The sequence below is a fragment of the Podarcis filfolensis genome (genome assembly GCF_964270895.1).
Source record: "Podarcis filfolensis genome assembly, chromosome: 7".
NCBI classification, from domain to species: domain Eukaryota; kingdom Metazoa; phylum Chordata; class Lepidosauria; order Squamata; family Lacertidae; genus Podarcis; species Podarcis filfolensis.
In genome coordinates, this window is record NC_139603.1 from 59,386,686 (window position 1) to 59,645,357 (window position 258,672).

Sequence of the window (258,672 nt, forward strand, 5' to 3'; positions counted from 1 at the left end):
GAAGCCCAATGAACATGCATGCGCTGGAACTTGCAAATATGTTCAGAGAGAGCATTCAGGAGGGGCTGGTGCAGGGTGTGACAGTGGGGTCGAGGCAAGTGAATGCAACCCCACTCTTAAGTTTATTGTTTTGTAGCCCTGAATGCTTGCATAAGGTCTTTCCAATGTGGCCTGATTTTCCATAGTGTGCCTGGGAGCATTTGGTTAAAATGGTGCTTAGATGGCAACACTGGCCTATGTAGCAGACAGTAAGTCTGTTCTAGGATCAGAAGGCAGTAATGAACTATGGGCACTTCCAGCTGTTGCAACACACACACAACTACATTGGTCCCTTATTTGTCTGACAAATGCAATGAAAGCACACCCAGGGCACACTGCCTTGTTTGCAAGTGGTCAGTGGTGTGCATAGTCTTTGTTTTACACACACAAACACATTGAGATAACACCAATTTCTACACACACAAATTTTGTGACGTGCAGACATTTTGCAACTCAGGCATATTACTGTATTCTTTTTTGTGTTTTGAGACAGGGAAGGGGAGAAGTGTCTAAGACAGCCTCCTATCTTAGTGTAGGTGACACATTTCACTAGTGTTATTCACAAATTAAAGAAGAGATGACACCACCACTGTATACATGAACTGACGTGGTTTTACTGCGTTGGCCACTTGCTTAATTTGTATATGCTAGTACAGAATAAAAATGCAAATTTCTGTCTCTGCCCCACTGGTAGTTTTACACACCTGCTCCACCAATTTTTGTCCTCTGAGATGACGTTGCCATCCTTTTCTACTTTTCGCGGTCAGAATGCAGTTATTAAAAACACTCAGTTGATGTGAATGAGAGATTGATGCAAAACACAGAATGAGGTGTCGATGTGTTTCACACAACAGAGAACAAAGGGGGGAATGTGTTTCTTGGAAGCAAGGTGCCTCTTCAATCAACAAATGGCAAGGGAAATCAAATACCATCACTGCTTTCTCTTGTAGTGTATTGTGACCGGTCATTAACGTTCAAGCAAATACTTGTCATGATTTAAACTTCAGTTTGCAAACAACTTGGAGTCGTGCATCTTACAGGCATAATGTATTCCGTAAGACTATGAAGAATGCATAATGTTGGCATAGAAAGAGAAGCTGTATGACTATATATGAAGACAACAACTACAACTCTCACAGCACTGTCATTGATTAATTTCAAAATATTCAAGCATAATTAAAAAAAAAGAGAGGAAAGCTGAACTTATTCTACACTATAAAGGAGTTGTATAACTCAACCTAATGTTGACTTTTCCTTTCCTCCAGAGTATTAAGCAACTGTAAACTTAATTTCTCCAACCAAGTCTTAGTTAATTATTTGCTGTTTAAACCTCCAGTAGTTTTTTAAGGTTTGGAGGGGAAACAGCCAGTTTTATTTATTTCTCCCTCATTCAATAAACAGTACCATGTAGACTATCTCCTGTGTTAGAATAGTGTTGTCTTCACATAAGACTCAAATAATGGTATTAGTCATTCATTTCCTTGTACACATACACCCTGTTGCGTGTTGACAGGTTTATAAGGATGCAGTGGCAGCCACGGGTGCTGGGAAGCTCCTAGACGACAGCCTTTGAATCCTTGCAGTCCTGAGCAGTGGTGCCTGAGTTAGTCTGTTTATTGTCTGCGTTTTCTCCCAGATGCTTGACTTGTCTGAAAGATTAATACATTAACAAGAGCGGTAAGGTCCAGGGTTGCACATCTTTAAGACATTTTTATTAGCAGATGGCACATGAGATTCAAAGGTCACCACAAGGGGGGACATTTTAAAGTGAAACAACAATATTTATGTTCAGATACTATGCTGGTGAGATCATGTGGTAAATGGTTCTGATTAAATTAGTTTACAAATAGCCACTATATATCAGCCTCTTGCTTTTCTCCAACATCGCTTGCTTAACAAAAACATGCTCCTGTCTGGGGTTCAGCCAAACCAGGTTCAGGTAGAGGAAGAGGAATACCGCTATCTACCCATGCCCGGTGCACAAACAATTTGAAACTTTTGGTACGTTCATCTAATATTATAATCAATCAATCTGTACGCTCTGTATGTGATTGTTTCTGATGTCTGCATCTGCATACTTAAAAACGAAACAGAAATGACACGCACAAAGGTAGAACAGGTGGTGTATTTAACATCCTTCATTTAACTCTAATGTAGTACAAAGCTAGTGTACTTCAATTCTTTTTCTCATCTATAATACTGCAGGCTTCACAAGGCAGGAAGCTTATCACAGCACTTACGTCACAAATCAGAAATACATGGAAATCTGGCATAATCTGTGGGATATATTATTTACAAATAGAAATGTGAAGGGCCAGGGGGAAATGGATTTAGGTTCCCCCCACCCCCATTTTTCATAAACAAATTGAGAAAACAACTAGAAAATTGATTTTTTAAAAAGTTTCCCTGCCGATTCTACAGTTTCCTCCCTGGGTCTTCACAGCTCTAATAGCAAAGCAACAAAATTTGCCTTGCTCTGCAGTTCTTCACAGACTGACATTTTTTAATGCCCACTATGCAGCTCAGGTGAGAATTCTATACCCACCTCAGAATACGTCCCACTGACCTCAGTGGAACTCAATTCTCTCTTGACATGTATAGGATTGCACTGTCAGAGGTATTTGACCAGTTCTAGAAATTATTGTGGCTAAAGGAAATATGATGTGGACATGGAACTTCTCCACCCTCAATTATGTGCAAGAGAAAGTGCAGCTTCCTCTAGTAATATGAATAGGAAGCTTGCTTGCACAGCAGTTCCACAAAGGTATCAATCTGTTTGTGCACATCAGAATGCTCAGTATTCTAGATTATTGAGAGGTGGACCTTGTGAAGTGCTTAAATGAAGGAAACTGACTCCAAACTATTAAGGTCAAAAACCAAATTCATACTACCTGCCCTCATCTTTATATGGGATCTCGCAGCTGTGAAGAATAAATATGTTTCTAAAATATGACGAATTCACAGATTTCATGTATTTAAAAGCCCATGTTAAAGAGGATGGTCAAATTATTTATTTGTTATTTAAATTTATACTTCATCTTAGCACACTAAATGACCCCGGTTAATAACAATCCAAAGTGATTCTGAAACCTACTCTCAGCAATGGCGCCAAATTGTTACAAGGTTTACATGACTATGAGATCAGAAGAGGCCACGTATTTTGGAAAGATCTCAGTACATCTACACCATTCATGTAAAAAGTCCAGTTAAGCAAGCACACATGTTCCCAAAAGAATACTGTGAAAGTGGGTCTTACTTTTCAAATGAACCATTTTCAGGCTTTACAGTTCCTTCAAGTGGATCCAGTCCTTGTTCTGAAAACTGTTTCAAGGCACTTAAAGCTGCCTGTAACACAGAGGAATTAAAGAGAAATGATAGATACTGAAGTAGGCATACTATTAGCAATGAGCATGGAATGTTTTATGACATCAAATATGTATCAGGGACACAGTGGACGGTGACAAAGCTCAGGGTCATAAAGATACATTGAAAAAGAGATGGATTAGGGAACAAAGAGAATTGTTTTCCCCACTGGATGGTGAGAAAGACTGGCTAATACTTTTCTTTTCTGTGCTCAGCTTTGCTTGCACCTTAAAACAAGCACCCTCTGTATAAAATGAAGCAATCTACATGTCTCTAGATTACCTAGATCCATACTTCCTTGCTTCATATGCTACTCTTGAGGCCAAAACTAGCCAATGTGGCAAACAGGGGCATAGGAAGGGTGGGCGATTCACCCCGGGTGCCATCATGGAGGGGGGTGACAAATTACCAAGGAACAATTACTGCCCTACTGGGCGGTTCATAGAAAACTTTTTTTTTTGAAAATGCCTGCTCTTATCTCACTACGCAAGGGATTATATAGCTACATATGAAATTTAATGCATATCAGCTAATATCTTGACCCTCCTCCACGAAAATAGCTGTCTACTTGGCCGTTTTCCTATGTCATGAAGGCTGAAATTTCAATTCAGTGGAGCAGGGTCAGGGATGGTCTAGTTGAGATTCCTGCATTGCCCCAGGGGTTTGGCTAGATTACCCTTAGGAGTCCATTCCAACTCTACAATTCTCTAGTGCAGGTTTGTGCAGAGTTTTAGGTACAAGTTGGATGCAAGGGGTGCATAGGATTGCAGCCCATCTTATGGACCGTCGGCTTGGAAATAAGTCCCACTGATCATGATGAGACTAGATTGCTGCTGTGCAGTCCTGTTTTTCAAATAAATGTTTTCCTTTTCAGATAATACAGAGCATGGTGAAATCACAATAAATAAAACCTCCCCTTCAGTAGTTTCAAGCACTACTACAGGTTCCACATAATATCTGTACTGCATTGTTTATTGTGACAGCACCGGCACTTTGGAATTCCCCGCCTATTGCAACAAAGCACATGCCTTTGCTAGACGCTTTTTGGGCACCCGCTAAAAGCAATCTTCTTTAGGCAAGGATACCTAGATGCTTAGAAAGTTGAAGTAATTTTAATCTTAATATTTTAGCTTTTGTATGTTTTAAAGTAGGATTGTTAATTTTTCTTGTTTTTGCTGCTGTGGTATTTGTTTTTTGTTTTGGTAAATCACTTTGCAGGTTTTAAAAAATAAATTTTATTAAATAAATAAACAATAAGTATAAATAAAATAACACAAGCCAAAACACAATCCATCCTGTAGATTTAAGTATCTGTCCACAGTCGCCTACTTGTTATCAGAGGCCCAGAATCCACATTCCTTTGTAAGAAAATATGAAATAATGTAAAACCATTTTTGCAGGCAAAAAAATTTCAAAAAATCAATGTGTGTGTGTGGGGGGAGAGGGCGTGACAAGAAATTTTCTGCATAGGGTACCACCTGACCTTCCTACACCTCTGGTGGCAGACATGGGGTTGTAACATCAAGTGATGCAAAATGTGACATCACTTAACTGCAAATTCCCTCACTCTCTCAGGTAACAGCCAATGAAGTGAAGAATAGGTATGGTAACTCACAATGCAATGATGTGATGCAACACTTTTTTAAAAAAATGATTTTAATTTTCAAAGTTCTATAGTAAATCAACAATAAAAACATAAAACGCATGCACACAACCCACACATACAAATCAACATGAGAGAAAGGAATAGAGCTTTTCTTATTTCTGTCTAATGGTTAATATGTTATGCCTCCCTCCTGAGACCTTGAAAACTATCATGCCACAATGAACTGCGTGCTCCTGGTGGCATTCAACGTGGTCTTTCTCTGTTTGGAAACTTAATCAAGTTATACCAAGTTCCTTCAGACTGTACTTTAATGAGTCTTTCTGTGCCAAATCCTCATTGTTCTCTTAAAAAATGGACAGAAGTGCTAATTTTGGATGCTTTCTTATTGTAGGCACTAATAGTCTTTGGCAATCATCAAACATCAAACCTCAGAATGCTTCTACCTCTTCACACTCTCACAACTCCCACTATTTATAGCCTTTCCAACAAGAAGTACTACTAGCTACTATTAGAATACACACTCAATTATGCAGGAGCAATAATAACATTCTTATATAGATATCCCATAAAATGAATGGGTCACACTTCAGGGAAAGCCTTCTTAAACAAATATGTCTTCAATAGCTATCTAAATATCAACGCCAGGTGCTTGTCTTATTTCAGCTGGCCACTAATTCCAGAAGGCTGGAGCTGCAACACTAAAAACCCAGTTTCTACAGCATACTACACACACTTCTGGGGCATGCGGTACTCTTGGTTGTGCCCCATCTGAGGAGCACAGTTGCTGGGCAGGAATATATGGGGCCAAGGAAATCCCTCAGGTAGCCAAGTTCCATGTTATTTAGGGCATTAAATTCTAAAAGCAAAATCTTTAACTGCACCCGCCCAGTAGCTTATTGATCGCCAGAGCAGTTCCCTCAGCAGAGGTGTTACATGGTGTCAGTGGGAGGTCCCAGCCAATAACCTAATGGCTGCATTCTGCAGCTGAAAGCTCAAGAAGAGTCTCACTAAAAGCCCATGACAGTCGTCCAATCTTGAGATTACCAGTGGGAGGGCCACAGCAGCTGAGGTATCTCAGCCCAGGAACAAATATAACTATCTCACCAACCAAAGCAGATAAAAGGCACTCCTTTTATAGATGAGACTCGCTTTCTTTGCTGTTGGTAAGCGTTTTTTGGAAGACAGAAGAACTGCCAGCAAGGGAAGACTTGCCTCATGGGGCTAGCAAATTCTAGATTCAGAAGACACCAATGGTTGCCTGGAGGGGGGGGGGGCTGCAGGAAAGATGATGGATAAAGGCAGGATGCAACCTCAAAAACCCTAGCTCCACAGGGACACCATGTTATTTTTCTTCATGTTCCCGGACTTAAATGTGATTTTTTAAAAAATTATGGAAATTACCTGAACAACACTTTCAGAGCCCCCTTGGGCTGGGATGTAAATGTGCTGGATAAAATTAAAAATATGGGGCTGATCATTCCTTTGCAAGCGATACCTTCAGTTCATTAATGTTGCCAACTCCTTTCATGCTGGGATCAGCTTAACGAGCGCCGCTGCCCCACTCTAACACCACAATCACATTTCCCCTTTCCTTCTACAAACTGAAACAATTAGAGCTCTTCTCCCACCATTCCACCTCTTGCTGAATTCCATCAATGTAATATTCAGTATGTATGTTGGTATTTTGTGAATGCTAATCAGACGCCTGACCTTTCAACAACTTGTGGCACAGGCATGCCGGAAGCTCCATTTTAATCAGCTCATATAAGGCTTATCACTTTTCTGGACGGCAGAAAACAAATAGCATGTATGTGCTGTACAGAACTAGCAGAGCTATATGCTACACATGCACACTGCAGTTCTAGTGCAGAAGCTAAGAAATGTCCTGCACTTTAAGCCTGCCTGGATGCGAGTCCATCTGGGATCCATATGGCTGCCACACTGAGCTTTATGGAACAAGAGTGGGGCATAGGCATGATAAATAAAAAAAATTCAAAATAGGAACACTTCCCTGAACTATCGTCACAGTTGCTTTCATTGCTGTTTTCAACTGAGAGCAGCAAGTACATAACAAAATGGGATTAAAGATTCAACAGCTTCATTGTCGAGCTCCTATTAAATGCTTCAGGTTGTGTTCCTGCCGCACTGCTATTTTGTAGCTCCTTAATGAAATATTAACCTAGTTTCTCACGCTGTTTGCAGAATTCATTCATGGGAACCTCTGCTTCTTTCTTTACTCAGAACATCTATCTCTATGTCTTTGAAGGGAATGTCAGCAGCAATGCTGAACGAAAGCATTTGTTCCCACTGAAGGAATGCCAAGGATAGAAAGGTGAAATACATCTATCTGACGAAATATTGTGTAAAATAAAAACAGGGTACGATTTGTTACAATACTTTAGATGACTGCCTAAAATTGCATCCAGGGAAAGCAGGGATGACCATGCAATAAAAAAGGTGTGGTCAGCATTACATTCTGTAGTGCATCACTTAAGAGGTTTTCCTTGCAAAAGCTTGTGCTTAATTAAAGATATCTGATTTCTGAACCCTCCTCATGCTGTCGATCTTCCTAGATAAGTGGTTCATAAAGGATGTGGCATGCCACCCTGGTATGGCAGGAGAGGATGGCAAGTGTGGTGGAAAGATTCAAGGACAATCAAAGAAACATCTAAACATTTCAGTATAGTATAGTATAGTATAGTATAGTATAGTATAGTATAGTATAGGGTGGTTTTTTTGCAGAATATGGATACGTATCTTATCAAAATCAAGCATGGCTATGAGTTTGTTTCTTTTTGTTTTTCAATGTAATCCTTATCAATGAAAAAAACTGGCGTGGAATGAGCAAATTCTATTCTGAAAGTGTGGCCCAGACCAAAAAGCATGAGAACCACTGCCACAGACACTTTCTCCATCATTAGAACTTCTTTTAACCTTTAAATGAAGCTGATATTTTGCACCACCATTGCACCACTTCCACCTTTGCGCTATGAACTAAATTTCTTTTAGCAAAAACTAAAGCCCACCTCAAAGCCCCACCCTTTTTCCAGCATGCTGCACAAATGGGATGCAAAGTCTTTGTGCTTGGCCTGCCAGCCTCCGCTGCAAAGTGAACGAGTTAATTAAGGTTTTGTTCTAAACAGCAGTTAACATCCTCTCAACAGCCCTGTGGGATAGAGTTAAGACTGAGAGAAAGCTGAGTGGTTCAGGATTTCAAAGGAAAGGCCCTTCTGGATCAGAGACATATCCACTCCAGCATCTTGTTTCCCACTGTCAGACGCCCATGGGAAGTCCATAGGCAGGAGATGAGGGTAATTGTTCCCCAGTGAGGGTGCTGATCTATTCCCTTATTTGACTACACTAACACCACACCACCCATTGTTCTCTCTCCAGAGCATAATCTGATTGGTTCTGTGACACTATCACATTCTTTACACGATTCCTAATTTTTTTGCAGCAGGTGTTTTACAAGACCATATGCCCTCTCCCTTGATTGCCAGGTGTTGGCAGGTGGTGATTATTCTGACCACTAAATATTGGCAGGCTCTGCTTACCCGGAGCACCAGATATTGTTCAATGCTGCTCCCTTTACGGTCCAGCTGTCCATCCCCCAGTGTCACATGAATTCCAGGAGATCTGGTAATGGACTTCCCCCTCATCCCCCAATGTTTAACTATGGAGAGATAGGTGAGGGAAAATGCATTGGGCAGCAGATTATAATTCTGCAGATGAATTTGGAAGCTGAAGTGTTTGAGCATGGGTAAAGCATGGAGAGTCAAAGTCTGATGGGGCAGCACAAATAGGGAGAGTACTGTTGCGCTTGGTTCCTACTCGCAAGTTTCTTGTAGGCATCTATTTGGCCACTTGGAGAAGAGGATGCTGGATTGGATGGAACTTTGGTCTGATTCAGAAGCGTTGTTTTTTGTCATTTTATGAGTATGAGGTGCTATTGGCGGAGATTAAGTGTTGCACTGGATTCTGGGGTCACCAGTCTCTCTTGATCCTGAGTCCTGATGATAACTCATCTACTTTCTCAGGATGTTTTGCATTTCTGATTGAAGTTTGAGGGTAGGCTCACAAAGTCAGTCAGAGAAGTACAAGGACTGGACTGTTTTGTATGTTTGTACACTGCCTTGATAGTTTTATGGGGGTGACCTAGAAATCCTTTAAGTATAAATTAAAAATGACCTAATGGTCCACACTTATAAAGATCTTCCAAGATCCAACGTCATGCATAATTGTTACTACACTTCAGATGAACTGGGCCTGATGTACACAATCCTTAAAAAACTAGGAAATGTTTGCAAAATTAACAGCAGTGAGGGGATATAAGTGGAATAAATATCTGACAAGGATTTTAGCAGAGAATTGTTTTTCCGAAGGCTGAACACTTCCTCAAATGGATTTTTTCTCTCTTACAAAAGAGCATCTGCACAGATATATAGAAATATTTCTCTCCCCCAGAAGATTTTACAACTGCTTTGTGAGCAAAGCCCCATAGGTTATGAAACAGATGTCTTTACACATTTAATGTATCACTTGTTTTCTGTGTAGATACAGCAATGCCAAAAACACAATGCCAACAGGATGCACTACTCTGCTCTTTGTTTGTCTTGGCTGCTCTTCCCATTATAAATATGTGTCTGGATCTGGCTGGAGGTGGATGTTTCCAATCAGTTTGGTCATTTTTAGGTTTCCTTAAGCCAATTAGCAATTAGCAAATCATATTGAAATTTGTTAATTTCTTCCCCCTCTGGTTTTCCCTCTGTGGGGAACTGGATAGTTTGTAATGACAATTTAATAACATGAGGTCATCCTTACACAAAGCAGTTGCATACAGAGGCTTGCTCTAGAAAAATGTGGTTTCAACTCACGTTCTTATGATAATGATTTAATGTTTTTCAGTACAATGTAGGGATATATTTCCTTTGCCTTTTACATCTATGTGACATTTCAGATTCGTCCCAAGATGTCCCTAAATGGTCCTCTTGTGTGTGTCTGTCCACTTCACCTTACTGGGAGTGGCACATACTTCTGAAGACAGAGAACACACCTAACTTAATTCTTCATACTTTTCCCTTTTATGGAACGAACACAAATGCTACTAACTCAGCCAAACCACTGTTGTGGCTTACTGTCTCCCATTTCTCTATGGTGTGAGAAGCTACTGCCTAATTCTCATGGACCCATTCATTAAATGCTCTTATTTAGGGATTTTGACAGCCATATAGTAGGGGCTGAATGGAAAGTTTAAAAGAAACACAATTATCTCTTATAGGGCTTCCACACTGAGAAGCTTAAAGCCTTCTGGTGCTTACAGCCACTATTTATTTATTTATTGGCTGTTTTGTTTTAGACACATGCCTCAGTTTTCTTGTAAGAAACCAAAGCAGCTAATAGTAAAGAAGTTAGAACAACACCAAAATAATCAAAACAGAAATCCAATAAACATGGTACCACATTGGATACAAGCCTGCATTTCTAGCCTGCACTTGGGTCTTTTTCACTCCATGCCAGAACAGATTCCTTTGCACCATGCAGACTTCAGGACCACTCATCAGCCACCTACAGTTTTAGAAACCTTCTGAGCTGAATTAGTGGAACTTACAAGAAGGTTACAGGGTCCTCTACTAGGATATTTCAGCCCTATAAATTCTGCCAGGGCCCCCAAGTGAATGAGTTAGTCCTTTCCCAAAATTCTTCTGTTCCATCCAGTACAGTACACATCTAGGGAGAATGGCAATTTGGTAAGTAGTAAAACCACTACTACACCTGCAAGCAAAGCGTATAGATCTCTTCTACAGAAAGTGGAAGAAGTGAATTTCTAACAGATCCGTCTTCTCAAGCCCCTGTCCATCATTTTTATCAGGGACATACTCATCTAACAGCCCTATTAACCACTGAATCAGACCACTGCATGAACCTAAGTGCTTCATCAGATAGTTCTACTTTAGCAGAGCCAAGTCAATAGACTGACATCTGGCTTCAAATTTCTCTGTGGTTTTTAAAACAAATGATTTCGTTCCAATCCTGTCCTTTATGGGCAAAAATTAATTACTGGGGTACAAACCCTTGCATTTCATTGAAACAAATGATGTCCATGTTTGACTGCTTGAAAGGGCATGCGTGTTTCTTGGGGGCGCGGGGAACTATGCCTGCTTTTTAGTGTGCAAATGTAAGTAATTAGTTTCCCAAGAATTCCAAAGCGCCTTAATTTTTTGCACATGTTTTAAGAATTATTCTTGATGATATTCTTCAAAAAGGTCTGACTTTGGCCAGTTTCACTCAACTCATACTGCATTGTCCTAACACAGTGGTGTCAAGACCAAGTTTGCAAATTTATCCTGCCTAGAGGTAAATGTGGAGGCAAGGTGACATTTTAAAGCTGACACGATTTAGGGGGAAGGAGGTAATGGCTGCCAAGGCAGCACTTTATGCCCCTTCATCTGTGTTCGTCTCATGTAGGGACAACAGCAAAGATCAAATGCTCACCCCCTATGACAGCATAGGCTTGCTGGGAGTGGAGAAAGCAGCAACAGAAAGAAGCAGAGGAAAAATGGGCACTGATAGATCTTCCAGCTTAGGGATGGCTAACCTGTGGCCCTCCAAATGTTGATGTACTACAGCTCCCATCACTTCTGACCCTCAGCCATACTGACTGGGGCTGGAGGGAGTTTGGAGTCCAACAACATCTGGATGGTCACAGATTATTCATCCCTGTTCTAGTTATTTTTGGTTTGAAATCAGCAAAATGAGAGAATAAGAGAAACCAGTGCCTTACCCCAGGAGCACAGTGAGGGAATTCTGAAACCCTCTTTCACTATGTTACAGTGCTTGAAGGACTAGTTGGTACTCTTATTATTTTTCCTACCTCAACAACCACTCCATCTCACTCCATGTTAACAGATTCCACATAAATCAAGTCTACAGGTTCTCTATCAGGACTCTTCCTATGCCACTAGCATTCTACGGCAGTCATGAAACCGAGCCTAGACACTCCGCAGAACATCAAAGTCAGTTCATAATATATGTCAGTTGCCTTCGGGTCTATAATAAATGAAAAATATTCATATACCAACTATGTCTGTATTTCCCCCTGTTCTACAGTGAACACTCAAAATTCCTCACATATCTGTAAAACTATATGGTTATGATGCCGGCAATCGCAAAACTGTACCTATATGCCTGGTTTAAAGGTGCAGGTTACTCACTTATGTGTCAAGTTGCTAATTAGGCTGAAATCTCTTACTTGCTTAACTGGGAGCAAATGCCAAAGCACTAAATAGGCTTTACTTCTGAGTAGACATGCATAGGATTGTGCTGTTGGTCCCTTGCATCTCCATAATTCTGATTCTATGAAGACCAATCAGAAAATGTGACTTAACTGACAAATTGTTACCTGAATTCGCAACCACTGACTTCAGCAAGGGATCTTTAACAGCCCTCTGTAACCAGGCACTAGCATCCCCAGCTGATTAGATTTCACACAGACCAGGGTCAACATCTGTTTAAAAAATTAATTTCAGAATGGTTATTCACACTGCACAATGCAAGTCTTAATTACCTGACTTAAGCCCTTCTCCCCCCAACGTGTTCTGTCCCCGTGTATATTAATCTGATTAACTCATGTAATTTACATGAAAAGGGATTAATGTCTGCACAAAGGGATCTTTAAAGAGTGTGCACCAGGATGTGTGCAGTAGCTGTGCCTGCAAGAGAGGAGATGAAAGGGGAGGAGGAGAGAGAGCTAATGCATTTAGACTTCTCCTAGAGAGTACACATTTACAAATGCAACGTTTAAAACATTTAGGAAAGAGTGTGCTGCTTAGCACTGGTTTCAGGCTATATTACCCTCTGCAGCTAACTTTTACATGGCAAATAATCTACAGTATCCAGATGCAAAACTGATTGCTGGCATCATGGGGAATTTTAAGCAAGGATTAACTGTTCTTGAACGGTTCTCCCCACTCCCATGTGTTAGGAACAAACGGGCTTTCTAGCCACATCAACCAAGAATGTCGTCTTCTACCAATTTCTTTTTGATTTACGAAGACAGATATATTGTTTGAATTTCCCTGCGCCCTCCTATTTTAATATATTCAACCCCCATATATGTTAAATGAATTTTGTGGAATTTGTACTGTCAATCCACAGGGGGGGAAAAGAAAAAGCCAATTGTTTCTACTAACTTCCTAGCCCTTTGACATTTGCATTTTGCTCAATGTCAATGGACAAAAAGCCAAGGCATATAAACCTTGACTTCAGAGTAGTGTGAAACACATAATGCTACCACCTTACTGAAGGCCTGGGAGGCCTCCTAGGAGCCACATATATGACACCTTCAGGTCTGTGACAGGTTGTAATAAAAATGTAATATAATGAACAAAATAAAATAAAATCCTTGAAACAGTTGTTCTAAGCAAAAAACAAAACAAAACCAAAAAACGAAAAAGTAGTATGAAGAAAAATAATGATTTATTTGATGAGATTAGGTCTCATCTTTATCATCCTTGGCTTCTCCACAACCTGATGTGCACATAGAGCTGTCTGCCCAAAGGCAGCTGCATGAATTTTAAAGGTGGACCATTTACATATAAGTCAAAGTGCACATATAACTCTTGAATGGGGCATTTAGTTATATAGTATGTATCCATTCCTTTCCTCCAGGAGCTCAAGGTAATGTGAATCATAGTGTATAGATAGGTCCCAAGTGGTTTATCATCCAGGCATCAATCAGATCCAGAAGTGCTTTGCTTCAGATAAATTCTTGTAGATATGCAGTTGCTGGGTATGTTTTATGGGTTTTGCAATGGTTTTATTGTAATGCATTGTTGATTATTCTATGCTATGCCTTCGGCTCTCCCCCACCCCGTCTCATAGAGACTTTTTCCTCCTTTTCTATTAAATTACTAACAAGCTAATGAATTACTTAAATGACTGAACAAATAAATTCGTAGTTATTGCTTTATGTACCTTAGCTCACATTCCAGAAGGAGACTTACTACAGATCAATCTCAGCCATGCTAGTTTTAGAAGGATTCCAGCCAAGCTCCCTCTGTGACATACAAGTGGTATCTATAGGGAAACATTCAATCACGACGATCCTCAGCTGCATTCTGAAATGGGCTGGCTTGGATAGCTCAGTCGGTAGAGCATGAGACCATCTTAATATCAGGGTTGTGGGTTTGAGCCCCATGTTGGGCAAAATATTCCTGCATTGCCTGTGAGTTCTGTCCAACTCTACAATTCTGTGAGTCTTAGGAGGGCACATGGTGCCTCATACAGAACAGCAAAAGGCCAGTATATACAAGTTTTGATTTAAACAACAGTGGTACCAAACAAGTGCTCATGTCTATTAATATAATATGGGGGATTGGTTTATCATGAATATGGCCGGCAGCAATTCCCATTACTGTGGTGGTAATTTATACGGCCGTTTCACTCACAGGGAGTGCTGGCAGCTGTACCATGTCTATCTGATTCATACATTAACTTGTCTGTGTAAATGTGAGCCAAGGACAGCTGTAACTGCTCATGCGTAGAATAAAATATCTTAAGTAAATCTGTTTACTTTTAAATGTGTTTGTAGGAGGGAAAGTATTGGTTTGTTTTCGTTCTTGTTTTTATTATGTATTTTGCACATTTTGTATTTTTATGCTGCGAAACGCCCTGTGATCTTCGGATGAAGGCCATTATACAAATTTAATTAATTAATTAATTACCTACCAACAAGAACAACAACAACAACAAAGTAAACCAAACCTGCATTTACGGTTTATGTGGGGCAGCTGTCCATATACAATCATGGACTAAGGTTCAACTAAAGACATGTGTGACGCTCTCCTACTCAAATTACCTGTAGTAAAATTCTTTCAATTGCTTTTGTACGCTGCACTATACCTTATGAATGCCCAACAATTGTAAATTCAAGTCTGGCTCACAAAAGGGAATGTTAATAAATCAGTTCTTAAAGTTTTACTTTTTTTGCTTTGGCTTAATACCTTATGTTGTAGTTAAATACAAAAGGAAATGCACATTAGAGTCAAGTTTTCAGTTTTGTATTGCATGACTGGAGACTGCTGGGAGGAAGTTTTAATGGTTGATGTTTTATTGTATTTTTAATATTTTGTTGGAAGCCGCCCAGAGTGGCTGGGGAAACCCAGCCAGATGGGCAGGGTATAAATAATAAATTATTATTATTATTAGAAACACTATGGTGCACCTGTAGCAGCAAAACTGGACACGTTCATCTGCCCCACCAGCAATAAAACATGTCTCTCCTGTATCAGTCTCTACAACCTCAGCACATGCTGTAACTCTCCAATGGTTTGACTTTACTCACAAAGGCTCACTCTTCCATTGTCTCCGAAGACAGACGGATGCCAACATTACATGTGACCTATTTACTTACTTCATTTAGACTGACTATTCTTGGTTTTCGGCCACAGTATATTAATACATAAATTTGGTGTATGGAATCTTGATTATCTTGTATGTGGCATAAAGTGTTCACCCCCACCAGTAGATTTTTGAACATCAAGAATATTTCTAAAACTAGTACAGTGGTACCTCGGGTTACACACACTTCAGGTTACATACGCTTCAGGTTACAGACTCCGCTAATCCAGAAATAGTACCTTGGGTTAAGAACTTTGCTTCAGGATGAGAACACAAATCGTGCTCCGGTGGTGTGGCGGCAGTGGGGGGCCCCATTAACTAAAGTGGTGCTTCAGGTTAAGAACAGTTAACGAATTAAGTCCTTAACCTGAGGTACCACTGTACTGTATGCAGTGAAGGATTCTGCAGGGCCAGCTCAAGGCATTTTGCTACCTGAAGCAAAGGCGAAAATGGCCCTTCTGTCCCATTCCACACCAGAAACCAACTGGACTGGCAGTTCAATCTTACATTAACACTAGCCTTAGGGCAGCATCCTTCACCGCACCTTAGGGCAGCAGGGTAGTTATGACGGTGCAGGACAGTCTGCACGGCACACATAGCTCTGTATTCCAACTGAATAGCTTGGTCAGAGAGCTCAGAAGAAACAGCTGAATGACTGCCACCATAACCACCCAGGCACCAGCTGTCAGATATGGTTCCCTCACCCTCCCTAATGGTAGGGCCAGTCCTGAAATTCTGCAGTCCCACCCAGAGGTTTTGCTACAAATCAGGCGGCATATATTTTTTGTTAAACAAACGAAGAAACATTGTTTTCATAGTACTTTTTCTTCCCACCCATCCTCTTCCCAAACCTGATGTGTTGTCCGTATATGTATGTAGACGGGGAATATTAACTAAGAACATTATCTGCGAGGAAGTAACTTTGTAGAGGAAGTTCATGTGAATGTGCTCCCGACAATGAATGCAACTGGCCCCCCCTCCGCCTGCCCTGAGTAGATGGATGACCATAAAGCAAATCCATTTGTTTTGCTGGGATGGTTTACAGAGGAAGATTTTGTACTATTTGTTTTGCTTTTATTGAAAGATAAAAAGGGGGGAAAACACACACATACACACACTATTTTTCACTTTAAAGACAGACAGGATATTATTTCAAAGGTCTATTTGTTTAGCTACAGATGCTTTTGCTCTAGAAACAAGTCTTTGAATATCACATTTATTTTAAGAATATATTAAGTTCAAGAAAAGGAGGATTACATGACTGTTCTCCCAGATGAAAAGACCTTTACGTTTAACTGCCTGTCAGTCTACACAGAGACAGGCACCTTAAATTATTTGTAAATAGCAGCGCGTGATTTTACCCACGGCAAATGACTTCCTGCTAAGATCCAATTCCAGATTAAACTTTTTACTGTGATGTACAATATACAAGGGTATTTTAATACTTAAGTTTCTAGTGTTATTATCCTGCTATTAGCACTATGATCTTTACAATAATTATCTCACTTCTCTTCAGAAAAATTATGTGAGGAAACCACGTCCATTTCATGCTACACACTGGGAAGTGAGAGAATGACTTGTCCAAGACAAGCAAGAGAATTCATAGCTACCATACTTTTATCTTTTACACTAACACCAATTTGTTAAATTAAAGTTTGTTTCCATTCATGTCACCAAACTGGGCAGTTTTGGGTACACAAATGTCAGGAGCGAGTCAGCAATAAATCACACAGAGTAAGTGAAGTTAACTCTTTATTAGAAGAACAGGATCTGCTCAGGAGTGCCAGGCCTAATGAGCATAGAAACTCTTCTTGGGTAGGCCTTGCCCCTATGAGGCAGCTGTGGAGACTGAAGGTCCCCGCCGTCCCACAGCTGCCTAAGTCTCCTCCTCTCCCAAGCAATCTGAGACTAGGCTGGCATGCCTGATTTTGCTCCTCCCACTTCATACCTCTCCTGGTCCCAGGAGACCAGGGGGAATGGGAACTTGTCGCAGCAAGAGGGGGAAAGACACCCTTGCTTCTTCATCAGCCGGACTCATTTCTGTCTGTTGGCCTCCCTCCTCTCCTGCTTTTGCACTTGTCTCTGCCACAGACTTTCACTAAACCCTGTTACCTCTTCAGCTTCTGACATCTCCTCCTACCAGCCTGCTCCCTCTTCTTCCTCTGACCACTCATCATCATCCCACCACCAATCCCCTGGCTCTGAGCCTTCTTCCCTTGGGGGGTTCCCCAGTTGTTGCCTCCCACTATTCCTCTGTGTCCAGCCAGTCCATAACAACAAATGGATTTATACTGCAGAACTGCCCCCACCAAAATGGAATTTTTGAGACCTCCACATATGCATTAAACAACGCATGAAGCTATGGATGAGGATATGGACCACAGAATTACAGCCCAACAAATGTGGTGTAGTGGTTAGGGTGTCTGGCTAGGACCTGGATGAACAGGGGTCACAATCCGACCTGGCCAAGAAGCTCACTGGGTGACCTTGGGCCAGTCAGTCATTCTCAGCCTAACCTACCTCACAGGATTGTTGTGAGGATAAAATGGGAAGGAGGAGAACTATGTATGCCACCTTGAGCTCACTGGAAGAAAGGTAGGATACAAATGCAATCAATCAATCAATCAATCAATCAAAAATGTTCTGCTTTTTTCCTAAAGATGGTCATTATCTTGGCTTGCCATAATGCGTCACAGCAGTGTTATGATCTTATGATCCTACAAAGTAGGCATCTTCACTCTGCCTATGACAAGGTCTCATTTTTTGCCTTCTCAACTCTACATTAAGGTGACTCCAGTTGAGACGAAACTACAAATGAAAAATGCCCAAGTGTGCTCTCTTTTACAAAAGCATAATGTTTGTTCACTTGTACCAGGCTCCTGATTTAAGGTCAGAAACAGGCTCAGGGTCTCGATGAAGAACTGCTGTGAAGCAGTTAGCAGTGCAATTTTGTCCTTGATAACAGCTGATGACTTGTCTGCATCCCACTTCAACCTCTAACTGTTAGCTCCTTTAATGGAAGTGCCTATAAAGATCCTCCCTAAAATATGCTTTTCCAGCACACTTAATGTCTTTTAATGTCTTTCCAATTAAATCCAGATGTGAAAAGCTTAAGGAACAGTTCTCAGGGCTGAAAAAGATGACATAAATCTTGCAGCTGACAGAGATCCCACTGAGCTTGGTTGGGGAAACTCACAGAGGACTTGTTGTGGGCCAGGAAAGCTGCTGGGTATAAAGACAGATGTGTACACTCCTATTGAAAATGCTGAAATAAAGAAAAGCCTCCTGAAATAGACCAGGGCACTAAAAAACACTGTAAGCCCAATCCTGCAGGGTACAGAATGCACCCTGAGAGGTTGCGATCTCTCTCAATTCCCACTACCCAGCACAGTCAATTTGTACAGAGAGTGCTGAGCATTTCACAAGGGGAGGTCTCTTCTCTCCCCTCTCTCTAATAATGAATAAAAGGTCATCTCCTGCAAAATCACCACACACCAATTCCTGCAGGAGTATAGCATACTCTTCACTTCTCAGGAAGGGCTCATCGCCCTGCAGAATCCCATCCACTTAGCTCTTCCTCCACAAAGCAGGTTAGTGGCCTGCTTGCTTTGCTAAAGTTTATAAACTACAATATTAATTACAGATTGTCACTAATCAGATGAGAATCTAGGCACTCCCAATGACTGAACAATGCCGCTGGGTGAGTGCTGTTTATGCAGCTGGCAACCACCGTTATTCCCAAAGCTAATTTTTGCCACAGTAAGAATTCTTTTTCCTCACCAGATGCTAAGAAGTGGATTAGCCCAAGTTATCTCCATTTAAAGAAAGGGGGAGGCCCACAAGTCGGGTTTTATAATGTTTCTTGGGGTTACTAAAGTTTTTGAACTGCATTATATTTTTCAGTGCTCTTCCAATATTTTCTGAATATTGTAACTAGGAATGTGACTGTGGGGAAATGACAGGATTTTTCAGAAGGGACATTATTTCTGAGTGGAAGTCCAGATGACCAGTGATGGCTTTCTGATGGAAAGAATGACATTGGAGACAATCCAATAATTTCATTTAATACCAAGGCCATGTGCCATATCTGAGGTAGGGTATGACTGGCATTGCAGAAACACATAATGAGCTGCATTATTAAGCATGGATTACTAAAACGGTTGACCAAATCTTGATTGTTCCTACACCTACTGTACCTAATATCCACACCAACACATTCCCATTGCTTAAGACTTGTCAGTCTCCAACAATCTGAAACTATTTTAACCCTTCTCTCAACCTCTGTGGGATATTGGAAGGAAATCCCAAGAATTGCCCTGCTCTCCTTTCTTCTGGGTGGGTTCAATATATTTTGCTGCCTGGTTTGAGGGATAAGATGTACAGAAAACATCTGGACTGGCAGCTGAATCTTACTTCAACAACGGTGACAGGATAGTGTCCTTCACTGTACCTGAGATGGCAGGCTACTTTAGGGGGTTGAGGGGAAAGGCTAGGGGGAAAGTTAAGATAGGAAGGAGGCTGCCACTTGAAGAGGTCATCTCACTTTGCCCAATGATAGGGCTGACCCTGCTTTTTTCATTTCAAAACAAAGACTCGCCGAATGAGCAAATGTGCAGGAGGCTCTCACAAAATGCCCATTGCCTGGCAACAATACAATAATCAGACTCCAGAGGTCTGTGGTCACTCCCTGAATTTCCTGTGCTTGGAACAACCATGTTACTCCCAAAGTGTTTGAACTGCATGTGTAACGGGAAGGAGCAGTGAACTGAGATATCTATTGTGCTAATGGAGACCACCAGGATGGCACTGATTTATGTATTTTCTTTACATTTTATGATACAGAAATATTCTCTTCTAATTATAAATTGCATTGTTCTGGCACACTGCCATTGCTTGAGTCTGCAATATGCCACATTCCACATTCAGTCCACTATTCTTGCAAACATGATAGCAGAAACACTCTACAGCTGATTGTGTATAATCCAGCTTTCAAAACTGTTTGGGCCACCTTTAAAATCTGACAATGAAAATAAAAACATATATACATATATTTAATCAGTGGCATTTATACCAAAGGGCTGGACCCATTCTCAGTGGTCTTAGAAACCATATGTAAAGATAGAATTCCCTGTCTTTAAAGCAAGGATAGTGATATTTAGCAATCATTTTCTGAACTCTGCAATAATAGCATTCATCTTGGATTCCAAATATTTTTTTTGTTTAAAACTAAGATGTCAATAAAGAAGATCTAGAGCTTTAAGCAAAGCCCACCCTTGATCTGTACTAATTGATAACACTAGTATATGTCACCTTAAAAGTGTCCATGAGTCAGAAGAAACTATGAGCAGAATGGTTAGTATGTGGATATGGGATGACAAGGTTTAAAAGCAACATTTAAAGTCCTATATCCAGGACTTTGGCTGAAAAATAAAGGAAAGGGCACATTTGTTCCTGGTCACTGAATTTGTAACCTGGGTCTGCTGCTCCTGCTGCTAAGCTCTAACACATTCTCTCCTAACCCACAACAACATCCAGTAATCCTAACTTTTGGTGCTTGGTGGTTAAGAAGTGAATTTTCAGGAAGGGAGAAAAATTAAACAGGGAGACTGGCTGGCTAGTATCTCACTCCTTCACTGCAATGCATTAAGACAGCCAAAATTCTAACTTGTAAGAAAGGGTTCATTTGATCCCTGTTTTTCAAATTAGACGTGGCAGGGTCTGATTTACCTTTCTTCTCCCTTGGAAGGCTCTGGCAATCTTTGGGGAACCCAAAGTGTACTATTAAGTTGGGTGGCTGCTGTTATCTTTCCCAGCCCCCACTGGGTGCAGAAATACTGAATCATAGGCTGGAGAAATGCATCTCAGGTTTCAACCTCAAGGTGTAATTGCTCATTCAAGTCTCTTTAGAAGTTGCCTGCATCTGGCGCAGAAAAATGATCGGGATTGTTTTTCTTTCTGGAAGAGCAGAGAGAGACTGTGTATTTTCTCTTACTTTTTATAATTTTCTCTATTCGTTACTATGGCAGAACAATTTTTATAGACGAACTCTATACAGTACGACTCCGAGCCTTAGTTATTGAGTCTACCGTTTGGATTTCGTTACACTGTGTAACTTTGTAGACCTCCATGGTAGTTTAGCTGTAAGTTTACAAATACTTCAGGGTTCTAATCAGCCAAATGATTTGACCCAAACATATGTTGCCGCTTATTTGAAAATGGCAAAATATGCCTACAAGGTGTGTGCGTGTGGGAGAGAGAGAATGTTATCAACAGCTACAAAGAACACAATGACATACCCTGAGTGTTTGTTTTCATGGAAGCCAACAGCAGAACAACATTAGTTCCAGACAAAAATGTGGCTTTTACACACTCATTCTTACAGAGGGCAATAGTGTAATATTCCAAGAGAGGGAGGGACCAAGAGGATTGATTGTCCATCCACTACAGCAAAAAATAAAGGGGTTGGTGAGAGCACAATATGGTTAACTGGCCATTTGTAGGCCTGTTTTATACACTGCCCACCTTAGAGAGACATCACCAGCCAGGTAACAGATTTCCTTCAATATTTTGATCCTAGTAGTTTAGGAACTTTTCCAACTGGCAGTCAACAACATTTATTTGACACAGCTTAACTCCACAACTGCAGGCCTGCTTTTTCTCCATCTACAGTTACAGCCAAAAAAATAAATCGATATGTCCAAAACCATCCCAAGCAGCTGGCTTTTAGTATGCTAGATCTGTTAACTGCTATTTTATCATTCCTAAACACTCATTATTAAAGCCATTAATAATAGCTGGGTTCTTTTTTTTAATTAAAAACTGCTACTTTCAAAATCTGGCAAATTACAAAGCCACTTGCAATGTATTCCAAATATCTGCTAGTTGCAATAGTATTACAGATTTATAGGGTTTGAGATGGTCTGTAAAGACTTATCAAACCCTTTCTGCCTGAATTGCACCAGCAATCCCTATGCATATATTTGCAAAACAGCGTCAAACCTGATGTTTAAAAATGAGAATATTTTTAGTTTAGATATTCATTTATGAAAAACAAATGTATTGCTGGATGCTGATTTAGTTATACTTTGAACAGACCCACTGAAATTAATGAGACTTATTTAATCATGGTCTGAAGCTCAACATCAAAAAAACGAAGATAATGGCCACTGGTACCATCACCTCCAGGCAAATAGAAGGGGAAGAAATGGAGGCAGTGAGAGATTTTACTTTCTTGGGCTCCATGATCACTGCAGATGGTGACAGCAGCCATGAAATTAAAAGACGCCTGCTTCTTGGGAGAAAAGCAATGACAAACCTAGACAGCATCTTAAAAAGTAGAGACATCACTTTGCCGACAAAGGTCTGTATAGTAAAAGCTATGGTTTTCCCAGTAGTGATGTATGGAAGTGAGAGCTGGACCATAAAGAAGGCTGATCGCCGAAGAATTGATGCTTTTGAATTATGGTGCTGGAGGAGACTCTTGAGAGTCCCATGGACTGCAAGAAGAACAAACCTATCCCTTCTTAAGGAAATCAGCCCTGAGTGCTCACTGGAAGGACAGATCGTGAAGCTGAGACTCCAATACTTTGGCCACCTCATGAGAACAGAAGACTCCCTGGAATAGACCCTGATGTTGAGGAAAATGGAGGGCACAAGGAGAAAGGAACGACAGAGAACGAGATGGTTGGATAGTGTTCTCGAAGCTACCAGCATGAGTTTGATCAAACTGCGGGAGGCAGTGGAAGACAGAAGTGCCTGGCGTGCTCTGGTCCATGGGGTCACGAAGAGTTGGTCACGACTAAACGACTAAACAACAAACATTTAATCATGACTTAAGTCCCACTGATTTGTACTCTAAGCATAGCTAAGTCTGGAACAAACCCACAGCTTTGAATCAAGTAACCCTATATTCATATGAGTTCACATTACTTAGATCACATTACTTGATGTGTGAGATGTATTTGTTCAAAAAGAGGGAAGAAGCTGAATCACAGAGTTGTAAATAAACTCATTTTGAAGTCCATATAGAATAAAAACACATAGGAATAAGGGGAAACTGACATATACCAATTCAGATACTTTTGTCCACTTAGGCCAGTATTCTCTACTCTCACGGTCTCTGGTAGAGGTATTTTATATCACCCACTACCAGATCCTCTTAACTGGAGATGCCAGGATTTGAACCTGGGATCTTCTACATGCAAAGCATGTGTTCTACCACTGACACATGGTTCTTCTCCAAATCAGATAACTGTCTATAATGCAACATGACAATTCAGAGTAAAAAATATTTACAAACAGCAGCAGCAACCACCAGCGAGTTATTTAAGATATGACAAGGAATAAAGCAGGCATAGGCAAACTCGGCCGTCCAGATGTTTTGGGACTACAACTCCCATCATCCCTGACCAGTGGTCCTATTAGATAGGGATGATGGGAGCTGTAGTCCCAAAACATCTGGAGGGCCAAGTTTGCCTATGCCTGTAACAAAGGTATCAACCTTGCTAGAGCTCCAGCCACATTTCCTATGGTATGGTGTGTGGGCTTCTAGAAAATGGTCTTGCAATTTATTGGGGAAGTGCTTCTTTTACTAGCACATGTTAAAAGAGCCTATTAGTTGTATCTGCAGCTCAAATGACAGAGGTCTGAATGTAGTGCCTTGGGCTGAACCCAGTTAATCTGCCAGAAGCTTCCCAGTGTTTATTGTGCTCACCCTCACAATCACCCTGTGGAAAGCCAGTGTGCTCATTCTCACAACAACTCTCTGAAGGGGGAGGGACCATAGCTTAAGAAGGAGAGTTTTGTATGCCCCAGGTGCCAAGTTTAATCCATGGCACTTTAAGTTAAAGGAGTTCATGACAAAAATAAAAATAAAAATGGCAGTGGTTTGACTTTGGTAACAAGTACCCATGTTTGCTTGTTTCCTTTTATCTCTCCATTCATTCCCCCCATTTTGTGTCATGTCTATAGGACTGTGAACCTGTGGGCGGGGCCATTGTGCTTTTCAATGCCTCTATAGTGCCTAGAAATTGACTGACAATAACTTTAAAATACCTTAGAGAGGAAAATCCCCCAGTCCTCATAAAGCATGCACTAAGAACGGCACTAACATCCTAACAGCCTTCCTGGATCATTTAGGTTCAACAACCTATTTTCTAGGGTGGAGGGTTAACGGGTTCCTGTTACTGCTTTTCTTGTAAAAAATATATATCTAATGTACACAATATATCCCTGTACTTTGGAAAAATTACAAAATCATAATAAAAAATGGAAATCAGAGCAATACACTTGGCACCAGCTGGGCTGCAGGAGTTGCTGGAAGGAGGCATATAAGGCGCCATCCAACTGTCTTAGGAATTCCACTCTGGATTTATGGAGGGTTTTACTCCTTATGATGTTTTCTCTCTCCTGAAGATACCCCGCAAGGCAGTGAAGGTTTAGGATCAGCTTTCTTCCTCCTAGATGAGCTACCTTCCCAGATTGACATGCCCCACCTGCCCTTAACTTCCCGCTATAGCACACGCAGATGCCACCTCCTTGGCCATTGGATCCACTATTGGTCTCATCCCCATAATCTGCCGGAGCCTGTGTTTGAAGGAAAACCATGTACGCCACCTTGAGCTCCTTGGAGAAGAGGAGGGATATAAGTGCAATAAATAAATAACAGCACTCTAATGAGGTCTGCTGTCCACCATCCCCAATATTCAGATGCATACAATGCTTACAGTCATATTAAACCCTATTCTCAATTACCCTGTTCAACTTCCTTTTAAAGCAATCTATAAACTCATGGTTATCACCATGTCTTGTGTTAGAGAATTCTATAAATTACTTATCCACTGTGTAAATAACTCTTTCCCCTTTTCTATCATGAATCTGTCAATCAATTTCAATGGGTGATCAAATCTTAAATTCTACTATTATGGTATAGAAAACAAGACATATCTTTTTACAGTTTCTCCATACCATGGTTAATTATATAAACCTCCATCATCTCTTCCACCACTTAGTCACCTATTTTTCATAACAAACATGAAACAAGAATGTGCTCTAACTCTCGGATTATTTGGGTTGCCCCTTTCAGTTCTTCTTTGATGGAATGATCAGAACCATACACAGTATTTCAAATGCAGATGGCACCATAGATTCATATAAGGCCATTAAAATACTGGCTGTTTTATTTCCAAACCATTTCCTAATCATCCCTGGCAAGGGATTTGCCTTTTTCACTGCTATTGCATAGTTGGTATTTTCACTGAGGTATACACCACAACTCCAAGGTTTGTTTCCTGCTTAGTCATCACAAGCTCAGATTCCATCAGTAAACATCAGATTTTTTTTTTTTTGCTGTGATGTGCATCACTGTACATTTATTACACTGAACTTCATTTGCCACTGCCCAGTGAAACATTTTGGAAATAGCTTTTTGGAGCTTCTTGGAGGTTACTCAGTTTTTTTACCATCTTGAATAATTTGGCATCATCTGCAAAGTTGGCTACCTCAATCCTCACTTCCTTTTCTTATAATACTAGAACGCAGGGTCATCAAGGAAAGCTGAAGGTTGGAAGATTCAAGACAGACAAAAGTACTTCTTCACACAGCCAAGTGTGTGCAGAATTTGCTCCCACAAGAGGCATTGATGGCTGCATGGCTTTAAAAAAGGATTGGATGAATTCACGGAGGACAAGGCTAACGGCTACTAGTCATGATAGCTATATTTTACTTCCACTGCTGGAGACAGTATGCCTCTGCATACCAATTGCTTGAAATCACAAGTGGGAAGATGTCAATCTTCTGGGCTTCCCACGGGCACCTGGTTGGTCACTATGGCCTTTATTCAGCAGGGTTCTTCTGTTATGAGCACATAATTTATGAATAAATGTAACTTCACTAGTCCCTATATAGGCTTACTTACTTCCAAAGCAAGAATGTTTTTCCAACTCACTGCTTCCTGTTCTTCAGTTAGTTACTGATCTAGTAGAGCCCTTGTTTTCTTATTCCATGACTCCTAGATTTCCTCAGAAGTCTTTGGTGAGGGACTTCGTCAAAAGCATTTTGGAAATCTAAGTATATCATGTCTACCGGATCACCACTATCTGTATGTGTTTTGTCATTCTCTATGAATTCTGAATGTTAGTGAGGCAGGATTTCCCTTTGCAAAACCCAGGATGGTTCATTCCCAGCATGGCTTGCTTTTCAATATCTGGAGTGCGGAATCTGTGCCCCCCCCCCCCCCGATAGACTGTAACTCATCTAAGCCCCAGCCAAGCATAGCCAATGGCTGGAGATGATGAGCGTTGTATCCCAACACCATCTGGAGTGCCAAAGGTTCCCCATCCCTGTTCTATATGTTAATTCTAGCTTTAGTAAGTTTCCATTAATTTATACAGGACAGATGTTAGGCTAACAGGTCTGTCATTTCCTGGCTCCCCTCTGGCTCCCTTTTAAAAAATCAATGTTCTGTTGGTTACTCTCCAATCCTCCAGCAAGAAGGCCAATTTTAGTGACAAGTTGCATCTTTTTGATAGAAGATCAATAATTTCATACTTGAGTTCTTTAAGAACTCTCAGGTGTATGGCATCCGGATCCAATGTCTTGTTAATTTTTAATTTGTCAATTAGCCCTAGAATTTCATCTCGTCATCCCTATTTGACTTAGTTCTTTAGACAAAGAATGCAGACAAAGAATGGCTTTCTGTCCTGCATCTTTCACAATGAAGACTGATCTGAATAATTTACTGAACTTCTCTGCAATCATTCTATCTTCCTTAGCAATCCTTTCACACCTCTGTACAGAAGAGAAGCTGTCAGTGAAACAGAGAGGGGAACTATCTTTGACAATCTCCCTTCCCCCCGCAATGTCTCATAGCTTCACTCAATATGAGTATATACACTCTGCTCCAGAGGGTTGACAGATCCTAGGAACAGACTTTTTGGGAACATTAGTGCATGCTCTTAATTGACAGAAACTGTCCAACTACCTCCAAAGCTTGCCTTCAAATTCCGATGAAAGCAAAAATGTGCTGTTCATTCTTATGTTTTCAGCAATATGGTCAAATTATTTTTTTTCACTTGCCTTGCTATCAACTCACATTTTCTGGGCTCCTCAGTTGGGCAACACTGCTAACTCCTAGGAAGACTCCTTGCCTTTTATAGCTTCCTTTATTCTGTTCATTAAACCCTCTACCAGATTTGTTCATACTTTTCCTAATTTGTGATATACACTGGACTTGTCTTAAATGATGCAGCCTTGCAAAATGATTGCTACCAATTAAGCTTAACAATTTCCTTGTTTCCATGCCTGTAACAATGAAATGGAGATACGAACAGATCAGTTAATTTTTAAGAATTAAGAGTTAGAAGTCTCAACTATACTTCCATGTATTTTAAAAATGGTGCTTTCAAAATTTAAACCTGAATCAACTATTCATGCTATTAGCCTAGAAATTTATCTGTATTCCCTCAAGACTATTAGAATTATACCTAAATGTAATACTAGCAGCCTTTCCATGTATTGATAAGATTCAGATCTCTACATTTCACTTATCATGGGACAAGATCTGTCCAATTATGTCCAACACAAAGAACAAAGTTAACAGAGCAAATCAGTTTTGACATTCAGAAATGTCATGGTGTTCAATATAAAATAATTAGTTGGGAAAGGAAACCAAAAATAGAAGTAGAAGTGAACGTCATCCATTGACCTGAAATCAAGAGTCAAAAATCAAATATGTAAACAGATTAATTCACTCTAAAAATTCAAGCTCTTGCATGTCCTTAGTTAGGTAGAGCCTCAACTTGATTTGATTCCCATATTTTAGTGAACAGTTTGCTTTTATTGACATATGATTCCCTCCACCCCACCACAAATTATCCTAAGCTTTAAGATGGAACAGCAAGCTAGACAGCTACCTACATTCTTGGTAAATAAAGGTTTCAAGATGCCTGATATTATTGGTCAGAAAATGGGGGGGGGGGTATTGGGTTATTTTTGTTTTTGATTATGCAATTGTTGTTGTTTCGTCATTTAGTCATGCCCGACTCTTCGTGACCCCATGGACCAGAGCACACCAGGAACTCCTGTCTTCCACTGCCTCCCACAGCTTGGTCAAACTCATGTTGGTAGCTTCGAGAACACTGTCCAACCATCTCGTCCTCTGTCATCCCCTTGTGCCCTCAATCTTTCCCAACATCAGGGTCTTTTCCAGGGAGTCTTCTCTTCTCATGAGGTGGCCAAAGTATTGGAGCCTCCGCTTCACGATCTGTCCTTCCAGTGAGCACTCAGGGCTGATTTCCTTCAGAATGGATCGGTTGGATCTTCTTGCAGTCCATGGTACTCTCAAGAGTCTCCTCCAGCACCATAATTCAAAAGCATCAATTCTTCGGTGATCAGCCTTCTTTATGGTCCAGCTCTCACTTCCATACATCCATTCCCAATTATGCAATTAGTGGTTTTATATTCTGATTTTATCCTGTAAATTGCTTGAAACCTGCACATATAGGGTGGTATACAAATTTTATAAATAAATATATTAATAATCTGAAGGGGAGAAAACTTTGCTTTCCTCAAGATGTTAGTACAGTTGTACCTTGGAAGTTGAACGGAATCCGTTCCGGAAGAATATTCGACTTCCAAAACGTTTTGAAACCAAAGCATGGCTTCTGAATGGCTGCAGGAAGCTCCTGCAGCCAATCGGAAGCCCCGTCAGACTTCCGGGTTTGTGGCGTTCGGAAGTCAAAACGTTCGAGAACTAAGCTGTTTGAAAACCAAGGTACAACTGCATTTGCTGTATATCTGTCATAGGAATTTCTGCATGAATCTTGGTCTGAATGCTGGAAAAGCTTTGTATACAAGCTGAGAAATTAAGGAATTCTGGGTTTCCAATACCAACAAAAGTGCAGAAGTCACTTGTGGCCTCTGAAACCTGATTAGATCACAAACCTCAAGTTAAAGTACCACTGCAGTTAGCCTTGAGAGCTACTTTAAATTTATTCATTTAGTCTGCTTTATCCGGTCCGCTTCCTGAACTATTTTATATTTCCAAAATTACTGCAGATTTTAAGTGTGGCTTAGTATTTTATATTTGGCTGCCTTGAATCAGGTTATCTAGAGTTATATCCATGACATGTTTGAGATGAGGCAATCAGACTCAGTATCTCCCCTCAAGATTCTCTTTTAAAAAGTCTGTCTAATAAATGACTCTGCTTGGTGTTTTCCCATCAATACAGTCAATGAATAAAAGTCACAGGACATCAAGCTGAACGGAACCTTGCCCTGTACCCATTACAAGCAAAATCCTATACTCGTTAGATGCCATAGCACATAACTGGAACTGCAGAAACTGTGAGGCAAGGCTCACAGCTTTGTAATAAAAGCACCTACTTTGCATCCCAGAGTCAACCCCTACCACTATCAAAGGATACTGAGTAGTAGAGCTGGGAATGCCTCTGCCTCAGAATACAGAAAGCTAGTTAGACTAGTCAATACTGCCCAAGATAGACTGTCTGTCTCATACAACTTAGGGTAAAGGTACCCACACATTCAGAGCAAAATGCCAGCTGAGAAGATTGAACAGTGCATACTTGTCCCATGTGTGCCTTTGTCAGGCATGTGTATAGACCAACACAGAAAAGAAAACCCAGGTATGTTCAAATATAAATAAGTTTGTGAATTTGAATTCTGATTTTTTTAAAAAAAACACCAACAACACGTTTCACCTGATTTTCTTTAAAACCTCCTCCCTTTTTTAAAAAAAATGCTTTGAATATTTGGCCTTAGTTGCCTTGTTAAAAAGAACGTGTACCCTGACAAAGCTTCTTTATTTCTAATTATTTTAATTACTTATCCCACAGTTTGGATCATGACTACTTCTATGTACAGTAGGGGCTTACACACTGTACTACTTCTGCATGACTGCTTGTCAAACAGACACCTCAGACAACCAGAAACAGCTCCTTTCCTAATTGGAAATTGGGTTCCTTTGTCCTCCCACCACCACGTTTTTCTTCTCTCCTTCTTTGAAAAAGCTGAAGTAAGAGTAACTTCTCTTTCAATGGTTAGGCCTTTAAGCTAAGGAGAAAATGCTGCCTGCATTCAGCTGCAAGACTGACTTAAGACCTAAAATAAAGTCTAGGACTCATTTGTGTTATCTTTCAAGAACAAAGGAGGCTTACGTACGTAAAAAAGACTTTTTAAACACTTGAGAAGTACATCTTCATTATTTAAATCCAATGAAGATGAAAGGATGACTCATACAGGAATATCTATTAAAACATTTAAACTTTTAAAATGATGAACTCATTAAGGTTGTGTATATGTGAAAGAGTGAGTGAATGGGAGAAGGGGAGAATGAGAATATGAACATACTACCATCAGGAGAGCTGTATGACTGTTACCAACGAGTCTGCTGGAAACAGGGTTAAATTCCAGATTTGGTTATAATAAACACACCAACACTTTATATCTTGTTAAAATGCTTTTCAACACAATGCATATCCCCAAAACAAAGCGTGCACATCATTAGAGGTTAGGAATGGGTGCAGTTAAGTAGAAGTGACAGTCAGGTTTCTGTCCAAAAATAAGGACAGTTAATGGGGAACTCTGGCAAACTCTTTTGAAGCATAGCAGAAAAAAACCAATGTGACAATGACATGCCCTACAGTTCTGATGCACAAACCCCTCTGACATGACAGCTTTGCTCTTTGTATGTTGTGGCGGGGCGCAACAATAATGAGTAACTCAAAGAAAGTTTGTCTACCCTAATAAATTTAGACAAAAAGGGCACAAATGATTTAAAAGCAGCGACACTTGATTTATGAGGAAGCCAACAGAATACAGACTGCTCATTAGGCAATTGATTCTGTCAAGTGCTGGGAGTTCTCAGCACCCAGTCAGTGGAGTTCATTAGGTACCAAATGGATCCAGCACCTTCCCAGATCAGGCCCTATTATACCGTGCTGTCCTTCTAGAAATGATTTACCAGTTTTGCTACACACACACACACACACACACACACACACACACACACACACAACTTAATTAAAGGCAGCATCTCTCCTTAAAACAAAGTTATGGAAGATAACAGTATAAATATTAGATGGGCAGCTCTTCATCTTTTCAACATATTTTATTTTGCTTCTCTGACATTTTGCTAAATCTACCAACATCTAGCCTGGAGGAGGGTGAGCCTAGTGAGTTATTTGTAAGCACCCAGCCTACATAGTTATCATCATTTTGAGAAGTCAGAATTTGCTGGCTTGCCCTGTGAGCTTCTCTTTGGGATATGCGTGTTTGGTTTCACAGTTCTTGCATTTTATTTGCTGGGAGAAAATTAACCACCCCCCTCCCCATTAGTACTGGAAGGGAAGATACACACAATTTGAGGCTAAGTGCATGTTGCATTGCCTCATGTGTAACAACAACTCAGCTGCACTTATTAATTGCAAAATACATCCATCCTAAAGTCTCTCCACGCATTTTGTCTCATTCGTGGCTTGTTAGTGTTAGCAGCTTGTCACTTATAGACAGAATTTCTCTACTTACCATCTTGCCTGCCTGCCTCCATGCTTCCCAGCTTTGCCTGCCTGGGAATACCATGCCTCAATACTACAACAGAAATATGACCTATTCTTTGTCAGGATGTTGTGCTTAAATAGGACACTTTCAGTTTGGGAAGACAGGGGAACAGCAAAAACTTGGAAAGGAAAGCTAACCCTATATTTATGAAGGTGGCATTATAGCCATGCTCTTGATGTCACTTTGCACAGTTATGTGACTCAATTCAAAGTTTGATTACAAGGGTGACATTATCACACGAGCTACAAAGCGGAATCAAACATTAATTGTACTAAGGGCTAGCACATGATCAACTTGAACACAGGTTCAGATCCATATGCGCAATCTGGATGACGGCTGTAATACAACAACTCCAGGCAAGTACTGCTCCTTGTGGGCCTGAACACAGATCAATTTTTATACAGATAGGTAAATCTGGTTCTCAACCGTCACATACTCAAGCCTCCTAATTCCTGTTTTTGCTGGAAAGCTATGCACATTTCCTTCTGAGCAGAGCCCTCAAAGCTGGGAAAGAAGCAGAAGAGAATGCAGTGCTTTGTTCTTGCCACATTCCTAGACTTAAAATTGTTGGGACAAATTTACCCGTGATGTAATTCCACTGAAGTCTTACGCCCCGGAGGAATCAGGCCCCTGAAAGTTCAGGTGGCGATTCCAGGTTTATTCTATCACATGAGAGTGCTTATTCACCCGTTAGGAGCACCATAACGTTTTCATTCAACAGAGACATTTTTGCTGGATTCCCACCTCTCAACGAAGAGAAATTAACATGCAATCATGCATGAAGACGTTTGAGCCAGCTGCTGTGTATTTGAAGTACGCCCCAGGTTAAGATTAAAGCAGGGTATTGAGCCAAGTAAATTGACCTAACCAGCAGTTTTCTCTGAGAAGAACACTGAGCAGAACGATAATACCTCTCTTAATTTCCTTGCGTCAGCACCAAAGATAACATTTGATAGTAGCTTCACATCATTTACAAGGGAAAAGAAAATCACTTACACACACATAGGAAATTTTATCTACTCACTAAATTGGCAAGAGAAGCAATGAGGTAGCTGGAAATTTACAGGAAGGAATTAGAGGCAGGAGTAATGAAGACTCTATTTCCTTGTCTCCATCAGCTCCTTTCTCCTGCACGGCCTAAAAAAGATCTAACTCAAATAAAAGAGAAAATGGCTAAAGAGAGTCTTGTAGCCACAATACACTTTTCATGTTGTTTTCCCTTTAATGAACTTAGTATTCATTGAGAATCACGGAGAAAGAAGCCAGCAGCATAACTGCAGCATCAAGTTCCTTACAATGCCTTGCCAACTTGCTTTATTTCTGACCTTCAAACTCAAGTTGCCCATGCAATCAACACCTCGTCATGAAAATTCACAATAATGAAAGCTTTTTCATAATACTGACACCTGCCTGTTAGGTATTAGATTAGAGGCCCTTTCATAGCTTATATTTTTAGGTGCTCACCCACCCACTTTTTACTCTTAAAAAAAGTACAATGAACATGTTTTGGGGTGGAATCAATCATACATAATGGCAAAACAGCCTTTTTTCTGTGTAATATAGGTGAATGGTCTAAAAGGCAACACATTTTCACAAAAAGATCTGAGTTCTTTGGCAGCCATCAGATTTTCGCTCATAGCAGCAAATGTCTAAATGCACTTTCTCGAAATACATACATACTGAAATTAAGTAATACTGTAAGAGTTCCATTTGCTCATCTGTTCTGCACTGATCAGGTTGAATCTGGAATAATATATCCAGTCCGGATATATATAATAAACAACTTGTTTATTTAGTTATTTAAACTTCACAGCAAAAGCTCTTAAAAATATATTAACCTTGTTTTGCAACTGAAGCCCAAATCTATCAAAGAGCCAGCATTTGAACTTTTCCATCAATCTTGCTCATTTCACTGAAAATCAGACATGGTATCCACACTGTGATGGCTTCAACATTGTTGCATATATTTTCAATTAATTTGTAAACATTCCTCAGCAACAAACAGGTACTATACTGATATCTCCAAGGGTCTCTTGTCCTAGTATTTTGTTACACTTATGCTAAAATTTAATTGTAACATGGAGGATTGTGATGGAGACACGGTATTTAGAACAAACTCATACACACATTAATCATGAGAAAAGTCCACTGGAAATCTATGTCCTCAACTGCTCCAGGGCCCTGGTCTGGAGTTTTTGGTTAAACCTGGACTGGAAACACTCCAGACTCTGCTCCACTGGAACACATAAAACACAAACTGGATCCTCTAAAATTCTAGTTGAAATTTGAACCAACAAAAATTAAAATCTTAGTGGAACATTTAGACCAATTAATTTGATTTCAGGCAAGTACTTCTTTTTTTGTCTTACCTAAGTTGTTCTGTTTTCACATTTTTTTGAGTCTGCAGTTTAAAACCATGTGTAGACAGGCCATCAGAAAATGGCTGAAGTAATATGATAACAATAAAATGAAATGTGGGTAGGAACCACACATCTTGCAAAACTCTCATGATCTTCTCAAGCATTTTTGAAATTCAAAGCATTTTCAATTTTGAGTCAAGCATTTTGAAATATGCTAGACAGCTAGACCATTTTTAAAGTGCCTGCAGCCATTGTCGAGTTGCTAATGTCCCATGTAGATTTGCAGGGATTTGAACAGTCCCTGCAGCTTCTCAGTACATGGCCACAGAACTCAACACTAGCACAGCACTGTGATTATTAAAGGATATAATAAGGTGATTATTCTTTTCTACCTTTCCTGCCCAGATACCATATTATACAGATTAACTGAAAATTATACAGAAAAAGTGGAAGATACACTTTTCAGATAAGCAGTTTAGAATATGCACCATTCTAGAATCTACTACATAGTAACTGGGCTCTTCTTATAATCCAGACTGTAACACAGGTATTAAAGCTGACAATCTGTGTGTAAGAAATATGTTAGCATTAATCTTGTAAAGATGCTTCTTTACTGGAGAATACAGTATTATCGTCTTGCTGCTTCAGGGATATAAAGCCATAATAAATTGCTTTAGGGCAGAATTCTAATGGCTAAAATGAGGGTAGGCAATTAAGCCATAACTTTAAAATTCACCATTGAGGTTAAAGGAAGAAGAATTATGAGGAAAAGGGCAATTGAATACTCAACGTTCAATCTAAGCCTTCGCTCCATCAAAAATTCAGTTACCTAAATAGTTTCTCACTATTTTAGTGGAGAATAGGCTTTAACAATATTTCATCTTTCCAGAGGAAAAAGGAATGCTCTTCCAAGCGAACGCTTTACCCGGCTATCAAAATCTTTACTAAGAAAAATAAACTAATCAAGATTGATCTAAAGGGCCTCTCTGACGTTCACAAATTCCACATGTTCATGGAACAGTTTAAGAAGAAAAAAAGCAGAGAAAAAATGACCAGTATTTTTCTTTTAGATCACAATCTCTAACAACTGATTTAGAGTAAAAAAGGAACAATGGAATTTACAATGATTATTTCTGAGAGGTTAAAAGATATATTACCTTAAGTGATACACTTTAAAAATGCCATCAGATCTTCCTGCCTACAAAATCCTATCACTTAAGTAAAGTGAAGCAATTTTTATTAGTCAAAAAGTGTAAAGATGCTAAAGTATTTAAAAGATTATGGAGCATTAAAAAAATAAAATATGAATGTATTCAACTTGTTGGATGCACTGAGCATCTCTGCAAAGACAAAACTAGGAGGAGATACCAACTGCAGAAAGAGAAGAAGGGTGGTTGTTTGGTGTTTCCCTACAGAGAGTTACGGAGTTAGCTGTGTGGCAACTATGTGGCATAATTCATGAATTATGTTGTGCAGATCCAAGGTATAATGGACAGACTGCCAAGACTTATCTCTTCGCGCACATCCATCTGGAAACAGATGACATCACCAGGCACAACTACGATTGCATCAAATCTAGGTGGCATTCCTATAAATTCTTCCTGTAAAAGTAACAGAACTAGAAAAGGGGAGAGAAGAATACTTCTAGCGAATGACTGGCTACACATATTGTGTAGATAAGAGAAGTTTGGCTTATGGGGCTACAGTCTAACCCTCCTTAACAAAGCTCTCTCAAGCAGGAGATGGGGTGCACTTTAAACAACTGGGGAAATGTGTCTGGAAGAAATAAGGTAAACATATCAACTTAAACAAAACCCTATAGGGCAGTGGTTTTCAACCAGTGTGACGTGGCACCATGGGGTGCCCTGAAGGATGGTTGGGGTGCCATGGACAACACTGGCCTCTGTCCCTCTTTCCTTCTCTGCCTCCTCTGGTGCCCTCTTGTGTCTCTGCCTCCCCAAGCCTTGCATGGCTGTTTGTTGCAGCAACCCTGGCGACGAGCTCCCCAGGCGAATGGTGCCTCTGGGGCTGGCCAGGGGGTGCTGGTTGCCAGGAGATGAGGCGGCATCAGAATAAGCAAGCAAGTGGGCGAGGGAGGCCAGCCAGCCAGCCCTTGCTGTTGGGAGTGGATGGAAAAGTGGGAGGCCAGGCAGGCAGGAGCTGTGCTGGCCTTTCTTATGCTTGCTATGTGCAAGGCCTGCCTCGGAGCTGAGTGTCTGGCACCGAAGGGGCCTTCATGTAGGCCTGGCGGCACCTGCTGCTACCTACCAAGGTGAATAAGGTGCTGGCCTCACCTTCACCTCTGGCCAGTCTCTGTCGGGTCACTAAGGCTGGGGACATCCTCTTCCCAGGCTCCTGTGGGGCGGCGAAAAGAAGCAGCTCTCTTTGGGGCGGGGGCAGCTCAGAGACTAGGGGCGACAGCTGCCTGGAGGACGCACAAGGAGAGAGGAGAAGAGAGGGGGCTGAGGGAACACTCCACAAGGGAGGGTGTTAAAAAAAGGGTCAGAGGCTGCCAGCTCTGCAGACAAGGGGTGACATAACTGGGCTCCTGAGTCCCACAGCGGTGCCACAGAAAGAATGTAGTTGGTCAAGGAGCCTTGGATTCAAGAAGGTTGAAAACCTCTACTATAGAGGAGGGAGATGACTGACTGGTAAAGTATTGAAGATAGGGATTTGGGGGCTACAGGAGAAACTGTGGGAGTTATGGGTGGTGTCTAGTAAATCCCACAATAAAATAGCAGAAGAGACACTGGAATGTAATATGTGTGGCTTTTGATATTTACATATTAAAAGAGTCGTGGAAAATAAACAAGATTAACTTGAATTCCTAATAAAGGCAAGTAACTATGATGTGATTAGTATAACTGAGACCTGGTGAGATGATTATCATAATTGAAGTGTAGCAACTGAAGGATATAATTTGTTCAAAAAGAATAAATAGAAAGGGAGGGGGAATAGCATTATATGTCACAAATGCATACATCTGCAAAAATTCAAGAAAGTAAACACAGTAGCCCTGGGGAGAACATCAGGGTAAAAATAAATGGACAAATAAAAATAACATTGAAGCTCAAGTCTACTATCGACTGCCAAGCCAAGGTGAGGAAGTGGATGATGCTTTCCTGAAATAAATTGCAGATGTTTCAGGAAACAAGATTTAGCAGTAATGTAGGATTTCACATCTCACATCTGCTGGAAGGCAAACTCCGCTAAGCATGATTTCCCAACAATATTATTACACACCTTAATGATAACTTCCTCCTTCAGAAGATGGGAGACAAGAATGGAGAGATTTGATCTCAACCCAATGGAGACAGAGTAGATTAAAAAACTAGAACTCTGAGGGAAGGTGACTCTGCATTAAGCCCAACCATCTTGCTCTGACAACGGAAAAACCAAAGACAGCTCAGTCGGGTAAAAGATTCCTGCATTGCAGGGGGTTGGACTAGATGACCCTTGAGGTCCCTTCCAACTCTACGATTCTATGAATACTATGAATTACCTTAGATTCTAGGAAAGTAAATTTCTGTATACTAAGGGAAATGACCAGTAGGATTATCTGGTTAGTTATACTAGCGGGGAAAGGAGTGTGTGATGGGATCCTGAAGAATCACAAGCAATTCGAATGAGGGGGGGAAATGGGGAACACCTTAAAAAGCTGATGTGACAGCACAAAAAGCTCAGTGGTGAGCAAAAAATCATCCACAATGACAACAACATGTAGAAGAAATGGAAGGAAGGGCATGTTGTCAATGGCAAGTACAGATGACTAACCCAGACTCATAGAGACAGTGTCAGGAAAGATAAAGTCCTGAACAAGCTTTCCTGCAAATGTGCTCTTGCACTAAACAGCTATATTAAAAATAAAAACTGCCCCGGAAAGTACACAAGTACCATAAGCTTGACCAAAATGGACCTCAAATTTCCACAAAATAGGATGGACGGGGAAGTACTAATTAAGGGGACAAGATATAGCAAAAATATATTCCACCAAGCAAAACCCACTGTGGGTGGGAAACATCAAGACAGATTTCAAAGGCATAAAATTGAAACCACTCATATGTGCACAAATGCGCACATGGAAAAAGTGGCATGAATTTCTTAGAGTAAATGCATTATGTATGTATGAATTTGTTTTCAATCTATGCTGTAAGCCACCCTGAGGGCTGCTGTAGATGAAAGATAGGATATAAATCTTTTATTTTTTTTTTTTATAATATATTTATTAAAGTTTTCAAATAAAGCATATATTAGATAAGCACTTATCATTGTCCATTTAACATCTCTCAATTATTACATGGGACTCCCCCACACCTCCCGCATACACTTACATCATTATTAAATTAGTTTCAAACAAATTATCATTTAATTCATCTTAATTAATAATCTTAATTTGGTTTGACATATAATTCAACCTTAAATCTAATTTAATGGTAGACAATTGTCTGCACTGGCATCCAATTCAGCACTCAGCCAAATTACAATATTTTTGTAAATAAATCTTAAATTTCCTCCAGTCTTCTTCCATCCTTTCTTCTCCCTGGTCTCGAATTCTGCCGGTCATCTCGGCTAATTGCATATAGTCCATCAGTTGCATCTGCCATTCTTCCACAGTGGGTAGCTCCTGAGTTTTCCAATTCTTGGCAATTAATATTCTTGCTGCTGTTGTTGCGTACAAAAAGAATGTTCTGTCCTCTTTTAACACACTCTGGCCGACAATACCCAGGAGAAAGGCCTCTGATTTCTTAGTGAAGGTGTATTTAAACACCTTTTTTAATTCATTATATATCTTCTCCCAAAAGGCCTTCACTCTAGGGCAGGTCCACCAGAGGTGAAAAAATGTTCCTTCATTTTCCTTACATTTCCAACATTTGCTATCAGACGAATGGTATATTTTAGCCAGTTTAACAGGGGTCATGTACCATCTATACATCATTTTCATCACATTTTCCTTCAACGCATTACATGCAGTGAAGTTCAGCCCAGAGGTCCACAACCTTTCCCAATCTTCAAACATAATATTATACCCAATATCCTGCGCCCATTTTATCATTGTTGATTTTACCATTTCGTCATGTGTGTTCCATTTCAGCAGCAAGTTATACATTCTTGAAAGTACCTTAGTCTTAGGTTCTAACAGTTCAGTTTCTAACTTTGACTTTTCCACTTGGAATCCTAGCTTTTTGTCATTTTTAAACACTTCTTTAATCTGAGCATAGTGTAACCAGTCTCGCACTTTGTCTCTCATCTTTTCTAAACTCTGCAATTTCCAGTTGTCACCATCCTTTTCTATTATCTCCCAATATTTTGGCCAGTTGGCCTCCATATTGGCTCTTTTCCGAGCCTTAGCCTCCAGGGGTGACAGCCACCTCGGAGTTTTATTCTCCAGTAAGTCTTTATATTTTGTCCAGACATTAAAGACTGATTTTCTGACAATATGGTTCTTGAAGGCCTTATTTATCTTAGCTTTATCATACCATAAATATGCATGCCATCCAAACGCATTATTAAAACCTTCCAAATCCAAGACATCCGTATCTTCAAGAAGTAACCAATCTTTTAACCAGCAGAAAGCTGCAGCTTCATAATACAACTTTAAATCTGGCAGGGCAAAGCCCCCTCTTTCTTTCGCATCTGTTAATATTTTAAATTTGATTCTGGGCTTTTTGCCCTGCCAGACAAATTTAGAAATATCTTTCTGCCACTTCCGGAAGCACTCTGTCTTGTCTACAATCTGCAGTGTCTGAAACAAAAATAACATTTTTGGCAATACATTCATCTTGATGGCAGCTATTCGGCCTAACAAAGAAAGTTTTAGTCTTGACCAACTATCCAAGTCTCTCTTAATCTCTGACCAACATTTTTCATAATTATCTTTAAATAAACTCAGATTTTTTGCTGTTATGTTTACCCCTAGGTATTTAACTTTTTTAACCACATTTAGTTCTGTCTCTTTCTGAAGCTGTTCCAACTCAATATCTGTCACGTTTTTCCCCAAAACTTTAGTTTTTTGCTTATTTAACTTAAATCCTGCCACTCGACCAAAGTTTTGAATCAGTTGTAGTACTCTTTTCAAACTAGACTCCGGCTCCTGTAATGTCAGAACTAGGTCATCTGCAAAAGCTTTAAGTTTATATTGTTTCGCTCCGACCTGAATCCCTTCCACCAACCGGTCCCCCCTAATCATATTCAGGAGCACTTCCAGAACCGAAATAAACAGTAATGGGGAAATCGGGCAGCCTTGTCGTGTACCTTTTTCAATTTTAAACTCTTCTGTAACCACATTGTTAACTATCAGTTTAGCCTTTTGTTCTGAATATATTGCCTCAATCCCGTTCTCAAACCCCCGTCCCACTCCCATTTCTTTTAAATTCCCCTTCATAAATTTCCAAGAAATGTTGTCAAAGGCTTCCTCCCTCACCGCTCCATGTGCGTCCCTCCCGAAGCTGCGCGCTCGGTGGAAGAGGACGACCATCCCAGATAGAAGGAGTGTACCGTTCTTCGGTCAAGGGTATACGATAGCTGCGCTCCCCTGCTAGAACCTCCAAACAAGCTCAAGGATATAAATCTTTTAAACTAAAATGCTTACATGTCATGTAGGTCTAGGAGCAGGTGGACAGGGAAGTACTACCTGTATACACGTTAATAACTTTAAAATGTATCTGCATGTAGTTGTATGGATAGATACAGGATACTGCTCATGATATCACTCATCAGGAACAATACAACCATCTCCCTAACTGTGCCCAAATTAGACTAGAAACTCAGAATATGGTGAAGCCCCTTGCCTGCTTCATCCTCCCTCCAAAAAGCTAGTAAGTCTTCAGCCACGTTGGTTGGCCAGGAGTGAAACTGACAGGCGATTTCTCCAAACCTTGCTTTGAGACTAGTCATTCTCACTTTCCCATGCACTACCCATGCTTGTAGGTTGAATGCTCCTTTATAAAAACATTTTTTAAGAAAAAAGAAGCAAAACTTTGCATTCCTGCCTTAACTCCCACAAATTTTATAAGTGGGCTGCATATCAAGCTATTGCCTTCAGACAATAATTTGCAGACCTACCCTGTAAAGTTTAAAATGTAGCACCCTTTAAACTAATTTTCTGAATAAGCAAAAAGTATTCATGGTCAGGATTAAACTTGCGCTCTCTCTCTCTCTCTCTGTGTGTGTGTGTGTGAGAGAGAGAGAGAGAGAGAGAGAAATTTCACAATATGAAGCTACACAGCTAATCTTTGAAAAATAAAACATTTAGTATCTGGCATGCAACATTGCCTAGAACACTAAGGATTTCAAGGTGAACAAGGAGTTGAATTAATATTATCTATGAATAGAACTCCACGAATGGATACTGAAAAAATAGAATTGGACAGGGTATCTTCTATTTAGTTTTAAATTCCTCCTCCACTTACTGCAACCCTATTCCCAATTTTCCACAATTTTCTGCTCCACTAACTTAAAAGTCATTTCCTTTAAGAAAACAGATGACAGACAACTTGAGTGACTGATTATATTGTGCCAACACTTTGTTTTTTTCTCGGAGGCCTTGGTTTAAGAGGATGGATGTTAGTGTAAATGACAGAAAGGGAGCTTCACATAGGATTTCACTCCTGTTCAAAGACAAGCAAAGGCAGCCTCACTGAGGAGCAATCAACTTGACAAATGGATGCTGTTCAACCCTGTGCCTCCCACTGAAACTGGAGAGCCTGATTTACACAATATTTTCCCTATAAACTGAAAGAGCAGCAAATTCCAGACAGACTTAATACTGCTTTGCTGTATAATGGGTTGAGCTGATAATTCTTCCCATATAATGAAATCTGATAATACTGGGGAGGAAAAACACATAAGAAAGAATGGAACGCATTAATGAACTTGTAAAAATACACTTAAGACTTAACAAGATTGATAAAGAGAAAAGAAAATAGTTTGGGCCAGGAATATTTATATGTGGTTATATTACCCAGGGTTAAAAACAAGTCTCCTGATTCAGAAGGATAGAGTTCCTATTTACAACCGACAGTATATCTAACAAATAAAAGCACTTAAATATCAAAGGCTTTGAGCACACAGATGTGTTGTCCTAGTCTCTCCCCAAACAGTATTTTATTGATAAACTAGATCATAAAAAGAGCATTGAAGTTAGAGTTTCTTCACTCTCAATATAACAGTCCTTAATTAAATGTTTAAAGTGCTTCATTTTATACCTACTTGCTCTCCTCTACTGTGGGGAAAGTAATGTTGTCAACAGAATAAAAGCAACAACAAAAACAGCTAGTAGCAACAAATGAGAGACCATTCAATTGCTTTTCAGTCTATTTTGAGAGAGTAAATACCCACAGTATAACCACCAACACAATGTTATTCTGAACTACTTTTCATGCATGTAGAAGCTGAATAATGAAAACTTCACATTCCTCTTTATTTTGCTGTTGTCACAAATAAAATAATTTTTGGGGGGTAGGGGAGGAAGCCCTTATATAAACATTTCATGCTGAAGTGAATGGACCTCAACAGCTGCTGATTTGGTGACACTGAGAACCCCAGTGGAGCTGTCCTGCTGAATTAACGTCTTGGAAATGTTAAAAAGAAACTTCAAACAGACCTTGTTTAGCAGGTGGTCAAAGCTTTCTCTCTGTGGGGATCATGTGAAGACTAGCAGAAGAGTCACTCAGTCATGAATCAGACCTGTCAATAGTTGCCTATTTTCTCAACAGGTTTCTCAATCATACCCAAGAAGGCCTGCCTCCCACGACATCCTCCTGCTCAGTCTAGTCCTTTTATAAGCCACCAGATTCCACAAAGAGAAAAGGAGTTTGTTAATATTTTACATCCAATCACTAATGAGAGCAAATACAGTGGCGATGCCACAAATGTGCAACCTTTAATATCAGCTTGCTATTGCTCTGGACAAGAAGTCATTGTGAAGCTTTTCATTTATGACATAACTCTGCGGTGCTGCTAATCTAAAGCAAGTAGGAATGGATGGATCCCCAGGACCCATGGGCCATTTTGACAGGTGACCGTGGTGTCAGGTGACCCAACTTTAAAGTCGACCCTCACAGGGCTTGCTGTAAATTCCAGTCAGCAGATCAGCACTGACAGCAAGCCCTGCTTGGATCAGGGATCAGCTGCACTAAGTAGTTGCAGATGATCCCAGCAGAGCTTGCTGGCAGTGCCAATCAGCTGATCAGCACTTACAGAAAGTCCTGCTTGCTAATGAGCAATAATTAGTGCACTTTGAGGCTCCTGGCTGTTGCTTTACAGCTGTCTTTACTTGCCCCACACAAGTAGGCATAGGACAAGTGAGCATGGTTTGGGAAAAACAGCCTTATGGGCCAAATTAGCATCCACGCTAGGCCTTTAGCCTATGGGACGGAGGTTCCCTGCTACAGGTTTAAAGCATCTATTTCGATGACCTGTACTGGGAGAGACAAGCATAGTATACACCCATACTATTACTGTGAGCCTGGATGTTACTGAGTTAAGCCTGTGATGGTATGTACTGCTTCAAAATGCAGGTGGGGGCTTGAGTGGCTGAAAGCCTCCAAAAATAATCTCCTGCACACAGAACGCTAGATGTGTGAGAGAAGGTTAGGCCAAACCTCTTTTCCCTGACATCTAGTTCTCTAGTTCAGAGAGATTTTTCTCTATGGTGAAGTATTCAGAAGTGAATTTTTTTTTTTAAATGTCCATAATAGCTGGTTTGCCTGCCAGAGCTAAGACACAAAGAAGTGTAATTTGCAAATCAAATATAAGAATTTAAAGGACATAGATGAAGAGTCTCAAATGCTGTTAACTGGTTTCAGAATCTAATGCCTTTCATATCATAGCTTCAGAAAGAATCTTCCTGAGGAAGTTAAATCCACCAAGCACACTGTAGAGTTTAATAATTTCCAAGTGCCTCTGAGTGTCATGTCAAGCGGAGCTAGAAAGCAAAATTAGTTTAGTTTGATCATTCCAGCTGTACATCAAATTTTTTTCCACACTGCTGGATAACATGAAAGTGCAGCAGTAGCTCCTGTCACCCTTGGTTTAAAAACTTATGACATGTTACCTCAGTGCAAAGACTTGTTTAAATACTATCTCTATCATCAGTGAGCTTTATGTGCCACCTGCACTTTAACTTGAATTACCAGAACAGAGGATTACACAATCAAACAGAGATACCCATCAAACACAAATCTCCCCTCATATTCTATTTATAATGAAACATGATAACTAGACACAAACACACAAAGAGTTCCCATAGGATGTAACAAACAAAAAGGCACTTTTATGAGTATCACAGAGTAGTCCTGTAGATGTTTAAATTATTATTATTTGGATGTTTTAACTATTTCCATTTATTGATTTTAATGGGTTTGTGTACATTTGTGTAAATTTATAAATGAAAAGTAGTGTGTAAGTTTTAAAAGTAAACATATAACATGTCTGTGGTGACTGCTGTTAAAAAAGTTTTTCTTTCCTTCTTTCAGAGCATTAAGAGCTGCAAATAAATTAATTTCATAGGAACACTTCTTGTGTGGGGCTCATTATTATTATTTGTTGAAGATGCTTGCAAGACATACAGCAAGCAGCAGAAAATATCACCAGTACATCAGAAAATATATTCTTTTGACCCACAACACATTTCCTAGATTAAGCTCCTATGCACCTCAATTGAAATGTTTTGAAGCAAATAAACTGTGCTTTATAGACTTAATGTGGGTGCAACACAATATGCAGATGGGTCAGGCCAACAAGGATATAATTACAAACTCCCAAGGCTAGAATCTTATATATAAAACCATCAGCTTATAACACTGAATCTTACAGCCATCTACTGATGCAGACTTCAAAGACGCAGTATAAACACATTGTTAACACTTAGGGTAGGATATAAAGAACGGTGACAGAGAACTTCTGTTTCTTAAACTGCAGATTTCCATATGTGACAAACAATTTCTGAAACCAGACATGTTTCAAAAGCAGCTCATGCTATGACACGGGGCTCTGCTCTTCAAAGGAAAAATAGTCCAAAATCCAGCAGGGTATGTGAAAGCTCTTGGATGCGTCTAAAGCAGCAATTCACATCCCAGGATTAATGATGATGATCTATCAATATGAGCAGCTGGATCAAACTCTCAGTGTACTCTTTTCAAAGTCCTTGAAACATAACTTACTCTCGCTCAAATCTCCGCTCACTTTTGCAGTCTAACTCAGATTTTAAAACAACACTTCCCTTTCTTGTTAGGTTCTGGAGTATGTGGACGTAATAACTACAAAGCCAGTGAGTTGTCAGTGACCAGAGACTTCTATGCCAGAAAAAAGCCCTCTCCCAAATTCCTGATGCAAGCCCCCAAAGTATGTAAATTCTCTGACATCCACTGTCAAATACTGAGTAGCCTGATTTCATATTTTGGTTTATTAAGCTGAGATATGCAAGAGGCATTTGCTGTACATGAAGTCCCTTCACTTCCCCCTTTGCATAAACCACAATAAAACCACAATGAACTATAGATTCCCATTTCTTCCAACCCAGGAACAATGGTTATCAGCTCAGAACAAGCCAGAATATTACACCACCAAGGAGGCTGAGTGTTTGGGCAAAATGCTCATGAATGTCACAGTCTAATAAACATTGTCTTCCAATCTTAAGGACTATTTTACTCTTACAAATATCACTTAATAGTTGTAATGCAATACTATGTGGAGGAAGAATGGCAAGAGAGAGAGAGAGAGAGAGAGAGAGAGAGAGAGAGAGAGAGAGAGAGAGAGTGCATTAGCCTAACTCTCTAAAGTGACAAGCGTGGAAGATACATATAACACCACATATAATACAGAAACAGTAAAAATAGCAATATGACATTATCCTACTGTGATTTCTAATGACCTCCATATATACTCTGTCACTATATTCTGTAAAGGCATTTTGACTTCTTCAATCACTTCTTTGTTCTGGTGTAGCTTCAGTATACAGAGCCTAACTAGCGATGTTCCTTATTCAGTTGAAGTAATAAATGCTCTCCAGAAAGACTCATTATGGTATCCTCAATCTTCTTAGTCAAGCATCCATAGCATTAATATCCCTTATAAAATTTACAGTAGTCAGCAAACTGGAGATAAAATGGACATTTGACCTCAGTGACCAAAATGGCTAACCTTTTCTTTTCTCTAAGACAGCTATACTATTTCCATAGTTCTTAATTATTTTGGGTTTATATGTTTTAATAATGCTTTATGTTCTGTATTACGTTTTATATACTGTATACTGCTCAGATATTCTCGCAAAGCAGTCTATATTCTGAAACATACATACATACATACATACATACATACATACATACAACATACTTTTGGTCTAATTTTAAAACATTCCTATCCTCACATTTTTGGAGAAGCTTACAAAGATCAATTCTCTCCAACTACATAGTTAACTCCTCTCACAGGCTGTATGTGCATATGCTGTTTGCAGAATTGAGTAGGTGCCATAATGGGTCAAGGAAGACAGCAACAGTGGGTCCCTAGAACTGGAGGAAGAAGAGGGGGTCCCTCAAAAAGAAAAAAGCAAGAAAATCTTAGGGTGTTTTTGCAAGGGAAAAGGCCTAAATCTCCCCAAAACTAGAAGGAAAAACCCTGGGGCTGAGCACGTGCAGTTTAATTATTTCTCAGTTGATGGCATTGCACAAGCACAAATAGATGGAATACGACCAATACACAGAGTGGAATGTGAACAGCCACAAAGTAAGGGGAAGCTGAGAGGAATGAGAGCAAACCTTTTTTTCTCTTCAGCTAAGCCAGGGATTTGTAGCTTCTGTGGGTTTAGGGTGTAAACTGAAAATATTTGGGAATTTAAACAAGAAACGGGGAAATAAATAATGAGAAAATTGGGATTGAACATGTCCATGTTTTTGAACATGCACTGAGAGGTAAGACTGCTACAAGCGTTGAAAGGAAGGTAAATATATACAAGAACAAGACATTTAGTGTGTAAATTTAAGGGCACAGGAAAGTATCAAAGTGATAAAAGGAAAAGAAAAGGTAGTTTTCAAATACACACAAAACAAACACGTGTAAATAAATATGTATAAAAGGTTGACAAGCATCCTTGTGAACAGTTACCAAGATGTTATTTAAAATGATGTTTAATTAGTGAGAAAGCCATGTCAGTAAAAACTATCTATTCATTTCCTAATAAAAATTAAAAAGAGGAGTGGAATTTAAGAAATATACCCCTCCACAATAGTGTCATGGCAGGTTTCCCTGCCACCCCCCCAAGGGGCTCAACTTGTGTAGTTTATTTTTAAGAAATCAGTTGTTATGATGGCTTGTTAACTTTATTTAGTAGATGTACAACTATCACAGTTTTCTAACTGTGTTCTTTTTCAAAAAGGGGGAGGAAAGTTTACACAATAGAAGTGCTTTTCCTATTCCCAAATTAATTACTTTGAAATATCTCTCAGATTACATCAGTTTCTTGTTCACATTCATGTTGTAAGATGGCATCTATTGTGTATCATTAGTGATGCATTAAATTAGTTGTTTACATTATAAAGTCTAAACATAGGAGAATCTTTTGTGTGCGGTCTTCAAAGATTCATTGTCTAATAAAGCCTTCCGAAACAAGTAAAGTTGTCTTTTTTGTTTAGTTAATGCACCACTGGAGAACCTAAAGATGTGCAAACTTGTTGCCATCCACGTCTGAAAGTAGGGGAATATAAGAAGGTATTGCTATGAGGAATTCAGATTTTTACACACATTGCTTTTAAAAATAGAGTGCGGTCTGGCAGAATGTTGTAAGGACTGAGGTACAGCAGTTTTTAAACAGCATATGTTTACATTTGCAAATACGACATCTGAGCAAAAGGAAAAGAGGTCAGGACTGATTTTGATTTATCCTAGGCTATGAGCCTAGGAAGAACTTATGCAAGCAGGCTTATACTGAACTCAGTACCTTTAGTACTGGAACAGTCAAATCACTTCTCACATATTTTTAATTATCCCAATCAGCACATTCTAGTTTAGATCCTAAGTTGCTCCTCGGTTCCTGTAAGAGAGAGGGAAACTGCCCCCTCGTCCCTTTCCTCTATCTGCAACCCGCCCTCCCCGTGCATCATATTCCTGTTGTTGTTTAGTCATTTAGTCGTGTCCGACTCTTCGTGACCCCATGGACCAGAGCACGCCAGGAACTCCTGTCTTCCACTGCCTCCCGCAGTTTGTTCAAACTCATGCTGGTAGCTTCGAGAACACTATCCAACCATCTCGTTCTCTGTCATCCCCTTCTCCTTGTGCCCTCAATCTTTCCCAACATCAGGGTCTTTTCCAGGGAGTCTTCTCTACTTATGAGGTGGCCAAAGTATTGGAGCCTCAGCTTCAGGATCTGTCCTTCCAGTAAGCACTCAGGGCTGATTTCCTTAAGAATGGATAGGTTTGATCTTCTTGCAGTCCATGGGACTCTCAAGAGTCTCCTCCAGCACCATAATTCAAAAGTATCAATTCTTCGAGGTCGGAGCCAAACAGTACAAATTGAAAGCTTTCGCAGATGACCTAGTATTGACACTACAGGAGCCAGAATCTAGTACTAAAAGAGTATTGGATCTGATTCAAGAATTTGGTCAAGTGGCAGGATTTAAGCTGAATAAGTTAAAAACTAAGGTTCTTGAGAAAAATTTAACACCGACTGAGAAAGAGAGGTTTCAGAAGGAGACAGGTTTAACATTGGTTAAGAAAGTAAAATACCTGGGGGTTAACATGACCGCTAAGAACTTGAATTTATTTAAAGACAATTATGAGAAATGTTGGTCAGAAGTGAAAAAGGATCTAGAAATATGGTCAAATTTGAAGCTTTCCTTGTTAGGTCGAATTGCTGTTATAAAGATGAATGTATTGCCAAGAATGTTATTTTTGTTTCAATCATTGCAAATTTTGGACAAAATGGACTGTTTCAAGAAGTGGCAGAGAGACATTTCTAGATTTGTCTGGCAGGGCAAGAAGCCCAGAATAAAATTTAAAATATTAACTGATGTAAAGGAAAGAGGTGGATTTGCCCTGCCAGACCTTAAACTCTATTATGAATCAGCAGCATTCTGCTAGTTGAAAGAATGGCGGCTTCTTGAGAACACTGACATTTTGGATTTAGAAGGTTTTAATGATGTTTTTGGGTGGCATGCATATTTGTGGTATGACAAGGTTAAAGCACACAAAGCATTTAAAAACCATATTGTCAGGAAAGCATTGTTTAATGTCTGGATAAGATATAAGGACCTACTTGAAAATAAAACCCCAAGGTGGTTGTCACCGATGCAAGCAAAGGCCCAGAAAAAACTCAATATGGAGGCCAAATGGCCGAAATATTGGGAGATTTTGGAACAAGAAGGTGACAAATTGAAATTGCAGAGTTTTGAGAAATTAAAAGATAAAGTGCGAGACTGGCTTCATTATTATCAAATAAGGGAGGCGTACAATATGGATAAAAAAATTGGCTTCCAGGTGGAAAAATCAAAATTGGAAACAGAACTGTTAGATCCTAAAACTAAGATACTTTCAAGAATGTATAACTTGCTGTTGAAATGGAATACTCAGGATGAAACGGTTAAATCTGCTATGATTAAATGGGCACAAGACGTTGGACATAACATTATGTTTGCTGACTGGGAACAGTTGTGGACCACAGGTATGAAATTTACGGCATGTAATGCCTTAAGAGAGAATATTATGAAAATGATATACAGGTGGTACATGACACCAGTCAAGCTTGCAAAAATATATCATTTGCCCGATAATAAATGTTGGAAATGTAAAGAAAATGAAGGTACATTCTTTCACCTTTGGTGGACGTGCCCAAGGATTAAGGCTTTCTGGGAGATGATATATAATGAAATGAAAAAGGTATTTAAATATACCTTCCTGAATAAACCAGAGGCCTTTCTCCTGGGCATGGTCGGCCAACTGGTGTCAAAGAAGGATAGAACTTTCTTTATGTACGCTACAACAGCAGCAAGAATACTCATCGCAAAGTATTGGAAGACACAAGATTTACCCACCCTGGAAGAATGGCAGATGAAAGTGATAGACTATATGGAACTGGCGGAAATGACCGGCAGAATCCGAGACCAGGGAGAAGAGTCGGTGGAAGAAGATTGGAAGAAATTTAAAGACTATTTGCAGAAACATTGTAAAATTAATGAATGTTAAAATGATGTTGGATTGAAATCAAGCGGCCTTAGCAACAAGGTTAATAAGAATATGTAAAAATGGATTGATATTGGATGAAAATATAAAGTTATAATATGTTGAGATATAGAATTAAGATAGAATTAAGATAGAAAGAAAGAGGGTAAGGATTTGCTGAATTAACCATGTGAACGGGAATACAAAAAAGGGAGGTGTGAGGAGGTCGGGGAAATAAGTAAACGAAATTTAAGATATGAAAAGATTGATTTGTTTTTAACTATTTTTTATTTATTTTTTCTGTACTCTGTATTTTTTTCCCCTATGTATTTTTGTACTTTTTGTATTTTTCCTTTTTTTCCTTTTTTTTCTTTTTTCTTTTGTAACTTTCTTCTTTTTGTAAAACCTTAATAAAAATCTTTAAAAAAAAAAAAGTATCAATTCTTCGGTGATCAGCCTTCATGGATCACTGCCTTGCCGTGGCGAAGGGGCTTGAATAACTCAGAGAAGCTATGAGCTATGCCGTGCAGGGCCACCCAAGATGGACAGGTCATAGTGGAGAGTTTTGACCAAACGTGATCCACCTGGAGCAGGAACTAGCAAGCCACTCCAGTATCCCTGCCAAGACTCCATGGACAAAGACAACAGGCATCATATTCCTACCCACTCCCAATTGTTCCCCAAACTCCAGGAGCAGTTTTGGGCAGCAATAGGACCAGACCTGCCTCAGAAGTACTCTGAGAAATGAAGGTGGTAACTGTCTGGAGCCCTGCTCTGACTGAGGCAGAACATGCCTGCTCTGTAAAGTTCATATTTTTTTTAAAGGGCTGCTGTGTCCGGATTTTCCTGGACACTGCTTCCGACCGCAGTATAGCAAAACATGAAGGAGAAAAATCATGTTGAGAAAAAGGCAGCTAGTCTGCATATGTGATCCAGTCCACTACCATAAACAAGACCAGAATAAACAAACGGAAGGTTTGAGAGCAGTATGTCTCTCTTTCTATGGAATTTTTTTTAAAAGGACATAATACTCCATAAAGCAGAAATTATGAAGTAAGCCGGTAGCATATCTTTCAATCCAAAAGAAAATATTAGAATCTGGTACTTCCATTAAGCTATCATAGTTAAAGGCCATTCATAAAACCTATCAGGCAGGAATTTGTCACGTTCCCTTAAAAAAAAAGTAATCTAATCTTATCTTTTGAAAGCAATAATGCATAAATTAAGTACCTATTCTTGGAAAACTAGTTTCTTTTGTCAGCCCTGAATCTACTGCCAATCAATTTATGTGGGTGACCTTGAGTTCTAATCTCGGGGAGGGGCGGGGGGGGGGCTGCCTCTATTTTCTCCATATAAATCCCAATCATGTTTTCCCTCACAGTAATCATTTTTTTAACATTGAAAGTAAAAAAGCTCCAAATGCCTTAGCATTTCCTCAATGGCTGACCTTTCTTAACCTTTTTCTGAACTGCAACTAGAACTGTACACCATCTTCCAAATGAAACTACATGCCATAGATTTGTATAAAGGCATTAGGATACAGGCCATTTCACTTTCAATACCTTCCAGCATGGAATTTGCCTTTAAAAAACGAAAAGAAAAAAGAAAAAAACATGCCCACTGCTGCATGCTGTGCTGACGTTCATTGAGCCATCCACACAGCAGCAATGCCTCTTTCCTGGTTAGTCACTGCCACTCCACACACAATCAGTGTTTACTTACCTGGAAGAGACGTAAGGCAAACAGGCCTGCAATTTCAATCTCTCACTACAATCCCTTTTTAAAAAGTGAATGCTATGTTGGCGACTCTCCAGTCCTCCATTAAGGAGGCCAATTTTACTGACATAGTATATTTATTTAATTAAAAACCCTTAACGCCCACTCTTCATTGCAAAAGCAATCTCATAGTGGGTACATTAAAATTCCAACTACAAAATATATAATGAAGCATATTTTATTATTTTTCATTTATATTAATTTTAAAATAATTATTCCTTCACAATACATATTATTTTAACTTATTTTAACAATATTCTTCGTAATAAAAACCTTACAAATAAACATCATAAGAATTCAATATATACAATTCTTACGTTTAGTATATTCTTATATTAAATATATACCAGCCTTTTCTTATGTTCAATATCTACCAGCCTTTTCTCACTTATTACTATTAAATTAGAATTATATACATGAATTATATACAAAACCTCCAGAATTATATATATCAGAAAAAGAAAAATGAGGAGCTGGTGGAGGGAATCAAATCCCATTTGAGCTTAAGAAAGATAAAAAAAATTCATACCCAACTGTATATAGGGAAACAAACTGTCCAAAATTGATTCCTTCTATCCTCTGATGCTTTTGCTTTTAGATAAGAAGTGTATTTGGCAATCATAGCAAAATCCCATTATTTTGTTAAACCAATCTTTCCAGTGAGGCAGTACTAAAAGTTTCCAGTTTTCCTGGTCCATTTCTTGCTACTGATGTGTTTAAAGAAATTAAATTATTTGCTTTCATATTTTTTTTTAGCAATATGCTCCTCAGATTCTTTTGTTGCTGTTGCTTGTCAGCTAACGTTTGCTTTGCCAGAGTTTGTGCTCTATTTTCAGGCCCCACCTCCCTCATCAATGGCTTGCAGTACCATGCAGGAGACTCCTATCAGGAAAAACAAACAAACATACAACCTCACCTCAAAGTGGAATGAGCAGTGTCTTGCCCCTTGGCCTTTATCTCCCTATGATGAATGGGGATTAGGATTCCCTCAACACAAGATACATCCGGGGAAGGGATTTCTTGTTAGATGTCAAGCAGTCTGTCAGTTTTATTCTTATTAATGATAATGTTGATGATGATGATGATGATAATGATGATGATGATGATAATAATAATAATAATAATAATAATAATAATAATAATAATAATAACAACAACAACAACAACTGGGAAAGCAAGCCAAAAGATATATAAGATTAAGAAGAGGGGCAAAGTGAATGGTAATTGCATTTGGTAACACAATTTGTTTCATGGCAGCAAGCTTTGGAGAATGTGAGGGGCCTGGGCTTGAGGGGGAGGAGATGGCTCCAAGCCACCTGCCTGCTTCTCCCATGGTGAGGCCACTTCATCGCTAGTTTAATTTTAAACACCGGCCTAAATTATGATGCTTTAAATTTTGTTGGCATGAGCAATCTCCTAGCAACTTCTTTGCCGGCCAGATATTGGTAACAGTGGAACAAACTGTGCTCCAGCTTCCCTCCTGCTTCACAACTTCAGTTCCTCCTCTATGTCAACATGACAAGGAAATAATGACACACAGGAGGTTCCTCTGTTTGTAGCATCCAGAGACCCCCCCTGCAAAGTTCTGGTGGAGTCTTTTGTGACAGCTTTACAGCTGCCGTGTATTTGTGACAATGCAAAAGGTTTCTGGGATTCATAATAGCTATTATTACTACTCAGACATCAGCATCCTTGTGCAGCTGAAGAAACAGGTCTAGAACTAGTCATCAGAATTATAAACACGGTAGTTAAAGAATGGCAAAAGCGTGGACTTTTTGTTATTCTTCTGCATGTTTATTAATGAACTAGATTAGTTTAATTGGTACTTCTAATTCTGACACACCAGGTGGCACATGATCATATGCACATACTGTTTTTACAAAGGGTAATGAATGCTAATTGTGAAGAAGTCTCAACAAGTGAATTTATAACCTAGAATCCTACAATTGTAGAGTTGGAAGGGACCCCAAGGGTCATCTAGTCCAACCCCATGCAGTGCAGAAATCATTTTGCCCAGCATGGGGTTTGAATCCATGACCTTGCAATGAAGGGTCTCATGCTCCACCAACTGAGCTATAAAGTTTTTACAACTTATCTGTTGTTGTTTTTAAAAAAGTGAGACTGGTTACAAAATGAAGTCACAAATTAGAGAGAGAAATGTCTGTAGCACACCTCTTTCTAACATCTGAAACCACTCTACAGCAAAAAGAAACTGAAGTTACCTGCATTTAGTTGTTTTCCCTTTGGGTATCAACTAAAATAATTAGTCAGCCTGTCATTGTTTGGTAGCACTTGGATTTGATAACAGAAAACACTGGTATATATGCAATTCAAAGTGATGCATGTTGAGGCAGTTAGCTCTCTAACTGCATATACCTGCCTCAATCAGGTGGCAACCTGAGACTGTTTCTTGTCAAAACAGGATTATTGGTTCCAAATTGCAGAAATAAGAAACATGCTAAAGCTATAGCATTCCAAAGTAAGTAACACCCATTATATTTTACAGAGTTATTAACAATTTACATAACGAGAGCTCAATTATACACAAGGGGGATTCTTTAGCATGTACCCTCAATAAATAAAAATTCCTCATATAACCTGGGTATTATAGAAAGGTTTCTAGGGTGGAAATCAAAAAGAGTTGAGGTGTGGCATCTTTTGAACTACTGAATGAAAACTATAATTAAGCCCATACATAAGGAACCAAACTATGCTGCACTGGGCCCTCAATCAAGGTAGCTCCATCATCACTGTCATCTTGACAAGCGTTAAGGAGAATTTTAGTAAACACAGAGATCTGAGGTAAAGTATATAGCAAGGGAAAGAAAATGGAGTTTCTGTGCGCACTGGCACTCATCGTGGTGTTCCGTTGTGCCAGAAGTGGTTTAGTCATGCTGGCCACATGACTCAGAAAAGCTGTCTGTGAACAAACACCGGCTCCGTTGGCCTGAAAGTGGAGATGAGCACCACACCCCATAGTCCAATCTGACTTAACTTAACCGTCCAGGGGTCCTTTTACCTTTTAGATTTACATAGCAAAACACTGGTCTTCAACCGCTGGACTGGGACACATTACTGGGATGCAGCCTTATCTACCACCACACAAATATAGGGCGAAAAATTACAAAGTATGTCTCCAAATGTATGCTAGGTTCAAAGACGGGTCTTGGGTCTGAAAAGATTGAAGAATACTGCAGTAGAAGATAGGGGAGAAATGACATCTGTATGGGTTCATCCAATCTGATCTGCTTCAACCTGGGCAGAAGGAAAGAGCATCTCAGGAAAGAAGATGACGACTGGCAGTCTGGCCAAACTATTTCTGAAAAGAGATCCAGTCCTCTTGGTGGAGGGCTGTTTGTTTCTTACTATGTTTCAGCACTGTAAAGTAGTTGTTATGGCTGAAGCCGGATGCACTTGTTCACTGCTACTAAATTCTGAGATTTATGTTTAGCCTATTTATAACAGAAAGGTTGGCTTTGAGTGCATCACAATAAGTGGAACCAGTGTAGCAAAAAACAATTGTGTAATCCATGAGCCATGCAATCTTGTTTGTCCTGGGTAAGCCCATGACGTGGGCCATGCAATTTCACTTAGTGACGGGGGGAGGGGGAGGGAATGGGTGGCAAACAGGATCTTGGCAAGATAACAATTATTTATTACACGGCAAATGCACAAACTATTGTTGTAAGTGCTAAATGATCAAGGAAATGCTGCATAAGTTTCTGTGGGTGGAACAGATTTCTATACTATTTATATAATTAGTTTTGTAGTTGAGCAACTTCGCTGAGCAAGAGAAAAACAGGTCAAAGGCACAAAGAGTGGATCAGCTAGCAGCAGAGCTGAAATTTGGTGTGCATATGAACATTTGCAAGGGGTAGTACACACTGTGAAAGTAATACTTCTTACCACTGAAAATATTTTAGCTTTGACCAAGATCAAACAACCAGGTAAACAGAACAGTATTTATTAGGAAACTGAGAGGAAGGCTAAGTCTGCCTGTGTGTGGCAGTTGGTATGTGCATTGGGAAGAGGTGTACAGTAAGAGAATTTACACATGTGGGAATTTGCACTCTGAGTGGCGGGAGAAATGCACAGAGCAGCAGACAGAGAAGGAGGGATTGTCCCCTAATGTTTAAACTTGCCAAGTTTTCCTTAGTCGAAGTATAAATATCAGAAGAAGACAGGGTAATGCCACTGAGGGAAAGTATAATCACTAATTTACTTATCTAGGGGGAGTTAAAACGATGTTGCCCAAGAACTATGTTGAGTATCCATTTTCAATCAATCAGGAATTACTAAAATATGGCCATCACATTTTGAATGCTAAATCTTTGTGTCCTTCCCTTTCTCTCTCTTTATTATCACCTATTTTTTGTAGGAGCCCTTTCATGCTCAGAGGGTGCAGGTTTTCTTTTCCAAAATTTTTGATCTTGGTTGACAGAAGAAAGGGAAAGTCAAAATATCTTATTTTTTGAACCAATGCAAAGATTTTTCTCATAATTCTTTCAGTTCTTTAAGAATCGAATCAAGACTGAAAAAATGATTCTTGGATATATACAAACACACAAACACTCTCTCTCTCTCTCTCTCTCTCTCTCTCTCTCTCTCACACACAGACACACACTACCCTTATTGACACTATTTCTCAAACAGCATATGCTGGGGTCATCAAAGTTTCTTTTTAAAGTGGTGTTTCAGTACCACCACGTAATATTGCATCTTGTTAGCCTTTGCATTACTGTAGCTATTTCCTGCCGGCCTTACATACCCAACTATTATGGTGCTTCTTCAGAACAGGTTTGTATCAGTTTTTGTGGCTTCTGTGGACAAGATACCACACAGAACTAGAGTGCCTTGCAAGAAAGCCACAGAGTACTGTGTCCCTCCCTACCCCATGGTGCAACAGCCTTGCACAGGAGTGCTTTGCCACATAGGAGCAGGGGGCTCAGTCTGGCAAAGGAACATAAAATGCAAATATATCTGCTCACAATGGCTGTGTCCAATCATATAAATTCCCAAAGCAGAATTCTGTTTCATAAAACAAACAACCACCCTAGAGCAAAGAGACTCAAGGTTTTTGTGCACATAGGATGTGCTTGGACTTAACTAGATGGGGCCAATAATGTTTTTCTCCCCCTCTTCTTTGTAACACCATTTCTAGGTAATGTGTGATGTGAGGGCACTGCATTGTGCATTTCCCTGCCCTCGCCAGTGCTTTGCCCCTGCTGCCAACAACTAATGAATGTGCTTACCTAGACATTAATATGCAGGCGAATAGAGACAAAGTGGTAGCAGATCTCTCTCCTTTCTCCGTCTAGCTAAGTCCTTTTGGTTTACATTCTAATTGCATATGGGATGTAATTAATAACTTACTTGTGTGGATGAAGTATTAAATTCTATGCAAATGGATGGTTTTTGTATGCTGTGTGCCAGAAAAAGCCCCAGCTGTTGCCAAGGAAAAACAAATGCTCTGTCATTTATTTCCTACACATGAAGTAACGCAGAAATTAACTTAATATGAAACAGAAGACAAAGGATAAGAAGAGTCTTGGTGTATTATGGCTTCTATATAAGAATACCAGGAACATGGCAGACAAGCAGAAATAAAAGACCATGACGCACTAGGCATACGTAAAACCATACTAGATGGCAATCATAACAGGAATGCTTTGATTGAGGGACAAATTTTGCGTGGAGAAAGGTGAACTTTGTCAAAAGCTTTTCATACAATTTAACTTCTAGCAAGTCAACAGGACTTCAAAATATTTGCTGTACTTACTCTAACATTATCAAAGCCACATCCAATACATTCTGAACAAGAGGAAATCTGCATACAAGGTGTCACTGGCTGCATTCAGACATAATGCTGGCCACTAATCATGGTTGGAGAAATTAGATTATATATGAGCTATTCACTAGTGCACACAGCCCAAACACCCCAGCTTTGCTCCACCTTTCCTCCTGGTGGGAAAAGAAGCCAGGGAGGGCTGGCTCATCATTAAGTCTGAACCTTCAATCAGGTGTTGTTGTTTTTAAAGCATGATTAGGAAGCCAAAGTTTCTTCTGAAGGTCATAAGAAGCCCTTCAATTTTTTAAAAAAACTAAAATATAAATATCACTTAGGATGAGTTTACACATCCTGAGATATGAAAATGACATCTCAGTATATCTGGCAATGGAAAAAAGGTGTACTAAACTTTAGGCATAAATAGGAATGGAATTAAAACAGCAAGAATCACAATGTCATTATGTAACTGTACAGTGTAGCTACACTGATATTGTAGAGCTAGGGAAGAACAACTCAATTGATCAGGAGGTGAATAATCTTTCCTATAAGTAAAGGCTAAAGTGGTTGGGGCTTTCATTTAGGGGAAAAAAACTTAACTAAGAGGAAACATAAAAAAGGCTTCTACAATTTTTAATTATGTGGAGAGAGTAGTGAGAGAATTTTCACTTTTATCATACTAGAGCATGGGGAATCTTACAGAATTGGCAGTAGATTCACACTACTGTAGATAGAAGGACAAGACATTATAAACAACATGAAATTCAGGATGTGGAGATAGTTATTAGCTTACATGGCATTCAAAACAATTAGGTATCTTAATGGGTGACATGTCTATCAACAGCTGTTTTCTGAGATAGCTAAAAATGGAACCTCCATCTTGAGAAGTATATATAATAATTAGCAATAGCTGGGGACAAGCCACAGAGCCTGCTCTTTATCCCATTGTGCACAGAGGACGGTTGGAAAGCAACATTTGAACTCCTGGCCTTTGGGGGCCAGAAACATTTTAACGTGATATCAAGAGTTTTTAGGGAATATACCAAGTGTCCAAGGCTGTGTTTAGGTGCTATAAAGGCTTCATATTATGCACCCCTCTTTTTTTTTAAAAAAAAAGGTCTTAAATACCCATCACTATGCACCAAATTTGAATAAACCCTTTTTCTAGCGGTACAAATCCTAGCAGAGTATTCATACTTCTATGACAAATGAAAGAAAATAGTTTTGGTATTTTACTATGTACTGTGAGGAAGCAGAAGCTAAATAATTACAATTCCATTGTCTCAGAATAACTTGTTTCTTTCAGATTCTTGAGAAATCCCAGAAGACAAGCTTAAGATATTCAAATGCTTAACCTAGGTGTAGCTCGTGGAGATAAACAGACATTACAATAAATAAACGATCAGTTAAGTCTTATTTATACCTGGTCATGGCTGGCTTCAATGCAGCTTCCAATACCATGGAAAGTCATATGCACGGGAGACAGTGTCAAGCAGGTCATGCATTCTTTGCCATTTTGTCTGTCACTGTAGTGTGCCTATAACAGAAGAAAGTACATCATCTTGGTAAGGTGAAGCAAATCAAAGTGTGGATGGCTCAGCCCCACCACCACTTCAACACAAGCGAAGGAATAACAGGGAATGAAGAACTTGACCCTCACAGTGTGTCCTGGCTATGGCTCTTTACTCGGGGAATGAGAATAAGCCACGCTCAAGCAAACTAGCTAACTATAAGCTAAAGTGGAAGGCAAAAATCTGTGGAAATCCAAATCAACCCCTGCTAGCACAATTTGATTTGTGAAGCTTGAGCAAAACAGATAATGCTGAAGGTCAGTTTCTCTAACTATAGCTGAGATCACCAGTGTACGTGTGCAGCATGCATGCTTGAATATTGTGCAGATCTGTATCTCGCTCAACATTTGATGAAGTCTTCCGGCTTCTTTCACGTATCGCCCCATCACACGCACACCAAGTAGGCCTGCTAAATTGCTTCTGGCTCTTTGCCAGAAAAGAACGTAACATTAAACTTAGGAACTTCATACACAGTGGTTTAACTCGGAATAATCAAAAGAGATCTGAAGGCATTTGAATTCCGTATCTAAACATAAATTCATGAAGAGCTTTCTGACAGTGAGAGCTGTTGAATGGACTCCCTCGGAAGGTGGTTGCCTCTCCAACCTTGGAGGCTTTTAAGCAGAGGTTGGATTGCATCTGTCATGGAGGCTTTAGCTGAGATTTCTGCATTGCAGGAGATTGAACTAGATGATCCCTGGGGTTCGTTCCAACTCTACAATTCTATGATTCTACTGTTACAGTGGTACCTCAGGTTACAGATGCTTCAGGCTACAGACTTTGCTAACCCAGAAGTACAGTGGTACCTCGGGTTAAGTACTGTGGTACCTCGGGTTAAGTACTGTGGTACCTCGGGTTAAGTACAGTGGTACCTCGGGTTAAGTACTGTGGTACCTCGGGATACATACGCTTCAGGTTACAGACTCCGCTAACCCAGAAATATTGCTTCAGGTTAAGAACTTTGCTTCAGGATGAGAACAGAAATTGTGCTCCGGTGGCGCGGCAGCAGCAGGAGGCCCCATTAGCTTCAGGTTAAGAACATTTTCAGGTTAAGTATGGACCTCCGGAACGAATTAAGTACTTAGCCCGAGGTACCACTGTACTTAATTCGTTCTGGGGGTCCATTCTTTACCTGAAACTGTTCTCAACCTGAAGCACCACTTTAGCTAATGGGGCCTCCTGCTGCTGCTGCGCCGCCGGAGCACGATTTTTGTTCTTATCCTGAAGCAAAGTTCTTAACCCGAGGTACTATTTCTGGGTTAGCGGAGTCTATAACCTGAAGCGTATGTAACCTGAAGCATATGTAACCCGAGGTACCACTGTAATACCTTGGGTTAAGAACTTTACCTCAGGATGAGAACAGAAATTGTGCGCCGGTGGCGCAGCGGCAGCGGGAGGCCCCATTAGCTAAAGTGGTACCTCAGGTTAAGAACAGTTTCAGGTTAAGAATGGACCTCCAGAACGAATTAAGTTCTTAACCCGAGGTACCACTGTACAGTATTAGAAAAAAATGTTTCAGGCATTCTGATGTGTGTAGTACGTTGTAGTGAGACTCTCATGTTTTAGCTGTTCATTTGAACAGCCTTAAACATCATTTTAATTTGTTTCTATTATATGCAGGAAAATAGTATTATTTGTCATTTTCCCATCTACATGTATCAAGGGCACAGAATTTGGTCTTTTTTGTACTTTAAATATTAGTATATCTTTTTCTCATATTCAGTCTTTTAAAAAGGATTAGCTATTACTTTAGCATTATTTTGTACTTCACCACCAGTTTTCCCTATTAATAATACTCAAATTCTGCTGTTATTATGCACACATGCAGACAGACACACACACACACACACACACCATCAGCCCAATGAAAACTGGGCATGCTCTATGGCCACAAAAGGCTGGTTTTCTTGTTCCAGAGCAGGGTGGAATGACAACCAGGAAAACCAAGGGGACAAGAATGGAGTATACTTGGAGAGGGCATGGCTGGATGGAATACTTAGCAGGAAGAGTTGACACTGGAACAATTTCTTGTAGGTCCTATTTGTCAATATTATTTATTATCACTATCACTAACCCATTACAAAGCACAGTCTTATTTTTTCCTTCCTATGGTATGTGTATAGTTCAGATCTGGCTATATTTCATTTTACCACGTAGCACTTTGAATCCATTTTTATTGCATACCGATGACACGTTATGACCTTGTAGCATATGCATAAGAAAAACCTCAAACAGCAACAAAAATATCCCCTGGAGTAAAGTGCAGCATGTTCTCCAGGAAATAAGTTAATGTCTTTATTTAGAATACTTATATTCCACTTTATATCCCAAGAGGTTCTGAAAGCAGCTTGCAATAGTATTTCACAATACAATCACATTCAAGTGCAGGAACAGAAATACTTTTCTTATAGACGAACATACAAATAAGGTCTTGCTTGTCTGTAGCCTGGCTTGGTTCCAGATGCCTTTATCTCTGAGGCTTGGTGAGCACCGGAAGTGAGAGGGCCAAGCAAACTATGATTAAGCAAATCTTCCGGGTTCAGACATAATGCCAAACCACAGTTAAAGCAAGCCAGGGTTTATAAGCCAACAACAAATCACGGCTTCACACTGTGGTTTGTTGCCAGAAAACAACCCCAGGTGAGTCAGCAGGTCTGAGTTCAGATATTCAGTTAAAACACACTTTGGCTAAACAAATCATGGCTTAGCATTGTCCACGAACCAAAGCAACTACTCAGACAGGCAAAAGCTTTTCATTCAGCAACATCAACTTATGTGCCCATTCATTTAGTGAGTAACTGACAGTGATAGGCAGTGTTAGAAACTGAGATATGAAATCTAGCAGCTAAATGGCACCTTAAACCTAGGTTATGGGCGCTACAACGGAATGTCTAGGTGTCTCAGCTGAAAATGAATGAACTGCAGCTAAAACATTATGTTCAATTTTCACATGGTCTAGTCCTTCCCCTGCCGACACCCCTAATATACTTAAGAGGGTCTCTTCTCCAGTCTTCAGAGAGTAGATTGAAGTGGGGAGGCAGAAAAAGGTCCTCCTTTCCTTCCACACTCTGCAGTTTTAATCTGAGATCTTAGGCGCAGGACTGCTAATGAAACTCCTTGTCACAAAATGCGCCTAGAACAATGGGAGTTAGTACACCTGGTGATAGTACACCTGATGCACGTAGCCAGTAAAAAATAAAGGGACATTTAAATGTGCCAAGACAATGTTTGATACTGCTGCAAAGTTACTCCTTCTATCTTAATCATGAGGCTATATACGTATATAAGTCAAAAAGATGCTTAAAATCACCACTAATTTAATTCTGCAACAATGCAATCTACAAAATAAAAATCACACACAGATGACTGTGAATCTCAGGAGGTGTCTGAAAAATGTTACCTCAGTCTGCAATTTGGATTTCAAGAAATAAGCCAGTATGTCATACATTGACTGAAAATAGTGAAGATCTACGTGAACCAGCATGTGTACTTAATTTTACACACTAGAATTTGCTTAACTGCCAGACACTAGATCCTGGAGTTCCTGTGCCTAATGGCCAATCCTCACTCAGACCACCTGGCCCTGTAATTTTTTTTAACCCTGCTCCGAAACACACATGTCCACAGCTGTGCAAGCCAACTGCTTCCTGCTGAGGTTCCCAAGCATGTCACCCTCTTCTGTCCACAGTTCTCAGTGTTTCTGTGTTTTAAAAGATACCCAACCATCTACACTTGGCTCTGGGGTTGTTGGTTTCCTTTCCTGGTCCACCCGATTTATCTCTCTGCTCCATTTTAGTTGCTCTACCTCCCCCCACCCCCCGCGCTTTCAGGATCCAATTCTGTATATGTATGTTCCTGTTTTGCAGTAGAAGAAACCCTATTTGCAAATGCAGCAAATGAGGAGAACATATCCCAACCACAGGCTTCAGCATTAGCAGTGCTGTGTTACATGGCCGACACACAAACCTTTCTGTAAGTCCAGTCCTGCCAAGCAATAAAATAGCTCTGCAATGAAAACATGCTTACCACTAACTATGAATTAGAAGATTTGTAGGTGAAGGGTTTTGTTCTTAGGAGGCAGCCATTTATTACTTACTGCTCTTGGCTGTAAATAATTAAAATTTATGCACTCTATTGGAAAAAGCATTAGCCGTCCATTAACCAGATACCAACGAGATTAGAAAAAGCTAGTTATGCGAAGAGATTTTCCCACACCAAAGCTTAGCTGTTCACAGTTTGAAAACACATTTCTGTCTGGTTAAATGCTTTCTTCCTTTAACATTTATTAGCTTTAAAAAATTATTTTAAAAGTCATGGGTGACAGTGGAGTTCATGTATCCAACCCTGAAACGTACCCTGTATGATTCAAAGCACCAGCAGGAGTTTCAGAAAGCTAGACAGAAATAAACTGGTAATAAAATGCCCCTGTGTCCTGCAATGCACAAATCTCTGCAACTGACAGGCTACTGCCATTTGATAGGGAGGGAAGGTCCCTTTTATTTATTCAAAGAATTGGAAAGTGCCTGTCCCTGTTACTGCTCTTTATTTATTAATTTCGCATGGCCTTATATTTAACGGGAACCTAAACAATTGATTAGTGGGGCAATATTTTTGTAGTCCTACAATGCTGTGCAATGGTGCAGATTTATATCTTAGCATCCTCAGGTGAGCTTCCCAATCATCATTTGGGGCTAGGGAAATAAAGAATAAGATGGTGACCCTAAGCTGATTTAGATGTAATGGCAAACCATGTTTTGGTACTGCATGAATGAGGCTGCAAGGACCCTGGTATGCACATGTTCCCTTCTTACACTCCTCCCCTCGTGTAGCGCAATATGGCAACACCCACAGTTAACAGTTGCCAGCCCAGGGATGGAGGTCAAGTACAAATCATAGTCTGGTAGTTTGCTTGAAGCAAACCAAAGCTGTTTAAGTCAATCATGGTGCATGAAAGGATGGAGAAGTCCAAAGTTCCTTCAAGGCTCATTTAGCAGGATATCATAGTTTGGTGTTAATGTCTGAATTAGCCCATTGTGTTATTATAATTCATGAAAGCATATTTGCCTTCTCTTCATCTCTCCTTTACTGCTCTCATGGGATAAATACAGTGGTACCTCAAGTTACAAATGCCTCAGGTTACAAACGCTTCAGGTTACAAACTCCGCTAACCTGGAAGAGTTACCTTGAGTTGAGAACTTTGCCCCAGGATGAGAACGGAAATCATGTGCCGGCGGTGCAGTGGCAGCAAGAGACTCCATTAGTGAAAGCACACCTCTAGTTAAGAACTGTTTCAGGTTAAGAACGGATCTCTGGAACGAATTAAGTTTGTAACTAGAGGTACCACTGTAGTTACTTTCACCTTCCTATTGCACATGAAATAATTCTCCTAACATGCTTCTCTGGCTCTTCCTCCCATCCCCACCCCACATTAAATTACAAACTTTATCATGCTCATGTCGTATAAACTTGCTAATTATCACATAAACACTACAGACTGTGACTTCAATCTTATGCAGATAATTCAGCCACCCTTAAGAAAACCCTTTCATTTCAATGGGACTTTTAACACATCAGGTAACATGTTCCAGATTTGAGCTGTGTGAATGGTGGAAGGAAAACGGCAAAATAAGAAATAAGGAAGTAATTTCAAACTATTTACAATTAATGCTAATTTTCAAAAGTAGTGGGAGATAAAGGGGGAAAATCTTAGGCTGAACTGGCTTCATATCACATTAAAATAGCTTTAAAAAAAACCTTGTTTCCTGCAATGCTGAAGTTTCTTGATCTATGGCACAACTAAATATAGTATTTTACTAATCTCACTGGGGAGCTGGCTAACTGCTCACCCCCTGTGGTAGAAGTCTAAGGAACACATGAAAAACACCCACATTTAAGAAAGACCCCTTCCTAGATCATTAAACAGTAGATAAAGGCCTGAACATTTACATGTGATATATAACGCAATCATTGTGTCAAGAAAACATATGTTTGATTAGTACGCCTCAGGTTCATTAATCGCTGTGTCTGCCTCACAGTGGTGAGCAGAGTTTCCATTGTAGCTACTGCATAGAAAGGGGAAGATACACAGCAGCGAAAAGACTGACAGCTCTACACTCTACCTTGCAGCATTCATAACACGCTTCCGCCTTGAAAAATCTGCATATTAGCCGCAGGAAAATGGATTTAAATACTTATTACAACACAGAACCTGTCTCTAGAAATTATATAATTTATACACCATAGTTAGATGTGCAAATAAAGGAAAAGATAAGGTTGCTTCAGGTACTTAGGATAAAAATGAAGCCTGTGCTAGTGCAAGTTGTAAGTTGCACAACCAAGTTAATTAAATCTGCATGCCTATATAAATAGTGCTAAGGATGGAAGAAAGACAGTCCTTAATTTGTGGTGTTACTTCAACCCCTGTGCTATGTCCAAATAGGAGGGGGGAAGCTGAATTAGACTAACCTTGCTTAAAACAAGAGCTGACGGTCAGAGAGATAACCAGGAAGCGGTACAACAGATCAAAGGAAGCTGGGCTGGCAGGAGCAAAGGTACGGACTGTGATTAAAATGATAAATCAATTTTATAGGGCCCAAAACCTTATTATTTATAGAATGGATTTATGAATGAATGGATTCTGACATTAGCAATTCCAGATCACTGGGAACTGCTTTGAAATGCTATACTAGACAGTTATTTAAAATCCAATATGTTTAGCTGCTCATAAAAGTAGTTCAAACAATCTCCAAGGTGGTCTTGTCATGCTGCAGATGATACAACCAGGGTCCCTTGGAGATGGTCGGATCCTGTGGAGCAATGGGAGGAACTCAAAGAGTTGGAGCTGCAGGACCCTGGGGAGGGGTCTAGCAGGGTAGGGAAGGTGGAATCGCAACCCCCAAAAGTTTCTGATCCCTTGAACAGGGGTCTAGCCGTCTGGGAGATGGAGATCTAGATCTAGGGGAGAGACTGAGCAGGTAGTCAGAAGAGCATTCCATCCCTACAGCACTGGATATCTTAGTTTAACACAACATGCTATACAGCTGCCTCTGGCACCTCCTCAGGTTAGTGAAGATGCTCCCTGTTAAAGTGAGGCAATGGAGAGCAAGTCTGATGCTGAGCTGTTTCTGACTCCACCTCCTTCTCTATGGACACAGAAACGCCATCACCAGAAGGAACAATCCTCGCGGAGCCAACCAACTCAAAGAAGTGAACACTTGCTTGCCCTGTCTTGGAACTCTTGCCACAAAATAGCGGTGCCCACCATGCTCTTCAAAGGGAAGGTTTAAGGGGGTGGTGGTGTTGCTTGTTGGATCAATGTGCTAGCTTGCACTTAGCTATATACCGTATTTTTCGCCCTATAGGACGCACCGGCCCATAGGGTGCACCTAGTTTTTTTGGGGGGGGGGAATAAAGAAAAAAAAATTCAGAAAAAAGATCTCAGAACCCACAGGTAAAACCTTCCTTTTACAGAGTCTTAAGTTTAACCCCCCTTTAAAAAAAGCAACCACAAAGCACAGCTTCGCTACAAATAATTGACTGCTCAGAAAGTTTATACACAACCAGCACTGATAAGGTTTCCATCCTAAGAAGTCTCTACAGTGCCTAGCAGTTGTGAATATGGGATAGTGCTCCTTATGGGGCAATGATGTCCAGAATTAAGAGACAGTCGCTGAAAATGAGGCAGCACCCTGACAACCAAGCACTTTAAATTGTTTTGTGCAGATGCTTCCCCTCGCCACCCCCTCTGCTAATGCGAAGTGCCGAAAGATCAGCGGTTGTTTTGCAAGCGGCTCTTTGCCGCCTTAAGCGCACAAGTCCCCCTCCCTCCGCAGCGCTCCGAAAATAAGTTGAGAGATCCCTCCCAAACCTCTCCGGCTTCTCTCCCCGGTGCCTCCCGCCGCCCACCCCAGCTCAGCTGCATCCGGGACTCAGGTCCACTGATCCCCCCTTCCCTCGCAGCCTGCACCGCTTCCAAGGAAAGAGGGGCAGCCGGACGCACAACGCCAGGCAGCCCCGAGGTGGGTGGGCAGCCGAGGAGTGCGTCCTCCGGTGCAGCGGGGCTCTCCATGGGCGGCGCCCCGCTGTCCTCCTGCAGGGGCTGCGCTCGGCTCTCCCGTTGGGTGGCTCCGTGGCCCCGCGCTGCGCGCCCGCCTGCTCCCCCAACCAACCCCGCTTGGCCGCCCAACCTGCCCGCCAGCTCACCTGGCCGGGGCCGGAGGGGCATCGGCTGCAGGCGCCTGGTTCTCCCCGCGTCAGGAGCAGCTCGCCTTTCCAGAAGCAGCAGCAAGTGCGGCTGCAGGCACCGCGGAGCTCAGCCGGACGCCCCGGCATCGCCTCGTCTCCCGCCCAGGCGGAGGCTCCCCGCGCACCGCGTCCCTGCCAGAGACGGAGTGGGCGCCTTCTGCGGGAACTCCCGCTGGGCTCCCAAGGCTTTCGCTGAAGCCTGCATTTGCCCCATAGGACGCACACACATTTCCCCTTCATTTTTGGAGGAGAAAAAGTGTGTCCTATAGGGCGAAAAATATGGTATCTGAACCTCTTATATACCTGCTGAACCTTATAACCTGTAGTGTGCCTTATGTACTGATTTGAGCATTAAAGCCTTTGGCAGAATTAGAGTGGGGAGTTCTGAGTTCCCCGTTCTGCAGTGAGGCCAAGGATATATCCCGACTGAGTTATATCCAGCCCTTCTGCAAATCACTTCAGGGTGCTGTACATGATTTGCACCTGGCTTCATCCTCCCAACAGCCCTGTGAGGTAGTGGGGATAGTGACTGGACTAAGGTCCCCAGAAATAATGGTATTCCAGGTCTTAATGCAACACTAACTGCTACACCACACCAGCCCTCATTAAATTTAAATTTAATGTTGCCAAAAATATGGTGTTGGGCATTGCTAATAAACAAAGGGTAGAAAAATGGGCAACACGGGAGCTGTGAAAGAGTACACTTATATCAATTATTCAAAAATATGGACCTCTTAAGTAGTTATGTTGAATGCATATGGAGTCATCTGACAACAAACAGCACAATCATAACTCCTGTCTACTCAGAAATGAATCCTACTGAATTCAGTGGGGCTTACTCCAAGGGAAGGGGGTTAGGATTGCAGCCTTAGATGGTGTACATACAGACAGAACCCTAAATTTTATTTAGATTTCACAGCAAAAGAAAAATACAGAGAGGCTGCCAAGAATGTCTAGAGACGTAACACTGATCTCCTAGTCCTTTCATCTTGGGAATAAAAAACAACCAAAGAGATAATAGCAAGACCTGTTTCAAAGCCTGCTAATTTTAGGTACGGACAGCATTTCTTTTTGAAAGTATGTATTTCAGCTGAATAATTATGGCAAGCTGAATCCAATATCTGTGAAGAATTAAGGCAGGTTTGGAGAATAAAAAAGAAATCATGTTTGAAATAACATTTTGATTTCTGCGTCAGTGCAAATATGCTTACACCTGCTCTTAATTTTCTTCTTGGTTATGAAAGCTGTTGTTTGCCCAAAGTGAGGAGGAGAAAAGACTGTGTGTCGTGCAAGTAAATCCAGAAACATTCAAACCAATGGGCAACTGGTGTTGATCAGTCTAAGTTTTGTTCTTAGAACTGCTGAAAAATATGGTGTTAATTCAATTACAGCCTCACAACATGACACATACAAAACACAGCTATTTCCATCCGTGCAAAGCATCCCTGTTTCATATTGAATATACTGCTGTTTTTTGTGTGCTTACATGTCAGAATGACCTTATTTCCATCAGAAGCTCATCTCTGAAAATCTGCCCTCTGTAAATCTAGATTTCTCACTTCAGGCAGCCCCATTTAATGGTACTTTCTTCCTTCTAATCTGTGTTTCTCGCTACTTTTTCTTTTGAAAAATTACCCTGGAAAATCAAAGTGCAGATTAAACCTGAACAACTAAGCACCAGGCTACGAACAATTGAGTGCCATACTTTTTTCAGTTCTGCTGTAGCAACTCAAGCCTTCTAAACTTTTGGCATCTCTCCAGTGTAAGGTTGGCATCTAACTTTATCAAGGATTTACTTAAAAGAACTTGGCAGGGAGCACAGGCTGCTTTGTTTAGTGCTGGTTACATTATTTTGAGAGGTCCTGACAGCTTTAGAGCTATTTTAAAAAACTAAACAAAAACCAAATGTACTGGTTTTAAAAATAATGTTTGGATTTCTCCAACTGGAAAGCTAGTTGTAGGCATGTGCTACAATGTGTAGGATTGTAAAAAATAAGGCAACAGCATTTCATTCATTCAGCCCTATACCTGAGTTTACTTATACATGATCCTGCCATTTCTATGCATCTGCCATTTGCTTTTCCTGTTTGGCAATAGTTAGAACACGAAAACCCTGTATTTCATTTTTGAGACAACAAAATCATGTCAAGTATTACAATGCTTTTAAGTACAAGGAGTTGCTGCTTTTCATAGTGGCAGCAATGGATAGGTAATCTGGATGCCCATTCTCTGCCCCGCCCCTAATTCTCTGATTCTAGAATATTGAAAATAATATTTGTAACTTGACCTTTATTTATCTATTAAAAAAATGCAAAGCTATCTGAATACTTGCAAGCTATAGAGAGCTCCTGAAATGCTTCCCCAGCAATCATACAGTGGCTTACGATTGTTCACACATTAGGTACCAGCAGAAGGTAGGAAAAGTTACTTGGCAAATCCTCCGAGGTTTCAATTGTACTAGGATATGTTTCAGTCTGACAGGATTTGTACCAATTCATATTCTATTCTTTTCAGCCCATCATGCTGACTGGGATGATGGAAGTTTGAATCCAGCATTGAACAGAAGAGAAACTTCAGTAAAAAGAGTACAAAATCTTCATGGAACCCACAGGCTGAAAAACATGCATCCCTCAGTGTTCACTTGTGGCTGGTGTGTGCACCTGAGAATCAGATATGTTAAGAGTGAAGTGGGCCAACATTCTGAAGATGTTTAAAAAGTAAACATAACATCAATGTCACAGTTTGCCTGAGGTATCATAGATGACCGGTATATTTAAGGATTTCCCCCCCACTGCAATAAATGCAACATGTGTCCAGCAGAGAACCTGAGGTATCTGACAAAAAAAGCCCAAAGGTCTTAGTTTGACAGTCATGCTTGTTCGTACCATTAAGCTTTGGGTAACCTATTCTTCCTTTTAACAGCTATCTTTTATCTTTTCACCAACTGACTGCTCAGCATAATATCGTACAACATACATTAATACCTTGCTGTCATTGCCAAAGCAGACCAAAACAATGTCTTCAGGAGGAAACCAGAATGATACTCTCCTTCTTCTACCTCAAACACAATGTTGGTGCATTGCATAGGGATCTGTCGCATTTGCACAGGGGTATCCATTTGAAAAGCCCAATTCATGAAAACTGAAATGCATGGTGTGCAAAACTGGTGTGTGTGGATTTGAAGTATTCATGTGTTGAGTTCTTCTTGTGGCAGCCCGAACATAAACATGACATTCCAGTGCGCGGATATCAGATGGACCTGGAAATGGAGGAGGTGGGCCAGAGAAGGCAGGACCAGAAAGTCCAGGTCCCTGCCTCACATAGAAATAAAAATATGCATGTTGCTTATTTTTCAGTTCATTAACTTAGGAAAACTATGGTAATTACTCCTTTTGCAGAAGTTTGGATTTCAGAGGGTCAACAGCACTGGTCTGTGATACTTCCTGCTTAAGTTTATCTGTATCGTAAGAAGCAAACAGCACTGAGTTCATGCATCTTTCAAAATCAGTCCAAAGAGATTCACTGTTCTTGTAAACGTCTAACAGAACCCGATTTCCTTTCTGAATAGCATCTATTTTTTCAAAGCTAAAGCATGGGGGAAAGATACAACACTGTGTTTAACATACGGTATGTCAAATACGACCTTATACTGAAGGTTCTAAAGGAGGAAAAGTTTAGAGCCAGCTGATTGATTAGACAAATGCTCCACAATTTATTTATTTATTTACTCCTGGTATTGGTCATCCAGTTAGATGAAGTACAAGGGACTCTTTCCTCTGTGTGCTAACAGACAAATACACAGCAACATCTATTTGTAAATGCATTCCCACACACCCATGAAAGAAGGCAACTTCCTGACCAGCCTCAGGAATCAAGGCTACTGGCACTGGGTACAAACAACCATAAATTCCAATTTAAACAGCAATGTAATACCTGAAGGGTCTTATAAATCTCAAACTGCAGAACTATGGATGCTTTAACTCTCTAATGCTTTGGTAACATAAAATGTGAGGAGTAATTAAAGAAAATATGGGTCCCTATACGCATGTACATTACCTGACTTATTAGCTGATTATTCGCAACTGAGGAACCACACACTGAAAGCTCCACAGCACTCCCTAAGCATCACCCTCTGGAAACAACCATCCATGTAGGAATGGAACCACCACAAAGTACTGCTGCCCACCTCTAACTCGAACAGCAGCTCCAGAAGGATACCATGGTTGATGGTATCAAAAGCCATTGAGAGGTCAAGGAGAATTAACAGGGACACATTACACCTGTTTCTCTCTCCCAACAGAGGTCATAGTACAGGGCAACCAAAGCAGTTTCTGTGCCAGAACTGGGCCTAAACCCTGACTGAAAAAGTTCTAGAATATCAGTTTCCTCCAAGAGCACCTGGATGGAAGACACTCAGAAATCAACAAATGTGAAATAGAAAGAGAGCTGAAATAGTGTGATCTGTTCATACCCACAATGTGCACGTATGGATTGAATCTTAGGCCAAATTCAGATGTAGTAAGACATTGTACAACTGGGCCTTCATGCGATATAAAAATGTTTTATTTTCCAGATTCAGGAAATGTGGGCATACTCTACAGAGAATATCACCTGCTTACTAGGTCACAACTTAAAACCACTGACTGAAACTGAATGGCAACAACTGGAACACAAGGTTACCATTTTTTGCTCTTTACACTGTTTTTCCAGACCATGTTGAACCACCTACAGTTATGAAAAAGATCCCAGGCTAGGTAGAGATTTAGGCTAATCCAGCAACTATCTTCTTACACTCCTGTCACTTTTGAGCTAAGAAGTGATATTGACTTAAGCAGACCTATTCTGAAGTGTGCCAGAGCTGGATGTTACATTTTCTAAAGAACAATGATGAGAGGTACAAAAAGAACAAACGTAGTAGTTGCACTATATGGCACATTGCATGCATTATACATATGAAAATAATCTCTGCAGGTGGAGAACTGTAAATAATTACTTAACTATTCACAGATTACCACTAGTCTTAACCTCTGAGAAGGTCATACTTCCTGATACTCAAATGAGGGGGAGACGAGAGGAAGGGGAAGGAAACTCTGATAGGTGCTGGTTATACTCCACTTATGAGGTTAATTTGGAGCAAAGGAAATGCAAATGATGAGCTTCCCATGGATGTCTTCCAAACAAAGAAATACAAATTGCATTTGTGTGCATATCTAAAAACAATTATTGGAAGACTGATCCAATAATGCACCATCTAAGTGCACCAGTTTTAATTTACAGCGGTGGGGTGGGATGGGGTGGGGGGTGGGGAATCAATCAGCCAGAACTCTTTGAAATAAACTTCTACACAAGGCCATCTGTACCCCTCACATCACCATATCTTATTGAATAGATTGCCAGATCGGGTTTATACCTGTACAACTTCAGATACCAGGTTTTGTAGTGAATTACTATAACAGATTTCAGATGCTCTACTCGGTGAAATCTGCTGAATTGGTACTGCAGACCTTTTCTAGAAAATGTAAATTTTATACAGAAAAACCATGGGGATGTGCGGGGTGTCCTTGGTCTCTAACATGAAAACTCAGGGCTCCAGCTAACCTGAACAAAAGTTTTGTAGGGATGGTGGCTTTTTTTCTTTCCTACTCTCCTGACACTTTCCCCTGCTTTGCTACGTAGGGCTACAGAGCTTAGGCTTGGAGCTGTCTGCTAGCCTTAAACCTGAGCACTTTGTTGCTAAATATTGGGGTGAGCATGTTTATCGGTGGAAACAGTGCCCCCCTTTAGCCTCCATACTTTTCTGTATAGTATAGGGATGGGGTTTTTTAACCCTTATTACACTCTCTCCCCAACCCCCAACCCCAAAAACTATAATCCTGACCTCCAGGATACTTACTGTAAAGTTTTGATCAAGTCAATGCACAGAACACCCATGTGTATTTTATGCACGTTTGTATCATTCACATCTAAAGTGGGAATGCAATCTACCCTCCAACAAAAGGGGAGGAATGTGAAACCTCACCACAGTATGTTCCATAGGCCCTGCTGCATCTCATTTGACCCTTCGCAACACACTCCAGCTAATTTTCCTAGTAAACTATAGCTGGATTGGACAAGTTAAGTAATATTCACTATTAGCTGCTCGGAGCACTTGGAAAAAATGGCCTATAACATTTTTAAAGTAAATCATCAGCATGTAGAACCAATTCCACTAGATATTTCAATGTAACCAAATGATTTGGGGTATTTTATTTGCACTGTAGCTTTTAAAAAACTTCTTTTTCTGTTTAAGTTATGAAGCAATGAACAAAATTGCAAGTAAACATTAAAATAGCAACGCTTCTTTTATGTGCAGCTCATTTTGTTTAATAAGCCTCCAAGCAAGTGGCTTAAATAATAATCCTAAACCTGAACAATAAGAATGCTTTATACAGATACTGTAAAATTTGTTAAGTACTTGGCTTCATTAATTCGAACTGAATCAAAGTACAGCACTGGTCTTTTAATAACAGAGCCCTGTAATAATGGGTAATGAATAATTTAATAGACTTGCCTAGCATGCAGTGTATGTGTGTCTCAAATACTGATGGCTTGTAACATATGTGTGTTTTACATATATATATAATGAATACAGAAAATTAAAGCCTAAATAAAAATACATATTTTTAAAAGGTATATCTTCTAGTTGGACGTTGGCGACTGTCCAATTAGGTTTTAAAAAATCAATATACTTATTCTTATTATAGTAAACAATGCCTCTTGGGAAGTAGTTTTTTTATTGTTTAGTTAATTTTTTTGAAATATGGAATGTGTATGCTCAGTTGTCAGTGGGGAACAAAGATGTGTTTATAATTAAGAAATAGACATTTTAATGTTGATTGTTCTCAGCACACAGGAACTAATAATTTGTCTAAAGAAAAACCACAGACAACTCTGAGGCATTCAAGGAGTATGAAATAAGCGCCATCCTGGTCAATGCACTATTTTCTTCTCTGGTAAACCTGTGTGATATAACTAACCTGTAAAGGAAAAAAAGGCTTTTAAGATCTTGAACAGAAAGCGCTTTCTGTAGTGAGATGGTGAAGAGACTGGTGATAGGCACTTGACAGCCCACTAAGCCATTTCCCACAGAGATTCTGTTCAACACTCTCCTCAGTGCTCAGTGATCCAGCACAGAGCTTCATGCTCATTCCAAAAACTCAGGCAGCCAAGGTATTAAGCTGAACTGAACAAAAGGGGTGCGGGTAGGAAGCCAAAATCACCAGTTTCTTGATACACTGAAGAAATAAGTGGGAATTAGAGAGAATATCTACTGAAGTTCATGTAGAATGACCAGCAGCAACCTGGGCAAAAAAGGAAACAAGGATTCTATTTTTCAAGACCAATCAAGAATGGGTGGGGGGGCAGAGAGGGGGGCAAGTAGATAGGAAAAGCGCAAACAATCAGTGCCTAGTAACTGTATCTTACAGCTAAGGAAGTAAGCAAGTTGGTGAAAATGTTACTATAAATTGTGTTTTCTCTAATGAAAATAAAGCACTGAAAGCAATTCAACAAGATGTGAAAGAAAGATGTAAGAGATAATGAAAACTTTTGAGGATTGAATTTCCTTTCATCAAGATTTGTCTGATCCTACTATATGCAGATGAACTGAGGGACACAAGATATCCACCTCTAACTGGCACGGCGACTCAGTTAGGGCAAGCTTTCAATGTTTCTATTTCCTAGCGCCAAGAAAGCCTGAAAGTATATAACTGATTTTTTTTTTTTAACAGAAGCTATAATGTGAGTGTTAGCAAGTGCAAGATCTGATTTCCTTCCTTTGGTTTTAAACGGGTTCTCTTTTCTTTTTGCAAACATCAAACCGTCCGCCAGAACACATCAGGAGCCACTTTTAATTATTCACCACCACCTCAAAGTTTAAAAAGTAGCTTTAGGTTGGTTAGAAAAATAAAAGAATCCCTGCTGCACAAGCAAACACATTTTTGAAATAAAAGGGGCTAGTTAGATACATGCCAATACTTCTTATGATGGAAATATTTAACTAATAAGTATACATTCCCCTTCTGGGTTAGGTACTTGAAAAGATGATAGGGCAGCTTCAGGCATGCTTGGATCTGTGTCTAGGCCTGATGGGGGAGAAATGGCCTTGGTTGTCCTAGCTGATGATCTTCATTGGAAGAAGGGTAGGGGAGTGTGAGCCTGCTGAAATTTATTGGCTTTTCAGCGCTTTCAATACCACTGACTGTGGTATCTTCTTGGACTCCCTGAGGAGATGGGGTGCAGTGTTTTTCCGTGGTTCTGCTCTTATTTCCAAGGGCGGCTCCAGAGAATAGCACTGGGTGACTTCTGATGGAAAGTGCTGTGAGAAGTTGGTTCCATATACAGAAGTTGTAGGAATGGCTTGTTTTTGACCAGGTTGCACCTGCCTTCAAGTTGTTTAGATTGGGGGTGCTCCTTGAACCATCACTGTCACTTCAGGGCCAAGTAGCCTGGGTGGATAAAGAAGTACCTATGCCTTGCTTCAGCTGGTGTACCAGCTGCAGCCATTCTTCAATAAGGATACCATGGCTATGGTCACTCATGCTCTGACAACCTCCAAGGTGGACAACTGTAACGTGTTCTACATCAGGTTGTCCTTGAAGATGCTCCAGAAATTGCAATTAGTGCAAAACTTGCTTGTAGGAGTAGCAGGCCTAGTACATAAAACTCACATTTAAAAACAAGTTGACTGGTTGCCATTTTGTCTTCCAGCCCAAGTCAAGGTGCTTACACTTTAAAGACCTGAATGGCTAAGTCCGAGGTATATAAGCGAGTAGAATGCCTTCTCACATATCCATCTGCCCATCCTGTGAAATCAATGGATGATACCTGAACTAGTGGTCCCTGCACAGGACGACATATGTAGTGCTGGGGTCCATGGAAGGGCCTTTTCAATGATGGCTCCATGTCTGTAGAATACCCTCATCACCAAGGTGTGCCTAGTGACATTGTTGTTTTCCTTTATGAAACAGGTGAAGACACACATCTTCTACCAGGCTTTGTGAGGAGGGCAACCGTGACTGAAGTAATTTCTAAATATTTTGAGGATTGCATTTTATTAAAAGTTGTATCAAAACAATTGTTATTTAAGTTCTTGTTGTCAATTATTATTATTATTATTATTATTATTATTATTATTATTATTATTTATACCCCGCCCATCTGGCTGAGTTTCCCCAGCCACTCTGGGAGGCTTTCAACAAAGATTAAGAATACATTAAAACCCTGTGGCCTTTTGTCGCAGGGCAGTATTTAAATTAATACCAAATCATTATACAGTGGTACCTCAGGTTAAGTACTTAATTCATTCTGGAGGTCCGTTCTTAACCTGAAACTGTTCTTAACCTGAAGCACCACTTTAGCTAATGGGGCCTCCTGCTGCTGCCGTGCCGCCGGAGCATGATTTGTGTTCTCATCCTGAAGCAAAGTACTTAACCCGAGGTAATATTTCTGGGTTAGCGGAGTCTGTAACCTGAAGCGTATGTAACCTGAAGTACCACTGTGTATTCTTCCGTCCATGCTGTGCATGATTATTTAGGAGCACTACATGCGTTACTTCCCCCCCATCCCAATGGAAATCCAGTTTCAGGCGGCAACAGACAAGACAGTAACAAAATCATTGGAATATATACAGGATCCTTTGACATTCTTACAACTCTAAATCTTCTAAATAAATAAATAAATAAGCTAAATAATTCTGCAGATAACGGCTATACAATGCCTTTTATTCAAGTCCACCCATACCTGAAAGCCTTGGATCCTTGCCAGATATTCCAGTTGCTTTGAAGGTTGCACAGTAGAACAAGGGGCAGTGACTGACATTCCTTTCAGTCCTATAGCTTCAGCAGTGGGAGATGTTCCGTTCATGAGCAGTTCCCTGGCAATTGTAGCTGTATTATTAGTGGCAGGAGATGTGCTGAAGAAACAACTAGATGCTTGGCTCATTTCCTTGGAGGACAAATAGTTTACAGGGGTACCAGGGGATGCTTTGTTGCGGCTCGCTTCCATTTCTTGATAAACATCAGGAGAGAGATGGAGTATTCCCTTTGGTGCTGAAAACAAGAACAAAGACCCTTTTTACTCTACCTGTAATTGTTTAAATATTACCAAACAGAACATTGCCAGTAAACACATTCTACTTTCAGATACTTCTTATTGAAACCATCAGTTTCATCCTCACAAGTCTCATCATTGTCAATCATCATCAGTGACGATATTGTGGCATCTGTTTCTTACTTCTCTATGTGGAAGATACACTTAAATCTTAGCCATCTTCCAGAAATGCATAATAATATTAGATGCCATTTTTCAGTGCAGGGCAGTAGATATGCGGCCACATTCACACATAATGCCAAACCTGAACAACCCCAAACAAAACATCAGGCTTCAGCCTCCCACCTTCCAACATGGTTGTTGGGAGATTTCCCCACAGCTTTGATTTCCTTTTTCCTGAGTCCTGGCTTAGAGTTATATTTGAACCAGGCATCCTGCTTTAAAATAAAGTTGGCGGATTAACCTCAAAAGAGAGGGAAGACTGTACATCAGACACTTTTCTTGGGCTCATTCAGGCTCAACATACAAATGCAACAAGGTTTGGATCGATGATTTTGGGGTTCAATGTTCCACCCAACCTTTGGTGGCCCATAGCTCACTGGCCTAGCACAGGTTTTTCTGCAAAGGTTCTGTGTTCAGTACTTCGCTTCTTCAGTTAAAATGATATCAGAGAGCAGGGTTGAGAAAAGTCTCTTCCTGAGATCTTGCGAGAGCTGCCAGTCAGAGGAAACAATACTGGTCTAGATGAAGGGATCTGATTCAGTTTAAGAATCTTCAGGGCACAACATATTAAATACGTCACTTTCATAAATGCCTGAAATCTGTGCCTTGCTCCTTCTGCCCCACCATAACAATCAGAAAAACACCCAACTTTTGTAACCGAGATGGTGAAATACAGTGGGAAGTAATAGATATATGATTTCTGCTGGCATATTTGCAGAGAAAATCAAGGGACAATGCCAATACAGATGGTGAAGAGCTCACGTTTCCTTTGAATGTGGCCTAATGCAAATCCAGTCTCCGTAAAAGCTCTTCAGATATATGCAGATGCAACATTTTAAATAGCAGGACATGAACAAAATACATGTATTTGTTCAGAAATAATAACAGAAGTAATATGGTGAAAGAAAACCCATTTAAAATTCCAGTACAATACTATAAACCTTTTCAAACCACATCAAAAAGTACAGATGTCTAGTCCACTGATGTAATATCACTTCAAACAAACATTTCACATGCTCTCTCAGCCTTTTCAGTGTTTTTACATGATCCACCCAAATATCTAACTGCTGTCTGGAACAATAGTCGGGAATTCGTCCAGATTACTAATCTTTTTAAATGTTAAAACAACTAATATGGAGCATAGGATGAATAAAAAACTCTCCCGCATAATATACCATATGTTTTTCAATTGTATCCACATTACTGTAATAACATCATTCAATTAGCAATAATGACAAGGACTTTCCACTTATGTAACACCTTTTGTTTTGAGGATTTGGAAGCACTATACACGTCAACAAATTATGTCACACAATACTCCTTTGAGGTTTCTGCCATTCCCATCTACTACCAACAATATTTATAAAAATAATCTCATGTTTTAAGTAACATCATATAATAACATTTTCCTGTATTTCCACTACTATAAAGGGAACAAAATAGGGGTTTCGCTGCAGAAACTATAAATTCTAGATAGCTACTTTTAAACTTTATTTTAAAGACCAGTTAATGCATTACATTATAGCTTTGCAATACTTAAGTTGCTGATTAAGAAAAACCTTTGGTTATTTCTTTTTCAAACATGCTGGCTTCTGATCATATATAGCAAACTGTGTATAACTATATATCAATTTTAATATCACACAGGAGGATTATGTCTGTGACACAGAATACTACATGAATAGTATCTTACTTCTTCTAGATTAGAATAAAAAATGTTACAAAAAGTTTGAGGAGCACTTATAGATTGACCCAACCTTTCCCTACACATGGGAAACAATAGGAAGTGCCTGCAGCCACTGAGTTTTCATAGACCTGTGACATTAAAGCCTCCTTTAAAAAAATTTAAATACTAAAGTTTTCTTTTAGTGGCTATGTTAAAAGCATTTAACTTTTACTAAACAAAACACACAACAAGAAGAAAAAAGCCTAGTACAGTGTTACCTTGGTTCTCGAACGGAATCTGTTCCGGAAGTCCATTCAACTTCCAAAAACGTTTGAAAACCAAGGCTCAGCTTCTGATTGGCTGCAGGAGCGTCCTCCACTCAATCAGAAGGCGCAGAAGCCGCGTCAGACATTCGGCTTCCAAAAAATGTTCGCAAACCGAACACTCACTTCCAGGTTTGCGGCATTCAGGAGCCAAAACATTCAAGTTACTACAGTCACTTGGTGACTACAGTCACCAAGGTATGACTGTAATTGGTTTATTTCCATAACAATGAATACAACCTGTGTAGGTAAAATGCTTTGTGACATGTTTATTTATTTAAAACATTTTTAACCTGCTCCTCAGTCAAAAAGGCTCCCAGAGTAGCTTAAAGGTAAAGGTAAAGGGACCCCTGACCATTAGGTCCAGTCATGACTGACTCTGGGGTTGCAGCACTCATCTCACTTTATTGGCCGAGGAAGCCGGCGTACAGCTTCCAGCATGTGACCAGCATGACTAAGCCGCTTCTGGCGAACCAGAGCAGCGCACGGAAACGCCGTTTACCTTCCCGCCAGAGCGGTACCTATTTATCTACTTGCACTTTGACATGCTTTCGAACTTCTAGGTTGGCAGGAGCAGGGACCAAGCAACGGGAGCTCACCCCGTCGCGGGGATTCGAACCGCCAACCTTCTGATCAGCAAGTCCTAGGCTCTGTGGTTTAACCCACAGCGCCACCCGTGTCCCAGAGTAGCTTACATAAGATGAATTTTAAAAAGACAGCCTTTGCACATAGGCTTGTAATATAAAAGACACAACACAGTCTGAAAAAGGCAGGAAAAGGAAAACAACCAAACTAAAGGTAGCAGTTCTAATAATGACCAGTTAGAATGGAAATAGGTCAGCGAAGAAATGAGCCAAATGAAGGTGGTCTCTCAGCAGAGCAACTATCAATCCCCGCCCCCCCCCATTTAAGAAAGTAAATAGATACATATGTATGAAGGTCTGTATACAATTATATTAGAAAAATATGCAGACTGGAAAGATAGTGGTAATCACTCATTATTTAAAAACTCTAGAGAGGTTTTCTTCAAACAGTAGTCTCAAACGCAATCTTTTGTTTCAAAAACTGCTTGAGGATTGCCTTGCTGGTTTAGAACAATATTCCACTAGTCCAGTGGTTTTTAATTGCATTTTAATTGCTTCTTTTATTTCTTATAGTATTGTCTTTTATTGTATTACAATTTGAATAATAATATTATTATTCAAATTGCAATACAACGTAATAAATAAAAGAAGCAATAAAATGCAATTAACTATCAATATGAGTATTGAATGTGATGAAGCTTATTCATGGCGCTATCAAGGAAGTCCTGCTCTAGTCCACCATTCAGTTTCCAAGAACTGCTAGCCAGATACTACTGGAAACTCACAAGCAACAGGACACAAGGGTGGCAGCTATTCCTAATTGTTCCCAGCATCTGGTATTCAGAAGATTACTTTCTTATAAAGAGAGGTCCCAATTCAAAATTAACAACCACTGACAGACCTCTCCTCCATGAATCTGTCTTAGTCTAATCCATTTTTAAAAACCATTAAAATGTTTGCTTAACAGTTCTGCTAACCATTTACAGAAAGAAAAAAGAAAACAAAATGCAACCCATATGCAACCATACTAAGTGATAGTCTCGCCACAACAGAAAGAGGATGGAAAGTTACTTATGAGCCTCAACCAAGGAGAAGTACAGAGACTGTGCTGTCACCGTCTGCGTCTCAGAATGGTCTGCTTTTATAGGACCATTAATGACTCCCCCCACCCTCAGTATTCATAGGATAGTAGTCTTCAAAAACACCTACCATGTGGTAGGTTTGCAAGTTGCTGTTATTAAGAAAACGGTCAGAAATTACACAATCTCTGACTTCACAATCTCTTTCAGAGTTTGACTAAAAGTCTTGGAACATATCAACTACAGCAATCCAAAACGTATTTCTCAGGATGTGTACACAATTTGTGCAGTCAGATAGAACAGAGTTTTCGACTCACACATTTCCCCTCCTTCCTCTCCCCACACTCCAAAATTAATAAGCTTCTTTCTGGCTCTTGGCAGGAATGCTTGATTCTGGTTTGTGATCCTGATTTCAACTAAAACTCATGATTTGCTCAAACCATAGGGTTGTAACCAATGGTGTTAATCTACTGATGAAAGACATCTGTGTTAAGAGGGAAACAATTTCCAGTAACTTCCCCTCTTTCCTACAAGCTTCCAACAGTCCCCCTAAATCTGCTCCAGAGGGCATCCAAGGCTTCGGAGCAGATTGGGGACCTGCAGAGGAAGATGTAATCCCACCCCTCCTCATTCTACTGATGGACGCTTTCCAACAGTAGGGTGACACCACTGGATACCACCATAGCTTGTCACATTCGGATGCAACAGCAAACTATGGTTTGCCAGGAACATAGAAAGTTTTAGAAATCGTAGCACAAGAAGTTCAGGTCTATTCTAATTATGCCCGTAATGTGAAACCATGGTTTGACAATATGATATAATGCACTTTATGTTTAGTATATATTTAGTATATTCTGAACAGCCTCATGGGGACTCTTATACAGAACTGTATTGCTGAAACATGTTATTAACCTGAGTCATGATGAAATAATTCCAAGCATTTCTCTATTCAGTCAGTAATAACAATCAAATTGTCAGTACCTTTGGTACCATCATAAATTAATTTTCACAAAAAGGCACAGAAAATACACTCTGAGGCACCCTTTCAATAGTAATAGAAAAGAGCAGAAATACAAGCATGAAGACATTGTGCTTATATGCTCATATTCAGTTTGCACGAAATGCTAGGCAATTTAAACTCTTGAGAATGGTTTTCAAGTACCACTTTTGGAATTTCCAAGAAACATCCGTGAAAAAAAGGAACAGCAAAACACAAGAATGTGATCACAACAGCCATCTACAACAGTACTGGTAAACAGAGTGGCTGTTCAGTCGCTATTTTACCAAGAGTAGACAACACAGTAAGAGTGGGAGAGTCAGGTTCAACTGCAGTTCACATGTATTCTGCTTTTTTCACGACACCTCTGCCATTGCTCAACTGAATTCTTCTGGAATACCAATGGCTCTGCTATTTTTTACTTAATGGGCAGTGAGTTCAGGTAGCAGCACTCTACAAAGAGTTTTGAAGAGTGATTCACATTATGTTGTCATCTCAAATATTTTCTGTTGTGTTTCTGCATTTATTTAAGACAGGTTAACACTATCACCTCCCCCAGTATTTATGTGTGACTTGCTTAATCAGAATGAAGATGAGAAATGGACATTCTACTGAAAACAGTGCTGACAGGTAGTATCCGCACTCAGATGTGCATTCCAATGTGCACATCTAACCAAGGACTACAGTTTCTGATCCAGTAAGCCTTTGTGTGTGTACTTCTCCTTTAGCAGAATGGAGGCTTATACAGGGTTCTGGCATGTCTTTTTGTTTTCTAATATCTGGGTTTTAAGGGTTTTGGGATAAGGCAGGGTGAAGATCAAGATTGAGTGCACTGTGGCTTTGTGACCTGCAAGAAATAAATCCACTAAGCTAAGTCTGTTGCCTTTTTTTTTTTTTAAATCTTTTAGACACTAAATTATACATCTTAGAGAAGAGGCAAAAAGTGTAGTGGTAATGGATTCAGTTCCTTAAGTGGAAATTCTAGGAGTGTCAATGACAGCAATGGTAATTACTGCAAGTATTATAAATTACATATTTGATGGTGCCGTTTCATTAACAAAATATCTGCATCATCAGACACAAAAGGTATAACATCACAAAAACTGGGCAAACCCAACAGCATGGGTGACTCAGTGAAATGACAGATACAGCAGAATGTAGTATCTGTTCGTAACTAGCTTGTGCTGATAAAGATATGTCTCAACACTACGTCAAAAACTGTGGGAGCCAAGGGAACAAGCTAGCAAACAAAACTGAAGAAAACTGATGCATGCAAGTTTATGGTAACAGAAAGAAGTGGTAGCAATAATCTTTTAATGTAAGAACTGACAGATTATTGCACAAGTTCACTATGGTCCATCAATCTAGAAGAGGAACATTCATGTCTTTGTTCAAATTGAAATGAAAGACAGCTTTAGGTAGAAAGCTGAGGTCTGGTCAAAGGATGCACAAGCAAGTTGGATCATGATTCAAGGCAGCCAGTTTCTTAACCTTGTTGATAGATATAGTCACAACCAAAAAGGCCATCTTAAAAGAAAGGAGCTGAAGGTCACATATGGCTGAAGACAAGAGAGGAAGCCTTCAAATCTCATCATCTCTGTCCAACATCATCTGGAATGCCACAGGTTTCCTGTTCCTGCTGCAGGTATGAAGAGTTTGCCCATGAGGAGCACAAAATGAATGGAAGACACAGGTTCAACAGAATCTTCCAGAGAAGGTTAGTATGTGGATGAGAAAATATACAATATCCTTAAATCTGTGAATTATGTGTAGAGACTGACATGGGACTAAGCATAAGTGAGAAAGGAAGATAGCCATTCTGTTTTGAAAGGCAATACATGTTCCAAGATCTGGAATGTCAGACAACAAACAGAGCCAAATTGTTTTATAGAAATGAAGGAATAGAATCAAGTCTACAAAGATGCATAGGAATGTCTAGTTATCGATGCACATGAAGCAGATCTGGGGACACCTTCAAAGTTGATGTATTTTCTATACTCAAAAGCTGAGGGATCAGATATTGTGATGTAGGACTCTATCCCAGTTCTAGAAGAACTGGTCCTGCACTGTGGCAATTGAGAGGAAGTTCCCTTGAGAGATTTAAGAGGATGCTGTGGTCATAGGTAGATGCTAGATGTACTATCTCAACCACTCCACTATAGGCACCTGGGCCATAAAGAAAAATGTTTTTTAATCACATGCATTTGAAATAAACAAATCAGAAGGATAAAGGCTTAGCTAATAGAAAGGCAAGGAAAATAAAGCTCCAGAGGCAGGTAGAGGCAGGAATTCTTTTGAGAGATACAATTCTCAATGCATTTAGAAGAATGTACCAATCCTACCCATCAGAACATGGGTGGAAGAATTTTCTGTTGCCCTTAGAAGGGAGGGGCAGGGCCAGGAGTGCAGACTCCCTAGCTGAAGCTCTTGAAGGTTTTGGAAATGGCTCTGCCCAAGTGCAGAACACAACTGTGGGACCTCAAGCTCTCAAGATAAACTAACAAAACACAGTTGTAAAAAAGTATCACCCTGCCTATCAGATTTGACTTTCTCATATAGCAAACATAAGGAATACATTTTATTCAATCTTGAAGTGACTCATTATCATCCATAGAAATTCACAAGTGTTAAATTAGCCACAGGAGGGCTCCACTAACATTCCCTGTCCCTGGATCAAAAGAAACATATGGAGACGTGCAAAAGAGAATTCACAAAATTATTCAAACACAAGGTCTATAAATGTCAAACAAGTATGTTTCTCATTTCAAATGAAAACCTATGAGCATGCAAAATTTCATAAATAACTGCCTTAATGTACTTGGTTTATCAAAAAATATTAGTAACTACGAAGTAAATGTGTATGTTCTGACAATCTTATTAAATTATTTCCCCTCATATATTGACAATATATTTCTAGGGGATTTTGGTAAACAGTGCTTCAAATTGTTTTGACATGGCTTCTTACCTGGTACTGTCCAACAAACATAAATTGTTATATTCAGACAAACTTAGATTTAGAAGAGGGAAAACCCTATGACATGAATATCTGTTTTTCTCCATGCTTATTCTTCTTTGTTCCTTGGGAGTTCATTAGTTCCTGCTGGTTGTTCACCACCTGAAATCATAATCATCTGTTTGTGACATCACAATTAGTTACTGTGAAAATGATTAGTGTGTCACAAACAGATGATTATGATTTCAGATGGTGAACAGCAGGAGCAGATGGACTCCTAAGGAACAAAGTTCCTGATTTCATGCAAAAGTCCAAAGTAATAAATGAGTTAGGGAAGAAAAACAAGTGTTTTCAAATAAAAGGTTTTCCATGGTTTTGGATTTTCACATGAACATTTCAGATGTAGACTGAATTTAATCCTGATGTATATTAAGAAGAACTTGTTTAAACCATGATTCTGATTAACTATGTTCTAATGTTGTTTTCAATTTTAAGTTCTATCTGATGTACTTTTAGAAGTCACATGACCTTGAAGAAAGATTATTTTGAACACTGATTGTGATATAACCAGAGCTAAACTGTTTTATTCTGGGTTTTGATTTTTTGTTTTTCCTTTTTTGAATGGGCTTCCATGACTATTTGACCCTAAAGTTGCAATCCTAACCCCACTCACCTACTTTAAAACCATTCAATTCAACAGGACTCAGTTCTGTTTAGACGTTACCAAACATTCAAAAAGGAGAGAAATAGTAATCATGGGGGACTTCAACTTCCCTGATATCTGTTGGGATTCAAACTCTGCCAAGAGTGTAAGGTCTGACAAATTCCTCCATTGCATTGCTGACAATTTCATTTCCCAGAAGATGGAAGAACCAACAAGGGGGTCATCTATCTTGGACCTGGTCCTCACCAACAGGGAGGAACTGATTGATGGAGTGGAAGTACTCGGAAACTTGGGAGGAAGTGATCATATTCTCCTGGGTTTCAGGATACAGAGGCAAGGGAAAACTGAGTGTGGTCAGAGGAGGGCAACCAAGACAAACAAGGGTCTGGAAACTAAGCCTTATGAGGAACGCTTGAAGGAGCTGGGTATGTTTAGCCTGGAAAAGAGAAGTCTGAGAGCAGATATGATAGCCATCTTCAAATATCTTAAGGGCTGTCACATGGAGGAGGGAGCATGTTTGTTTTCTCCTGCTCTAGAGAGTAGGCCTTGAACCAATGGCAGTTGCAAGAAAGGAGATTCCAACTAAACATTCGGAAAAACTTTCTGACAGCAAGAGCTGTTCAGCAGTGGAGCAGACTCTCACGAGAAGTGGTGGACTCGCCTTCCTTGGAGGTTTTTAAACAGATGGATGGCCATCTGCCATGGATACTTTAGCTGAGATTCCTGCATTGCAGGGGGTTGTACTAGATGACCCTTGGGATTGTCCAGCAGCGCACCTTAGAGACCAACTAAGTTTGTTCTTGGTATAAACTTTCGTGTATCTGGAGAAGTGTGCATGCACACGAAAGCTTATACCAAGAACAAACTTAGTTGGTCTCTAAGGTGCTACTGGACTATATATATATATGAGAGAGATTCTATGTTCAGGATTGCACTGTAAATTATCAAGTGATTTTTTTTTTTTATTTAAAAAGTTCCCTGTCGGTACTGGAAGGTTAACTATGACTTCCATGTTATAAAGAGTCTTTGAAGATCTATACAGCATGGAAACACTACTTTAACAAAAACACATTTTAAACATTAGAAAAGCTACAGAAAATGGTAGTTACCTTTCCAAATTAGCTTTCAGTTTGGAAATGGGAAGGTTTCATTTCCATGGATGACTGATACTTCCTGCAGATGGGCTTTACTCTACTGAAGCCCTCGCAATACAAAACATGTATAATTCTAACTGACCTACCAAAACAGGTTGTTGGAACTAGAGGTCCTTAAAAGATATTCTGAGGACCATTTTATCTTCTACATATTATACTACTATAGCAATTTCTTTGAGAGTCAGCTGTTTGGAAGCTCAACCTGTTTTATTTTTTGTGATAAGGGCACAGGAGCAGGGCCAGGGAAAAAACCAGTGTCAGAGTTGGAGGCGCTGAACCTGGACTCACTTCAGCTGGAAATTTCATGTAAAACTTCTGCAAGAATGCAGCAGGGGACTGACAGGTACAAGCCCACAGTTCCAAGCTTCTCTTATTGTGACAGACTGGTTGTTCCAGCCAGTCTAAACTCTGTGGTTAGACCAACACCCAAGAAGAGTGTCATGTATGTTTGTTTTTTATAAGTGCCATAAGTGCTTTTGTTTGGATTGACTAAAAGTTAGGGATCCTAAAAGCTACAGATTCACACACATACACACACACACTCAAGGACTCTTTATTATCAGCATAGAATGCCTAAAGGAATACAGATCCTAGGTTCCCTGAGAGGAGGTCTACATAGTATGAGGCAAACAAGGGATTCCCAACTTGTGTTTGATTCATAACACTAAGGTGGACCTGTGAGGATATGTATGAGTAGGTGACGGGGGGTACTTAATCCTCCCTTTCTTCAACATACACAATCCTTCCCTTTTGGCCACGTTTTGTTACAATTCTGATTCCAAGACCAAAAATAATGCCAGCTGGTAAGAAAAATTACTTTGGGGGGGTGAGGGAGTAGTTGCCAAGGAGAATCAGTGCTTGGGGGGGGTCAACCACCCCCCTATTTCCTACCAATCCACCCTTGAAAATGCCCCTTTCACATTCATTATTTGGTAAATACACTCGTTCCTGAGAGACACCACTGTTTTCCTCTGAGGTAGTATGTAGTTCCACCCTGGGCATCCATCTTTTCTATGGCCAACAGACACATTCTATGGCATAGTCATTTTTTTTTCTTGGTTCTTTGCAGAAAAGGCCTTCTTGGAGTTCTGGCACCAATCACAACACTCAATACCCAACAGTCACCCTAGATATTGCAATTGGCTTTTGTGGGGTTAAATCTATCTAACCACCCATCTCCTATATTTCAACAAAATTGTGCTTTGACAAGTGTTCTGATCTATAATGATGAAAAATATACAGTGCTTTTAAAATATTGTTAGATGTTATATAAACTTATTAATTATTTTTATTTATTTTATTTATTAAATTCCTGTACCGCCCTTCATCTGAGGACCACAGGGCAGTTTACAATATCAAAATGTGAAAATGCATAACATAGTAACAAGCAAAAACACCACCACAACCACCCAAGTTTTAAAGGCCATAGATAGTTTATTTAGCCAATATTTAAATTCAATATTGACATGAACAAGTTAACCATGTTAAAATGTAATGGGGTGAATTCTGCTTAAGAAGCAGCTGTTACACATACACACACAAGCCTGGCCTTAATCTGCACAGACATGTACTAATCTATTTTCTCCAGATCCATTAAAACTGGTCTTTCACACCCATAAAGCCAGCTTCAACTGGATTACCCGATGTCCTGTTTTGAGATGGGTGGGGCTCAGGTATATCAGGAACTCTTATATCAGAAACTAACTATAGTCTTTTCAGCTACTATAAACACAAGATGAACTGAATCAGAAACATAAATTTCCAAGGTACTTTTTAAGCTTAAGAGTAAGGGTTTTTGTTTTTACTTCTTTGCCAGTGTCTCAGAGGTTGTCAGTGATGTGCATCAGGAAAGACAGCTGGATGAAATGTGTGAAGCAGTAAATGTTCAGGAGGGCCAAAGGGAACCACAAAAATGAGGAAAGGCAAGCAGAAGGAGAAACAATGATGACAGGAATTTGAGAGAAGCCGGAAGAAGCTTCATTATAAGATTAGAGGAAATTATGGCAAGTTTGCGGACAGAGTAACATTCTTGGGAGAAGAAGATGGACTAGGGGCAAACACCTGGGAATTGTAGTTTCAGAGATACAGTTCCCAGCACTCTTAACAAACCAGAGTCACCTGGATTCTTGGGGAGAAATCACGTGCTTTAAGCATGCATTGGGGGTACTTTAAATGTATGATGTGGATTTGCTCTAAGAATGTTAAATATCTGTTCACCTAAATTTTAGTTTAAGCCATGTTTTTCCACAGGACCAAAGATCATCTGTTTTTAAAAATCATGGACTCTAATGAATTGTTTAAAATTTGTGTATCTCAAAATGAATTCATTGGGAAGAAATTACAAATGCTTCATGACATTTTCCCAAGTCAAGGACCAGAGCCATTAGAATTCTTAGACTCAATCGGATGATTAAGTCTACTCACACAACCTTTGAAACTGGCAAGAGAACTTCATTAATGGTCTCTTTGGTTTTACATATGCTCTGGGAATCTTTAGAAGTCAAGCATTTATAGATTTCCACTTCTCAGATGCCAACCATCAAGAGCAGAACATAACATAAAAACATCAACAAAACCAACCTTATGGAACAAGCATAACTGATATCTCTACAATATCTGAAATTTTGTTTGTCTTTTACCCTTCAATCATAATCTCATGTTCAGATTGGTAGCCAAAGACTAAAAAGTGGGAGGGGGGAATTAATAAAGTCTTAGGCAACGCATGCATTGCAAAATAGAAAAGAAAAATATTGCGATGTACCATTTCATAAGCAAAACATAGGCTACCATCTTTCTTCACAAGACTATAAACCTTTAAAAAAAGACATATACTGTACCAGAAAAAATGTCCTAGATAAACTAACATTATCTATAATAATTTTAAAATGGTAGTTTAAAGCGGAGCAGAAGGTGAGAGAATATTAAAAATGAATGAATATAGAAATGTCACTTACTGTTATTTGCTGATTCAGGATATTCAACATTTTGGCCATTCCACCCCTTGATGTCACCTGGCTGACAAAGATAAACAAGAACAAAAATGACTGCATGATATAAAGGATAAATACTGTGAAATAACATTTCAGTATACATAGAAATTTGTCAGTAGGGGTAGGGTGTTTAGAAAGTTCTGTGCACTGTTTTATCGATAAGAAAATCAGTAGAGTCCTGCTGGATTAAACCAAATCTTGTACAGCACCCTATTTTCCACAATGGCCAACAGATGTCTCTGAGAAGCCCACAAATACGACATGAAACTGTCTCCTGTTTTTGCGATCCAGCAACAGGATGTTGTTAGCATCCATCTGTCTCAAGAGACAATAGGGTACGTCTCCGGGTCTGAAGTCAAACCTCTGCATTAGCACAGAGGTAACCTCCCTGGGGGGCAAGCCTCGGCAGTGTGTATTGAGGTCCTGGGATGCACAGATGACAAGACCTGCCTCTCAGCCTCGCTGATGTGGTCCAAAAGAAAGCAGAGAAATACATGTGGCACCAGCTGGGCTGCAGGACTTGCCAGAAGGAGGCGTACCAGGTGCCATGCAACTGTCTTAGGGACTCCACTCTGGATTTGTGCAGGATTTGCTCTTTAGGCTTTTCTTCTCCTCAAGGCAGTGGAGATTTAAGATCAGAGCTTTCCTTCTCCTACATGGGTTACCTTCCCAGGTTGAAGAGCCTCACCTGCCCCTCACTTCCCTCTACAGCACAGACAGAAACCAGTTTCTTGACTCTTGAACCTACTATTCTCGTCCACTCAATCTGCCCAAGCCTGTCTTCTCATGCAGGGGAAGTCCCTAACTCAGCATGATGTGGCTGCTATTTCATACTGACAGCTTCTGGGAGCCACAGACTGGGAACCAAAGTTGGGCAAACTACCCCAGAAGGAGCACCAGAGATACTACAGAGAACAGATACTCAGCAACACTGTTCCTTTGCAACAAAAGTCATGGGTGCCCATACTGCTTCTAAATCTGAAGCTGATAATACAGTCATCATGACTAGTAGCCACTGACTGATTCTTCTTCCACGTGTTTGTTAAATCCCCTTCTAAAGTCATCTAAGCTAGGGGCCATCACCACATGTTGCTACCACAAATTCCATAATTTAATTACGCACTCTCTGGAATTTCCTGTCAATCTGTTTCATTGGATGGCTCCCAGTTTTTCTCCCAGAAGGAGAAAAAAATGTATTCTGTATCCACTTATTCAATGCCATGCAAGATTTTCATGTCTCCTCTTAATGGCTGTTTCCCCCTTAATCTAAGAAACCCCAAGCACTGTAGATTTTCTTGGTTAGATAAATTTATTTAAAAGCTTTCAGTTGATCAAAAAGCTGTCCATGATTAAACTGGACAACATTTAATACAAATGTTTATAAGAGCCACACACGGCAAGCACCATCTTAAGAGGTGTTACCCCTTGTCTCTCAAATTGCAAGGAATGCCTTTTCTTCTGTGATGCCTGCCAGGACGCATGCATGCACTGTCTGAAAACAAGCATAGGTTCCTTTCTTTAGAAAAAAATATTTTTACTCATATGCAATTTTCATATGCAAATGTAATAAATTGCTTAATCAATTATTAATTCTTTAACAAGGCAACAGCTCTACTTGAAAGGAACTCATTTTGTTACTATAACAAATTTGCTCAGGGGTGTGGTATCACAATTTGATCTACCACAAGATGTTTGAGGACTAGTTTTATTATCCTTCAGTAGCAGCTCTTGGCAAAATCCCATATATTACACTATGGAAAGGTTTCAGTTCAGAACCGAGTCTGAATGCGCTTGGAATAAGGATTCAGATGGATGCGGGCATTGAATGGGGAAAGGGTTGTACTCTGTGGTAGAGCACACACTTTTCATGCAGAAGATCCCAGATTCAATTCATCACAATTATGTCTGAAACCTGCTTTCAGGCAGACCATGGGCAGGGGGAAATTTCCAGTTAGTGGTCAGATACTAAGATCCCCAAGCTGCACAGGCCATTTTGACAGGTGGGCAGGGCTGCCTACTTATCAAACAACTGACATCAGGTGAAGAAGCATCTCCCCTTGCTAGGAAGCACGAAAAACCAAGAGAGACAAGGCCTCAAAATGATGGTGAGAGCTTCCACCCTCAAACCACTTATCCTAAGGATCTTCAGAGCCCCAGGGTTTCTCCGCAGAAGACACCTAATCAACGCTTCACTCTAATGCAGAGCTTTCCAAATTTTTCATGTCGGTGACACACTTTTTAGACCTGAATCATTTTGTGACACAATAATTCAGATTTACTAGCAAACCGAAGGTTAAGCAAATCCCTTTCCAGCCTTGGGAGGAGCACAGGGAGTGTTTGTGTGACACCCCTACACACTGCAGCTGACGACACACTAATGTGACACGACTATGTCATGTGGTTAACTTTAAAAAAAAACCCTTCTTGAGATCCTGCCTCTTTGCTTTGCTTTTGGGGTTTTTCTTTTGATGCTGTCTCTTACGAGCCCCTGCAACAGAAAGCTAAATCTAGGTGCAGCAAACTGGGAACATATCTACTCACAGCAATGAGACTGAATATATTTGAAGTCTTAGGTCAGGAATGGGGGCCTGTGGCCTTCCAGATATTGCTGGACGACAACTCTCATCATCCCTGACTCCCATGCCAGCTGTGGAGGTGGAGCCCAACAACATCTGGAGGGCCACAGGTTCCCCATCTCTGTCTAAGATCTTAGAAGCGTGAAGATATCCCTCTCCTGTATCAGGTATAATTCTTACCTTTTCCATCTGTTCTTGAAGTGGAGATGAGGCTTTATAGCCAAGCTGTAGCAAGATCGCTTCAGCTGCATTTCTTTTTGCTATCTTCTTGTTTGGGCCTGTACCTGTTGTAATCTCGTTTCCTACCTTGACCTAGTAAAACAGAACAAAAAGGTGTTAATCATTATAACATTGTTCTTGGAAAGTAAGAGTAAGAATATACTTATGCACAGAAGCACTTCTGAAGTTTGTGAGTGTCTCAAGAGACGAGCACGTATTTGAAGTTCTTATAGTACTTTTCTACTGAACTTGTGAATCAAGAGAAATCCAAGTTCAAGTTCTTAGTCACAAAACTAACTGGTGACTTTCAGGAGTCACTTTCTCTCAACCTAGCATATTTCATAGGGTTGCTATGAAGATAAAATGAGAGGAAATGTACTGTATAACTGTACAATTTGAAAGCTTATTTCTTGGGAAATGTGTTTGATCACACTTATATAATTTCAGAATTTTGGATTTCAGCTGCACCGTACAGAATTTTTTTTTGGTATAAAATACCGTATTTTTTGCCCCATAGGACGCACCGGCCCATAGGACGCACCTAGTTGTTTTTTTTGGGGGGGGGGGATAAAGAAAAAAAATTATTCCCCCCCCCCCAGGTGCGGGGCTGGAAGAACCAGGTCGGGGAAAAGTGGGAAGGCGCGCTCCGCCTCCCCGCTGTCCCCCGAGCTTGTGGGGCTGGCGGTGGGGAGAAGCGCACTTCTCCCCATCGCCAGCCTCCAAAGCAGGTCGGGGAACAGCGGGAAGGCGTGCTCCGCCTCCCCGCTGTCCCCCGAGCTTGTGGGGCTGGCAATGGGGAGAAGCAAGCTTCTCCCCATCACCAGCCTCCAAAGCAGGTCTCCGCAAGAGGTGGGAGAGCTTCGGGGTGCAGGCAGCTCTCCCACGGCTTGCGGACAGCTTCCTGAAGCCTGGAGAGCGAGAGGGGTCGGTGCGCACCGACCCCTCTCGCTCTCCAGGCTTCAGCGAAAGCCTGCATTCGCCCCATAGGACGCACACACATTTCCCCTTCATTTTTGGAGGGGGAAAAGTGTGTCCTATAGGGCAAAAAATACGGTAAGTCTTTCCTCAAAACACTACAAATGCAATCCTGCACACTTTCCGCTTAGTTGAAGGAAATAACAGGGTTGATATAAATTATGTATTCACAAAACAAAAAAATCTGCTATCTATCAAATCATTGAAAGCACTCTCTGTGCATTCCTTGCAACTAAATGTTTATTTCACTGCAAACGTTTTGCAGTGTTTCTGAAATATGCTGAGGCTCAGGCTTTGTCAGACCTGTGCAGGTAGGAAGTTCTATAGAAAGTGAACTGAGATTAAGGCTGCAATCCAATAGACACTTATTTGGGAAAAAGTCCCACTGAACATAAAGGGGTTTATTCCCGAATAGACACGTATAATTATGCTACAAATGAAATGTTTTGGTTTAAAAATAAAATAAAATTAGAAAACTACAATGAAGTGAAAATTAATTGCATGATGCATGAACTGTTCTTTCTCAGACCTGTAAAGCTGGTTTAGGTATTATTGTAACCTCTATCAAGGATTAAAGGTCTGACTACAAAGAAAAAGCTTGCTGAAATTAACTTTGGGAACAGAACACCAACTAATGTCATCAGAGGTTTTCTTCTGTTTATCTAACGGTCAGCATAAGTAATTGGATCCATTTCATCACATCTAAACTTGCTCTTTGTGTGACAGATAAAAATGAACATATTATCTCTAGATACTTTATTTCCACATTCAATTAGAACAAATGAAAACATGGTTTAGGCACTTTATACAAAAGACAATTTACTTTGATAAGTTTGTGAAGGCCATAATAAATCTTGTGGGACTCTGTCTCTGTCTAATGTGATATGATTTTAGCATGAACATTTCAAAAACAGTATCATGTGTCTTAGGTTACAAAGTTTATTTACAACCAGTAGAAACATCTCAACTAAAAGAAACAGGCAGGATCAAACTACAGTCAAACAGCTTTGTTGCTTTTCATAGGAGTTTCAAACACAAGCTTAATTCTCCCATTGAAATCAGCAAGACCTGAAAATGCAAAACTTTGATGGGAGCGTATTCTAACTAATGTCCCTTGAAAGAGAAGGCATGATGTGTACTATGTCTATAAAATTGTCAGTGTCCAACATCATTTATCTTTTTCATGACCAGATAAAAGGGTATTAGTGTGTGTGTGTGTGTGTGAGAGAGAGAGAGAGAGAGAGAGAGAGAGAGAGGAACTGCAAGTGGGACAGACAGATAACAGCTTTCCTCCTTTTGCTCCTATATTTTAGATTGATTATGGCTAGGGAAGCCCCTCTCCCAGCTGCAGTCAGCACTGCACTGGAGAAAGATGAGAGCTGGACTTGCACCCATCCTTTGCTGCCCAGTAATGGTAGCTTATACGACAAGCTAAGGCGATTTTCATCACAGCCCTCCCCCTGTAACAAACCATCTGACCGTTTTTAGCTATACAACAGGGCCGGGACCCTTTTGGCTCCAGACGCTAGATCCTTAATATTGACATCACATTGTTGTGGGTTGTCCTGCCCACCTGTAAAATCGCTTGTGAGTGGGATTCCCAAGTATAGGAACTGCTTTCCAAAGAGCGTTGCCAGACCTATGCTTTGTGAACCTTCCCACACTTCTCTTTGCCATCCCTGATGTTGGAGGAGGGGAGGGGGTGCTTGTAAATGGAGGATCAAATGTCTTAAAGCCCTTTGCAAAAGTGCCCTTTGAAGTAGCTCTGTGCCTCTCTTTTAAGTAAGCATGTTGGTGGGAAGTGGGGGAGAGAACAAAGAAACTTGCATTATACAGTGCAGGCTCCTTTCTCCTCTCCCTGCCTAATAAAAGAAGTGCTGCTTCAAAGAGCTCTTTTGCAAGGGGCTTTGACTCCACCTCATCAAATGATGAGTGGGTTTGAAATCTTGCTGCCTTGACAACTGTGTTTCCCACTGGGAAAGGGGGAACATAATCAATGCAGGATTAAGCCATGGCGAAGTCAGGTGATGTGACAGGTGGGTATGATTTGAGGGAAATGACCTCAAGGGCCAAACTGGCGGGGGGGGGGGCAATATTGGTCTATGAGCTGGAGGTTCTCCACATCTGCTCTACAAGTTATTAAACAGAGATATCTCTCAGTTCTACAACTATTGAGGTTTTGAGATTGTTTAGGGTGTGCTGTCAATTTTATGACTGTTGTGGGGTTTTTTTCAGCTTTATTGACTGATTCACTTTTCCCTGGACTTGAAACAATAAACTGCTTGCTGAGTCTTCTCTGTACACTGCAGATAATGTTCAGCCTCAATCATCACACTAGTCTGGTGCAGTGTTTTCCACCGTTTCTCTGGTGAGTTGTCTCTAGTGAGCTGTTCTTTCCCATTCTGAGTTCGATATTTTTATAATGAAGAACTTGTACATGCATTTGCTTATTTCCTCCTCCATCCAAATCCATTGTCCTTTTATGTCCAGTCTTTTCAGAGGGTAAGTCTGAACAGGGACTGGCTTTGTTTTAATGATTCTGGGAGTCTTTTTTTGACTGAAGAGTGGGATAAACAATATTTAAGCAAATAATAACAAGAGTATGATTACTATCCAGCCATCTCTGAATGCATCTTTTTACTTGTGACTATACATGTGTATTAATGCAACAACTGAATTCAGGAATATTTATGTATGATGTATTTCTTCTAATTTGCAATATCTCGCCAGCAACAGGCAACACAACAAACCAGACCAGACTTAGCAATGTTTGGAAACAGAGATTCTTGGAACATGTTTGGCTGTTTATGTTTCCAACATTGTTTTATTAAAGCTTTCCATATATGCACAATTTGTGGTTCTGCATCTTTTTCTGCTCTTTTAGATGTGGCAGCCATTTATGCTATGACACACCCCGGGGCAACCATTTTGTGAGTGATGCCCACACCACATTCTCAGAATTCCATATGTGCCCATGGGCCTCCAAAATCTGATAACCAGTGGTTTCAAACATTTGGAAACAATTGGATACTTGTACTGATGTATTTGTATATATGTACTTGTACTGATTTTACATGTAGGTTTGTGTGTTAAAAATGCATCCTTTTGGCAGGGATAGCTAGTTAAACACAGAGAAAAAAATAAATGACAGCACTGTTCCTCTCATTAACTTGCTTCTATAGCAAGAAAAGTTGAACAGAGAATGACAAAAGAAGTTTTAAATGATTATTTAAAACATTTGAAATATTATACTTGTGTTAATCTTTTTTCTTCTTCTTATTTTGTCAGAGTAAAATAAGTAGAGCAAAAAGCACCAATCTGAACACAATTTGAGGCACCTGCATAACAAACTCTCGGCGACGAGGCAGTCCCCTTTCTGAAATAAGAAGATACTCTGGTTCCTTTTCCCTTTTGGCTTGTTGAATCTGAGCCAGACGGCTAATGGGGTTCATTCCTTGACCATATTCGGGTCCAGTCTAAAAAGAGAGAGGAAGAAATGAAACAGGCTTTTTTCTGAAGGCAGTTATAAAGTATGTTCCTTTGCGAAGGTGGATTCTCACCAATTCCACTTCCAACAGTTTACATCCGTTGAGAACTCCTGAACACATTTCCACAGGTGTCATCATATGAAAACATAGCCATACAAGTGGCATCCACCCATCTTGCTTATGCACAATAAACTATACCTGTATAATAACTTTTTTCAAACAACCACAACATTCTCATATGCATACTGCAAGGAGGAGTTCAGAAGTTTTTGCTTTCATTTCCTGTTAATGGCAGCTTCCTTTTTCATTCAAACAGGAAACTGTGGTCAGTATTAGCTACTGTGTGTCTAAACAAGCCAGTTTTAGAAACCAAGGTTTGACGGTTTGCACAGCACAATGTTTCAGGCACTTTCTGGCTCTCTCTCGCTCTACAGTTTGAGGCCTGGGGTGCCTGAATAGATGTCTTCTCTGATCCTACCACCTTTCACAAAAAAACAAAACAGAAAAGTTGCCTAACCTCTGCCTTACATTGCACAAAGAACTGTGGAGTGCCTTTCCCAGAATATCTTTCATTTCAGCTTTCCAAACGCAATAAAACCTCCCAGATTTGCACCAAGGCATTCTTGCTCCTTGAGTTTCCCTCAGACATCATTCCAATTTATACAGAATATAGAAACTACTTAGGGAACCCACCCTTCTGAAGGGTTTTGTCCGTTTCAGTCCTTGCAACAATACTGTGAGCTTGGTGAATTTTACTGGACCACTTATAAAGACAGGAAAGGAGAAAGGTCAGAGAGATTAGCTTTCCTAACATTACACAACAAGACAAGATCGAAAGATAGGTTGACACTCGCCCCACCACCCCCAGACAGTCTATATAAAGCATCCCCCATGATAAATTAAGTGTAAGGTAAATGCTTGCTTGATGCAGATAGCTATCAAACCTGATAGTGTGGAAGTGTGCGCTGGCAGTAACATGTGCAGGGAGATTAGGGCACAAAATAATTTATCTAATGCCATATGTGTTTGGGTCTTATGCCACAATAGTAAAGAAGAATTTATAAGTGAGGTATGAATGAAGTTTGCATACAGACTTCAGCAGTGATCTGCAAGTCAGCTAAGCTAAAATTGTTAAATGTAAGCTAGTCGGTAATTCAAAATGTAACATGTTTGGTTATAGGTCACTGCACTTTTAAACAATAAACAACTATATAATAAAGAAAACACTAAAACACACACATACACACATTACAAAAGGGTGCAAGTTACTTAAATAAATATGAGCTACCTGACCAATATGCAAACCATAGATATCATTAGGATTTCGATAAGGACTATATAAACGGAAAAATAAAAATCCCTCATATGAACATAAGACGAACCCTACCAGATCCAACCAAAGGCCCATCTAGTCCAACATCCTCTTCTTCCAGTGGCCAACAAGATGCCTATGGGAAGCACATAAGCAGCTCTCTCCCCACTTGTTATTCTCAGCGGCTAGTATTCATAGGCCTATCACCTTTGACAATAGAGGTAGGCATTCTGGCTAGTAGCTTTTTATAGCCTTATTTTTTGTCGTGACTGCAACACACATGTACTGGTCAATGTGAGAGTAACTGAAGCCTCCATTGCTACAACATGTCTGCCTTTGACTGCCTCCTTGGTTTAACTTTCCATCTCAAGATTGCTCTGGGCGTTTTGATCAGGTGGATGACAGTATGTTCCCATTACTAAATTACCCTTGGGGCCCAGGATTGCCACTCACAGACTGTGCCTTTTGGGATTTCTAGCTTGTTGGACTCTATTCAACATCCAGTGTGACACTACTTCCAGAACACCATTCATTGATCCTCCTAAAAAGTTTGTATCCATAGATAATGATGTCCTGTTGTTTGCTTCCATTCCACCAGGTTATGCCCACTATATCTATGTTCAGCTATAATGTAATGTCTTTCTCCTAATGTCTTTGGCACATACATTTTACCCTACAGCACTTTGGCTTCTTTGAATTGCTATAATATTCCACTGCACTTTCACTGCCCAGTTCTACCCATCTCCCATTTGAACAATAAAAAACACATGATTTTGGATGACTTATCCAGAACTGGATGCTTCTCTGCTCCTATCGGCTTTCTCCCAGCTGCTCTGTCACCTTTTTTTATTTTAAGTGCCAACAGTGTACTTCCATTCCTGTTCAAATGAAGCCTATCCCTTTTTGTACATGCCCTGATCATCCCAAAATGTTCCCCAATGCCTAACATCTCCAAACACCCACTCCTGACACCACTGTCTCATTCATATCCTGAGACTCCTCAGCTCTGCCTGTCTTGCAGGTCCTGGCTAGCATTTCAGAGAAAGCCACTTTGAACGACCTGGACTTTCAACCTACTACATAGCCATCTATTTTTTTCTCCTAGAAAAACCACATCCTTGGAGCCAACATGCCCCACAACCATTGAACTCTCCCCAGCCCTATCTACCAGCTCATCAAGGCAACGTGTAAGATCTGTAACCCTTGAACCAAGCAGGCAAGTCACCAGGTTGCCTTCATGCTTATCAGAAACACAGCTATATATGTCACCAGTGAATAAACTGTCCACTACCAAGAAGTCTCATAGGGATATCCTTGGCATGAGTTAATAACCTGCTCACTTCCCAAGGAAAAGGCCTCTTCCAAAGGATAATTTCTCTCTTACTCAGAGTGACATCCTTCTTCCCCGAGACTTCAGAGCCTGGAAGTGGTATGTTGCTATCACATCCCTGAAGGTCATGTTCAACAACCTCTCTTGACCACCTCAGTTTCTTTAGGTCAGCTTGTTCTCTGAGAGTCAGGGCCTCAAATATTGAAGTCTTAGTCTTCATTGTCCAAACAATACTTGCATTAATAGAGTATATTTATCAGAAATGGGCTATCATCTGTTAATCCAAATGATATACATTTAGCAAATTTATGGATAAGTTGTTCTAATAGCTTCAGTAAGTCGCTTCCAATAGCGACAGCTGCAACAAAACATGTCTCTCTCTACAGCCACTGCAGGAGCTTAACTCTCCAATGGTTTGGCTTCACCCCTGAAGGGGCACTCTTCCATTATCACCCGAGACAGACGGATGCCGACCAGCTTCAGTAAAACTAAATCAGCTTATAGCCAAACACTCCAGATTTAACTGTTTGCTGTTGCTTGGGCTGCCTTTCATCAAATTTAGCTTTGTGATTTTCTTTAGTAATTAGAGCTTGTAAGCTGGGTAACTGTGCTGAAAGAATCTGAATTCTGAAAGCACCTGCTTTGCATTGCTGCATGCAACTTAACAAGGTGCAAGGAAACATCATTCATGGTGAAATAGTTTTAACTGCTTTACTGCATAATTATTTTCCTCCTGACCCTCCCCCCCCACCCAAACCACCCCAATAAAATAAAATCAGGTAGGGAAGGGATGCTTACAAAATCTTTTGTGGAGATGAGAAGCTAAAAAGATAGTTTTTATGATGCTGAGCCGAAGTGGTAATGTTTCACAAATTATATAGGGGATGGCATATGGATGACTTGTACAACACCTGAGTTTGATCAGATTTAATGCAGATAAGTCTAACTCTAGCCCTTTCCCCGCTTTCAGGAGGAATTTCGGATGAATACACAAATCAGGACCAGCCCCTCCAGACTGAAGCTCATGAATCCTAGAAGAAGCAATAAATCCACTGCCACCATGAATAAACACTCCATTTAAGAAACCTGAGCTCACAGGAATTTAGGAGGTTAAGAAAGAAGCTTCATTACACCACTAGAAAGCACACTAGTATCCTATAACAGAAAAAACAGTTTTGATGGATGGGTTGGTTACCATTCAACAAGTACTTATGGACATGATAATTATAAGGCAACTAGGACCTGGATCTGCAGTGAGTTCCTGAGAATCAAAGAGTTATATCACACAACTTCTAAGTAGTGATTATTTTAAAGTGTGAGCAAAGAAAACCAGCTTTCAATCCATGGAAATTTGATTCTTTGGATTCACTGCTAAGAGCAATCTTTGGTTAACTAATGTAAAAACCCTGAACAGAAAAGTTTACACCTCTTTCAGACACAAAGTCTTAGATTCCAAGACTATGTGAAGGAGCTAACTTTGACAAATTTCATCAATATATATCAAAGATAATTTGACTCAAGGTCACCTGGATTTCTGCCCCCCCCCAATCATTTAGTACACAAACATATATTGTTCCGCTGTAGTTCCATGAGTCTTTTCTCCTTTTAGGGAGGGCACATGCTTTGCGTGCTGAAGGTCTGAGGTTCAATCCTTGGTATCTTAATAAAATTATAATTAAAAAATCAAGTTCTAGGTAACACGAAAGACCTCTCCCTGTTTCAAGATGCTGTCAGCACACACAGGTCATCCACGGGGCAGGAAGAACGTGAGGCACGAAATACAATTAGCTTTTATTTACAGAAAGTAACAACAAAGCAGAGTTACTCAGGCTCGACTTATTCAGCTGGTGATGTTGGTGGAACTGACCACTGCTCCCCTTCTCCTCTAGCCTCTCACTCTGAATCCTCCCCTCAAGCAGACGAAGGCTGTGTCAAGGTAGCGGGCTTCTCCTCTGGGCCTGTCTGGCTCACTGCTCAGCAATGTGCAGGTCTCTCCTAGACTGAGACTGTCCTGCTGCTAGGTAGCCAAGGAAACCTCTGAGAAGATAGTGAGAATCAGGATCAAGGAGGAGGGCAGGCAGATGACACCAGTAGGTTAGCAGGCAGCCAATATAGGTCTGAAGTTCAGGAGCAAGAGCCAGATCAAAGCCTTACAGGACCATGGACAGATCACTGGGTTCAAGGAATTTGTTCTTACAGAATCCTAGATCCAAACAATGACTAATACATCATTCCAGGTCCTGAATGTACTTTTAAGGCTCCACCCCCAGTTGTTTAAAAGCATAGTAGTAGCCCTTGGGCCAAGATGCTAGCACTTTGGCACCTTAGTCGTTTTGGTGCCTGCTAAAGATGTTCCTTTGTCCACAAACCTTCAAAAAACGTTATCCAAGCTGGTATCTGTCTTGGATTCGAACTGATTTTATGTTATGTGCAGTTTCAAATTGATTTCGTGTTTATAATCGTTTTTTTAAAACCCTTCTTATACATGCAATTGTTTTAACTCGTGTGTGTGTGTGTGTGTGTGTGTGTGTGTGTGTGTATCTGCTTTATATATGTTACAGTGTAAATTGCTTCAGGGTTCCTCGTGTGAAGGAATTTATAGGTGAAATTTATAAATAATAAGACAATAGGGTGCAAGGCATTCTTGGGAGGGAAAGCAGCTGGCAGGAGAACAATTAAGCACCTCTTCCATCTGTCAATTTACTGAAAACTGAACCCTGCCCCACTACCACTCTGCAGCTGTTCACAGGTGACCTTGGTTCCAGGGTCTGGGCCTGCCACCGAGCATCTGGTCCAGCCCGCCAAATTAGCTTTTCAAGTGCTGTTTTCATAGCCAGATTGGTGCAGCAGTATCGGGCAGATGACAAGGCTGCAACGAGCATTTTGCTCTTGCTATGATCCAAGGAGTATTGCTCAGCTTTGTCTATAAACTTTATGAGCCCATAACAATCTAACTGGATGCAGCTGGACTACTTTGTCTCAGCACTGGAACATCTTTTAAAAAACACGATAAAGGCAAAAATAGCACAAACAAAGCTACTCATCAAATGGGTATCATAAAGGCAGCAAAAACAAATGATGGATAGATTTTATACGAGGACTGCTGTCTGGTGGCACAAACACGCTTGGGAAGGAACAGAGCTAGAAGCATCAGTGTGTTATAGCAAGCACACATATTAACAACAGCTACCTAACTTTTGAAATACAAAGCTCTGTTCTGTCCTTTATCTTTATTTAAAGTGAATAAAACGGGGGAAAGGCAAATGATTAGCTTACCAAAAGGTCACTTTATTACTATTTGCAATAATTAGGTTTGTCTTAAATGAAAAGCAAATGTTTAAAAACCCAGTAATGATGTCTGGGTTTATAGCATAAAATATCATATTGTATCATATAGTATTATGTTTTTGGCATTAGTACTATTTGCAATTTAAGGCAAAATATTCTAGTATAGAAACAGCTGTTTCCTGGGCCCAACTGTAAGATACGTGGCAGCCCTTCAAAGGGCTGTTTGTAATGGAGAAGGGGCAGAACGGAATGGGGTGCTTAACTTTCGCTTGTCACATGCTTTCCCCCAGACGTTTTCCTCCCCTGCACTACTGCTCTCTACCCATGGAGTTCCAGAACTGTATGTGTGAGCAGAAGTCGGATCCAGAATGAGATGCATATGCAAACCATATGCAATGTTCTGTGGAAGTGACTAAAAGTAATCCTCAACTTTAAAAAAACCACAGGTGTATCTTCCTGATCAAAATAAAAATTGCACTACATACGTTGCAAACCATGAAAGGCAAATGAAAGCATTAAGTTTGGCAACTTCTATTATTCGAATGCATCATTACCTTTAACATTGTTCTGGGGCGTTTTTTAAAATGAAGCTTTGGCTTTTCGATCACAGGAAGAGGGGGAAGTTTCCGTAGTTCTTGCAGGACAGCTATTGCGGCTCGCTTCTTTGACAGTTTCTTGCTGTTTCCTTCACCTTCTGCAGAGAATTCTCCCACTGACACTCGGGTAACAAAACTCTTCATATGCGGTGGCCCACTTTCCTTTATTACCTATCAGCCAAGACAGGACATGGAAATGAAATTTTTATAGGATTCATTTCTATTACATAAATTTGTCCTTATTATAATTATTTGTATGGAAATACGGTGAGCAGGAATAGGAAGATTAACAACCAGGTGTATTAAAGAAGGCTTGACAATGTATATTATGTCAGAGAGTAAAATTTTACCCCCTGTGGATTTTCATTCCAACCAAACAACCCCTTTCTTAGATTATAACTTTTAATAAGAATCCAATCTGCATAAAAACCTGATCGCAATAAGCTCATTCGGCAGTAAATCCCACTAACATCTACTGAGAGAGCCAGTGGAACATAAAGATGAAGAGATTTAACTGTGAATCAGGGAGTCCCAGGCTCAAACTTTGCCTTTTCCAATGAATTCTCTAGGTGGCATTAGGCCTCAGTTCTCTGTCTGCAATATGGTGGGGATGGTGAGGATAATATTGCTGACATAATGTGCAGGGCTGTTGTGTGGATTACAACTAGACTGTGCATGTGAAGTGCTTTCAATACATGGACATTATATGCAAATGTTGCCGAAAAATTTATCACCTACTACTTATACCATCCCCTCAGACCGTTTGTTTGCTTTGGAAAGACAATGTACAGCTAAGAGAGTGTGAAACAGAGATAACATAAAAGCAAAGTTCTAAGAGTCAGTGTGTTCAATGGAATAAAATGAGTTGGGACATGTGAGTTGTTATTATTTATTGCATTTATCTATTGCTTACTCCACAAACTGCCTCAAAGCAACTTATAATTGTAAAACAATTTGTTCAAAGATATGTTGTAAGGGGAGCTATGAGGACCATAGAGTGGATTCAGAGACTTGTCTTTTGATGGCAAACCAATGCGTGTCCAGCACCCATGCCTGGCCATTTTTAAAGACTCTGAAATGGTAATAAAACACCAGCGAATAAAAATACTCAGTGGGCTTTCCACTGATTCTCCCCTATAAATGCCTCTCCGCTCATATTAGCAAACATGAGCTTTCCAAGGTAATGTGTAGTACTACTACTACCCTGAGTATTATCTACATATTGTGGTAATATTGAGATTTTTGCCTTGCTTTTGCAAAACCGTTCAAAGTACAAATCCTGTTGAATGACACCATTTGCATATGTGGAACAAGTATGTGCATGGCACAGGAAGCCACTATTGCTGCTGAAGAGATATCACTTTTTGCAGTACAAAATGTGACTTGCCTCTTCAGCAAAAGCTGCAATGGAGAACTCGAGTAACCTCTGGCTGTGCATGGCTCTCTGCCCCCCGCTCCTTATAATGGCCACAAGCCAAACAAAAGGGAAGTATTTTGACTATATATTTCCAGAAATGGATGGGTACTCATATCACTGACAACAGCTAACTCCATCTATAGGAAATTAAAAAAATAAATAAACAAACTATATTAAAAATTAAACTAGATCTTGACTAGTTGCTTTGTACAGAAAAGGGAAGGTGGTGGCCACTGTTCACAGCAAAGATGGGTGCATGTATGAATTGCAACGTTGGTCTCAGAATTTTCAGTCTATAGGGAAACATCCCTTGTGGTGCCTAACAGAAAAACGGTAGGAGAAGCTAAGTATGCTCACTTTACTGGCTTTTAGGCCCTACTCCAGACTCCATTGTAAAGAGAATGAGTTGTTCCACTGGATATGTAGCACACCGTGTTAGGCCCCTATATAAATGACAAAATATCACAATTGGTAAGGGAATGCCGCAGTAACAATGCCACAGCATAAGTGAATATATACACAGTACAGTCACTGGAAATATTAAATTTAGTTGTAAAATAAAGCTTCTGCTGTAACTTGAAATGTGAGGAATCTGTCGACATTACCAGCATTTCACAATGATAAATGGAACTTTGAATGTAGTTGTCAGCCAGAAACGGCTACTAAGGCTTTACTCGTAAGCATTCCAGCACCATTGACTATGTGCATCACCTGCTGTGTTATTGCCATGGGGAACTACTGGACAATGCTTGTTACATAACTGGTGACAAGTAGCACACTCCCCCACCCCCACCCTGCACCACCTTCCCCATCTGGCCAAGTGCTATTCTAAATAGGCTTTTTAAATATATATAGAGAGAGCGAGAGAGAGATTGAGATTGTTTTTTGGATATGACAAAAGGATATGTAAACATGTCACATGAATGCTTGCTTCTCCCTTAAAAAAAAACATTGTACAAGATGCTCCGTTTCTTCACACCACTCAGCTGTCATTTCCACAATGCTTCCTTATTTTAAAATTTTATTTTCCTTGACAAATGCGAGGTCTCACTCTGGCACTAGAGCACATATGTCACATGTGTTTTGCTTTGCACCGAAAAGGAATGGCCCTCCACAGTGCCCGCTCTGGTGGTAAATGCTACTTCTCCTTCAGGAGCTCCACCACGATGTTCATACAGTTACCAAGCCAATGAGTAGGGGGAGCGTTGAGGTCATGACTCAAGACCTATACAAACCTGCAAAATCAGTGCATGTGGCGCATTCCAAGGCAGCAGCTGTGGGGCGCACACACTGTGCTTCTTGGTATCTCTTGCGCACGGTACCTTCCTCTTCAAGTTGAGCATTATGTTACTGAAGCACCTGTGAAGTATGCTCCTGGTTCCCCTCCCCCCCCTTTTGTGTGTCTCTGTGTGGCACATGGATGATGACTAACTGGAGAGCTGGAAACAGCAAGAATGGCAACTCAAGTATGTGGCCACCAGCTCTGAGAACTTTAAAAAAGAGATTAGGCAAGTTATTGGAGGATAGATCTACCAAGGGTTATTAGTCATGCTGGCTATAATCTGCCTCCATAAACGGAGGCAGCCCCCCCCCCCCGGGATCTTTCAGGAGGAAGGGTGGAGTAATAAATTGAATCCATTTTCTTCTTCTTTGTGGTGAATACCAGTTGCTGCAGAGTAGCAAGAGAGGAGGACTATTGCCTTCAGGCCCTGCAAGTGGTTGGCCACTGTGAGAAACAGGATGCTGGACTAGTTGAACCTTTAGTCTGATCCAGCAGGGCTCCTTTTATGTTCTTAGAAGAACAGCATCAATAGGCAGCTGGAGAATATGACTAGGGTAAAACTTTGATCTTTAAGTGTTTTATTCCAATACCACATCTCTCATTAAAGCGTTTTACAATGTTTCTAAAAGATGTTAGATAACAAACCCTAACTCCACTTCATCAAGCACAGTGAATGGGATTAGGCAACACTGTAATCCCTCTGGGCTCAATATTTAGGGCAAGATTTTGCCCTCAGGCAGTGCTGCTGACATCAGAGGGCAGAACTTGGCTCCTAGTTACATTGCACACCCCACCCATTCTCCAGATATTGTGCAAGTTTTAAAAAAGTTGTTTACATGAAGCACAAAATATCTTTAACTGTTTGCTGGCTTACATAAGAGCAATGATATAATGTTGTCTGTGGTTTTTGTAACCCAAAGAAAACGAGGGCTGCTTTGCAACTATCATGTGAACAAAGACATCTGAAAGCTTTAATGCATGCCTGGTACAAAATAATACCGGCAGTTCCTAAATTAAAATCCTATTACAAACACCAAATCCTGTGGCCTATTACAAAATGATGAGTCACTGCATTGTTTCCAAATATAGGGTCTGGGTTAAACCTAAATTCTGACAGTGATTATGCTACCTTTTCTTTGCAAGATTTTTACCTCAGAGGTGACTGCTTTGAGTTATCAACTAAATTTTGTCATGAATTTGCAGGAGGCTGATGCAAAAGAGAGGGTACAGCTTAAGACCATCTAATGTTGCAAAGAGCAAAATATTCAAGGAAGCCTCTTATAAAGCTTTATCTGGTGTTCTTAAGGACAGAGTAGGAGCCCAGGAGAGCAGCAGTAACTCATGTCCTAGAGAAGAGATATGAAGGGAATAGGTAGGACTGCCAGGCTGTTCCATCTTCAGTTAGTGGGGATCAAACAGACTTCTACCCTCTCTGTTCCAAGGACAGGTAGCAGCACCATCTATTTGAATTTGTGGCATGTTATTGCCTGGAGTGTAGGCCCTATTTCTGTTTGCTGTGGTGTGTGCAGCTGTGATAGCACTGCCGCATGCCAGGATCAGTATGGGCTGCGGAAGGCAGTGGCAACAGAAGCAGTGGACTGGTGGTGGCAGTGGTGCATGCAAGTGCATCTTCATCCACTGGTGCTTCCCCACCCTTGCCACTGTCCTGCTCCATCCCGCCAGAGCCAGAAGGGTGGTGCGGCTCAACATCATGACTGAGGATGTAGGCCAAAGGAATGAACTGCAGCAACTGCCAGGTCTGGGTGAGGAGCTGAAAACTGGATTGCCTATGCCAGGAAGTCAGGTAATTTCAGGCTGCAATATCTGTCTGTCTTTCTGTAGCTGAGTAACCTGCTGCAAAGAAACAGTTTCTCTGCTTCTTCTTTTGCCTTTCCCATCTTGCTTGTTGTATCCCATGTCCCTATTCCCTCTGTACCCCATCTGACACTGATAACAGCTTTGTAGTTAAGTAGCCACAGATGACAAGGAACTCCATGCAGGTGAGTTTATGGAATTCCATGCAAGCAAGGAAGGATGGCATATTGGTCTCTCGCCTATACCTAGCATAGAAACCAAGTGTGCTACAAGAGAAGGGGGAACCTACATCTGTGCCCAGCATAGAAATGCAGTGGAAAGCTGCAGGATGGATGGATCTCTCTAAACCTGTCTACTAACTCAGGATACTACTATTATTTTTTTATTATCACCTAGTAACTTCAGCAGACTTAATTCACAAGACTGATGTATTGCATGATCTGCAAAATGCTTACTCAGAATAAATCACATTGATTTGGATCCAGAGTAACAGTACAACTCTAACTTTGTCTACTCAGAACTATATCCTATTTAATTCAATGGGGTTTGCTGCCAGGTAAGTGGGGTTAGGATAGGAAAGTTAGTTGCACCAAAAACAACATGACAGAAATTAATCAACGATTAACCCATTGGTTTCAATGGGTACTACAGGCAACCAACTTAAGTCTGCATCTAGCCCACTGATCTCCATAGGACCTACTCCCAAGTAAGCCTTGGCATGTCTCTCAGTATCTAACATATTCGTTCCATCTGAGCAAGTATTTCTGCTTGTGCAATGGAACTTTCCCCCTTCTCCTCCCACCATGAGGCCCCTAAATCTGTTCTAGGTTTCCTCCAACTCTCTGGATCCTTAGGCTGATGGAACCAATTAGTTGGATACCCACACACATCTTGGCAAATGTAACTTTTAACAAAAACTCATAGAGCACCTGTTCCTTGTCTGCTTGACAACGTGAAACATTATTCTCAATTGAGCCAAGGGTCAAACACCCAGAGCCTCTTGGGAACCACATGGCAGAAGCACTACCTTCCCGTCCCAGGCCTTCATGATCAGGGCAGCAGAGCACTCTACTGAAGGTTGAGAGGTAAAGATCGGGTGTGGTTATTGCTTAGGAAGATAAAATAAGCAGGTATACTTGGCCCAGCTCCTACACGTCCACCCTTCACTCTCTAATGAATGTGCCAATTTAATCAGCATTTTAGTCAGGGTGCTCTGTTATTAAACAGAGTGCTGCAGTTGGATATGGAACCCTCAGCTAATGCCCACCTCAAACAGTTGTTGTAGGTATAAAAACAGCAATGTCTAGGAAAATGTTACTTAAATAAGAAATAGTAACTATAAAATATATACAGTATACTGTAGTTCATCAATGAAGCATGGTGCACCAGGCAAAAACATCTCTCTACCTCCACGCAAAAGGCAACAAAGAGACTGTCTGTAAATAAAGATTTAAACCAAGAGGAGTTCAAAGCACATTTTGACTGCTCAGTGGTGTATGTACTGCAGGAGGAAAAGTAGAAACAAAAAACTAACGGTAAGGACTCTCTAAAATGGAGAAAATAGCAACTTGGGGGGGGGATAGAATGCGGTAATTATATTTAATATTAATAGAAATTACTTGCTATTTGGGTTGGATTTGAGAACAGAAGGGCTCTATCCCTGTGCAGCTCTCAGAACTCCCCCTGCCCAAAACGTTCTTCCACCCTCCAGAGTAGATTTTTTGAGGGAAGGCATAGGAAGCTGGAGGGGGGAGGGTGCTAGTGAAAATACTCTGGTCAGGGCAAGTATGGCTCCAACCCATTATTTTTCTCTTTTGTATGCATGTTCAATAAACATGTATCTAGTAGCACTGTATTTGACAAAGTGCCTGTAGGGAGGGCAAAGGAATTTCTCCCTCTCCCCCGTTCCCAGATATTATATATCCAGCAGAATACAATGTCAAACTTACCTCAAAACTGACAGGCATGCTGCGCTTCAGTGCAATTTCAAATACTACACTGATTTCTGACTTGTTTGCATCTTTTTCGTCTTCCATTTCGTTACCTGGCTCTCCATTCTGGTCAAGCAAAATCAGAAATTTTGATTAAAGCAAAACAAGACCCTGAAGCATATTCACTAAAATGTGCATGCAAACAAGTACATTTGCAGCCACTTTGATCAAGCAGAGGCGGCTTGATCCTGGGTAAAAAAAGAAAAGTGGTCCTGTTCTTTCAGGGCATGGAGTTAATTTTAAATTCTTGTGTGGGTGGGTTGCTTGTTCACAAAAGTCCAACCCAAACAACAGGCTAAAGGCTCAGTCACTAATTTCTGAAAAGAGTATGCTGTTGGAAGGTAAGAACACAGATTTAGTCTGTGACCAGTACAGATAAACACTGTCAGCCTGTCTACATGGAGAGAGATAGCAAACTGCCTTTAACCAGAGTTTGGCCAGCACAGCCATAAAACATAGCCATGGTTGACACCAATCATGGTCTGAAAACTCACTTCAAACCATGGGTATGCTTCCTAATTTGTGGACAGTACTTTAAATAGTTTAGGAATTCATCCATAATCCTTAATCTAGAATTCAGAAAAATCAACAATGGTTAGGTTGTGCGTCTGCCTAAGGCTTCCGCAGCAGGAAGCAAAGCAAATGTTGATCTATGAGCCATCAGCTGCACTTTACTCAATGGTCAGACAAAAGCTTAACTGGTGAGCCAATGTATTCCTTTACCTTCAAATTATTACATTATAAAAGCAGACAGAGGCTAAACAGGGACACAAGTACTCTCCTGCATTATTTATAGTTATTGGCACTGAGCAGCAATAACCCTTGAGACTCTTTCACATAAGCTTCCTTACCACCAAGAAAAAGCAATAAAGGAAAGGGGATGGATGGATGACTGGTGGTTCCGAAAGATCCATGGTTTACGTGTGAGTCTCATCACAGTAGTAAAGCTCTTGGCTATGTACTCCCTTCTCAGGCCTCACTTTGGCTGCTTGGCAGGAATAATTTGGCAGCTATACAGCAGTTCTTTCATGAATGCAGGTTCATGTTCCCATGGACTCCTCGTTTTCCTCACTGCTGTTTGCGTTGTGCTTTCCTCAAACTGACACAATGAAGATTCAACCCCATAAAGTCTCAACATCCAGTGCCTTAAAAGACTCTGCGTGTCCAACGTTGTCCAATGTTTAGAAGGCTCTTGTTTGTTTAGTACATAGCTTGTGCCTAACATGCCACAGCACGTAGGGGGACTTTTCATCTATCTGCAGCTCTACAGTGCACACGGTCTACCACCTCAGCTGCCCTGTTTCTTGCCGAGACTTTTTGTGACTACTCTGACCAGCTACAAAACTAAAGGAGAGCCATGCTCGGTTTCTGCTGGAGTCCAAGGCTGTGACCAATGGAGAAACAAGACCTTTTGGAGTGTTAATGCTGTGAGCCCCTTCACTGTAAGCTCAGGTTGTATATATGTGTAAATATGTGTAAAGACATGTGCAGAGAAGGGCAGCCATGATGATTAAGGGTCTGGAAACCAAGCCTTACGAGGAATGGTTGAGGGATTTGGATATGTTTAGCCTGGGAAAGAGGAGATATGATAGCTAAAGGGCTGTCACAGGGAAGTTGGGCAAGCTTGTTTTCCCTTGCTCTAGACCCAAACCAATGGATTCAAGTTACAAGAAAGGGGATTACAACTAAATATCAGGAATAATTTTCTGATAGTAAGAGCTGTTCAACAGTGGAACAGGCTCCCATGAGAAGTGGTAGACTTCCTTGGAGGTTTTTAAGCAGAGATTGGATTGCCATCTGTCATGTATGATCTAGTTGCGATTCCTGCATCACATGAGGTTGGACTAGATGACCCTCCGCGTCCCTTTCATACAATTCTATGATTTTATGATTCTATGTCTAGAAGTGGAGCAACAACAGTGGTAGTCACAAGGCCCTGTGGGGATAATAATTCTGGATTTCAGAGATGTTATAAGGACTATTGAGAGAATATTTGTGACATTTTGAATATTTGAAATATGCAAATAGTAAGCGTTATTATATGAGCAGGAGTCATGGACAACCCTTTGTGCTGAGATCAGCAGTGGTAACAAAAAGAATCACTTCTTTAGATTTATGCAGCCCACTGCTGTCTTTTCTGTCAGCGGCCCCTCAACGTCTTGCACAGAGACCATTTAGCTCTACTGTCAGAGAGCCTTTTAGGAAAATGGCAGTGTGAAATGCTAGAGAATGAAAGTAGAACGTTCCCCTCATCCCAAAGTATTATATTGTGTGATATAATGCATAGTCTGCCTTACACCACTGCTTCTTTCATGTACATTAGCTTATTTCTACATGTCTGACATTTTGAAAGCAATCAAAGGAAAATCACCAAGGATGTAATGCAGCAGGTGTTGTTCTTAACTAAGTCAGATTGAAATCTATGGGATTTAAATTCCTGTTGTCCAATGCCTATGCATGCAAACTGATTTTCTACACGCTAGTTAGTAACCAAATTCCAGGGCCTAGGGTCTTCTAGGGTCTGATTACCTAGTAAGCATGCATAAGATTTTTAGTCAGAGCTACCCTTTGTAGGATTATGCCACATATACTCAGTGCTTAAATACAATTGCTCTATATAGATTTTTAGCATTTAATCTACAAAGGAGTGGTGGTGTTGAAAACACATCCTCTGTATCTTCTGACTAAGAGTGATCACTCAGTGCTTTCTGCCTTTCAAGCTGCCTATGGCCAATCAGGGCCAACCAGGGCTATAGTGCTGGGGAAGGAAAGGGTTAATTCCTTTGCCTGTGCCATCCCCATTTTAAATCACCTGCCCCTCTACTGAATCTGTTTTCCCCATGATAAAATGTCACATCTCTGTGTTTACTTCTATGGAGCAACTAGCAGCTTCAGGGGGAAATTAAATTGGGAATATGGCATGGCGGGGGAGCCGGTGGTATGCCATTCTGTCCTCATGCCATGGTCTTGATCTGTTTTACCCCGCCCTGCAGTTTTAACTGGGCATCTTGTGCCTCAGTTAGGTGAACTCTAGTTGTGCTTTAGATTTACCTATTCTATCATTCCAGACCTTTCAATCTGCAATTTAGACTTCAACCAGCTTTTATATGTTCATTTACTTTTACATAACTTTTTTTTTTCATTTTGTTGAATAATGAAAGCGTTGACTCTTACAACTGCAAGACTGAGCAAACTAATGATATACCAAGGGACTAATAGACTGAAAGCCTAAAACCATCTGACAGCTGTTCAGAAGCTCAGTCAAAATGACTTTGTGATCTCATTCACATGCACAAGATTTCATATCAAAATGTCATCATTTGGAAAATGTGAAGTTATTTTTTTTGGGGGGGGGAATTCCTCAGAGTAAGGAGTCAGGCCTAGCTAATCTAGAACTAAGTATGTATGATTTTTATTTTATTTTATTTTATTTTTGAGAGAGAGACAGACAAATAAGGGCACTTCTGCAACCCTTTGGTTGCAGGGAAAGTAAGTGTAGAATTAGAGATCTTTCCTCCAGGGTGCATCAAAGCTGGTATTTTTCCAACATATGAATTGCAATGGATGGTTCATCGTTTATAGGGTTGACTGTCAGGTGTGACTGTCACAGCACTCAGCTGGGTAATACATATGTATTACTGGTGATAAGATAAAACCTACACTCCCGTTCTCTCAAATATTTGGCATTTTTTTTCACGAGACTTGGGGTCTTTTCTTTTTTAACTTTCCTGAGTGATTAGTTTTCTGGTCTACTGCATGACAGAGCAGCCTTGCCCAAACTGGTGCCTCCAGATGTTTTGAAATACAACTCCCACCACCAGACCCAGCCAGCAAGGCACCACCTTGGCCATGGCTGCTTTAGACCATAACAAGAAAAAGAGTCACACAATCTTAAGCAATGCAATGTCTTCCATAACAATGACTCACAACCATTTGGAATACGTCCTAACTACTCTAAATAAAGCACCTTTCTAGAGATAAGAACATCAACAGTAATAGAGCTACATGGAGAATTCCATCTCTCACCCTAACGAGAGAGTCAACGGGCTGGATTTTAATTCCATTGTGGAAAAGGATTTCCTCGGCATCCCTATCACCCAATCTGCTTCTACATGATTGGGAAGCCCCTAAGAATGGTGTAGCGTATGATGCAGGGATAGCAAATGGAGGGTATATAGGCAGAAATCAAGCTGTAATAGTGCATAGAGTTCGATCCAAGCACTGGAGTCACTGTGATAATTCTAATGATGTTGAAGTGTAGTGATCTCCAACAGGAAACTTTGCTTCATGTATGATATCCTAATGAGGCCTCGTCTGATCTCTCTCATTTCAATGAACCTTCTGTCCCTGATGTAATGCTTTTAGCAAGGTTGAGGGGCTTGGAGGATGTGTTGGGGGTGGGCTGATAGGGAAGTGGGAGAGGCAGGCTGAAAACCTCTTTTTCTAGTTTGGTTCAGCACAAAGGGGACTGGGCCAGAATTGAAATGCGGTAAAACTTTTCAAGGAGCAGAAGGTCACATTATTCATTTCAAGCTCTCCCCAGCTGAGATCCCATGCCATCCCTAATTAGGATGGTTCTTTTTTACTTTTTAAGAAGCAAAATGTGCTGATGGCCTCAGTTACTGCAAGCTAAATAGAACTGATATAAAAAGGTTGACCAAGGAAAAAACAAACATGTCTATTCTTCCCACAAGTTCTTCCAAATTAGGGCACCAGTTTAAGGAGATCTTGCTTACTATGGCTTTAAGAAGCGAAGGCACGAATCACTAACCTGAGGTAATTTTGGGGGGATTGGCTCGTTCTGAAGAGCCTGAAGAGCCTTCATGGCAGCATTGTGTCTAGCAGCTTGGCGGGTCTTCCCTTCACCAAAAAATTCATGGTCACCCACAGTCAACTGGACATAGAAAATCTTAGGCACAGGGCAGTGATATCTAGGAAAAAAGTTATGGGAACATTAAGTCCACACTGCAAGTCAAATTCACACACCAAACAACTTGCAAACACTGTATGTAAATTATATTTGAAAAAGCCAGTATTAACATTTAGCTACAACTTTTAGTCAATTTATCAGTAAGGTAAACCAATTAAAACCTTTTAATTGATTAAAAAGTTGCCATGGATAGACCTCACAGCAGATGTCAAAACCTGTTTTAAATGCAAAATAATTTGTTTTAACTTACAAAAACTACACGCAGCAAAGCTGCCTTACCACTCACTGCTTTCCCTTCCTCTGATGTTTCCAGTGTGTTGTATTTTAGATTGTAAGATCCTTAGGGCAGGGGCCTGCCCTCTTCTATGTGGTAAACTGCCATATACACTGATGACACTATATAAATACTTATTAATATAATTTATTATTAATATAATAAATACATTAAAATATAATAAATATAATAAAACTTCTGCAGAGCAAACTGGAAGTTACATGCAAATCTACATAGAACTGCATATAAAATTCAGCTACACCCCCCCAAGTAATTTTGGCAGATGGTAATGTGCAGCAGTAAAATGGTGTTAGGTGACACTTAACAGTTTCCTCAATGCCAGTTGTCTGCTTCACACAGCTCCCCCAACTATATTCTCCCTACAGAGTTCCAAGTGTATTTTGTGAATCGCAAACATGCTGTTTGGAATCTTGTGGGTTTTCACTTTCTGTATGATTTAAATTATGGTTTATATTTTTTAATGATAATTTTATTTTTTTTATAAACCACTTTGAGGTTTCTTTCTACAATCAAGTGGTATATAAATTTTATTAAATAATATTAAATATAATGAACCAAGAAGTCTGTAAAACACCCTCAATACATTGGGAATGCTTTTAATAATAAATAAATAAACAACTGCACAATCATACACATGTTTACTCAGAAGCAAGTCCCACTGTATTCAATAGGACTTACTCCCAAAGTAAGCATGTTTAGGACTGCAGCCTAAGAACTAATATATATATTCTGAGAATACGGGAGAGCTATTATACTTATGACAAATGCGTAAGGAAGGGAAAACAGCTAACAAAATGAAGTAGCCTGCTGTCACCTCAAGCATGCCAGAACAAGACAGAAACATTCAGAGCCAAGGTAAATTTTTTCCTTCCTGTTATGTAGCTTGAGATCTAGTCACTGTGGGGATTAAAGCTTACTTTCCTTAAAACATGCCCTCCTTTTCATTTTTGACTGTGTATCAGCTGACTGTTGTTCTCTAGATTATATCTTGGTGTATGACAAGATTTTTTGATTGCTTGACTGCAATCAAACAGAAGTTTGGTTGGATCCTCTTTCAAAGGGATCTGAAATTTTTTAGCAAGTGGTAAGAACAAAAATACCTTGTTCATACAGGTTATTTATATATCACACCTTTCGAGTGTCTCATTAGGACAGGGGAGGTTCAGGTTCAAATCTCTACCAGCTACAAAGCTTACTGTGTGATCTTGGCCAAGTCATTCTCTTTCAGCCCCATCTACTTCACAGGGTTGCTGCGAGGATAAAATGAACAGGGCGAAAGGACTATGTGAACTGCCTTGAACTACTTGAAGGAAATGCAGGGTACAAATGTAGTTTGAAAAACAATTCTTCCAAGGAGTCTGGGGCAGCAAATGTGGGTTTCTCTAAATTTTATCATCACAATAAATTCGCAAGATAGCTAGTTGTTCAAGGTTTCCTTGTACAATTTAGAGATGAGTGGAGATTTGAAGTTGGAGCTCCCTGATCCAAATCACACACACTGTATATTGTAGGCGGTCCAGAAATCTCTAGGAGATGATGTCACAATGTTGCTGTTTTTCAACCCAGTTTATCAACCCCTAATGGGAACAGCTCTCCAAAGGCCTTAGGCTGAGCTCTTCCCTCAACTTTGTCCTCTGCAATTCTTTTAGCTAGAGATGCCTGGGAATGCCACACTTCCAGTGAAAAACCAGGACACTCTACAGTGGGTGTCTGGGAACCAAAATAATCATATGGAACCTGATGGTTCACCATCACTCTGTACAGGCTTTATTTCAAGTCTGAATTCTGCATCTATAGCTCACTACCCAAAATAACAACAACAACAACAGACTTGAGACACAGATACACGTGAATTTCCAGAGCAACAACCGTGCAAACCTTGGATCAGTGCCTAGACTCAAGAGGTGGGCTGAACGAGGGTGAATAATCTGAGACTTGAACATGGCAAGACTGTGGATGAGTGGTCCCCGGATCTGGGAAATTGACCAATGACCAGCTCTGAATGGGTCTAAAGGAGCAAGTCAGTAGCCTAGGGGTTGATTCTAGTTCCAACACCATCACTAGCACCACAGATGTCTTCAGTGGCTAGGACTGCATTTTATCAGCTTCGGCTAGTGAGACAGATAGGGGCAGTCTGGGACCAGGAAAGTTTACGCACGGCAGTCCATGCACTGGCAATCTCAGTACTTAATTTTGCAATGTCCTTTATGTGGAGCTACCCTTGAGCCTGCTCCAGAAGCTTCAGCTGCTGCAGAACGTGGCAGCTCGATTACTGATAGGAATAGCTTCCTGAAAGCATGAAATAACTGCTGTGGGAACCGCTATGGCTGCCTGTATGCTACTGGACCAGGTTCAAGGTTTTAGTACTAGTGTATGAAGTCTTAAAAAACTTAGGACCTAGGTACCCTACAGAGCGCTTCACTCCTTATAGAAGTGAAGATAAGTGAAATCACCAGGGGCTGAGCTTTTGAAGATGCCCCATGCCTCTGAAATCAAACCTCTCTACATTCAGCACAAGACATTGTAGGATACCTTCCCAATAGAGGGTAAGAAAATGTCAACACTGTACAGATTTCAACATGCCACGAAGACATGTTCCCTTCAACAAGCATTTTAGGAATGCTAATTTTTTTATCTGATCACACTTGATTTATGTTATTCTGCATTTTATTATTTGGCACTCACTTAAGAGATCCATGGTTATTGGCTATTTGTAAATATTTTAAATATTTAAATTATTAAATTAAGTTCAATTAGTCTGAGTATAACTTACACTGACTACCGCCCCTCAGTCAGCATGCTCAAAAAGCCAATTTTTAAAATAGGCGTCTATTTTTAGCAGACCACTAGTATCACTTAAGAACGGAGAGTATTAAGCTGGAAATCAGCTTTAAAACTATGACCTGGCATGCAAGGTTTCAGCCATGAGTAAATGTTTACAGCTAGTTCTTAACATCTAAAAACAGGGGTTCATAACATGCCTTCAAGTTGGTGTGATCAGGCGCCATTGTAATTATATAAATCGCAATGGTCTGTTGACAATTACAAAACTCATTTTGGTTTGCCACAGAGGCAAACAAAATTTCTGTTCATTATAATTTTACTGGCATATGATGTCATAACATATAAGCACGCTGAAACAATCTGGTTCTTTTCCAGCCAAAATATTAATTGCATACTAAGGATCCCTTAGGACCTCTCCTTGTATGGCTATCAAATCACACTCATACGCACCACACCACAAATAAAGTATTACTGTATCAGGCATTTTTTTCATATTGCATTTCCTGTATTTTTGCAGATGGCATAAACATTCCTAAAAGAGTGCTTGCCTCTAGAAACCTCTTAATGAAACAAGTAACATTACAAGCTGATATACAGGCAGAGCACATTTAATTCCTCCTTTTCCATGCAAATTATATTTGTCAGTTTTGTTTTATAAATAACTTATATTAAGCATACTGATTGCTCCCTTCACAATTTTCATAACTCCGTAATGACTTTTTGTGTAAATATGTTGGGTTGAGCCAAATGTTCTCCAGAGAACATTTTCAGCACACACACAAAAAAAGACTTTCAAGGGCCTCCAAAGTTTCACCAGAATATTTTTCTAGCACAGGTTCCCAGCTATGTAACTATTATGCATAGCTTGTTGGATTTTGATGAAATGACAAGCTGAAGTTAATTTTTAAAAATTAGGGTAAATGCTTCTGATCTCCTCATCAAAGCAATGTAGAAGTCCAAAGCTCATTGTAGCTCGTTCCCATAGTTATGATGATGATAATAATAATAATAAATTATTTGTACCCCACCCATTAACTGGGTTGCCCCAACCACTCTGGGCACCTTCTAGCATATATAAAAACATAGTAAAACCTTAAACCTTAAAAAACTTCCCTATGGAGGGCTGCCTGAAGATGTCTCCTAAAATATATATAATTACTCAACTCCTTGAAATCTGATGGGAGAGCATTCCACAGGGTGGGTGCCATTACCGAGAAGGCCCTCTGCCTGGTTCCTTGTAGCTTTACTTTTTGCAGTGTGGGAACCACCAGAAGACCCTCAGTGCTGGAACTCAGTGTCTGGGCTGAATGATGGGGGTGGAGACGCTCCTTCAGGTATACAGGGCTGATGATTTATTATTTATTAATTATGGATTTATCATAATATCCAAACCACCTTAGAGTACACAAAGCATTTTTAAAATTCCAAAGTGGTATATAAATAATAAGCACTAGTAGTACTAAAGGTAAAGGTAAAGGACCGCTGGATGGTTGAGTCCAGTCAAACTTGACTATGGGGTGCGGCATTCATCTCGCTTCAGGCCAAGGGAGCCGGCGTTTGTCCACAGACAGCTTTCCAGGCCATGTGGCCAGCATGACTAAACTGCTTCTGGCGCATGGAGGACCATGACGAGTCCCAGAGCACATGGTAATGCAGTTTACCTTCCCACCACAGTGGTATCTATTTATCTACTCACACTGGTATGCTTTCAAACTGCTAGGTTGGCAGGAGCTGGGACAGAGCAACGGGAGCTCACCCTATCGCGCGGACTAGTAGTACTATCCCCCTAATTCAGTAGTTTCTAGTCTGAAAGAAAAAATTTTCAATTAGCATAATTTCTATAACTCATCTATGCTATCGTATGTTTTTCTGGAACAGGTATAATCAGTTTATATAACTTCCTCTTCTGCTTGTACATACCTGGAAATTGATTATGTCAATTGTTACAGCAAACAGAAGCAGTTGCTTAAACTGCCTACCCCAGAGATAGGCAGGTTAGGTCTATAACCTGTATTTCGCTGATCAATAAAATCTGATGGTGACCTTGGCCAAGGCTTTACAAACGGAGGTGGGGGATGTGGAGAAAAGTTACGGTGATTATAAAAAGGATGGCAATCAAGTTTTGTAATGTACTTCAGCCATATTATATAAAGCAAGGAATTCTAATGTTCCCTATGCAAAGTGGAAAGACAGAACATCCAAGTCTCTTATCTACTTCAGCTCTTTAAAAAAATTCCCATGAACTGCATTACTCTCCAGTCTTAACAGTCTGCAGAGTGGTTAGTAAGAACATTTTCCAAAAACTCATTAGAGTCCAAGAACATAAACAATGCTGCATCTCTAACTGTAGCATCATCTTTTCCCTACACTGAAAAGAACATTGCATTTGACAACATAGCGGCCATGTAAACAAAAAAATGAAGTGCCTCAGCCACTTAGTCCAGTACTATATTTACCACTACTGATGCTACAGAGATAAAGCTAAGCCGTGCAACTTATTCAGATGGTATGTTATATAATCTATATTATTAAACTACTTGAAAATCAGGGAACACAGATGTAGGCATAAACAACCAATTCTCCAACAGAGAGAGGTAAACAGTCAGATGCCAAATGGTTTAAGCAAAGGTGATGGCCTTTTCTTATCTATTAATTAGCAAGCTAGAAAAAGGAGTTTAGACTTAGAAAGCGAATGTGCTGAAGAAATAATTATTCAAATCAGTTAGCCTAGTGATAGATAAATGTGCACTGTATGTGCTCACATGGAGTATGACCTGAATTTTACGTTTTACATTTTGATGGTACAGGGAGCAGAAAAAAGGAGGAAAGCAGGATGATTTAGTGCAGCTTCACATACTTGGGCCTATTTTCAGTAGGTAGGTAGAGACTAAGGAGTTAAGCCAAAGGCTTCACAGAAGAGGTGTTTTTTTGTGTGGACAGATTTGAAAGGCGGGAGAAAGGTGGTGTGATTTGTCCCAATACTATGACCCACTGATGAAGTTTTAGTTATGAAATCCATAACCAGAATTATTCTTCACTCATCTTCATGCCCTCTATGCTTTCAAAGAACATAATAAGGCTAGAAAGCCCTTTGTTTTGTCAAAAATGTACAGCATCCATAAAGGACCATCCTTTCTCGACAGACTCATACAAAATGCTTCCCCTACCTCTGGAGCCCTAATGCTAATCACTATCATCCAATGTGATAGCTACTGGCAATGGCACAGCACATCACCTGCAGGCTCCCTTGCCACTGTGCTCCAGGGACCGCTTTCTCAAACAGATGTTTCTGCTTTTTAAAAGTCACAGGAAATGGGCTGACTTTCCCCCTTTTCCTTTCCTAGAAACAAGCACTAGCACAGCTGTACTCCACACTTCCCTTAAAACAATGTGGGGGGTGTGCGCGCGTGGGAAGTGTATGGTAATGGAAAGCAAGGCAAAATAAAAGTTACTGTGCAGATAATTAACAACTATTAATTCAATTTAAAACCTAATCCAATGATGGCAGTGCACCGAAGCCGAGTTAGATGACATAGGAACGAAGAAACACAGTTATTTCTCTTTCTGTAATCGGAATCTTGCTTCACTCAGTTTTAGCCTAAGGACCTTAGATGAAGGAACCAGGTTCCTTGCTTTTAGCAACCAGCTGGTTACTAAACTGAGCCATCAGGACTTGCAGTACAGATTTTGCTCTCCTTAAAGGCATCCTGGTCAGTCCAAAGCCTGAATACACTGACTGGACTTCAGTGACTCTCCAGGCCTTTAACTAAGCAACACTCTTTCTGGCCTTGTGTTCAAGCATTGATTCACTACTTACTCCCTAGCCTGATTTCCCACTTCTGGCCAGAACAAAATTTATGGAGCAACATGATGATTCCTAAAGCAGGCAGCTAACTGGAAGGGATCATCATAAGAGATAACAAAAGAACAAGGTGAACAGGTTGTACGTGAATAAGCTACAAGTTCTTGGGGGGAAATGTCCCAAAGTCTTTGCTTTACCAGGGCAGGCACACTGTCATATCCCATTTCACAGAATAGTTGGAAAAGGATCTAGGGGTCTTAGTAGACCACAAGCTTAACATGAGTCAACAGTGTGATGCGGCAGCAAAAAAAGTCTAATGCTATTCTAGGCTGTGTCAACAGAAGTAAGGGCATAGCCCTTTACAAATCAAGTAAATAAATAAAAATACTTAACTGACCAATTGCATGGCAGATAACTCAGTTCTCCCACCCCCGCAACATAAAGGCTGTCCCCACTAAAATAAATCATGGCTATGCCCATTAATAGAAGTATAGTGTACCAATCAAGGGACCACACCTTGAAAGCCTGAGTTCATTCTGAGCTTTGGCCCACTTGACCTTCTCCCTGCAACTGTTAGCTACTCTTGTATACTCCTCCTTTGTTTTTTCTTCTTTCTTCCATTTCTTGTACATTCCCTTCTTGCTTTCCAACATATATATAAGATCCTTATGCAGCCACACCATTTTCTTTAGGTTCCCCCTTCTTTTTCTTGTTGGAATTGTCTGCCATTGTGCCTTCAATGTTTCACCTTTAAGAAACTCCCATCCATCTTGGACTTGCTTCTCTCTGAGTATTTCTGACCATGGGACTTCACACTCAGCTTTCCCTTGCCTGTGTATAATAAAACCTTAGAGGACATAATCACTTCCTTTCAAAGTTCCTTGTACTTCCAGTTCATTGATCAGTTCCTCCCTGTTGGTGAGGACCAGGTTCAAGAGAGATGACCCCTTGTTGCTTCTTCTACTTTCTGGGAAATGAAATTGTCAGCAAGGAAATCAAGGAATTTGTTGGACCTTACATTCCTGGCAGAGTTTGAATTCCAACAAATATCAGGATAGTTGAAGTCTCCTATAACTACTATATCTCTGCTTTTTGAAGGAGAATGGGCAAGCATCCATTATAGGCAACTTTTTGTGCAACAAGCTGTGTTCAAAAACTACAATAGGTGTTCCCAGATAAATGTGCTAAAAGCTCTGTTCTTATCTTAAAAATAAATATCGGAAGCCAAAGCTTTAAGACTGCCAACCAGTCTCTTATCTCAAAAGGACACTGTCCCTTTTCCAAAATATAGTTGCATTAGGAACACATATTGGGATCTGCAGAAGGGCTCATGGCAATTTAACTTGAACAGCATTTGACTCAGACGACACTCCCCTAATCCAAACAGCAGCTCCAAAAATAAATTAGAAAGTTACCCTAGCATTAAAAATGTTAATATCTGCAGGGATATACTCACCACCTTAGGTTTAGAAAAGGTGTAGTATAGCAGATGAATTAGCTTGAGCTTTCTGGGATGCAAAGGATTTGTGACAGAGTATGATGGAATACTACCCCCAAATATTGGAAGCTTTTAACTTGTTCCATAATTTGGTTATCCAGAATAGTGCTTAACCCAAATCTAGAATAGGATAAAAGTACTGCATAAAATAGGATACATACATACATACACACACACACACACACACACACACACATATATATATCTCCAAGTTTTAGCAGGTGTCATTTTCGGTCATTTCCAAGATCAATCAGAAACAGACTGAACAAGATGGGGCAAGTATAAATCCTTGCCTAGCTCCCTTGGCCATGGGCATATCTTTAGTAAGCTGTCCAATTGCCACATCTAATTTGTAAAAGGCTATTGTTAGTGGTACCTCAGGTTAAGAACTTAATTCGTTCTGGAGGTCTGTTCTTAACCTGAGGTACTTTAGCTAATGGGGCCTCCCGCTGCCACCGCGCAATTTCTGTTCTCATCCTGAAGCAAAGTTCTGAACCTGAGGTACTATTTCTGGGTTAGCAGAGTCTGTAACCTGAAGTCTCTGTGACCTGAAGCGTCTGTAACTTGAAGCGTCTGTAACCCAAGGTACCACTGTAGCTTGAATAAGGGGGGGGGAGTCTTTTATCAACAAGAATGCCATCGAACAAGGTCATTTCTGCCACAGCTTGCCCCTAGGGATAGAATCAAAAGGTGCCTTAATATCCATGAAGACAGTAAACAGCTCTTCTTGCAGGGGTCTTGGATATTTTTTAACAAGGTGGCAAAGCACAAGACAGTAGGTAAAGGGTTGAGTGGTTCTCTCTAAATGATGCTTGAAAATCAGTAAGTATATTCTGATTCCAAAAAAATAAATTAATCTATTGTTTAAGAACCTAGGATATAACTTCACCATTAACTGATAGCAAACTGCTAAGTCTCTAGATTTCTAGATCATTAGCGTGACCCTTTTTTAAAAAAAGAGTACTAATGGTGCTCTCTTCTAGCTAGAAGGGATCATATTAGAACTGCTTATTGTAGTAATAAGGGCAATCAACAATAGCTTATACACTTATAAGCTCTGCAAGAATATAGTCAATTCCTGGAGTCCTTTTCACTCTTCAACTAATTATATTATACTGTATGTGAAACTTCTTTCGGAGAGACTGGGTTCTATTTTGTGGGGCTGCTAATACAGAACCATAAAGAGGGTCTACATTGGATGCAAGGCCATCTAGGAATGTAACAATGGGTCTAAAGTGGCCCTCCCAGACCTGTGCCAAGATACAACAATTTAGAACTTCAGATCAAGAGCATAAAGCTCCTAAAGTCAGCTAGCAGAAGGTTCTAGAATCGTTATGAAGAGAAGCATTTAAAAGCAGCAACCATGAATCACTCTGACACTTTTTATGAGACAATAAGGTCTGATTCCCCCCCACCCCCGGTTGAAAATAGCTTAGGGAAAGATAGTTTTACCCCAATTTCCTGTAAGAAATATAGGAGCCTCTTAGTGCTCTTTTCATCAAACTACGCTCATCAAACCATTGGATGCTTCCGGATTTATTGGGACCAAAACTCCTGGGAGAGAGATTTTGTTCTTGTCTTATGACCTCCTGGAGAAGTTGTATTAGCTTCTCAATTGCCTCCATAATGGTAGTAGAGGGTTTCTCAGACAATATTATAGATTTACGTAAACTGGGCCGCTGTGACAGAGCTTAGTATCAACAAGGTGACCATTTAGTTCTTAACTTCTGAGGGCCTCCGATTTGGTGAGATTGGAGTGATCACAGTGTTATAACAGTCAAGGTGTTATACTCTCATCCATTTTAATACTTTAAGAAAACTATTATGAGACAAAACACTATAACTACCCTATTGCTAAGATTTTGAAAAAAATAGATATGAAATAATAGGAAAGTACTTGAAAAAGCTTTTGGGTGAGCTTTCTGCAGTCAAAGCTAAACACAAATGACAAATTCATACTGCCCTCTGACGGCCTAGGAGAATTATTCTACGTTGCACTACTGCAGCCACTTGACTAAGTCATTATGAACATAATAACTCTCTCTCTGCATCTCCTGTAGATATAGTTCACAGTTCTCCAAATATGGAGACAAGCGAGGACACTGTAACCTGCCTCCTTTCCCATATCTGGTTTCTACATTACTCCAGCTGTGTGGAAGCCATCATAAACGTTTTCATGTGACACCATCTCTAACCAAATCTAACCACATGAGCTAAGCAAATCATGCCCTCATATCACATCAAATCTCTTCTCCAGTCACAAAGGCACAGGGTAGCATTCCCCAGGGATTTTCTTGCAGCTGTGTTCAAAAGTGAAAAGAAATCATGGGGAACAGATTGACAACTACTTCAAAATTCAGTGCACATAACTGTATGACAGGAACACAGCCTTCAGCCATAGGGTAGGTCATATAGACTCCCTCACCTCCTCAGAAGAACAGGGAGGCAGGTAACACTGGGCTTACTGTGTGGTCAGAAACTATGGAGCGTTGTCTTTCCATAACATGATTAACTTTCCATCCAAAGTAGTAAACAATATAGTAAATGCATGACATGAAACCCCACAGGTTTGTTTTGTGCTTAATGAAAGCAGTTTCATAAGGCTGTGACTTTGAGTAGGGATGGTGGTAGGGCTTAACCACCTGTAGTTTCCCCTGCTCAAAATCATCCCTCAGTTACAGATCCATTTTACAAGGATAATTACAGATTTGAACCCAAGGAGGAAAAGTCAGTGGAGAAATAATTACATGCAGGTGCACCACCCCTCGGCTCAAAATCACAGCCTCCTTGCTTTTGATTTACAAAAAGGCTGTTGGATTTTCCTTACATGCAGTTTGGGTGTAATGTGTAGATTACCCTGTAGTTAGTCTCCTGAGAAGCACACTAGCTATTTGTACATGAAAACTGAATGCAAAGGCCTTTTGTTGTTATTTTAAAAAAGCAGGATCATTGGATCTGCTCATACTTCAAAAGCATACCTCTGCTAAATAAGTTGGATACTAGTTCTGATTCATTCGTGGGCCCAAAACTTGAAGAAACCAGGAGGATGCAAAGGACTGAATGAAGCCCAATGTCCTACCCCAACAGAGACATGCTATTCTTTTACTATACTTGCACTGGCTAGTGGGGTTTGAATAGTGACAGCTTTCCCAGTGCATCCCTGAAAACAGACTGCCTACTACGGAGCAACATCACTGGAGAGGGCTAAAATTCAGTCTTCACCCAACCCTCACAGGAGTCCCAGTGCAGGACTGCCCCTTCTTACCCTATATGCACACCAAACCACAATCAGGGTGCTGCATTCAAGAGAGTAGGCTCACATGCAAGTAAGTCCCTGTAGGGTAATCATCTCTGAATGACTCAAGAAAGCCAAGCTACATGCTGCAAAGACATTTTTAAGTGTTAGGATCTCAGTCTTTCCAATTCATTCTGTACTTCAGGAATCTGAATTGGGCTATTCTGAACTCCCCTGCCAAGAACATTCCATGTTCTTTTCACTTAAAATATTTCTACCCCACTTTTCTGCTTCTCCCCATTCTGCCCTAAACAGGCTCATGTGGTTCCACATTCTTCCTAGGATTGTCAAGGAAAGGCAAGTCCTTCAAACATTAGCTTGGCTTGCCTTCTCTGGTGGCCAGTTATCCAGATGAGTGGCAAGTTTCAATATGAGAATTCACTACCAAGCCCTTTACGGCTATCTTTAGAAATATTAGCTAGGGAAATGGCTTGTATTCAAGGGTGCATGAGAATAAGACACTGGGAGGGGGAAATGGAAGGAGTAGTGCATTTCAAATCCATCGCCACCCAAATTATTTGCACAGAATCTGACAACATTTTCCACTTTGGCTGTATTAAGAAACCAGCTGCTTTGATAAAAGAATAGCAATATGTATTTGTCAGGGGCTCGGGAGCAGGAGCACAGGGGAGAGAGGAAATGGAGAGCGAAGGGGGAAAATCCAAGGGCAGCGTAGGGGAGTATGACGGTGACCCGAGAGATTCCATGAGCTTCTCCAGCGAATCAGAAGATTCCCAGAAGGGGGCGCCGATGGTCAGGGCAAGGGGGGTCCCAGGGGGGACGCACCAGAAACAAGGAGCCAGCGGGGAACCCCAAGGCAGCAGCGGGGGATCAGGACCAGTTTCCCCACCAGAGCGTAGTGGGGGGGAAGAGTCACAGGTGTCAGGACCAGCGTCTCCTCCAGCGGGGAGAGAAGATGAGTCAGGGCTGACCACGCCTCCATCGGAGAGTGGGGGAACGGAGGGGAGGTCAGTTGCAGCTAGCCTCCCCGAAGGGGGAAGCAGTGACAGCAGCAGTGAAACGGTCAGGAGGAAAGTTGCTGGCTGGGCGCGCGCGTCAAGTTCAAATGTACAGGCGCGGGGGACAGCAGGAGACCCGGATTGGGAACCAGCTCCTAAAGCCCGCCGGAGGGAGGTGGAAGGCTCAGGGGATTCAGCGTCAGAAGAGTCTAGAAAGGGCGAGACCCCGACGGACAGGCGGAACCAGAGGCGGAAAGAGCAGAGGAAGAGGTGGAGCAAGGCTAGAGTCTTAAACTGGTGTCTGGGGGGAGGAGACTCAGACGGAGCATCAGCGGTCTGAAGTTTGAGACGTAGAGCTGCACGCTGCGGCTCTGGAAGTGAAACTGAACTTCAATAAAGACTTCCTTACTTAACAACGAAGCGGCGTTGGTCCTTTGTGAGCTGGGACCTCGGGCAGCTCTGACAGTATTTTTAAAAATTCTACACTTTGATTCATATACAACACAATCCAACCCCCTGATCTACCATGCTGGAGGAGCCACCCAAATGGGAGGCAGATGGAAGCTACCAACAGTGTTAGCCAATGGAAATCCCAAAATGGGGCATTTATGGGGGTGGGGTGGGCTTTCTCAGGATCTAGCAGATCATGTGCTGCCGTCATGCGACAGCAACGAAACGGATCTGGGTCTCTTTGATGTACCAACCTGGGAGCTGGCACAGTGAAGCAGTAGGGCTGTGGATGCACACTGGCTGCACTGCTTCATCAAATCTGCCACTCTCCCTGCTAGGAGTTACGACTGCAGCCCTAACGAAGAGATTAATCAACTAAAGAGTTGCTTGATAAATTGGTAGAGGCAAACACAGCATCCACTGAGGCTGAGCCACTGAGAGTTCAACGCACACTTGCTTGTTTTATTTTCATTTTATTTTCTGGGGATGTTTGGGCTCTAGGGTAGTATATTTTATAAGAAATGAAAACATAAATACTACTCTAAGAATCAGTAGTATTTTTTGTTTATTGTATGTACTTCCTTCAATGTCTCAAAAAGCACATATATTGATATTTGCAGATTTATTATTAGTATTATTATTATTATTGGCAGATTTAACATATAAAAAAGAAAATGAAAAATGAATACACAGCAAATGGTTAATCAAGGAAAAGAAAATCTTATCCTGTGCCACCTTGATTTATTTAGACCTCTAAACATCTATATCCCTTCTATCTTCTACCATGGGATTCAAGATAGTGTACATGACGTTCCCAGGTGGTCTTCCATGTAGGAAATGACCAGATCCACAGCTGCTTAACATAGCAAGTTGGCAGCAACATCTGTCCTTTGACCATGCCCTGGGACCACTGTGTGGGAGATCTCTTTTGCAATAATGCTACAATTATTCTTTGATTTGGGGGTGGGGTTCAATTAACTATTGGTGGGGGAAGGCAGAGAAACTGACGATCACATGCCCTTAGATGACCAGGTTACAAAACCATAATGATGTTAGTAATGCCTAACTGGATCAAAATGCTTATAAAACACAACTGTCTCCTGGGGGTTGGAGATGTTCCCAGTTGGAGTAAGGGTGTTCTGTGATCTCTATTGCCGAAGCTGCTCCTACAGATCACTTTCATAGGCTTTCATGGGCTTCTGAAGCTTGTGAATTGAAATTAAATCCACATTTACCAGAAAACAAATGAATTCAGTGAGACTTACTTCTGAATAGTCATGTATAAGATTGTACTGTCAGTCTTTAAAAAATGTAGAGACCAGCTTGAAAATGAAAGCTTTGCTATTCTCACATAACAGCTGTTGAGAGATCACATCCATTCTTAGGAATGTCTTAAACGGGAGATTTGTAAAATGCAGAATTGCGGTGGGGTTGTTTTTTTAAAAAATAATAAGCCAAATGCTATCCAGTAACAACATCTGCAAACTGAAGAATGCCATAAATATCTACTGGGATGGACGAACAGTTCCGTTTCCTGCTAACTTTCCAGATGCAGCTTCTCAATCTCATCCAGAAGGAAAGGGAAATTTCAGAATTCAGAGCACACTTGAAGCAGATAAGATGTCAACTAATGAAAAGCAAGAAGTAGAAACGGGAGGCTAAAAAGCTGCCCTGAGGTTGCTTTCTGAAGGGCAGTCAGAACCAGGAAAATTAAAGGAACACTTGAAAATACACAAACCTCTGATTGTACATGCCTCGAAAGTTATAATTCGCTCTGTAGTTTGGAACTGGCTTTTGATCTAATGGCCTATAGATGGCGGGCTCTCCTCTTTTCATAGCAAGACCATTCAACTCCACTGTTGGGGTAATGCTGCCTGTCAAAAATAAGAAGATATAACCAGCATTTAAGAAGTGTAATAGAAATATAAAGTTCAACACTGCTTCCATTTTCTGCTTAAATTATTAGTGGTTAGAATGCAGAACTGGCTTTAAAAAAATCAGATCTAGATTTGGGTACAAGATTCTACAAACGTCTCAGGCATGGAGGTAGTCTTGTTGATTTCATTTATTTTTATATGGTTTTAAAAAAAATATTTATAGCCTGTCCTTCATCCATTCAGATACCAGATTTTTACTGAAATTACAAAAGGCAGCAAGCAGTCTGCATCCTCTACGGTGCATTTTCTTAGCAATGTTTGTATTGAAGTGCTAAGCAGGATGGAGCAAATGTTATTCCTACCTAGATGGAAAATGTATGAAAGCACAAAGGATAACAGGTATATTTTGCTCCCAATAAAGATACATGAAAAAAGCAAGCATGAATTGGTTTCCTGGGGCATGTGCACTCACATGACTATTCCTACATCCCTGTGCACAACTGTAGTCAACAACTAGCTTTTCTCACTGGGTGCTTTTGAGACTCCTAACCCCACTCCTCACACACAACTGGCCTGCTGCCAAGTTCTTGACACAGCCCCTCTACTGCAGAGGTGGGGAAACTGGATGCAGCTGGTGGCTGGCCGGATCTTTATCTCCCTCATCCCCTGCAGGCCAATTTTGCCACTCCCTTGGCATCACAAAGACATCAGTGATCTACTTTTGCCCACAGTTTGGAATCAAACCATGCAAAGCCACAGCTCTGTGCTTTGCAAATGCCAATGATCTGTCATCTACCCACCACTAGGTTGAGTGGCTTTCTCTGCAACAGCCTCACGACTTTTAAATTCATTGCTAACCAATGAATTAAACTTCAGAGAGGCCTTAAGTACTCACTCATTTTCACTAGCTTATTCATAAAACTCTCTGTGCTGCTATTGAGTTCCTTCATAATAGCAAATGGTTTTGTGAAAAAAATGTGTTTTATTTTTGAACTGAAAGTGTATTTATTACTACCAGGTTTTATAAATGTTTGTATGTGTTAAAGAAGATTTGGTATTCTACTTCTGTTTTACTATTGTTGGAAATTGTATTTTTATCTGGTATTGCATAAGCTGCCTTGAGTATGTTTTACTCATAGTCTATAAATACTTTAAATAAATAAAATGTATTTGGTTTCTAAAATTCTTGCATTTTCTGCACAAGTAGCACCCAAGACAGCTTACAGAAGCAAAACACAAAAAAATGCAATAAAACGTTTTAAAAGCAGTGTGGCATTGTAATATCTTACAAAACTCCTCCTAGTGGTGTAGCAATGAAAACTACTAGCACATTTGCAAAACTAAGCAGGGTCTAGTATGGTTTAAAAATTGGATGGGAAACCGCATGTTGTGATTCCTGTATTTGCAGGGGGTTGGACGAAATGACCCTCAGGGAAATCTCTTCCAACTTGACAATTCTATGAAACAAGTTTCACGTCAATTTCTTTACTGGGTGGTCTTCCATGTAAGAACTGAATATTGTGAAGCTAACCTATACAGTGGTACCTCAGGTTACATAAGCTTCAGGTTACATACGCTTCAGTTTACAGACTCCGCTAACCCAGAAATAGTGCTTCAGGTTAAGAACTTTGCTTCAGGATAAGAACAGAAATCGGACTCCGGCGGCGTGGCAGCAGCATGAGGCCCCATTAGCTAAAGTGGTGCTTCAGATTAAGAAGTTTCAGGTTAAGAACGGACCTCCGGAACGAATTAAGTACTTAACCTGAGGTACCACTATATATAGGATAACTAACACCAGAAAGGCAAAATAATACAGTGGTGCCTCGCAAGACGAAATTAATCCGTTCTGCGAGTCTCTTCGTCTTGCGGTTTTTTTGTCTTGCGAGCACGGCTATTAGCGGCTTAGCGGCTATTAACGGCTTAGCAGCTTTAAGAAAAAGGAAACAAACTCGCAAGAACTCGCAAGACGTTGCGAAGCAAGCCCATAGGAAAAATCGTCTTGCGAAGCGACGCAAAAACTGAAAAACCCTTTCGTCTTGCGCGTTTTTCGTTTTGCGAGGCATTCGTCTTGCGGGGCACCACTGTACACTGTATTAGACCAACTGTCACTCCACACAACACTTTATCTTTGTAATTTGCCCAGAATAATTTTGTACTGATAAAGAGAACTATTTATAAATGATTATTATTATTTGTTAGTTTAATTTTAAATCATCCTACATCCTACATCCATTTAAATCATGCAAGGCATAACATGTCAATCACATGAATACAACACACAATAAAAACAGAACTTTGAAAAATCTAAAACAATCATTACAACATACACAGCAGAAAACATTAATAATGACCATAATGACTAATATTCATGCTTAGTCTACAAAAAGCATGAATGAAAAAACACAACTTGAGTTGGCATCAAAAGGTAGCTACTGAGGGTGGCAATCATACTTTCAGAGGGAGGGTCTCCAACAGTCAATGTGCCAATACAGAGAAGGCCCTGTATTGTGTCACCAGAGAAAACAGGCAGCACCAGCAAACCTCCTCTGCCAATCTCAACAGCTGTACTGGGAAAGGCAAGGCATTCCCAATATGCAGTGAAATACACCCCAGAATGTAGTAATCTACATTCTGAAACAAATTCTACATTCAGAACTCTGTTAGTTCAGCTTTGGAAAGTCTCAAGTTTTATTTTAATATAGATTAGTATGAAACGGCTATAGTAGTAAAAGTTTTATCATCTCATTTTGACAAATAAAGCAGAAACACACAACATTTTAGTTGGTCCTGTCATGATCTTACTATACCACCAGAACTGTTACTAGCGGTGCTTTTCTGTCAAAAACATAGTTTGCTTTCAGAAAAGTGATATAGTAGATCTGATGTCCCTTCCTTTTGCAATTTAGCAACATAGGTTTTGAATCACAGGTGTTCTACAGCCCTCTGCTGGTCAAACAGTGCAAAATGTATAACTGAACGCTTCCTTCGCATGTACTTTCACATGACACCCTCTTGCAAAGAGATGAGTTAAAATTCTTCCTTGTCTAGCTTTATTAAGATAAATAAGCAGTTCAAATGTGTTGATTTTGTGTCTGGTCACTATTCCCTCCCCCAACAAATTAATGCAGTTCATATTAATGCAATTTACATACTTTGGAGCTGAATCTTGCAGAAATATGAAAGCTCAATAGCTCTTGCTATGGAAATAAGATGAATAATTATGCAATCTCATGATAAGAGTATAGCTTTTCATCATTCCGCTGATTCCTGTTTTCTAGCTTCACTTATGGTTGCTATATACCACAGCTGAAATGACACTAACCCAGGCTGAACACATTCATGAATATTGTGGCAAGTAGAATGGTGACTCACCTGGATTATTATTAACATTGTTTTTGGGTGGTCTAGGTGCTGGTTTGGGGAGGGTAGTTTCACTCAGAGCTTTGCTAGCAGCAGAATGATGAGCCTTTTTAATACTGCTTCCTTCAGCATCCCATGTCTGCTCTCCAAGAGTCAGCTGCACCGTGAACATCTTCAAAGACGTAAAGGGCAAGTAAATAAGGTCAATGTTAGCAAGAGCAACCCTTGTGAAATATGTCATCTACTCTCCAGAGATTTTGGACTGACTCTCATCAGCCCTAGCAAGCACAGGTGACTAGTGAGTATATTACCTCCAGTTTACAAGCACCAGGTGTATCTGCACGTGCCATTCATATTGCCCACCACCACTTTTTTGCACAGCTGATGGAACAACTTCAGAATTAATGTGGGTGGCAAATTTCCCACTCCCAGAGTGCAGATGTCCTTGGAAGCACTGCATAGAGCTAAGGAGGAAGTAAGAAGAGCAATGCTCTTCCCCACTTCTTCTTTCAGCTGAGATTAGCAGCTGAGCAGCAAGCAGAATGATCAAAAGGGAATGTCAGGAAAAGGGGAGCAACCTGTGAGACTGGAGTGGAGACCAGGGGGAGAATCATACACACACAAAAGTCAGGACCATTGAAACTGATCCTCTTTAAATGGCTTGTTTTCACCCACACCCACCATAAACCATAAACCACAAATCACATTAATGAAATGTAGAAATCATGGGCCTGGTATTTTCCAGTACTGCCATTGCAGCAAAACAGGGACCAAAGGGACGAATCCTTATAGATCCTCATATTTTTTACTATCAAATCTGTGACCCTGCGTTCTGAGACTTGTTGGTGTTTTTTGTCTTCCTATGTAAAAATGAAAAAGATTGAAAAGGATCTCTGCCTTGGCTCAGTGTCACAGTCTGCCAATTTAAGCTTTAATTTGATGGTAGCTTTGGAAGGGCCCTATGTTTTTTTCTAAAAAAAATCAAGGCAATCTATTTTAATCCTATAGAACTGCAGGGAAAAGCAAAGATCTTGTGTATGTTTCTGTACGTACCTACCAAAGCAACCTTGTGTTTCACCCAAGTTTGGATGCAGAACTATGTAACAGCTGGCATAAGGTTAGATACTAAGGTGTATCCTTCTGTTTATGAAAAGAATTTGAATCTAGCAGATGCTCCTGCTGCCAGACAAGGGAGAGAGATTTTTCCTGACTGCTCCCTTCCCCTTGTGCCCCACCCCACCTCCCATGCTGTTCTGCAGAGGGCACAAGCGGCTGTAGGGGAAGGAGCAATCTGAGAAAATGGTCTCTTCCACAATTTACTAGCAAGTCCATCCTGTGAGCAAAGTTCCACTTTGGGTCACTATGGATCCAGATGTGTATGTGTGTGTACACCCTACAATTATTTTAAGTAATGTACAAGCAGCTACACACCAGGCAATGGAGGGGGGCGATAAAGATCTCCAAATAAATATTCCCAAAGAAGAATGGAGTTAAATTTTAATAGCCAGATCCTCTTTTATTGTATCAACCAATTATAAAGCCAACTGCATCAAAATCACTATCTGGTGGCACTGGTTTCCCTGGAAAACAGGATCATGAAGAAGGCAGAAGATGGAAAATGCTGGTTTTATGAAGTCTCAAAAGGGTATTTCTTCCATTTGTGGTAGAGGTGCATAAAAACAAAGCAGTTTTGGAACCGTGTGGTTGAAATCATAAGGGAAAGTTTGTACAACTGAGACTTATTAAACTGCTAGCGATGTTGAAGACTGGAGTTACTTATGTGTGTAAGAAAGAAAAAATTCATATATTTAGTGGCAACTTAAAAGTTACAGAACTGCAGGGATGTTACACTCAGCAAGGATTACTCTGTTCATAATCTGTTCTAATGGTAACAAATGGCATATACACTGGAAAAGTATGAAGTTACCTTGGCATGAGCAGGTCCTCGTTCATTCAAGAGCTTATACAGAGGTTGAATTCTATTGAAACGGGCCAACTCATTTACCAGACACATTGGAGTTTTCTCTTTGGGGTTTGCCATGTTATCTTGTAAAGGAACTGTAAATAAAATTGAGACAAGGTTGTTTTTATATGGAAACATCATCATCAGTTTGTAGAAATAGTAAAAAAAAAAAAAAAATCTAGCTAAAACTTTGGAAAACAAATCTCAGACACCATGTTGAAGAAAAAACTGAATTTGGATGGTAAGTCTAAAAGTCAGGATCTTATACCTAATATATTTTTACTTCAACCATATGAATCTTAAAATATATGTTATATAAATCCCTTAATGTTAAAGTTATTAATTACAACCTTTATGAGTACTTCAAATACAGTGGTGCCCCGCAAGACGAATGCCTCGCTAAACAAAAAACCCGCAAGACGAAAGGGTTTTCCGATTTTTAGCAGCTTCGCAAGACGAATTTCCCTATGGGCTTGCTTCGCAAGACGAAAGCCCATAGGGAAATCTCCGGGGACAGCGGGGAAGCGCAGCGCGCCTTCTCCTCTGTTCCCGGACCTGTCCTGAAGGCTTGCAGTGGGAGGTCCGGGAACAGAGGAGAAGGCACACAGCGCTTCTCCTCTGTTCCCGGGGCTTGCGGTGGGAGGAGGGTTTTTCCTCCCCACCGCCAACATTCAGAACAGCATTCTGAATGTTGGCGGTGGGGAGGAAAGCCCTCCTCCCACCGCAAGCCTTCAGGACAGGTCCGGGAACAGAGGGGAAGACGCGCAGTGCTTCTCCTCTGTTCCCGGACCTGTCTTGAAGACTTGCGGTGGGAGGAAGGTTTTCCTCCCCACCGCCAACCTTCAGAAGGCTGTTCTGAAGGCTGGCGGTGGGAAGAAAAGCCCTTCTCCCCCGCCAGCCTTCAGAAGAGTTCCCGCAGGGCTGCCTAAGCTGCGGATAGCAGCCTGCTGCCCCACACGAGGGGCGCTCTGCTTCAGAGCGCCCCTCACGCCGGGCAGACATCCGCAGCTTGGGGAGCCCTGCAGGAGTTCCCCGCAGGGCTCTCCAAGCTGCGGATAGCAGCCTGATGCCCCTATCCGCAGCTTGCGGATAGCAGCCTGCTACCCCATCCACAGCTTGGAGAGCCCTGCGGGGAACTCCTGCAGGGCTCCCCAAGCTGCGAATGTCTGCCCCGCGTGAGGGGCGCTCTGCTTAAGAGCGCCCCTCGTGTGGGGCAGCAGGCTGCTATCCACAGCTTGGAGAGCCCTGCGGGGAAGTCCTGCAGGGCTCCCCAAGCTGCAAATGTCTGCCCCGCGTGAGGGGCGCTCTGCTTAAGAGCGCCCCTCGTGTGGGGCAGCAGGCTGCTATCCACAGCTTGGAGAGCCCTGCGGGGAAGTCCTGCAGGGCTCCCCAAGCTGCGAATGTCTGCCCCACGCGAGGGGCGCTCTGAAGCAGAGCGCCCCTCGCGCAGGGCAGCAGGCTGCTATCCGCAGCTTAGGGAGCCCTGCGGGGAACTCCTGCAGGGCTCCCCAAGCTGCAGATGTCTGCCCTGCGCAAGGGGCGCAGCTTGGGGAGCCCTGCGGGGAACTCCTGCAGGGCTCCCCAAGCTGCAGATGTCTGCCCCTCGTGCCGGGCAGCAGGCTGCTATCTGCAGCCTAGGCAGCCCTGCGGGAACTCTTCTGAAGGCTGGCGGCGGGAGAAGGGCTTTTCTTCCCACCGCCAGCCTTCAGAAGGCTGTTCTGAAGGCTGGCGGTGGGGAGAAAAGTCCTTCTCCCCCCGCCAGCCTTCAGAAGAGGTCCGGGGACAGACTGTCCCCGGACCTGGTCTGAAGGCGGTCTCCATAGGAACGCATTAATTGATTTTCAATGCATTCCTATGGGAAACCGTGCTTCGCAAGACGAAAAACTCGCAAGAAGAAAAAACTTGCGGAACGAATTAATTTCGTCTTGCGAGGCACCACTGTAATTAAAACCTGTTATGTGCTTGTCTTTGGCACATACTAAAATTTCTTGAACTCAATCTGTGTATTGCATCCAGACCTGACCCGAGTCACATTCTGCTCATGCAATTCTCCCACTGGTGGAAAGAGGAAGAGGAGAGACAGTTTTCACAGATTCCTCCCCCACCACCACCTGCAAGCAGAGGCATAGCTAGCTGCTTGGGCACCCAGGGCCAGTGCAGGCCAGTGATGGCATCCGGGGCGGCCCACACCCACCTCACCCCCCCTTCTTACGCCACCGCCCGCAGGCCCCTAAAAATAAACTGCTTCAGAAGGCTGGAGGGTCTACCAGAACAGCATGAAAGATGGCATGGGGGACACTACTACAGAAGGGAGAATCAGCTTCCATTAGCAGAAGGGCAAGTCTAGATCTAACCCATTTTTTCTGTTTATTGTTTCTCCATTTCTAGCATCTCCTCTAATCTAAGCCTTTTAATCACTGCTCCCTGAACTGAAGAAAGCTTGGGAATTGCTAATATTTTATTCCTCTTGTGATTTCATTTCTCCTCCTATTGTTTATGTTCATTAACAACAGAAAATTTCATTGCAGGTTTACTTTTGGGGCCAGTGTTTCAGTTTACAAGGACAGGAACAATGTTTTACTTACAGAGCTACAAAAGAAATACCACTTGCTGCCAAAACAAAAACAAAAACAAAAAGTCTTAGACATTTTGTCCTAGTGTAGAAAACACACTTGGATAACTTCATGCAGTTTTAAACGTTTCAGTAGAAGGTACAGTCAAGCTGGGAGAGAGGTGAGTTCTTTTCAGGACTTCTATAGTGCCCAGGAAACAAAACTCTACTTTAAGCTAAATTCAGTAAAAGCGGTGAAACTGCACTAATTGTGTTTTAGGTGTTTCTGAGTACTTCTTTCATTCTGTGCTCTTTGTGAATCACTTATTCCAACCCCCCTAACACCAATAACACAAAAAGAAAATACAATTTAAATCCGCCACTGCCTTACCCTGTGAGTTGCTAGAAGGTATGGAATCCACCTGACCAGTTGTGGAATTATTACAATTGACAGCTGCTTCTGGAATGGATCCATTCACTGAGGGCTGAAGAACCACTGAACCTGTTGCTGTTACTGATGGGGTTAGCACTGCTGGAGACTGGGGAGGTCCAGAGTGATTTGGTGTGGTCTGCATCATGACTTGTGCCATTGATTTTTACTGAAGGGGGGAAAGATACACCAAAGTATTAGTATTATTTTGTGCTTCTTTCCATTCCTAAGGGAAAGCACAAATATGACCAGTAATCCAACTGAACTGTTCAAAAATGGTTTTCAATTAAAGAATTTATCAGTCATGGCTGTATTAGCTAAGTCTTTCATATTTTCAGCTCTGATGCCAGGGCCAGACCAAGACATTGTGGCACCCGAGGTGAACCACAAAATGCCCCCCCCACACTGCCAGAGAAGGAGGAGTGAGTGAAGACCTGCATCAGGAACAAGGTGGAGGGATAAAGATCTACATCGGGATCTGCTGCCCCTGTAGATCCTGCTGCCTGGGGTGGTTGCCTCATCTTGCCTCATGGGTGGGCAGGCCCTGTCTGGTGCTTTACACCAACTGAGTACAGACTCTTAAGGGCACCTTCCATGGGAGAGTTTATTGGTGGCTTCTCCCTAGTTTGGAACTTTTTGCACTTGAGGTCTGACAAAGCCTGAACCACTTGTGTTTGTGAGAGGGGATGTTATTGTTTTGTTTTTGTGCTTTTATCCTGTATTTTTATTTTGTGAACCACCCTGAGATCTTCGGATAAAGGGGAGTATATAAATTTAGTAAATAATACAGTCGTACCTTGGATCTCAAACACCTTGGATCCCGAACAAATCGGCTCCTGAATGATCAAAACCCAGAAGTCCCTAATCATAACCCCCATGTAAATTGTGGGCTTACTCTACAGAGTTTATCATTTCCTTCAACTAAGCAGTAGCTGTCAATCAATGAAATCCTATGCACCTCTACAAAGAATTAAGTCGCACTGAGTTCAGTGGGACTTCCTACCATGTAAGTGCATGAGACTGTGGCTAATGTTTTCACTGAAAAGCTCTTGAACCACCTGACTAATTTGCAACAGCAAGGGTGTTATTCAAAAGACTACTGCATGTAGTCAATATTTAAGCTGCTGGAGGTAAAGTTATTGGTATTGGGCTAAAATGATATCAGCCATTGGGCCATGACATCTGGCTGCTCAACCAATGGCATCAAAACTAGGTAGCTGAGTAGGCAGGTCAGAGGTCAAAAGATTAGAGTTAATAAAAATGCAACCCATCATATTGATGTATCATTTGACAGTTTCACAATCAGAAAAGTAAAGATGATAGCGGCTTGCAACAACGTCCCAATTCATTTATTCTGTCTCTCTTTCCCTCCTATGAAAGCTGTCCAGAACTCCTATAAACCAAATGTTTACTCCATAACTTTTTGTCACAAAGTATCTGTGACTGACACACATTTTCACATCACTGCACTGCCCTTACTAAAGTTCATGTATCACTATGTATTTTAGCAACTTAAAATATTACTATGACCAGATGTAAAAATGTTTTAATTGAATTAATCAGTTCAGAGAGTGGCCAGATAAGCAATATTAAAGCACTTGTAACAGCTAATCCAATAAAACTGAAACTGGGAGAGATGTCTGAAACCAAACTATTAGTGGATTAATTCAAATCAGTATGTGAAATTCCTTCAGCCTCCTTGCCCTTTCACCTTTCTGTCTCATGGTACCTCTTTCGAGTCCTCAAGCATGCCCAGCATGCTTGTCCCCAACACTGTGTGTATAATGAAAATGAGCTAAAAGACAACTTTTCCTCAGAAAAGCTGGATTGCTTTGCTCATAGGCACTTGGGAGTATTTATAAACATTCCAGGCCATCACACCAACTTAGTCAATTGGTGTCAGATCATCACTAGCACAATACAAATATATTTTTACTTGGTATTTTTTCCTTTACTAATTGACTATACAACATATATCGTCTACTTGTAAACATACGTAACTTTGTATGATCTTTAAAACCCTGATCTTTGAAAACTAATCTATTCATTTACTTTCATTTCTAACCTATGCATTCTCTTGGGTATTACAACTAAAGATCAGAAGACACAATCCCCTTGTTGAAGCTATGTAACCTGGGTGCAGTCAGTACCTGTATAGGAGATAACCACCTATGTAGACTGTCTTGAGCTCCATCATGAAAGGTGGGGGAGAAGTTTAAAAAATGAAAGAAAGCCACTGATGCCTTCCTGCATAACTTTTGTTTCTCACCTTCAAACACAATTGCAACTCCATTAGATCTAACATGACTGAGTATTACATAGGTGAGGAGGTGGGCATGCCCCACATTCATTTAGGGTTGCTGGTGGGACTGATGGGCATTATGGATTGCAGGGGGCCAACTTATATCTGCAGAGCCAGTTGCAGATGTTGCCAAGCAATGAACCACTGCATTCTACATCAGGGGAAACTTACATCTTTCAAGTATAGGTCCTGTGTATGATGCTTTTTTATATACTGATATTACATTAGTAATTGTAATATCAAATTGGACCTGTTGTAGAATGTAGTCACCCATTTCCAGGCAGCATCTGCACTGGTTCCACAGATATAGGCTGTTCCTCTGCAAGCCATAACTCCCATCAGTCTTGGTGGGGCACTTAATGGTTTTCTGCCCATTTTGACAATTGTATTTCACTGTGCTAAATGCTGTATTATTTTTAATTGCATTTTCATTGCTATTTTTGGTTCTTACATATTTTGTATTCTACTGTATTACAATTTTAACTCCATAGAATTCAAATTTTAAAACAGTACAATAAAGAAGTGCAAAAATACAATTAAATATATGAAATGTGATGGATGTACCGTTCCCCCATCTTTTAGCCACAAATCTACAGACATGCCATGGGCCAACTAAATGGGGCTCACAGTACACAGGTGGCCCAAGACCACTTTTTGGGAATCCTTGATCTACACTGCCCTGAGCCTCTTGGAGAAAAGGCAGGATACAAATATAATAAATGTTCATTATTAAAATAATGGCCCAAGACATAGTACAAACAAAACACGGCTACAACAGAACACAAAATCACATGGGTGGGAGACGATGATAGGACAAGAGATGCTTTAAGTGTTCAAGTAATTTATAGGCGGTGTAAGTTGCAGTCAAATGAAGAATTCAAGCCATGCTTCCTCAGGTCAGAAGCCTCCTGCCTAACTCCACATTAAAGAATGAACCATGGGGATTAAGAAAGTGGAGAAAGTGGTGAATCAAGGGTTCCCTACGCAGTCCCTGGACTTGGGAATCAGCTGTGAAGATCAATACAGCTTCCACTAGGTGCCGCAGCAACTGAGCCAAAAAAAAGTCACACCCTCTCTAGGGACAGCCATGGAGGAGGAGGAGGAGGAAGAGGCTAGTTTTGGAGGTTTTTTAGCTAAGCAATGAAGGGGTCCAATAACCAGAGCTCTGCGGCCGAACAGTAACAGGCAGGTATTTATATAAAGTGGACGGAGAACTTGTTTCCCTTTTGGGAGTGGGGGGCATCCCTTATTTCAAGGCACGTCCATTCCAAGGAGGAGGAGGAGAGCGTTGGGCTCTTTCTGGCTGCTCAGGCGTGCTCTTTTATTTTGTGTTTGTTTTGCCTTCCGAGAGCAGCACGCTGCTCCCCGGGCGGCCGTCCCTCTCACCTGCGCGCCTCGTCCGCCCCGCAAGGGCGACCGACCGGGCTCGGGACGACGACGACCGAGTCCCCGACCCGCCCGCCTCCGGGGCAGAGCGGGAAGGAGGGCGGCAAGGCAGGGAGGCGGCTCCTCTCACGCCGCGGAGGCTCCAGCATCTCCCGAGCCCGGCGTCAGCCGGTGCGCTCGCCTCTGCTCCCCCCCAGTCTTTCCCGGTGTCCCGTCGGGGCCCGTCCGGGCACCCCCCGCGGCCTCAGTTACCTGGTTCCCAGGGACACTTTGGAGACGCCTCCAACATCGGCAAACACTAAAGAGAACTGACCCCGCCGCCGCGCCTCGGCCGCCGCCGGCCCCAACCAACCGCTCCGCCACCCCCCCGCCGGCCGGCCGCGGCGCTAGGCCCGCAGCCGCCGCGGCCTGCTCGCCGGTGCCGGCCGCAGAGCCACGGCCTAGAGCTCCCTGGACCATCCCGCTCCCGGGCCGCCGCGGCGGAAGCCTCCCCGCGCGCGACCCCCGCAGCCGCTCCCCCCCTCTCCTGGCGGCGCAAATGGCCCCGTCCGCATCCCCTTCCCTTCGCGCCGCCCGAGCGGCGGTGGATTCGCCGCGCCCCCCAGCGGCAGCTCCGGGCACCGCAGGGCTCTTTCCGATAAACGTCGCTTGGGTCCGCCGGGTTTGTGGCCCCCCGTGTGGCGAGCGCCGCGGGAAGGAGCGGAGCGGGGTTGCGAGGCGCCTGACGCCACTCGTTGCACCTGCATCGGATCCGAAACAGGAGCTCCCCTACAGACAGAACGGACTGCGCTGGGTTGTTCTTTTTCTTCCTCCCCCCCCCCCCAATTGTATCCAAGCCTTTTGAGGATCAGGCTGTAGGCAAACTAGATTTACTCTTTAAGAAAAGTAGGTAGTTGGAGGCTGGAGGTTTCAAGGGCTCAACCCAAAACAGGCTCCCCTCAAAAATAACATTCTGCTTCAGCAATTAGTTCTCCCCTGTATTTTGTACAATTTATATTTTTATCCCACATCCTCCTCATTTTATCGTCACAACAACCCCGCAAGGTAGGTTAAGTGGAGAAGGGCAGTGATTGGCCTAAGGCCACCCGGTAAGCTTCATGACCTTTAGAATAGGGTGGCTTCACACATCCCACCCCAAGGCTTGAACTATTTTGGCAGCAGAAGGGGAGAAAGAAAGCAAACTAGAAAGAAAGAAAGTAGACTCTGTGCTGAGGGTGGGCGGGCTGAGCCCAGCATCCTGATAGGGATGCAGATCTCCCCCTTCCTGTTCATCAATCAGTCATATGATCATGATGGTGATGATAGTATTAATTAATACAGTGGCGTAGCGTGGGTTGTCAGCACCTGGGGCAAGGCAAGTAATTTGCGCCCCCTAACCCGTGGATTTGCGCCCCCTAACCCTAACGCCCAGATGTTGCGCCCGGTGCGGCCGGCCCCCCTTCACCCCCCACGCTACGCCACTGAATTAATAATTTTATTATTTATATCTGAGGGGGCATGGGGAGGATGTCTTTGTGTCTGTACTGCCTGCTCTCGATGGGGTTGCACTACCCTAGGAGCACATCTGTGGTTTGGAGGTGCTCCTGGTTTCAACACTGTCACTGGAGGCTCAAGTGCTTCTGGGTGCCTTGGACTTAGTGGCTTGAAGTGCCTTTTTCCATCTCTAGCTGCTTCACCAGCCATGGCCCCATTTGGGCAATGATGACTGGGCCATGGTACACCAAGCTCTGATGACTTCCAGATTGGATTATTGCAATGCGCTCTACATGGGGCTGCCCTTGAAGATGACCTGGAAACTTCAACTGGTTCAAAATGAAGCCGCCAGATAGCTAGCTGGGACATAGCCCCCATTTTAAAGCAGATGGATTGGTTGCTTGTTTGATTCTAGGCCCAACTCACTGAAGTGTTTAAAGCCCTCAACAACTCATGTCCCAAATTCCTGAAAGACCGCTTTCTTTCCTACAGACCCCCATCCCCATGTGTTAGGATCAGCAGAGCGGGTGATAGTAAATTGTTTGAAAGTGTTTTTAACACTGTGTTTTAATTGTTGCAACCCGCCCTGGAGCCTTATGATTAAAGGTGGGTAACAATACATGTTACTAAAGTTGCATGTAGAATCAAATGACTTCGGAGGACTAGCCAGGGGGCTGCTGCCATCTTTCAGAATCTGATATATGAGGCAGCCATCTCACACTCCCTAATGGTAGGGCTAGTCTAGAAGGAAAGGGCTCTGCTTGACAGAAAACTGTAATCACTAGGACCTAGCTAATGACAGGCCACTCTGAAGAGGCGAGGCCCTTGTATTGTCTCCCCCACCCAATCTCCAAAGTAGTTCTAGATATTGCTTCTCCATCATTCTCTCCTCCATCAAAACCCAAACTTTGCCAAAGTGCCGTATTTTTCGCCCTATAGGACGCACTGGCCCATAGGACGCACCTAGTTTTTTTTTGGGGGGGGGGAATAAAGGAAAAAAAATTATCTCCCCCCCCACCCAGCCGCGGATATCTGCCCGAAGCGTGGGGCACTCTGCTCCGGCGTGTCCCAGGTTCCGGGCAAGCAGGCTGCTATCCGCAGCCTAGGGAGCCCTGCGGGAACTCCCACGGGCTCCCCAGGCTTGCTGATAGCTTTCTGAAGCCTGGAGAGCGAGAGGAGTCGGTGCGCACCGACCCCTCTCGCTCTCCACGCTTCAGCGAAAGCCTGCATTCGCCCCATAGGACACACACAGATTTCCCCTTCATTTTTGGAGGGGAAAAAGTGCGTCCTATAGGGCGAAAAATACGGTAAGTCTTCAACAAAGAAAAGTTTTTGCCAGCCACTCGTGCCTGAAGGTGGCAAACTGACAAACAATGGAATGGGTGATCAATAGGTTTTTGGGGGATGTATTGATCCTAACAGTTGTATTTGAAATATCGTGTGCTCACTACAGGTAAATAAAATGCTGTTGTGCAAGGACCACATGCTCACCATTTTATAAATGTCTGCTCAGCAATGTGACTCCTACTGAGAAGTGCAGTGCTATGTCCAGTAATGGACCTGTACACGAGGCTCTAGTGATGACTTCTGATGAACGTGTGCCAAAATATAACTTTTGCAGAATTAATCGAGTCTATGTAATTTTAACAAACAAATCCATGCATTTATTAAGAGCACTTCTAAAATAAATATATTAGGGTGATACCTAATTAATTTGTAGAGCAGACACATGGAAATCAATGGACTTAAAATTATTCATGACTACATTGATTTCAGTGGGCATGCCTTCCTCCTCATTTTTCAATTCATTGTAGGTTTCTCCTATTTGATAGCATTGTGTTTATAAAATAAAGAGCTTTAATTCTATATTTAACTTGCTTCAGTACTCTTGCCCAGCCATACTTTCAGATAGCAACACTGTAATTTCAGTTCTGTGACTTTTTTCCTGAAGAAAACACCTCCCTTGTTTTTCTGTCACTGCTATAATTCCTGGTCTTCCAGACTTACTTGCTGAACCACACAGCTGAGAAGCATTTAGTGGACAGAGAGAAGCCTGATAACATGGGTCCAGTTGCAGGCATTAGGGCGTCATTCTCAGTAAACATATTTCTTAGGCAGACGTGTAGCATACATTATCACTAAAAGCCTAAAAACAATGTAAGAATATGAAAGCTTATAATCCAGCTTGTTGCCTTTGCTGTGTATCTCCTTCAGTAAAGAGAACAGGTCCTAGGAAAATAACAAATACGGACTCTAACAAGGAATATCTTTTTAGCACAGCAAATGATTGCATAGATATCTGCATACCTGCACAGATGTAGGCAATTTATGGGCTTTTGTTGACATGAACTATATCCTTATTCCTGAACAAAATTAGAGTTCTTAGTACTGAAGTTGTCATCCTTGTAATTGGCACCTAGACAGAATTGGTGCTCTGTTTGAAAAAGTACTTTATTGAGGAATAGGAATGTTTCAAACACAGATAATTTTGTACATAAAGAAACAGACTACATCTCAATAAATTAGTTCAATTGTTCTACCTGCAGAAAATATCACAACTGAGTTGACCTTCTGAAGAAAGGATTTTTCAGTGCAATTGGACAATTTACACTGCAAACCTAGTCCCACGTATCTGAGTGCAAGCCCCGTTGAAATCAGTAAGACTTGCTTCTGAGTAGACATGGTTAAGATTACACTGCAATATTACACTGCTACACATAATTACTTAGGGGATAAATTCTATTGCACTCGATGGAACACCATTCTGAGTATGCATGAATGGGATTGCACTTTGTGAAACATCATTGACAATAGTCTAATTATCTCTTCCTTTCTCCAGTTTTACGTTCAAAAACATTCCTAAAGGTTTTGAAGAACAATGTTTTCATAGCATGAATTTTGAACTGTTTTATTATTGACCAGAACAGACAAGCAATTTTACAGTTCTACTGCTTAACTGCTGCTTTTCTGCAAGTATACCCACAGGGCATTCAGTACATTAATGAAGCCGGCACTAGACAAGACCACCAATTAAAGTGAAATCATTTGCTTACCACCTCATGCTTTTTAACCCCCACAAAAGATGTGTGTCCTCCTGCAGTTTTAAGGAACACACACAATTCAAAAGGTATTTGTTACTTCAGACACGTTATTCTCAATAATTCAGTCTGCATGCATGCTGACCCTCAGATGCAAATTGAGATTCTATTTCTCTTGAATTGTAAACTGTTCCAAGTTCTCTTTAACTTGAAGAGACACTTCTTTAAAAAATATATGAGTTGATGTACTTAAAAAGAAGTCGAAAGGAAGATTCAAGCGGATTAACTTCATTGAAAGGGCTTGCAGGCGTTTTAAAACTGCAAGAACCAAAGTTCAGATAAAAGGTACACCACAGGTTGTATGAAAGGAAGATGTCAGTATAGTTAACAAGCAGAGTCTGTCAAGGATGCTATAAAAGAAAGTCTTCATTGGAAGGAATGATAATGTAGGGCAAAGCCAGGGCTGGGTGCACAGATTTTGGCAAAATACATACAAGTTGACAGGCAAGTAGGGAAAAGGAATCTCGGGAGCATATTGCTTAAAAACATTAAGAAAGAAAACAACTCATTTAAATGTATCAGAATCAGGAAATTAGCCAGGGAGTTGTTTGGATCTTAGAGGGCAAGGGGGGTAGGGATAGGTTGAGAGGTAATACAGAAAAACTGAACAAAGTATTTGCATCTTCACTGCAGAAGTGGAAAGGTGGATACTATATATGGACAGGTTTCTTTTCCTGAGGAGTGAGTGAATCTGAAGGACGGAGTCAAAGGTGCCAAGAGAAGCTGAAGGAGTTACCGACGAGTTAGTGATTAGCAAATCTCCGTGTCTGCATATCGTACAGGAAGAGATCCAGCAAATAACTGAATAGTTATTTTGATGTCTGTTCCAGGTAAATTTGGGTAACGTATTATTAAAGCTAAAATTAGTAAACATATATAAGTACAGTCTTGCTGCAGAATAAGGATGGCTTCTGTAAAGGAAAGGCATGCCTTACCAATATGACAGATTTCTTATGAATCCCAAAAAGCATGTGAATAGGGTAGAATTCCAGTGTGAAGTTAGCAGTGATTGAGTAGAATTTCTAAGTAAATTTAGCAGTGACAGGATAAGAAGGCAAGTCCTTGTATGGATTGGCATCTGCTGTGCTGGTATAGAGCAGGAAGCAGAGAGGAACAGACAGTTTTCACAATGAAAGGTTAGAAGTGATGTCCCGAGATGATTTGTATTGACACAAATGGTTTTAAAATAAGTCCTCTGGAGATAGGGATGAATAGTGAGATGGCCAAGCTTTCTGATCACATCAAATTATTCCACGTGATAAAATGAAAATAGATTGTGAGGAGCTCTAAAAGGACTTCTCCATACTGGGAGAACGGGCATAACATAGCAAATGCAATTCAATATGAGTGCACATTGGGTCAAGAGCTCCTAACTTCACCTATTTGCTTGGTGTGCAGCAACTGTTAAAAATGCAAATTCCATGCTAAGGAGTTTCAGGAAAGAGATATGAAAAATTTAAAATTCAGTATTACGTCTTATATAAAATCTATGGTTCAACCACATTTAGAATAGTGTGAACTGTTTTGGTCAGCTGATTTCAAAAAGAGCAACCCAAAGCTGGGGAAAGGGAAGCCAAATGATCAGAGGCTGGAGCACCTTTCCCAAAATAGAAAGCTTAAGTGTCTGTGTCATTTAAGTTTAGGGCAAAAAATGCTGATTAGCAGGGAGAAATTAATAATAATAATAATAATAATAGTAATAATAATACCCCACCCATTTGATGGGTTCCAGCCACTCTTTAAAATTAAATATGTGTGCAGATAAAATGGGTAGAGATAAGCTTTTTTCTCCCACTTCCATAATGCACAAGGTTATCCAATGGTATAGATTAGCAGAACATACACAGTACATATTCATGGAATTTGCTGCCATAATATATGGAGATGACCAGCAGCTAAAATAACTTTGAAAGATGTTTAGACAAGTTAGTGGAGGATAGGACTGTCAATTGCTACTAGTCATAATGGAATATGCTACCTCCAGGTTTGAAGACAGCAAGTCACCAGCTGAAAGATGCTGGGGCTGCAACACTAGAAGTGGGTTATTGCCTTCACGTCCTGCTTGCTGGCTTCCCAGGAGCATCTGGTTGGCTAATGCAGGAGGTGGGATGCTGGATTACATAAGCCTTTGGTCTGATCCTGCAGGTCAATTCTTATGAAACAATTTTCATTGCTGAAGCAAGTAATTTCATCCAACACAAAAGCAAGTTAATTGTTAATATGAAGTCTTATGTTTGTGATTGCCTATTCCTGATTTAAATTACGATTAATAGTATTTTTAGATAACAATCAAGTTCTTTGAACATAGCAGTAGCGTAAAAACACCCAGATACTTAATTTTTTGTTTAGGAATTTGTATTTAATCCATACTGTGATATTTATATAAATGAAAATATGTGCATGGATTGTTTTTAAGAATGGACATTAACATCCTTTTAAACAATTATACTGTAACATAATCCACAGTGTGGGAACAATTACATTAGTCTTTTAGATGGACAAAGTAATCTAAAGTTTCAGATCTATGAAGGTGTTCCTTCACTGTGGATTAAGAGAACAGATTGACATGATTAATTATGTAAATCTGCTTTACGGAAGAAAAAAACACAGTTTTCCAACATTCCTTAGATGATTTATGCAAATATGAAGATGCTGATTAAATATTCAGTGGTTACTGCTCATGCATACTATCAGTATGTATACATCTCTTAATGGATTGTTATAAATTAATTTACAAGTAAAAATATAGGATAGGAGAAAATTATAAAGAGATATACACCTTCCAATCCCTCAGTTTTTTGTTTTTTTTTGGCTTGAACAGAAATTGAAGAGTGATACTTCTCATTTTTTAAAGGAGGACTATGAACATCTACATACAAGTTTATACCCACAGCATCTATTCACTTTTGATTAAGAAGCCAATAAAGTTTCCCTCAAAATAGAAAACATAACAATTTCTTGTTTAAAACAGCCCTACCAAATTGATAGTTTGTAATTCAGTGCCAATACAGAACACTTATTTTCTTCCATTTGACTTGTACCCACCCCTGAGTTTAATGATTATATTTGTTTTAAATATTAGAGAAGATACAGTAGTATGTACATATCTATAAAATTTGTAAGTTACAACACAGCAGTAAAAAAAAACGCTAGAATATCTTCAGCCAATCCTAGTAGGTTCTTTTAAGCTAAGCTGACCTGGTTCTTACTTTAAAAATCAAGTAAGAGTTGTACTCAATTCAGACATTCATTTATTGACTACTAGGTTTGATTTTCTTTTTAGTGCAATAAGGCAACATTAAAAAGAGCTTTGAAATAGAAAGTTTGCATATGTGTAAAGGTAGTAAGTTTATAAAAGACACATCAGTGCTTCCTAAAAAGACAGCCTAGATGCAGTATCATAAAATTACACAGAGGTGAAGAACAATTCACTATTGTTTAACAATTGTTTTTCTATATAAAAGGTAAATCTAGTTGTAGGCAGATCTTTGAAGGAGAAAACCTGGAAAAATTGCTATGGCTGTATGGGACAAGGTAAGAAAAATATACTTTTGTCTAAACTTAAATAAAAAGATCCACACTTTTTTGTCAAAACAGTTCGTCTCTGTCCAAAATGTATTTCTTCCTTTATAGTACAGGATTAGAAGACAAGATAAATGTTTACAAGGTAAAGAAATAATTTACAAGAAAATATCTTCTGACAGCTTTTCAGTGAAAATATTGTTTTGTAACATTCAAATATGACATACAACACAACAAAAGAAACAGTGAACTCAAACAAAAAAATTCAAACGTATAAATACATGAAATATTGTGTAGGCAACAGGGCTCATGCTGAAGGCTAGTATGAAATAACAGTGTGCAATCTACTTGGAAAACAGCTCTAGTGTACATATTAACAAGCCCAATCATGGACTGCAGCAAATTCAGTTTTGTCACTGCCGTCTGTTCCCATTTTCAGAACAAAGTTTGCCTTGATTAAATCACCCCTACTCTATTTTATTCATACCTTTGTTTCAGAAATATAATACACACACAAAAGGTATCCATTTTACCATAGGGCTATAACATAGTACGTACCTCTCTGCTGATATAACTTGGGGGGGGGAGGGAATTCATTGTGAAAACATTGAGAGTTCAGTAAATATGCAATGATCTTATTAGTTCTTTAGCTAAGCATGTTTCAACTCACGCTGCTAGTTTTATGATCACAGTGCACAGAATCCAAATCTAAACAATTAGGTGGCTTTCAAAGTAAAAATAGGTTACTTTATAATCCCAATATACTTACAAACTTTTTATAGGCCCTATCATGCGTCTAACTTTTCTTGTGGCAGGGGTATAAGATTCCTGATACAATCTTTTGCCGGCAATGGGTACACCAAAAACCGTCAAGAAATTCTTATTATTGCACAATACATGAAGACCTGGAATTCTCCCAAAAAATTTAAAGATTGAATTCTGACATTTTCTAACACCTGCATTAATACTGTATGACTAAGAAAAGCACGTCAGTAGCATGGACTGAACCAGCGATCAACATGCGCCCAGAATGCACACCAGTAAAAATGCAGTCAAGGGAAGTAGTCTTCATTGCCTATTTGTCACTTCCAGTCAGAGGTTAAAAGTTCAAAGACTGAATGATCAAAGTGCTCATTTTCTCAGTAGGACTATCTTCTGTTAGGAGTATCACAAAATGGTGGCATCAACAAGTGTCATCTTTAAAGCAAAACAAAAGCAAAATTATGTACATATATTGATGTCCAAAATCTACAAAGTTATTTAAGGCCAAAATATCACCTACCAGCACATATGGTAACAAGATCAATATTTATTGATTTGCTTGTTCAATAAAGAACCCTGTAAAATTATGAAAAACTACAGATTCTGGAAAAACAGACCACATAATTTGAACCAATGTATTGCTTTGTTCTGTTTAAATAAATTAAGGCCGATATGCAAAGAACTATGAACCAAAGCAGATTTTAGGGTTGCTTTTCCTCAAACAACAGTTCCTCCCTCTATCATTGCCATGGGACCTAGATTTTCAAGGAAAAAAGGTTCAGAATTCCACTAGGTTCTTCTCTTGATCTTTCCCATCCAAGTCCAGCCACAGCAGATATTATCCCTGATAAGATACTCTGAATGCTTTTCTCTCATTACCCTCCTGGCTTGCACAGTGGGGAAGGAGATTTTGAAGAAGCACACAGGGAGAGGAAAGGGAATTGTATAAGTGGAAGTCCTTGTGCAGTTGGATACAGTCCAATTAACTGGTACCCATATATAGCATGACCAGCAACTCCTTACATACACCTAAAATAAAAGGGGACTCTTTGTATGTTTCACAACTTGGCTGGGGACTGGAAGGGTTCTAATGTTACGGCCTTGTTGAGTTGGTTCCAAACTGGCCATCCCACAGACAGAAGGCCTGTTGCACTTTGCAGAAGGGACAGAGATCCAGCAGAAGCTCCCTGCTGGTGGAAGTGGGGGAGGAACTAATTATTGCCAATTTCCCCTTCCTGCTGCAGTGTAGCCATGCAATCTCTCATGTTATTCCAGAGGATACCCCAACCCCCAGATTTTCAGGAGGCACAGGAAAGCAGAAATTAGTAGAAATTGCCTCGCCTCCTTGCTTCCTCTGGTAAAAGCAGAATTCCACCAGTTAGCTGCAAGCCCAGATCCAATTCAATCTCTGTGGATATCAGAGGCTTATTTTTACATAGGATACATGGGTGGCCTTCAATGAAATTTTACTCAGAGCAGACCCATTGGAATTAATGAACATGACTAAGTTAGGACTATTAATTTTAAAAGATCTACTCTGAGTAAAACTTAATTGAAGACCACCCAGGATACAAAGTGCTGCCTTATATCAAATATGATAGTACTGTGTCCACTCACTGCCAGCAGCTTTCCACAATCTCAGGCATAGGTTTTTTCTAACTAAACATGTTACTAATGCAGCAAAGGATTGAACCTGGGGCTTTCAACATAGCATGCAAGTGCTCTACCATTAAGCTATCACTCTTCCTCACATACAGTATTGTGTTCAGTAAGGCAAATCTAACCACTGTTATTCCCAGGAACTTCAAATGCTCTTAGATGCATTGCTTATTTCTTCAAGGTCAATACATACCATGATACCACCATTTTGTTTTCTTTGGATTCTTGTTACATGTTCTTACATAAAATGAATTATCAGGTGGTCGTCTCTGCAATAAAGGCCCATCAAGTCAGTATATTTCTGATATACAGTATAAGATTATACATACATGCAAAAAAGGCATTAATAGCAGTGATAAGCGAACTTGACATTTAGGAGCTTTCTTCTCCTCCAACTCTTGCCAGCTTGAAAAGTCAAAATACCCTCTGATCGTGCTGCAAACTTAATGGTTTTGAAGCAGAAAGGGTTATTTTACCTATGCAATAAAGATTCAGTGGAATAAAAGTGAACTTGAGATGCATGATAATCATGTAAGCTCTTGTCTTTGACTGCGCATAATAATTTTTTAAAACTTTCAAGGTGCTATAATTTATGTTTGCTGAAATACACTAACATAGGTTAGCATTCTAGCATTTGTCTGAATAGACAGCAAATTATTATTCAATAAAATGTTTGCATACCTTACAGTGCAATAATCTACGCACATCTACTCAGAAGTAAATCTCTCTGAGTTAAATGGGACTTTTAATCCCAAGTAAGTGCACTGGAGAGCAGACCAAGTGCATTCTGCTATATTCTGACATTCCTTTTTGTTACATGAACTAATTCAGTAACTGAAAATGGTATATACACTATTCAGTCCTAATGTTTGTTATTTGCTGCATTAGAAAAGCAATTGCCTTTCTTCTACACAAAACCTTATCATTGCAGTAACAGTTACTCAACAGAAATATTTCCCCCCCGTAAATATTGACTCATTTGACCTTCAGTTCCAGCATATCACTTAACTTAGAACTACTAAACTATTCCATCACACTTAGAAAGGGAAAATTAACAAGTATCAATAAAACCTCCGTTTTAGAATGGGAGGTTTTCATAGTATCACAAGGCTATTTCTAAAGACTTACCTTTTCTTTGCAGCTGGAAAGCATGCTAATAATGCTAAGACAAACTGATTGCACTGAAAGAGCTGGAGACCAGTCTTCTGTTAGAATAGATAAACAGATATGACCATTGCTATAAACATGAGGATGAATGGGAATATTTTCACCAGTAAACATGACCTAAAAATAAAATAAAGAATTAATATATTAGCATTTTATTGACAGTATCTCTCTCTCTCTCTCTCTCTCTCTATATATATATATATAAAACATCAGCTACAATTTACTTAATTTGAGAGGGAAATTACACAGTTTATATACCGTATTTTTCGCCCTATAGGACGCACTTTTTCCCCTCCAAAAATGAAGGGGAAATCTGGGTGCGTCCTATGGGGCGAATGCAGGCTTTCGATGAAGCTTGGAGAGCGAGAGGGGTCGGTGTGCACCGACCCCTCTCACTCTCAAGGCTTCAGGAAGACATCCGCAGCCTAGGCAGCCCTGCAGGAGTTCCCGCAGGGCTGTCTAGGCTGCGGATAGTAGCCTGCTTCCCGGAGCGCTGGGCGCGCTGAAAGCAGAGCGCCCGGCACTTCAGGAACACATCCGCAGCCTAGGCAGCCCTGCGGGAGGTCCCGCAGGGATGTCTAGGCTGCAGATAGCAGCCTGCTTCCTGGAGCGTCGGGCGCCCTGAAAGCAGAGCGCCCCTCGCGCCGGACAGACATCCGCAACGTGGGGAGCCCTGCAGGAGTTCCCCGCAGGGCTCCCCACACTGCGGATAGCAGCCTGCTGCCCGGCGCGCGGGGCGCCCTGAAGCAGAGCGCCCCTCGCGCCGGGCATACATCCGCAGCTTGGGGAGCCCTGCAGGAGTTCCCCGCAGGGCTCCCCACACTGCGGATAGCAGCCTGCCACCCGGCGCGCGGGGCACCCTGAAGCAGAGCGCCCCTCGCGCTGGGCAGACATCGGCCAGCCGCACAAGCTCAGGGGACAGCAGGGAGGCGCAGCGCCGCCATCCTGCTGTTCCTCGACCTGGTTCGGTTTCTCCGACCTGCTTTTTTCCTTTATTTCCCCCCCAAAAAAACTAGGTGCGTCCTATGGGACGGAGCGTCCTATGGGACGAAAAATACGGTAACTTCCATGTTATATGACATCAGTCATTGGACCAAAACATGCCTTATGAAAAGACATAATTTCAACCAAACTAAATATTCCATACTCATTATTCCTTTTCCAATTTTGGAAAAAACATCAATTACATCCTACTTTCCCTATCATGTAATATGTAGGTTTTAAAGTCTATCACTTGGTCATCCACTATGTAATAAATGGGATTTCTCTTCTTCTTTTCCACATACAATAATTCCTAAGGTATGATTTCAGATCTTCTTTTATTCCATGCACACAACACAGATTTTGCTATTTCTTTATTTTGCCCAAGATAAGGATATTGTTTAATTATCAAACTCGTTGGCCGCTTGTTACACAATAAGGCGTCCAATCAATTTACATCATATTTAAATACATGAGCAAAAGTAAAAATACATTATAACATCAACACGTTCACATAAAAACACATGCAATTCATGAAAAATACACAAAGCTTCTCCTCACCCTCAATAACAAAAGCAGAAAACTGTGGCAGCACACTAATAGTGAATAACGTCATCATGGTCTAAGAAGAAAAGGTACTGTAGTATTTTACCTAGCACCAAAAAGATGTCAACGAACATGCCAGGCAGACCTCATTGAAAAGCAGTCCACAAAAGGAAAGTCCTTAACCAGGCCCATGCAGAGGGTTGGGCGGCTGGTCCTCAGAGGGCTAAGCTGGCTTGGGGGCCCCACCAAGGACTGCTTTTCTCTTTTTGAGTTTATAACTTTATTCTAATATAAATACAGGTATGTCACAGAATATGTGCAGCATTTTTAGGTTTCAGTGAAAAGCAGCTAGCCATGTTACATATAAACTTTAATCCAGTTTGCTCCTGTTTAGCAAGCCATTTTTAAGTCACAGGCACGAAGGTAAATCTCTGAGTGCTAAGAATAAGGCATAGAGATAAGGCATGGTTCACAGTCAGTTGCTGGAACCAGGAATGCCACTCAAAATGTCAATATTACTTGCCATGGTGGATAATTAGGTGCTCAATTTATGGCTAAACTATTCTTATTGCTCGGGAGACAAAGAACGAACAAGTGAAATCTTCAATGATCCACTGGGCAACAAATATTAGTCATAATGTAGAAATGGATGTTGTACGGGAACGTTTATGGAACGTGGATATAAAATTTACAGCATGTTATAGTTCAAGAGAAAACTATATGAAAATGGTATATAGATAGTACCGAACGCCTAGTAGATTGGCAAAAATGTATAAATCGAAATCGAATATGTGTTGAAAATGTAACGAGAAAGTTGGTACCTTTTTCATATGTGGATGGTACCTTGTAATAAGGTTAAAGCTTACTGGGAGATGTTATGTTTGCAAACTACTGAAAAACTGAAAAAGATGTTTAAGATAACATTTAATTTTTAAAAAACCCAAAAGCTTTTTTTGGAAATTATGGGATCAGAACCATCTAAACTGTATATAAATTTATTTATGTATGCAGCCACAGCTGCAAGAATGTTATGTGCCCAAAAATGGAAGGAAGAAGAGGTATTGACAAGACAATAATGGAGACAAAAGTTAATGGACTATGGGGAAATGGCAAAACCTACAGGGAGAATAAGAAATCAAGATAACCATTTTTTTTAGAAAGGAATGGAAATGGTTTATTGAGTATTTACAAACGAACTGTAAACAGATTAACACATTGGCAGGATTAATGTAAAAACCTGCAGTTTCAAAATATATATGGGATATATATGGGAATAGATATATAAAATAATATATTGAGATAATTTGGAGTATGCAGGAAGATGAAAAGAAATGTAAAGAACCTCAGAAAGAGGGGGTAGGGAGTTGGAGTTTGAAATGTTAACATTATGATTGAATAATTGTTGTAATATATATAAATGAAAATTATAAATAAAAACAAACAGCACTTACTGCCAGAAAAAAAAAACTATTCTTATTGCTCCCTGAAGAGATAACACAATGTGTGATATCCAATTGTAGCATCCCACTTATGCACAGAGGCCTTCCCCTTCCCCACTTCAGCCTCCTATGTAGTGCCAAAATCTGCTTCACAGGATTGGGGAACCCTCCAGAGCAGGAGAGAAGAGAAAAAGGGAAATTCCACAATATCTGCTGGAGTGGCAATGACTTTCGCCCAATGAGTTGTAATCAATGTATAATCAACTTTTGCTACACAAGTGGTTTAAAATTGAAACTAAATATATGATAGTGTAAGTTACCTGAGGAGAGTCAAATGGATACCGACTACTGAATTTAAATAGCAGCTGAAATTTCTCCCCTTCATATAATGTTCCAGGAGCACCTTCCATGTCTACAATCCATCTTTGGATATAAAATAAATTACACAACACAGAGAAAAAAATTAGTAACTCAATATATCTAGTGGAGGTTTTGAGTTCTAGTTTGCAAGCAGCTGTTTCCTACACTGAAAAGGGTCTTCTTTTAATCTCATAGTGGCAAAAAGCAACTTTCAATGTTGAGGAAGGTCTAATGCTTACAGAAAAAAACCTTTAAAAGTCCCATTGCATGAGCTAATCCTTAGCCATGTTTAAGGGAAGTCTCTGAATTGTACATTCAGTCTACCACCTCCTGCCAGCAGAACTGTGCCTGATATCAAATTTGGACTATAACCCTTTCAAATTTCTAATAACAAATAATATTAGCTATTTCAAAGTGGGAGGGGTAGACAGGTAAATTGCAATTCTAGCAAGAGCTGCTTTTGTTTAAATTGTGAATATAAATTGTAAATTACTGTCCTGATGTACTTTTGACAAAAATTATGAATACATTCATAATTAATCAAGAGCAATGAAGATTTAACTTTATTGAAAGTTAGAGGCAATAGCAAGAAATCTTTTGTGATGCCAACCCCAAAACCTGAACTTCTTATTTCATGGGGAAAAAAGGCTGAAGGGTTCTCAATATTCACAAAACTACCAGAACCACATACCATTCTTTTCTATAAAAAGGGATGCCCTTGTAAATCATGTCTCCAAGTGAGCAATGTTTGTACCTAAATCACTTGAAGCTGACAGCACCAGCCAGTCACCCATGCATTGCTGAAAGCAGTTCCTAATTCAGTTGTGTAAACTATGTGTACAGTTCTGAATATTGGACACCTTGATGCTATACTGACAACTGTGTCCACAGCTCCCTTCAAATAAGTCAACAAACATGAACACAAATATTTATAGAATACAGAACAATTGTCCATAGGTTTTTTGCCCTTTCACTTCATAATTATTTCAGTACCTCACATGAAAAGGTAGAAGAAAGAAAACCTTTAAAATCAGTCTGCATTCCAACTGTGGAGTTTTGTGACTCCATTTAGAATGAACAGCCCCAAAACTAGATAAAAAGCAGAACATTCTTAATTTATTCATTTAAAAATGCCATCTTGGGCATTTTTTATGGAAAGGCAGGATATAAATGTAACAAATAAAGAAAACTTCTGTAACTTTACTGCCACCCAACTATTTTGAGAGTAACAGAACAGCTCCAGCTGCTGATTGTGTGAATCCAATACTTACTATAGACTATATCCAATGCTACAGCTCAGCAGGCACGTGAGACTTCTGCAAGCACAATGAACTTCTTTCTCTCCTGTTTGCTCCCTTTTGTCAAAATCTGCTTCAGAGGGGTTAGGGGACCCTTCAGAGCAGACCTGGGGGCACATGGCCTGAGGAGAGGAAATGCAAATCCCATTGCACCAGCGTAACCCTGTGCAGTAGCACTGGATACAACCCCATATTTACACTATACCATACTTGCAAATATATTTAATATAAATGCATAGGTCAATAACTATGTATAAGTATACTATAACAAGCTTGCAAATATATTTAATATAAATGCATAGGTCAATAACTATGTATAAGTATACTATAACAAGCTTGCAAATATAATTAATGTACATGCATAGGTCAGATATTGTACATCTCACAATTTTTTAAACAGTATATTGTTAGGAAAACACAACATCCTGCCCATTTTCAGTTTCACCTAGAAAATAAATTATGAAAATGTAAACACACTGACTGTGTAATTGAATTCTGGACACTCTTTTCATTCAAAGTCATTCCTGGCGGTGGGTCATTCTGTAAAGCCAACAGTTCTTTCTGTAGCCTCTTCTAAAAAAAGAAAGGAGGAGGAGCTTTTTAAATATTTCATAAAGAATATATTCCTTTCAGTTGTAACTGTTTGGTACATATTACTGCTGACCAACAAACAGTATTCCAAAAAGCTTACATGATACATGTCAAAAATTTATAAAAAATATTCATATCATAAAAGACTGACATGTGTCAATGGTCTAAACTTTTAATTCTGTATGACATTTCTGGAAACATCTTCTGAGAAGTGTAACAACTTATTTTCCTTTGGTACTATTAATTCCATATAGTGGTGTATAGCATTAATATTCAGAGTGATGAGCAGCTTCTTTTTAAAAAAATGTAGCCAAGTAGTCAAGAAATGGAACACAACCTCTGCATCGCCAGTGGAACTTGGCACTTGTATTTCACAAATAGTCACCCATACTGTATGAAGAAACCACATAAGAAATGGAGGGACTTTCCGCTTTATGGCACAGGGAGGTGGTGTTCACTGAGAGTTTTGAAGGCCCGGAGTGTGCCTAAACTATTAAACTATTGTGGCCTGCATCTGGAGAGTGTCCTTTTTGAACTTCAGTCTCTTCAGAATTCCTTTGTTACAATGAGGGCTAGAGATTTTATTTTAAAATTTATCTCAAGATTTTACTGGGTTTAGAGATTATGCAAAGCAGACTTTCCTTAATATTGGCATTCTGGCTTTGCTTAAAGGTGCAGGAAGCCTAAAACAGGAAGAAAAGGGAAATACTATTAATAGATGCTGCCCTGGATCCTTCTCATACTAGGAAGTGGGGTGGGGGGAATTGAAATCCGAACCACCAACACAGCATGGTTAGGTGGCAATGAAGAGTTTTGCATAGTGATGTTAAAAAAAAAAAAAGGTTGCCAACATTTTTTTTTGTGTTGTTGCTATTTTAATTATTGTTTAATTGAAATTTTGTACTTTTTCTGTTTAAATTAACTGTTGTACTCTACCCTGGGACTCCAGCATAAAGAGTGCATGAAAATGTACATAATACCTTATAAATTATACTGCAATCCTAAACCATGTCCTAACTCTAACCATGTCAACTCAAAAGTTTGTCCTATTTAATTCAATGGGGCTTACTACTAGGTAAGTGAAATTAGGGCTGTGCAGCTTAAACCATGGTTTGGATTGTGGTGTTAGTCACTAACTTGCAACTGAAGAACACACAGTCCTTCTGTACATTTCAGGTGCAGGCTTTTAATATGGAAAGGAACTGTACATTTTATGTCAATGAAGCAAACATTGGCAGGTTGCTACATTGTAAAAGAAATCCCCAAACATAAGCGGAGGAAGAGGAAGTTTTCACAAATTTACATTGATAATTGGTATTTCTGTTTCTAGAGAACAGTAGCAGCACTAGCAGCAGTCACAAGTTACACACAAGCTGCAGAGACAAGTTTTGTCCTTTACTTATAGATACTTTTAAAAAAATGCTCAGGCTTCAGTTGTTCCCCAATGCATTCTCTTATTTTATACTGTATCACAGACCTACTCAGGAGCTACAGAAGTAACAAATGACTAATTTGTTTACTTAAAACAAGGGGAAAGAATTCAACCCCACCCGTTTTACACCCAAATTACTAGGTTATTAGCAAAAAGAGAATCTTTAAAGGAAATTAGAAGCAAAATGAATGGATTAGTACAAGTTTCTGTAAAAGACGAATACAGTATAAAATGATTAGACAGTAACAAATTAGACACAATTATGGCAGCCTTGAAATACAGGGTCAGCAACTATGAAAACAGGAAAGCTGGAAGGTAAAAATTAAGGTTATCCTGGTACATATCATCCCTTAATTTCACATGGTGAACTATCTGTGCCTTCTCTCTGCCCCACCTCACATCTACTACATTCAACACACTTTATTCAACACACTTTATTAATAAATTTGCTTTACTTTCAAATGCAAAGCAAGGCATGATTTGTTCTCATGTAAGGACACAGTATCCATAGGGAGACAGATCCCTATAGAGCTCAGACTTCTATTTTTACCACACAGCACACGCACACAGGTATTACTATGGAGAATGGAAGGTCTGCAAATGCCTACCATATCCCACCACCACCACGGTCACTTGAGAGCACAGTCAAAGTTGAATGGAGATATGTGATATGCACACAGACTTCCTATTCCCTGGACTGCTGAGGTGGGTGTGGGGAGAAAACAGATTCCAGCAAACCTTATAGAGATCTCTTCTCAAAGGCACTGTGTCCTTCTAGACTCAAGGAAATAGATTTTGCCACTGGAATACAATCACAGTTTTATCAAATATTTAACACTAAGCATTTGGCATATATTTAGATCATGTGTTCTAACATGCAACATGAAGATGACATATGCAGAAGTTTTTAAAGCACTCTTTGAAGTGGCAGCATAGTTTAGAACTGTTTTAAATGTGCTTTATAGTTTTTAATAATAATATAATAATAATAATAATTTTTATTTATACCCCGCCCTCCCCAGCTAAAGCCGGGCTCAGAGCAGCTTACAAGCAATAATAAAAACAAGTTGAATGATTACAACTTAAAAACAAAATTAAAATACATTAAAATATTGAAACATGAAAATATTAAAATGTAGCCTCATCGCAGGAGGAGAAGGAAGGAAAAAAGAAAGAGAGGGAGGGAATCAAATTGGCTCCAAGCCAAAGGCCAGGCGGAACAACTCTGTCTTACAGGCCCTGCAGAAAGAAATCATGAGACAGAGCGTTCCACCAGGCCGGAGCCAGAGTTGAAAAGGCCCTGGCTCTGGTTGAAGCCAATCTAACTTCCTTAGGACCCTCTCACTTTCAAATCCTTCCTTTAACCCTACATTTCCTGGTACACATGACTGCAACTCATCAAGCTTGCAAGTGCTTCTCCTGAAAGCTAGGCTGATGAATGGTAACACTGCTGCCATCAGGATTTAATCCTGGATGAAGATGCTGATTATTACAGAGATAGGTTGGATGATGGTGGTGAGGTTATTCTCTCCCAATTTGCTTACTGAGTACCACTGAAGGCTTATGAAGCCAAATGGATTCCTGAAGTCCTTTTGGATTTTCCTACTGACATGCCTGGTGGTTCTGTCATGGTCCTGACTGATCCTTGGAATAGAAAAATTACCCATTTATTTCCAAACACTTATTTGTAGAGTTCAGCTATCTCTTTGGTTTCCAAGGAGTTGAGAATGTAACAAGAATACAAACATAACAGCCTAATCTGTATTCAGTAGCATCTAATAGAGCAATTCTGGGTGGTGAAACCCCTTACAATTTGTCAAGGAAGGAAATAGAAACTTTGGTGATCCACTGTGACTATTATGCAGATAAAATTACATGCATCCATTCCAAGTTGGACTTCATTTTTCAAACAAAATGGGAGATGTCAGATGCTGTGCATACCTTTCAAACTGTTGGCCAAGATGACATGGACACTCTCCTTGGAGAAGCAAGACCAACATTGTCTATACTTGAACACTGTCCATCTTGTCTGCTTAAAACAGCAAGATTGTGCATGTTTAGTTGGATTTCAGAAGTACTGTAACCAATATCATTTAGAGGAGTGGCTCCCACATTTATGAAGCAGGCCTCTGGATCAAGGTGTGATTTCACTGGTTACATTGCTCATTGCATCACCTACATCAAACAGGCAGTGGATGCAATCAAGCTTGAAACAGTGAATACATGCTGGTGGAACTTGTGGAAGGAATGCACACACAATTTCAAAGGATTTCCAACCATTGCCATTGGGGTGGAGAACATTGTGCAGATGGTCAGGCAAATGGGTGGTGGTGGTTTTGTAGACCTCATCCAGGAAGAAGTGGGAGAACTAATTGAGGGTCAACAGGTATTGACTATTGAAGAGCTAGAGGAACTGGTCAGATCAAGTTCAGAATGAGCCAGCAATTTTCTCAACTCTTCTAAGTGATAAAGCACACAGATGATCCGACTGCAGAGTTTGACCCTTCCATGGAACACAGCCTCAAGATCATCCATGGGATTACAGATGCTCTCAAGGAAATGTTTGACAAGCTCAAGACACAACAGCAGCAGCTGCCAATCATAATGTTCCTCACAAAGAAACCACCACCAGCAGCGCTAGATGTGGCCATGCAACCCACCTCTGGATCTGAACCACAACGAAGCACTTCTGGCTACCAGTCAACCCCCTGGTCCTAATATCATCTGAAGCATCATCCAGTGACAGAGAGGAGGAGGAAGACTAAGAGCTGTATTCATCCCTCATCGGTAACTGCAACGATGGTATTCTAGGGGTTGTTCCAGCTTTACACAATTTTACTTATACGCAAGATGGCCAGGAATGTAACTTCCACATAAGATGCAGTTCTCCATTATGTTGAAACTCAGATAACTGTTTAAAATATAGTTTTGAACAAGTCAGAATTTGAAAGCATGGTGTGTTCCTGTCTATTCCACTTATCTTTCTTAACACCACAGTTCACTGAGTCTAGATGTTACAGGAAACTAGTTTGTTTAAAATGAAGTGAAATTTTCTAATATCCTTCTTGTGTGCATGGAAGGGGAGGGCAAGGGAGAGAGGAATGCCTAATGACAAAACAACTCACTCCCATTCTAGGAAAGGTTATGGTTTCTCATTATATCTGAACCAATCCAAAAAGCAATGTGGTTTCAATGAGTCAGTTCTTGACATATGTTCCAATCCTAAACTGTTTAATCCTAAAATGTGTTCAGAGCAGAGCATAATCTCATAGTGCTACATCATATTATTAGGTGGGTATTTCATGATGCTACATGCATTTCTTATTTTCCTTCAGCTGCATATCATTTCAGTGTATTATACATACACTGTGTGTGTACATACCACACACACACACACACACACACACACAAGCCACATCAGATTTTTAAAAATAGCACAGTTAAAATTAAGCGAGAATTAGTCACCCTAGGCCATCTAGCAAACTTCATGGCTGAATGGGGATATGTATCAATGTACAATCATGCATCCACTGCACTAAGATTAGCTTACTTCCTGCTTAGACACCACCTTCAATTGCTAGAAGTGGTAAAATAGATTATGAAACACACACAAGTTAAACTGCTGGTTTTTAAATATTCAAACATTATTGTTTTTTATTTGCTTAGTAGGAGACTTGCATGCAACACAAAAGAATAAACAAAAGTTTAGCTCTCTAGGCCAGAGCTTTCCAAACTGTGTGTTGTGACACGTTAGTGTGTCAGCTGCAGTGTGTAGGTGTGCTGCACAATGTACCCCACAGTCCTTGGGATTGGAAAGGAGCTAGTTTCATCACCAATTTGCTTGTAAAACTGAACTGCTGTGTTGCGAAATGATGCATGTCTAAAAGTGTGTCACCAACATGAAAAGTTTGGAAAGTTCTGCTCTAGGCAATTAAACTGGTGCAATGCCATAGAAAATGCAGAATTCTTTTATAAATGTGGCCTCTTTGGGCAATTTCTTGCTACTAAATATCTAGTGCCCCATACTAGATACAGTAGAGAAGACCAAAGTGGCAAGCCCTCTCCTGAAATACAGTATACCCTGGGAAACAGGGAAGTGACACCAATAATTGAATGAATTACACATTTAAATTAAATATGTCATCAGATGAATTATTCCATAAGACTGAACGGAATACAAGAGTGTTCAAGAGTGCTATACAGACATGAAAGCTGGAAATGATGTTAAATACCTTCACTTGATTCTCTGATCAAATTGCCTAGGGAAATAAGGTATCCCTAGCATATTATCCAAAAGTTTAATCAATACCCCTGACAGCACAGTATCCACAATAAGAAACAAGAGCTGAATTTCACAATGCCAGAAAGTTACCAAGAAATTAGAACAAATACAACACAATTTCTATTGTGACTAAAAGTAGTGCACTTTAACGATCACAGAACTGATAAACTTGCAAGTTCTCATTCTGCAGTGTAAAAGCTAAGGGAAATGTAAAAGAAGCTGAGTGGTAGAGATGGAGTGGGGAGAACTCACAAAAACATTAATGTTCTGTGAATCCAAAAAAGGCTTCATTTAAAAGAACTATTCTCCAACTGCTCCAACGCAGTTTTACAAGTCAAGTTCTTGAAAAAAAATCGGCAAATTTAATCTCCAATCTGGTATTATTTAAACTGAATATAAATAAGGTTTAGATTTTTGTCTGTCCATCTGTTTGGAACATTAGATGCCTGTTCTGCATGTTTTGTTTAATCTTGCTTCACATAATTTAAAAATATCCTTTGTTCTTTGATATTAAAATATGTACTTCTTATATTTATATATTCAATTCTAAATTGAAATCACATACATATCGTCCTATGTTTTATATTTTATGTAGACTGCTCAGAGGTTTTGATGATTAAGCAGTATATAAATCCTTGTTTCTTTGTTTTAAAAAAAGGCGCAACACTGGATGCACTGCTTATTTCAGCTTTCATCCAAAAGCAACAGAAAGCCCAGTGGAACATTAAAAGACATTAGTATTGTATTATGCGTTTTTCACAGGCAGCCCTATTTCATAGGATGATGTACTTGTCTAAGCTGGTCAAGCTTGTAAGTCCACCTCTATGGGTTGTAGAGCCATTGAAGACAATAGGACATGACTGATTTCAACGGGTCTATTCCGAGTACAGTGGTACCTTGGTTTACAAACTTCCTGAAGTCCGTTCTTAAACCAAAGCATTCTTAAACCAAGGTGTGCTTTCCCATAGCAGTGGGGGACTCAATTTACAAATGGAACACACTCAACAGGAAGTGAAACATGTTCTTATTCCAAGGCAAAGTTCACAAACCAAAACACCTACTTCTGGGTTTGCCGCGTTCTTAATCCAAGTTGTCCATAAACTAAGCTGTTCTTAAACCAAGGTACCACTGTATAACCTTGTCTACAAAGGGCTGTAGCCCAATACCACCACACGAGGTAATAATGATATAAATAAATGGTGCTGATTTGTTGATTTCGTAGCCTAGCATCTTTCCTAAACTGCTTCTCATGCACCATCACATCAGTAATCCCACAGAGCAGTTCTGTGGTGGGGCGAACTGCGGGACCTTTGGGTGAAGGACAGATCTGAACAGGAGATTTCACACCAAACAAGCTTGCTCTCCTTTTTGAAGTCTGAAGGACAAGGCACAATAGGTGAGAAGGGGGTGGGTGGGGGGCGGAGCGGGAGAGAAAGAGAGAGAGAAACGTCAAAGCATCAGGCAGAGGACGGCGCTACCGTCGCCGCTTTGCTTCCTAAAGCAAAACATACAGTGACTAACGTATGCAATTAAAAAAAAAAAGGAGAAGGACGTCAGAATGACTTTCCACACTTCCTGACTTTGAGCGACCCTCCTCCTTAAATCATCCCCTCATGGATCGCCCCCCGCCCGCCCGCCAAACAACCGCCCCGTATCAGCCCTGCCCTGAAAATTACCCTGAAGAAAAGGGAGAAGTTTAAAGGGAAACCCTGAGGTGCAACTAGACCTGTCACAGCAAAAGCCAGCAAGGCCCATTCAGCTCTCCGGCGCCGGCGCCTCCTCCTGCCTCCCAAGCAGCTGCAGGAGCAGCCCGGGCCAAGCCACCCCAGCCCTAAACCACACCTAAGGGAAGAAGAGCCGGGGGTCACGCACCTGCTGGTTCCTGGTACCGGCCCAACCTGGAGCGCGAGCACCTAGCCCCCCCCCCCGCGACCCCCAATAAATGTCCGGCTGCTTTTGCCCCAGCTGAGGGAAGGGCTTCCCTTCGGCCTCTCCCCAACCCCTCGCTCGGCTCCCAGGCTCCCCTCGCTCCGGCGCCAAGTTCCTCATACGGAGTCCCTCCCGTCGCTCGCCCAGGAAACGCCACAACAGCCGCCGCTTCCTCCTCCTCCCCGGAGCCGCATCCACAGAAAGCAGCGCAGCAGCAGCAGGGGCACGAGAGGAGAGCCGCCCCCGCGCCAACCGCCGCTCTGCCCTCCCTCCTTCCCCCGCCCGCCGGCCCCGCCGCCTTCTTTCTGCCCCCCCCCCTCCCGTCGCCCCTCTCTTTCTCCCCCTCTACACCTGGGGACGAAAGGACACGCCGCCCCAGCCTGGCCGCCGCAAGCTGCTCACCTGCATAGACGCCATGATGGATCCGCCTCCCTCCCTCCCTCCCTCTCTCTGAGCCGCCGGCCCGGGCCGGGAGGGAGAGAGAGACAGAGACAGAGGCGGAGAGACGCAGCGCGGCGGCGGCGGCGGCAATAGCGCCGGCACCCTTTCCTCGCCTCCTCCCCCACACCCCGTCCGGGTCACGTGGGCGCTCCGGCCAGCCCGAGGAGAGAGCGCATGCGCCGGGAACCGCTACCTCGGTCGCTTCCAAGTAGGCGAGAGGGACAGTTCCGAGCGGACGTCGAGAATTTCCGTCCTTCGAAAAGCGGGGCGCCAATGTCGGCTGCCTGAAACGGTTCTCGCCTAGATCTCCTTTTTCTCGGTTGTTTAATCTCTCCTTCCTATTAAATCGAAAATAAAGGCGGCTTACAAAAATTAGAAACCCAGTTTTTTTTAATCTGTAAGATGCCCCGAGTCCGTCAGGGGAAAAGGCGGGGTATAAATAAACATATAATTCTAAATAATAATCTTACTTAGATGCTGAGTGCTATACTGGTGCAACCAGAGGAAAATGTTTAAGGTGAGGGTTTCTAGGGGCAACCCAGCAAAGTAAGGCAGACCTCCTACAATCTTGTCCCTGTCCTTTAGGGCAGAGGTGGAGCAGCTGTGGCCCTCCAGTTGTTGTAACTTCCATGGTCTGTAGTTGTGCAGATGATGATGATGAAGAAGAAGAATTTAACTACTACTACTGACAATACACTTTTAAATTCTGAACATGTATTTGACCAGCACTGCACAATTAAAATAATATTCGAGCCTGAGTCTAAGTTTACTTAGTGAAGTTCTACTGTATTCCATAAAGTTGTCAAATAAGTGTACACAAGGCTACCTACTATATGGGAGCCTTTACAAGTTCTACTCATGTCACATTGCTTTTTGCAAACTGTTATATATGCTATCTTGTGATTTGAAACACAAGAATGACTAAATCCCAATTCCCCTGTTCTGCAGGATGTTTTGATTTTTATATTATTAAAAGTAAATGAGATGTTACTCTGTTTTACACTCTTACCTGCTGTAAGAAAGAAACCAGGAAGTACTGTGGTGGCATTCATATTTCTTGTTAAATATTTCTGTATATTAAAAAACTCAGTGTACATTCCAAGGAGTCTTGTTCAATAGCTTTCACCCCAGCTGTTCTTGGTCCCCAATTATATTTATTAAAAAGAACCAGCTAAACTCCATTTGGTTACCTTTCTATGGTTTGTGATTAGTTCTGAGGGACTTACTTCCTACAGAAAGCACTAAGAATTTCACCAGTGGAATCTGATTGTATGTATGTTTTCTCAAAAAGTTAAGCCCCCTGTGTTGATTAGGGCACACTTCTCTACGCACAATTACTGAGGAATAAGCCTTATGCAGCTCAGTTGACTGCTGGGTAAACAAACACTACATGGGCCTTCATGGCTGCAGTCCTAAACATACATGGCAGTTAGCTCCATTGAACTCAGCAGGGCTTGAGTAAATACACAGAGTATCAGGCTGTACTGGCCGCCTGTAATGAAAAAGCAGAGAAAAGAAAAAGGAAACCATTAACTTCAATAACAAATAACCTTTCTCTTTTTGAAATGCTACTTACACTGAATATATTTAGATGTGATTTATTATAGAAATAGAACATATGTTAAAAATGTGGCTGTCTGGCTTATTGTGAATGCATCATTCCTTTTAGTTTTCTGCAACTTTGAACCTGACGAGAGACAAAGAGTTTTATTATCCTTAATAACTGCAAATATCTCTTCTGCCAGTGTAATGTCGGTCCCATCAAAATCTGAATTTGGGCAGAGAGAAAGTAGTCAGAGCTAGGGAGTTAAAAATAGGATGCAGCTGCGGGATGGAGGGTGCAGATATTGTTTGGGAGAATCTAGTTCGAGAATAACAGTCATGCTAAAATGACAAGCCCAGTTTGGTGGAGAGGGTGTGGGTGAATGGATATATAATTCTATATGTGGTGGTTTTGCCCTGTTATTTAGTCTTTTTGGAAGAAAATATTTTATGAAATAGGCTAGTTTTACACCCCTAACTTTATTTACGGACCTAATGATGGTCCTATTATCCTTTTTCAATGGTTCGTAAACAGAGGTTTCTAGTAAAGGGCTACTTTATTTCTTTAATTAAATTTATATACTTGGACTTCTGTTTGCAGCACCCAGGCTCACAGTTGCCAAACACTGGAAGTCAACTGCAGGAGACTTGCAAAACTATTGGTACCTCTATATCTGGACCATTGCTTTAATGGAAAAGTTGACAAAATATACACAAACCCTACGCAGTCCATTTTATAATGTTTGGCATCCATTTATTGAATACATTAAAGTTAAAAGAAAATGATTGGCAGCCTCCCTCTTCTCATGGATTCCTACGGAAAAACATTATTGGATAATATGCTTATGAAGGACAATTGTCTGGAACTATAATGCTCTTTTTGGAATACTACCACTCCCTCCTCTTCTCATATCCTTCCTTTCCTTTCTTGCTTTGAACATGCCTCTTTCTCTTTATTATTGTTATGATTGCTTTTTGTATATTAGAAAATAAAAGAAGAAAAAGATTACAGAAAAAAGAATAATTCATACAACCTGCATTTGGAGTCTGCTAGTGTCCAATATGTTCAATTTGTATATTATAAAGACACCCTTAACTCCATTGTGTTCTCATCAGCAAACTGACTCTGCAAAGAGGCTACCCAAAGAAATTAAGTGAATGTGTCCGCCCCACCACAAAAAATTGTTAACATTACTTTGTATTTCAATAATAAAATTCAATGTCCAAGATTAATTCAGAGTTAAATTTAGTATGGAAACTGCAAAAATTATCAAAATATCCATAGGCTCTATCTGTTCTAGAATTGTACCAAATAAATTGTTTTTCTGTAAAATATTTATTGATGTGTTCCTCCCATAGATGTTTATAGATAGTAGTCTTGTTAATTAATATGATCATCCAACTTTCCTTCTCCAAAGTCCCATGGTGTTAAAAGTAGTTCTTCACACTGGATTATTCATTCATTTTAATTATTTCAATTTCCTGTCAATATGTACACGGAAATTGACAGGTTTTATGTAACCTTACATTCTCTGTGCATTCTGAATCAGTAGGGCTTCTAATACAATCCGAAAAATCAGTCTCTTTTGTGTGCTGGTGATTTAAAAACATTGTCCAAAAAGAAATTTTCCCCATGGAAAAGAAAGCACTTATAAGAATAACCATAATTAATGGCAAATGACAAATAACCACGCCTGGAAATTGCATGACAACCTTATGTTTACTCAGAAATACATTCCACTGTCTTCAATGGCTTAGATCCCAAAATAAATTCACATAAATTTTCTATTACTTCCTCTACCCTGCAGTCACCTGTGGTTCCCCAAAAGCCTCTGGTAGGTAGACTCATTGAAATTAATGAACTTAGTTTCATTATATTCAATTAATCTATTTTTCATAGAACTAACATTGGCTACAAACCTTTACTTCTATAAATTTCCTGAAGTAAACTTACCTTAGGCTCCAAGCCCAATTTTGGGCAATCCTCCCCTTTCCTCAACAGCCCTTTACACCCCTCAGAAGGCCTCTGGCCCTCCAAAGAGGTTCTTCAGTGGCTGGGCAGGTCACTGCAGAGGGGAGAAAGGGACGAGAAACTTTCTGTGAACTTCCTTGGGTTGCTATATATTAGGAACTAAGCCAGCTTGATTTATGCCAAAGTAAATGTGCATAGGATTAATTTTAAAAAGCTGAAAGTAACCCCTGCAATGCATTTAGTTCAAAAACATGTACTTCAACTTCAAAAGACAAACAATTACTTAGGCTCCTAAGACTGCATCTTTTAAAGTCAGAGTAGGTTTAACAATGGGTTCATGGTAATACCTGCTCACCAATGCTTTTGTGCAATATGCCATCTTCTCGCTTACTCATTCATACACATAGGGAATGAGACAGAGACAGAGACAGTGAGATTTTTATCTCCATTTTCCTTGCTTTAATATGAGGCCACTCTGACAAAAAAGAAAAAATCACAAACATCAAAATGTTTTACAACACAGAAAATTCCATGCTATCTGTTTTGATACACATTTTATGAAAGAATATATAAATTTAGAGATGCCAAGTATGCAGAAAGATGCTATGCACAGAGTGAACATGTGATGAACTACAAACCACACTGATTAATCAGAATGTAGACCCAACCACTGAACTGGGCATGAGAAGGGGTGGGGGAATGGAGTCATCTTCATTATTTTTCTCAGATCAGGTTATCTAGACTTTCATGGCTTCCAGAACACACCCACTGTGAATCAGTTTTTAACTCTGGCACATAGTAAATAGCACCACCTACTTTAATTAAAGGATCTTCTCACTGCGATTACTCAGTCCTTCCTTTCCCATACATCAGATGGAAAGAGAAAAATCAAATTAAATCCAATTTATCTGTACTCTCTAATTTGCTGATGTACTCGGACATTCCCTAGAGGTTCTTGGAAAGGAACACAAGCCTACTAGGAGAGGCTTTTATAATCTTCATAACTCCAGTGTGGTGTAGTGGTTAAGAGCAATAGACTTGTAATCTGGGGAACCGGGTTCGCGTCTCTGCTCCTCCACATGCAGCTGCTGGGTAACCTTGGGCTAGTCACACTTCTCTGAAGTCTCTCAGCCTCACTCACCTCACAGAGTGTTTGTTGTGGGGGAGGAAGGGAAAGGAGAATGTTAGCCGCTTTGAGACTCCTTCGGGTAGTGATAAAGCGGGATATCAAATCCAAACTCTTCTTCTTCTTTCTTCTGCCCTTGTGTCTCTGTGAAACCTGTCGTGCATCAGTGTTGAAATAGGACCTGGAAGACTAGGGTTCAAATTCACAGTCATGTAGCTCACTGGGCAACTTTAAGCCAGTCAACACTTGTCAGCCTAACTTGCCCCACTATGTTGTTATGAGGATAAAATGGGGCAGTTATAAGCACAACCTTCAGCTCCTTGGAGAAAAGGTGGGATATACAGTGGTACCTTGGGTTACAAACACTTTGGGTCACAGACTCCGCTAACCTGGAAGTAGTACCTCGGGTTAAGAACTTTGCCCCAGGATGAGAACAGAAATGGCACGGCGGTGGCGCGGCGGCTGCAGGAGGCCCCATTAGTTAAAGTGGTACCTCAGGTTAAGAACAGTTTCAGGTTAAGAACAGACCTCCGGAACAAATTAAGTTCGTAACCCGAGGTACCACTGCAATGACAATACTGGTTGGATTTGCAGCTGTAAGTTGCTTGTTGAACTGGGGAAGCTGCTCTCTACCTTTGGCTTCCGAGTTATTCATTCTTAAGGTTAAGTTTAGAGTAGGCAGCTCCAAGAGCTGTGCTGCTAACCCAGAGGCTTTATAAAACCAGCCATAGTAGCACAGCAGTCCACCCCCAACGACAATCCCTTCAATGGTGCTGTGGTGTGGTCAGCTGTATTGTTTTATGTCCATACTTAGTTTGATAGTTGTCCCAGGGCTGGGCAGGGTGTAAGACTGGTTCAGTTCTGTGGGCTTGGTACCCCTGGGTGAGAGACAGGGGGATTTGGTTGCTTCCCAGGTAAGCACTGGATGGCTTGATTGTTAATTTGGGGAAGGTGTACCAATGAGATTACTGCTATCCAGTAGACATCCCCCATTCTGACCTCCCACCCATCCTGAATACTACTGCAGCTTCATCCACCATAAACAATAGCCTGTTGGTGATGTCACTGAATGCTGAGAGCTGGATGGCAGAGCTAGGCAGCCCTGACCTGACGCAACTCTGCTGACCTGGGTATCTGTGCAACACTAATCCAGACAAGGAGACGGGGAGGCATTGACATAGTTCACAAAATCACTCTTCCACACTAAAAAATCTCACCACTTGGGAGCTGGATGTGAGTGCCTGCATGGAGTCATGGAGACAGGTTGAGGATACTGTTGTTTAACTGCTCCAAGCAGCCTCACTAAAGTGAGCTGGCTGAGATAGTCTTCAGTGTAGTCTTGAAGGAACCCAGGATCATGTTCCTTGGTGATTTCAAGATCTATACCAAGGACACCTCAGGGCTGGCAAAGGATTTCATGGCCATCATGAAAACCGCAGGATTGTCTCAGATTGCCTTTGGCCCAACACACACAGCTGTGTGTTGTTACTCTTTGTTCCTAGTGAATAGAGGGATAGTCTGGACATGGAGACCACTTCCTGGTGATGTTTGGACTTTTGCCAACGGTCTTACTCTACCGGAGTTGGGTACTGATTTTGATGGTCCACCTCTGGAGACTAATGGAATCTGGTAGATTCCTGAATGCTATGGGGGATTTCCCAGGGCACTGTGATCCTGTTGAGGCCTTGGTGTCACTGTGGGATGGCAAGGTGAAGAGATTCCTCTTTGGTGCTGCAGAACCTGCACTATGCTTTGGTTTACTGAGGAGCTATGAATAGTAACGCAGGCTGGAGAACAGGTGGTGGAAAACTCTCTGAAGCTGACGGAACACTACAGAATTCTGTCTGTCAGACAGTGGTGAAGAACTACTTGACAGCCTCCACTGTTTCCTCAGCAGTGCTGTTTTGAGTGTTCTGCTGGCTGGTCTTTTCAGAAGTGGTGGGTGGCCATCTGAAACAATAGAATGCACTGAACCGTGTGCACAGCACTTAAGCCATTCATTCCCACAGCTCCTTGGATGCTGTAGTTGCAATCCCAGTTGAGGTGCCTAATGCAGTGTCTTACCATACTTTCTGGGATCAGCTTCAGTTTATGCAGTCTGTTGATGTGAACAGGACCCTTGCAATGATGCAGTCAGCTTCTTGCTCAGTTGATCCTAGTGCATCCTGACTAGGGGAAATCAGTCTGGCGGATTCACCAGGTGGGTCCAGGGTACAATGGCTGTGTTCTTAAGCCTGTTGCACTTAAACAGGTGGCAGTGTGTCCACTTTTGAAGAACCCCACCCTGAAGTCTTCGGTTTACAATTAGAGTCCAGCTGCAAATACCCACTTCTTGGGCATGGTGGCAGGGTATTGGTGGATGGATTGCAGGAGATTGCAGGAATTACTGGAAAATAAGAATTAGCTGGATCCATTTCGGTCTGGGTTCAGGTAGTCTTGGGAAGGGACTAACTTTGGTTGTCCTGATGGATTGCCTGTATGAAGAGTTTCTGAATATCTCCACAGCTTGTCATATGACTATCGTATCCTCCTCGACCAGATCTGTGGGATGGGTATGGGGTAAGAGAGTAATAGTGGGGTCACTCCAACCTACAGGGCCATGTCCAGAGAATAGCACCAGGGATTCTGTTTCAGACCACATGATCATTTTGCTGCAGTGTGTTACAGGGCACTAACTTCTTTACATGGAGCTATTAACTTTGTGCTTTCATTTGTAGGGATGTAACCATATACTCTCTCACCTCAAAACATTAATGGATTTTGTGGTGGGCAAAATCAACCCTAGGTCTATCTGGAATTTCAAGGAACTACTGGAATTGCAAACACCTGTGGTAGCAGACGTCCTTAAACAGCTGCACTCATTAAGATTTCAGGGTTTTTTATGTGGAAATATTTTAGGGATTTCATGATCAAGCCCCATGGTTTAATGGTGTATTAAAGAATGAACCAACAGAAGGAAATCCAACATCCAACTTGTATATAGTCCTAAAGTTATGGACTTTTGTGTGTGTGATTTCAGCCCTCAAGTACAACTCACATGGTCCGTTCAACTTTGCCTTCAAGATTTTACAGCACTCTTAAGTAAATAACTCAGTTTCAAAGGCCACACTGGAAATATAAGGTTCCTATGACTGTTGTAGATAGCAGACCATAAGCACTAGACAAAATTTGTCTATTAGCTTAGTCTTCAAGGATGCTACTGTGATCAAAGGTTGGTAATGCTATGTGACAAGTTCAGAAGCATACTTCATCTTAAATGTTAATGAAATTGATTAAAGTGCCAATTATGCATTTATTTGTTTCAATTTGTATCCTGCCCTTCACCTGTAGATTTAATTTATCTAGCACCAGCCATGCTAAATGTAAGTCTCAAAGACTGCCACTATGCTGGGCTTGTTTCAACAGAAACAGGTCATAGGTAGAAGACCACGTTTCATAAAGAAAAACAAGAATGGAAAATTTATCTCCATTGCAGTTCAGGAAAGGATGCATGGATTTTAAGGGTTTGAGATTAAGATTGTGCAGATGTACACTATGTAGTAACAACTCTTTAAGTTAAATGGTTTTAGAGTGGGATAAGCTTCCTAACACATGTAGGCTTAGTTTGTATCAGATAAAATGTATTCTACCACGTTATGTAATCTACTTTCATAAATACATGGATGTTTGTATAGCTCATGCAAATAACAGGATCATTTTATCCCACCTAATTCACAGCATAGCTGTTTCACCTCTTACTTGCTCCTATGGAAATTATATATTAATCTCTCTTTGTTGGGCCAGTTGCATAGCAACTGTAGTTTGCTGTACAAGGTGGCTACATCTCACTAACAATGACCGTAGACCTCAATGGAATTGTGCTAGTTCTCACATCACCAAAGCGTGCCAACTTAAGAGCTGTTGGGAATAGAGTATATTTTGAAAGAAGCTAAATTCCTTCCATAAGGTATATTTTCCGCCTGAATAATTTATAGTTTTCTACTCACCTAGTAAGAAAGGAAAGAGAAGCAAAACAGTTTTTAAAAATCGAACCGCAGACAAGAAAGCATATACATATTAAAAATAGAATGTAGCAATATTGTCTCTTGTTCATGCTAAACTTCCAATAAGCATGCCCACCTGGAAAATGAATACAGTAGATGAACAGAATCATCACTCTGCCTTTCTGGGAAGGAAATAAGACCTTCTCTTTTCCACCCCTGCCTAGAAAATATAGTTAGGGACTTTGTGGCAATGCAGGACCGGTCCTAGGCCATATTGTGCATAGATTCCGATTCGGCAGTTGTCTCTAAATTTCCATTCACTCCACGCATAAGATGCTCCTATGTTGGCAACTCTAAGCCAAGGTGCAGAATGCAATTCCAAAGAGTGAGTAGTTACAGTCTCAAGAAATCAGTCCTTGAGGATTAGAAGAAATGACAGGTGAGGAAATTCTTGCTTCTGTTACAGACACACAAACAAACCAAAAGGGGAAGAAGAATACAACTTCCCCCATTCCTACCATACTGTGCTCAAAGTAACTCTGAGCTCAGTTCAAATGAAAGTACAGTACAAGCTGCATGACAACCTAAAGAGCACTGTCTCTCTGTTCACTTGTGTTTACTCTAAAGTGGTGCCCAAAGACTGCTACCACTAGGAATCCAACTCCAGGGTGAGATGGAGGAAACAGAGGTCTGTATTTTTCTTCCCCACTAACGCAACCCATTTTGGTAGGCATTTTGCTAATGCAATATGAAACAAAAGTATAAAATCAGTACAATATTCAAGATTTACACAGGGGCAAGAATCTACAACAAATCATTTTACTGCTCATGCAACCAAGGCAGGTGAACTAATAAAAATAGTCACTTAATGCACTCTTTAAAAGTTTCGTGATAACATTAATTTCACAATTTAACCTATAAGCAATAAGAGATTAAAATCACTAATTCTCATGAAATCTACATTCACTTGGTTTCTTCTGGATAGCAATCATAGTCTAGATCACCTTTTGTCGGCAACATTTGATCTTAAGCTACAAAAGCTGGAAATGTATATTTTTGATATTTTTGTCTTGCAGATAAGAGTAACTATACTTTTGTAAAAACAAAAATTTTTTTTCCTTCCAGTAGCACCTTAAAGACCAACTAAGTTAGTTCTTGGTATGAGCTTTCGTGTGCATGCACACTTCTACATCTATTAAAACACATGTACATCTATTAAAACTAACAAGTATGAGTATTTGACACATAGACCTTATCTGTAGACAGATCTGTGAAGCCCTAGGCTTTAATTTATATTTAATTTCATGGGATCCACACATCAGTGAAGCAAATGTTTTCAGTGTCTATGTGTATTCAAAACTGATTCTCTCTTCTGCAACAAATGCTAAATATAAAAAATGTTCCAAAGTTATGGGTTGTATAAAGACCTCATTACTGTGGCGGAGTGACTGTGAATGGTTCTTCACTGCTCAGATGCACAGCTTGTATTCACAAGGAACCATGCGTTCAGCATTTTGGAGCCATTTTTGTAGAACTCACTTTAAGTTGAGGTCAGACAGGCCCCCTCCCTGTTGAACCTCCAGCAGTGACTGAAGACCCAGCAGGCTTTTTAACTGAATTCTGATTTTATAGTTTTTAACATATTTTTAATTCTACTGTATTGAGTTTCCTATAACCACTTAGAGACAACTGTGTTTAACTAGTATATTATCTTTTGAAATAAATATATATTTTGGGAAGTATCAGTATTTCAGAACAAAGGCACTGTCTGACAAAGAGCACTTGCTCCATCTATCAACCGACTGACCTAACATTTTTCTAGAGAGGAGGATATAACTTGCTATTTAAGACAAACTTGCATTTATGCTGTCCAATGCTGTGGTTAATTATTAACCACAATTACTAAGAAGTAACTGCAGAGAATCTAGTTGAACCCGAAGTCGAATTAATTAAGAAATACAATTTCTGTTATGGAATTAGAGTTTCCCATTTTTCCCATTTGACATTGCAGTAGTAAATCATCATTTTACAGCATCAGCAAGTGCATTTAAAAACATACTGGGAGTAAACATGACTTACAACAGTGAAAAAAGCCACAACAGACTACTATATGAATGTAATAGGTATTATTACCAACATTAGAGGAAAACAATCAAGGAAAATGAAAACACAAGAACATCACAATTAACACCTGCTACAAGCATAACTATATAGTGGTACCTCGGGTTACAAACACTTCGGGTTACAGACTCTGCTAACCCGGAAGCAGTACCTCAGGTTAAGAACTTTACTTCAGGATGAGAACAGAAATTGTGCGCCGGTCGTGAGGTGGCAGCAGGAGGCCTCATTAGCTAAAGCGGTACCTCAGGTTAAGAACGGACCTCCGGAACAAATTAAGTTCATAACCAGAAGTACCACTGTATAATGATTGCAAGAACTATCATCAGAGAGCAATCAATTTAATCAGAACACTGTGAAAATTGAGATAACATAAGAGACAAAGCAAAAAAGAAACCTAAAAAAAAAAAAAATCTGCGATGCAACCTGGTCAGAAGTAAGTCCAATTGTACTCAATGGCGCATACTCTAAGTTGATATAGAATTGGAGCCTTAGCTGGGATCTGCTCTCAGAAAGCACTTCTCTAATTTCAGTGGGTTAAGAGCATGAAAAATCGAGTTCTGTCATCACAAAAAGGATAAGGCAAGGTCGTCCACTAAATTAGCATGTTTATTTGTCAGTTGGTAAGAAGTCCGTTACTTATGTAAGCAGCAAAACAAAATCAGATCACGAATGATTCCTATGCAAAATCACTGTGAGCAATAGCCTCTGCAGTGACCATTACACTTCTTAACCAAACATACAGAACATGCCATATGAAAAAGTTACTAACTGAAATACGTGCATTAAATATTGGGAGAAAAAAAGGTTTACATTTTTATTATAATTTACTTTAACAATCTAAGAAGTTTGCGGCCATCAGCAGTTCCAGTGCAATTTCAGGTGCAATTGGAAATTCAGGGATCTCTGTAGAGCTGTTAGTGTAGCGAACCTTATAGGTGAAATACATGCATACTTTGGATAGGACGTGGGAAGGAATCTCTCTGAAATTCACTTCATTTGTTTCATTTTCGGCAAATTGTCCTGTGTACATAAAAAAGACAAATGAGCACACAGATCTTTCTGCAAGTAAACATTTCAACCAAACGTTGTGTATGATTTGGTAGAGTTCTTGGCCAGCTGAACCTGAGCATTTTAAGCATGCTGTATCTCCTTTATGCTTTAAAATCACTTCAATTTTGACCAGCTAAAGAAACAATATTTTTATTTTATGAATATTTTCTTCAGAAGAATATTTTAACAATATTTATCCTACAAAACCAGCTCTTATGACAGTTTTCACGTGAGAAGGTACTAGTGGGCTGATCAGAGTGAAATCTTGAACACAACAGAAGCTGTAAAAACAAGTTAACCAGGCAGTGCCCTTTTCAGCACTAGTACAAAGAATGACAGTTAGTTTGGGGCACTCAAATGGATTCTGGACTTCTTTTTTCTTGAATGGTAACCTCTTACCCAACTCCACCCCACATACATGAACATGTCACAGAAAAAGTAGCTTCTGAAAACTCAGGGGAGTTCTAACAGGAGTTTTCTACATGACAAATAAATGCTGTTCAAAGAAAAAGGAACTAGTCACACACTTCAGGTGAATGAGAACCCTTAGGTACTCTTAAATTAGTTCTTTGGAGCCTGGCCATTGTTTACATACAATCTAAAAATTATCAGAGGACTACGCCAAAAGAAAGCAGTAAGTTGGTTACAGAGAAGGTTGGCTGCCATGGATTCTACTTATTCCATTTTGAGAATTGATATTTAATTTCCACATCAGTGACCTTGCTTCAGTTTGGTTCCGTACTGTTTGATGTTTTTTTATTTATTTATGACTAGTTTTATGTATTTATAACTAGTTTTGTTATGTTTGTGATTATGTAAATCTTTTTATGTTGTAAACCGCCTTGAGCATGATTTTAACTATGGAAAAGTGGCATACAAATAAAATGATGATGATATAACGCTAAGCAAGAATGAGAGAATGAGGGTACTTGGTGGATAAATTTTGGCTGCTTCACTCCTCCCCACACCATCCAAAGCTAAGCCATGGTTTGGCTTGGCATTACATTCAAACAAACAAACAAACAAACAAACAAACAAACCATGAGCTGTAGCCAAGGTTTGTTCTGAAAAGCGACAAACCACAAGCCTGGGTTTGGATAAAATGCTAAGCTAAACCTGTTTGGGGAAAACACCCTCACAGAGCAAATTTGAACCCCTGGCAGGTCAAGTTTGGCCTGTGGACCAACAGTTTTCTCAAACCACAGGGATTGAGCATTGCAAATGTTAATCTACTTTGGCTTTTCCTCTTAGAACTTTATATTAGAAGTCCAGACCAAATTTAAAAGGTGACATAATATATCCATATATGCCAGTTAATTTAAGGAAGCCATCATATAAACACTTAAAAAATAGTTCTAAAATTTGACAACAAGTCTGGTTTTAATATGTATGTCTCTACTCTTGTATCTCAACACATTCCTGCCTGTGACATATTCCATCAAACAATTTCACCTTATCTTATGTCTGGAACAGTTTCCCAAAACATCTCCATGATGCCACCTCTCATGTTTCCTTCATACTTCCTTCACTTTCTCTGTGAAGACTTTGGCACAATTTACTAGTCCCCATATGCAATTGTAATTAAGCCTAATTTGGGAGGCAATGTTTTTGGGGATGCAGCTTATCTATCATTATGAACTGGATTTTATTGTGAGCCACTATGTCTATTTTTTAATGAAAAGTTGAGATTTCCTGTCATTTCCCCTTTCACTGATATCTAAAAGGTTCATGCCTGTCATTCTCTGCAAAGTACCATGTACATTGTTATATAAATAACTGGTATTCATAATAACAAAAATGAATGAAGTATTCAGAGTCTATTGTTCTTTCTACAAAATATGTCACTGATCAAATATTATAGCCCTCTTGGGTTTATCACCCACTTAAAGAAGCAAAGAGGAATTATATAAGGAAAACAAACTCAAATATTAGCTGAAATAAGATACTAGCCTTTGGTACTTAAACACAGTGGTGTGTGAGGGTGTTTCAAGTGGTCAGTATAGATAAAGGCTTAGATTACAAAATATGTTTATTGTTTCATGTACATCAAGTTGTTGGCCACATTACCTTTGACAGGCATAAAAATGAAAAAAGAAGAAGAAAAGTGAGCTTCTTTAATTAAGAAGTTGAAAAATTGGTTTATTCTCGTGCCCACATCACAAGCCATAGAAGACCCAATCAAATCCAAATGCATTCCTTTTGGGGATAAGCTACACTTTATAGAACCTACCTGGACCACTCAACATAGCTTTTATTGTTCCCGATGTGAGTGCATGCTCTCTTTTAACAATGAATTCATGGCCATCTGAGGATATCAATTTCACATACATAGCATCAGGGCCTTCACAGCCCCCATATGTCTTCTCTTCTCCATCTATAATACACAATTATTATTTTACTTCAATTAATGTATGTTAGAAAGCTTAGGAATAAATAAATGCGACAGTATTAAATTTCATTTTAATGTTTACTTATATGTTAAATTACGAACAGTAAATTAAGAAATGCAAGAATACTAGAAACACCAACACAGTCAAAGTGCTCCAATAACTTTTTGACCAAAGACTCCTGAGTAAACTTATTGGAAGTGAGATAAGAGGAAAGATCTTCTTGTGAAATCAGCACCTGGTTAAAGAACAGGAAGCAATGAGTTGGAATTCACAGACAGTTCTCACAATGAAGGGATGCAAGACATGTCTGCAAGGATCTATATTGGGATACTTAACTTGTTCATGAATGACCTGGAGTTAGGAGTGATCAGTGAAGTGGATGGAAGAAATATAGGAAGCTACAATATACCAAGCAAGACCATTGGTCCATCTAGCTCAGTATCGACACATACTGACAGCAGCTCTCTATTATTTCAGACAACAGGCTTTTGCCGTCCTACCTGGAGATGCCAGGGATCTAGCCTAATACCTTCTGCATGCAAAGAAACTGCAGTGCCACTAATCTACAGCCTTTTCCCAGTCAACGTGATTCACTGCAACTAGGTGTAAAGTGATAGAATTTGGGGCAAAAAATCCTAACTTCATATTACACTGTTGGGGTCTGAGTTGGCAATGTGGAAAAAATAAACACCCAAAAGAAAAACACGTCTACTTCTATTCTTCCATTGTCAGAAACACATATGCAACAGCCATGCATGTACACAGCACTCTTCTTTTCCCTCCCACACATACATAGGTAAAGGTAAAGGGACCCCTGACCATTAGGTCCAGTCGCGGCCGACTGGGGTTGCGGCGCTCATCTCGCTATAGTGGCCGAGGGAGCCGGCGTACAGCTTCCGGATCATGTGGCCAGCATGACTAAGTTGCTTCTGGTGAACCAGAGCAGCACACGGAAAATCTGTTTACCTTCCCGCAGGAGCGGTACCTATTTATCTCCTTGCACTTTGATGTGCTTTCGAACTGCTAGGTTGGCAGGAGCAGGGACCGAGCAATGGGAGCTCACCCCGTCACGGGGATTCGAACCACCGACCTTCTGATCGGCCAGTCCTAGGCTCTGTGGTTTAACCCACAGTGCCACCCTTGTCCCACACATACATACATGCAGACAAACACATTCATACACCAGACATGCAGGCACACATGAATACATTTTCAGCAGTTCCAGGCTTCTTCACTCCAGTGCTGGAATAAAAGTGGCTGAAGATCCCCTAGGATCTCTAAAGAGCAGGCAAGGGGATCTTTTTAGCCACTTTTATTCCAGCGCTGGAAGATCTCTAAGAAGTCGGCAGAGGGGTTTAATTTCCTGATCTTGGCACTAAGCATCACTGTGCTAAGCTCAGAGATAAAAGTAGAAGGTAGTATTTCTCTCCACCCCCACTTTGGTGCTGGGGTTAATGGAAATGATGCCTTTTACTCTGAAAGAGCAGGCAGAGGGCTTATCTTCAATCTTAGCACTGAGATTGGACATAAGAGACAGCTCTGCCTGCAATTTAAGGCCTTGCCTTCAAGCTCCATAAAATGGCATGGGATGACTAGCAAGTGAGTGGGATCTGCTGGAACAGGCCTAGTTGGCTAGACAAGGATGTGGCTGACCAGAGGCTACTTACCACTGCCACAGACATCTGGCTAGTCACTGTGGGAAACAGGATGCTAGACTAACTATGTCTTTCTTCTGATCCAGCAGGGCTCTTCTTCTAGCTTTTATCTCCTTAGTTGCTCAGCACCTTTTCACATTGGATGGGTGCTGATCTACTAATCTGAAATCCTTGAAACTACTGAAGTGTTTTATCATTGATATTTAAACTCTGTTAACTTCCTATTATCTCAATATAAAAATGCAAGATTAGCCACTTCACCTAGAAACAAGGGAAATATTTCCTTCATCTCAGCATTGTTGATAGAAACTAACAGAAAGCAGTTGCAGGTGGCTGGTGCATTATTTCGACCAAATGGCTTTTGTTCTTTGGTATAGTACATGTCATTTGGAACTCTTCCTTGATAGAAGCTAGGCATTAAATACACATACAATTTCATGCATTAAACAAGTAGAAATAAGCTTTACAGCACAATGCAGGACAGGTCTACTTATAATTAAGTCCTAATGAGTGCAATGCCATTTATTCCAAGGGATTATAGGATTGCAGCCTTGATCTGTTTCTTCCCTTGCCCCCATATGCCCCATTCATTCCAGCCAGTTATCAAGTATACTCTAGAACTTCCTTCGCTTGGTTTGTAGGGACATAAGGCAGCCACTTTGCAAACACTAAGCAGATCTCGGTCTGATCTGTGCTAAGAGGTATTCCAGAAAAAAGAGTTATGTACACAAGCACCACAAGTAATTACAGAATTGTGGAGTTTGAAGGGACCACAAGGGTTATCTAGTCCAACCCCCTGCAATGCAGGAATCTCCTTGCTCAATGTGGGTCTCGAACCCACAACACTGAGATTAAGAGTCTCATGATCTACCAACTGAGCTATCCTGTATTGTTGCTTTCAAGATGTCATTAAACATTTTACCAAAACATGAAGAAAATAAAACTAGGCATTTATGATATGCTTACAAAGCAAAGGTTGTTGCCAAAGATATTTTTCACAGTACACTTACCCATCTCTTCTTATCAGATGGTTGGTTCTTTGCCCCTAGAGCCTTTGCAATAATATCTGAAAACAAACAGAAAAGTACATATACATTTAAGTTCATTGCTAAAAGCAAAATACGTGGATTGGTGGCAATGTAAAAGGTCATAAACGGCAGTCCTTTCTATAGCTGATATTAAAGTTAAATAAAAACATGACTCAGCTATGTTTACTGTGCCACATTACCACATCACATGTAGACCAGTGTTTTCATTAATCAGTACCAACCAGTATGAGATCAAGGTCACCCAAAACTTCTTATTGACTAACCAATCCCATGACAATTTCCAGGAATAACATCATAATCTCATCTGGGTGTTTTTTGGCCACAAGACTACAATTCAGATCTCAGATCCAATTAGATAGGTTAACTTTGGGGCACTGTCTGAATACATGCCTAACAATGGCTTTCTACCAAAGTATTTTTTTTGGCTTATTGGAACTACTTTTTCCTCAGGTCCTGCTTGAACCAGATTCTCACCCCAAAAGAGGTAAGTTATCTGAATTATTCATACATACCTTTTTAACTTCACGACTAGATTACTGTGATATGATTTATGTGGAGCTTTGCTTGAAAAGAGTTAGGAAATTTCCAGTGGCCCAGAATAAGGCTACCCAGATGTTGGCCATGGAAAGCCAAGAGAGCATATAAGGGTCTTCACTGGATACAAGTTGCCAGGCTCAACTCAAAATATTGGTCCTCAATATAGTCTCAAGGTCAATTTTCAAGGCACTGGCCCTCCCAGAAATAACTACTCCCTTAAGTTCATTGGGGAGATCCAGTTCCAAATATAATAATAATAATAATAATAATAATAATAATAATAATAATAAAGTGTGTGTATATGTATATGTATATACTACCCATCTGATTGGGTTGCCCCAGTCACTCTGGGAGGCTCCCAGCAAAAATAGTAAAAATATAATACAACAGTAAAAACATAATACAACATTAAACACTGAAAACTTCCACATATGATATGTAATTAAAAGTTTTCTATTGTCCAACAGGACTGATTTATCCTTTGCTTTTGTAGGTAGGTGGGTGCCTTTTATTCTACCTAGCTTCTATAGACAGATGGACTTTTTCATAATACAAATTTAGTACTATAACAAACAAACAAACAAACAAACAAACAAACAAACACACAAACAGTAAAATGTGTTTTCATTTTGAATGGTTTAGTAAATTATATTATTTAGGTGCTTTGGGGTTTATTTTTGCTGAGAAGTAGCAATAAACATTATTTCATTGAGACAAGTTATACTTCCTATGAGCCAGTAAGCACTCTTTCAGGGTGCAAGGGAAGAAACAATGAAAGAAGGGACAATCACAATGGGCACAGATAGGGACTGGAATCACCTTTATAGTCACTTCCTTCACTATTTAAGAATACAAGTTAATCAAAACAACAAAATTCACTGTTGCACAAGTGGACTTTGGCTCACACAGTGGAACTTCCCCTCCCCCCCCAAAAAATGATGGATGATCCCCCAGCATTGGGGGTGCAGGGAAGAAAAATGCAACACAAACACACAAAACTGTTTCACTACCATCTCATATCACAAATCAGCCAAAGGGAGAACACACCACCATCAAAAAAACACTTAAAACTGAATGACCTACCCTTCTACATTAATGAAACTTTGGGTCTTGGCCACTTTCCTGCCTAGTCATGCCACTCCTATAATGTCTCTTCCCAGTCTCAATGGAGTTCTTAGCTAACATAATGGCTACTGCAGATTTCACTCTCACCAGTGATCAACACCATACTTGGTTACACCCATGTTTTGAAAAAACAAAAAACTTTCCATTATTGCAAAGGAATAATATCTGACAACTTATGCAAGTGCTGGGGAAGAAATAACAAGAGCAGAAGAGGGAAGGTTATTTACAACCAGCACAAGCCTGCAAGTTTTCATGGATGATGTAATTAATGGTTGCTATATCATGTCATTCCAAAAACTTATGAGAAGCCCCTTTTGTTTCCTGTCTACTTTACAAAGGATTAGGTGTGCCCCATGATTTATCACAGCTCTATAAAAGGTCCCATTACCACATTTCTAAAAAGATATTTAATTGTTCTGCCAACTATTTTATGGAAGAGCATCAAAGATATAAGACAATGCCTTCTTTAATTTTGTTGATAGTGATAAAAGACAACAGAAAGAGGAGTTTTGACCTTTAGAATATAAACCATCTGTATGTTGTAAGTAGCATAACATCCACCAAGCTTTTTGCATAGTTTTCCAGATATAAGAATCTGTTATCTGCTACTTTCCCACACTGTGTATCTGCTAACATTCTTGTATTCAGCCTACCAATTCCCCACCCAACAAATGCACTGCAAGCAGATCTGCTGGTACAAGCTTTATATTGTAGTTATTCAAAAGGTTGCTGGATACCAACAGCTATTTAACACTTAGGGAGCAGATTTAGAAAATCTAAGAGTAGCTCTGCTGAATTTATCATGGGGCAGGGAAGCATATGAAGGTCTCTTTGAATAATCAGCATACAAGCAGACTGATTAATATTCTGTCTACATGCTATAATGAATATCAACTGAAATGAAATTTAGAAACAAACTAAATAAGAACTGGAATTTGATCAAATTTGTAACTGAAAATATTTGGGCCACTGAAGATTATGGGAACAATCCTACCCCATAGCAAGATCTGCAAGGATGAGTGGCATTATGATCAGGCAGCTCTTCGACTGACCCTGGAGGTTGCTAGGACAGTAAGGCTATGCCACCTTAACTCCCCCATCCTTGAGTCATTCAGAGCTACACTGGCATATCTCCACTTCCCAGCTGGAACCCAGCAACTGCGCTTCCCTTGCAGATCTTAAAATAGCATAAGCCCTGAGAATGGGGTATTCCAGGGGTGTGGTGGGGGGAGGACCAGAGAGGGAGGATTTGGGCTTATTCATGTGACCTGACAACCCATTGTAAGTTAAGCTAGCAAAATGGGAACTTTACCTCAAGCAATATTTTAAAGGCTTATTCTCCCTCTGTCAGGCTTAGGCCAGCTCAGCCAGCAGTAGCCGTTTCTGAATGAATATTGGATCTGGTGTAATTTATGCAGGTTTAATTTAAGCTGGGTTTACCATTCACCAGTTTATTGTGTATAGGACTGCTCCTATATGTATGTCTCCTGTAAAAACTGTCCCCACTACCTGGTACAAAAAATAATAATTTTAACTCAATGTATTCTCAAGCGCATCTGAAAGAGGTTTTGTTTTGATTTGCCGATTAATTCATCCACAAACAATGAACTGGAATATGGCTAATTGTGTGATTCATTTTTTTATGGCAATGCAATGAAAATTATGCCCACTAATACACAAACACCATTAAGATTAATCATATGAAAAGAGGAAGTTCTGGAATTTCTGAAAGAAAATTATTAAGATCTACTTATATTGTGACCTTTAGAATACATGCAGCAGGTGCTACATCAGAGGAGCTTTGAACCAGAACAGTTAAAGTCATGAAGTGAGCTCCTCTCATTTACTAGGCCATGGGCCTGGCTCTTGATATCCCCACATTGAACGATAAAGATGGATATCAGACACCGGTCCTTTCTAGTGGTTACACATTGGTCAAGAAACTCTGTTTCTCCACCTATTCACCTGGTCACTCCATTAACCGATTTTTAAAGCAACAAGAAAAAACTGCTTTGTTTTGCTAGGCGGGGTGGAAATAACTCAAGTTCTGTATTTTAATTCAGGTTGTTTTGTGGCATAAGCTGTTTTAAAATACTAGCAAGAGCCACTTGGGAACCGAGGCTAAAAAACAGGGGGGTTCACTGCATAAATAAAGGCTGATTTCAGGTCACTCACTCCATGCCTAAACTATACACTGAAAGACTGCTTTCCGAGACTTGGGACGTGAAGATCCCCCTACCCGGCGGTTTTAGGAAAAGAAGGGTTAGAAGCCAAGCAACACTGAAATCTGGGTACACTCGGGTTTTAACTGATGAGGAAAAAGAAGTGCAACAGTGAGAGGAAAATCCAGACGCGAGATCATGTGGAATGAAAAAAGCGCAGGCCGCATGGAGACTGTGATGTGGATGTAGCTTTGGGTTCCTCCTCAAGGTGGTGGGACTGAGGTGGCCCTGGGCTCTTTCGACAGAAGTGGGCCGTCTGTTTAGTATATGGGGCGGCGGTGGCGGGGGAAGAGTTTTCGGGGGGCGAGTCGGGGTGGAGAAAAGGGAGAGGACGAAGTGAGGCGAGGACGGCGCAGCTCTGCGCAGCGGGGCAGTTGAGAGAGGATAGAAAAGCGCCGCCCGGCGAACGCGTTCGGTTCCCTCAGGCTCAGCGGCGCCTCGGTCGCAACGGGATCTGCTTTTCACCCGGCCTCTTCCCAAAGCCAACAGGACGGGAGGAAAAGGGTCCCCGACTGCAGTCACAACACGCGGAAAGGGAAGGAAGGGGTTTGCCGGTCGGCCCCACCCGCTGGCGCTCCCCCGTCCCCGCTCACCTCTGCCTTGCCAGCGCCCGAAAGATATTCGCCGAGTAGCTTCTCAGGCCCCTCACGGTTCCAGCCGGGACAACCGCCCCCCCTCTCCGCCCCAAACCACTTCCTTTCGGTCACAGACACCGGTTTCCGGTCTCCGAAGTGGACGCGCACGGAAAACCATAGAGAGAGGGAGGGGAGAGAAAGGCTGAAGTAGCGCCCCCTGTAGTTCCCCTCTGATTCGACAATAACAAAGAGGCACCGTAAAAAGATTGGTTTTAAGTCTTTGAGGCAGGGTGATCTGGGGTCACGAAGAGTCGGACACGACTAAACGACTAAACAACAACAATCACAACAATCTGTAGCCCTCCACATGTTGCTGAACTCTCAATGATCAGGAATGATGGGAGTTGCAGCCCAACGTTTGTATCTGTAGTTTCAGGTTCCAGAAGCCACAGGCTAACACGGCTACCTTTATGAAAGCTGATCTAGGCATTTTAAAAAATTTTATTTACTTTTGCGCTGCAGGTGGGAAAGAGAAATGCCAGAGAAGTAAAATGAACATCCCATTTCCAGGCAATGGGAGTGTCGCTATAGCGCTTTAAGTTTATAAATAACGCATACACAATATAAACAAATCCCATCGCTTTATTGGGGGAAAACTCGATATTTGCATCCTTGGGATCACGGGGCCACAGTTCCCGGTAATTTCTCCTGTGGGATTTCCTTAGTTGCGCAAGTTCTTTCGATCTATGCAAATGACAAGGGGGCGGCTTCAGTTTTACATTGATGAGCCCAGTATACCCATGTCACGGGATTTTAATGCTATGCTATTGCAGAAACAGGCATGCGCTCCTCATCCTTCAGTCTACGTAATTCGTATAATAGTGGCCCGGGAAAACCCCAGCCGCGTCGCGTCTGCGTGTCCGTGGCATGCTGGGAAATGTAGTTCGCAAGAGGCTGCTTCACTAGAAATTGCCAGCCGCGCATGCGTACACATCGGAGTGGCGGCAATTCGCCGCGCCGAAGAGGCCCAACCATCAGTCAAATCCCATGGGAGGTAAAAGACCGATACAGGAACTCCCTGTCTCCAGAACGGAAGAAGCGGCGGGCTGAGTGACGTGCGCTTTCGCCACCCGCAAGAGCTGAGCTGCTCTCGCGAGACTTTGAAGTATGTCAGCCGCCGCGAGAAGGCGGAGGTTTGAATCCTCCTCCAGTGGCGCCCGCTAAACCGTCGCGGCAGCTGGAATCCCTTTATCGGGAGGCCGATCTTCTGCAAGCTTTACTCGGAAGTAAGTCGAGCAGAGGGGGTTGGGCTGGCGGGCGAAGGAGCCACCAGCTGTCTTGGTTCTTTTGCGCAAAACAAAAAACAAAGGGCACTTCAATGCAGAGTAGATCCATTGATCCATGATAACTTGGGTTCATTGATTTCAGTGGATCTGCTCCGAGTGTAACTTAGTTAGATGCAATCCAACAGGGAAACGAGCCTCAACGCACCGTAAAGACTAGACAGATTTAGGCTGCAGTGCCGTGCACGCATAAGCTGCCATTGAACCCAGTGGTGGGTTACTTTTGAGAGGATATGTACTGAGTTGCATCGTTAAAGGTGCAATCCTAGACACACTTGAGAGCCCAAGTCCCCTTGGAGCCTGAGAGACTTACAGTCATGCACAGGATTGCGATGCTAGACTGCAACCCACTGCACACTTACTTTGGAGTTAGCCCCGTTGAACAAAGTGGGGCTTCCTTCTGAGTAGGTGTGCATGCCTAGGCCTGCACCGCTGTTGTGGCAGTAGCATGTCCAGAGCTGCATTCGTTTTGCATACAGTAAGCCCACCACTAATGTGGGGGCTATGTTCTGGGGTTCACACCTAAAGCCAACATCTTGTACTGTCACATCATATTGGGTTCAATGGCGCGTGGGATTGCCAAAGTCTGTCTGTCTGTCTGTCTCTCTCTCTCTCTCTCTCTCTCTCTCTCTCTCTCTCTCTTTTTTGCTGGACGCCTGCCCTCTTTCCATTTATTTTTTAACCAAGTTTGTAAAGTTGAATACGTACAAGTTAAAAGAGTGTAAGTTGTGGGCTTACTGTACTTCATTGGGAGTAAATGTGCATGGATGTGGTGCTAATCGAGATCCACCATTGAATGTGATGGGGTGTGCTGTCAAACACATGTAACTGATAAGTATTCTGCCTTTGTTGAAACAGGTAAGTATTCTGCCTTTGTTGAAACAGGAGCCAACCTTCTGGAGAAATTGACATCCGGAAAAAGTTAATCCTCTGAGGCCACCAGGAGCCGACTAGGCAATGCCATACTTGATCTGGTGGTGTCTGACAAAAGCTTCAGCCACAATAAAATATGTTGGTAAAAAGGAAAAAGTCTAATACGGCTACCCCCCGGAATTTCCTTAGTAGGAAGTTCTTCTACTCTGCTGTATTTACCTCTGAGTGAGGAATGTCCCAGTGCATCCACCCAAACAGGAGATGGACAGCATTCCATCAACATTTCTCTGGCAGCATTCCTACCAGCGGTAACCAGCAGAATCCCCCAAAGCAGGGTGATTTGGGGCAGGGAGGGGCCGAGCATGCAGGATCTGCTGAATATTGTGCAGACTGCTGCCATTGTGTGATGGCAGTGGACTCAACTGGGCCTTCTTGCTGTCTTAGCCTGGAAGCTAATGCAGCAAAGCATTATTTTTTACTGCCAGCCCTACAAGACAGTTGAGATTATCATTAAGCAATTACTACAGTATTTTTCTGCATAGTGTTGACAGGCAACTATGGGTTGGCTAGTTTGTAATCAACATGCAAAATTATATATATTCTATCTAGCAAGTGAAAAACATGTATAGTTTACTGTATTTTTTGTATGTTCTGTTTGTCTTTTTTTTGGCAGAACTTTACTTAAAAGTATATTTTCTGTTTATCACTCTATACTTTCATTTGCTACAGATATTTTTGAAGCCTACTGACAAGCCTCTACAAATATCCAAGGTTGAAGACTGATCTTGAAATCATGGACTGCGGTCCCAAGTTTGTTGAAACTCTAAAGAGGATTGGCTATCCAAAGGCAGATTCTCTTAATGGAGAAGACTTTGACTGGCTGTTTGAAACACTGGAAGATAAGTCATTTCTAGAATGGTTTTGTACAACACTGAATGAGAGTCATACCTTATCTGAAGAAGAGCTGCAGTCATTTAATCTGCTCCTTAAATCAGCAAACCCACTATTAGAAGAGGATGCTCTAGATGAAGCTCTGAAGACATGTAAGTCTCTTGAAATTAAAACCAACAGTTGTGATGAAGACAAAGAAGAAAACCTTAAAATATTAGAGGATGAGCTTCAGACCCTTCAAAAAAGGAAACACCTAAAAAGCCGTCGTCGGAACAAGCTTCAAACAGTGGCCTCAGCCAATAACCTTCTGTGCCTGAAGCTGAAAGACACAGGAGAGGAAAAACCTAAAACCCTGAAAGAGGCGCAGGGAATTCTCAATGCCATGAATACAAAGATAAACAACGAGCTGCAGTCTCTTACTCAAAAAATTGGAAAGCTGACCTCTTTCTTTGCTGTTGCATCCAGACAACAAGAATTGGACCCTGCACCTGTCCTTTTAGCCCAGCTTGCCTTAGATAAATACTTGTGTCAAGAAGAGCAAAGCACAGCAGCCCTTACTTTGTATACAAAAAAACAATTTTTCCAAGGTATATCTGAGTTGGTTGAAAGTTCTAATGAAGAAAATTTCCAGCTTGTAGATATAAGGAATTCTTTTACTTCTGATGAGAGCAATGATGTATGTGAGGATAGGCAAGAGCTAACCAGGTTGAAGATGGCTTATGTTTGTGCTCGGCATCAGCTGATTCAGCAAGAAGCTAAGAATCTAAGCATGAAATCGGGTCTCCAGTGGGCGGAGGATAATATTTGTTCTTTAAAGAAGGTATGTATTGAAGATGATTATTATTTCACAATCAGTCTTTGTGTCACTGTACAGATACTGTATAAAGAGTATGGGGTGTAGCCAACAAAGCCATTGCTCCTGTTCCCTGGAAAGAAAGGAGTTGTTGTATGAGCAGAGGTTGGTGTGTGAGTGCCATGACAATTGGACTTTACCCTGTCAATGTGAAGTTGAATCGGTTTTAAGTTTTTTTAAATTCTATTTTAATTTTAACCACCAGGCTATTTTTTAAAAAACAACTTAAATTGGATTTTATATATATCTTTAATCAGTTTTTAATTAATGAGACTGTAACTAAAATGGCATTACAGGTTTATTGTTAATGGCTATAAAATTATTGAGGTATTGACCCTTATTAGTATTTTTTTCTAGAGAAGTATTCTGTTTGTGTATCTGTCTAATTCCTAAAGTAACGTTTTGAATCTTTTATTTATTAAAATTTGTTCTTCCTTTATTAAAGAAGCTCAGTATCTGAATTTGGAACTTGTTAGTGACAGAAAGGAGACAGTAGAAGTTTACAGGATCTGTTTGTTTGTTTGCAGACTCCTGGAAAAGAAAATGTTGAAACCAGAATTTCTAGCCTGAACAGTGACATTTCAAAACTCAAAAAGCACTTGGCTCAAATAAACAATGAAACTCTACCTTTGCTAGTAAAGGAGGATGCAGAGCTATTGAATATGCCTGTGGTGAGGGGTGACTTTGATTTACAGATTGCTCGACAGGACTACTACATATCAAGACAAGATCAAATTTGTAATCAGTTGATCAAACAGAAGGCATCCTTTGAACTTCTTCAGTTGGCTTATGAAATTGAGTTGAGAAAACTTAGGGATAATAGCCGTCTCCTAGAAAATATAGTAGAAGATCTGAAACAGAGCAGTAATACTTTGGTGCAGGTACTAGAAACAATGTCAGAGCCATCAATATCCCATCATAAAACACCAAGAAACACTATTGATTCAAAAGATACTACTGCACAGAGGTAAGCAGTTGATTATTGATAGAATTATGAATGTATTAATTGAAGTCTATTATGGAAAACTAATCCTAAATGTGGAAGTAAGTTCCATTGAAATCAGTGGGTTTTTCAAAAAGATAACCACTCTGAGCCAGCATAGTGATCTGAATGTATTGGGTTAGGCTTTGCTGATGATCTTAATTCTTTCTACACATAAATTTTCCTGGCCTTAGATGTATGGAGGCATGCCTTCTCCCAAGCTTAAGCATTTATGAACCAAATTGAGGTTTTAGGCCTGGATACTTGTATTTAAGCTGATTATCAAATTAGGAAGTCATGCTAACTGAACCTATACAGAATCATCATGCAGAAGCCTATTTAAATCATTGGATTTAACTTATTTTGGGGTTGGGATAACTTATGTGGTTTCTCATATGAATTAAGAATGTGTGCAACTCTAGTATAGCCAAACTTGCAACAATTATTTCCTGTGTAATGGGCTGTATATGAGAGAATTGGACCAACTCTGGTCTCATAATTTTGTTATTTTCTGCAACTCCTTTACAGAGTTGCAGAGAGAAAACAAAAGCTACTATTGTTCTGCCATACTTAAATGAACAATCAGTTTCTATAAATGAGTTTTACTGAAATAATTGCATTGGCCCCCCTTTATTGTGTATTCAGGCTGCTTTTGGAAGCTTCCTTGTACATCAGCAAATCTTATTTCTTGTTTTCAAGGCTGTGTCAACTTCTGGAAGGAGGTAATTCAAAGCAGTTGTTCAGAACATATGAAGGCCTTGAGCAGATGGCTGAAAAATTACATCTAGACACAATGTCAGTGGTTGATCAATTAGCAGGATCTAGCCAAGAACAAATTCTTCTGTCAAAGATGGATGCTGATCTAGGCTCACTTCGCAATTCTATGTACTGTGGAGGAGAAAGGGTCTGTCTTAGTAACCTGGTGAGTAACTGGTTTAGGACCACTTCTGATTGTAGTTGTATAGTGTGCTTGATAATACTTAACATTTTATCATTTTCATATTGAACACCAAGGAATCTGCATGCTATTTGCAGTGGGCCTCCACAAACAAGGTAGACAGAAGTGAATCCTCCTGAAGTTCTGAATAATTACTGGCATGAACACTCTAGCCCAGGTCTGCCCTTTCTGCTGCTTGACCGTATTCACTGCCAACAGCTGAGGCTCAGGGTAGCGAGCTCTGGTATATACTCTCTCCCTAAGCTAGAACTGGACACATGGCTGTAGGAATAGGGAGTGCAGGATAGCTGGCCAGCACCTTCCACCTCCTCTCTTAAGTTCCAAACTACTCAGCCACCACAGGAAAGAGGTGCTGCCTGTGTTCCAACCCTTGCGGGATCCTTTCTCTGACTACATCCAGCACTGGAACTTGTCATATCATCAAGCTTTCCCCTCTTGTCCATGTTTTGATGGATGTGCCTTTTGGCTCTGACCATCTAGCTAGCCAGAAGCTGATTTTTTTGTAGGAGTTGATGCCTTCCGAGAAGACAAAAACATCTCAAGTCCTGCACAGACTTTGAAAACTAATTGGAACCTACAAGAACTGACGCCTGTGAGTTCTCTACATGAGCTTAAGGGGCTCAGGAGAAAAGGGTTTATGGCAACCACAACTAACAGCTTGGTGACAGCTGAGCCAAAATTCATATATCCCTAATCTAGGTCATAAATTTGGGCTTTTTAAAGGAGCAAACTTTAAAAATGTATGGCTGGTAGCTGCTGAAATTTGCAAGAAGATAGTGTGGTGGTTTTCTACTTCAACTGTATTTAGAGTACACATAAACTGATCTTGTTGTTATTGTATTTGTCCCCATATTTAGGAACTGGCTGAGCAGTTTCACCAGCAGGAATTTCTGTTGAATAAACTGAATCTTCTTATTGTGGATTTTCTTGCTGATATAAAGGCTAAGAAGAAGGTTTTGGAGAATGATAAATTACAACAGATGGAAAGAAAACTGTGGGTGTACTTCTTCAAAGATTATGAATGCTTGAAGAATGCTGTGGAGAGAATGGAACAGCAGGCTAAGACTCAAGCCTTGTCTTAAAGATTAAATTTTAGATATGTATTTGTTTGAAATGTTTTTTGTGTCTTGTACTGAACTTTGAAATGTAACAAATGGAGGAAAACTCAGAAAAAGGCTTTTCCTGCAGCATCAGGAAAGCACAAAGTGTGTGAGGCACTCAGTTACTGAATCAGGCAATTGTACATCTTAAATAGTTCGAGTATGGAGGGCAAAAATAATATGAGAAATGTCTTCAGAAGACAAGGCCTAATTATTTTAAGTTAACTGAAAACTATCAAGAAACAACCAATGTAACAAACAGAGGGAGAAATCTTATGGTTGATATCCAACAAAATAACTCAGAGTAGACCTGCCAGAATAGTTCATTGATTTCAGTGGGTCTCCTCTGAGTATGATTTAGTTGCATATTAACATACAGTAGCTTGCTACAAGGCTTCCAATATTTATCATACTGTTTTGGATGAGAAGGTTTATCATATTTTATTTTATGCAGGAAAAAAAGCACCAACTCAGAATTGGAAGATAGTTCATTCCTCAGAAAATTGGTCCATTGGCCTTTTCTCTTTCTTTCTAGAATTAACAATTCATCATTGCACCATTGCTCTTATTATGTAGACCACATCTTGTATGTATATAAAACATTCCAAGTATGCCTATTTTTGCCTAATGCTTGTATAGCTTACATTATCTACCACAGACTTTACTTCCCTGATGTTACCTTACACAAAGACTCCACTGCAGTTAATAGAATTGTCCAACACTTAGCTACAAGTAAGCTCTAAATGCAGTGGAACTTACTTCTGAGTGGAAATATATAGGAAGCACTGTTAATATACTGTACTTAATGCACAGTTAAGGATTGTTGCCTTTAATCTCAATACTTAATTCCCATAAACCCTAATATTACTTCCAAGTTAAGTGCTTTTTCAATTAGACTGTAAATGTTGATATGACTGGTATGATTTAGTGTTCTAAGTAAACCACTAAACCACCTTGGGCTAGTCACACTTCTCTGAAGTCTCTCAGCCTCACTCACCTCACAGAGTGTTTGTTGTGGGGGAGGAAGGGAAAGGAGATTGTTAGTCACTTTGAGACTCCTTAAGGGGAGTGAAAGGTGGGATATCAAGTCCAAACTCCTCCTCTTCTTTTAATACATTTTAAAAAAGTTTCCAGGTGTTTATTTTTTAGTGGTAGAAAATCTGTAGAAAACATGGTCTATTGTTCTCCAGTGCATATAATGCGCTCCTAAGGAACCCTGGGGCCTCTCCTACTTTGTATTCAACATTTTCTGAGACAGGTTTATGACTTACCGTAATCTTTATAGCTGAGCTAGGATTTTAACTTGAATACTCCTACTCCAAATCCCAGCATTCCATTCACTACTTCATACTGGCTTTTCAAATGAATTGATGTGGATTACTTCACTTGCTTTCTGAGACAGACCATTCTGCGGAATTGGTGAGGGGCATAGTGGATTCTGAATTTTTGTCAGATTGTCAGGGTTCTAAATCACATCTTATAAGGCTTTGTGATTATAATAAATGGCTAGGTCAACCCAGTTGTATGGGTGAGGCATATTCTTATTTTATTCTGTTGCCTGTGCTATGATTTTAAACACTAAAATCTGTTCCATTTTTATCCCAACCTTCCTTAGGATGGCGGTATTATTATTATTCCATGCCCCACACTTATTTTATCCTGAAAACAACTATTTATGAGGTAGGTTAGGCTAAAAAGAAAATCACTGGCATAAAGTCTACAGTGAGCTTCATAGCAATTTGAACTTTGGTTTTCTTGGTCCTAGTCCAACCCTAACACCTACACTTCAGTCTCTGCTGTAACACAGTTGCCCTACATTTCTCCAGTATCATTCACATACTGGAATGGCTGTAGGCACAGTTTCACTTGGTATTTTAGTGCAATATGGTCCTCTTCTGAACAGGAGCAAGTTCCCCCATTTAAATGCTCTGCTGCTGCAACTGCTAAAACAAAGCTTAGAGAAGTTAAGCTCAAATTCAAGCCAAAAGCTCAAAATGTTATGGATTAACTTGACTATAAAAGAAGCACATGTGCTCATAGTGCCTGTAGTTTTGAGTGGCTTAGGTCAGAAGTTTTCAACTTTTTTGAGTCCACGGCTCCCTTGACCAACTACATTCTTTCTGCGACACTCCTGTGGGGCTCAGGAACAGCAGGGCCTTTAAAAACTAGAAATCCGAGTATCATTTCTATTCTGTGGTATTAAGCAGGGTCGGGCGGACTTCAGGCTTGCAGGATCTTTTGTTTTGTTTTGTAGACCAGAAGTGGATTCTGGTTCCCCAAAAAACAAAAAGAATCCTGAGTCCAAAACCAAAAGTGATGGGAGCTCACAGCCTTTCCACCCAAAAAACCCAAACTTTCTTTTAGTACAAATTTGGGCGGGAAAGAATCCTTGCTGCAGGTGTACTAACAGATCCCGATTTACCGCCTAAATGGCCAGAATTCCAGGCAGGTTTGTAACCCAAAGATTCCGCTTTCCTAGCGAACGCCTGGCTTGAAATCCACGCGTGGGAAGCGAGCAAAGGCGAACAGGCTCCCAGCCCCTCCTTCCCGGCCAAGCTGCGCCGGAAGGGGAAGGACCGAGGCGGCGGCGGCAGCGGCTTTGCTTGCCCTGGATCCGCCTTAAGCAGAGAAGGCCGTGGGGTGCAGGAGATGCTGCTCCGGGCTGGGGTTCGCCTTCGCGCGCCCAGCCTCCGACTGTGGCTGCGGGGCGCCGGGAGATGTCATGCGTTCCTGCTTACCGAGAAGCATCCTGGAGTCCTGGAGCCGGGCCGGCGCTCCGTGGCTGCCCTATGCAGGCCGCGACTCCGATGGCGTGGAGCCCCGGGATCCCTCTCCGCGATCGTGGGGAGCGAGCAGGTGCTGCCGCGTGGAGCACTTCTTTTTCTAGTGTCCCGGGAGCGCTCGCTTTAATTCTGAAGGGGGTCAGGTGACAGGCGGTGGATAGTTCACTCATCGGATGCACTGCTAGCCATGAGCCATATTCTTGCCATGTGATTTAGTGAATGGTGCATGTAGATATAACAATCTGAAACTCAAAATACATGTTTATCTGCTTTTGCTGTAGGTTCCATCTCTCCACGTGCAGCCTCTTTGCTGCTTCAGCACATCCTCCCCGCATGAAGATTCTGAACATGGCAGATTAGTTTATCGTGGAAATTTGGCAAAGGCAGTGCTAGGTGAGTATATTAGGGTTAGGTGTCTTGTTGTGCTTTGGTTCTGAACGCTCTGAAGTATTTAAAATTACTTTTCACTGGGAATTGGGACCCTCTGTCCACCAGAAACTCGTGTGAAGGACGTAAGTCGGAATGCCTTGCTTCTATGGCAGTTGAAGATTTGCCAAGTGAATTTGATAGCTGGGGGGGGGGGAGTGTCAGCAGTGCAGCACTGCTTCTCCTGGTCTTTGATATGCCTACTTAAACATATACACAATACATTTAAAGCACATTCTGCTCCCCTCCCCTCTCCCAAAATCGTAATAACTGTAGTTTGTTAAGGGTGCTGGGAATTGTAGCTTTGTGAGGGTTAAACAACAGTCATATTATTTTTTTGGGGGAGGGGAGTGTCTAACATGGTAACAGCTGCCCTTCTGAGGATGCTAAGGCATGGTGGGAATGTATGGGCTCACAAGCTATTTCCAATCTCTAAATATTAATTTGTCTTTCTCTTGCAGGCGTGAAGTTCTTCTCTTACTCTACCAGCATGTTTAGTCTTAGCATGATACCTATTATCTTCTACAAAACTGGTGTGCCTGTCGACAACCTTCCCTTGCAAGTTATGTTTTACAGTGTTATAGGATTCTTTACATTTGTAACTCCAGTTACTCTGCATTTGATTACAAAGGGCTACATCATCCGCCTGTACCACAAGCCTGAAACAGACACGTACACAGCTATTACGTATAATGCTATTTTGGCAGAAAAGAAAACTGTGTTCCATCAAAAGGATGTGAAGGTTCCCGACATCAGCAAGATGTTCACAACATTTTATGCTAAAACGAAATCAATGCTTGTTAACCCTATGCTTTTTCAATATCCTCAAGACTATAATCACCTTATGGGTTATGACAAGCCCTTCACGTTTGACTTCGAAGAATCAAAAGAATCCAGCGAAGGGAAATAGGTGTTTCTGAATAAAATGTGTGTATACGTGCAGACTATTCAGAATTCTTTTATAGAATCCAGGATACAAAATCCCAGAGCAGTTTTTTTCTTCAATAAAAGTAGTTTGTTCAGTAAAAGGAACACTGATTAAAATGAATAAAACTGGAGTTGGTTACAAAAGGAATTTACATAAACGGGATGAAGTTTGGTCGATCTTTGATTAGCTTAAGGCTTGCTTTTAATCATACGAAAGAGTCTTTTGGTCATCTTTGGAAAATCAAATTAAGCCAACATATGCATGAACTCCTTACAACCTCACACAGCTCTTTTGCCCTTTATTCAAGTAGGGAAACAATTCAGAAAGATGCATTAACCGTGGTTTTTCATTTCTGATGTAACAGGAATGACAGTTAATGACTTTCCAAACAAGCCAGGATTCAGAACCATTAACTATAGCTTCATGTGCAGATGGAACAGTTCTTAAATTGCTGGGAGAGTGCATGGTTAAGAAAGGGTTAAGATTTTGTTGTACCCGAAAACCTCTTTGGTCTCAAATGTTAAGAATTTAATATCCTGAAAAGAGTCTGTATCAAGGAATGCACAAGTGTTTGCTAAGATGTCTCTACCTATATAAACCACTAGAGGGACTCATAACTGTAGCATTGGTGAGGCCTTTGAAAATAGCCACATCTTTAAAGACTCCTGACATAAACAAGCATTACAGGCAGCTGTATAATAATTCCAAGAAGTGGAACTATTAACACAATATTTTTCATTTTATTTTGTAGAATTATAAAATGCATCCAAATGCTACTGATGTGGTGTAATAAAATACAAAGAAATGTACTGAATATGCTAAAAATCCAACAATTTATACGATATTACGGTTAATATTCCATAAATTTATGGGGTCACAAATTAGGAAAAGTCTTAAATTTATTCAGCAGCTACCTAAGTATCAAGACGCTAGGTGCTTGTCTAACATCAAGTAACTGATTTCAGAGAGTTTGAGCTGCAGCACTGAAGGCCCCGTTTTCTAGTACCAGCTAAGCATCCCTGGGGCATGTGATACTCTTAGCAGTGGCCCTTGTGAGCAGTGCGGTTGCTGGGCAGGGTTATATCGGACAAGGTGGTCCCTTGGATAATTTGGTCCCAAGTTGCTTAGGTCTGTAAATACCTAAAACCAAAATCTTGAACACTGGTTGGTACCATACTGACAGCCAGTAAATCTCCCTCAGCAGAGGTGTTACATAGTGTTGGTGTCAGGGACTGGCATGACACTGAAGAGTGTGCACCAGGGGAAGGAGGGCTGTGATTTGTGGGGAACTGGACCAGCCAGGAGGCCAGAGGCAGGGGCAGCTTCTAGAGCAGGAAGAAACAGGTCAGACAAGTGAAGAGCCAGGTGCTTCCCCACCGTCTCCTGCACCACTGTCTCTCAGAACCAGGAAGGGATTGAAAAGGGATGAATAGAGGAAGTTGCCACAAAGGCACAGACTGCAGCTGTGTGTACATAGCCCTTTGGGGGAAGGTATATAAACTGGTGGAGGGGGAGTGGTCCCTTGCATAGAGTGCAGACCTGGGAACAGCTGCCAAGATGTTAGAACTGGTGTGTGTAGGACTCCAGAGCTGTAGAAGTGACTGAATTACCTTTGGCACTAAAGAGTTAACTATCTGCCTGTGCATTCCTTTGGCTGGGAAATGCCCTTGACAGTTGATGTGATGTTCCAGTCAACAACCTAGCTGCTGCACTCCAGCTGCAACTTCTAAACTAAGCCTGGAGGAAGCCCTACATTGAGCACATTGAAGGAATACCATCTTGAGGTTGCCACAACGGCCAAGCTATCTTAGTCCAGGAATGGCCAGAGGTCTCTTGCTAACTGACCTGCTACAGAGACCTGCTAAAGGGCAGGAAACTGCAAGAAGGAAGTAGCGGGAGGGAATGACTCGTGGTTGTCTGTATACTAATGCACAGAGTATGGGAAACAAGTAAGATGAATTGGAGCTGTTAATGCAGGATGGCAAATATGACCTAATAGGCATTACTGAAACCTGATGGGATAAGACTCATGACAGGAATGTGTCATAGACTTATGGGGGGGGGGTCTTTCTGGTGGGCACCAGTGTCTACTCAGAAAACTAGTTTCCTGGGATTTCTTATAAGTTCATAGTGTAGTTATGCCAATTAATGTGTATAAGGGAGTTCCATGTATCCCAGTAGCAGACCTCCATTTTTGGGACCCTGAAGCTTGAGCGGTCATGGGGGCCCCTTCACAACCAGCAGCGAGGTCTGGGTAACCCCTGCTTTCTTCTTCAATGGGGATGTTCCACAACAGATCACCACACCTTTACAACATCTGTGCTACTGACTCTCAAACTTTGGGATTGTAAAAATATATGCAACAAAAATTGATCCATTTGAATCATGCATCATGAGCTCCCGTTGCTCGGTCCCAGCTCCTGCCCACCTAGTTTGAAAGCATGACAAAGTGCAAGTAGATAAATAGGTACTGCTCTGGCGGGAAGGTAAACGGCGTTTCCGTGCGCTGCTCAGGTTTCACCAGAAGATGCTTAGTCATGCTGACCACATGACCCGGAAGCTGTCTGCAGACAAATGCCGGCTCCCTTGGCCTATAGAGCGAGATGAGCTCCACAACCCCAGAGTCATCCGTGACTGGACCTAATGGTCGGGGTACCTTTACCTTACTCAGATCTAGAAATATTTTCTGAATTTCTTTTTAACCATAGTAACAGCTTCACCCACTACCTTTTATCAACTACACACACACACACACACACACAGAGAGAGAGAGAGAGAGAGAGAGAGAGAGAGAGAGAGAGAGGTGTCATTCCGCTTTATTAGTTCTGAAATGCCAAATCACTGCATTTTTATTGTCTGGCATTTGGAGGACACAACAGAAGCAGTACAAAAACAACAACCCTTGAATAATTGTGATATGAAATATTATAGGATTTCAGCCACAAGCTATAGGACAGGCACAGATGGGAGGGGAAGCAATATGTGCATCCCCAAAACCTTTGCAGGCATTGAAATCAGGGTTATGCATGACCACCCTGGTACCATCATGAGCTCAGATGATCATGAGCAACTTCCTCATTTGATATTGTGAGACAAACACGTTGGTTCAATAGTTTTCTCTCTTGCCTTTTTAGAATTCACTCCTTGAAATGTAGTTTTGTCCAAACTGGGTTAGGTATAGATAATCAGGCAAAATTATTCTTCTTAAGCAACTGGGAAAGGCTTTCAAGCATTTGTAGCACACCTTCTGTAGAAGCATCATTAAAAGCGACAAGGGAAAAAAAGCCCCTGCAATCACATGACTGAGGGTGGGTGACTAAGCGTAACTTTCTTCCTCTTAAGTAAAAATGATGCAATACTGTCTTGTATCCTTCTATGTGACCTGCTCTCGAAATGGTTTACAGACATAGAAACATGTTCCTGCTTGTTATGATTCTCTCCGTTTGTGGATTTACTGTGGCAGAAGACAGACACCTGCTTTGCAGTTCAGACGACGTAGACATTTTATATTCCAACTGCAGTAAGTAAAGTATCAGATGGCTCTAATTTCCAATAGCGTTTGTGAAATAATTAGGATCACTTCCCCCTTTCCTCTGATTAAAGCTCCAGGTGTTTTCATTAGGATTGCACACGTTAATTTCTGTCTCCAATTTCCATTTCTTTAAGTAAGACAGAAAAAAAGAGTGTGTTGCAAATAACGCTGGTGAACAACATGAATAATTGCTGGCTTTTATAGTTTTCAAGGGAGATCAGCCATTGCTTCTCGGTCCTAATATACTTTGGTGCTATCGGAGATATTTCACACTTGGCACATACTAGCTGAGGGCCAAATTCAGTTGTTTTCATGCATCTCACGTCTCTTTAAACATTTGCAAATAGCAGTTCTGTGGGGGTAGGGTTGTGATTTGAATATGACCAGGCCAGGATATGTGCATAACTCTTACTACCTGCCTCCATTTCCCCCCAACAGAAGTCACACACAGTTATTTGCTACGTTATGGAAAAAGTTATGTGTGCATGCTAGTGTGACAAACAGCAGTTTAGGGAAAGCAATTTTCACAGGAGAAAGTGTGTTTGTGTATAAAGGTTTACACCCCTCGCCCTGCATGTCAGTGCTGATCTGGGTCGGCCTCCCCCGAGGTGGCTGCCATTTCTAAAACTTCACACAGATCAGAGATGCTGGTGCCTCACCCAGTTTGTTTGTCCTTCTGTGAGCCTGTAGACAGCTTCCTCATTCACCATCTTAACACTCTGTAACATATTATTGTTGGGCCTCTGCCAAGCTCTCTCCCGGAAACTTCTTCCTCTTCTTCTTGCTTCTCTTTATTACTTACGGTACTTTCCGTCCAAGGAAGAGTGCTGTGCAATTCAAAAGATTGCTCATTATTTTATGACTTTCACTTGGCCTTGATGAAGATATCATGCTATTGCTATTGTGTGTCCAGGCGGAGACCCCCGGCCCAGAGAGATGACCAGAAGGAATAATGACTCGTGACAAAGTGTTATGGAATAAAAATTGGTCACAACTTTATTAAACCTTTCAGATGGAGGAAGACCTTGGCTTAGGCATTGGGCGTGTATCTCTCCCAGCCCCACCAGTCGGGGGAACTGGGGCTCCTCAGGGTGAATGGGATATGGGAGGGTGCACAGCAAGACGCTTGTGTATGCTGGCAGCCCACCCCATATCCCCGCAATGCAGGGGAGTTCACTTGACAACCTTTCAGTGTATGGCCAGTGACTCCCATATACAAACCCCTTTAAGAGGGGACCCTGGAATTGCTGCCCGGGGGGGGGGGGAGGTTGTGAATCATCACTTCATGCCCCCCCACCATTAAGGTAAGATAGATTAAAGGATTCCGCGGTTGCTGCTGGCTCCGCCTCCTATTTAAGCAACTGGCCCCACCTCCCTGTGGTGCTGATTGGCTGAGGTTAGGCGGGAACCTCCAATGACTAGCACAGGGAGGGAGGCCAGCCCAAACAGCTGGTGGGTCCCACGTGACCAAGGTGCTGTGCGGGGTCCCACAAAGGGCGCCCACAAAGGAAGGTGTGAGCGCTCATTGTTTAGAAAGTGCAGGTGGTTAGCTAAAGGAGTATTTAAAAATATTTATGTGGATAACCATAAAAGGGTGGCTTTACTGTATTTCCAAGTGCATCACCACAGATCAATGGATAAAGTAGCACAATGCAACGTGGGTGTCTGTAGTACTGTACTCCAGAGTGATCAGGATGAAAAGCCAGAGAGACAGAGCAATGCTTGATTTCTGTTTGAATCTAAGGCTGCTGCGATGGGAAAAGCAAGACCCTTTTGGAGTGTTTTTTTTTTAAATTTTAAACAAAACTGATTCCTTATTTATTTTATAAGCTTTTTAGATTTTGAATATACAGCAGACATTTTCCAAAAAAACCCCAAACAAAAACTCTTCCCTCAGGGAAAACACTGTACAGGCTTCCTCTTATCACATGATTTTGGAAAACTTTATGTGCTTTGATTTGACCGTTTTGGAGTGTTAATGCTGCGAACCCCTCCATCATAGTCTCAGTTGTATCTCTCTCTCTCTCTCTCTCTCTCTCTGCTGTCCTTCATTCCAAAGGAATCTCACACCTCTCAGAGATTGGGGTGACGTGCAACAATATTAACTTCAAAGGTGAAGTGTGTTGCATTTTGCATTTCAGCAGAGGCTCTAATAAGGAAGTTCAAAGCTTCGTGCCATTTTGTAATGAGGTTTGCAACATTATTACACTTTCTTTGTTACGCAGGTAGAGGCCTTCCAACAAGAGACTTCTCCTTTACAGTAGAGCCGTGTACACTAAAGGGTAATAGAAAATGGCGGGGAACTCTTTTCTGGATTCCAAGTAAGATATAGTCCTCTTTCAAGTAACACCAAGCTCATTGCTTTACATTACTACGAGATGCACTTCAACCTGAAAGTTTTATTCATTGCTGGGCTGTATTAACTGGTGGCTTTGTGCTTATGGGAGGTCTTTCCAGGAAGGTGGGGTGGGGATCTGATTGCCATATCCCATACTGCTTGGGAGGGGTGTGTCTCCCGATCTCCAGAAACACTTTTTTGGGAAGGGGTGCTAAGGTGAGGCAGGGTGTATTAGTGAAAATCACGTGCCCTGCCTTGCACTAGTGATACAACCTATTCCATAGAACTCCAGAAGGGATGCTGTTAAAACTTGGGCAGAAGAAAAAATTTATCACAGCTGCTCAAGGACAGAAAGCAGATGTTGAAAATCAACTCACAAATGAAGCCATTTTGTCCTTAGGCTTTTAGAGAAGATTTTATCATCATGTGGAGGTGGGAAGGAGAGACATTTGGCATGAGCCAATCCCACTTCCATTGGTTTGTCCATACATTTCACATAATTTACCCTGGATGTATTCTTATTTTGTTTGTTCATTTAGAGGTTCTCTGTAATACTGCAAGCAAAGCAACCTTTTGTTGTTTTCTGGACATTTTATATTTGCTAATGCTTCTGAGAGCCAGGTATCCTTAGTGAATTTTCAATCCTGCGTTTTCTACTGAAAAGGGAATATGGGAAACAATTACACAATGGGAGAATGAAGCTTTAATCTGTTCCAAGCTGTGTGTGTGAAGAGGTGGAAGTATGAGGATAATAGTCTACAATTCATGTCTCATTCATATAGATTATTACACAAAATACATTGTAAAAATTCCTTTGGATTTGAATGAGCTCAGAAAGTGTTCTAGATCACAAGTGTATTTTTGCCTTCCCTGAGAAAGCCATTGAATGTTGTCAAGATTGTAATTGAAATTGTTGCCATGTAACATGCTTTATTGTGTTAATTTTTATAGGGGCTGATTTAACCATTTTGACAGCACACATAAACATATGGTCTAAAGGGTTTGAATCCGTAAAATGGAAAGGTACCCTTTGCGAAGGTGTGGATGATGGCTATACATTTTGTGGAGCTCTGAAGGGAGGTAAGAGTACCTTATGGCACCTTTAGCTGACACATAGGATCTCCATTTGCTCTTAGAAAAACATGTGCAGGATTTCAAGCTAAGTCTCCTGTTTATTTATTTGCTAAAGGTACTTGGACAGTTGTGTGTCCAAAAACTGGGACACATGCAGAACACAAGCAAAATCTTACAGGGACAAGAGTAGATCTTACATGAGGCCATCACTTTTTCCCCTCCATCACACTTTTCTAAATCTAGCAGGATCATAGCAGAACAACAGTTGTGACTTTTAAGTCTTTGCTACCAGGCTAAACTAATGATATAGTCAGTGGTAAAGTGGGGAAAGGACATAGTTTAGCTGTAGAGCATCTGCTTTGCCCACAGAAGGGCCCATGTTCAATTCCTGGCATCTCCAGGTATGGCTGGGAGGTTCTTCTGTCTGAAACCCTGGAGAACTACAGTCAGTGAGTCAATACTGAGCTAAATACTGAGCTAAAGCGGTCAATGTTTTGATTCAGTGTAAGGCAGCCTCTCCCTCATACAGGCCTTACTCTTCCATCAATGACTTCCATAGGGCTAAATCAGTATTGCACTAATTTCTATGTACAAGGACAGTTCCATGTTAGCAAACATGCACCCACAGCGCTGTGCTAGGGCACATTTTCAGTTCACGTGGGATGCCATTAATACCATAGCAACTGGCCTCTGGAAAGTTGAGACGTGGCCCCTCTCACTACTGGCTATTTTTGATTTTGGAAAGGAAACTCTGGCACTTGGGAGACTTAGGGAAGTTAAACAGATTTTTTCCTCCACAACAAAAAAGGGTAAAACTGAAGATGCGTCAGGAGACTGGATTCTTTCAAGAAACAGTAAATTTATATATTAAATTCAGTGTTTCTAAACAAGATGGAAAACATGCAGCTTATATTTACTTCAGTTCCTTAAACCAAATTGTAGAGGTGTTACAGTTTAGGCCTTAAAACTTAGGTTCTGAAACAAGGTGGTACTTTCTGTCAGTTTTCTATAAATCTCACTTCTGAGGTTCCTCTATTAGATGCTACACCTCTACATTTGTTCTAGAAATCCCACCCACTGAAGAAATGTGTAAACTTCTTAAGATGCAGATACAGTATTTGTATAATTGTATTTTTTTTCAGCTTGTAAATCACATTGTGTATATAGAAAGGAAGTATACAAATTAAAAGTGAAATGAAAGAATAATGGGATAATGTTGTTTTTGTCATACTCAAGTTCTTGATGATTGTTCTTCTGCAGAGACAATAAACACAACTGTGAGAATCAGTGGTAAACAGCCAACCTATGAAGAGGTACTTTATGGAACAAAACTGAATACATAAGTATTATGTATTATTATTATTATTATTAATTAAATTTCTATACCATCCTTTATCTGAGGATCACAGGGCGGTTTACAATATAAAAATATAAGAATAAATAGCATAGTAACAAACAAAACAATATTGCCCCCCCCAACTTCAAAAGGCCATAGATTTTACTCATTAGAGTCAAAGGTCTGGGAGAAGATATGTAATGAAGGCAGCAGGAGAGCCTCTCTCTTGAATGGAGTGGCTAACTTGGTGTTATGTATAGGGTGTGTCATTTTATGGGGTGAAACTTAATTTTTGCAAATTTCTTCCATGAGAGATCTTTAAAATATGTTTTTGGGTGTAAGGAATTCAATTCTGCTATTATTTTTGTGAGTGGACAACATTTAGCAGTGCTCATGGTTTGTTCCTCTCCAGATAAACCACAAATGGAAACCAAGCTTTGTTCTTAGCTTACAATTTGTGTTTTGTTTAAGAAATCACAAGCTCTGGGTCACACATAACTCCATGGTTTATTCCCAAGGGAGGAGGGAAGTGAGTACAATTAATCAGCATGCATCAGCACTATGGTTTATTCACAGTAAACCATAGTTTATTTTAGACTATGTCTTGCCATGACTTGCAAACAGATCACAGCATGCAGTATGGCATGCACCAACTTCTTGAATAGCTTTCTGCTTCAGATTACAGGAACAACTGTTGGCTTGCTGGCGAGCCCATCCTTTTGAGGATGGAGGCTGCCTTCCATTGACATGAATGAACAGTTTGCTTATCTGGGAGTGTCACATGTGCAGATGAACACACACAGGGCTTGGTTTAACTTGCCAAGGACTATATTGTGTGCAATCACTTTTATGAATACTCTGATATGTCAATGCTGTGTTACCTAACATTCTGGGAAATGTTTCAAAAAGACAGAAACCAGTAAGTAATAATACAAACGCTTGTTGACGCATTGGACAACTGACTCACTATTCCGGAATCCCCTGAAGCATCAACTTGAGGCGACTTCAGCAGATAGTTCTAAACTAGCCCTCAGCTCCAATGAAATTGCTGGGACTTAAGAATGCACAATATAAGCACCTTTCACAATTACAAATCAATTCATTTTCTTTCTTTTAGGGAGAATACACAGTTGTTGTAAAAGCATTCGCTGGTCATCACACGGAGCTGATAGCTTGCCTGAATTACACAATCATCATTAAACAGCCACTTTCAAACTAAAGAAGTTCTTCTCAACCATTTCACAGCACAAGAGCTATTTTCCAGAGAGCAGTGGAATCAAATCTAGTCACAGAAATAATCAGCTGAAAGGTTCTGGTTTTCCAGGACTGTTGTCTGAAAAAATTAGAAGATGAAAGCAAATGTTCATTTCTATCACTGCTGTTGCTAAAGGCTGGTTCTCTGTGTGTGACATTTACACATATGCACACACACCATATGAGTACACACATCTGTGTACTCCTTGAGCAGCAACTGGTTGCTTTCATAATTTACTGAACATTTTTGGTATCTGATTAAAAGTACTGCCGTGACTGCCTTTTCTTTCTTGCTATTTTCCCCACATCACTCTCTGCTAATTCACCAACAGCTTGTATAAAAGCAAGTATAAATGCAGGAGGCCACAGGAGTAAGCTTTGGGCTTAGCACACCCGTTTTGCTTTTCACTGCCCATAGAACTGCAACATAAGCCAAGGTGCATGTACAATGTCCACGTGACATGGTCAGGTGATCTGTGTGTCATACTGCATTTTGATTGGATCGTCTATTTTAACTGCTTTGAGACTCTACTGACAGGCTGCACACCCAAAAGAAGCAGCTTAGGAACCGTTGAAAATATCACAGGCTTCCCTAGGGTCATGATGCCTCTTGCACATCCTGCAAAGCTTATGATGTCACTTGCTGAATTTCAGATGCCGGCCATTCTGAGCAATTCAGATTTTGTGGCCAAAGCTGAATGAGGAATCCTTAACAAAGGGTCCATTGCAGAGAACAATACATTTGTGTTTGATGAATGGCAGCAACAAAGCACGTTGCGGTAAGGGAGTGTATAGAAAATGGCGACATCACACCCCGTTCCACTTACCGCTTTCCATGAAGATGAGAGAGCCAAGGCTGGTGCTTAATTTCACTTTTCAATGCTTCCTCTGTCACACTTCAGAAGAAACGGAACAAAAGAGCATTGTCTCAATGAACAAGGAATTATTGATGTTCCCTGTGCATCATCTAGCATCACAGTGTCTGCTGCAACTGTGGGTATTCCTTTTTTCACATTAATATGTCACAGCCAGGTGGTTTCTAGTGAAAGAACTCTTAAGGAATGCCGGAGTTCCTTTGAGGAGACAACAAAGAGGCTTGTGACAATGAACAGATTTATTGTGGCATAAGCTTTTGTGGACGAGAGCCCACTTCATCAGATGCCTGAAGTATTATCCTCAGCTGACAGATGTACTCATAAACACACGCAAGCACAGAGCAAACAAATATGAGCAGTGAGTTCCAAAGACCATGGAGACCAGAGATACAGTCTGTTACATTTCAACACAAAGCTGAAATTTATACAAGAAAATAGAGGGCTTTGGCAATACCTTTTGCCGTATTTACCATTTAACCCCCCCCCAAAAAATATACCACAGAAACAGTACCCAAAGCAACTAAAGATAGATGTTCATTTTGTATGTTTTTAAACATGGAAAAGATTGCCAAAATAAAAATACCTTCCATTGTTTCTGGAAAGTACAGATAGTGAGTGCCTCTTGTACCTTAACAGGGGTGCTGTTCCACCAATACAGCCATAAGTGAATACAATCAAATGCATTTGTAAATCTAATTTATCAGTTTCAGACTGGAGTCACGATTTGATGTTCTTTTTCAGAATAATGGTGATTTGAAATTTGTTGCAAACTGGAAACAGAGTGCCTGGGAGACTCCTGTTCATTTTTAATGCAGCCATTTCAATGTCCTATTTTGATGCCCATTTCTTATTTTGCATAAATGTTGGTCTGTGTGCCCAGAACAGAATACTGAAGGACATGCTTGTCAGGTGACTTATTCCTAGGGCGGTTTACAAAGTTACGAATGAAATAATAAAATGAGACATCCAAAATATAGAATATGTTTGGAAAACACCAATCATAAGCAGCATAAAACAGAAAAGACAATAAGAAATAATAATAATGGAGATAAAGTATTTTCTTAGCACCGAGAAAGGTAACCGCGTGGGGACACACGAGCCTCCTTGAGGAGAAAGTTTTGCATGAAGGATGACATGACTGAAAATAGTCCTAGTTGCCACAGGTCACCTCAAAAGGTGGAAACAATTGGAGGAAAGCATTGACAGATGAACCTGAGGGAGGTTAATATGGAAGCAGGCACACACCCATTGGAGAATGAGACCTGATGTTAGGGCAGGTACTATAAGAAGCTGTAACAGTGCTGTGGGTATCTGCACTACAGTGCAGTGGGTATCAGCACAGAGCTGGCATCTGGGTTTGTTGCAGTGGCTCTTCACTGGGTTTATGTGACTGTAAAGGAGACTGGGTAACCGTGAGCAATGCAGCTCGCTCTCTGAACTGTATTCAGACAATGGTGATGCAACCCCCCCCCACTCTGTATTCAGAGCGTTCCAACCACTGCTTCAGACACAGTTAGCTTCCACCAGTTTCCATCTCGTATCTATCACCTCACTTCTTCTGAAATGCTGCATTTTGATGCATTCTGCCCCCTTCCCCAAACCACTTCGATCTGAACCAAGAAGAGGAACAACCTAGCTGTTTTCAAAGCTGGCAATGTGGGCACAGCCAATATTCCTGGCAGTGAAGGTGCAATTTGCTCTGTAGCCACTAGGCTGTGGTGTGTTTCACTGAAATGAAGCTACGCTCACAATTTTACTAACTCTCAAGCACGCAAGGCTAATTTAAGGAAATTCATTTGCAAACTTGACTCCCAATATACAACTTAACAAACCAACATGGGGACTGTGGGTGATGCTACATCCAATCATGTTTGCTTAGAGAGGTTAGTTCTATTATTCTAGCCACATGATGCATAAATAAAAGAAGAAATAGGTGCACATCTTCCATGGTAAGTGAAAAAGACGCTCAATAGTATGGCAGGAAACCAGCCAAAGGAACTTCAGCCATTATTGCCCACTCTAATAATTAATTTCCCTTAAGCATTCACAGGGTGTAGTGTTCAAAACATATTTCTCATCAATAAAGGAGCACACATATTCACAAAGAGTCAAAAAATGTATATCACATTTTTATTACTCATGTTACCAAAACATCAACCATTTTCAAAAACATTTAAATTAATCCAAATCGACAGACCTGGCTCTTAGGATAGCTAGCTCATACGGGGACAGCAAAAGAGGTGACGTTGTCAGGTGAGTTTGAGATTTAGGTGCACATTCTGGACATGCTATTAACCTGCACCCACAGAAAGAAAATATGTATTGTACTTACAGTTGAAGCATCAGTTAGTTTCATGTATCAGAGTGTTTTCTGTCAAGAACAACAGCAAAAGAAACCACCAGTCGCTGATGTCATCAAATGCATGGGGCTCCTTACAGGCTCATGTCACTCCAATGTTCTTGGTAGAGTTATGTGACAGGTGCTTGTATTTTCAATGCGTTTCACTCCTGGGTAAAAATACACTTCACTCAGTTGTGGGTCACACAGGGTGAATAGTTCCAAATGTAAGGGGAAAGGTGCTGGGAGTCTGGGTTGCCTTTGAACTCGGGGAGTTAATCAGAACGATCCAGTAGAATACTTGGGCAAGCTGCTTTCAGTTATGTGTGAAGGCTGAATATATATATAAGCCTGGCAGGTGCCTTTTAGAAACCAGCAAGCACCTTAACATTTTAGGTGGATGGAGGCATGACGATTACCGCCGAAAACAGCACAGATCCTATGGTAATGTCACAAAATTTGCAAAGAGAAAGCTATAGGCTACCTTTCCCCCACCCCACCTAATGCATGTCAGGAAAAGCATGCAAAAGAATACAAACAATAAATGTGTAGCCTGTCATTTCAGATAAGCATGGAAAAGGCCAAAAGCCTTGAAGATAAACTGCTGCACAGATGACTCAGTACAAACCTGGGAAGGGAGGAGAGACCAATTCCACTTAAAGTGTAAGGCCTACTTAAGCAGTAGCTTTCCATCCCTTCCTTTGCTTCTGCATATCTGGCAATATAGCTCTCTTTAGCCTTCATGGACAAGACTTAAAGGAGTGATGCTAGCAGTGTCAAAAATACCCTTATCAATAAATGTGAAATTATAGGATGCGTTGGGAGCTAGAATACTATAGAATACAATATTTGGTTCCAGTGTTAGCACCTGTCCAATTGGTATACAATTGGATTAGAAGCTTTCTGGAAGGGGCCACACATCCCCCATCCCTGATTTATCCTATGCAGCTTTACAAGAGTACCTGTGAGACGCAGGTCACATTAACACCATGTTTTTAAAGCACATGACTGAGCTCAAAGGATCCTGGGACCTTTAGTTTACCCCTCAGTGGTGTAATATGGGTTGCCAGGGCCCAGGGCCATGTGGAGGGGGGGGGCAAAGGAGGGAAACAGAGTACGCATGTACATTCAACTGCCTAACAGTATCTGTGTCACCCAGGAGATCGCAGTCACAGAAATAAGAAAAGTTGTTCCATGGAGAGGCCACTTGCTTGTTCGCATGGAGAAGCCATTTTCAATGCAGCTCAGTGATGGAAGTTCGCAGCTGTATTGAGGCAGCACCAGGTGTTGAAATGTTGCAGCCCTAACAATTTTGTGCCCTAGACAACTGCCCCATGCCCCCCCCTCCATGCTACACCACTGTTAACCCTCACAGAGTTACAATTCCTAGCACCCTTAACAAACCACAGTTCCCAGAATTCTTGGGGGGAAAGCCATGTCGTATAAATGTATAGTGAACATGTGACCTCAGGCTGCCATTCTAACTCTACTTGCCATGGAGTAAGCCCCACTGAATTCAGTAGGACTTACTTCTGAGTATACAAGGATCACGTCGTCAGAAATCAGAAGCAGTTCAGCTCAGGATAACCATTGGTGGAGAAGCTTGTCCACATCCAACATTTGTTGACTCTCGGCTTCTTTTAAAGAAGTATAGTCTCACTTTTGGCAAATATATTTGCTTTACACTGCACTCCAAACATGCAATATTCTAAGACAGACTTGCAGAACTTGGGACCCATTATGGCAAACCCAGTCCACTAGCAATGTCCTTGTTTCTGCCATTCCTGGCAGGCAATAAAAGCAGGAAGCTTATTAAGCTCAAAAACCCACAAATTTGATAGTCATGGTGACCATGCTCCCCTTCCCTTTGTCCCTCCGCTGGTTTTTAACTTCATACTGCAATAGCCCTGCTGCCTTATCTTGAGCCTTAAACTTATGGTGCTTTCAGAGCATCACAATTTTAGGGTGAGATTTACATCCCAGCAAACTTAGACGGCACAATTAAAGCTGGTTTGGAGCCTTTGCAGAACAAGCCCTACAAAGACTGGAGTTTTTTTGTAATAAGGAAAGTGATGAGAAAATACCTTGGAAGGTGTAGGGTAACAGTTGCCTAATGCAACATGGTCTAATCTCTCCACAAGCAGATCAGGATAAATGCTCATTAAATAACCAATGTTGTTGTTTAATCTCTCGGGGGGGGGGGATAAAACTCAGTGCTCATTAAATTGGTTGTCTGCAAATGGCTTTAGAGAAGAGGCAGGGTTTATCTCTGACAGTGCTGTGCTTCAGAGACACAGTCATACCCGCACAATACATTTAAAGCATATAACACACATGATTTTCTCCCAAAGAATCCTGGGAACTGTAGTTTGTTACAGATGCTGGGAACTGCAGCTCTGTGAAGGGGTAAACTACAATTCCCAGGATTCATTGCAGGAAGCCATGTGGTTTAAATGTGCTTTAAATATATGCTGTGGAAAAGGACAGATCAGAGTTAGAGGTGAAACCCTGCTCCTTTCTCCCTGAATCTTCTGTTCATCCCATGAACAGAACTTGGAGGAAAGATGGGGTCAGTGGCAGTAACAAATAATGGCTAGCTACCAATGTGAGCCAAAACTTGTGGTCACTGATTCAGCCCCTACTGGTCAAATGTATATTAGTGGGTTGTTCATTTTGCACACTTACCTAAAGGAGCAGTTCCTATACAACCAATTTTCTTTTGCTTATAATTTTTGGGCATTAAGGCTATAATCCTGTGCACACTTATTTGGTAATAAATGCCATGGTGCATCCGCACCAGCTAAACCAGATGACTTCATCTGCCCCAGTTGCAATAGAACATATCTCTTTTGAATTGGTCTCTACAGTCACAGCAGGCGCTGCAACTCTCCAGTGGTTTCATTTTACCACTGATGGTCCACTATTCCATTGTCTTGAGACAGAAGGATGCCACCAACAGTTGAACACAGTTGTGTTTACATCCAAGAAAATGTGCACAGGAGCAGGTTACATAGCTCCATGCATTCTTGGAAGGTATTTGACATATGCGAGCAACTTGAAGAATGAGAGGAGGAGTGTTTGGCTGCATTAGTTTGGGGTTGTGCATAAACTTGATTGATCTGAGTGACCAGGCAGGACTGAGCTTGGATTATGCAGTGAAGCAATGTTTACAGAATACAGTAATGAAAGTGCCAGATAGTACATTTTTGTGTGTGTTTATCAAACACTCCCTGGACTTTCCATCAGCTACCAAGAGGAAGAATGAATAATTTCCTGTTTTACTACTAAAGGAACCCTTTCCAAAGGAAGTTCTTAGCCTTTATTTCCTCATATGATTCTTTCCTATGACCTTGTTCACTGTATTGTTCTGAAAAAAAGATGATTTTGTAGCTGAAGGCTGTTTATGAAAATGAAGCCGCTGACCGTGGTTAGACTATCATCACTTTTATTGAGCATCCATTCTGTGTTTTATTTTTGGGGGTGGTTATATGACAATGGGCATTCATCCTGCATTCATCCTGATTTGCTTGTGGGGTGTTTGTGTGTCTTCATCTTCTATTTACCCCACAAATGCATTTCCCTGTCACTTTCTAAACTGCAAAAGTGGATTTGTTGTGCTTAATCTAATCTAATTGCACAGTCCTCCAGTTCTGGCATGCACTTGAATCCCTTCCCGTAAAATACAACACACTTGCAATCTCTTATTCTCTATACAGTGGTACCTCGGGTTACATACGCTTCAGGTTACATACGCTTCAGGTTACAGACTCTGCTAACCCAGAAATAGTGCTTCAGGTTAAGAACTTTGCTTCAGGATAAGAACAGAAATCGGGCTTTGGCGGCGCGGCGGCAGCAGGAGGCCCCATTAGCTAAAGTGGTGCTTCAGGTTAAGAACAGTTTCAGGTTAAGAACAGACCTCCGGAACGAATTAAGTACTTAACCTGAGGTACCACTATATAAGTGTATTGTTATAAAGCAATAGCACAATCATATTGCTCAGAAGAACTGAGAGGCATCACCATGCACAACTATTGCATTTACTTTAAAATATTTGAGTTTGGTATTTGTTATTTCCCTCCATTATTGCAATTCAGGGTTGGGTTAGTGCAGCTATGGAAGGGAATTGTACTATATTGCTGTTAATGCAGCCTGAAGCTTTCCTCTGCTTCTGCAGATGCAAGCATGATCGTGTTCAGATATTTACTGCCAAGCAAGACCAAAGGGTGTGATAAATAGATGTTCAAAAATCAAGTGGAGCAGTTCTACAGAAAACACTTTAACAATAACTGGGCAAACACTGACAGAACAGTTTACGAAAAATTACATGTATTGTTGGAAAAGCGGAATACAAGTAATAAATAAATTAAATAATTTAAATGGAACTACTGTACAATACAACTCACCAGAGTGGGGAATAAGACCAAGACTGAATGACCAGTGTACCTGCTCAGTCTACTGTTCAGATGCTAATAGTGGATTGACACCTTTCTCCCCCGCTCTTCCTTCTTACAGTTCTTTGGTCCACTGATAGCTCAGCTGGTTACAGTGTGGTGCTGATAACACCAAGGCTGCAGGTTCGATTCCCATAAGGGACACTTGCATATTCCTGCATTGCAGAAGGTTGGACAAGAATGGTCCTCATGGTCCTTCCAACTCTATGATTTGCATTTAAATCTGACCTGAACTCAGCAACCCTTCAAATAGAGGACACGTTCAACTAAAGGACTGTCCTCTGAAAAGAAGGCTGCCTGGTCATCCTATTTGGTGTAAAGATGAAGAAACAAATGCCAGCTTTTGAACACATCTTTTCTGTTCAGAGTTCTGTTCATGAGAAGCAATGCAGTAGACATCTGAAGTGCCTAAGGAAATAATGTTCACAGTGCTTTCTATATAAAATGCTGTGCAAGAAAAACAACTAAAATCTGGTGCTACTTGCAGGCTTCCTATCTAATGCTGCATTTCTTTCAATGCACAGTAGGTAAAATGCACTGCCAAAGAACATGAAAAATATGTGTGTAACCTGGCCCCAGCCATTAGCATGAAGATGTCAAATGTCCGGTAGATAAGCTTCTGCGCAGTTTCTACTAACTATAGTGCCAGGAAAGGAAATAATAATTCAGTGAAAAAGGAAATGAACAACATCTGCTGTCTCAGAGCTATCAGTTCAGACTTGATATCAGAGCAGCAATCATTGTTAGGATTATTAGATTATTATAATTCATTGTATTTATTGAATGGATTTAAACCTTGCCTTAATAAAATAATAATAATAATAATAATAATAATAATAATAATAATAATAATCTATTTATATCCCAACCACTCTGGGCGGCTCCCAATCGAGTGTTAGAAACAATACAGCACTAAATATTAAAAACTTCCCTAAACAGGGCTGCCTTCAGATGTTTTTTAAAAAGAGGATAGCTGCTTATTTCCTTGACATCTGATGGGAGGGCATTCCACAGGGCGGGCACCACTACTGAGAAGGCCCTCTGTCTGGTTCTCTGTAACTTCACTTCTCGCAATGAGGGAACCACCAGAAGGCCATTGGTACTGGATCTCAGTGTCTGGGCTGAACGATGGGGGTGGAGATGCTCCTTCAGGTATACAGGACCGAGGCCGTTTAGGGCTTTAAAGGTCAGCACCAACACTTTGAATTGTGCTTGGAAACGTACTGGGAGCCAATGCAGATCTCTCAGGACCGGTGTTATATGGTCCCGGAGGCCACTCCCAGTCACTAGTCTAGCTGCCACATTCTGCATTAATTGCAGTTTCCGGGTCACCTTCAAAGGTACCTCCACGCAGAGCACATTGCAGTAGTCAAGTGGGAGATAACTAGAGCATGCACCACTCTGGTGACACAGTCCGTGGGCAGGTAGGGTCTCAGCCTGTGTACCAGATGGAGCTGGTAGGCAGCCGCCCTGAACACAGAATTAACCTGCGCCTCCATGGACAGCTGTGAGTCCAAAATGACTCCCAGGCTGCGCACCTGGTCCTTCAGGGGCACAGTTACCCCATTCAGGACCAGGGAGTCTCCCAAACCCACCCGCCCCCTGTCCCCCCAAAACACTACTTCTGTCTTGTCAGGATTCAACCTCAATCTGTTAGCCGTCTTCCATCCTCCAACCGCCTCCAGACACTCACATAGGACCTTCACCGCCTTCACTGGTTCTGATTTGAAAGAGAGCTAGAGCTGGGTATCTGCATACTGATGAACACCCAGCCCAAACCCCCTGATGATCTATCCCAGCGGCTGCATGTAAATGTTGAAAAGCATGGGGGAGAGGACAGAACCCTGAGGCACTCCACAAGTGAGTGCCATGGGGTCTGAACACTCATCCCCCACCACCACTTTCTGAACACGGCCCAGGATGAAGGAGCGGAACCACTGTATAACAGTGCCCCCAGCTCCCAGCCTCTCTAGACGGTCCAGAAGGATGTTATGGTCAATGGTGTCAAAGGCCACAGAGAGATCCAGCAGAACTAGGAAACAGCTCTCACCTTTGTCCCTAGCCCGCTGGAGATCATCGACCAGCGCGACCAAGGCAGTTTCAGTCCCATGGTGAGGCCTGAATCCCATTTGGAAGGGATCCAAATGGTCCGCATCCTCCAGGTGTGCTTGGAGTTGTTCAGCAACCACCCGCTCAATCACCTTGCCCAAGAATGGTAGATTTGAGATTAGGTGATAGTTGGGCATATTGGCTGGGTCTAAAGATGTTTTTTTAAGAAGCAGTTTAATGACCGCCTCTTTCAGTGGGTCTGGGAAGGCTCCCTTGCAGATGGAAGCATTCACTACCCTGCAGAGCCCATCACCCAGCCCTTCCCAGCTCGCTTTTATTACCCAGGATGGGCAAGGATCAAGGAGACAGGTGGTTGGTTTCACTCGTCCAAGCAGCCTGTCCACATCCTTGGAGGTAACAGATTGGAATTGATCCCATGTAACATGACTAGACAGGACTCCAGCACTCTCCCGCCCCGGCCCTGCTTCCACAGTGGAGTCTACGTCTTTCCAAATCTGAGCGAATTTATCTGCAAAAAAACTTTGCAAAAGCATTGCAGGAGATCTTGGGGTCCCTACCAGGCCCCGGTGCCAAAGGTGGTTCTGATAGATTGTGAACCACCTGAAAGAGTCTCCTGCTGCTGTTTTCTGCAAATGCAATAGAGGCGGTGAAGAAGGTCCTCTTTGCCGTCGCCATTGTCACTTGGTAGTCTCGACATAGAGCTCTAGCCTGTGTCCGATCTGATTCAGAATGAATCTGCGTGAAACATTTCCAGGATGGCTTATCTACACAGTAAACTAGCATGAGATCAAATGAGAGACTCATAATTGCTTATAAATTAGAAAAAAGACGTGATTGCCAGTCTGGAGATCTGCCAGCGCTCCAGTGCTTATACAGAGAAATTTCAACCTTAAATATGTGTAAAGTCATATTTACATGCACATTTAAGGGTCAATCTAGATGTGACAGAGAAGATATCTGTTTAACATTTTTTGTTGTACTAATTAGTAGCACAAATTCTGAACAACAGTAAAACGAAAACCTTAAAAGATATTCATCATGCATCACTTCTGTTGCATTTAGATTGACCCTTAAATTTGTGTGTGATTCAAATGAAATACTGTTTTTTGAGAAATATATACATCTATATGCATTGTGCTGAATTCTACACATATTTAAAGGTTTAGATGTCACAGAGATGTGTGATCAAGATTTTTTGCTGTTTCTGTTTTATTAATGAGGAGTGTGAATTTTGAACATCAGTTAGAAGAACAGAGGAGTCACCCTTGATCCTAAAGCTAACTTTTATCCATTTCCTTCCTGAAGACCTGGAGGTCATGCAAACTTTGGTATTCCCCCCCCCCCCCCAATACGTTTAGAACGGCAATAAATAAAATCAAACCTATTCAGTACTTGATTACATGCTGTATTAAAATTGTGAAGTTATGAAGCTCATACTGAATCACTCATTTGCTTCATCTATTGAGTAGCAGCTCAGCATAAAAAACTAAATCTAAGGATCTGTGGAATGGAGAAAATCACACTCAGTGGCTCCACCTATAAACTCTCATGAGTTGCTTGGGTCTTTTGACGGCAGGCCATGCCATGGCCCATTTTTAAGTCTCTGTGACCCCTAGAAACCTTCTCCTCCAGGCCACTCTAGCCTAGATTTTTGTCCTTGTTCCAGTTCACCACAGGAAATCTAGAAGTGGACTTCCTGCCTTTCCGGTTCAGCACCTTGCATCCATTTTAATCATGGCTTTCCATGGCAAGAAGAGTAACCCTCTTCTCCTGCCACAGGAAGGAAAAGCAAAACAAAAGGGCTGCACTGTTATATATGACAGGCCGGTTTAAGCGGGGTGTCCTTATAGGCTTATATCTGACATCCTGTTCTAGGGAATTCTCTATTGGATAGCTAGACAACAAGGCATCCAGCATGCCAAACATACTTTACATATTGTCCTAAGAGACAGCTGCAGAATCACCATTTCTGCCTGCTGTCCAGTCAATGAAAATAGATTTTCAGTCATTCAGAGGGGAGCAATATTAAAGGCTGCTGAATGCATCTTCTGTTTGCTTGTGAACTACAGGAAGAAAACTAAAGAGAAGAGGCGCCGAAAGTAGCTGCAAAGCTGGTTAGCAGCAACTGCCATAGTCCACAAGTTGGAGATTTCTGTCAGGCATAGATTTCATTGTGCTTCCAGCTTTCCTGTTCTCTTTCATCAGCTGGGAAATGTTAACGTGCACTCAGGGTGGAGTTCCATAGGACTCTGTGCAACACTGCAGCTCCACCGGCACTGTGCCCTGCACATTCTCAAAAGCAGCTCTGGGGAGTTGGGGGGGGGGCTTCTGGAGCAGAATTTGGAGGTGTGCAGGGGAGGAGGAGGAGGAATCAGCTCTGTAGCTGGAAACCTTGTATTAGCAGCGTTCCCAAACACTGAGAGGCGTCTGAGCACATAGACCTAATGAACTTAGAATCCTGTTCAGACCTTTTTGTTGAACACAGGAAGGTCTACAGTGGAGTCAGCAGGCAAGGGACATGTTGGGGGTGTGTGTGGCCTGCATATATACACCTGACCCACCTCCCCATATTTGCCCCAGACACATGGACAGAACTTTACTGTAGATTAAACACAAATTATTTTATCACCTAGGGAGAACAACAGAAAACAGGGAGGGGAAGGCACACATGCTTACTCTAAGTGACTACTGAGAAATCTTGGGTAGGATAAGCAGCAGATAGTATGGAGAAGCTGCTTCTACTAGAAGATTACATCTTTGAACCAGTTAGGAGCCTGAATTTCTTTGAATTTGCCACAAATCAACTAAGGTTCCTGCTTGAAATCTTTAATTCTTAATGCTTTTCCTGTTAATGAAAATAAACATGGTGCAGTTTTAACATTAAGTATTGTTTCTGAACAAAACCTCATCTTTTAAATACTGTGCACATAATCACTCATGATCCAGATTTGGTTTTTGGCTCAGCAAGATGCTTAACTTATTAACAGGATCCCTTCTAAGATCTTCCTATCCCCCTGCCCCCTACAACAATGCCATACGCATCACATCCCTTGCCTTCTGCCAAACCATTTGGGGGGGGGGAGGGGGGGAAGGCTACAATTGAAGTAATGCAAATAATTGACATCACAATCCTTTACCTGTACACTAAAAATAAGTCCCATTGAGTTCACTATAGGCTTAGTAAAAATTGTGCTACAAGGTGTGCTAAGGGCAGGAGATTGCTCTCAATCCTTTCAGGTTTTGAATGAAAGAATTCGCATGCACTTGTAAACAACAAATAAATAAAAGGGTAAAAGGTGGGGTGCTAGCACTTAAAAAACACACACACATCCTAATGGCCTTTTATTTATTAATAGCAAAATAAGTTTCACACATCTTCAAATATGATTTACATAAATCAAAGGGCTCAAACATTCCACATTGTAATATAATAATTGTTGACAGCCAACACTAATTCTTCTGTACTTGTAATCATTTTGTAATAATTCTATAGGTTACAGTTATTACAAAAACTGAACAAAATTTTGTACCATCTTTTTGCTAGTTAAGGGGGGAAAAATCAAGCAAATGCCCATCCTACTCTAGTCCCTGATCTGCGTGAAAAGACGCCGCCTGCTATCCTGTCATCCTGAAGCCTGTGATCTGTGTTGCCAGAGGAACCGATTGGAAAGAGACAGAAGAGGTTTTAATTAGAAGAACAGAATTCGTACTGTCACTTCTCACCATTTTTAAATCCAGGAGGTAAATGAAGCATGAAATTTGGGGGTCCTGAGATTATGAAAACCATACCAAATGACAGCATTTCCTTTTACTAACTATACAGATTCCCCCCCCCCCCAAGCTTTATGAGATTTGGCCTATCTCCTAGAATTCTCTGGGCTTTCTCCTGCTTCCCCACCTTTTCTCTCTCATTGCCGCTCTTTCCTGGAAAGTCTGCAAAAACATGTGGGTTCCCCTCCCCCCGAAACTTCAGACAAGGGAGTGATGGCCACCAACCTAGATGTCTTTAAAAGAGGATTAGCAAATTCATTTAAGAGAGGGCTATTGAAGGCTATGTTCTCCCTCCACAGTAGGAGGCAGTAATGCTTCTGAATACCAGTTGCTGCAAACCACAGGAGGGGAAAGTGCCCTTGTGCTCCAATCCTGCTTGCAGGTTTCCCACAGGCATCTGGTTGGCCACAGTGAGAAAAGGATGCTGGCCTAGACGGGCCATTGGTCTGATCCTGAATGCTCTTCTTAGGATAAGGACCATCATGGAAATGAGACATGATAGATGTCACTGTAGTTTGGCATCGTGCCATGATTATAAACATGTTTTACATATTTGTGCTTCTTTGGTTTTTATATTTCAGGGTCTTTGGTGCACCCCACCAAGCTAACTCAAGATTTCCATAATGTGACTTTTTCCATGGCCACGCACTCCCTTAGAAATGCTTTTAAAACCCCCTAGTAGTTTGATATAGTAGGCTTAGGTGTGAAATTGACACCAACACTGGAGACAGAAGGAACTATTAAATAAGATTGTTTATTAAAGGATATTATGTTCGAAAGAAAGCAGTGATATTTACTTTGGAGCCTTAAACGTGCTTAATTGCAGTTTGTAAGGTCTCAAGAGACAGGGTTGCTGACATCAGCCTCTAAAAGGTTTTTACCTCAGGCCAAATTCCCTAAACCTCCACCGCAGCCAAATTCACTCACAACCCCATCCAGCTGCTGGGTGTAATCTTCCTCTGACACCAAAGCTCCACCTGTCGCACTTCTGGCTGCTTGGACAGCTTCACTAGTTTTCAAAACTTGCTTGTGTAACATTCTTCTGCTGGGACCTTAATACAGGGCAACCTCTTAGCCTAACACAGCTGCCAGGATCCCTACTGATCTCCAGAAAGAGGCTTCTCTAGGTGAGGCTCATCCATTGCACTCTGGATGTGCTGAACCCCACGGTTTCTCCAAATGCAGGAAACTGAATTGCATCACCAGGAAGGAAGAACTTAATAACCAGGCCTTGGCTTTTCTCACACCTCCATATTCAAGCAATTTCTCCAACTGAAGTGTTTTTCTTCCCCACTTAATTGCCTTTTCTTCACTGACTAGAACTTCAGCCAATGGAGGCCTGTTGTTTCTCAAACCAATCAAAATGAATTTACCTGATCCAGGCCTGGTCTATAAATACTAAATGCAACCAACACTCACTCTCCTTTCAGAACCTGTCACCAAGCAGATACCGCTAAACAGTAACAGGACAAAGGCTTTTGAACCATCACAGTCACACTCTGACATCAAGGGAAGTTACAGGAATCTTTTCCAAAGCACAGAACATATACACAGCACTGGATACCATGAGCAGCATTCAAATAATCTAAAGGTAAGGCTCTTTCTCAGACAATGCACCTGCTAGCTCATCCTGTTCACTTCTGTATGTTTCACCTTAAAACTGAACATGCAGCCTGATGTGATGGATGCAGCAAGCCACAAAAGTTCCACAAAAACTATATTCTGATACCTGTTCTGAAGCATATATGGTAGTCCAGGAAGATGGCCCCAAATAGCCTGCTATTGTTTGTAATTCTATTGCCAGCTACACTCTGTGGCAGAGGATCTGGTCTGCTTGCAGAAGGCCCTAGGTTCAATTCCTGGCATCTCTAGGTAAGGCTGGGAGAGAACCCTCCCTGAAGCCCCATGAAGAGTCACTACCAGTCAGTGTAGACAATGCTGAGCTAGATAGGCCAATGGACTGACTCAGTATAAGGCAGCTTCCTATGTTTGTAGATAAAAAGGACTTCTGACAGTAAGCCACTGTGTGATTAAGTACTTTAAACACCCAGGCTTTAACATGATAACTGCACTCTTGAGACAAAGAACATTATTATCTATCTTCACTTAGGTGTACTTTGTATTTACATTGGTACCTCGGGTTAAGTACCTAATTCGTACTTAACCTGAAACTGTTCTTAACCTGAAGCTAATGGGGCTTCCTGCTGCTGTTGCGCCGCCGGAGCACAATTTCTGTTCTCAACCTGAAGCAAAGTTCTTAACCTGAAGCACTATTTCTGGGTTAGCGGAGTCTGTAACCTGAAGCGTATGTAACCTGAAGCATATGTAACCTGAGGTAACACTGTATAGTGCAACCCTAAGTTAGCAAAATACAAATGGAGCCTGACTGTAGAAAGTAAAATGCCATTAAGATTTTACTGAGCAAACTGGACAAAAACAGCTTATGGTTTGAGGAGAAACAGACAGGCCTTATTTCTTATTTCAGCATAGTGCACACCAATGCTGCTTAAAAGGGAAGCTTAGTTTAGTTTTAGCCTTTTAGTTTGTAATCCAGGATGCTTTAAGGCAGACTGGATTCTCCTGGTATCCACCCCCCCACCTTTCTCCCCCTCAAAACAATGCTAACACAGACAGTCTTGTAAAAGTTAAAAATAACATTTACTCACTCAAAATTCTTGTTGAAGAGTAACAGATACAGTCTTTTGTTCTGCCAGGCTTAAAATGGTAATCCAGTTGCAAAGACATACTTTAGTCCAGTTTAAAATGGAGCCTGAGCTGGAATGAGGTCAAAGAGCAACTGCCCAGCCAGGTGAGGAGATTATATATGTGAAATATACTCAGAGTCGCAAAGTGATTTCATGCTCTTTATTCAGCTCATAGTGGTGAGGAGGAATGAATGAATGTCCCCTCAAAGTATCTGCTTTATATACATTATTTACACAATGGGCTGCACATGATTGGCTCATTCTGGAATTCTACTGTAAGCCAATCAGGTTGTGGATTCACTTCTATCTGGAGCATGATTGGGTGGTTCCTGCCAACCAATCATACTGCTGCATTGTTCTAGGACCAATCAGACTGCTGCATTCTGAATCCTATTGTTCTTGGACCAATCAGACTGCTGCAGTTTGGATCCTATTTAACTCAGTACATAACAATATGGCTACACCCTCCCCCTGTCAGGGTACAATGGGAGTGGCTCTGAGTTCTCTCTAGCAAATTTAGAGGAAAACTCTTTGAGCTTCAGCTCCTATCATGTGCCTATCTAGCAAACATGCATTGCTGGTTTGACTGCACTGTAAATATCCCACAGTTCAAAGGGAACCTGTATAGGATGCAGTTTCAACATTGGAGCTTCTTCATAGCAAAACATTATTTTTCTTAGTGCAAACACAGAATATACCCAAATCCTCTTTATCCTTTTATTATAAACATGTTGTGTCTGAATCCTGCTAATCCTCCAGATTAATACATGTAGAAGTTACACATGCCTATATTCAGATCCACCTTGACATGAGAGGCAATACAGTTTTCAGCAAATACCAACAGCTGGTGCATGTGGTTACTAAAGCCCTCCTCAACACATTGCGCTGCAGTGCTGGGTTCTCATAAGGTTAAAAAAAGACACATGGGTGGAATATGATCCTTTACGTCACCAGTTCTTTAGGACACTGAGGCAAATGTTTGAGCAGAGAACAAGAGCTCCTGCGTGAGGACTGTGGTTAATGCCATTTTTCCATTTTAAAAGGGGTGCTAAAACGAAGAGAAGCCAGATATACTGGTCTAACACTGCTGGAGGTCCTCCTGAGCACGCCTTTTACATTGGCAGCACTACTCAAGTACAATTTGTCTGTGAGAAAAATCTGACACTTGTAAGGCAGCCAAAGCCTTCACAAGCTGTAGTGCCAGCTGCATCGGCCTGCCTGAGGCACTGAGCAAACCATCTGAGCAAGCTGCAAGGAAATCTCTGCCACACAGTTCAGGGACATGAACTGGATACATTCCCTGAATGAGCTGTTTATATCAAGTGGCAGACATTTTGTATGATTATCCCCCTACTTCCTCTCAGTTTTTATAGAAATAAAAGTTATTATTATTTTAAAAGGACTAGCCTGTAAAAGAAGATGATGAAAGTGCATTATTATAATTATTATTATAATATTACTACTACTACTACTAACTATCACTATTATTAGTAGGAGTCGCATTAATTTAATTAGCCACAAGGAAAAATGTGAGTTGAATTACTGTGTGACCTTATTACAGCTTAGTGATCTTAATATGTTTCTGTGGTGAACAATCAGGAGCCGGAGTGTGTTGTAATTAGCTCTAAAGAGCTCTGACAGGATCGATAATTTGCTCATTGATCTTTTATATCTCAAAAGCTGCTTTGCACCCAGAATTAACTATCGTATGAGCTGAGCTGTGTCCAAAGAAATCACTAGGTACATTCCTAAATGAGGCAGCCGAGTGGGGATGGGGAAGAGAGTGAGTGAACATGATGTCTTTCATGTCCAGAGTTGAGATAAGTTTCTCTTGTCTCCAGCCAGTCTGTAGCTGGCAGCAGCCAACTTCAAAGATGCTGCCCTCATCGCTTCTGATCCGAAGCAGGGATTTTCTCCTTTTTGGTGTCCCTCTCCTCTGAATAATTCTTTGATTTGGACACACATTGCTTTCCACTTAAAAGCTTTTGGCAGGAGCGTGTCTTTCTGAGCACACTGGCTGCTGGGTAGATGAATTGGTGGTGTGTAGTGATCAAGGGGGAGAGCTTGGCACATGCAGTAGATAATGCCTAGGAGTTCAACTGAAGGACAAAAGGGAGACGTAATATCAGGCCACAGACTGGGAGATAGACATTTGGCCCCTCGTGAGTCTAACCAGCAGGGGACATACTTGGAAAGTGTACAGCAAACTTCCCACACACACTGATTGTGAGCCCAGCCTTGCCTTTATGCCCATGGCAATATCCTCGTTTGTAACTACGGTATATTTTCATGGGTACAGAGTTGCAAGGCTATAGTTTGTGTGACAAGGAAGGTATTTGTATTTGCCTTCGAATGCTTATATACTCTGTTGCAATCTACATATGAAGATACAGGCCTCATTCACACCAAGCATTTAAAGCACTTTGATACCACTTTAAACAGTCATGGCTTCCCCCAAAGAATTCTGGGAGCTGTAGATTGGTTATGAGTGCTGAGAGTTGTGAGGAGACACCTATTCCACCCCCTGAGCTATGAATCCCAGAGTTCCTCATTAAGAGGGATTGGTTGGTAAACTACTCAGATTTGTAGCTCTGTGAGTGGGACATGGGTCTCCTAACAACTCTCTACACCCTTAACAAACTACATTTCCCAAGATTCTTTGTGGGGGAAGCCATATCCAGTGGTGGAGAAAGGGGGTGCAGTGGGGTGGTCTGCCTTGGGTGCTTCCCTCAGGGGTGTGTGTGACAAAATCCCCCCTGGGCGGATCGCTGCCGCACTGATAAGGAGGCCCACAGGGACGGGACAGGATACACAGCACCCATAGGGACGGGGCGTGCCACGGGGCCTCAGCTGCCCTACAGCTGGGGAGGAGGCAGCGGGCGGCCATCCCTATGGGTGCTGTGCGGTGGTTTGCCCTGCCCCATGGGCGATTTGCCCCTGGGCACGCCTTTCCAGGTGCCCCAAGAGGCTTCCTCCACTGCTGGCCATATCAGACTGCTCAAAAAGTATGGTGTGAATGTGGTCTAAGTATGGAAAAGCTCTACTATAGTTGAATTCCACTTAAAATCACAACAAACCAATGGCTACTATTCAGGCACGATGGGCAGTATTTAACCAAGTTTTACTCAGAGAAGACCCGTTGAAAGTAAAGACCAAAGTTCATTAGTTTCAGTGGTTCTATTTTGAGTAAAATTCAGTTGAATATATATGCCTGGGAAACTTGGCACTGAGTTCCTGCCCTACTTCAAAATAATTGCTAGTTTCTAAAATCCCTTCAAAATTGCACCGAATAGATCCAGGTCATCTCCGGACATAAGACCAAGCATTTTCAGACATATATTTTGTTGCCGGGGGCTTACACTCTTCTGTGAGATTCTCTGGGGATCCTTGTATGCCATCGTACATGGATTTTTCTCCCCATCTACTAGATTTGCCATCCTTGGCTAAGCACAAAATGCCTGAGGGCAGCTTCATGCACCATGTTCCCAAAGCAGCAAAGAAACCCCAGCAGGAGAGAATTCCAGAGTTGGAGGTTGATATCACTATGGTGCTGAGTTTCCAATTTCCACACTAGAGATTAACTTTATAAGCACCTCTTATGGCATCCTGCACCTATGCTTGGCATATGTAATGCGGTTTTAGTTTGCTTGAAGTCATAGAATCAATTTTGACCAATCATTTCAGGGTTAATGCATAAATGTCACTCAAGTCTTAGAAAACTTCCTGATTTTTTTTTGATTTTTTTTTTTTTTGGAGCTATGATATCAGGCTGTTGCCTCACATCATTAAGATCAGTTATTATCAAGCCAGACAAAAAGAAGAGGGGCAAATGTCCCATCTGCCCAACAGCTTGTAAAAAACAACAACCCTCATTTATTACCTACATTTCTTCTAAGTAGCTCAATGGGGCATCCAGGTTATTTAGTGAACTTCGTGTCTAAGAGAGGATTTGAACTTGGCTTTCCTCATTGCTAGCCTGCCACTATAACCACTACACCACATTGGCTCTCACATATGTGAAAGTAGTTTTAAGAGCCTGTTAACATAACCTGCTTTCCTTAAATATATGCTGATATCTTCAGTTGAGAAATTGTCTAACTCTCAAGAAATGCATACAACGTCAGGGAAAAATGTACAAATTATAATCCTTTGGCGCTTTCCATTTACACAGTCTTTTACAGTATAATTGTGGGGGGGGGGGGTTTGGGGGGGGAGGAGCCAGTACCATGAAATTGTTACAGTAAGAGCCACACTTTTAACATTTGGGGGGGAGGTGCCAGTACAGCGTACCCCTAGAAAAAAAGCACTGGCTTTGCCAACCCTGTGAAGTAGGTTGGTATAATGGCAATTTTAATTTGATGGCAAAGCAAGAGAACAACATGCCCAAGAGTTCCACAGCAGAGGTGGAATTTGAACTGAGGATCCATAGAGCTTTCTGAGCTTCAACCAGGCTGACTCTGATTTTGGAAAGTGAAGTTTCTTTTAAAGAGAAAGAAAGAAAATAATACAGTACTCTAGAATTTAAAAACTCATTTTAGAAAAAAGACGCTGATAAATTATCTTAGAGTTTGAAAATGCAAGATGGGTTTGATTTGAGCCCCCTTATTTTCCACTGCAGAGCAAATAGGAAATAGTAGGACATTTTTCAAGATGTTTCAGTCTGGCTCCAACATCCTGCCTGTCTCAAAATAACTCTTGCTTTAGCCTGACTGAGGAAGTTTATTTTCCTCAGATCCTGTCACATATTGCACTGTGCTAATCAGAAGCATAGGTTGTAATTTTTTAAAAAAGCATTTGCATGGTTTTCTATGAGCTGTAATAAAATAATTAGGAACAAAGGAAGCACTCTCATGCCATGTCATGTATGAATAAACCTTACCTTAACCTTGTTGACTGAGAAGCAGCCCCACAGATGCAATTATTGATGATGATGATGATGTAAATTTGTATACTGCCCTTCATCCAAAGATCACAGGACAGTTCACAACATTAAAATACAAAATGAGAATACAAAAGACATAATACAGTAAATGAAAATGAAAACAAACCAATAATCCTCCTTCTTTCCTTCCTAGCAATAGTGCTCTGAACGATGGGAGAAGAAACCACAGCTTGGGAGATGTACACATCCTATGCTTGTAGAAAGCTAAAGGTTCACTTCCTGGTACCTCCACTTAAGAGGGTCAGGTAAGAGGTGATGGAAATTTCTCTGTGTGCCTGAGACCCTAGAGAGCTGCAGTCATTGTAGATACTACTAGTCTTGATAGATAAAGAATCTGGTTTGTCTCATTGGATCAGTGGATCCACTGATATCAATGGATCTAAGTTAGTCTTGTTTGTTGATTTCACTGGATCTACTGTGAGTAGGACTGCCATAAGAGGCAATCTTCTGACCTGATGGAAAGCAGCATCCTATGGTGATTGGAGTGATTTGATTAAAAAGCTTTCCACCAAGTCTACAGTGCAGTCCCACCCCAAAGGCAATAAGACAGCACCTACTGTGTTATATGATCTGAAGAAGTCTGAAGGAATGGATTTTCTGTTTTTTAAATGACAAAGCGCATGAATGGTAGAAAAGGGAAGGCTCTTATTGAGAGAATCCCCAGGGAGACTTCCAAGGGATTCCTTGATCAAGTCTAACAATATGGATCAGCTATTTAAGTTTAAATGCATCATGATATAATTTTAGATCTGTTAAATTGAAGCTTCCATATTGGTAAGCTGAAGCTTTGATACGTAGCTGTCATATGTATTTTAACCAGTTCCCCCTGGGGGGGGCACAGGGGTACGCATACCCCTAAACATTTTTGAATCTTTGTACTTTTGTCCATTTACTGTATTTATTTTCCCCAATTTGAACTATAAAATGGTGGTGATGAGTCAAAATGAGAGTAAAGGTAAAGGGACCCCTGAGCATTAGGTCCAGTCGTGGCTGACTCTGGGGTTGCGGCGCTCATCTCACTTTATTGGCCGAGGGAGCCGGTGTTCAGCTTCCAGGTCATGTGGCCAGCATGACTAAGCCGCTTCGGGCGAAACCAGAGCAGCATGCAGAAACGCCGTTTACCTTCCCACCTGAGCGGTACCTATTTATCTACGTGCAGTTTGACATGCTTTTGAACTGCTAGGTTGGCAGGAGCAGGGACTGAGCAACGGGAGCTTACCCCATTGCGGGGATTCGAACTGCCGACCTTCTGATTGGCAAGTCCTAGGCTCTGTGGTTTAACCCACAGCGCCACCTGTGTCCCTAAAATGAGAGTACCTCTAAACATTTTTTAAAGAAAAAAAGTACTGATTCTAACCCTTTTTTCTTATAAGGAATGCTGGAAGGGAAACCTTAGTACATAGAAGTGATCAAAATCAACACTTATCATTTAGCCACATGGCCATAATGATGTTTTCTGACCTGCTTAAAATATTTTTGTTTCACTAGCATTTTTACAGAATTAATTTGATTTAGAGTTAATAATTTGTTCTGTATTTTATATTATAATTTTATGATGTGTCAATGATTTTATTTTATACTTCATTGTAGATTTTTAAAAATGCTGGCTGTTATAAATGTTCCTTTAAAGAAATGAACATATAAAGTGAAACAACTTGTTCAGAAAAGAAAAATGAAGAAAGTCGCTTGTTTTATACACAGTTGGCTTGGGGGTTTCCTATTTGCTTGTTTTTTAACAGATCACTCAACTCCTGGAAGCAGTGTGGGCTTGGTATAATTTATAATCATGCTTCTTATATGAGCTTAGATCATGCAGGGTCTAAGAGAATTAAGTGGCATTATCAACTTATTATGTTTATATTTATTCTGCTTCAGACAAGGGATTTTACTTATAGATCTTTTTTTAACCCAAATGTATTTTGCACCATTCAAGTCCAAAAATCCAAGCCACCCTTTGCCGTATAGATGACTCTTCAAGTGACGTACATTACCAAGCAACTCAGCACTCTGCAGATTTAAATCTGATAGGCAATAACAGGTGGTTGCTGTGCTGATTAACCTTGGAAAGATGACCTCCCAAGGGACTATTAATTTACATCTGATGGTTGTGAGATAAAGTAAGGATTAATTAAGGAGCTGTTCCCACAGGGAACAGACGATGTTCAGGTGGAAAGAAGAATAAAGTGATGCAGAAGCAAAACAAACAAACAAGCAGGGCAAAAAGAGCTGCCTGAGACTTCAACATGGTGCACAACTGTGTGTGTATGCAGAACACCCCACTGTTGGGGAGAAGTTTTATATCAGTGGTGCCCTGCAATCTGTGGGGGAGAACAGATCCACAGCACTATCCAAATTACTGCAGAACCATTAGCAAAGGATGCAAGGCAAGACATGCATTCTGAGTGCCTCTGTAGCTCAACAGACCCTAGTCTGAATCTTCCTCGTACCTTCTTATAAGGTTCATGTCTTTTCTTCTTCTGCTGCTAAGGTTCTGGTTTAGTAACCTTAGTTTAGATCACTTAAGCTTTGAGAGTTTTGTCATGAATTTCAGAACAGGGGATAAATTTGAATCCTCATCTTTAGGTAACAATTTTTATTTTACATGGGGATTTCTGACTGAAAACATCAGCATGGTTCTATGACCAGTTTTAGAGTTTTACATGAACCAAATTCTGGGGGCTCTTTTGAACACCCAGACGTCCAGAGATTTATTAAGCTCAAGCCAGCAAAGTGTATTCTTAGCAGGGATTTCATTGCCAAGTGAGAGGACAGCATGTCTGCTGGGCTAATTTGCTGCTTGCAGTGATAACTATGAGCATGTGGGCTGGGTGCCCCACCCAGGCGAAGGAATCTTAAGGAGAGGCAATTCTGCTTCAGCCAAGGGATTTTGTTGGCTCCGTACAATTCAGGCAACATAAAGGCATTCTGCATGGCACTGGAATAGTCGCAGAGGGGGGGATCAATGACAAATCTTTTAAAAGAACTGTATTTACAGGTTTCTTTCATTTAGCTCAGTAGTGGCCAGTGGCACTAGAGTGGGTGGAGTTGCATTGCTCTGCTGACTTCTCAATGCCTCATGTTGCTGCTGGTTACCGAGAGGGAGAAGAGGTGGGGCAAGCCAATAGGGAGCTTGGCATCGTCCGGTGCAGTGGCAGAGCCAATTCTCCACTGCTGATGCTGCACTGCATCATGCCAAGCTCCCCAATACCTTGCCCCTTGCTCCCACGTAACTGGCAGCAAAGCATGATGTTGGGAAGCAGAGCAACACAGCCCCAGTTGCACTGGCCCCCTGGCCACTACTGATTTAGTCTACAAGCCTATTTCATTTTGTGGGTCATAAGAACATAGGAACCAGTCTTATACTGAGTCAAACCATTGTTCCATCTCAGAGGAGATGTGATAGTCGTCTTCAAATATGTCAAGGACTGTCACATAGAAGATGGAGCAAGCATGTTTGCTCCTGCTATCTAGGGTAGGACCTGTACCAATGAATTCAAGTTACAGGAAAGGAGATTCGGACTAAACATCGGGAAGAACTTTCTGACTGTAGGAGCTGTTCAGCTGTGGAATGGCCTCCCTTGGGAGATGGTTAACTCTCCTTTCATGGAGAGTTTGGATTTGATATTCCGCTTTATCACTACCTGAAGGAGTCTCAAAGCGGCTAACAATCTCCTTTCCCTTCCTCCCCCACAACAAACACTCTGTGGGGTGAGTGGGGCTGAGAGACTTCAGAGAAGTGTGACTAGCCCAAGGCCACCCAGCAGCTGCATGTGGAGGAGCGGAGACGCGAACCTGGTTCACCAGATTACGAGTCTACCACTCTTAACTACTACACCACACTGGCTCTGGAGGTTTGTAAGCAGACGTTGGATGGCCATCTGTCATGGATGCTTTAGTTCAGATTCCTGAATTGCAGAGGGTTGGACTAGGTGACCCTAGGGGTCCCTTCTAACAATTCTATGATTCTATCTAGCTCAATATTGTCTACACTGACTGGCAGCAGCTCTCCTGGCTTCTAGGCAGAAGCTCTTCCTGGGTCTACCTGAAGATGTTGGGGATTGAAGTTGGGACCCTCTGCATGCAGAGCAGATGCCCTACAACTCAGCCATGGCCCCTCCATTCCTGATCATCTTGGGATTTAGCCATTATAGGCGACCTTTTTTTTTTTTTTTTAAGAGAAGTACTTATTATGAAAAGTTGCCACCCCTTTCTATCTTTAAATGGATAAACATTTGCTGTCGGTGTCAGTACAGTTCCAAAGATGCTACTATCAAGCAGCACCTCCACCCTAAACATTTATCGGGCTGCATCCGCAAAGCACATGGAGGTTGCATCAGTGTTTGTAATCCCAGTGCCTAGTTTTGCGGGCACAGCAAGTTTGAACTTAAGCCACAGTTCGTCGAGGGTAAAATGGCCAAGTGGGGCAGATCCCCAAGGGTTGAAATTCAAATGGTTGTATGTAAAGGGGAAATGACATGTTTAAATCTAAGCTTTCCTGAAGCTAGGAGGTTTTTTAACTCTCAGCCTCAGCCAAGAACCTGCAGTGGTGATCCTTTCTGCCCTGATCCTTCTGGACTGCCCCAGCTGCCATCTACGTGGGTGATGTCAGCAGTGCAGTGTGTGGGCTCTGTGGGCATCACGTTTCCCTCCGGCTGGGCAAAAGAATGTAACACTTGCTTGGCCAAAGCAGGGAACTGAAATCTCATGGAATGATATCACAGGGTAAGAATTCTCCAGGCAGAAACTTAATGGAGAAGCAAGCCCCGAGTTTTATGTAGTCAGCATCCAGTCAAATGCTTCCATGCCGGCTTGCTGACTATAAAGAGCAATGGGGCAAACTGCCAGGAGCGAATGTAGCATTCTGAGCTCAGTTTTCATCCAACATCCTGCTTCAAATTTGGTTTGTAATCAAGTCCTTTTCTTTAGTCAGGGTGTTCTGTAGAGTCTATTACCGACTCCGAGCTATCTCAACGATCAAGCCTGGCGTAGATTTTGCAAGCTCTGTAAATGAAAACTGTAGAGGAGCAAGGAGGGTGGTGTTGTTGTTCTTTTGCCAAAGAGACATTTTAGATATCACAAAGGAAAGGTGTCTAGGCTAAATGCATGGAAGGAAAGTCACCAGCCCCAGGCCTCCCTGACACCTGCATGTTCAGCATGGCATTGAAAGAGAGCCTATGATCTGGTTCTTGTGTAATTTATTTATTTTAGTACATTTGTATTCATCCATATATATCAGGGCAGTTCACAACATAAAATACAATATAAAAGCACGAAATACATAAGGATAGGTAAAGGTAGAGGGACCCCTGACCATTAGGTCCAGTCGTGACTGACTCTCGCTTTATTGGCCGAGGGAGCTTCCGGGTCATGTGGCCAGCATGACTAAGTCGCTTCTGGCGAACCAGAGCAGCTCACGGAAACACCCTTTACCTTCCCGCCGGAGCGGTACCTATTTATCTACTTGCACTTTGACGTGCTTTCAAACTGCTAGGTTGGCAGGAGCAGGGACTGAGCAACGGGAGCTCACCCCGCCGCGGGGATTCGAACCGCCGACCTTCTGATCGGCAAGCCCTAGGCTCTGTGGTTTAACCCGCAGCGCCACCCGAAAAAGAACAAAAACCACAAACCAATAAACACCTCCCTCTCCCCTAAGCCTAACCATGGCTTAGGCTGTATACACATCATGCATTGAAAGTACGTGATCCTCCCCAACAAAAAATTCTGGGAACTGTAGTTTTTTTAAAGGGAACTGGGAATTGTAGTTCTGTGAAGGATAAGCCAGGGTTCCCAGAACTCTTTGGGGAAGGTCAGGTGCTTTAAATGTATGGTGAATACTGTCAGGAGGTCCTACATGAGTAGGAATCCGGCAGAGATCCTAACAAATACATAGCCTTAGTGTAAATGAGCAAATATGTTGGTTTCCCTAGAAAATATTACAGCTACTTTTCATCTTCTCTGGCTGTGCTGCTGTAAACTAAGCCACTGATTCATTTAGCATTAAGTCTGAACCCAAGAAAATGGTTTATCTTGCACCAGTCAAACCATGAGCTGCACCCAAGCTTTGAGGTATGGCTGTCTGTGGTTTCTCCAGGAGAAACAGACCAAGAGGCCTGGTTTGGATATAGTGCGAAGTCGAACATGTGCAGGAGACTTTGTGACTGGGGGCTATAGAGCTGCAAAGTCTAATATGACCTGAGGTTTATAAAATCCAACCTCCAATGGTATGTACAGAACAACAGGGGTGGCATGAATCATGAGAGAAGCAATGATCGGCTTCACGATTTTCCCCACATCGTGATTTTTTACACAGCACAAACACATATAGTTTTCGTGATATATCATTATGTTGAATATAGTGGGATTTTGGTTTTCAAAAAACCCGGAAGTAACTTGCTTCGGTTTTTTAAAGCTTTTCGGAAGTCGAACATGCCGCGTGGCTTCCGTATTGAGTTTTCTGTAAGAAAATGCTTTGGTTTTTTAACGTTTCGGAAGTTGAATTGTCTTCCAGAACAGATTACTTTCGAAAACCAAGGTACTACTGTATTATGAAACCATTACTATGATGTTGACTTCAAACCGATTTGGGATGATGTATAGATACATCGCCCAGCCCTAAAGCCATGTAAAGTGGTACCTCGGGTTACATACGCTTCAGGTTACAAACGCTTCAGGTTACAGACTCCACTTACCCAGAAATAGTACCTTGGGTTAAGAACTTTGCTTCAGGATGAGAACAGAAATCATGCTCCAGCAGCGCGGCGACAGCGGGAGGCCCCATTAGCTAAAGTGGTGCTTCAGGTTAAGAACAGTTTCAGGTTAAGAATGGACCTCCGGAACAAATTAAGTTCTTAACATGAGGTACCACTGTGGTGGTTAGAGTAGGTGTGAGGAACAAAATCTGACCAGCAAGTTGGATCCTGTGCTCCCCACACCTGTGAACTACTATGACAGATCCATAAGGCCACCCACCTGTCAATGCTTAGGATTTTGCTGTAACCCTTACAGCACAATCTATGCACTTAGCTGAGTGTAAACCTCACTGAACAGTGTATTTGCTGTAGAATTAACAGGCATTGGACTGCATTGTAAATTGGCCTAATGCCTGACTCTCCGACTTTCTAGATGTCATATTGACTTTGTAGATAGAACCCACTTGTTTGAGTAAATGTTCAAGCCTGGGAGCTCCATCTTACAAGATACTTCAAATGTAGTGGAGTTCAATAGAATCACTGGCATTTTCTTGACAAGTCATGTGCAATCAGAATGAATATGTAGCTTAATGGGTAAAAAAAGAGCAAAGGCAGCAAAGAGTACTACTCGAATCAGCATGCCTAGAATCTGAAGAGAAGCCTTTGTGGATTTCTGTGGTTATTGATCCAAAAGAAAGGACACCTGGAGGGTGAGAGGATGATGTCACAAGGGAATGCAGCCATATGAAAAATGGCTTGTACAGCCTCTATACAAATAGAGACAAGAAATTTAGGGAGGTTAGTCGGAGTTGCCACCCACCACATGTTTAAAACTGCACGGTCCTATTTGTATAGTGCACCAATGTTCTCTGGTTTAAAACATCTATAAATATGTGTCCACAGGAAATTCCTCCTTCCTTTTGGCACCCCAGACTTATAGATTCAGGGCCGGCATATGTAATTTGGCATTTTTAAGAAAGCTAGAATGTTCAGTTTTCTTTAAGGCAGGCGGTCTACTCTTCATGCAGCCCAATTCAAGTTGTTTTGGCTAAGATTCCTGTGCAGAGAATAGGAATTAAAACGAAACAGTTGGGTAGCATCAATTCTTAACCAGTGCCCTGCAAGCCTCATAGTCGTAGGAATGCCTGTTATTGTGACTAATGCAAACCGATAGCCCCTGTAATCTGATGTTGCAAGCCTGGAGGCAATTTGTAGCCTACTTTAAATAAATCTGTGGGAAGCAACATGGATAATGAATATCTCCAGATATTCCCTTTCTGGGAGAGGGGAATATATGTTGGCATTAATGAGGGGAGAAAAAATTCAATGATATACCATACGCGAGCTCAAAAATGTAGCTCAAGACAGAATGCAGCCCTGGATTTCTGTGTGTGTTAGGTTTATTTTTTAAATATACATGAGTTACAAATCAACCTACTTATTTCCCAAGAATTTGAAACAAATGTGTGTGTGTATACCCACCCATCCACACCCATTACCACTATTTGTCCATCACTATCTCTGCTTCTATAATATTATATATTATTGCTGCATGCACCTCAATCTCTGAGCAGCAAAAGACTCCAGGGGTTCCAGTGTTTGTCCATGATTCAACTTCCTTGGAATGAATGCCAATGGAGACTGTGGTGTCATTATTATTATTATTGCTATTATTAGTATTATTGCTAATATACTGTACAATGTTTTCTTACACATACATACAGCCTGAGCATAGGATGCAGGGGTTCACAGCACAAACACTCTCCCCGTTGCCTCCCCATTAGGTTTCCAGGGAAACACCAAGTCACAGCTTTGGGTTTAGCACAAAGCACGCAATCGTGTGCACACACACAGATGCCCTCTTGCCTTATTGTTTTCTAACCTAAAATGTTGTGGCATCTAGCTAGGTGAGATGGAAAATATCTCACCCATTTATCTCCACAGCAACTGTGCAACCTCTTTGGACATGCAAATGGCTGTACTAGCCAAATAAGACTAACACCTTAACAAAGGAATTGGTTTGGCTGGTTCAGCAGCTTTATGCCTTCTAAATTTTAACCTCATAGACACAGGGTCATTGGTTTGGAAGGTACCCACAGGTATCCCCCAGTTATCATATGAGTAAAATACAGTCAAACTCCCCTGAAACAAATGAACTGGGAAAATGTATTGTTTCTTCCATAACACTGTAGCTTTAAGCAACACAACATGTTGTAGTAACCTGTATAACTTGAGGATAACCACCCACTGTTACCAGGAAGGGAGTCAAGTGTGCAACTGCTGAATGAATGGACAAGCCCAAAAAGTCAAGAAAGAGCTGCACTGAACAATTGGTTTAGCAATTGGGTGTCATTATGTATTATTGTAGGAATGACAAAAGTATATATTATTGTTTTAAAAAGCACAAGGTATGTCTTTCAGCTGCTGTGGCACATAGCAATTAGGAGATAGGGTTTTGCAGCTCTGCAGAAAGCATAGTCTCTAATTCCAGTTGACACTGCCTAAATTAATTGTACTTGATCACAATGGAGCTTTAGAAGTCTTTAAAATGTTACCTTTTATATCCTATAGCGCCACCAAAAACACTAGTCTCAGCAGTCAGCCACAATAGTCGTTCTACCTTTTCTTTTCCTTGTGCTTCCTTGCATGGTTGAAAATCAAAGCGTTTAGATTAATGCATCATCTGGTGCATAGTAAATAAAACATAAAGGGCAGGATAAAATGCTACCTCCTGAAGCAGTAAATGTGTGCATTCCCCTGCAGATATCCTCCAGCTTTTGGGGCCCCTTCAAACTATAATGCAACATAGGAAACACTGGAAGAGCAAAGGTTGGTGCCAGACATGTCTCCCATGGCTAGTTGCAGCTTTCTAGATACTCAGAATAAACATGCATGATGGCCTATGCATGACCTTTGCACTTCTCCCTGAAAATCTTAGCTGTGGAAGGAGCTGAGAACATCACTGGGGGGTTCAGGCACACTGGGCCACATCAAACTTGCATCAGACCTCACAGAAGTGTGCAGGCAGTGCTCAAACAAAGGAAGGCTGCATGTACAGCTGTTGTGCTCATGCAAGGTTTAATCTTCTCCCTCCCAATTCACTAGAAGGCAGACAAAATAAAACCCCAATGAACGATAGGTGCTGCCCAAATAACTCTGATGGGTGTGTGTGTCTCTCTTGCATGGCAGTTTCTATAAAGGGGCTAGGAAAGACCTAATATAAAATATATAATTATTATTATTAAGGTCCCAAAATATGTATTTTTAAAAATGCATACATACAAACAAAAAAACACTATTTTCCCCCCATCGCAGGATGGGTATGAGATCATGGATAAATCAGAATCCAGACAATTTGGTAAAAAGAAGAAGAGAGAAGTAAAAAGACCAAATATATCTTATTATATAGTCCTTCTCTGGCCACTTTACTGAGTCTCTTATGGTCGTTTTGCTTCAGGGCTCCAATATGACCATCACAGAGCAAGTGGGAAATGTTTCGAATAGCGTCATCTGTATTAGACCACTTAGGATTGAGATAGAGGTGTGTGTATGTCTATGTAAAGTTCAGCATTATATGCCACCAAGGCCGTCTGAGCCTCAAGCAAGAGCAATGGGCCCAGAAGTACTCCCAAGCTGTATACCCTACTTACCGTATTGGCCCCAATATAGGCAGCACCTTTTCTCCAAATTCTGACAGCGAAAAGTTAAAGTGTGGCTTGTATTCACGACCTTCCCTCCCCCCCCCCCCCCAACGGCTTGGAGGATGCTTAGGAGCAGCGGGCGGACTGCGTGCCATTGCCTCATGCTCCTGGGCTGCTCGGGGGGGGGCAGTCGCACCTTTTTGCCGGTGGCCTCCCCCCTCCAAGATCAGCCCGAGAGCGTGGAACAACAGTGTACAGTCTGCCCGCTGCTCCCAAGCCTCCCCCAAGCCGCCGGAAAGAAGGGGGAAGGGAGAAGGCCACTGGCAAAGCAGTGCATCTCCCCCCCCCCAGGAAGCAGCCCAGGTATTGTCTTTTTTTCTTTTCCCTCCTTCAGTCTTAAAGGTGTGGCTTATTTGTGGGTGCGTCTTATATTTGGGCCAATATGGTATATAGCATCCATCACATTACCGTATTGTTAGAAGAATGAGGCTTTTATTATATAAAATTCTAGCATGATGGAACAGTATTCCTGCCCCCCCCCCTCCAAGCTTCATGGGCAGATATAATTTTCATGCTGGCATCACTTTTTAAGCAAGGAGCAAAGCTACATTCTGATGCTTGGAAAACAGAGTCATAAATCTTCAAAGATCTTAGGCTTGCAGACATATTATGCTCCGGTATGCTGGCATACTGTGAAATGCTATCTGATGATGTATTACAGGAGGGTGTGTGTGTGCCATCATGCTGACGCCAAGTGCAGAAGTGTGAAAAAAGTGAACACTTGTTTTGGAAATGGAAGGGGAGCAGCGGTCAAGGGCCGTGTGAATTTCCACCTGGATTTTGCCTTTCAGGGTAATTTCCTCCTTAAAGGCTGCCAATTCTCTAATACGTCCCACTGCCAAAAACTGCAAACCTGCCGAGAAAGTTCTTTACGAGGCAAGCTGGTTCATTCTGTGCAAGACGATTTTCTTCTGCTTCAGTATTCTCTGACTCATCAGCACCAACTTTTTATAAGCCCCTATTTGCGGATACACAAATCCTGTGAGAGCAGGATGCTGAGCTAGATCGGCCGTTGGTCTGCTCCAGTATAGCTCTTAGGTAGGTATAAATAAATAAATAAATAAATAAATAAATAAATAAATAAATATTCATCATTTGTACCCCACCCATTTGGCTGGGCCTCCCCAACCACCTTGGGCAGCTCCCAACAGAATACTACTACTACTACTACTACTAATAAAAGCGACAAAATATCAAACATTAAAAACTTCCCTAAACAGGGCTGCCTTCAGATGTGTTCTAAAAGTCAGATAGTTGTTTACTTCCTTGACATCTCATGCGAGGGCGTTCCACAGGGTGGATGCCACTACCAAGAAGGCCCTCTGCCTGGTTCCCTGTAACCTCACTTCTCGCAGCGAGGGAACCACCAGAAGGCCCTTGGAGCTGGACCTCAGTGTCCGGGCTGAACGATAGGGGTGGAGGCGCTCCTTCAGGTATACTGGACCGAGGCCGTTTAGGGCTTTAAAGGTCAGCACCAACATTTTGAATTGTGCTCGGAAACATACTGGGAGCCAATGTAGGTCTTTCAGGAGTGTATAGGGTCTTGGCGGCAGCTCCCAGTCACCAGTCTAGCTGCCGTATTCTGGATTAGTTGCAGTTTCTGGGTCACCTTCAAAGGTAGCCCCATGTAGAGTGCATTGCAGTAGTCCAAGCGGGAGATAACCAGAGCATGCACTACTCTGGTGAGACAGTCTGCAGGCAGGAAGGGCTCAGCCTGCGTACGGATGATATAATTAAGGTCCACTGTCTCACTTTGTGAATACCCATTCCAAACAGGAATTCCTGAGCCAGCTAACAGAACTTCTCTCAGAGACGGAAATATCATAGTATACTGAATATATCTTTGAAGGTACCACTGACGTCCTTTTACACATGTGCTGCATTTTAATTTAGGCAGACTGCAATTCATTTAAAATATTCACTGACTGTAAAAAAATATCTGAAGCTTGATGGGCTTTGATAGGAATGATATATCTAAATGAGTGTCTGGTAACAACTTTTTTTGGAGGGGGACTCAAACTGTGTCTGCACAATGGGAGATACAAAATAGGAAAATATGTTCTAATTATATAAATGAGACACAAAGAAAACCAGATAAGGCCATTGTACTCCATGCATTAAAAAGAGATTAATAACCACCAGAGTGTGGCATATTTTATCTTCATTTTTAGTAAAGAAGGGTATATGGAATAGGTCAGTGTTGAAGGGGAGATGAATGGGACCAGGAAAAGGAAGATGGTGCTCACGTTATTAACCCTTTGGTAGCTGTGTAGCTGAGGGCTAAAAGTCTCAATTATTTTCAGTCGTTCAAGATTATAGCAGGCCACTCCTACTTTGTGTCTGGTCACCCTGTTGACTATTCAGGTAGAATATTATTATTTCTTAAATTTATATACTGCCCTTCACCTGAAGACCTCACAAGATAAGGACCACCTGATATACTGAAATATTAGCTTCCTCCTCTATACACCTGTAAGGTCATTTAGATCAGGGGTGAGGGATCTATGACTATAGATATGGCCATGGTGGCAAGGATTGACGGGGCTTGGAATCCAACAATATCTGGAGGGCTGGGCACAGATTCTCCTGACTTAGCTCTTCTGGGTTGCTGCACCTCACAGGGCGCTGACCCCAAATGGGCGAATACTCTTCCCTTCCATTATCCATCATCTGCTTTCAGACATGTTGTAATGATACATATCTTTCCCCAGGCCTGTAACATTTTACTGAATTCCTGTTTTTATCTGATTTTACAGTACTGCTGTTCTGGTTTTTATGTGGTATCTATTTTTATGATACAGATTCTTTGTTTTTATGTTGTATTTCGGTAAGCTGCTTAGAGGTTTTTAAAGGGTAGGTTCGAAGGATCATAAATAAATAAGCTAAACACAGCAGTACTTACCCACCTAATTTTTAACATTCTGTTTGGTGGCAACTGATGGATAAAAACAGGCACTTTAATTGGGGAGAGAAGCAGCTGCACTCATTTTATAGTGTTACACTCAATCCACTTTGATTGGTGTGGCAATTCCAAGGCATAATGCTTCTGCTGATTTGGTTTCCCTTTGGAAGGAGGGCACTGGAGGCTGATGGCGTTTCAGAATTTTTGAATTTGTTTACAAATATATAGCTTGATCATAGGGGGAGACAGCCAGCTTAAGCATTCAAACAGATCTACTTATGCACATCAGATTTTCAGAAAGAAGCAGTCCCTCAGAAGGTACACACCATAGCTTGCTCTCTTCTTGTCACTTTCTCAGTGGCTGTGTATATAATATACCTTTAAAGCACATTCGAAGTGCATTTTCTTCCTCAGAGAATTCTGAGCACTGTGGTTTGTTGGGTGTGCTGGGAATTGTAACTCTGTGAGCGGCGAACTATGGTGCCCAGAATTCTTTGAGGGAAAGAATGTGCTTCGAATCTGCTTTAAAGGTTTAGTGTGTGTTCTCCAAAAACAGTAGCCTGACTTCTGAATATACCGTATTTTTTGCACCATAACACTCACCTTTTTCCTCCTAGAAAGTAAGGGGAAATGTCTGTGCGTGTTATGGAGCGAATGCCTGCGGGTGGCGGGGGTGGATCTGCTGCAGTCGTGAGAAGAGGATCCATGGTTCCCCTTCCTTCCCTCCTCCGTGGTTACAAAGCATGGATCCACATGGATCCTCAGGATTTTTGCATTGGGCTACTCCAAACTCACTGTCAGATCACATGTCTGTGGCCACAGCATGAACCACAAAAATCATATATCACTATTTCATTTAGAATTTTTTTTTCTTGTTTTCCTCCTCTAAAAACTATGTGCGTGTTATGGTCTGGTGCGTGTTATAGAGCGAAAAATACGGGTACTTATTTGTTCTCCTCACATCTGGCTTGCCCCACCTGTCTGGCTGGAGTTGAAGCAGCAGGGTAAGTCATGCTCCTCAACTATCTCCTTGGCTTCTGGGGATATTCATCTGTAATTCCCCTAACAGAAGATATGCCTGGCAATTTTGCCACTCCTTATTAAGGACCATTGACAGTCATTCTCAACCTGTTAACCTTCTCCTACTCACCCACCCCCATCTCACAACACTATTTTAGTTGAACCTGATTATATGGCTGCTGTTGCTAATAGTGAAGCAAATGAATCACATCCCAGCATTATAAGCATATATTTGTATGTTTTTAAAATAGTTCTTTTTAAAACGAGTTTTTAAATATTTTATGTCTTTGATTATTCTGTTGTTCATTATCAAAATACATTCAGAGACTGATCATGGGAGATTGTTGTATACTTCCATTGAAATTAAAATATAATTCAGTATTATCTGATGTATTCATTTTATCCAAGTATTGTTAATACTACAATTAAACAAAACCACACATAAAGATGTACTTTTATATCATTAGCTACACACACTTCTTCATAGCTTTGCTCCTTAGGGAAAAAAAATACCAAGGAACTTCAAAAGGATCTTAATACCCAAATAATCCTACCTATTTAAAAGAGGCATTTATAGAAATAATTAGCTATGCCTCGTAAACAATCCACTGGCATTTACAATAACTACCCTTACTGGAGCTTGGAATAAATATTTTGCTGCATATAAAGCTATAAATAACAAGACTGATGTCAGACACAACTTGAAAAGAATGGAAACTTGGGTGAACAGGTTGCACAGTGCTAAGCTATGCTTGTATCTCTTTTGATTATGGAAACAGCAACAAAGCCAAGTCAATGTTTACCAGAGGAGGTGACTAGTAAAACTAACCAATAATGAGGTTCAATGGGTGACTATAGTTGATCAGATGTTGAGACGTCTATAGTCACTGATCAATCTCACTGTTGTTTGGTTCTACTGTTCATTCCTTTAGGGAACCAAAATACTGAACTTATTTCCCTTTCCTGTTTAACCAAAGGGGATGCAAACACATATGAACATCTAAGCATGCAGATTTCATATAACCAAGTCTCCTTTGTTTTCACTGGTGGCTGGTGCCCACTGGAACTGGTAGGGTGGAAGAGACAGAGAAGGCCAATAGTAGGTGAAGCTAGATCTGGGGGGCTCTCATTCACACGAAGTTTTAAAGCAGAGATTGGATGGCCATGTGTTAAGGATTCTTTAGCTGTGGATCTTTAGCAGGGGTTGGACTAGATGAGCCTTTGGGTCCTTTCAGTTTTATGATTCTCTGATAGTGACAGGCCGAGACAGACAGAGGCAATGACTGGCAGAGGTGACTAATTCTAGTTTTGTCCCTGTCCTTCTCCTTGCTAAATTCTACAATGGCAGCATTGCGACTGAGGAGAAAGGTGACCACCATCCAGATTACAGTGGTACCTTGGTTCTCGAACTTAATCCATTCCGGGAGTCCGACTCCTGAAAACGTTCAAAAACCAAGGCACAGCTTCCGATTGGCAGCAAGAGCTTCCTGACTCAATTGGAAGCCATGTAAGCTGCGTTGGACTTTCGGCTTCTGAAAAACGTTCACAAACCAGAATACTTACTTCTGGGTTGGCGGCGTTCGGGAGCCAATTTGTTTGGGAGCCAAGCCGTTCGAGTACCAAGGTAGCACAGTAGTTGTAAGAAGGCAGACAGGTGGGAGCTAGCTATGGACAAACTGAGTTTGCTGGATGTTGTGTCTTGAGATCTATGCAGCCCCCAGGTAAATTTCCCGAAGAAATATTTATTCCTCACTTGGTGGGCAGGGAAGAAGAGGAAGAATGGGAGGAGAAGGGATGATTCCACTTACTTTGTTCCAGCTATATCCATGGCTGGTTTCAGAGTTGATATGTGGTGCCTGGTGGACTATTCCCAAGAGAATGTGGTTGCCCACCCATTTTAAAGCATGGTTTATTTTCAGCTCCCACAGAAGATGTCAACCTTAGAAGAATAATTTTCTTTCTGTATGAATGGACTCGTATGAAGAGTTATGCAAATTAAAATGAATTAAAAGCGAACTGAACACTCAGCAACATTATTATTAATTTGGTTTTGAATTGATATCTTGTACCTTTCCCCACAAGACTAGGACTAGTCCTAGGCAGATATTATTTTGTCTTGAGCCATGATTTATGCTACTTTGAAATAATTTTTAAAAGAACGTCTACCCTAATGCACTGGAGCGAGCGTAATGAAAAAACCATGCCTTTTAATCTATTATGAAGCAATTAGGATGCTGATGTGTGTTTCTGGCCGATGATCTTCTGCTGTATTCCTAATGGCGCCTGTAAATTTATCAGTGGGTGGGAATGAGACGCCTCAACTTTATTCTACTTGAGCTTTTTGGACTGGTATTCAGCTTGATGTCATATGAGCCTGACAAGAGCAGGTCCTGTGAAGTCAAGGAGAAATAATGCCTAGCATTCGCATGTCCTTAAACAACCTGTACATTTTGTAAAATATCAGGGAGTTTTCTTAATGGAGGAGAGGCTTAGAGATGAAAGAAGTGTTGAGCACCAAAGGACAGACTGGAAGTCTATCATGTATTACTTTCAAATTGCTAATGAGGAAAATGGAAACGAAATCCTGGGGACCTTGAAGCCTATTTGAGAATCTGGTGTGGGTGTTTCACACCTTTTCCTGCTGCTTTTGTGTGAGGAGCACACAAAAATATATTATTGTGCAACCTTATGCATGTCTGGTTGGCAACAAGTTCTACTCAGTCCACTGGGGCTTATTCCCAGGTAAATGCATACAGGATTGTAGCTTTACACCACAGTCCTAACTATGTCTGCTCAGGAGCAACTCCTATTGAATGGTGATTATCCCCAGGTAAGTGGAGTTAGGATTGCAGCTTTAGAATGTGACCCAAAGTTGAGCATTTTTACAACCCACTGATGTCAGTAGGTGATATTTAAGCATGTACTCGATTGTCCTATTGAAACCAATGGAGAACATTTCTAATATTCTGAAATAGTGCTGCTATTTCCAGTTCAGGCAGAGAACAATGAAAGTGAGAGGCTTCTAGGAAGCATGGCAGAAATATTTACTTTTAACCAACAAGTTCTGTGGCCTCAGTGATTATGACTTTTTAGATTTTAGAATGATTATGTCAAGCAAAGAAAAAATGTCAATGCAGAAGAGCAACTGACAATGTATGTACAGAGTTTAGATTCCTATATTCCAGTTGTGATAAGATCAGAATGATGCTGCAGCAGATTGCAAGTCACAGGTTTCTGGAAGCCCTGCAAAGAACCAATTTCTAAATTGCTACTTAGTTTATACAAAAGAATGGGTAACAGCCACCAGCTGTAATACAGTGCTGTAATATCATTGTAATATAATGACAATTTATACGTTCTTCAGACATTCCCTCTAAACAGCTTCGATCCTGAGAGGTGCCACCAAATTGCATTGGGCTTTCAGTCTTCTGTCAAAATGTGCAAAATTTTAAGAACAAAGCTGCCCCTTGTTACTGTTTCTGTCTTGCATGTGGTGACTTTTTAATGAGAGCCTTGCGTCGTTTTTTTTTAGCCATTCCTACCAACGCAACATGCTGTGTCAACTGAGCTTTGATGGAAGCATGTCTGGATTATCAAAAATAACTTGTGAGCAGAGACACAACAACTGACTCCCACTACAGCATGCAAAGTATTTGTGGCATGTACCTAAGGTTTCAGGAGCTTGCAACTGTGATGAATTGATGTGCTTGCGCATGCACCAATCTGTGCATGTATCACCGCCCCCTGTAGGCTGTCAAGTGCTCTACATGCACACATCCATGGAGTGAGTTTAATTCAAACATCAACGTGGATACAGTACTAGTTGAGTTAGTGGAGTGTTGCTCTTTATGTCCACAAGACTGCACACTATCCTCTTGAGCTAAAGGTCAAGAACTCTTTTTCCAATATTACTCCTCTTCACTTGGCTAGGAGCACAATTCCTCCAGATATACAGTAAGTGGCGAAGGGCAATGTAAACATAAACAAAAGGCTTTAAAGCAGTAATGTGGGAAAAGCTTCTTTAATTCTCATGCTCCTAATAAGATGCGATGGCAAGATCTGTGATTTGAACTGATGGTATGTTTCACAACGGGCATAAATAATTCTGGGATACATTGGTTTTGAATATAGACAGTATGGAATGGAAAAGCAGAAGGCAGACATTTAGAAATTGAATGCATATCCAAGGCTAGTCAACCTGGTGTCCTCCAAATGTTGTTGAACAGTATCAGATGCTGGTAGACTACAAACTCTCACTGTGCCTGACCATTGGCCATGCTGGCTGGTGCTGATGGGACTTGTAGTTAACCCCCCCTTTTTGTAGTTCAAAAAGAGGACCAAGGTGGTGTAGTGGTTAGAGTATTGGACTAAGGCTTGGGAGACGGGTTCAAATCCACACTCAGCCATGAGAATTGCTGGGTGACCTTGAGTCAGTCACTTTCCTACCTCACAGGGTTGTTGTGAGGATAAAATGGGGAGAGGGAGAACCATGTATGGCACCTTGAGCTCCTTGGGGAAAAGGTAGGACATAAATGTTCCAACAACACCAATAACAGCAAATCTAGAGACCACCAGGCAAGAGAATGCTGTCCTAGTCAATGTAGCTTATCAATTGGAAGTGCAGATGTGGAAAATATGTGGGAAAAGTGAACAGTAGAATTAAGAGTGTTGTTTTGCCCCCAACATTGAACACATGGTTTTAAAATGGTAGGAATGTTTTCTGGTTTTAAAAGGGTAGGATTGTTTTCTGGAAAAGCATCAGACAGGTTGCGGATACATTATCTGAGGTGGGTCTAGCATGGTTTGAAGTTAGTTCCTGGCTACAATAGTTCTCACCTGCATAGTCCAATATGGCAAGAGGTCAGTGATGCCAATGACTTCCAGTAATGCGAGAAGCCAGGTTGAAGCACATAAAGTGATGCCTAGTGGGGGATGGCTCTTAGCCAAGAATGATGAACCGGTGGCCCTCCAGATGTTGTTGGAATACTAGGTATTAGATGGGTCAATAGCAAAAACGAAATCATCTGTATTTTCTTTGTCATGGAAGTGTTTCCCATATGTAATGAAACCTATCCCCAAAGAGTGGAAGCCAAATGCAGCATCTGCCCTTGTAAATGAAAAGCACATCCAGGTACACCAACACCTGTCTGACTGGGACTGGTGCCTTGCACACCGCTTTTAACCTGGCCAATGTCACACTCCTGTAAGTGGCACCAAACAATGAAAAGAAAGTCCAGCGGAGATGCTTCCGATGGGATGGAGGTCCCTGCGGTGGAAGTGTGAGCTGATCTTTAGCTTCTGTGACACAGAACTCTTGGTATAAGCCACTGGCATCTATCTCTTAAGGTGGGATGGATAAGCCTATGGCCCTCCAGATGTGGGCCTAAATCTTCCACCATCCTTGGCTATGTTTTCTAGGGCTGATGAGAGCTGCAATCCAATGATGCAGGTTTTCCATCCCTGTCTTAACAGGGGAGGGGGTGGTGAGGAGCAGAGAAAGAGAGAAAGCACAGAGAAAGGTGTTGTACACAGACCGATACAATAGCAACTTTGTTTTCTAGTTTTATGCCATTAACTAACAAGCAGATTCCAAACAGATTGTGTTCCCATATAAAGATAAGACAAAGAAATGAAGTTGCATACAGGACATACCTTCTGAATATGAAAACACCCTCTGTTGCATATCTCACCATATAATATTCACTTGATCATCACTCTCTCGCACAGTATGATTTTCCAGTCTGCTGCCTATGAAATGCGCTAAGAAAAAGATGTATCCTTGGGTGTTTTTCAGGTCTGGCAACACCAGACCATGTTATTCAGGTTGTTAAACATGAATCTGCGCTCTGTGAAGAATTGCACATGCTATGACAAATGCAGGGCTGCTGCCAAAACCAGTAGTCCCAGACTGCACTCTTCATCAACCTGGTGCTTTCCACATGCTTGAACTAAAGCTCCCAGCCAGCACAGCCAGTCACTGGGAGTTGTAGTCCAACACATTGGGCAGGAGCCAGCTTTATTCATGGATTATTTTCATGTACAGCTCACCTTTCACCAAACGGCTTGAAGGGGAGTTACAGAAACATAACCATTAAAACAAACATAATCTACAATTAAAATAATAAAGTAAAAGCCACAAAGCAGAAAAATATCAGGGTAGAAAAAGAGCAGCACAGAACTGCAGTCCAATGTCCAAGGAGGGAAGCCATCCACTCGACCAAAGATTAGCAAAGGTTTCTGAACCAAGTAAACCCCACCCAGTCATGGCCACATTCACACTACATACATAAAGTGTGATGATAGCGCTTTAAACAGCCATAGCTTCCTCCAAAGCATTATGGGAGCTGTAGTTTGTTAAGGATGTGGATAGCTGTTAGGAGACCACTGTTTCTCTCTAAGAGCTACAGTTCCCGGGGTGATATAACAATCAATTCCTTGTCATAAGGAACTATGAAAATTGTTACTCTGTGAGGGGAATTGTTGTTGTTTAGTCATTTAGTCGTGTCCGACGCTTCGTGACTCCATGGACCAGAGCACACCAGGCACTCCTGTCTTCCACTGTCTCCCGCAGTTTGGTCAAACTCATGTTGGTAGCTTCGAGAACACTGTCCAACCATCTCGTCCTCTGTCATCCCCTTCTCCTTGTGCCCTAAGTCTTTCCCAACATCAGGGTCTTTTCCAGGGAGTCTTCTCTTCTCATGAGGTGGCCAAAGTATTGGAGCCTCAGCTTCAGGATCTGTCCTCCCAGTGAGCACTCAGGGCTGATTTCCTTAAGAATGGATAGGTTTGATCTTCTTGCAGTCCATGGGACTCTCAAGAGTCTCCTCCAGCACCATAATTCAAAAGTATCAATTCTTCGGCAATCAGCCTTCTTTATGGCCCAGCTCTCACTTCCATACAGTGAAGTGAGGGGCCTCCTAACAACTCGGAGCAACTCTAACAAACCACAGCTCCCACAATTCTTTGGAGGAAGCCATGCCTGTTATGGTATCCTAGCACTTTCAATGTACAGGGTGAATGTGGCCAGTGTCTAATACAACTTTTGTTTGCATAGCAATGTAATTACACCATGCATTTCTCTGCCCTTGTGTCAATCCATGGGCTGCTGCATGGAAAAGCCGATCTGGGGTCATGCAGTAAGCCATACTGCACATCATGGAAGGGGAGGGAAAACTTGATGCGGGGCTGCCATTTTGGACAACAGTTTTATTCTTCTCAATCGTAGGTAGTTCTTTCTCTCAAGGAACACCTCTAGCATATTAGCACTGGGCAAACAGTTGGCAACACCATGATGCATTGGCCTGATGATAGCTCACCAGACTCCTCCTTCCTCCTTCCATGTGTGTGGCTTGAGTCTTTGCAAGCTACTGTTGAGCCTGAGTAACCTGCCTTAGCTTTGGGCGCGGTTTAGAGTAAGAGTCCTGAAAGACAGAACCTGAGCGTTTCCCCAAGTCATAAAAACAACCGAGCCGCCTGAAGTGTAACTAAGCCAAAATAAAAATAGACAGTTCACCTGGCAGCTCTCCGTCTTCTGTCTGGATCGGGGACAAGAAGATCAAAAGGGAAAAGAAAACACAGGGTCATGCTCCACAGCATAATCCATGAATGCCTTGCCTCTCTCCCTCTTGCTGAGATCCTCTGGGTCTCAACTCAGGCTCCCTTGCTCCTCCCCTCCGCTCTTCTGCATCTGTAACAACCCCTTCCGCCAAGGGTATAAACAAACAGTAATAAAAGAAATGAACTGAAATAACCGCATGCAGCTAACTGAAGCTTATGGACCTCAGCTGCATGCAGGAGGAAGACTACCCCAGATACAGTGAAAACTGACCAGCAAATGGCCTGTCAGAGATGATGATGATTTCCAGTCCATTGTGCTTCTCTGGGCTAGTGGGTTGTTTGCTTCTAATTTGCAGAAGCCTGGCAACTCATGATGTGCATAAGCGGCAGATGGGCTGATATAGCTCACATTCCTGGTTCTGGCTTCAAGTGCCTTCAGGCTGTGCTCAAAATTTCACGATGCAATGATGAGGTCCAAGGCCTCACCAGAGTGAAAGACTTTGTCCGGCATGCCAGGACCACCACAACCCCCTCACCTTTTTCTTCAAGCAGTGCAATGGAGCAGAGGGTTTTATGAGTAGTTAGGCAAAAGAAATTCTTATTTGCAGTAGAATGTCTGGGCTTAAAGTGAAAGCATGTGTCTACTAATTAATATAGATTATAGTTAATTAAGAAGATCCAAGATTAGTTTCCAGAGCACTAACTAGTTTAATTGTTAGAAGCATGAAAACAAAGTTGCTGAGGCACCTCAGTAATTATGGCACACCTAAACTATAAATTAGTCATTCCTTTTTCCAAATGAACTGTAGTTATGTTTATGTATGTGTAGGTGGGTGTCAGGCATTTCTAAAAGAAAAGAAAAAACTTCAACACTTCACCTCACCAGCACTACAATTCCCAGGATGCTTCAGGGGAAATTAATTTGTAGTGAGAGATATGCCCTACCTTTTCCCCTTAAAAGATGCCTTAAAAACAAAAGAGCAACTGTTGATCTTGCACTGCTACAGCACTTTCCCTCTTGTTGCATATTTTGATATTCCCATTAAGACTTAGATCAATACTTTTGAAATAACTCTAAACATAAGACAAATAAACATTTAGATGCCTATAGGGTAGTTAGGGAAAAGTAGATTTTTAAAAAAATAATCTGGCAAGCAGGGAAAAAACACCTTGGTGTAAATTTTCAATTGTGGATTTTGCAATTTGGGAGCTGTTAATTTAGGTAGGCAAAAAGTGTTTGTTAGGATGTATGTACATACCTAAAACTGATTTTTCCACTCTGCTGCTTTAGGCCACAGCTTTTGCTGGTTTACAAATCTGGGGACGAGAGAACTTATAATGAGTGGAAGAGCTCCTTAGTACATCAAAATTACTGGTCACAATGTGCAAAAATGTGGAATTGGTATTACAAAAACGGTACCATGTGTGTGTGGGGAAATCTTTTTTTTCAAAATTGCGTATGGCTAAAAATTCTGTATGAAGCCTAGAACTTCATACAGTCTATCTACTGCATATTACATACCAATTACCCCTCATTTGGTCCACTATCAGGCAAGAACCAGCTATCAGGCAAGAACCTGGAGCATGCATAGTACTTCTTGCGCTCTCTCAAAACAACACAATAATAAGCCTCACTTGATGGCCTAGCTTCTTACAGATAGTATCTGACAGTTCTGGATCCCCAGGATAAATGGCCATTTGGTGCCTTCCAGCGCCAAATAAACTCTATAGCTATGAATCATCATCAGGAAGTCATTCATGTGGAAAGGAGAAAAATGAACAATAAGAGTAATGCATAGATTGGAGAAAGAAATTTCAGTTGCTATGGCTTTTTACTACAGAACTGCTTGTGGTCACTACTAAACTTTACATAATTCTGGATTCAACTCACTGTTAGTAGTAAGAAGCAGGTATGTTTGGTAAAAACAACAACCTGAACAGCTACATTTCTGTGTGTCTTCTGATGTGATTTATGTATTGTTTCTATTTGACATTTGCAGTTATGAATTTAGGAAGCTGTTATTCAGAATATGGTCTTATCTCTTCATTCAGACACCCCACCCCCATTATATTAGTAGCAGGAAAATCTCATGAGTGGAAAGCCTTTTCCTTGCAGTGGTTTATGCAGTCAATCAATATAAACCATCTTACTCATGTGTGTTTGTGATTAATTGACCTTCTTATGCAGTGCTCACATCATGGCCTTAGTTTAATAACCAAAGCGGTAACTTGCTAGATACACACAGAAAAGCAAAGAAACTGGTTTGTGTGTGTTTTAAAGACAAAGGAAAACATGACCAGCATCACTATGCAGGCCTATTTGGTTCTCAAGGTCTTTCACACAGAAGGAAACTTTCTCAGTCTCGTAACTGCAAAGCAAAATCTTAGGGAATCTGGTGGTTTTTGATATACAGGGGTTTCCCCCAAAATGGTTGGTCCTACCCCCTGGGGGTGGGTGAAGGCCCTGGAGGTAAATGACTATCAGACTTTGAAAAGCTGATATTTCTGGGTCAAGTTTATCAATTTCATTGAACTAAACAGTTTCAATTGGATTCTGAATGAATGAGCAATTAATTGTTACTGTTTTGAATTTTGCTGTGTTATCATCCTCCTTAGTGGTTCCTGAATAGTGCTATTTACATGGTGGGGTAGGGGGCACTGGAGTTGAGTTTATGGAACTCAAAACAGTTTGGGAACCACTGGTATAAAGGTTCCGTTCCTGACAAATGTAATGATAAAAGTATGCCTCTTTCTGACTAGGTAATGGGATGAGCCCAGGATGTCTCCTACATATTTTAAGATGTGGGGCCAAGCCACATGATTAGTTAGCATGTCTAGAATGTGCCCCTAGAGACTGATTTGTGCCTCTGATGAGAGGGTTACATGATAGCTTCACCTTATGATGAGCTTGCAGCTAAACCCACAAAACAGCCAATCCATTAGTTTTGTAGACTGCATTGTGAAATTGGCATGTGGTTTCAGCCTAGGTAACCTAGTTACATGGTTATGTGAATAGTCCCTACCGAGCACATTAAACTTTTAGCACTGGAGGAACTATTCTGGGGTTGGGGTGAAAAGGGGAAATATTATTTAACCACTGGCTATAGTGTATTATTAATGTGTAGTTTTTTGGGGGGATTGCTTATCAATTCAGGTTGCAAGGCATCTCCAGAGCACCAGGTCTTGTTATCTGACATGAACAAGTTTACTGTCCATCCACCCACCATCTTGGGGCCATCCCATTAACTCTGCTTCACATCCTAACCACAGCCCAACAAAGAATGAAGTGTACTTTGAAGTGTACTTTGGCAAACTTGGACTCTAATGGCTGGCATGTTTCACCTAGCTATCCAGAAAGAGGTTCTGATGGCATGTGGAAAGGCTAAAATAGCTGTGTATGAAATTAGTATATGAAATCAAGTAGCTAAATCTAGCCCACTATTACCACATGTTTGCAAAGAACCACTTTGCTACATGCTTATAGCAAGCAACAGTTACTTCCAGGTGACCAGTTGGAAAAGTTATTTTGTTAAATTGGAGAGTGTTGATTATTTCAAGTCATTGATCTGCCACAAATGACTCCCAATAGTACATAAATAAATAAATAAATAAATAAATAAATAAATAAAGGCAGGGAGCTTCATACAATGCCTTGTGGATATACCAGCAAGGCTGTTAAACTAGTGTATTTTCTAGAAATCATAGGTCCTAGTTCATATAGCTAGTGAATAACCACATAATTGTGTCTGAGAGTGTCTAGGGATTGCCACAGGTTTATGTGAAGTTGTACATGGAACCACTATGATTAAAAACACACCAAAGGCCCATCTAGTCCAGCATTCTTTTCTCGCAGTGGCCAATCAGATGCCTATGGGAAGTCCACTGTTGAATGCAACAGTGCTCTCTTCACGTGAGATTCCCAGCAACTAGTATTCAGAGACATATTGCCTCTAACAACAGTTCAAAGAAAGCCAGCATGGCTAGTAAGCCATTGATAGACTTATCAAGGATTGTTTAAATTTGCCATGATTGTTCAAATGAAGTATATGCTTCAGGTGCTTATGATACTTTTATACAATCCCAGCTGGACAACCTTGCATATTCTTGGTTACAATTGCACAGGGGCTTCTGGATATGTTAAATGGGTCACAGCTGCTGCAACTGTAAAATCTTCCCTGCACATCACACTGTGTAAACCCCTAGCTTTTCTGAAGCTTGGCACCTCATTCTGAAAGGCTATATTTCTGTGAAGGGGGCTGAACTTCAAATATGGAGGATAAATAATCAGGAGGCATTTAGTACAATCTGTAACTTCCTATAGTTCCAGTGACCTAGCTCAAGGTATGAAGGCGGAATTTATAAACAGCAAGAGAAATTTGCAGCACATGCTTCTTCTTCCCCCAGGAGATTGCGGGCCTATATATCAAGTGCTAAAATAATGATTGCACCATCAGGTCACAGTAAGACAAGAATTCCCAGAGGATCCATGTTCAGCAGTATGTACTTCTGCATTCTGATCCTAGAAGGAAATCGTGTAGTATAGTTCACAAGCCAAATTACATTTGACTTTCTTTTTGCGTCATGAAATATATTGGCACAAGATTGTAAGGGAAGGCTACATGGTCCTAGGTTCAATCCCTGGCTTCTGCAAGCATGGCTGGGAGAGACACCTGCTTAAAACCCCGGAGAACTGCTACCAGTCAGTGTAGACAAAACTAATGTAGTGCCCTCATATGTTGTTGGACTACAACTCCTATCAATCCCAGCCATCATGGCCAATAGACAGGAATCAGTGGACCTGAAGTTGGACATCTGGCTAATGCTGGTATAAACAATAATGACTAAGATTTATTATGGCAACTTTCTATGCTCCTAGTTTCCAAGTAATGTTTTACCTTGTTAAGAAACTGATTATATAGTGAAAAGGGGTTAAAGTCTTGTGAAATTGAAACACTACCTGTAACATGTTGCTTGTTATTCACTATTTCACAGACTGTTGAAAACAGAAGTCCCAGAATGCTAAAATCCTCTGTGTATATTTCAGTTACATTGCACCATCTATTTTAGTTGAATGCATTGCACTAATTGGTGACTTGTTACCATTGTTCTCATATAGTCTATATATTAAGGATTCAGTGACCACTTCCACAAATTACACCCCCATCCTAAGATGTTTCTGTACAACAAGAAACCTCCAGGCAGGTTACAATGAATTCAGGCTACCATCAGAATCAGACATTATACAACTTCATTATCTTCTACTGTATACACTCATTTCCCCCAAATCACATTTATGCATGCCATATATATGTGCACACAGAAATATCTTCATAGTGATGTATATTGCAAGTGCCAATTCAGTAAAGCAGGCTGAAGATCGTGCCTGCTTTTGACAGTTTTCAGCATTATTATTAGCTGTTTCAATTACAACTTTGTTCCAAGTACCACAATAATTTTGTTCTCCGATTTAACATCCTCTTTGTCTCTAGAATAAGAATGGGAATGAAGAACATCTGTTAGCAAATGTTTCGAGTGAAGGGAAAACTGGCTTGAATACTTTTTAAAAAATGACAAATCCTGTTTGATTGTGCTTTTATATTGTTGGATAGCTAGGGTGCATCTATGCAATTTGTCAGCAGGCATGAAAATTACCTAATTAAATAAGTAAGAAAACTTTTCATTTTCTCAGCATGACAAGAGTGTTACTGGGGCAAACTCACCATTTAACACAATTTAAATAGGACATATTAGCAATTTCTGTTTCAAACACCCAGTGGATATTGAGAAGCTTAATAAAACATAAAAGGGTTTATAATTGTAAAACAAATTTGGCATAATTGTATTTCAGGCAAGGTAAATCCTTTGCTTGTCACTGGTTGAATCTCCTTGTAAACT

At 41.1% G+C, this 258,672-nt stretch overlaps 6 protein-coding genes and 1 long non-coding RNA gene across 16 annotated transcripts; 4 read left to right on the top strand and 3 right to left on the bottom strand.

Moving 5' to 3' along the window:
- Positions 1 to 633: 633 nt before the first annotated feature.
- STAU2 (staufen double-stranded RNA binding protein 2) lies at positions 634 to 143,337 on the bottom strand. 3 transcript variants are annotated; one of them, XR_014550394.1, is made up of 16 exons: positions 143,011 to 143,165; positions 139,032 to 139,239; positions 136,054 to 136,184; positions 134,139 to 134,298; positions 130,628 to 130,763; positions 115,648 to 115,807; positions 110,835 to 110,942; positions 104,330 to 104,542; positions 97,696 to 97,833; positions 93,344 to 93,475; positions 90,552 to 90,612; positions 77,647 to 77,954; positions 59,475 to 59,588; positions 13,982 to 14,083; positions 12,408 to 12,512; positions 3,296 to 3,384 (listed from the first exon to the last, which is right to left on the bottom strand). XR_014550394.1 is itself a non-coding variant. In XM_083623301.1 (15 exons), exons 2-15 carry the CDS (start codon positions 139,228 to 139,230, stop codon positions 1,595 to 1,597), a joined length of 2,043 nt encoding a protein of 680 aa, XP_083479427.1. In that variant the 5' UTR covers positions 139,231 to 139,239; positions 143,011 to 143,337; the 3' UTR covers positions 634 to 1,594. The 3 variants fall into 3 exon arrangements, 2 of the variants coding, with proteins under 2 accessions (XP_083479427.1, XP_083479426.1); XM_083623301.1 differs by lacking the exons at positions 12,408 to 12,512; positions 13,982 to 14,083 and adding an exon at positions 634 to 1,688 and having other exon boundaries at positions 143,011 to 143,337; XM_083623300.1 differs by lacking the exons at positions 12,408 to 12,512; positions 13,982 to 14,083; positions 143,011 to 143,165 and adding exons at positions 634 to 1,688; positions 142,759 to 142,952.
- Positions 143,338 to 143,817: 480 nt separating this feature from the next.
- LOC310766839 lies at positions 143,818 to 157,407 on the top strand. 3 transcript variants are annotated; one of them, XR_014550434.1, is made up of 4 exons: positions 144,193 to 145,152; positions 145,544 to 148,159; positions 150,794 to 150,863; positions 156,978 to 157,407. It is a non-coding gene; the product is annotated as an uncharacterized lncRNA (long non-coding RNA). The 3 variants fall into 3 exon arrangements; XR_014550435.1 differs by having other exon boundaries at positions 144,194 to 145,152; positions 145,544 to 150,863; XR_014550433.1 differs by lacking the exon at positions 156,978 to 157,407 and having other exon boundaries at positions 143,818 to 145,152; positions 145,544 to 151,094.
- Positions 146,665 to 167,905, bottom strand: UBE2W (ubiquitin conjugating enzyme E2 W). 4 transcript variants are annotated; one of them, XM_083623465.1, is made up of 7 exons: positions 167,095 to 167,138; positions 162,631 to 162,730; positions 159,545 to 159,636; positions 157,726 to 157,828; positions 154,401 to 154,556; positions 153,466 to 153,541; positions 146,665 to 152,048 (listed from the first exon to the last, which is right to left on the bottom strand). In XM_083623465.1, the coding sequence occupies exons 1-7, from the start codon at positions 167,121 to 167,123 to the stop codon at positions 152,035 to 152,037; spliced, it is 570 nt and encodes a 189-aa protein (XP_083479591.1). In that variant the 5' UTR covers positions 167,124 to 167,138; the 3' UTR covers positions 146,665 to 152,034. The 4 variants fall into 4 exon arrangements, with proteins under 4 accessions (XP_083479591.1, XP_083479590.1, XP_083479592.1 ...); XM_083623464.1 differs by lacking the exon at positions 167,095 to 167,138 and adding an exon at positions 163,028 to 163,101; XM_083623466.1 differs by lacking the exons at positions 162,631 to 162,730; positions 167,095 to 167,138 and adding an exon at positions 167,700 to 167,905.
- Positions 167,906 to 179,070: 11,165 nt separating this feature from the next.
- On the bottom strand, positions 179,071 to 189,251 carry ELOC (elongin C). The gene is made up of 4 exons (XM_083623493.1): positions 189,104 to 189,251; positions 184,588 to 184,643; positions 181,763 to 181,906; positions 179,071 to 179,502 (listed from the first exon to the last, which is right to left on the bottom strand). Exons 2-4 carry the CDS (start codon positions 184,589 to 184,591, stop codon positions 179,312 to 179,314), a joined length of 339 nt encoding a protein of 112 aa, XP_083479619.1. The 5' UTR covers positions 184,592 to 184,643; positions 189,104 to 189,251; the 3' UTR covers positions 179,071 to 179,311.
- Positions 184,722 to 196,702, top strand: HAUS3 (HAUS augmin like complex subunit 3). Of its 2 annotated transcripts, none has more exons than XM_083623339.1 (5): positions 184,722 to 185,110; positions 192,031 to 193,012; positions 193,573 to 194,012; positions 194,727 to 194,949; positions 195,843 to 196,702. In XM_083623339.1, the coding sequence occupies exons 2-5, from the start codon at positions 192,095 to 192,097 to the stop codon at positions 196,065 to 196,067; spliced, it is 1,806 nt and encodes a 601-aa protein (XP_083479465.1). In that variant the 5' UTR covers positions 184,722 to 185,110; positions 192,031 to 192,094; the 3' UTR covers positions 196,068 to 196,702. The 2 variants fall into 2 exon arrangements, with proteins under 2 accessions (XP_083479465.1, XP_083479464.1); XM_083623338.1 differs by lacking the exon at positions 184,722 to 185,110 and adding an exon at positions 189,738 to 190,371.
- A 1,941-nt stretch (positions 196,703 to 198,643) lies between these two features.
- On the top strand, positions 198,644 to 200,369 carry TMEM70 (transmembrane protein 70). Its single transcript, XM_083624163.1, has 3 exons — positions 198,644 to 198,941; positions 199,150 to 199,261; positions 199,756 to 200,369. Exons 1-3 carry the CDS (start codon positions 198,735 to 198,737, stop codon positions 200,202 to 200,204), a joined length of 768 nt encoding a protein of 255 aa, XP_083480289.1. The 5' UTR covers positions 198,644 to 198,734; the 3' UTR covers positions 200,205 to 200,369.
- A 1,669-nt stretch (positions 200,370 to 202,038) lies between these two features.
- On the top strand, positions 202,039 to 211,108 carry LY96 (lymphocyte antigen 96). 2 transcript variants are annotated; one of them, XM_083624164.1, is made up of 6 exons: positions 202,050 to 202,476; positions 203,627 to 203,742; positions 205,980 to 206,075; positions 207,044 to 207,172; positions 208,427 to 208,479; positions 209,620 to 211,108. In XM_083624164.1, the coding sequence occupies exons 1-6, from the start codon at positions 202,442 to 202,444 to the stop codon at positions 209,719 to 209,721; spliced, it is 531 nt and encodes a 176-aa protein (XP_083480290.1). In that variant the 5' UTR covers positions 202,050 to 202,441; the 3' UTR covers positions 209,722 to 211,108. The 2 variants fall into 2 exon arrangements, with proteins under 2 accessions (XP_083480291.1, XP_083480290.1); XM_083624165.1 differs by lacking the exon at positions 208,427 to 208,479 and having other exon boundaries at positions 202,039 to 202,476.
- Positions 211,109 to 258,672: the final 47,564 nt, after the last annotated feature.

Bases quoted from the DNA above. Each gene is read 5' to 3' on its own strand.
- STAU2 (XM_083623301.1), bottom strand. From the start codon at position 139,230: ATGGCACAAGTCATGATGCAGACCACACCAAATCACTCTGGACCTCCC. The intron at 104,543-110,834 runs GTAAGTTTGACA...CTTGGCTGATAG, and splicing joins GCATGCCTGTCAGTTTTGAG to GTAATAAAGGAAAGTGGGCC. The intron at 1,689-3,295 runs GTAAGACCCACT...TTAATCTTTCAG, and splicing joins GAAAATGGTTCATTTGAAAA to ACAAGTCAAGCATCTGGGAG.
- UBE2W (XM_083623463.1), bottom strand. From the start codon at position 167,417: ATGAGGAACTTGGCGCCGGAGCGAGGGGAGCCTGGGAGCCGAGCGAGG. The intron at 159,637-167,240 runs GTGCGTGACCCC...TTCTTTTTTTAG, and splicing joins CCGGTACCAGGAACCAGCAG to AAGAGGCTACAGAAAGAACT. The intron at 157,829-159,544 runs GTCAGTGTGTTT...TTATATCCAAAG, and splicing joins GTCCAGAATTCAATTACACA to ATGGATTGTAGACATGGAAG.
- ELOC (XM_083623493.1), bottom strand. The intron at 179,503-181,762 runs GTAGGTTCTATA...TTATGTACACAG, and splicing joins AGCTATGTTGAGTGGTCCAG to GACAATTTGCCGAAAATGAA.
- HAUS3 (XM_083623339.1), top strand. From the start codon at position 192,095: ATGGACTGCGGTCCCAAGTTTGTTGAAACTCTAAAGAGGATTGGCTAT. The intron at 193,013-193,572 runs GTATGTATTGAA...GTTTGTTTGCAG, and splicing joins ATATTTGTTCTTTAAAGAAG to ACTCCTGGAAAAGAAAATGT. The intron at 194,950-195,842 runs GTGAGTAACTGG...CCCCATATTTAG, and splicing joins GGGTCTGTCTTAGTAACCTG to GAACTGGCTGAGCAGTTTCA.
- TMEM70 (XM_083624163.1), top strand. From the start codon at position 198,735: ATGCTGCTCCGGGCTGGGGTTCGCCTTCGCGCGCCCAGCCTCCGACTG. The intron at 198,942-199,149 runs GTGCTGCCGCGT...CTTTTGCTGTAG, and splicing joins CGATCGTGGGGAGCGAGCAG to GTTCCATCTCTCCACGTGCA. The intron at 199,262-199,755 runs GTGAGTATATTA...TTTCTCTTGCAG, and splicing joins TTTGGCAAAGGCAGTGCTAG to GCGTGAAGTTCTTCTCTTAC.
- LY96 (XM_083624164.1), top strand. From the start codon at position 202,442: ATGGGGGCCCCTTCACAACCAGCAGCGAGGTCTGG. The intron at 202,477-203,626 runs GTAACCCCTGCT...AATGGTTTACAG, and splicing joins CAACCAGCAGCGAGGTCTGG to ACATAGAAACATGTTCCTGC. The intron at 203,743-205,979 runs GTAAGTAAAGTA...TTTGTTACGCAG, and splicing joins CATTTTATATTCCAACTGCA to GTAGAGGCCTTCCAACAAGA.